General features: G+C 38.0%; 5 protein-coding genes and 1 non-coding gene across 15 annotated transcripts; 4 read left to right on the forward strand and 2 right to left on the reverse strand.

Annotated features, from left to right (window-relative positions):
* Positions 1–51,942: 51,942 nt before the first annotated feature.
* On the reverse strand, positions 51,943–58,392 carry MZT1 (mitotic spindle organizing protein 1). Its single transcript, XM_065831892.2, has 3 exons — positions 58,277–58,392; positions 54,016–54,161; positions 51,943–52,497 (listed from the first exon to the last, which is right to left on the reverse strand). Exons 1-3 carry the CDS (start codon positions 58,323–58,325, stop codon positions 52,474–52,476), a joined length of 219 nt encoding a protein of 72 aa, XP_065687964.1. The 5' UTR covers positions 58,326–58,392; the 3' UTR covers positions 51,943–52,473.
* Positions 58,393–58,540: 148 nt separating this feature from the next.
* On the forward strand, positions 58,541–77,961 carry BORA (BORA aurora kinase A activator). Of its 3 annotated transcripts, none has more exons than XM_071806169.1 (12): positions 58,541–58,645; positions 59,485–59,655; positions 60,458–60,564; positions 64,353–64,398; positions 65,932–66,013; positions 66,673–66,738; positions 67,539–67,595; positions 68,913–69,130; positions 70,624–70,777; positions 72,981–73,564; positions 73,979–74,110; positions 75,641–77,961. In XM_071806169.1, exons 2-12 carry the CDS (start codon positions 59,500–59,502, stop codon positions 75,824–75,826), a joined length of 1,788 nt encoding a protein of 595 aa, XP_071662270.1. In that variant the 5' UTR covers positions 58,541–58,645; positions 59,485–59,499; the 3' UTR covers positions 75,827–77,961. The 3 variants fall into 3 exon arrangements, with proteins under 3 accessions (XP_071662270.1, XP_071662279.1, XP_071662277.1); XM_071806178.1 differs by having other exon boundaries at positions 73,011–73,564; XM_071806176.1 differs by lacking the exon at positions 58,541–58,645 and adding an exon at positions 58,677–59,044.
* A 968-nt stretch (positions 77,962–78,929) lies between these two features.
* On the reverse strand, positions 78,930–100,389 carry DIS3 (DIS3 homolog, exosome endoribonuclease and 3'-5' exoribonuclease). Its single transcript, XM_065831546.2, has 21 exons — positions 100,109–100,389; positions 97,551–97,708; positions 96,601–96,794; positions 96,411–96,484; positions 95,095–95,262; positions 94,041–94,205; positions 92,995–93,108; positions 92,769–92,906; positions 91,530–91,676; positions 90,173–90,289; positions 89,264–89,365; positions 88,628–88,692; positions 88,448–88,532; positions 87,689–87,816; positions 87,110–87,196; positions 85,939–86,095; positions 84,060–84,274; positions 82,832–83,000; positions 82,124–82,282; positions 81,650–81,772; positions 78,930–79,265 (listed from the first exon to the last, which is right to left on the reverse strand). Exons 1-21 carry the CDS (start codon positions 100,340–100,342, stop codon positions 79,176–79,178), a joined length of 2,889 nt encoding a protein of 962 aa, XP_065687618.2. The 5' UTR covers positions 100,343–100,389; the 3' UTR covers positions 78,930–79,175.
* A 41-nt stretch (positions 100,390–100,430) lies between these two features.
* Positions 100,431–220,575, forward strand: PIBF1 (progesterone immunomodulatory binding factor 1). Of its 7 annotated transcripts, XM_065831247.2 has the most exons (18): positions 100,431–100,586; positions 101,739–102,054; positions 102,870–102,970; positions 105,040–105,238; positions 111,244–111,363; positions 120,471–120,604; positions 122,607–122,715; positions 126,979–127,160; positions 131,817–131,942; positions 135,975–136,073; positions 171,082–171,247; positions 173,871–174,021; positions 177,570–177,660; positions 180,477–180,579; positions 185,896–186,026; positions 195,540–195,624; positions 215,218–215,397; positions 217,602–220,575. In XM_065831247.2, the coding sequence occupies exons 2-18, from the start codon at positions 101,803–101,805 to the stop codon at positions 217,656–217,658; spliced, it is 2,286 nt and encodes a 761-aa protein (XP_065687319.1). In that variant the 5' UTR covers positions 100,431–100,586; positions 101,739–101,802; the 3' UTR covers positions 217,659–220,575. The 7 variants fall into 7 exon arrangements, with proteins under 7 accessions (XP_065687319.1, XP_071662241.1, XP_065687404.1 ...); XM_071806140.1 differs by lacking the exon at positions 111,244–111,363; XM_065831332.2 differs by lacking the exons at positions 185,896–186,026; positions 195,540–195,624.
* On the forward strand, positions 178,595–178,752 carry LOC136097410 (U1 spliceosomal RNA). Its single transcript, XR_010650799.1, has one exon. It is a non-coding gene; the product is annotated as a U1 spliceosomal RNA (small nuclear RNA).
* Positions 220,576–237,674: 17,099 nt separating the features above from the next.
* On the forward strand, positions 237,675–256,711 carry KLF5 (KLF transcription factor 5). 2 transcript variants are annotated; one of them, XM_065831028.2, is made up of 4 exons: positions 237,675–238,107; positions 239,999–240,869; positions 242,011–242,070; positions 255,024–256,711. In XM_065831028.2, exons 1-4 carry the CDS (start codon positions 237,874–237,876, stop codon positions 255,200–255,202), a joined length of 1,344 nt encoding a protein of 447 aa, XP_065687100.1. In that variant the 5' UTR covers positions 237,675–237,873; the 3' UTR covers positions 255,203–256,711. The 2 variants fall into 2 exon arrangements, with proteins under 2 accessions (XP_065687100.1, XP_065687192.1); XM_065831120.2 differs by lacking the exon at positions 237,675–238,107 and adding an exon at positions 238,526–238,755.
* Positions 256,712–288,358: the final 31,647 nt, after the last annotated feature.

Genomic DNA, 288,358 nt, shown 5'->3' on the forward strand with positions numbered 1-288,358 from the left:
ACCATTATATTTTCCTAACTATTCCTTTAGATTATAACTAGTTCAAAGAAGTGATTTACACAGTGAAGGATTGGGTAAAGACAGACCTGAGAACATTTACTATGAACCCCTTGGTTATGAACAAGGTTCTCAGTGCAGACAACATGGTAGCACCTTTCACCCTTGTGAAGCGAGGGTGCCTAGACAACTTTGTTAGTGTGTACTTGAGTACATGTGGACTTTTGAACACTAGACACTGGTCTTGTGTCTCCTTTTCTGGGATTTAGATACCTGCTTTCCACTAGAACCCTTCAAAAGGCATTTGATTTTTCTGTTACATCTTGCCTTACATGTTTCTCACAGAGAAGAACCAGGCCTCTGCTTGCAATCAAGAAATGAATTTCTGAGGCAGAATATTATTAAATACTAAGAACAATTCAAAGTTAGTGTCTCAAATAATCATATATCCTATTTTATATTTCTGTAAATCTTTTTCTTCTGTTCCTTTATCTTCACTAGAACACAGGTTTACAGCATAATAGTAATATTTACATAAGACGGTAAGCAGCTGAACTTTAAACCACTTGTTAATGTAAGTCCTCCTTCCCCCTCGCACTAATAAAAGAGGAAATTCTTTCCCTCTGATTTGTCCAGAACATCCAGAAGATCTCTTTACTTAACATATAAGCAACAATTTACTCGTTGGGGCCACACACAAATGAGCGTTTTACAGAAAAAAGGCCCAAATGTCAATTCCACTATGCCGACTACTATACACAAAATTTACATTATTTGCAGTACTAAAACCACTTGAGAAACATTGATGCATTTGTTTTGGAACCAGGAGCCTGCAGCCTTGAAAACAGTGGATAATAATGGAAAGAGTTTATTTGTTAGCAGCAACGCTACACTGATAGCTCTCAACATTTCTTTTTCGAAGTTAGCATGTGGCATATGAATGATATATGACTTCAGGGCATATTTCCATGAAAAACCTATTCCAGCTGCTGCTCTGCCTGTGAAAGATCATCCCGTTATATGTTTAGACAATTGATATATAAATATACAATTACAAGTCCCTGAACATTGTTCACCTACTAATATTATCCTCCTCAGAATTCTATAGTACAAGGTATGGACAAATTTCTGTCAGTTTTACAGAATTCTTCCTAATAGCGAGTCTGAATAGATATGTTGTCTTTGCTGTGTAAGGTCAGAAACAGTAGCCAAGCTCACAGCAAAAAGTCCTTCACCCGCTAGTGCAGAAAAACCGACCCTGAACTGACAGAAAACCCCTAGGTGGGATATTTAAATCTTAAGTAAGTGGTCAGTCAAGTGCCTGCAGAAGCAAAAGGACAGATAGCATATTTGGTATGCTAATAGAAACCTATTTACTGGAGGAAGTGACAAAAACATCAATCAAATCAGAAAAGGCTATTAAGAACTGTTAACTCCCTTTCAGATGAGCAATGATTTCCATTGGGAAGTAAATAAATATTCATGACAGGGAGCAGTGACAGAAATTTCACCAAAATTACACTCTGGCAAGGTTTCTGCACCAGACAAATCTTTAGGAGAGGCAGTTGGCCTGTGTTTTGGAAGGAGATTAAATATTTAGAGAACTCTACACAAGTCCCAGAAAATTCTGTATTCTTTTTTCCTTCCTCAGAAATCTGTTGTAGATGTTGTATTTCAATCTTGACCAGTAAGTAATCCAAAACTGAGATTTTTAAGGATTGGATGATCACTTTGACATCATTAGAAGCTCCTATTTCCTCATGCTTGTTTTGGTATCTTCTGAAAAAATATATATATATTTTTTTTTCCCCCCAAGATAAAAATCTTGCAAAAGTTAATACCGGATCCTGATATTCCATATCATTTGAAAACAAGGTTTGAGCTTTTCTATGAAGAAAATTCTGCCTACAGAGCTCTAAATTTATCAATAATACCAAGTTAAAAGGGTCATTATTCCTTTACAATATGCCTGAATCAGATCTGAAAACAAATACTTACTGGGTTTTCCTTTATTTCTGTATGAAATAAATAAATCTTTACTTCCTATTTCCTCCTTCAGGCTGACATATAGGGAGGCAAGTTCTAGTTTCCTTTATCTCCTTTCCACCTGTTCAAGAAAATAATGTTTTGTCCTTTTTCAAGGAAAAAAGCCAACAATGCAGGTTAATAAATATAATAGCTCTAAAATATCAGTGTATTAGTAATGTAACCTAAAATTAAATAACCTACTTACAAATATGGCAATGTTCCATGACCAGTTTCAGTCTGGAGAAATGTTTTATGGTTAAGGTATGAACCTCTGAAATGCTGACATGTCCTTAATGCATTATCTTCAATGTCTCAATTTTTACCATTTGCCTCTTCTTGATACCAATTAAGGGATGTTTTTCAGATAGCTTTGCATATTGGTTACTTGCATTAAGTTAGTTGGTAAGAATAAATGATTTTGCCTTATCTCAGTGTATGGAAGGAGAGATTTTTGCATAGAGAAGCAGAATATTTTGCCTGAGTGGAAACAGGAAAAGGATACCCGAGCTCATTTCCTTAAGAGCCTTCTCCTTTGTCGAGATTGCATGTCAAATCACAGAAGGAACAGATTTTTCCACTTCTCTCTGCTGAGTAGATTAGCAGTTTGAGAAATAAGGAGTTTGTTTTGTTTTGTTTTGTGAAGCTCCATTGAACTTGTGAAGGATTGGGGTGATATTTTGTTTTCTATTTTTGCTTTCCTAGATGCATCATAGTGGTCCAGCTCTAGATCACGAAGACCTAAAAGTTAAAAATATCTGTAAAACTTTTCTGTAAAATTTCATTTAAACTTGTCGCTGGTGTATAGTGAGGGTCAGGGACTTGAAAAGGACAAAAGTAAGATTAAGGAAAAAGCTGGTGATTTTTATAGACTGAAGAGAAAAAATGGTTGAATGGCATGGGTTCAACACCATTCAGTCACCCAAGTTAGGCACCAAGAGCCACCTGAGATGCCTCAAGGTGTCTAAGAAATGTTACAGGGCTGACAGGTATTACACACAATTTGTGGGAAGCCGAGGCTGGATTGGCAGCTGGAGACTAAACAGAAAACCCAGGTTGCCTCTAGTGACAGTAGTCTCACACACAGGCAGCTAAATTTTTCTTGTACGGTGGGATTCAGTTTGGGATCAGATCTTCTCCACTTCAGTGTCTATGTGTAGGTATCTCTGCCTGTGCTAGGGTCTCAACTAATTTCAGCCTAAAAGTCAGTGTCTGGTGCCATTTGAACTGTTTCTGGGTTGGAAGAACCAGCTGCTGTTCCAAAGGTGCTCAGGTCTCCCATGGGTGCTATGTCACTTGTGCCAGCCCTGTGTGTATGCCAAGGGTGCCTCCAATGGCATGAGACACCTCTTTACAGACAATTGACTCTTGTCCTAGGTGTCTGAGCTCTCTTTACAGTCTGTACAGGTGTAGTCTGCAGAAACCAAAGAGTTATTTGGCTTACTCTAAAACAGATATGCTAGGTGAAATTGAGTTGCCTAAAGAAAGGTACCTGTGGCTATTGCAGAGCTCCTCATGAATCTGAAACAACCTCACAGGGCTGGTAGATATGACACAGAACTTTTGGGAGACCTGTATCCTCCTGAGACAGCAACTGGAATTAAGTGAAATGCCTCACCATATCTAAAATGACAGCATAAACATATTTTTAGGAATGAATCTCACCATAAAGCTTATTTGAGCACAGTGGCAGCCTATATACCATGCACTGTGAACACCATAGACATGGCTCAGCTACTCATTCATAGGCATCCAGTCCCTTTTGAGGTATGTTAAACACTGACATGGGGCTGACAGAAATTACACAGGACCTATGGGAAACCCAGGTCCATCTGGCACATCTGCTAGAGTCCAAATTCTTAGGTAAATGATGGGATATCTGAGGTAAATGCACATCTGTGTGTGGGCAGCTAAGCCTGATCTTAAATATCCACAGACTGTTGAACACCTCTGTCTTTTTCTATATTTTCTTTTTTTTTTTTTTTTAATTCCTACAAGAATAAAAGCAAGGTAATAGTAGGGGAACTGAATCTTAGAGACAAGAATCACCCTGAATACTGCTTATCTAGTAGGGAGGCTACGTCATGGGAGTTCACAAAAATCTTTGCCTCAGATATGGAGGTGAGGAGGTATTAACTGCAGTGCCTTCAGTGAAGCTGAAAATTACTGTAAGTGCATCTACCCATTTTAAATCTTCATCCTCAAGTGTTTATTTTTTGTGTACACCCTAGCCAGCAGCTGGTATGTACATGGGGAGATATATTCAAGCTCAGCTGTGGCAATTGCATAGGGAGATATATTCAAGCTCAGCTGTGGCAAATGCACAAAACACTGCAAATCAAATTTGGGTGACAGCCTAACCCAAATTTTGCTGCAGTTCAGACAAAGCATCATCCCATCTCAGTGAAAAACTGCACCAGGTGTGCAAGTCCTTAAAGGTAAGAAGCAAAGCACACGCATATGCATACAGTGGTGTGATCAGCTCTGCCCCTAAAACTGTCATTCTTGCCACACTGACCCTGAATTTGCTAGTCATTATCAACATTACAGTCCCAGTATGGTTACCAAATATATAACGTATCTGTATGTAATTACATTACTGTAGTTCATCTTTTGATAAGGGACAAACAGGCAGATTCAAGTAGTACCATCTGATCTCCTCTGCACCCATCTCTGTTTTGTAAAAATATGTTGCATCTAACACTGTGTAACTGCTAAATCATTACTTGGAGGAAGGCATCTAGTGTCATGTCTGTTTATTGTCCTTATCAATGTTCACTTTCAAGCAAGGGACAGAGTTACTTGATGTCAGCCAAACATCAATACCATGTCTTAAAACAGCGTTTGTAATTGCTGTGCTGCATTAGACTAGTACAAAAAGTTCCATGCATTTCTTTGAACAATATATCCTGAAAGCTCTCAAAAATAAAGTGGTATTTTACAAGATCATGAGTCAACTACAATTTCTTCATTCTAAAACCAGTAACATGTGGGCTTCAGGGACTGAGAGCCAGTGTTGCTGCATGACTTTGGAGGTTATGTCTAATGATTGTGGTTGCTAAGTATCTGTTCTTTCCATGCTGACAGTCTACATCAAGACAAGAGCTGACTCACTGGTGAAAGTCAGTCACATTTGCCCTTTCACCACTCTACAGTTCATGAGACTTATTTTGTTATGGAGGTTGTGAGATGTGATTAGAGCAGTTGCTTCTCATAACATAAATAAAAAATGTACAGCTATTGAAACCCTTCATCTTCATTCAAAGATCTGAAAAATATTATAGTTAGTGTCAAGTGTTAATAACTAGATTTCCAGACCTTTTGTTTGCAAATATTTGCCTTTGAAAATACAAAGAAACGTAGACTAACCTATCAGGGTTGAAGTTTATCTCCATTTTCACAGACATGAAAATAGGCTTATGAATTGTTATTGCTTTTAAAGATCAGTATTTTCAGGACCTTTGGAAATAAAAGAAAAGGAAGTGCTTGAAGTAAAACTGCAACGAGCATCTGTCAGAGATAGAGATATAAATTTACAGTCAAGATCAAAAGGGACCACCCTAGTCAGCAAATATCACAGCAAAAATTCAGTAATATTTACCTATCTGATCATACTAAAATACAGATAAAAATTAGTGTGGAAAGATTCACTTGCATAGGTAAATCAATCGATAACCACTTCTTGCATCCTTGAGTGCTGACTGACAATATTATCCATGTAAAGAACACTCAGGTACCCACCAGGTATGAATTTGTGACCAGATTATGTGACTGGAATCTATTTGGTCTTACAGCCCTGTCTGGATTTAGCCCAGTCCAAGACAAATCTAATATTTTAACATTTTGGTTATCAGAAATTATATTCCAAATATAACTTCAAACGCCATTTCAAAATGTTTCTTGGTGTTGGCTTAAGGCTACATTTTCTATGCAAGTGTCTACTCACTGATTTTAATAGCTGAAAAATTATTCATATGTTAATCAAAACACAAGGTGAAGATAATTTCTATAAATTCAATTTACCTACATATAAATTCAATTTACCTACCTACCTATAGTATAGCACCTTTATGAGCTTCTTTAGGACCCCAGTAGCACATTGGGGTGGCTTGGATCAATAGGTACATCTCTTGTACCCTCTGAGCTGCAGAGCCAAGCCTCAGCCGCATGTTTTTGAGAAGAATTGAAGCTCAACTGTCCCATCTGGCTCAACCTCCATGGCAGAGGATGTCTCCAGGCTGGAGAACTGAAATATCCTGCAGGAGGGACTGGGTGATCTTCAGTGCTGGAACACAAGAAATGGGCCAAAATGGATTACTGCAAAATATGGAAGGTCGCACAACTGAGGACTAGTAACAAGAATTTGGATTATGAGCTGAGAGTTTATAAACTGGAAATGACAGAAGAGAAAGAACAGGCTGTGTCAGTCAATCACAGAATACTTCTGTGTGTTTTAGCTGCAAAAAGCCAGTTCCCAGAGCATGTCAGGGAAGATATATCCAGCAGAGATAGAAAAATATTGATGTCAGCACGTTCGATTCATATTTCAGCTGGAATACTATGTGCAGCTCTGTTTATCCAGGAAATATTAATTCAAGTGGAAAAAAAGTCTAGAGAAAGGCTAATAAAACAGTCAGGGAAATGAGGAGGAGATCAGAAAGGAGACTAAAGCTGTGGTTGCGTGTCCACATGCCATTCCTGCCAATAGCAGCTCAGCCATGTGCTGTTCCTGGCTGTGTTTTATACCACTGCCCACCCTGCCAGGGGACTCGGACCCCCCGACCCACTAGCATCACTCCCTGGGAATTCGCCCAGGGAAAATGTGGGCATGGAAGAAGAGGATTAGGAAGACTAACATGGATGTGAATGGTATGTGATTTAATTCAGGGAAGAAGTTGAAAGATCGCTCCTACCCTTCTGAGTACTGAGCTTTCCGAGTTGCCTTCTTAGAGAAGGGGTGAGGACAAAACTTATTACTGGTTTCCAAAGGGAGTATGGTAGGTTAGCAACTGATATTACATGGTGCAGTGCTCTTAAAAGCAAGTAGATGGGCAGAGGACTGCCAGTATGCCTTCCAGTTCCATGTTGTTTTACCAGTTCTGTACTTGTTTCTATGTATATTAAAGACTTTAGAGATTTATGTCATTTTTTGTCTTTATTGCATTAAAAAAAAAAAAAGTAATAGCACAGATCTAGAAGAGAAATATTCCTCCAAAGGAAGAAGAATGGATTCATAAAGCTTGGCAAATTACAGTCATTGACAAATTAACTCTCTCTCTGAGAGATCAATATCAAGATTGTGCTGCAACTTGAGCTCCATTCCATGTGTCCCACAAAAGGGTAAAACCCCTGCTAAACCGTCCTTTTTATTGTCATTTTAAAGAAATGAATGACAATTTTATCATTGAGAGGACGTAGGAGTGGCTAATTGATATTTAGGTCTCTCCTTTTGTATCTCACACTGAACACACAAACGTGCATGCATGTATGCGCTTATGCGTGTGAATGAACATGTATAAAGTAGAATTAGTACTTATTATTTTAATGAAAATGGTGCAACAAATTTACCAGGGTTTGTACCAGTGTGCCTCCACTGCTTTTTCAGGCCAGTCCCAGGTTGCCAGAAGATGTCCTGTTCTTGGCCATATCAGAGTTTCAGGATAGTTAACCTCTAGAAGTTACCAAGCATATATACAGGGCAGTCATGTTTGCAGCGATGTCATTCCTGTGTTGCACTTTGTCACAATATTCTACCACTATTGGAATAAAGTCCATCATTAAACAAAAAAAATTCCTCACAGATTCCCCTCCAAACATGCCCCTCCATCCCAAACAAAACAAAAGAATCACTACATACCACAGTAGTCATCATGACAGCAAACTGATAGAAAAAGAAGAGTCATATTTGATAGTAGGTTTCAGATGCTTTGGATGGCTGGTATTTTAAGCTACTCATAAACTCAGCCTCACTGGCCTGTTAAAGAAGGATATGGCTGCTTTGCAACACCAAAGCAGTGCAAAATGGATAGAGCACATCAGTGAAAATGGTCCCAGATGTCTTGAATAATAAAATAATATACTAAATGCTTTGCAGTGCTAATGTGCCTTGTGCACACAGATCTCAAGGTACCTTACAGACATTAATGAATTAAGCCCTGTAAAGTGAGTAAGTATCATCCATATTATGCCCGAGGGGAAACTGAGAAACAAAGATGTAAGATGATGGTCCAGGAAGTCTGTGACAGACATGGGAATAGAACCCAGGTCTCCTGGTCCCTACTCCAGGGCTGGAGCAACAAAATGCTCTCTAAATTCATCTGTCAGTTACTTTTTTAAGTAAATTTAGTTCGTATGAAATTGACAGCCTCAAAGACTGAAGTACTCTATTAAACCACAGTACAGGTACATCACCAGAACTGGCTGAGCACATTTTTCCCACGCTGTCTCAATAATAAACATCAAATGCACTTGTTTGGAGACTATGGGCTGCTCTTTTTGCTTCTTGCCCATTCAGCTCTCAGATTTCTCAGTAGAGATTATTGAACTATATACCAGCTGGAGCTTGTTCTAATGTGAGCAGGTAATAATAATTGGTGACAAATAATATTTGTTATTCAAACTAAAGACCAAGAGTGATCAGATGCCACTTTGGTACACTGTCCAACTCATATTTGCTAGAGTAGATTGTTGCTCAGAACTACAAAATCATACGATACATGCCTCAAAACTCTCTAATATTCTTAAGAAACTGGACTGAGATTTACTTCTGTCTTCAAAGCTTTGAACGCTATCACAACTGACAATTCAAGAGATGCCAGCTCTACTGGCACTATCATAGAACCATTTAAGCATGAAGGACCTCAGGATGTCTTTGGTCCAAGCTCCTGCTCAGAGCAGAGACTGCTCAAAGGTCAGCCCAGGTTGCTCAGGAGTTTATCCAGTCAAGTCTCTAAAAGCTCTAAGGGAGGTAACTAATGTCTTCTCAAGGTAACCTGCTCAAATGTTTGATTCTCCTCAGAGTGCATATTCTTTCCTCACAACTAGCTGGAACTTCCTTTGCTTCAATTTATATCCTTTTGCCACCATACCCCTCCATGAAGGGTCTGGCTCCATCCGCTCCAAAGCCTCCCCATAGGCACTGGTGGTCTGTTAGGTGTCCCTGCAACTGCCTCTTACTGAGGCTGAGCAAGGCCTGGTCCATCACATTCTCTTTCACAAGGCCAAACAATCTTGGTGGCCCTCCACTGAACTCGCCTCAGCTTATTAATGTCTTTCCTGAATTGGGGTGACCCAAACATGGCTGCAGTACTACAAACACAGGTTAATGATTGCTGAAAAATTTGAGAGTAATGATTTCCACTGATTGGCTGTCTACACTACTGCTGCCACAGCCCAGGATGCTGTTAGCCTCCATCACTGCCAGTGGACAACATTGACTCAAGTCTAGCCCCCTTGGTCTCTAGGACCCCCAGCAGTGGAGTAGCTGGTGACAGAAACTCTACTTGTTGCTGTTGATGCCCTTTGACAGTTTCAAATGCATAATGTTTCTGCACAATATTTCTGTGTTCTTATTTGCACCCTGTCCTCACTAACCCTGCCTTTTATACTACCTTTTTGCACTGGAATTCAGTCATGAGTTCTAACTTCAACCAAGCCAGTCTCCTGATATATCTGCCAGCTTCCCTGAGCCCCAGGGTGCACTTTTCTTGAGCTTAGAGATGGATGGTCTTAAAGACCTGTAGCTTTCCTAAGCTCCTTTGCCCTTTACACCTGCCTCCCACAAGATCCCACCTGCCACTGCCCTGAGTCAACCACAGTCTGGTCACCTTAAGCCCATGATCTGTATTTTGCTGCTTCCCTTCCTCACTTCCTTTAGGATGTTGAAATGTGTTGCTTAATGGTAGCTACACCCAAGACTATCACCAGCTGTCACATCCCCAGCTGCTTCTTCCATCAGGGCATCACCCGACCTAGCATCTGTGTTAAGTTGCCTCCAGTGCTCTCTGGAAATGTCCTGGATTGCTTGTTTCCTACTTGTGAGTTTATATAGATTAAGTGTTGAGGGTTCCTGATATGGGGTTTTCCAACAGGTATTTTATAGACACATTGGAGACGAGTTAACTAGTGTCCAGACCAAAGACAGGAGATGAGTTTGTGATTTGGGACTTGAGCTTATAACCTTCCTTCTCACAACCAATTCTAATTAGAAATAAGGTATTTTTTAAAATTAGATTAATTAACTAATGACACCATTTCTTCAGAGATGTCGTTGACGCACTATCACTTGAAAGCTTCACATAGAAATTAGATACTTTCTGAAAAAATCACTAGCTATCAAAAAGTTATAGGTTTGATGTAGAAGCCACTTGGAAAAAAAAAAAAAATTAAAGCACCTATTATACAAGACAAGCATGCTTCAGATTAGAAGTTTATACGTTGTAGTCTCACTATCTGGAAAACCCACTCAACTTGCACATAAGCCACAAGGCATTAATAAGAAAAATTAGTCTTTACTGAGCTGGGTTGGATTAAAATCAGTGACCTATAGGTAGAAAGCTTTGTACATCATTAGTGATTCCCTAGGGCAGCCCGGTAAGCAGTAATGTTATGCCTTCTAGAATGAAGCTTGTTTTCTGGAAAGATAAGCTTATTAATTCAATTTCTGACCTTTATTGAGCACTCAGGCAAGGTTGTCCACCCCCTGGACACAAAGGTAATATCTTCTGCATACTTTACTCTCAATCCCAGACAGCGTTCTACAATAAAATATTTCAGCCTTTTCCTAAAGGATGCACTTTCCTTAAGTAGTAAACAAGCATTACAAAAAATATTAGCCTAGGTTGTTTCTTAAGTGTGTATTGCAAGTCAGAAGTTCATGCAATTTTGCAAGGACTTGGTATTAACTTCTGTATTTTTTGTACACAGGCAGAGCAGTCATAGAAGATTTTATGTTTTCAGGCTTGAGAGGCACCATAAGTGCGTGCAGAGCTAGGAAGGAGAGCAGCACTCTACTGTGCTTTCTCAGGAACTGTTCCTGCCCAGAAATATTCCCAGGCCCTAGATCTTGGTTCTTCACATTGCTGAACCATCAGAATAGATTTTGCTGTGGTTTTGGCCCAGGCCAAACAATTTTGTCCCAGACATTCCCAGGCATAATTTGGGAGTTACCAAGTGCCAAGGACCATGATTAAGTGGTAGTAACTTATGTGTGTCTACCCTGTTTTGGAGGATAAGTATTTTAATAGCATAGATGCCAGCCATTCTATGTCAGTTAGCCTTGGTGCCAGAGGATGGTCCTAAAAATATTTAAAATTTACCATTTTAGATTTGGTCTTGGAAAGACACAGCACAGACAGAATCACAGAATCACAGAATGACAGAATGTTAGGGATTGGAAGGGACCTCAAAAGATCATCCAGTCCAATCCTCCTGCTGGAGCAGGAACACCTAGATGAGGTTACACAGGAATGTGTCCAGGTGGGATTTGAATGTCTCCAGAGTAGGAGACTCCACAACCCCCCTGCACAGCCTGTTCCAGTGCTCTGGCACCCTCACTGAGAAGAAGTTTCTTCTCAAATTTAAGTGGAACCTTTTGTGTTCCAGTTTGAACCCATTACCCCTTGTCCTACCACTGGTTGTCACCAAGAAGAGCCTGGCTCCATTCTCATGACACTCACCCTTTGTATATTTGTAAACATTAATGAGGTCACCCCTCAGTCTCCTCCAAGCTAAAGAGACCCAGCTCCCTCAGCCTTTCCTCATAAGGGAGATGCTCCACTCCCTTAATCATCTTTGTTGCCCTGCGCTGGACTCTCTCCAGCAGTTCCCTGTCCTTCTTGAACTGAGGGGCCCAGAACTGGACACAATATTCCAGGTGTGGTCTCACCAGGGCAGAGTGGAGGGGAAGGAGAAACTCTCTAGACCTACGAACCACCCTCCTTCTAATACACCCCAGGATGCCTTCTTGGTCACAAGGGCACAGTGCTGGCTCATGGTCATCCTGCTGTCCACCAGGATCCCCAGGTCCCTTTCCCCTACGCTGCTCTCTAATAGGTCATTCCCCAACTTATACTGGACTTCTCTTTTAAGATTACAAGAGTATTTAAAATGTATCAGCATGAATATGGGACACTTTTGTTTTCTTTTGGAAGCAAATTGAGAACTAAGGATTGCAGACATCATAAGCAAGCTCGACCTTCTGCAAGCCTGGAGTTTTGGATTTAAAACCATAAGCGCTCATGGTGCTTTTTTGCTAGGCACCATGATCCACTCTGTTAACAAAAACTATGCAAACAGTATGTGCTACATATGCACAGCATTTGGTTTATTCCTTTTGATATTACTTGCAGTACAGTAAATGGCATTTGGGTCTGCTATACTACAAGATACATTCTGTTTATAGATTTGATTCGGTGACACTGTCAAGCTCTTGTTTTTCTTATTCGGCAAATGGGTGAGAGATAGTTACCTGAAGAGATATTTAATAATAAAGGTTATGGAGACCATAGAATGGAGTAAAAAAAATATTTTGGCTTGGAGCTCAGTGCAAGTCTTAACCTTGAGTGCAAGTTAAGGGATAAGAAAGAGGCATTTTCATCCAGAATCAATTATCACAAATGCTCCAACAGTCACGGCCAAAATCACATTACTTGCAATAAATTAACAATACCTGGCAATTCTTTTAAAGTGCCTATAATTTTAGATTTATATAAAGAGAAAAAAAAAAAAAGACTTAAAGTTCAATACAAGGAGGGAAGATTTCATCTTACTATGTCCTCTGCTGTGCCCTACTCTCTTAGTCAGAACCTCAGTCTCTTGTGTCCATTCTCCATGTCCCATAGTATCTTCCATGTTCATTTTGATACCTCTGCTCCTCAAATGTTTCTTTTCTTCACTCTTGAGCACTCTTGTGTTCTCTTGCCATTTCTCTATATGCTCTTTTCCATTATCCCTCCTTGTATTTCAGTTGAAGATTCAATAGCAGATCTTCACCTTCTTCCTTCTTTTACTTTGAAACAACATGTTGATTTATACAAGCTAAGGAACTGGCCTCAGAACTTCAAAATTGTTCCTGTAATTTTTTTTCTCTGCAATGATGTATAATACACAGCATGTGAAATTCCAGGGGGACAAGCAGGTTCTGGTCAAGATGAGGTGTAGGTAGTGAAACTCAGACACATGGTGGGAATTTATGGGGTTGTCATATGCAAGGACAGGACTTTGACTCAATGATCCTTGTGGGTCACTTCCAAATCAGGCCATTCTATGATCCTACCATTCTATGAAACCAGCCTTGGACAGGAGGATAATTTCAGACATATTTACTCATATTGACTAGTTTCATAATACACAGTTGGCTCCAGAAGTAAATGTCAGAAAAATAATTTTGTGTCTATTTGTAAAATTATATATAGCATGGATTTACTTCATATAGGCACATCTTATATGTTCATGGAAAGTAAACATGAGTAAATAAGACTAATGCAGGTTTGCCTGCATTAATGCTTAAGGAATAATAGGTTTAAGCCAATATTAAGGATGCAAAAATCTAAAGCACACAGATTATTCTCTACAGTTATTATATGTCAGGAGCTATAGACTGCTAAATGCAGAATTAGTAAACTGGTAAATGGAATACATTGATTGCTTTTACATAACGTAATACAATTTAAAACAAATGATCAGTGTCCCCATAAATCTTCACTAGTGCTTTTCCACGATGACAATTAACTAATATAACAGCACCCTTCACTGCTATGAGTGTACATTCACGAGCAATGGCTTTGTGATGAAAGAACATCACATTTTAATTCTTCACACAGACACTAATTTTTAGTGGTTTACTTTCTGGTAAGAATGACACTTGGAGTAAGACAGTAGCAAGACCAAAAATGGAAAGTTTTCTGAAGTTTTGAATCTTGCATACTTGATGAGAGATTCAAAAACATAATGTTTTTTTCAAGCCATCCTTTTGTTTCTAGGACACAGCAGGCAACAGAGGGAGATAATGCCATGTGAACTACTTGGCCAGTCCATGCCATAAAACACAATTTGTGTTTTAGGTGTAAACTCACCAAAATCCTTTTCTAATTGATTCACTAAGACCTTTCAAACCACGAAGAATATTAAGCAAGTTGACAGAAGTACCTTTGAAGAAATCGTAATGTGAATAATCCACAAGAAGAAAACAAGGCTATGTCCACAAATAAAATTAGTTGCTGAAAATCATTTGCATCATTCTAATTAAAACTGTTTCTGTTACTTCATATACAACTGGATAGGTAAGGAATAATATTGATGCTGACAGGACTTCTGTTTTCCGTAAGAAAGTATTCCTGTACCACCTTGGTTAGCTAAAAATAAAAGAGGCCCTCTTGTATTCAGATCTTGTTATCTCTCTATCATAAGTACCCTGGAATAAGGAAAGTTGCTTTTGCCATAGCACTGAGGCAGAAAGAATGGGAAAATGTAAGGCAACTATTCTCTGATCTTCATGTACATCAATTACATGCAATAAATTTCCTGCTGTTTGAGCACAGACAGCATCTCAAATGCACATATACTTTGGCTATTAGAAAGTATAAACCAAATAGTGATAAACAGTGACTGTTTGTTGTTTAGATTTATTTTCTGAGTAATATAACTGGGTGAAAAAAACCCCAGCCTAGAATTGAAGGATGTATCATTTTTAATCTAGCGCTTTGGCTACTGCCGACATCAGATAGGATGTCATTTTGCAATAATTCAAAGACCTCTCTATTAGTTTTTCTAAGCCTTTAAAGTAAATGAAGCTGTTACAATGGATAATGTTAGGCACATTCTCTAATTTTCCCCAGATCCAGGATCTAAATTTATTTTAAGGAGAAATTCAAGGTAAACTGTATTTTACTTAAATGCATTAATCTTTTTAACCATTATTGTTTGATACACTATCCAGGTATCTTTTTTTTTTTTCTTTTCAGTGCCTGTAATAAAAATTGCTGTAGCTCCGTTTTGCACTTCAGACGTGTTAGCAGCAGCATATTAAGGCTGTGAGCTGCTGCCTGTGGTTACCAACTTTGGGAAGTGATATTCTCTAATTGCCTACATCCAGCACTTAAATATACGCCTTACTCAGGAAGGGTTAACCATCTGAATCCCCTGAAGCAGTGTTTCCTAAAGAACAATAGAAAAATCATTAGTGTGTTAACTGAAACAATACCATACTTTTCTCTCTATTGTTTAACCTTTTGTCCACATTACAAAGATCTCAGTGTAGTTCTTATCTTTGACCTTGAGGGACTGTAGTTTTATCAGTGCTTCCTTTTAGATCACAGATGACCTTCAGCTGATATCATTGAGCCCTGACCTGCCTCAGTGATCTGCTTGCACAGAATACATATGCTGAACAGTGCTGGTGTGTGCAGTAGGGGTAAGTGAATTATTTACAAAAATTTGAGTTGACACCTTTTATCAAATGTGGAAAGATGAAGACAAAACAGCTGCTATTGCTGTCGTAAGCAATCTGCTGGTGATTGAATAAAAGTGTCAAGAAAATGGCTGCTTGATGGCCTTTTGTTCTCTCTCATCCAGCTTGATGTTAGTTTGAGCTGTCAGTTAGGAATCACGGCACAGTGATTTATCAATAGGCTGAGTGACCTTCTCGTTCAGCCGGCGCTAGCGTGAGAAGACAGCACCCTCTGCTGAGGGCAACCTGCTGAGATCCCACCAGCCAGGTACCGCTGCCCAGCATGAACCGGAATCTAAAAAATATTTGCTTTTTTTTTTTTTTTTCTGCCTTTGTTTTATTTTTATCAATTCTTGAACACTTAGCTGGCAACGCTCGTGAAGTGGGGGCGGAAATAAAAGCTTCAAATTGCAATAGAGATGCACGAGTTTTCTAACAAAAGAGAAAATAATAAGTGAACCAAACACTGGTACTCGGTCAAAACAAACTTGCTGTAATTAGACAATAGGACATGGAAAGACAGCGGCTGCAAGACAAGGCCAATTTGTGATGTGGGTTTGAAATGTGGTGGTTATCTCGCACCAGATAATTCCCACATTATTTGCATTTATTCTGTAGCTCGCATTTTCACAGCCTGTATTTTCTCTGAAATATTCTCACACAATAAAGCACTGACTCCCACGAAGTCATACTGCTTTGTTGAACTTCTGGGACTAAACAAGTGCTCAGGGTGTTCCGTGCACTGCACTTGTCTTCTGCAAGAAGCTGGTCCTCGTCCCACCCGGGACACCAGCTGGAAGCATCACTCTCCTCTCCACACTCACCCAGTAGCAGCTCATCCCTGCAGAGACTACGAACTTTTAGCATGTCAGCCTGTGCTGGATCTTACCCATCATGTAACTGTGCTGTCCCCTCTTCCAGACGGCCACCATGCACCCCAAAAAGGCAGCAGCCAGACCTGTCTCTCTCTTCCCTGTGGCTCTGGCAGTTACCCCACTTCTGGCAGCAGACCCCCAGACACCTACAGCCCAAGTATGCTTTGCATCTCGTTTTCAGCAGCTTTCAAAGATGTTTTCATCAAAAATTGCTGTCTGGAACAATTCCCTCTCCTCCAGCTTCTTTTCACAGGTTTACTTAGTTTTTTTGTTGGTTCATTTCATCTTTGATAGTCTTCTCGATTTTTCCATACTGTGTAGGACAGTGCAAGTCCTTTCATTTTTGGAGAACAAATCTTTACTACAATTATCAGCTGGCACAGTAATTATTTTTCTTTTTAAACTTTTTTTTTTTTTTTTGGTAAGACTAAAGTAATGAGTGGGTTTGTTTGTTTTTTTTCTTGAGGACTCCACTTTTCACACGTGCATCCATGCACACACACCACACAAATTGTCTTTGTTTTTCCCTAGTAGTGGAGAAAAAAAAGGAGCCAGTGACTCAGAAGGGCAAGTGTTATTTTCTCTGTACATGCAGAGTTTAAAAGTAATTCTGTGAAGGAAGTTTTCCTTAAAAACTGCTGTGATAAAACAATGATTAAAAATCCCAGCAGCTGGCATTGCTGAGAAACATCTTTTTAATTTTTCTCTTTTTTGCTGATTTTGCACAGCAGGGACTTTTTTTTGTGTATTTATTTAATCATTTCCTTTCAGGGCCCACGAGTTAAACCTGTTTGTAGCCAAGGAGTCTGATTTAGTGCTGAGCTGAAGTTTAACGAAGTTTTGTGCATATTCATCCAAGCCAGATCCTGTGGTCAGATTCATGCAGTAAGAGGCTTTCACTGACACAAAGACTCAGGTTCCAGGGCCAGCACTAAAGAAATGTCATGTGGTCAAGGAGAGAAATCTTCTTGGTGGCACGCCGATGAGCAGCTGATTGACGAGGAGAATCCAGATCAAAGGATATCCTTGGAAATCCATGTACTATCCCAAGCTGATAGGGTAGTAGAATGACAGAAAATATTCTACTTATAAAAGGACACGTATTTCTAGGTCTCTGTCTTTGGCAGGTATAGTCAGCAGTGGAATAAGGGATTCGCATTCATGTCATTTCATCAATCCTTTTCTCAAAAAATAACATATTTCTTCCATTTATTTCTCACAGCAGTTTCCTTCATTTTCCCTGCCTTGATTTCACATGCACTATTTTCCTTCATGTTTCTATCCAGTCAGAGCGAATGATCTGAAATACAGGGTGTTTCAAAAAGATGGACCCAATTCAGCAACATACTGCTTTGAAACCGGGTCCTTCTCTTCGAAACGCCCTGTAGTTCTGTTTCGCTGGTGCTAATCTGACAGAAGTGAAATGAGAATAACAGCCAATATTTTCTAGGGAGACAAAGCGTCTTGGCTGTAGCAATCTTTGTGCTCACAACATGGCTGCCGACTCAGAGAAACACCTTGCTGGCTCGGATGAAGGTTACTGAATTGCAAGTTGTGCATAGGTCTTAAAAGCAAAGTTCTTTAGATCACAAGAGTCTGTAATAGGACATAAATGGACATTTCATCTATAAAATGCCTGCTCATACACTGTCCTTACACCACAGCTAATACATCAAAACCTGAAATGGCTTCTGTGTGACAATTTATTCCCCTGGTTACAGAAATAATGTCTTGCATTATCAGTAGATTTTCTTTAGTACTTACATGTTCTAAGAAGCCTTGCAAACTTGTACTGTGAGCTTTGTTGTCAGTTTATACTATTTCAATAAAAACCATTATAATATTTCGTATTTTCTTGTGTTTAAATGCTCATTCATTTAATTTCCTTGTTGTTTAGGTGCTCAGTTTATTTCTCTCAAACTAAAAAAACTACTATAATGACTGGGTAAAAAAGATGTGCTGCATGCTATAGTGGCAAAGATCAGCAGAAGTATAGAGAGCATATGCCTTTAGGATCATACATAGGGTTAATGTCCATATTTTTAAACAAATATATTGATTATTCACATAAAACATACTTAGCATCTTTCACTGAAGGATCTAAAACAAATTTAAAAGTATTGAACAAGCACAAGTCCCTGAGCAGACGAGGACCTTTTACGTGGCATGGTGGGACTATCTGTTAAGAAGGTTACCCAGAACTTCTCCATTCAAGACACTTTTGGTGGTAAGAACAAAATTATCTTTTTAGGGTGGAAATTTTGGTGCCAAGCTTCTTGTCACCACTGTTGTGCTTTATCCTTCCTCTTTCAGCTCGGCTCCTCCACATGTAGAAGGACAACTCTGGGGGGCTGTGGGGAAACTCTCCCATCACCTTTGGCATATGACAAAGATGTTCTTAAAGAACGATAGAAATCCATTTCTGCACTGGATGGGGGAACTGTGTGGGACTGTTCTCAGTGCCTGTTGCAGACTGAGGCTGTTGTTAGGGTCTGTAAGGCACAGACTGAGGGACATGGTATAGCAGGTTTGCAGCAGGGTGGAGGGAGGACTGTTGTAAGCATAATCCCCAGCAGACATTTCTGGGGGCTTTTACAAAGCTCCAGTTTACCATTGGAGCCCGGACTTTCACTCTCAGTAAGCCTACCTCAAATTTGAATGAATCTCAAATCTCTCAAACTATGTCAAAAATGCTTATAAGAGACTAAAACTTCTCAGATAAATCCCTGAGAGATTCTCTCCATGCCAGACATGCCCCATCACAACTGAAAAGGGCTTTCCTTACAATTGGAATTGGTATTCAGGTTATCTAAATGTAGGTATCTACACTGCAGCTGTATCCGTGTAAGTCTGCTGGAAACAAGGAAACAAGGAGACAATTGGGATAAGGACTATGTAAAAAGATACTGGGAGGGGGACTGAGCGGAGCTGGAGATAAGGATGATGGGCAGGCATTTTGGGAGAAGAGTTTGGACAAGAAGTTGGATGGTGGGAAGAGGGGATTCACTCAATCTGTTGTCAAAAAGTCTGAGGGGAAGATGCTGAGCATGAATTGTTGAGAAAATGGGGAGCTGGATGTGGAGCTGGTGTTAAAATTATGCAGAAAAGTGCGGCTTGAAGGAAGAGGGCAATATAAACCCAGACTAGGGGTGAAGACAATGCACAGTTTGTACCCATTGTACAGTCCTTCTAGAGAGTAGAAGGAAACTCAATACTCCTAGTTCTGTTGAGAGCCAATATCTATGAAATCCACTGCATTGCCCCAACCAGACACACACATTGTGAAACCATCTGTATTTGTATGCCCCACATAACTCTTGATGTACTCAGTGGAGAGGATGAACTGGCTGAGCTAACAAGATGAACACAATAATCTAGTATTCCTACCCATTAACTCAAGTGGCTAATGTTTATGTGCTTGATGTCTACCGTCTAGAAAGCACTACCAATGGCTGTTTATATGACATAAGATGACATTTCTGAGTGAGATTTTTTTCAGTTTATTGTCTTTGAAATAAACCAAAAGAACTTTGCAAAAGTCAGCCACTCAAAGACTATGAAACATCAAAATTAAGTTAACCTCCAAGAATTTTCATTTGCCTCTGTGACTGTATTTTAACAAGTCTCTAAATCGGCACCATCACATCCTGTTTTTTCTCTTGCTTGATTCAATTCATGTTAAGACTAATGCTCAGTTAACAAACAGATATTCAATATTGTTGCCTCACCACTATTCAGAGCATGGCCCAAGGTCTTGCTGCACACCATTCAAATCCTGCTCTGAACATAGAATTATTAATTTCCCCAAGGGCTTCTTTGTAAAACTTTCCTATATATTTCCTAGATAGTAGTGAGTACACTTTCCTAAAGCCTCTGGGAGATGAGTTTTATCACTCCCAATTTACAGTTGGGAATAATGGCACAAAGAATGTGGGGCCCAAAGTACTCACCAGTTTGGGATGTTCAGTTTAAGAACAACAGGACCAAGTATTTATGAGCATGTAACATTCTACAATAAAATTACAATTTACTTCAGTTTCAGTTGTGAGTGCTTATTGCTTCTGTAAATCAGACTCCAGACACCCATAACACAAGAAACACACAATTATTGACCACCTGTTCAGTGACTTGCCAAGCATCCCACAGGAATTCCCTGACAGATGTGCAGATAGAGTGGAATTCCCTATGGTTGCATTCAGCTCCCTTAACCATGACACCTTCTTTTCCTTTTTTTTTTTGCAGTCTCTTATCTTGGCCTCTATGCATGGGATTATTTCATTGAACTCAAACCACCCAGAAGTTAGCCCAGAGCTGATCACCGTGCCTCTCCATTGACAATAGGGAAATGATTGACTGAATCTCTAAAACTCTGTCAGGATAAATAAGACAGGAGAGTAGGTGCCCATCTTTTCCCACTGACTACAGACAGAATTCAGACTAGTTTAGAATAAACACCCAGCATTCAGAAGGCTAACTTAAGGTAAAATAAATCCTTCCCAGAATGACTTTCTTTTCTGTAAGAAAATAAATAGAGAGCAGTATCCTTCACAAAAATCTGATAGACACACAGTGCCCAGGTTCACTCTTTTAACTACATAGAACAAAAGTTACATATATGGAGCATATCAATAAAAGTAGCGTCATAATGCATATGTCCAGTGGGGGTAAATTAAGCCATAATCCCAGCCTTATGTGAGTCTGTATAGCTTCTGAAAGTAGTCACATTCTTTCAACATTGGTTTTGCAAGTAAATCCCTGCTTAACTCAAGCAGGGCATGTGCTTGTCTCAGTCCTACTTGTCATCTCTTATGCATATTACTGCCTGTATGGTCACACTTTATGATAGTAATAAAGGAACCCACATTCCGCATTGTAACAGAGGGTGGAATTTTCAGTCCACAGAGAAACAGTTCAAATTCAAAGCCCAGGTCCAACTCTTTACTAAAGGCTACATGACTAGTAACCCTTAGGTAAGATAGTCCACAACATGGCTGAGCTTGAATCCAAATTTTGGGGAGTCTAGTAAATTGCTTCTATTGTATGTTCCTGTGTTCTCTGCCTGACTAATGGAGAAAAATAGATGGTTTTAAAGAGCTCCAGAAAGCAGCTCTGCCTACCTAAATTTAGGCATCTGGATCTTACTCCACACCTGGAGTCTGACCCTTGGAATAACAAAATATACTGCTTGACCCAGCCTTCTCCGAGTGAAAACCATGTTGAACCTATGATGTTGACACAACACTGAAATCTGTCAATAAAGTCTGGTGCTGTGAAGAAGGCTGGCCCAAGGTGCCATAAATGCCATCAAAGTCACAAAAATCAGTAAAGAAGCCAGAAAAACCTTGAGAAGAGATTACACCTGAATGCCTGGAATGAAAGAGGTATCCAACTTCAAACAAAAGTAAATGTGTACTGCTTATTTGTCATTACCCCTCCTCTATGTGGATTTTGCAGCTTGGACAATTTACAGGTGCTGTATCAAGTGTCTCAGCCAACTCCATATGTTGTCTTTGTACTTTTACCAGTATAAAATGATAGGGTGCTCTCCAACAGCAAGATCTTAGAGAACTGGCACAGATGTAGCATAAAAATAAGCTCAGTTACGCTGGTCTGAACACCTGGTGCATCTCCAGATATCCACAACTGATTGCACAACGACCAGGTGCACAACATCAGCTACACACCTGAGGTGTAGCAGCTCCAGAAAGTGGTAGCCTGCAGCTGCTGCTACCTCCTGTGGTAAAGAGTGTGTGTTCACATCACTGAAATCAGAATAACAGAGCAGAGCACGAAAGGTAGGAAAGCTGCTGCCATGTTCAGAGTGGGCTCTGGCTGTGTATGTGCCAACACAATACACAGAAAAACTCACCAGTTTCTCACTGATGAAGTTCCCCAGGCTGACTCATCATATATCAGTTCAGTGGAAAACTTCACCAAATGCAAAAATAGAGACAGGTAGGTTGTGTCAGGATTTACAAAAGACACAGGAATACAGCTCATATCCAATACAGCATTGCCTCTGTGCGGTCCATTTATTTTTCCTAAGACATTGTACAAAAAGGTGTGGCCAGAGTAATCCATTTTATGGGTTAAAAAAGTGAATCTTTTCCAACCTACAATATTTTTTTATTTCACATTGTCTTCAATCTCTATGTCTTCAATGTGCAGGGATAGTTGTGTGCCTTAAATCTCATGTCCGCATGTGTCATGACTTCTTCATAAAAGGACAGTAGAATGTTGAATAATATGTAAATTTTATGTTGTAATGAATTGGGTCTTAAGATCTTTAAAGGTCAGACACCTGATATAATACATCATGTTCTTTAATATCAACTACAAAATAACTGTAATAAATTTTGCCACTACCATATCCTCACACACTGTTACCCACAAAGAAGCACCAAAGGAAATATGTCATTTGTCAAAACATGTAGGGAAGCTGATGTGTGTACAAGTAATTTTGAAAGTATTGCTAACGTTAGGCATAGTTATACAAGTTGAAAGGTTGACTTTTGAGGGAAGTAACACATTGTCAATGAGCCTGTTGCTTAAATTCCCTAGAAGATTCACAGAGCCACAAGACTATTTCTTTTAAAGTCGACTCACATCTAATGAAATGCCTGTGAATTAAAACTAGCTAGCAGGAGCTAGACACATGGCAAATTGAAATTATTGCTATTGATGTGGAGTAAACAAAACAAGAAGCTGTAACTAGCAAACCAGTTCATTTAGGCACTGATTCAATAAAGCCTTTCAGAGCACTCTTTAGGCCCAAAAGTTAAACATGTGTTTAAATACCTTGCTGAACAGGAAAGCTGTAGACATATGTTTCAATTTAAGCACATGCTTAAATGTTTTATGTAAGAAGTACTGAGTGGTTAGGTATTTCCTTAGCAGAAATAACTCCTAGCTATATTAACGTGAATGCAAGATGGACAAAAATGTGAAATATACATCAGAATTCGCATGTTGTGATGACTGGACCTGAGACTCCTTGAGTGCATCGCAGGATCAAAAAGGATAGAACAAGCACAAGAAAGAGTGTGGCTCCCTGGCAAAGTTTGACAAAGATAATATGTGAGCTAATTTACTGCCTCTTCACAGTCTGCAGAGGTAGACAGCAAAGCCAAGGACAAGCAGTACATATACTCACTGCTTTCTTCTCTCAACCAATTTGTGCCTACCATCCCTGTGTTTGAAATGTGAAGGCAGTGAACCAGTTACAAGTTATGTGAGTGGCAAAATCACCAAACTGTACTTTATAGAAATAGTGAAAAAAAGGTAGTGTCCCTGACCTTCTCAAAGATAGCAAAAGGAAATTCAGGAATGGGGCAGATCACGTCAGTACAAGAAAAGATGTATCAAACCACAGGCAACACCACCAATAAGGTTTTAACAGTTAAATAAAGGAAACTTCATATTAAGTCAATAAATTGTTTGTCATTGTACTGTGATCACCATCATGCAATGCTAACAGTATGGCACGTGTTCCGGGTCTTCTAGTATGCTCCTCCTTGTATGGCTGATCTTCCTCCCACTGACACAGGGTAGGATTGAGTAGGATTTTGCTTCAGATTCACTCATTTAAATTTAATCACATCCCACGTAGGTATCTACTTGAGAGCTAGGTGTCCAAGTTCCAAACACAGTCAACAGAAAGATTCAGGGCTTGAATCAATGGCATATGTGGCAGCTTCTAGTGCCATCTGAGTCACTCTGGAACATCCCAGTGAATCTCATGCTACTGCTTCAGGAAGCCTCACCTGAAACAGAGCTGGGCATGTATCATGGGGTATGAATGTGGCAACTGACTATACTGTGAGCTTAAACACCTAGCTTATGTATGGATGCCTGCGATGTAGGTATATACATTTGGATAACAGAATCTTAAGGTGACTTCTACACTTCCTATTTCTTTGGTAAGGTCTAGTTAACCAACACCAAACTGTTCATCACTTACAAAAAATGGCCTCTAAAAAGACTGTCTGCTGCTGGGAACATCCAGAACTCCACACCACAGGAGGGAATGGTAAATGAACAGGCTCGGCTTCAGCCCTAATGAACAACTGCTTCCTTATTAACCACAAAGCCCTGATGACTAGCTCTTGAACAGCTGAAGCTAGGAGGAATTCATGTGATGCTTAATTTTATGTACTTCTTTGTTGTCACTTGTAATGTATTGTTACAGTTTATATTACTGATCTGGTTCTATGGAGTTATAGTCATGGTGAATGGCAGAAAAACAGTCCCAGAAGAGAAAGCCCCTCTGAACAGAAAGCATAGAAGAGCCCTTTGGCCCTCTTGCAGCAGGAACTGGTAGGCCTGAACAGAAACAGCATGAGGAACAGGGAAAATCAATGAGATTTCACAGTCTGTATATTGGGTAGATTATACTTTCCTAACTCGCAAAAGTCTTTGGAAATTTACTGTTTAAGTCTGTGCAGCATTTTACAGGGGATGAAATGTGCAAATTTCTACTTTTATATGTGTTTCCTATGATACCTGCTTTCTTTGATAACAGCATTTAACCATCATGTATTAAAGAAAGAAGAGATTCCTCATTAGTGTAAAACAGATGTATAATATAGGGTTAGCACCTGAAGAATATGATTTTAATTTTGCCATTTCATAAAGAAGCCTTAATTCATAAGTGTTAATGACACTGGGGAGTAACAGTCTTTTCCTTGGAGAACAATTAGACCTTATATCATATTGTATATTCTTCGACACAGTTTCAACTTGTTTTTTATTATCATGTACATTTGATGATTTTTTTTAGTTGATTCCATTCCGCTTATGGAAAAGACTTTCATTTACAGGAAAATTTGTGATTTTAATCTAAACAATATAAAGATAATTTTTAACTACTAACGTTTCTGTTATTTTAAGTCATTACAGCTCACTGTCAAAGAGTGTGTGTATACAACAATTTTTTCCACTCACTAGTGTTGTTTACCACAATGTGTGATGCACGATCTTCTAAAACAGTTTCTAGCATTTTAAATTAATTCTAATATAAGTTTATCAGTTCCTTGTTATGGTGCAGAACTTATATTAAATTCTGTGATCCATAAAACCTTTTTTTGAATGACACATAGTTTAGTTTTTCATTTAGAGGCTATAAAAGTGTTCACAAAAGTTATGTTGGAAAAAAAATGATTGAAAGTGCTAAAACACTGTACAGAATATAAAATCCTTTCATAGACTTTTTATGACACATGAAACATGAGTCTTAAAGGTTTAATGTTACTGACTTTTATACAAGGCTTTTTAATTCTTGATTCCAGTTATGGTTCTGCAAATGAACTGTGACATTAAAAAGAATCAGGCTGGAACTGCCTTAGCTCCCTTTCTAGATGAGTTTCTCCTGGCCATGAAGGGTTCACATCATCTGCCCCACCCTGCCCACGTCTGGTTAGCACTGACTTGCTTTTGCAGCAGCCGAGTGTAAATCCTGCTCTGCATTAAATCTGCCTAACACATCGCATCCTACTCAAATTCGTCATTAAGGTTAGGTGGGCTAATAAATTATTAAGAAGGGTGAAGTGTTACTTAATTTCCCTTTCTCTTAATATTTAATAGCATGCTACAATTGGTCACGTAATTTAATTGACTGAATAGAGAACCAGCACTGATGCACACTCCAAACTGAGAGAGATGAAACCAGTTATTCCATTATTTACATAGGGGCAAAGAAGCTCGTGCTATCGGGACCAATAGAGGAACAGGTTCTTACACCTCATAACACCTAGAGGAAGCCAAGTATTCACACACTGTCCCATCTTGGCAGATTTTCTGAACTCTCCAGAATAATGTTGCACATTTGCTGGGCCCTTCTGTGGGTGGATTTGTTGCTAGATGACAATTGCATGCAATATGGCCCCAGACAAATGCTGGCACGACCAGGTTGGAGGGGGTCCCCCAGCACACCAAGTGACCTGTGGTACATATACCACATTAGGGACTAATTATGGGGCAAGGAACTGAAGTCTTGGCCTCCTTGAATCCATCTCCGCACGGGTACTTTGGATAATCACATCTTGCCTGAAAAGCAATACAGTTGCTTTCGCCCAAGGACTTGGGGAGTCATGAGAGTGAGTGAACCTAAATTTTGTTTTACCTGGACATTTTTAGCTGTATCTGAGCAAGGTGGCTGTACAAACAACAGAAAGAAAAAGGGTCTGACTAATGCCATGCTGAAATAAGTAACTTACACCATTAAAAAGACCTGTTGCTCTCCACTGAGTACAAAAGCAGCTAGGACGACTAGGTCAGGTGCAGATGTATATGTTGGTACTTAGGAGGGATCTTGGCCTTTGAGTCGCTTCAACCTGACAGCAGCCAGTCGAGGGATCAATGCAATAGCCAACTATACCCATGCAAGAGCTGTGTCTTGCAATTATTCCCCTTCCGCTATCAGCAGTCAAGAGATTGCATACATAAAAGTAAATAACATATTACAGGACCAATTATTTGGTCCTGTAGGCAAGAGGCATGCTGCTGTTTGCATCTATACATCTAAAATCCCTTCGGCTCCAAACAAAATTGCCTTGTCTCTGAGAAGAGCCCTTGGCTCATGCAGAACTCTGCCCAGCTATCATTAGAGACTGATAAGGATGGTTCCTTGTTTGCACTCCTTGGACAAGATGGGTGATTCTGGAAAACGCCAAAGCCCGCGCCCCAAACCTGTTTAGTTTACTAGTGTCGATACAAAGGTTGAAGATAAAGAAATAGAAGAATATTCTGGGTTCTAACTTCATTAATGCTTATTTAATTCTCAATACAATTCTACACAACACAGAAGTATTAAGATTGAATTTTTAAGGACAGGGACACCTTTTGACTGGTGCACCTTGTTAAGTAATACTGCATACCTGGAAAACAGGCCATCACTAAATTGTTTTGGTTACTACAATACATAGAAATGCTGTTCATAGTGAAGGTTCATGTAAGCTATATACTAGGCTATTTACAAAAAAGAATAAAATAGGGAGACTTTGATTCAGATAAGCACTGTTACACAATACCATTTACAAGATTACATTCAAAAACCTGTTGTTTGGTTGTTAAGACTTAGAAAACACAAAAATAATATCAAAGTTTTCATTTTTTTGTATGTTTGTCAGAGAAGCAGACCTTGACTGCTGTTACTCAGTAGGAGGCCTGGATTACAATACAGGTACTTCTGGCATTTTTAGCTAATACTGCACCCACTACTCTGCATTGTTTTTCCCACATTTTACAAACCTAGTCAAAAAGCAAGAGTAGAAAAATGGCACAAATATTTCACTGAAATGTTTCTTTTTTGACATCTAAGATGCCTTTTTGTGTGAGCATCTGTCTCTGCTATCCATGATTGTACAGTAAAATCTCTTCCAATATCTTCCACAAAAATCAATTGACAAACAGATTTTTACAATAATACTATTCGTTTCTATTAAAAAATTACATATATCATGCTATCTCACAACAGAACAAAATGCACACATCCAATGCAGAAACTACCGCCATCCTGCTGGTCCTTTGCCATGTATCATGCCTTTAGCTTGCTAGTTGATACAGTTGGAATATTATCAGTAGATGGCATGATTGGCTGGGACTCAGTACCAATTTGCTTTTGGGGCATGATGAAATCAAAATATTCATTGCAGATTTTCATGCTTGCTTTATACCTCATTACAGAATTATTATAGCTGTAGCTGTGCACACTTAACCCATTTCAGTGTATGCCATACTGTAAGTTAGTGGAAGGGAGTCTCACTATTCTGTACAGAGTTCAAAAACCTCAATAAAGTTTTGCTGGCTTTTTTTTTTTTTTTAATCCAATTACCAAGTGGCAAATGTGAGCAATGTGATTCAGCTGTTGATGAAGAAAAATCCACTGCTGTTATCACAGTACATTGATCTATTCTGAACTAATTTCATAATTCCAAGGTTTGCATTGGTTGCTCTTGAAGATTTGGCAAGCTCACTAAGGGTAGACAGAAAAATATTGAACACTGTATATAAACATTAGCCATTAAATTTTATTTTCATTTTGCTTTTTAAGGGTTTTAATTTAGCTTTTGTCTAGAAAACATGCTTGACTTGTGTTTGTAGGAAGAAATATTATTTTTACACTGTGAAGGAGAAGAAGAAAAAAATAAAGCTGTAAAGTGTCATGAAAAGCTGTCTGCTACAAGAGCAATATTTCTCTCCTGACAGAAAAGCCCCATGTTCTTTTTCCAAAACCCCTCACTAAACTCAGAAACATTGATCCAGACATTTCTATTGCTTCCTTGCTCCACAGGTTGATTACATACTTTGTGAAAACTCAGAGATGTTGTAAATTTTCAAACAATAGAAAGCATACTGCTTATCCACACCACAGCAGAATGTCATTTCAACTTACTTTATAGCTTTGCCACCCACCATTTCCATTCACAGTCCCAGGACAGATTAAAACATTAAGCAATATGTCAAGCTGTAATGTACTGTAAATACAAAGAAAGAATAATGCCTTGCTCTCAAATGTCTGTAAAAGTAACCTGCTATTTTAGTAATTAGAAGAGTCCTTTTTTCACATAGTGCCTTGAAAATTGACAAAAATGTGCTAAAAAAATTAAGGTCAAAATCTGGATTTTTGTTGTTGCTGCTTGAATATCAGTTCCCTTTAAAAAGCACCAGACTAGGTTTAGTCCCTGGTGTAACTCCTGCACCCCATCACTTTCAGCTACTCATCCTGTGCCCAGATTCATGTGCAGGGGGGCACTTTCTTACATTGGGTCATCTCACTGTCTCAGATCTCCCCTTGCTCTTGCTCCAGGACTTCAACAAAGTCTTTCGAAGCTTCTTTCTATAAACTCTTCATTTAGCTGAAACTGATGAAAACTGTCTTTTATATTTTCTCCTTTTTCTTTTTTTTTCCATTCCATTGCTATTTGGAGAGATGACTGCTCATACGAGAAAGCTGTGTTTTCTCAAGTATTTTGAGGAAGGGGAGGTTAGAAATGAAAGTAGCATTCAGGAAGCATCATCTCCTGGACAAATGTGTTTTACAAAAGAGGCAAAGGATTTTCTGAGCTAATACCCCCAAATACCAGAATAAAAAAAGTTGTTAACTACAGTAATAATGTGGAAAGCAATTGCAACCAGTAGGACTATAGGAAGAAGACTGAAGTGGGACAGAAGAAGAATACATTTTCTTAAGCTACTGAATTAAGATAGTGACAAAGAAGAGGATGAATAATGACACAGAACTAGAAGATGGTAAAGAAATTACTTTGGATTGAAAGAAGAAAGTTAACTCCTTCCCAAATTCAGTAACCTGCGTAAGTGTTGAAATAATAACGTATAATAATAATAAACAATACAGGAAGAATGTCACAGAATTGCAAAGAAGTACAGTAGAGAAGCAGCAATAGAAAAGTAGGAATAACAGCACGAGTAAGGAAACAGAACTAGAAGGAAAGACAGAAGTTAAGTCCAGCTTTCTGCTATTTCACATGTAGGTACTTACTACTGGGAAAACGGCTCTTGTGCTTTCAGAATTCACTTTCACTTTGTGCTTCTGTCCTTGAAAATTTATTTTACATATCACTTACGTTTTCTGCTTTTCCTTAAATAATTTTTTTCAAGATACATAATCTTTCCTGTCAGATTGGAAGATTTTCCTGCATGTCTCCCTGTGTTCTTTGCATGCAAACTCCAATTTCTGCATTTTTAACCAAAGGAAATCTCAAGTCTGCTGTAGATTTGACTGCCCAAATCCACATTTAACTGACTTCATTACGTTAACTTGAGATTATTCAAGGCTGTAATTTTTAGATGAGGATGTTCCACTATGGATATACTTCAGTTTTTCCCTCCATTAAATTCATTTGTATCAAATTGTGATGGTTTGATCCAAGACCAGCTCTTCTATGATGTTTTTATTTTTTACTGAAACAAAATCTAAACTAGTACTATTTCTTAACTCAGACACTGTTGTTGCCATGATCTGGTTCTGGACACAGAGATAATAAAATTATTAGGCTAACTAACTAGCACAACTGGAAAAAAAGGAGTTGTAGAAGGGAAAGAGCAAAACACTGCTAAGACACTGATGGGTGCACATCCCAAATAGTACACATAGTTCTGGACCCCAGTGTCTAAAAGAATACAGTAGCACTAAGAAACAGAGAAGAATTACAAAGATAAGAAGTTAAAGAACAGTTCCCATGCAAATACACTAAGATTCTTCAGTACTGAAAAGATATGAAACAGGGTCTATAAATCCTAAGTGGCATGGAAAAATAAAGCAATTCCACTTTCTTCTTCTTACTAAAAGATGGAAAAAGCCTTCCGTGAAATTAGTGGATCACACAATCAAACATAGGACTTTTTTTTATTTCTCATAAATCATACTTAAAATGTAGAACACTTAACCACAAGAATTTTGTGGATGCTTAGTGGTTACATGGGTTCAAAAAGCAAATGGAGAAACTAATAAAGGAAAAATCAAAGTCTAGCAAGGACAAAAACATGACTGTTACGTCTAAAAGTTCCAGAGTTGCAAATCAGTGTAAGGCATGTATCACTGCATGTACCTTTCTGGGCACTTGCTTTTGGCCATGCTGGAACTGGACTAATGGGATTTCTGCTTCAGCATGATACAACCATTCTTATATTGCTATTTGCACCACTTAATTTTAGTACAACTTGGCTTCAGTGTATACTGGAAAATACAAGTAACCCACAATGACTGAACTTCTAATAGTTTCCTTCTCTCTTACTGCAACAGAAGACCGCACAGAATTCAAAACTGGATGAAACGTGTTTATAGCTGACTCCTAGCCCTGCACCAGAACTCCACTTATCTTTCTTTTTTATGATTCTGGATCAGATTCGCTCTGTTCCCTGGAATCTCTCTCTCCAGGGGTCTGTGAAGATGTAAGCTTCATGTGGGAGGCTGAACCAAAAGGGTCACAGCTGTAGGAGCCGGCTAACAGGGGCAAAGGACTTCCTTCCCTTGACTCTGCTTCATTTACTACACCTCCTCAATATTAATCTTTTTCTAGATGGTATTTCAATCTACATGTATCATTTTAAATACTGACAAAAAATAAATAGACAAAACCAAACAAAAACAAGCAAACAAACAAAACCCTGGGCCCTGTGAAAAGCTGCTGTTGACTTGCAGGATTTGAATCTTGTCCATGGTGTTGATCTATTCTGCCTGCAAAGGGAATTAAATTAATGTCAAAGTCTCCTGGCCAATACATGTCTACATCCACAAAATGGAAAGCATCTTGGTTCTTGCAATAGTGGCACTGAGCTGACTAAAATAATATCCTTTTCACTGCCATTATACTAACACAATATAATTGGGGAATTGCTAGAGTCCCTATATTTAATTTTAGTGCCTCGGCAAATGATCCTAATAGCCTAATGGCTAGATGCTGCTGTTGCTAATGCTGTCCAATTGACTTGGTTTCAAAGTGTATCACTGAGTCTTTTAAGTATCCACTAGAGCTGTAAGGTTTCAGATTACAGCTCTTAAACTATATGTGATCTCTAATGAAGAAAAAAGAAAAAAAAAGAGGAAAAAAAAAGGAATTGATATAGCAAGCTAAGGCAGCAAAGTCAGCAAAAATTGCACAGGCGATATAACTTCATTCTATAACTGGGTGAGCACATAAATTACATTCGGTCAGTAAACAGTACACCTGGGAAAGTAAGCAACAATGCAAATAATAATCCATTTTTTAATAATTAAATCTTAGCTAGGCCCTCAGTTGGTCACAATGATAATTTTTTTAACAGAACTATAAGCATAATCATGGGATTTGTAAAAAAAAATAATACCTTGCAGCTTTTTATGAAAATTAACGCATATCCAGTATTGATCTTGATTTGCGCATGTTAAAACAAGTCTCCTTGGGTAAAATATACTTAAAGTCAATAATATGCTGTAATCTCATGTGACACTAATAAAATAACACGAATGACAATTCATTTTTGTTTACTTGTCTCCTCTTTAATCGATTGACAGATTTTGTTTTTTTAAAAAAAGAAAACTAGATCTTGGTGCATAGTAGGCATATTTCTAAAACAGTTCTGATTGATTTTTCGAGTCATTCTGGAAGAAACAATCAATCTCTAGATTTCTTTCCTGAAACATATTTTAATGGCAGGTGATATATGTTGTGCATATCGCAAAGATCCTAAACGCAGCGCTGAAGGTCTTAATACCGCCAACATTTTGCACTTGCTTCCCCCAAACAGACAAGTAACTTCACTGAACGCTGTGAGGCCCGGCTGATTTCACAGGTTTTAACTTAAGCATATGTGTTGGCAGATTCTAGCCGAAAAAGAAGCTGAGATATTACAGAAAACAATTCTGTCACAATCAGAGTTTATCTGTGTGCGATGCCAGCTGTATTTATTTTAAATTGCTCCAAATTAAGATCGCAGCTTAATTAATCCCCGTCCTCAAGTAGCTGCGTTTTGCAGCCTCTTGGAAAGAGAGTAGGAAATGGTGAAAGTGCCATCATTATAGCATTAAGAACTACATGTATTTGCTGAGACAAACAGAACAACCTTGAAACTATTCTTCTGCCAAAGACAATATTGCATCTCCTCAGTTATGGCAGAGGGAGAGAAAAAATAAGTTAATTTACTCCACCTGTACAAACTGCTAAGAGGGAGTAGGGTTTCAAGGCATCGAGAGGCTTTTGAATTTTGTTGTCTAGGTCAAGTATTTCCACAAAAGCAATCGCAGTGGTCTCAGTTGATATTTTGGTCTTCACATAACAGAGCTAACCGCTCAGTAAATGGTAGAAAAAAATAAAGTCAGTATGGGGAAGTGGTACCAACATATCTTTTCAGAGCAGAGGCAGATTTAGAACAGCATGCATGTGAGAGAGTAGTTCTGCAAGCAGCAGAATGAAAATTCTGTATTTGGGCTATGAGGTAGAGCTCTCGTGGCAGCAGTCTACTTTCTAATAGGGACAAGTCAAAGCCCAGCTTCCCACAGTGGGAGTATCATCTTCCTCATCTGGATTTAAACGTTTCTTGGGCAGGGAACAAATAGCCTCGCTACATAACCACAATGACATAATTCTGATTTTTTTTTTTAGAGAAATAGGACTGAAAAAACATTTACTGGACCAGATTGTAAAGCGTTGTTGAGTACAGTAGAAATGTTCGTTGAACAAATCTGTGGATAAACTTGCAACCCTTTTGCACTGGCTACTGTCCAGACACCCAGTTTCCTATGACATTGTGGTTTGGGCTGGCCTGATCCCACAGTTCCTGAGATTTAGAAGTGACCAAGCAGTGCTAAACAGAAAATAGGCAGAAAAACCCCAAAGCTATTTCCTCTTCTAAACAGTCTCCTCCATTTTATTTTTCTCTTTAAACATTTCTAAAATCCATGCCTTCATATGTTTTCTACAGCAGGAAGAATATTGTCTGTATCTGGTATTTTTTAAATAAAAAGTAGTAATTGCTACAAATAAACAAATTAATAACAAAGTAATAGTGCTGACATTTTTTAGTTTACTGCTTCTGAAATAACCCAAAAGATTCTTTCTAATTAATAAAGGCAAAAGAAAATGTTTTACATGTAAACCATATCAATTTAACACATTTACACACCACTAAAATTCCAGCTGAACCCAGTCAAATTCTTTGACTCAAAACATTTTTGGTGTTGCTCCTCCATCATGAAATGAGCTCTTCCAGAGACAGATTAACCTATACAGTCTCCGATATCTGTAGGCATGCATTGAGTAAAATATGTCCCTGACTCTTCTCTGTTCAATGTAAGGAAACAGATTACGTGAGTTAATGTTACCTATTAAGTTCTTTGCTTTGTTTCTGCCCCTCTTCTAGTCTTAAGCTCCTAGAAATTCCATCCAGACCTCCGCCGTTCATTAAAACAAACACTGCCTATTTTATTATTTGCAGTCCTGCCATCTCTCCACTGAAACAAAAGGGGAGATTGTCTGCAGCAGGAGACACCTGGAAGGTGCCCAGAGTACAAAGGCCAGAATTCAAAGGAGTTCCAAGTGTATTCAACAAGCAATTACTTCTGCTTGTGATGGGAGACTGTCAGCTTCAAACACAAGGCATTCTTTGGAAAGATTAGTCCAAATTACATTTTATTACATTGGCCTGGCTGGCCGGCCTAAACTTCATCTCGTTCTTATTCTAATGGAATTCAATCAAGGGTATTAATATATTGTTTATGACACGTTTGGAGTTCTTGTGTTATCAGCATACATTCATGAGAGGAGCTTCAAACAGGATCAGATAACAGTGAGCTGGATGTTGGATGTTGTACAGCACAGGGGATTTTATCATCTTGTTGAACCAGTGGCAGTGATTAAATTAAACTGTCTGAACAAAGCTTTTGCATGTCAGGCTGTTGAATGGCAAAATGAAAGAGTGACACACTTCAAAGATCAAGGAGAGAGAGAGCTGGAAAACCATACTTACGTAACTTCTTATTTAATATATTGAATAACTGAACCATTAGCTGCCCAGGCTTTTACCAGCAAATAAGCAGAACAGAACATTTTATGGATTCCAGAATTTATTCACTACATGTAAATGCCAAGGTGCATACAAAGTTCTCGGATCATTGTTACTTCTCTCATTGCAGTGAGCAACATATTGAATCTTATTAGATTTTCCCTGCCATAAATTTGAAAACTTCCAGAAAACCTGAATTATTCTGATTTCTCTTACAGCTTAGTTTTCACATTTGTGAGGTCTAAAGGTATAATTCTTACATTTTTTCAACAATGAGCATTACCTGCATTCATAATGTCATGGGTACTAGCAGACCTGTCTGTGGTAATAAGAAAAGTTCATAAAAGTAAAGACTAAAATCTTCAGACCACAAACTCTTGAAATGCAAGATGGCTAACAATTTGCACTACATTTAATATCAAATTTTTAAAAAATGAAAAAAAGAAGTGGTAATATAGAAAGACTAGTTCAAAGAAAAGAAAATAAAAACCAAATGAATGACCTATGTGCCATCATCCTAGCGCTGGTTTCTGAAAATAACTACTTTAGACAAGTTTCATTAGGATATGTCAGAGCTTTTAACGTGTACAGCATGATTTACAGTATAGCATACAACTTGTTGGTATTTTTGGTATGAACTCCTTCTACCAAATGTTACATAAACAAACACTGCTATCACTTCATCTGTTACACTGCAATCTCCATAAAAAATTGCTTTCTAAGATCTCAAAAAGAGTTCTAGATTTAAAACAAATAGGCTGAACCAAAAAGCAATTTCTGTTACAAGATTTAGCTGAATCTTCATTGAGGATAGATTGCTGGCTAGATATTCATTTCTTATATATATTCATTGCTAGCATAAGTCAAATTTTAAGAAAACCTGGAATAATTTTATTTCATTCTATGCAGAACCCAGAATACGTCTTGACCTTGTTCAGGGTGTTAACATAATATGAAGCATTGTTTCTTACCAATAATAATTTCATCCCATTACTTTGCACATTTAAACAAGCTTTAGCATGCTTTCTGCATAAATAAATACATTTCCTTTGTTTATACAGCAAGATTAATCTGTTTTCATGTGCAAAAATGAAAGCATCCTTATTTTTATCAGAGCTATGACTTAAAAAACATCTTCCTCAGAACTTGTTGTCTTTTTATTTGATAGTAATATTCTTCCTCCTGGTAGAGCATAGTGCAATGACATCCATTAACATTCAAAACTACGGAATGCTTTCAAATTCAAATCCACTTGAGATGGTGCAGTAGCAGCAATGGAGCCCGAGGGAAAGAATTTTGAGAATAAACAGAGGACCAACCCATTAGAATATTCCACTGTGTATATCAGTTTTTATAAGTGGTGGTACATATGTGTGCATACATGTTTATATTTCATCACAGCTCTATGAATAAATCAAGATTTAATATTAGCTATTTCAGTGCACTACAGTCTTTATGTCATAGTACAAAGACATCTAATCATTCAGTGCATATTTAAGCATATATGTGTGTGTGTGTGCTTATTTAAGAAAAAATACATAATAACTTTCCAGTGATACCTCTTTAAGTTAGACATTTCAGGAATTTCGACCTATGATTTACTATTTGTATAGTTCTTACTTTTTTGGTCTTCCTCTGCTTTCATCATTAAATAGCACTGTATATGAGAAAACTTAATAGGCAAATAACATGATGTGTTGTACTTGCTTAGAAAACATAATTGTTTAATTTTATTTGCAGAAAGTAAAATATTAAATGTTCGCTACTGATGGAGCATGGCCAATCTAACTGAAATAATGTAATTGTTTTACTAAATAACAAGTTTATTTTACTATTTTTCCAAGCTAAACATCAATTCAATTTTTCAAATAATTATACCTAAAAGAAGTATAAAAATACTGTCTGCAGGATCATGCAGCTTTCTAAAGTATGTTGAGATTAACAGCATAATAGTGGAAGGACTACAAGAACCTCTTTAATTTTTGTTCTGCTACTAGAGAAGGCCAAAAAACAGGTCTCAAGATTCATGTGTATATTCATGTAAGACAAGGAGAATGTGACCCACGTTGTATACCAAGTTACTACAACCCTCTGTGTTGCATTTTTTTCCATCTATAGAGTAGAATAAAAAATGTACAGTATTATGTACACAGATAACATGTATTTTTTACTGTGTGTACACACGTGTATATATGCACTCTGCCTTGGGGTTCTGTTCTTTTCCTTACCTAATACAGGTGCAACCACATTGCAAGTAGGCTGAAAGCATTGAACAGCTATCAGAAGATAATGATGGCTGAGAATTTCTTTTGGTGTCTTCTAACTACTGTGTGGTTTACCGACGTTTTCCAAATCAGATAACTTTCAGATATTTGTAGTACAAGGTCCTCAGCTATCTGAACATTTGTACATAAGATGCGTTCCACTGTACATGGCAAAAATACTGCATGAAAAACGGTAGTTGTGTCTCTAAGACTGAAATTCATCTGATCAATAATAAAAGGCTGTGTCTAATTTAATCTAGATAATTAGCAGATTAATATAATTTGATTTATCCATAATAGTAGTCTAAAACAGACTGTGCTCCAAAAATACATCTCTCCACCAACAAACAAACATACCTAACGCAACTAGCTCAGTAGCAGACCTCATTATGACAAATGTGAACTTAGACAAGGTGAATCTCCAAGCTAAATATCTGCAAAGTCAGGGTCTAGCATAAGGGAAACGAGTCTCCCTCCCAAACTATCCAAGTGCAGGGGAATCCTTCTGTAACTCTTAAGGGAAAAATATACATATATATTAAAGAGAGGATTGTAATCCAAATCAGGAACTAGATGCACACTTTCATGGGCTATATAGGTATGAAAGAATCCTCTAACACTTTGAGCCATTCATTCCTTATCATCAAACTTTCTTAAATAGGTTCACTTCAAATAATAGTAGTTTATTAATTATATTCTCAATAGCAAAATTCATATTTGTTTTCCTGTAGATACAAACAGCATTGTGCTTCAGTGGTACTGCTCACCATGGACATATTTTCATTTCAGGGGAAATGACATTTGGGCTTCATTCCCTATATTGCTGAGGACTTTCAAACCCTGGATAGAGTCTGGGGAAAGCTGCTTGTGAATTCCTTCCCTTACTGTGCTATTCCATATGAAGCCATGCAGACACAGGGTTAGGTAGTCCTGTAGTTCCTATGTGCTAATTCATGAAAATACTTCAATCTGCTATCAAAACAGCAGGGCCCTGTTTGTCTAGCAAAAGCCTCATTTAGAAGAGCACCCTACGGTAAGACTTTCTGTAGCTGAAGGACACTTTACTTCAACCAGGATGCCTGAGGAGTCAGTTCCATTTCCTACTATCTAGGAATGTATTAATTATTCCTAAACATGGCTGTCAGAAGTGTTAGTACATACATATAAAGCAAAGAAATGGGCAATTTAAAGTGTGCAAAAGGAAAAAGGCAATATTTTCCCGCCTAAGCTACATGTTTCTGTTAACACTTGTGGTCGGAATCCACCACCATGCGTCAATGCATGCCAGGTTGTGTCAGAAGGTAGCACAACTCTAACTGGCAGCCGTAGCATGGATCAAAAGACCAGAGTGATATGCTAATTTGGTTTAAGATGAATAAGTATGTCAGCTGCAGTATTTTATGTAAAATAGAACTTGTGAAGTTTTACAATCAGGTAGGCACCAGAAAGGAATTACAATAATCCACCTTGGAGGTGACAGTAGTACTATATGGATTAGCATTTCATCTGCAGCCTGAGGAAATATTATCCTCAACCTAGCAACAGCAAGCACATAACTGAGTAAAAAGTGTAGTGAGGATGGCATGTAAACGACCACTAAAGAACACAAAGAGTGAGATGACTATGATTATCTCTGGCAAGGGATACGGGGAAAAATGTGGCTACAGACAAAGAATCCATTGAAGCACTTACATGTGGCTTTTATCTCCATAGTATCTGAAACACCTTTGTACCTTTATCTGAAGGCCCTTATTCATCAATGCATTTAAACCGGCAATTTGAGATACATACAGGAGAGCCAGAAAACTCTAGCCAGCGCCTAGTAAGATAGAGGGTCATTCCTACTACTCAGGAGATGTTAGGTAGTTGCTGTGGCCCCAAAAGGAGTTATTCCCCCTACCTTTGCTCCTGACATGAATAAGGAGGGATTTTTCTTTCTGGTATGTAGTCCAGCACTGTGTTCTAATAACAGTTCTTACCTCTTTGCGTAAAGATTGCAAGAGGAGATGTAGCAAAATCACAGGTGTGTAATATGACTGCCTCCTTAAAAAAGTGGGAAACAAGACCAAAAGAATAATAAGCCAGTGAACTGGGATTTGAAGTGGCTATGGATAGGCTCACAGAAGCAACTTAAGTATTTAACATTCCACCTTAAACATTTGCACTCCAGGAAACACTTGCACAAGTCTGGCAGCATCGGTTAGACCTTCGCCTTCTAGTGAAAGAAACCGTACTCTGTGCTGCTTACAGGGCAAATATTCTGGACACGAGTTAAAAACCTGAAGCTTATGTTAAATATATATTACTAACATCCCTGTGCTTTGCTTTGTATGAACAAGGATTTGCTGAGTGCCGATGTACCAAATAATATTTCATCGGGAAAATATGCTGGACGTGGTGTGTCTGATTTAAACTATTAAAGAAATATATAAAATACAAAGATTATGCATTTTGATAAATACAGATACATTTTTTTTTTGCTTCACTGGCATAGGTTACACCTGGACAGGTGTTTTATGGGGACATTCCCCCTAAAACTAATTATCCTTATTCTTCTGAATGCCAGCAGGCATTTTAGTTGAGAAAATATTATCACACATTCAGTGTCAAGTAGTTTAATGATGTTTAAACAGGTGCTGAATAAGTGTCAAACACCAAGCTCCACACTTCTAATATGTATGTTACAAAACAAAGATTAAGTAGGTATATTCCACATGTGTGTAACCAGGCATAATTCTTGTACTGAGTAGCAAAACAGATAAATAAATAAGGCTTTAGTGTACAGGATCTAAAGAAGTGGAGCTAGATTCACAGCCTTACTAACACATGAAAATAATTTTGTAGGAAATATGCAATGCAAACCCCACCATAGTATCATGTGCAGTTGCAATGGTATTCCATATATTTCTGCAAATTTTATGCTTTATATTAATTTACAACAATGAGCAGTTTGACAGGTAAATCAGTGTAAGAGCTGTACGAGCTTCATTACACAGTCACACACTTTTACTGCCACTGTCTTTGGCAGTTCTCTCTTTTGGTACACTTCTCTGTGTGTCAGATTTGATATTGGCTTGTGGCCTTATTCAGAACTTCATCAGAAGCTGCATTACATTAAAATAACTTTATCACTCCCTCTTTTTCTTGTCAGTTCAGATAACGAAGCGTTATAACTGTCCCTACTTTTCTGTCTGACTCAGAGCAGCAAATAACAAAATGTTTTCCCCAGTAATTTCATAGCTCAGGATGCTTTAAATGTTGCTACACGGTGCAGGAGCTGCTTAAACTTCTCACCCTCCACAGAATGACTGTTATTTTCCAAAAACATTTTGGACAATTGAAGAATGTCAGAGTCCCACTTAGGCTCCCTGGTTCTTGTGAGGTTCCTAGTCCGAGTGTATGTTTAGCTTGTTAATAGGCAAAACCTTTGGACTGCTACAGTGCCTGTGAGAAAATATTTATCTTGTGATAGATTTGGGCTGTGCTACAGTAAGGGAAAAATAAACAAATAACAACTAAGTAGATCTTTCAAGGCCTTTTTTTATACAGCCTCCTGCAGACAAAAGAATCAACAAGACACTTGCAATAGTGCCATCTGGTGACTCCCATGTAATCAGCCCTAATAAAAGGATTAATTTTCAACAGTTGTAAGTTTGTAGCACCAAAGATACCCACAATAATTAGGAATGTCTTAATTCTCATTCTAACCAGTAAAAAACAACTGAATTTCCATACTTCCATAGTGTCTGGGGTTAGGGAAATGCTCTTTTTAATTTCTGTGTTCATTAACAGCAGTCAAAAGAGTAAGACATACAAAATTATAGAAAACAAAAACATTAATATATTGCACCATCAGTTAATATACACATACTTGGAATACAAAGGAGCTAGTTATGTACAGTTAATGAAAATAGTGGGATGAGGGAAAACTTAAGCAAAAGATCTTTAGTGCTATATATTTAAAAATCTGGAGAAATAAGATAAAACTTGAATTAGCACTAATATTGTACCATTCTTCTGAAAGGGCAACTAAGATGACCTAGGTAACTTAAGGCCAGCAAACATCACAAAAAACCCAGGGAAAACTAATGGAAAAGCTAATAAGCTGATGTGGGATTCAATTAATACAAAATTAAAGGAATGAATGTAATTAATGATGGTCAACATGGTTTTGTAGAAAATAGGTCTTGTTAAATAAAAATTACTTCATTCTTTGATGAGATTATTAAATTGGTTTATAATCAAGTCACCACTCTATCTGTACTCTATCTGTAACTGGATAGTTTTGGACTTTTGCAGGGTGTTTTGACTTTGGGAAGTGGTGGAGTCACCATCCCTGGAGGTGTCTAAAAGGCGTTTAGACAAGGTTCTTAGGGACATGGTTTAGTGCTAGAGTTAGGCTAGGTTATGGTTGGTTGGACTCAATGATCCTGAGGGTCTCTTCCAACTGAAATGATTCTATGATTCTATAGAAAGCCTGGCAGCTTTTTTTAATGGTCTAAACAATCCTAGGAAAAACTCCTTTCACAGGATTCAGAAATGGCTAAATCTTCCAAAAATCAGTTTCCAAAAGCAAATAAATTGTTGAGACTTGTTTTAAATAAGAACAGGACATATACATCAGTACATGCTATAGCCATATTATCGAATGCAGGAGTGCACGCAAGCAGGAGCACTCATCTGATTTTAGCAGGGTGCTGCAAGGTTCGGTAGCTCAGCTGATACTGTCATTGATAACATGGAACTAAATGAAAAAAATGTTGCTGATATAGTGTGTAGATTACACCAAAACCTGAAGCGTGGTAAATGTAAAGGCAAGCCAGACAGAAAGAGAGATTTTGAACTGTTGAGTAAAGTAGACCAATTCAAATGAAATCCATTTTAATGCAGACACGTGAAAAGCCAAGCAACTGGGAACAAGTTGGGCCAGACTTGGAAAGTGGAGGACCACGTTCTGCAAAACAGTAACTTCTGAAAGGACTTACAGGATCGCTGAGAAAACATAATTCAAAGGGAACCATGAGTGTAATACTGGAGCAAAACAGTGACTACGATAGACCGATCTTATCTCCAAATGTAGCACAGTTAAGATTGCTATCAGACAGAAGGGAAGGCAAAAAAACCCCACACAGCCTGCAGAGAAGACCAGAATGAGCATCAGACAGAAGAAGAAGAAAAACACTTTACAAAAAGGAAAATCCACACAGCCTATCAAAAAGAAGATAGAGTGTTGACTTGATTGTAATAGCTCCCTTAGGAGAAAATCCCACAGACTAAAGGATTCTTTAGTTAAGAAGGAAAAAGCATAAGAAGCAGCTGTGTACTGAGCTCAAGCCAGATAAATTAAAACAAGAAATAAGGCACATGAAGTTTAATAGCAGAGATGATTAACTATGGAACAAACCAACAAAGGAAGCAGTGGTTACACTCTCCTTATTAATGTCTTCAACTCAAGAATAAGTGTCTTTTTGGATATGCTTTATCTAAACACAAGTTATTGAACTCAATAGAGAGGCTGTTGGGTGAAATTCAAAGGCTTGTGAAATACAGGAAGTCAGAGCAGATGATCTAATGGGAATATTTGCAAAGACTAATCTTAGCCTCAGGATACCAGTCTCCTTAGGTTACCTCTTCAGTCAATAGCTTCCTTTAGGGAGCAATTCAGAGATGAAGAATAACTTTAGTGCTCCGATTTGCCCCCTCCACCAAGAGCTTGCCTCTCTCCACTGACTGCAGAGAAAAGCAGAGGTTTAAGAGTAGTTGAAATCATCTGTTTTTTCACTAAAATACTACCACCCTGAAGTATAAAATTACAATAATATTAAATATTTGGAGAAGGGCTTATTGGGTGAACTGCAGGGAGGATCAGGATGGGGACAGGTCTCTTTTCACTAATTAACCCTTGATAATCTAATCTGATTAAGATGGGAGCTACAGTTTGTACCTGAGAGATTACCAACTACAGCAAGAGGCTGAAAATTAATGGGACACTTCTTTCCCATCCCCTTAAAAATTCTACTTTAGGAAATCAGACAAGCAACAGATCCAGAAACTTATTTGGTTGACAGAAACAAACTCCAAGCCAGACGGAAGGTGATAGAATTCATCCTGCCTCTACTTTCTTTTTTTTCAGTATTGGAAATGATAGGTGGTGTCTTGATTCTCACCTGATCTATCACATCTAATAAATGCGGCTATTTATGCAATATTTATTCTAAACTGTGTTGCTACTATTCCTCACCAGGGAAGCATATCTTCCGATACTATAGTTCGTCTATGTGCTGCCTTTATTTCAAATGAATCTTCTTCAAGTTGCACCCAGGGAGGCTTAGACTGGATATCAGGAAAAAATTCTTCCACAGAAAGGGTTGCCGGGCATTGGAACAGGCTGCCCAGGGCAGTGGTGGAGTCACCATCCCTGGAGGGGTTTGAAAGATGCAGAGATGAGGTTCTTAGTGATGTGGTTTAGTGCTAGTGTTGCATTAATGGTTGGAGTCAATGATCTTAAATGTCTTTTTGAACAAAAATGATCCTATGATTCTATGATTCTTGTCTTAAACATTGTAGATTGTTGACTAACTGCCAGAAAGCACATAAACACCAAAAGGGAAAAGCTGAAGTGGTTATGAAGTACAAGAGGGCTGCAGAACTTCCTTTGGTGCAGTTTCCAGACAGTCTGTGTAAATTTTATTATTCCGAATGAAAGCAAAAAGATGCCACTACATATTTTGTATGCTGAAAACTCTGTTGCGGCTATTTTACCGCTGATATATCCCATTTGATTAAAAGTTAAATGCATAAAATACAAAATGTTAAGTGCTTAAACTTCAGTTCTCTTTTGTGAGCCAAAGTCATGCAGTCAATAGCGTGTTTTTTTGTTCTTCTTTCTAGTTTTAAAATGTTTTCAAAAATAAATCGAAAGGTTAAATTGCACCAATCCTTCATTAAGCTGGAAATTGATCCTAAAATACTATTTATTAGAATTCATGCAAAACTAACAAAGGGGTATTTTGCAAAGCCGCAGTAGTGGTTGCAAATGTTTGTGTGCCATCTAGTGGAATATGCAAGAGCTTTCACTAATCTATTCATCATCCTGTTTTGTGTTTTACAAATACTGGAAGTTCTTAAAAAATACTTACAGAAGTAAGTGTGAAAAGCACAAAGGAATAACTGCACCACCTCCTAAAATTCTTAAACAACAAACTTTAATTGCTGAAAAGACAAAATAGTCACCTTTGTGGATACAAAGGTCTGTAACATAAATCAGGTTGTGCCAGATGATTACCAAAGAAGTTGGGATAGAAAAGGACAAATATGTTGAACACAGAGCAAAGCTGTTTTTTCTTCTACCTGAGTTTTTTTTCCTAGAAATTTTTTTTGCAAAATCTAAATCTATAAACAGATGTCAAATGTGAATCAGCTACCAAGTATTCAACAGAGCACAGGACAGTAATAATAAAAAGCAAATAAAAGTTGTATTGTAGAGGAATGAAGGATATCCCTGATATTAATGTGCTACCCCTACAAACAAGATTGGCATACATATCCTGAGGCATTGGATACCTACACTGCACACTGTAACACTCCAAAGGTATTTTAGGGATACATAAATACAGAAGTTTATGCACCAGGACACAGAGCATATTTGGCCATGCAGAATATTGTGCAACTACAGTCTAATAGTTATGCACGTATTTTGATCAATTGAAATAATACTATCAAAATAGTCTCCAGGAGAAAAATGAGTCACCAAGAAAAGTCTTGACAGAACAGTACCTGACTGTCCTGGGGAGATATTGTAGAAATGACTGCTGAAAAACTGGAAAACATTGAAGCCTGACCCCCTCTAATGAGAGAATTAAAACTGAGAGGAGGGGAAAGAGGAAAATGGTGAATTGTGTCAGATGTAGTTGGCAGAAAATCCAGCTCACAGAAGATAAATGGGAGCACAAGATGTAGAATGACAGATTATGATACTATATTGAAGACAAATCTTTGGAGTATTAGGAAAATAATTTTCATTTTTTATTTTACTTATTATTTTTTAACATTTTGATGAAGGAAAACAACATATTTTAACTAGAGTGCCCTCCCACGGGAAAGCTAAAGGATCTGCCCAATCAAAATTATCTTTATGTCACAGTTAAGATGAACAATGCCCATATCCACCATCAGTTTGTGTCCTGTATTGTTACTTCACTAACTTCAACAAAACTTCACAGAGTGCAAGCCAATGCAGAATTTGGCCCAACACGTTGAAAATTTGAATGGCTGCTGCAAAAACAGTTGTAAATCACAAACAGAAAATAATCAGCTGCTGCTTATGATACACTTTGAGTTCAACACAAGTTTGCTGATCACAGGAATGAGACTATTTCTCTGTACTTGATTAGCTGTCCCCTCCCAAAATTATAATTCATCCTGTTCACAGTCATAAGTGTTCCTGCTTCGGCAGGGGGATTGGACTAGATGATCTTCTGAGGTCCCTTCCAATCCCGAACATTCTGTGATTCTGTGATCTGTCCCTGTAAACTGGCTTGGGAACAAAACCAGGGGGTGCACCAAGCAGCCTTCCAAGAAGGTGGGAAGAAATATCATGAAGGGCTTTTCTGGGAGCCTGGGGAAGTGGGACAGAGTGATAGTTGACAAGGTGGGATGGAACGATAGCTGACGAAACATGCAGCGATGGTCAAGGGGGTCAGTGGCCTCATTGTCTCACCTCTGCCAACTTTAAGGCCTAAAAAACACTGGAACAGTCCAAAATGTTTTAGTGTGGCCACCCCAGGGCTGCATCTAACCCCGGTTCCCCTCAGTGGACCTGGCCATGGCAATGGGCCTGGACTGCCAGGCCCTGCCCTCATGGACCTCAGGGGGCCCCACCACCCTCAGGGAGCCCCAAGCACAGCTTCAGCATTGCTGAGAGCAGTTAATAAACGATCCCACCTCCTTCAAAAAAGTCTGTTGTTAAAGTGATTGAACCTGTGGATGGGGAGGAGGGCGATACGACCACCTATTAACCCTGGTCTCTCTTTCCTGGATCTCCTGTCCATTAGATAGGAAGACCCATCACTGTCTTCAAACATGCCAATTTGGGTCCAGTGTGCAGATAAAATAAGCAAATAAAATCAAGTTGGGATGTCCCTCAGCCTCTCCACCCTCCCATAGCCTCCTTCCTCTTCTTCCCTGCTCAGGGGTCCTCCCAGCTGCCCTCCTGGGGAACCACAGCATGGCCAAGCGCCATCTCCTCCCCTCCCGCATTTTCCATCTCCTTCACCGAAAATTACGTTCAAGCATTAAACTCCCACTCGCTCATGTAATGACACCACTGAGCTCTTTCAGAGATCCATTTTCATGAGCTGTTTTCTCCTTACATGTAACAATCGGAGGCAAGAAAATAGGAATATTTATAAAGCGATAATAAAAGTGCTCAGACCCAATATATTCCAGATTGCCAGTTCAGATAATTAATAGTTATGTTGCTTGGTGTGTTTTTTTTTTTTTTATCAGGTAACATTTAAATGTCTCAGAAACCAAGCTTCCATTTATCTTACTGACAGGAACATCACCGATATTCATCCTAAATATTCCTAATTTTCTTCACGTTCATTTTATTTAGTGCCGTTTTACGCTGCCCTTCATGGACTCTGCAGTCAGAAGTAACTGCTACAGCCAGCGTGCCTGACACCCTGCAGAGACTTTCTGTAGACTTTCCCCCCAACACTGGATTAAACTGTGTCTTTTAGAAATACTCTTAACACCAAGCAGCAGCCAGTTTGCTATTTCTCTATTATGCCATGTCAAAGTTTACTTACCTTCAGTCCTCCGAAGATGTGCCTTTTAAAGTATGATTTGTCTAATATCAGCTCCTGGACTGGCATGTTTTTTCCTGTCAGTAAAAAGATGTAGGTACAAGACATCCATCTACGTTCAAGGGCATGCCCATGGTCATTGTGTCGCTTCTCAACTTCTCTTCGAGAATCTGCCCACTCCCAAGTTCTTTTGGACCAGATCAGGTTTGTTGTTTGGTCTTGAAACAATTTTATGGCTCTCATTTAAATTATCCTTGTGTCTCTACAACGTTCTCAAAGTACAAACGGTAGGCCTGGAAGCAGTAATCAGACAGCACTATGGTTTTACTTCACTGTTTCTACTCAAGTAGACCTACTTTCTGTATCTAACAGGAACTCTTTGTACAACTTCATGAAACCCTCACAGTGAAGCAGCTGTTTATGGTGCTTCAAAAATCCTTCTCAATATACCATTTTTCAATAAATGAGATTTTTTTGGTTTTACATTTTCAAAGCTTTTTTTTTTTCTTCCAAATCTCACTCTCAAGGTAACAAGACATCAAAACAGGTGACAACACAGTACCTTTGTGTTTTTACTCTAGGATGCTAATGGTATGCTTCAAATGTAAATTGTCATGCATAGATTGAAGTATACTACATCAACATTGCACATGTAAACCAATAAATAACAAAAAATTAGCCCACTAACATTTCTACCAAGCAACATTCCAATGGAATTCAGTTTACTTTTTGGTCTTTCATTTTTTGCTGATAAAATCCCAAGGTCACCAGTTCACTGTTCACTAGTGCTGATGCTAGGTGATTGGTCTTCCGTTCTGTTATCACCTCTGCTCTATTAAAGGTTGAAATTACTTGGGCACATCTCTCATTCTTTGGAGTTCTGCTTTTGAAAATTTTAATTAAAAGTAATATTTGTGGTTCAAAGATTTGAATCTCCACTATCAAAGGCATGCCCAAACCACAAGCTCAGATCACACATTACAATGTAAAGACCCACTGTTCAGCATTAGCTCTCTTTAAAGCAGGTTGTCTACATCCAACACTACATAGTGTTTTCTCATGGGTCACTGCTGACTGTTAGGTTACTGTCATTTTTTGTACTTTTTATTTTCATTCAAAGTACATTCAAATAATGAGGGGTGTGGGGTTTCCGTAACATGAAACTATAAGCATGCAGAAGTAGATGAGAGCGCTTAGAAGGGGAAAGTGTTGGGAAAAATGGAAGAACCCAGCCTGGTGTAGCCTGCTGGGAGCAGTCCCTGAAGTAAAGTGCGCCCACAACAGCATTCAGGTTCATTTCAGAGGGACCTAGTTGATTGACTCAAAAAGCAAGTCTATGATTAAAACAGTATTTGCTCAGCTGGAGACCAGCACGTAGGGAAAAGAACATCAGCCAACAAACATATATGCACTTTTCATGGATACAGTTTTATTAAGTCAAGTGTCTTGGCCTGATCATCATCCAGCATTTTTTTTTTTCTCATTAACAGACTTTTTGGTTAACATGAACAAAAACTCCCTAATGTTAACATGCAGAGTTCAGGATCATATATTTGTCTTTTTGTTCTAGTTCTCTACAATCTCCTGTAAAGTTATTTTCATACTTAAGCTCATATTTCTAAAATATAATTATATAATTACAAATGTCAGCGATTCTGAAAGTTATCTAGAATGCCATGCTCTTCTCTGAAGGACTGCACTCATGACTGTGCTTAAGATGTCATAAATGTGCTATATGTGACACTAAAGATATTCGGTATAGGAATGAGAAACCGCAAGTGGTAGGCAGGACTGCATTTTATTCAGTCACTGAAAATGAATAGGAATAAAGTCAGTTCCTGCCATAGGTCACCAGTGGCACTCTGCAGTCTTTGCTAGTTTGTGTGCTGTTTGATCTAATCATAATTAATCTCAAAAAGGGACAAAGAGCCAAAACTTTCCAATGATGAAGTTAGCAAGGGCAGTAGGACTACTGGCAAACTGTGAAGAACTGCAGAAAGTAGTAAGACTGATTAGGAAATAAAATGGCAGAGGCAATTCAGCACAGATAAATTAAAAATTATACACACGGAGATAAACAACTGTGGTTTCACATGTGCAACAATATCCTCTGAGGTTATTACCACTCAAGAGTGAGATCCTGTGGTTACAATAAATAATGCCGTGAAAACAGCTCCATGCTCAGTTCAAATTAAAAGGGCAGGTCAAGAATTAGGAGTTACTAGGAAAGGAATAAAGAACAAGAAAGTAAACAAACAGGTCAGTACTTAACCACACAGCTAATGCTGCATGCAGTTTTAGTTCGCTTCTCAGAAAATAACGTATGAGACCCAGAACAGTTTTAAAGGTCAATAAATAGGGAGGATACCCTATGCTTTTAGTGATCCAAAGAATATGTTAACTAACACATTTCAGGTTAGAAAAGAGGAAATTTAATGGTGAATATGTTCTACATCTGCAGAGTCATGACTGGCACAAGCATGATCAGTAATGGTTTACTGTGCAGGGAGCATTAAATTAAGCTAGGGAAAACCAAGTTCAAAATAAACAAGAAGCGGCAATCCTTTATGCGACGAGCATCAATTCACAAAGCCTGCTGTTATTCAGGAAGTGCATATGGTCCAAGGGAAGCTGGATAAGTGCTGGAAAAAGCATTGGGAATTACTAAATAGATAAACCATATGATGTTCAGGAAAGCCTGGAATAGAAGACAGTTGGAAGCTAGAAGATCATATACAGAAAAAAACCAAATGTGCTTGCATTGTTCTTATCCTTCCTCAGGCATCTGCTGTTGACTACAAAAGAGCCTATTGTGTTCGAAAAACTTTTGCTCAGGACCTCTATAGCTAATTCCTATGTTTATCTTTTCAAAAGTTCCAAGAACATGTAAGTAAAGAGCATGGAGGAAAAGCACGTGCCGCGTGCTTGGCTTCTCACAAGTAAATGCGGTAGAAGGTGGTGTGTGTTACGAATGCAGCCAAGGCTCCTCAGCCATCAATGCCAAGTCTGAGCGCTCACGTTCAGAGTGGGGATAGAAATAAAGTGACAGACTTTCATTTTACAGCACAGAAACATGCCCGGTATCAAACTTCCTATTAGAGGGATTTTCTTCCTTTTTTCTTACCAGGAGGAAGAAAAAAAAATAAGTTTTCTTGTATTTGTTCTAGATGGTACCCCCCAAAACAAATGCAGTAAGAGGTTCTCTTGTACCAATTCCTAAGCACATTTGTTCTGCCCATTATTTTGAAAGAAACTTTGACAAGTGTGCTGAGGAAAAGTATATAGACTTTCTAGATAACCACAGATCTGCCAGTTTTAAGAAACATCTCTTCCTGCTTTCATCCCAAATATGTTAAATGGTCAACCTTATAAGGCTTGCATTTCATTTGGTAAATATGAACTATTAAATATAACCAATGTTACCATTTAGTTCCAGGTAATAAAAATAACTATGCATTTTTTAGCTTTATACCCATCAAATTAGGTTTTTGCTCATCAAAAACATGTCCCACTTCTGTAACTCTGCATGACAAATGGTCTACCAGCAAATGTCCAAATTCATAAAACCAGTAAGTTTATTGACGGTAAAATGCTGGGTGCAACTTAATGGACAGATCAAGATATAGATCATTTTCATACTGCATTTGCAAGCTGCTTTTAAGCTTTTCAAAGACACAGAACCAAAACTGAAATCAAAGTAATAAGTCAGAAAAACCCCTGGAAATACATAAATACAAAGTAATCAAGAGAGTGACATTCAAGGGAAGTCATCAGAATTCCTGTATTGCCCAAAGATCTGGTAATAGAGGAAAAGAAAAAGCACCAGCAGAAACATGCACTTTAATAGGATTTCATAATTATCTTGGGCAAATTTGCTACAGTTTACATGAAACTTAATCTCTGAAAATTTTGTAAGTGACAACTCAGACTTAAACATGGCTCATGAAAACAGCCAGAATGCTTCCCAGTCTTTTTTCATTTCTGACATATAGCATTGAGTGTAGATAAAATTAAGTAGAAGAGCTAACTGCTAATTTGTGTTGATGTGACCCGGTGTTTTCTTGATGTCTTACTGACTTTTCAAATTTCCCAGGATAAATTCCATAGTTGATACTAGAAATAAATGTTTCATACTAGGGATACCTTAATGTTTTCAAAAAAACATTACACTGTATTCAAAGGTTATAAATTTTAAGTTACAACACCAATTTACAAGGGATTTTAAGTGTTCATATGAGTGAGCAAACATAGCACTTAAAAGTCCCCAAGCTTGGTTATTCAGAAGTTCACAGCATCCTCCTGGAATGACTTTTTGGCCAGTGATTCAGTGCAATATAAATATTTCTCTACTCTCTCTGCCAGCAATATGAAGTATTTAGCCTCCTTGATGACTTTTTGTAGAGCTATGACCTAGAGTGCACACGATGTAAACTCTTACAGTAGAAATAACTTTTTTTCTCTGCATAAAGTTTGGCTTAACTAAAATTCCAGGTTCATTTACAAATGTGCTCCACCCTACTAACCTTACAAGCTACTTTACGTCCTATTAACTCTACACATTGTAGCCATGCTAAAAAAAAAAATGAAAAATCTTAAACAGCAAGTAGATGAAGAATACTCAAGAAACCTTTTTTCCCTGAAATAAAATTCCCGGATGCAAGGATATTTACTGGAAAGTAACATGATAAACAGCTTACTGTATGAACACTTGTTTTGGCATCAGTGAAGATTCCTAGTGCTGAATGAACAGACATTCCTGTAGCAAATGGCTTTTTAAGACTCATTGATTCCCATCAACCAAATCTGATGCTTCTCATATATGCTTTGAGTAGGAAGTAACAATATAGCCTTAATACTTTTAGATCTAGTGGTCAGAACAAATGTAACATTTGAACTCCGTAAAATATCCCATATAATCTAAAATATAAATTTACATACATCTCTACATGGATAACTGAAGTTCTTTCGCTATCCAAGTTAAAAAACACTTATGCCAGCAATTTGGATCAAAAGGACAAGTCATTCCCTACATTATCAAAAGTGCTTTATTTCTTACTTTCAGATTGAGACTTAAGTCACTATGCTCACTGTAATTAAAATAAAGTCAGGATGGGTTTCATTCCTATCTGGTCCATAAAGCAAAACTAAAATGGTATACGTAGTTTTTCAAAGCAAGAGATAAAAACCAGAATATACTAGCAGCTCTAAAGGATGCGTTAACAAGTTATGCTCATTATAACAATATTTGTTGCTACACACTAGTAATTTCAACAAGTGTGCAGTATCTGACATGGTTTAAAAAAATATCAGATGCCAAAGAACAATTGCACTATATTCACAAATAGTTCACAAAAATACCAAGTAATAAGATTATTGGTGAACTTAGTAAAAAACTTTTCAAAGCTATTCTATGCATCATCCTTTTCAAGAAGATTACAGAAATATTCTGAAACCTTTGCACACACACTCATTTGACTTTTTTCCTGAACAGTGGCAATCTTCAAAGTCTCTCTTAATTTTAACTTGGCATTCTTCTCATGCAGAAATCTCCTCCCATGTCAGCCTGTCATATTTTCAGCAGCCTAGAAACAGAAAAAATATTTACTGCAAGTCACCAAAAGTAGACACCATGTAGATGTAATCTTTTCTTGTAACTACTTTATTAATTTACCTAGAGAACTTAAGTCTAAAAATAAACTACTTATGAAAATAAGATATGTAGTGTTGTTCTCTAAGAAAGACTTCTGTTTTTTAAAGAATGCTGTCAACTGCCATTAGCCTTTATCAACATAACCATTAATGTCTGCTTGTGTTATACTCTATATCCTGTATCTGAGGAGCTTGTATACTGCACATTTTACCCTAATGCTTTCGAGAAGTGCTCAAATGCACAAATTATTTTTCCTTTGGAGTTTACTTCTTTATACAATTTACAGTACGTTTTATTCCCACTCATACAAATAAATTATTGATACGAAACATAAAAGAATGACACTAATCATAACTGCATAAATCATACTGCCAATTATTTGATCATGGTCATCGGGAAGTATTTTTATTACTGAATACCTCAACCCAGCCAACAAAGTACAGTTGTTGGAGACTGACATCGTTAGATTTTTAAGCCATTTACAGGACAAACAGGCAAAGGATAGCAACAGGAATGATAAAACAGTAAAAGCAAAGGAAGAAGTAAAACAACCCTCAATCACTTATATAAACAGTTAACAGTAAATGTATGCACACATTTAAGCATGTACACAAATATAAAATACGCATGAGTACAGAAAAATGTTAAGCTAAAAATTAAGTAAGTAAAAAAAAAAAAGGTGAAAAATAGCCATGATTAGCATCCATCTAGTCAAAAAAATCTGTAAGCTGAATTTTCTAAGAATCAGAATGCAGTCTTCCAGAACACAGATAGGCAGGCTAGATAGAGGTTTCTCCTCCACCCCCCAGAAACAAACAAATATAAGATACAGTGGAAGATAAATGATGATGTTTAGGTAGACAGTAAATAATTAAAATCCTTTAAAATGTAAGTGAAGATTTTTTTTTAAAACCATAGTTACCCTCTCTATTAGTTAAACAGTTAAATGCTGAAGTATTAAGTGTTATATACACACACACACACCTTGTTTGTCTTCAGAGAGATTCAAAGCACAGGTTAATGTGGTAAAAGCAATATACGAAGATTACATTAGCAAGCATGTACCTGTGCAGAAGCACTGCTGCATACTATTAGGCCTGAGGTCGTAGAAATGAAGTGATATAGCTTAAAGCAGAAAGTAGCAATTTATTTGTGGTATGATGCAGATAAGGGGGCAAATGCTGTCTACAAATGCTCAGAATAAATTGGTGGTGTGGTTTTGTTTGTTTGTCCTTCAAAAGAGGTAATTATTTCTGAAAATATTTTATTCATACCATTTCTTGCTTCATGTCCCATTCAGTTATATTTGCTGTCTTTTCTATGTAACATTAATTTCCTTGGTTTAAAAACGAATCATATCTTAATGTACAATTTACAAACCAAATTATAGCAAGTTGAACATACATCTGACTCTTAACAAATTTATAAGCATTTTAGGCAAAAGCTTTACCTTTAGAGCTTCTGTAGCCTTACGTAGTTCTTTAATAACAGATGATAATGCTTCTGGATTTATCCCTTGTTCACAAAGCCGCACACAAATAGACAATGTCTCCATATCCAAGCCAGTGTTTAATATTCTTGAAATTTCAAACAGAACTGCAAAAGAAAAAAATGAAAGCACTTTAGTCCCTACAGACTAAGAAATTTCAATGACTGAACATGATATTAATCAACAGTTAATTTCTACAGCAGAGTGTGTGAATATGACAGTTGTAGAAGTCTCTTGCAGCCTGAACCTCAACAACAACATTCACGTTCAGCTTTCCATCACAACTTCTAACAAAAATACCATGCTTTTCTGATTCAGCAGACTTAATACTGGATAGTGGGGTTTGAAAAATAAAAAAAAAATAAGTGAAGAATTCGATAATTAACAGGCTTGCCAATCATGCGAAAGGTTGGCTATAAAAATTATCCATGCTTTTGAACTCCAAATACTGACAAAGTTGTACTAAAATTGCCTGGAAGAACATTCTTAAAGCTTTTACCGATAATTTCAGGAGTTTTCTAGCCACCTCCTCCCATAATTAAACCTGGCTTCAGGTCTAACATTAACACTCACTCAAGGATAAACTATGTGATTTTTACGTGACCTAAATCAAGGGCAGTGTCACACATCAGTATGAAACCTTTTGTAGGAGATTCCATTAAGCTTTGTGCAGAAACAAAGATCCCTCTCTGCCCCCTTCCAAACTGTCCCTGGAAGGCCCCTCTTCTTTGATTCCTTTAAACAGTTTGTTATATATGTAACAGAACAATGCACTGAGATTTTATTTCTGGTTACTACAGTGATCTCCATCCTGACGTTAAGCCTCCAGTAATACAGGTTGATTTTGAACAGATGTTCTTCACAATGTTTCTGCAATCAAAACTCCCCCAAACTAGAAGATCTTTCTTACCATGTAAAACCAGTATGGCAAGTGAGAACTGTCCACGTGACAGCTATGAAAATATTCTGCTTTGGTTTACCAAAGCCATACTCTCAGAGTCACACTTAACCAGGCCGAGACATTAAGAACATGCACAGTTTAAGACACTAAAGCAGTTTGTGAGACTAAAGCCATGGTTACGATCCACAAGAGAAGCTTTTTTCTCCACAACAAGGCTTTCTGGTCCCACTGGCTTGAAAGCAAAACCCTTTCCAAATGCCCACCCTGTCTGCACGAAAGCATCGTCAACAGCCAGATAAAGCAACAACAAACCAATGCGCTTGCAATAAAATGCCAGTGAACATGAAAAGCTACAGAACTGACAGCTTCCCAGAAATAAACAATTTTTACTTTCTTTAACCATTTAATAATAAAAATTCCTAAGCAAGTGACATATTCAAAGGTAGAACAATAAATCTAACTAAAGATAAATTCCAATTCCCTATATCAGCATGTGGTCATTAGTTTCTAATTGAAAATATCTTTAGGTATTGAGGCAGCATCTTTGGCAGAGAGGTGCCACAGTTTCTCCACAAAAAATCTGAGCTCTTAACAACAATCCTGCACAGGACAGTTGCTAAATATTAATATCTGACATTCTAGATTAAGCATTTTACTTTTTCAAACTATTAAAAATATAAAACACATTTTTAATACCAACCCACTAACTTCCAATTGGTGCCTATTTCTTACGCAGTAAGTTAAGATGCAACATGTTCTATCTAAAAAGGTCTAAAAAAATATATATATCCTACAAATACTTTTTCTACTCATACTGATGGACCCTCATCAAGAAAAATCTAATTACACGGATACAGCTATCACAGTGCTTCACATGTTCAGTTACTTCACCTAAGCACTTTAAATTAATATTTTTATAATAGAAATTTCAAAAGATTAATGTTATTTTGAACAGAAAAGCCAAGCAAACCAAAACCAAAAACCAAAATAAAACCAACAACAAAAATTCACTATTTCTAAGACTCTAAGTAAATCTTTAAAGATCAAGTGTATTTTTAAGTTAAAGGAAAATTGTTTTATTCTAAAAACACCTGACCTCAGAAAGAAGTTAAATTATGAATGTCTATCCTAAATAAAATATACACAGATACAAGGAGGCCTGGGCTCCTATATTGGAAGTCAGTTTATCTATAGCACTTCTCAAAAGCCTTCCTTTGTCTTTAAATCTGCATGTCATCCTTCCCACCTAAAACACCTTTGCAGAAGTGGGGAGAGGGTAGCTGTCAAGTACAGTTACATGAACTTAGAATCACTGTCCTTCCCAACAAATCTCTCTCCATCTGCACAGAATAGTCTTATTCTCTTGAAGCATCTGAGCAGCCATAACAGTCCTGCTAGTTCTGCCTTACCTCCAGCAGCAGGTCACAGTGGGTAGATCAGCAGCTGAAAACACTTAATTTTTACACCTGTTCAACTCACGAAAGTCTCTGCTAAAGAATCCTTGTGTGACAGTAGCCATAACTATAAAACAAGGGAAGATTGCGAGAAAATAACAAACACAAAGCAATAACCCCCTGGACACTCTCCCTCATCTCTAGTCCCTCATTAAGGCACTTCCAGAGAAAGTCCTCATATTTAACAACCCTCAGGCAATTTTCCATTCTGCCTGAAATCCATATGAGCTTCTGTTGTAGCCATTCCGTGGATCTCCAGAGTTTTACACTACACGTTGCTCAGAATCACCTCCTGAACGTACCAGCTTTGATTCCTCACAGTCAGGCTGGAAGAGAAAGTGAACTCCTGATCTTTATTCACCCTACTCATATTTCTCACAGCTTATAAATCTCTGGAATATTTACAACTCCTCCCAGTGCCACTTCTCTCACACTGCCTATTCCAAAAGAGCTGCATTTTTTTGCTATCAGAAACTACTCTAATATTGTAACACCAACTGCCACTCTCAAAACTTATTCACTATTTTTTAAGTAAATGACTTTGGTTTTCCAACATCAGCAGTCCACCAGAACAAGATACTGGGGTTAAGATCAGTTCAGGTACAAGATATTTGGGTTAAGATCCATTCTGGTGCTGCCACTTAGAGGACCACAGGGCTGGTCCTTCCTCTCCCTCCCATTGCACTTCCTTCACCTCCAGTTTAAATCTGAGATGCACAGAGCCAGGTAATCACAGAATCACAGAATGTTAGGGATTGGAAAGGACCTCAAAAGATCATCTAGTCCAATCTCCCTGTCAGAGCAGGAACACCTAGATGAGGTTACACAGGAATGTGTCCAGGTGGGATTTGAATGTCTCCAGACAAGGAGACTCCACAACCTCCCTGGGCAGCCTGTTCCAGTGCTCTGGCACCCTCACTGAGAAGAAGTTTCTTCTCATATTTAAGTGGAACCCTTTGTGTTCCAGTTTGCACCTGTTATCCCTTGTCTTACCATTGGTTGTCACCAAGAAGAGTCTGGCTCCATCCTTGTGACACTCACCCTTCATATATTTGTAAACATTAATGAGGTCACCACTCAGTCTCCTCCAAGCTAAAAAGACCCAGCTCCCTCAGCCTTTCGTCGTAAGGGAGATGCTCCACTCCATCATCTTTGTTGCTCTGCGCTGGACTCTCTCCAGCAGTTCCCTGTCCTTCTTGAACTGAGGGGCCCAGAACTGGACACAATATTCCAGATGGGGTCTCACCAAGGCAGAGTAGAGGGGAAGGAGGACCTCTCTCGATCTACTGACCACCCCCCCTTCTAATACACCCCAGGATGCCTTTGGCCTTCCTGGCCACAAGGGCACAGTGCTGGCTCATGGTCATCCTGCTGTCCACCAGGACGCCCAGGTCCCTTTCCCCTACACTGCTCTCTAATAGGTCATTCCCCAACTTACACTGGAACCTGGGGTTGTTCCTGCCCAGATGCAAAACTCTACAATAATACAATGTAATACAATATTAATTTGCTTTAACCATTTCAAATAACGACAAAGAAGAGCAAAGGTATATATATATATGGATGGGTATACATTTATAAATATTTTTTTAAAAAATTTATTCTGAATTAAATGTTTAACAGCTAATTGTAACAACCAACCAACAGAGATCTCAGGAGGCCGAAAGACACCAACACCACACGCTTATTTGAAGCGTTTCAGACATTACGTACAACACTAAGTAACGAGAAATCGCAACGCGCTAAGTGCTCCAGCAATTGCAAACCGTACGCCCCTTCACAGGAGAGGTGTTTGTGCTAATTAAGAGCTAATTAAGTCCCCTCTGGGAGCCCCACCCCCGGCCCAAACACCCGCAGTGTCACGCACCGTCCATGGTCTCCCGCACCGCGTTAAGGCTGGCAGCGTTGCTCGCCATGGCGACCCGGCACCGTCTCTCACCTCCTACCCGGAACCGGAACGAGCCCCCTCCACCGTTTCCCCCCCTTCCCTCCCTCAGACCGACATCGTTCGAAACCCTAACAGCAAGCAGGCGGAGGGCGGGATTTCTTTCGAATTTGTGTAGCGGCTACCCCAGCGATTGGCGCGTTCGAGACCGGCCGCTCCTTCCATTGGCCTGGCGGTGAAGACTGCGCGTCGTGATTGGGCAGAGCCCGGGGGAGGGCGTGGTTAGTTAAAGAGCCGCCCGGCGCGGCGGAGGCGGGAGTCGTGATCGGGTGTGAGCGGGCGCAGCGGCAGGTACCTGCTGCGCGGGGCGAGTGGCTCAGTGACACGGGCCTGTGCGTGGGGGCTGAGTGGGGGCATCTCCCCGGAGCTCCCGGCCCCTTCGCCGTCTCTGGGGCACGGCCTGAGGGGGGAACAGCAGCCCCGCCGGCCCCTCTCCCCGCGTCCGTTGCGGGAGGGAGCGGTGGCGCCTCCCGGAGCGGCTTTGATTTATGGGGGCTGGGGTGCAATTTTAGCGCCCGAGCGAAGCGGGAGTTGGCCGAGGCCGTTGTTAACCTAGTGACCGGCACGGCCGCTTCCCGCCCCACGGGTCAGCAGCCTCCGACCAGAACCTTCTGCGGTTGCCCGGTGCGGAGGGGCTGCCGGCAGCCCCGGCCCGGCCCTGCCGTTCCCTCGGGGCTTGCTGCTGAGTTGGTGGGTAACGCGGGGCTGGGAGCACCCGGGACGATCGTCCCTTTGGTACCTACCCACCGTCCAGTAACACTGCTGTATTTCTGAGCACTCACGTTGGGGATGTGAGCTGTCCTCCAGGAACTAATTTGGCTTCATCGCCGTCTTGTTTCTTCTGGTAGTTTTTTTGTTCTTGTTTGTTGTGTTTTGTTTCTTTTTTTTTTTTTTTTTAATTGTCTTTTCAGTAGCTTCCTTATCTGCTTTTTGTAGATTCTGTTTGTTAGCTCCACGTATCAGTGGCTCCAAGTCAAAACTAACTTGGTTTCTCTTAGTCTTTTAAATGTTTCTGGCTCCTTAAGAATGATGTATTGTCTACTCATGAAAGCTTCAAGATGACCCTAAAAAGTTGAAATTATAATTTCCTCTTTTTCCCCCTGTGTTTCCTCTCCTCCTCTCTTTTCTAGGTATAGCTCAGTGTTATGGGTGATACAAAAGAAGCTAAAATGCAGATAACACCAGAAACTCCAGGACGAGTCACATTCCTGAATCCTTTTGAAAGTCCCAGTGATTATTATACTCTTCAGGAGCAGATTGTCTCCAGTCCTTCAGTCTTTAAATCAACAAAGTCCTCATCCGTAAGATCTAGTCTTCAGTTCTTCAGTTGTATAACTATACAGATGTAGTGTTAATGTTTCGAATTGCACTAAAAAGTGCATTTTGTTTAGTGTACTTTATATACTAAGCCAAATAATTTTGGTGGCACTTGGTGTTTCTTCTGGAACAAAGCCAGTTCATACTTACATGCTAAGCAGGCTGCAAATAGAACTTAATTGTACTTCTATTTTTTAAATAGATATATGAACAGTATTCTGCAATTGAGTGTTAAATAAAGGGGTGAAGCTGCATTATTTCTGAATTGGGTTTTGTTGGGAACTGTACTTGGCATTTATGAGTGAGACTTCGGGTGATGCGTATGGGCTGGCAGCTCCCAAGTCGTCTTGAAATGTGAGATGAAAGGAAGGCTGCTCTATTATTTTGATAACTTGCGTTAGATACAGACACGGGGTTTTTATGGAGCCATAATTTTGATTATAGAAATGTAGAAGCTATTATATTTTATCCAAAGTTCTATATCTTTAGTAGATCTGTCCTCAGAAACTGAGGAGAAATTGACACCTGAGTTTGTAAATATTAGCTCCCGCTTTATATTATCTTGTAAATCATGGTAATACTGCTATCGGGAGAAAGAAGCCTGATTGAATTACTTTTTTTTTTTTTTTTTTTTTTTTTTTAGTATATCACGTAAACTCTTTTGATTGTTTTTGACAGAAACTATATGGAAGTTATGACTGTGTTGTTGCATTGAGATTTGTCCTGTGGTTTCATTTTTATCTTTTTAGACTAGCAAGCATTAAGATTTCCATTTATTTTTTTTAGACACCAGGAAAATTTAGATGGTCTATTGATCAGCTGGCTCTAATAAATCCTGTGGAAATTGACTCAGAAGATGTTCGACGCCAAGCAATGTATTTGAGTCATGCCAGGTAACTTAACATCTGTTTTTATTCAGTTAACTTAGCTTGAATACTAGAACACTCTTCTTTTGCTGTATTGACATCCCAACACCACATTAAAGATTTCTTATTAAAATCTTTTAATGTAGCTTTTTATGTGTCCCTGGTGCGGGTACAGTACTTAGGTGAGGCTGCCACCGAGTCACTCTTTGTTAATGTTAAGAACTGCTGATCCACTGACTGCAGTGTGGAAGACAGCCAGATAAAAGCAGTCAGTGGAAGCAAGAAAATGTCTTGCCAATGATCATTACCAAGCTGCCTCTCTTGCTCCTGGTTGCAACACAATTTTCCTGGAGTGTTCCATACTGAGACCAATGAAGTGTAAGCTTCTTTGGTCTTTGGGACTCCAGCAGAAGGGTAGAGCTGGGAAAGCTGCCTAGGAAGTTAATGAGGAGAGACTGAGAGAGCTGGATCTGTTCAGCCTGGAGAAGAGAAGGCTGACAAGAGGATCTCATCAATGGTGGGTGTCAAGAGGATGGGACCGGACTCTTTTCAGTGGTGCCCAATGGGGGCAATGGGCACAGGCTGAAGCACAGGAGGTTCCATCAGAATGTGAAGAAAAACTTCTCTACTTTGAGGGTTCCAGAGCACTGGAGCAGGCTGCCCAGAGAGGCTGTGGAGTCTCCTTCTCTGGAGACATTCAAAACCCACCTGGACACATTCCTGTGCAATGGGTAGGACTAGATGATCTCCAGAGGTCCCTTCCAACCACAACCACTCCGTGAAAGCCAGTCATTGTTTTGAGAGGTATGGATTGGACTTAATGGGAAAGAGTGAAGACCAGTAAGCTTGCTGTCTTTGAGGAGAAGGAGATTGCTAGTTACTTAAAATAATTTTGGGATCATGATCTTTTTCCTTTCTCTGAAAATAACTTCCATGGGGAAAACAAATAAGTAGAACAGGCTTGGTATTCACAGCTCACCTTGAGGGACAGATAGTTTTTGAATACAGAACAATATGCCAGGTGAAGATGGTTGAGGGAAGGCCGCAAGTGGTGAATCCTGTAAATACTCCCATACATTTCTCAGATGTGAACTTGCACAAAGAATTGCACTTTGTGTCATGAAGCATCGTAGTAAAAGAATAACAAAACAGTCCTCCATTCTGTTTATGCCTATAGAGCTTTCAAGTCCTGTTACTGAAATGAAACATGGATAAAGGGCTGGTTAGGGCAAGAGGCCTCCCAATATTGTGAATTAGACCTCTTGTTCTTACTGTCTGACTGTACCTGCACCTCTTTTTGAACAGGAAGAAGTATAAGAAGGAATATTAATTTATTGCTACAGCAGAGATGTAAACCAAAAAATAACAGTTCTCAGCTGTATCTGTGAATTACTGTGTCTTACTGTTGATAATATTTTTAACATCTTGTTTCCTGGCCTTCCTCTAGCAACCAGTAGGTTTCAGACTCTTAATGTTTTTGATGTGTTATACAGCTTTAAGCCATATGTTTTATGGACTTGATTACATTGTTTCTGGAAGCCTATGAGCACAAACACAGACTAGCTTTCACTTAAATGACTTTTGTAACCGTTCCAATGAGGATCACTGGCATGACCTACAGATACAAATGTGGGTTGTCTTAGTGGGTCCTTTCAGTCTCCCACTGTTTCATACCCACTGTGATTTATTTTTTAAAATCATCTGCTGTGACTCGAAAGTGGGTAGTTTGTGTGTGGATCTGCTGTCTCCATGCTTGTGTGTTTCAGTGTAGTACGGACTAAGGTGGTTACTTCCTGTGGCTGCAAACTGTACATGGTTAAATGTGTAAAAATATATGTGCATGTATATAAGATTTTGTATGCCAACTGATTTTAATATACATTTTAAAATACTGCTTTATAGAAACTAAAGTGTCACAAATACAGCTCTTATCATTAAAAGATCCTGATAAGTGAGTTTTTGAAGCCCATGTATAGTGTTACACATACTATATACTCCATTTTAATAATGCTTGTTAACAAGTAATTTTCTCAATTAGTTGCGAAAACCAATAAGCATAAGAAATTTGGTATATAAATATTTCAAACTGTTAATTATCCATGACTTAGTGAAAACACTTGGGTAGCAGCATTGTGCAAAAGCTCATGAGCACTTTGCGAAGTCTAAGTGTGTGTCACGTGTAGACTTAGTTTTGTGCAGTAGTACTCTTTCCATAAACTGGGCACCATGTATGTGCTGTGTGTTTATTGCACTGCTTATAAAATTATTAGAGCTTCTTTCTGGCAGACTGTGTTAATGAAAAGCAGGAAGTCTGTCCATAATTGAGCAGAGCTGCATTTTGCTAACACAACACAGTCTCATCCATAGACTTCCCTCTTTTTTTATTTCTCCTGGTAGAAATTGAATGTTTATAAATTGGATGATATGCTATTATATGTTAAGTATTTAAAAAAAAAATCTGTACTTCATCTTGCATACTGTATCATGGTTGCAAGTGCTCTGTTGCTTGAAGCTGCATACAGCACTGGCTTGTTCTTATTCTTGCTAATTACGTATGATGTTTTCACTTTGTTGTTTTCCTGGAATTATTCACTAAAGAAAAAACCTCTTCTGCACTAAGTAGGACTTTCAGTGGCAGCCAGTTCCCTGGTTCTCCTTTAGAATCTGGCTTATAAGAGATGCTTATTACTCTTGATACAGTATGTATGAATATATGATGATTATATGCTTTTTTTTTGGTGCAATAACTGAACATTGTGTGAGTGTCTTCATAGAACTGTCATTTAGGCAGACAAAGTTGAAGATGGCATGTCCAAGTGTTTCCCACCTATTCAGAGCCTGATAACCATCAAAGAAAGGGCTGTGAGGGAAAGTTACTGTATGTATAGGAAGATGTACATGTGTTTGTGTAGCTAATTATATCTGTTATCTGACTGATTTCTAAAATTATTCAAGGGTAATTCTGATATGCTAATAATGCATGAAAGTATTATGTGATTTGGCTAAGAAAATGATGAATATTAATTTAAAGTTTTTGGAGCTTATAAACTACATAGAAGTAACTGAACATGAGAATTGAAGGTTATTTAAAGAAAGTGTAAATGTGGGGTTTCGCACATCATTTGAAGATGGTTAAAGTAACTACAATTTAAAAAAAAAAAATAGGTTAAAAGCTGCATAAGGGAATGTGTTAATTTATTCAAACTGAAATATGGTATTGTATCCTGAACTGAAGCAAATATGACAGACTAGCGGTGTAAAAGGGAGAACCATGTTCTGCGAAAGAGGGCTGTGTAAGGAATTTAAACATGCAAACGTTCTACGAATATCTTCCGTTGCCTTTTTGTTCCTTACAGCTCTGTGTTTTATTCTGCTTGATTTTATAGTGAGATTCTTTGTAAGCCTAATCTCATGGCAATTTTTATAGTAAAACCTATTCGTATGACAGATTCCACATAACTAAATGGATTATTTTTGAAAGTCAATTGTGACTGAGTTTTTGTTCAGATAAAAATGCTTGCTGGTACAAGGAGTAAATAGAAGATTTGAAAATCTGTACTTATAAGGGAACAGATCTTTTTCAAAGGCACTGAAGTAACTGAGAAGTGCACTTATATTTCTAAATGTATAGTATGAGATTATTGCACATAATAGTAAAAATGTCAAAAGATTTAGAGTTTAGTGCTATTTCATTTATAATGTTTCTCTTAATCATCTGTAAAAGATTAAAAGATTACACGGTGGGACTTTACTTTTTTTTTTATCCAATTATGTGACGGCTTTGATAATTGAGTTGTTTTTCATTTGTTACTTAGAACTGATAAGGAGACAGAAGACAGAATGCAAAAAGCCATTGAGGAGGTAATAAAACTTTCAAGTATTGATTTGTTTTAGCTACATACCGACAGAAACCATCCATATCTATTATAGGATTTCAAAACCCCAGAAGCCTATTATGTTTTACAGGTCCGTAATAAAGTAATTCTTTGTCCTCATCCCTTGCGGTTGTAGTTGGAATCCACATGGTCTTTTTCTTCCTATCTTCTTTCACACAACTGTAGGTCAAAATAGCATGTGGCTTCGCTAGTGGGAATGGAGCCGTAAGATAACTCTTATAAATAGTTAATTTAAGGTTAAAAATAGTGATTATTTGGGGGTTTACCATAACTGTTAGTGGTAGGTAGTTTAGTTTCTGTTAAAAATATAGCAGAATTTGGGTGATTTGTTTGTTTGTTTCTTCCAAAGTCTGCTTGGTTGGAGGCAAGACTTTCTCCCAGTATCTTGTAATTCTTTCTATCCATTTTTTTCATTTTATTTTTTACTATTGATTTATCTAGCAGAGAAGGAAAAGTGTTTCAAATCTCCACTGTAGAAATCTTCAATGTAATTTCAGTTTAAGAAAATAAAATAAAGGATCTGATAGGCAAGTCTTCCTTAGTGTTATTGGCCTTTTACATTGTATCATGCTGGTATCAGTTTCTGTCTCTATAAACAAAATATATGTTTTATGATTTCATGTAGTTGACCTGCAGCTAAGATAATCTGTTCTAAATCTGCATTAAAAAGGATATTTCTTCTTTGTGAGGCATAAGCTAATGGATTATGCAGCGGAACAGCTTGAAACCACGTCTCTGATAAAAATTATTCCTATAATAGTTGGGTGTTTCAGGCTGAGGTTTTTTTCATTTGCTTTGAGTCTTGCTTTTATTGTGAGAACAGGATTTGCTGTGTACTTCTTGAAGCTATGTAACAGTGTTCATCTCCTCAGTATCAGGCTGTTCTTGAGTGCAGCTGTGACAGCAGATACAGTTTCTGATTCAGAGAAAAAGACTGAAGTGCCCATACTCATATGTTTTTCACCAGTAACTGGTCTATCCAAATACAGTAATAATGTCGCAAAAAGCCTTGGTTGTCCACTTCTTTTACTGTTACTTCAGTGTCTATTCAGCGTTTCTGTGAAACAGCTCAGTTGTTAAAATACACAAATTTAACAAACTGAAATTTGAAAAGAGTTACATTAAACTACTGTGCATGAGTATGGTAGAGACAATTCCTTTTTTTACATGAGTAATTAGTGTTAAATGAAACTGCTGTACAATTTTTCACTCTTTAGAATTGGAAGATCTGAGGTGGTATGTGTCATAAAGAACATGGGGTGATCTTCAAATCAAATTGTTTTTCTTTAACCTCTCCGGGCCTGAAATAATGAAATATGTTTTGGGTATAAGGGATGACTGTAGGTTTGAGGGAAAGAAGAGTTAAAATTCTTAAAATGTTGATCTGTGAGTAGTAAAAGTTATGACTTAAGTTTTTCTTGTTCGGGGTGCTAATCTAAATCTGAGAGTCTCCAATTTTTAAAAAATGCTTAGATGGTTCCTTTCTATTGTACTCTAGTTTTTCACAAAAAGACTCATAGTTCCTTCTCCTTGGACCGAGCATCAAGGCAAGCAAGTTTCTCTGCTTAACTCAACTAAATGTAAGTTGCTTTTGTGTGTCTGCCCAAAATTATCTAGCTTTTGGAGAAATTATCAAGTAGAAAATTCTTAAGTAAGTGTTTGGGAATTTGTGCAAGATTTAGAAGAGCCTAAACTGTTAATGTTTTATCAAGGGATGCAGCTTCTGGAAAGCATGTTTAATTGTCAGTTGTAAAATAACTACTTCTTGGACAAAGAATGTAAGTCACAATCCTAGACCTGGCAAAGCGAGTCAGTGGTGAAAGAAAATGGTCTGATATGTTCCGTAGCTGTGTGAAAAGGGTGGAGTAGTAGATTCCTGTGTCTTCAAGTCCAGACTGCGTGATCTTCTGGAAACGTGCTTTACTTGAATGCAGCCTGTTTGGCTATGCATGAACTGGGTTTGTTTTAAATCCGTGTAAAGTAGACGAGGCTGCGGGAGACAAAGATTTGGGCAAAGGTGATGCCCCATCAGTAAGCTTTTTTTTTTTTTTTTAATAGAAAGGTGCTGAAATTCTCTTAATCAGCTATAATGGTAACATTTCTTCAGTACTCCTTTCTAATCTGTTCAAAACTTTGATGCAAAAATGTTGTTTAGTTGCATTAAATATTTTTACTGCTGTTAGATTTTAAAATTCTATATGCAACGCATGCTTGAATTCACGTTCTGTCTGTTTTACAGCCATAGATCTAAATACTATTTCTCCAATTGGAAGACAGCTAGCTTTGCAGCCTGGGAAGAGCAATGGTGGGTAACAGGCACTGTCTGAAATTACGGGCTTTCTCTGAAGCGAAATAACCCATTTTTTAATTTCAAAGGGGAAAATTTTTTTGTTAATATTCCTGTAGAAATATTTTTATATGGTACCACTAATTTTAATATAGATTTCTCGAAGTAATTTAATTCTATTATACTCTTTCATATTATTTTCAGAGGTAAAAACAGAAGTCCTCCATAGACCGTAGAGTGTGTTTTTTCCAACTCAATGTGTGCACTTTTTCTGGATTAAAAAGTGAATATAAGCCTTAGGCTTATGGATAAATTACAATGAATTCTGTTAGGTTATAGAATCTTGATTATTTTTTCTGCCAAGTAAATAGTAGAAGTCTTAAGACATCTTTTAAACTATTTTATTTTAGATAAATACTGGTAGTGTTTTTCCCCAGGGTATTTTGATGATCTTTCTTCCATTTCCTTTTTAATCCTTCCTTTCTCCAGAGACCTCTCCCCTTATTTAAGAATGCATCTCAGGAGGCTTTTATGTTACATTCTTTGGTTTCTGGTGTGTGTGGTTGGTTTGTTTGTTTGTTTGTGTGTGTGGTTTGTGTTGTTGGTTGGTTGGTTCTTGGTTTTTTATTTCTCTCTAGGTGCAAGTGTGCTGCCTATAGTATTTCCAAGCCAGAATTCTAGCTTTAATTAACACTTTTCCTTACTTCAGCTGTAACTTAAATAGCTCAATTGCAATGCAATTTGAAAGTAAATTTTTGTTTCTATAGTTTTAGTAAAAGGTCACTGCAAGCTAATTTTGTTGGTTTTATTAATTGCAGCTGCTTGTCAGACAGTACTGTCTTTGCCAGTGGATTTTAATTTAGAGAAAATACTAGGTATGTCTTGTCTTATATAAATATAATTACAAATGTCTAAATAGAAAACTTGTATTTGCATTGTTTGCTATTTTTTTGTCTTATGAAATACTGAAAACCTAATATATGAATGAATATTTTAAGTAGGTGTTCTAAATACACAGTTACTGAATGTTGCATGGAACATCTGATTTAAATGATACAATTTGAGTGTAGACATAAAGATAAAAGAGGAGGAATATGGAGGACAATTGGAAATTGATTCACAATTCTGAATGCACAGAAGGTAGTCACCAGAAGACACCCTCTGACTCTCTCAAAGCGGTTATTTAGCTTAGCGGAGCTGCTAGGCTTACAGATTGCTGGTTGTGAGGCTTAGAGCCCAACCTTGCCTTGAATAAAGCAAAGCTCTGATTCTGAGCCTTTAGTTTAACTGAAGCCACAGGGGGGACTAAAGTTGGGTAGTGGCAAAAAAAGCCATGACTGCTGAGCAGGAGACAAGAGTCCAAATGAACTGTCTGATTATAACTGCTTTATCAAGCAGTTGTTGCCAGTTTCTCAGGCAAGGGGGATGGAAAGGACTGTTCTTAACAGTTCAAATACAGGAATAGTGGGTATAGCCAGCTCAGGTTTTTGGGTCCTTGCTCCTATCCCAGTATTGAAGTTCACAACCCTGATTGAGGGTCATCAAAATTAAACCAGTGAAACAGAACCGCATGTATTGTTTTCATGTTTCATCTAAAAACATGCTTCCAACAATGCAAAGTTTGTGAACGCATGAACAATTCCTTGTACAAGAAACAGCCAGTTAGAGCAAGAAACTAAATCTGCGAAGTCAGTGTATTTTAATGGGTCTTTGTTAACATCTGTATGCTTTGCTGCTCTAAACTGCTAACTGCTTTGACTTGTCTTCAAGTTGAATCTGGTTTGCCGTTAGGTGTATCACAATGACCACCAAAGCATATGGGAGACCTGAAAAAGAATCTAGTTTTGCTTGGGTAGTATAATAACCCCTTTTTCACAACTCAGATGTGAAGAATAATACACTTTTGAGAGAAGGCCAGTAAGTAGATGCTGAACAATATATATATATATATTTTTTTTTAAATGCAGAGTTGGGTGTTAAAGGATGATAGGCAGAAATGAAACCTTAGTAGACAGAATCAACTTTTCGTAATGATAACAAGTGATCTTTTGGGATAGGTGCCTAATTAGATTAATTACTTGCTGTTTTGGTAAATCACATTAAATATTTCAATTTAGTTACATATGTCTCTGTAGTGGGAGATATTTTTGTTTCTCGCATACTTACTGGAAACAACTTCTCCCCATTTCTAGGTGAATATTTTAGAACTGATGAATTTGCAGATCAGTCTCAGGAAAATCTGAGCTCTTCATCACTCAGAAGAAAGCTGTTTTTAGAAGAAAATGGAAGTGTGGCCGAGTGTTTGTCCCCTTCTCTGCCTAGTCCATGCGGTAATCAACCACTCGGAGTGCTTTGTTCAATTGATATATCTCCAGTTCGGTGCAGAAGTCCTCTGGAAACATCTAGTTCAGTGAGTACCCTGTTTTGGGGGCTGGATGGGATGCGAATTAGCTGGCACAAGAGTTCCTAAAGCAGGCTGTACTGATTGTGTCTTCTAAGACGCCACAAGATGAACAATCATGTTTTTAATAAGCTACAACTACTTTATGAGAGGGTAGCTATTAGACCAAAGCTGGGAGTTTTTGTTTAAATTCCAAATTCAGAAAAAAAAAAGTGTAGAAAGGTTACTGACTTTTTATTATATCAAATTATTATGTTATGGTGCTATTCTTTCGTATAGACCAGGTGGTGAGCAGTAGTTATATTTATACAGTCCTAAAATTGCATTTGGCCTTTTGAAGGCAACTGCCAGGCTGATGTGGCCCCCAGTGAAAATGAGTTTGACAACCCTGGTATAGACGGAATTATGCTTTGATTTTATGTTATGAAAAGGAGGTAGGAATTGATACGTATGCAAGACTTGCTGAAAGTGTGTTCAAACCATTTTTTCATAAATTGTGCATACAAAAAAAAAGGCCTGTTTAAATCCATGAATACTACTTAATGTGAACAGGTGATATGATTATTTCCTTTATAGCTCTTGAGCTCATGGTGGAAGAAATGGCTTGTGGATCTCTGAATGCAGTGTTAAAAATGCTTGTGGTGTTTGGTTTTTTTCCTTTTTTGGGGGGGGCTGTTTGGGTTTTTTGTTGTTGTTGTTGGGGTTTTTTTTGGTGGTTGTTTTTCTGTGGTTTTTTTGTTTTCTTTTGCTAGAGATTCCAGATAAATAGACAATTATTAGAAGACAGAACATAATGTCTGTTTTTTAAATTAAGCAAGATCAATCTTATTCCCTGGTGGGCATAGCACAGCTAACCTGGTTTAGGTGATACTGTGCATGGAAAAAAGGTATCCCAGCAAGAGTGTGGCTTTAAAAAAATAAGTCCTCACTATGGTAACCTAGTAGAGAATTCCTACAACATAATTACACTGCCTGAAGTGACTTTTCCGTTTGTACCATGCTCTTAAGCAAGATTACAACCACTGTTTCTTTTTCTTAAGGAAAAGTATTTTGTCTGCTGCTGAGTTAAATAATTCAGGTAATACGGATTCAATTAAAATATAAATAGTGGCTGGCTTTCTTCTGCATTGTTATGAATAAGAAACTGAGATTAAATACTTTATACACAGATACCATGAATTCCCTGTTTAGGCTTTTCATAGTTCTTAAATATAATGGATATTACAGTCAGTTGGTATTATACAACAGTGTGAGTCCATTGCTCTTTTTCTGTGTGGAGGCATGAGGTCCAAGTGAAGAGCTGCAACTGGTATATTTAAGCTGAACTAATGACAGAGATGGTTATTGTGCAGTTGTACAGGATTAATTTTTCTCAGTGCTGCCATATTAAGCTTTTTTTTTAATTAGAATGGTTTTTATATATACATATTAGTCAAAGTTTACGTTATGAAAATATGTCGTGTTTGTGGCTTTCTGTTTGTTTGTGTTTTTTTTTACTGAAGGGTCAGTTTTCCTCCAGTCCTATTCAGGGAGGCGCAAGGACTTACAGTCTGGGAAGTATAACCAGTCCCACATTTCCAGAGGGGTCTCCTGCACATAATGGTTCTCCTACATTTTCACCAATTGCTTTTCACATAAGAAAGACACCATTGTCAGGTATGGTTTAATTGGTTTAATTTTAATTTTCTTGATTTATATATTTTGATTATAAAAACTGTTGCGTTTATACTGGAACTTCTTTTTGTTCGGAGACAAGTTCCTGTGCTTGGCAGACCAGCAGTCTCCTCCTATATGACACACTATTTAGCAGTGAAATATCTTAATGATGTGAAACAGTGAACTGTATCTGCTTGTGAAAAATCAACTAGGGAAAACATTATAGAAGAGGAATTGAGACCTAATAGGTATGAAAATAAATTTAAAGGATTAATCTAGTGTGAGGAAGGGGCTTTAAAGCCATATGCCTGAACTAAGGCTATGATTTTGGTTTAGTTTAAACTGAAGGCTGTTTAGCTTGAGTTTTCAAATCGTGTGATCATCAAGATTACTTGAAAGAAAACAGACTAGTGAAGAAGTCATGAACATCTTGTGTCCTTGTTGCTCTAGAAAATGTCAGTATTTCATGTTTCATCCATTGCTTGGAAGGACTTACCACCACATTTATACATGACTCTGCTCTGATGAGCCTTGTGGTGTTTCAGCACTGTTCACAGTATCACAGTATGTTTGGGAATGGAAGGGACCTCGAAAGATCATCTAGTCCAATCCCCCTGCTGGAGCAGGAACGCCTAGGTGAGGTCGCACAGGAACATGTCCAGGCGGGCTTTGAATGTCTCCAAGGAAGAAGACTCCACAACCTCTCTGGGCAGCCTGTTCCAGTGCTCTGGCACCCTCACTGAGAAGAAGTTCTTTCTCAAATTTAAGTGGAACCTCTTGTGTTCCAGCTTGATCCCATTACCCCTTGTCCTATCATTGTTTGCCACTGAGAAGAGCCTGGCTCCATCCTTGTGGCACTCACCCTTTATATATTTATAAACATTAATAAGGTCACCCCTCAGTCTCCTCTTCTCAAAACTAAAGAGACCCAGCTCCCTCAGCCTTTCTTCATAAGGGAGGTGCTCCACTCCCTTAATCATCTTTGTTGCCCTACGCTGGACTCTCTCCAGCAGTTCCCTGTCCTTCTTGAACTGAGGGGCCCAGAACTGGACACAATATTCCAGATGGGGTCTCACCAGGGCAGAGTAGAGGGGAAGGAGGACCTCTCTCGATCTACTGACCTCCCTTCTTGTAATACACCCCAGGATGCCTGCCATTGGCCTTCCTGGCCACAAGGGCACAGTGCTGGCTCATGGTCATCCTGTTGTCCACCAGGACCCCCAGGTCCCTTTCCCCTACACTGCTCTCTAATATGTAATTTCCCAACCTATACTGGAACCTGGGGTTGTTCCTGCCCAGATGCAGGACTCTACACTTTCCCTTGTTAAATTTCATCAGGTTATCCCCCGCCCAACTCTCCAGCCTGTCCAGGTCTCGCTGGATGGCAGCACAGCCTTCTGGCGTGACAGCCACTCCTCCCAGCTTAGTGTCATCAGCAAACTTGCTGGTAGTACACTCAATTCCCTCGTCCAAAACGTTAATGAATATATTGAATAATATTGGCCCCAGTACTGACCCCTGAGGCACTCCACTAGATACTGGCCTCCAACTGGACTCCTCACCATTGACCACCACTCTCTGGCTTCTCTTCTTAAGCCAGTTTGCAACCCACCTCACTACTCTATTGTCTAGACCACACCTCCTCAACTTAGCTGTGAGGATGCTGTGAGGGACTGTGTCAAAGGCTTTACTGAAGTCAAGGTAGACCACATCCACTGCCCTGCCATCATCCATCCACCTTGTTACATTCTCATAAAAGGCTATGAGGTTACATATGAAGATTGCATAAGTTTGATTTTCTTCAATATTTTGTTGCTACCCCAGATTTTTTTTAAATGCCTATAGAATACGTGTAATAATTATAATTTTTCTGAAGAAAGCTGCAGAACCAGCCGTCACGCATTTTTCCTGTGAACAGTGTGTGGTATTGCCATTTGAAAATGCAAGGCCTCTAGATACAACAAATTATGTCATAGGAAACTAATTTGGTGGTAAAAATGGGATGAAAGCTTGCCTTTACCGTGATAGTTTACATGCAGTTTAAACTCCCCTTTGGAGCTGGAAGGCCATGCTCAGTGAAATACCATGTAGCTGGCTATGATTATTTGAAGAACTGCAGGGTTTTGAGGATGATGACTTTTAACTTCATCTGATATATGATAGAGTAACTTTGTTCTTGTTTGTTTGTTCTTTCTGTGAGCAGACCAAAGAAAACTTACATTTTGTTCTCCAGATATTCCGTCATCCTCAAATAGAATGACACCTCCAAGTACAAGAAGTCCTTACATAGATGGTTGTTCTCCTATTAAAAATTGTTCTCCTATGAGACTTGGAGCATGTAGAGGAACTACCCAGTATCAGACTTCTGTCATTAGAATACCAATTACAGTTGAAAATCGTGGTGAGGATGAGGGAGACAAGGAAAATGCTTCTCCAGCGGAAGAGAATGGCATAAACTTATGTCAGCAAGACAGTGAAGCGTTTGCACATGGTACACACCTCGTTGTAGCAACTGTGTCTATTGCATCAGATCACTCGGAAGCTTGTCATCAAAGGTTGTCATCATTTCAGGACATGGAAGGCTCAAAAGAAAATAACACTGTAGATATGGCTGATGCAGCTGAAGTGTCAGAGGAAAACACTTGGATAAAAGAAACAATTGGCAATAGCAATGCACCAATGACCAGCTTTATGACAGGGATTACCTTCAGTATTGAAAACTCCCGTATGTGCATGTCACCCCTTGCAGAGAGCAGCGTAATTCCTTGTGACAACAGTAGTATTCAGGTAAAAATAAAAATCTTTTTTTGCTTCTCTGTAAAACTGAGCTCGACATACGAACTTCTAGTATGTATACCATTCTGGGAGGAATTACCTGTTGGTTTTTTTTACTGAATGGGGTGTGCAAGTTGTATTGTGATTTTTATTCCTTACCCCTCATGCCCTTTTTCCTCTCTCAGTGGAGTCAGCATAGCAATTATAAATGATTTCTGTGTTAGTGTGTACAGTAACACATTTAAGTTAATCCAAACTAATTCTGAGGGACCCATTTACAGTTTGCTTTTGTTATTAACTGATGGTAGCTAGTTTGTTGAATTAAGTTCTGTTAATCAAATGCAAGTCCTATCAGGAATGAGAATCTAAGGAGTTGACCTGTGATAAATTGCAGTACATTTTTAGAGCCCTGCCTCTTGATTTCAGGTGGACAGTGGTTATAATACACAGACTTGTGGAAGCAGCATTATGGATACTGTGGGGGCCGAAAACAGTTGCCGAGAAAATGATGCGAATACCAACGTGTTCCAGAATAAATCCCAGCTTCTTAGAACAAAGGTAGGAGTTAAATTGTGATGCATATTGATGATAGGCTTCCCATCTAAAGCATCTATGCCCTATTTTATTCAGTTTCAGGGAGCCTGAGTGAGGGGAGAGAGGGGAGAGACTGTCAGGTGATAATAGAGAGCATGTTATGTAGCATCGTTTCAAGTATTGCATTGAAAACAAGGAATGAATGCAGGACAAATATTGTAAGCTGTCAACAAAAGCAATGTGTTCCATGATAAAGGCAAAGGGAGTTTCAGAGGAAACTGAAATACTTGCATGAAAGGCTGTGAGGTGCTGCTTATGGCTCCTGAAGTAGTCTGTCTTTTATTTTTGTTTCTGTTGTTCTTGCTCTTTTTTTTTTTTAATTTGCTAGGTTTTTAAATATGTGCTTGTAGAGAAGCATATTTTTGTGGAAAAATTGACCACCACTTCTTTTCATAAACTAGCCTCCAAGTTTCTTAGACCATACCTGGCATGCTGATTTGGTGGTGAACTTTCTGCCTGGGTAGAGTCTTTTGGTTACAAGCCCTTTGATGACCCATCATAAAAAGAAAAGAACAAAACTGCAAAAGACAATACATATCTAGCAAGGCTCCCAAACTCTTAATCTTGTGGGTGATGGGAAGGACTTCTGCTTCTTCCAGAGAATGGGAAGAAAGCCTAGTTTATTTGGAGGAGAGAGCAAAAATCATCTTGTCTCACTTAGTAATCATGGTCTTACCATCTTATAAATGTAGTAGTTTATCTAGTCCACTACTTGGTGTTGTTTACAGTCTTTGAAGGGCAGAGGTTACTGGACAAATAAGTAGTACCAGATTACAAAAAGTCTGAAGCCTGTTCAGCCCCGACTTCGCTTCTGTATCTGACATGCTAACAGCTGCCTCTCTGCCAAGGTGAAGAGCAGACTGATGGTGACATCAAAGTTCAAACTCTGCTCATTTGAGATTAGTATAACTGTGCCCCTGCAGAGGAATAGATGGGTGTTTATCTTTAACGTCTAGAAATACCTATCTACTCTGAGGTCTTGCCCCATTTGCCCTGTTGGATGCGGATTATACATGTGAATGTTTGGATCAGAGTCAATTATCTAATATCAGACCTGCCCTAGAGATTCACCAACGTCATGCGTCTGTTTCCTCCCACTGCTCGTCTTTCAATTGCTAGATCCCAACTAAGCCAAATTTTGCATTTTGGATTATGATTTAAGCGTGGAGCCATGAAGTACTACTTCATGCAAACCTCACAACAGAGAACTCACAGAAAATGGAGAGAAAAAAAGCAGAGACATAACTCTCAGAAAGAATCCGCTCTGGCTCATTCAGAGCGTGTGTGCTCTGAAAATATGCTCTTGCTGACAGCACATTTCAAAGATCTGTGCAGGGAAAACATTGTATTTCTTTTTGATTTCAGAAGGGGAGAGATGAGAGGCTAAGGTCCTAATTGTAATTTGAAATGCTCAGATAGTAAGTTTGGGTCTTGTTTCTTTTCGGGAAATTTTGTGAAAATGGCTTTAAAATTAACTTTTCCTTATTCATCTAGGAGTGTTCTGTTTTAAACCATAAGGACAATCAGTTGCTGAGAGCAAAATCTCCAGAGAAGCAATTGTGTTTCCAAAAAGCAAAAACACGTAGCACAGCATTTGGTCAAAATGCAACTTGCAACATCTCTGCCTGGAAACATAAAAATGAAAATCAAGTTCAGGGATTTCACAAAAATGGTATGTAGTCGTCTGATGGAGGACTGCAGCTGCGTTGTCTAATAAATGTTTACATATATGACCTCAATTACCTGGATTATACATACCATTTTGATTTAATGCAAATGCAATAAATTTTCTGCTACATATTAAGGGACTTTTAAAATAATGTGGGGTTTTCAGGTCTTTTTAACAAATTTATTGGTATCCTTAAGTGATCTTTTGAAAATTAAGGCAGCTAACCTTGGTGCAAAGAAACCATAGTGTTTTTTCAGAATTCTGTTCCTTCTGTGATGAGGGCAGATTCTATGAGGAGAGTTATTTTCAAAGTTTGGCTGTAACTTCAAGAGGAATATTTTAGGAAGACTGGGCAAACCTAGGGTAACTTGCATAGGAGCTAATTAACTGCAAACACACCTACATTTTAACACACAACTCCTAAAGGCATGAGGGAAATTTTTCTTTGTGGGGGAGGAAAGAAAGGAAAGGAGCATTAGTTTAGTTTAGATTTGGATTGCTTCTCCTCGATGAGATTTATCATGCTGCTTCAGGAAAATTAGCACTGGTACCAACAAAGACAGAAAAGAACTGCTGGGGGTGTGATGAGAACAGGGCTGGGGAAAGAGGATTGGGGTGAGTGTCTGTCAGTATCAGTCTGAAGTAACAGTGATGAAATTCAGCTGTGACTTTCACAAGAAAACTACAGAGTTCCAGAAATGTGTCCCTGGAATACATGTATGATTTATAGTAGACTGCAAACCGTTAAAATTGAGTGCTTTGATTTTAATACCAGGTTAGTACTTTTAATTAAGTTATCCTTGTGAACAGCTGAATGAAAACTCCATTCCATTTATGGAAATTATGGGCTTTTCCACAATTGAAAAGACGTATTTCATTCTCTAAGTAATAACCTGTGTGTCAGAAGAAGCCTTTAGCAATTTTTTTGATCAGTTTTTTCCTTGGTTTGACAGAAATCTCTTATTAGGAAAACGGAATCTCTTCCCCCTAAACAACCAGTTCTTACTCTTAAAACCGCTTATCAGTCAGCTTTACCAAGTACTTAAGAAAGATGTACTATTGGTTTTAGTTTTCACATGGCAAAAATAATAGAAATCTGAAGGTTTTTTTATTATTAATGAGGAAACATGACATACATTATTTTTACTTCATAACAATTTAATCAGTATTTCTGTTACACGTCTGATTGACAGTAATTGAACCTAACATCCTCAGTTATCTATTTCATGATCTCTGAACAGTGCCCTACTAAATGCTGGAAATGCACTGAATTGGTAACTTCTAGGAGATTAGTTTTGTTAGAGAATGTATTTAGACTTCTGGAAAAAAAACTTATTGAATAGGGCATTCAAAATGGTCTTGGCTTTAGTTGATAAGGTTTGTAGCTCAGAAGCAAGACGCAAGTTGTCTGAGATTTAAAAGTTATTTATGACCATGCATCTTTTCTGATTCTCATGATAATTCTCTTTAACAATAATCAATTGAGAGGGTGACTTTCAGATTTCTGGACTGGTCAAAGATTAATTTTTCCAAGTGTGATAACTAAAAGTAGTACTAATGTTAATGTAAAGGGCAAGATGACAAACAGAATTGTCCAAACTGTGGTCTGTTTCTGCAATATTTGGCATATGTATAATTAAGATTCGGTTTTAATTTTTTAATATCTTTGATTCTTTATAGTGATATATTCAATGATCAGAGGCTTTCAAAGTATTCATGAATAAAAAAAGAGCAATCACTAAAATATTTAATTGCATCCTGTGTAAGTATTTTCTTATAGGTAAGGGAAAAGTAACAGCAGAAATGGGTGAACATGAGAATTACGGATACCCCCCAAAGAAATTGCTGGTATTTTCTGTCGTGTTTTTTATAGTCTTCAGTTAAATGGAAATTATTTATTTTATGAAAACATGCATATTTTTTATGTTTGTATAATTGCTTTGTAGAGGAAACCTATTTTGCAAATTATTGTGGGAGTCATTTGACCATTCTATTTCTGTAGTTGTACTTAATGCATTGGTTGGCACACGTTGCACAAAACGGTCATTGTTTACATTAAATTAATTTCAGTAGTTTTAATGAGAGTCCTTTAACATGCATAATTGTAAATTGAGTAGTGAAACAGAATAAAGACATCTCTTTCTTACCTAGATTGTATTATTTTCTCTGCTGTAGCTTGCAACATCTTTTGTCTGAGTGGAGCCTGTAACAGGCTTATGTCTGTATTGTTTGGGTGGGGGGCCCAAGGGAACAGAGGAAGATCAGGCAGGAGCCTGGCAAGCTTTTGCTCTCATACAGTTAAAAAATGGTTCCAGTTACTCTATTATTTGATACTGAATTAAAAGTGCAGTAACAGTTATAGATCCAGTACCCTACACCTCCTCCTTGAAAGTAAGATTTTATTTTTAAAGTTTCTGAATAGGCCTTTTAGAGTAGTGGTGACAGATTAAAACATCAATCAGCTAAATATGTTGTCTCCTTTTGCTGCCTTGCAAGTATGTATTTGATGAATGTGATCCAATCATTTACATTGACAGCAATATTGACCTGACTTGCTGTATGCTAAGTGCCAGTCATGTCCTGATCACTCATGACCCAGTGATTACCCAAGGATGTAGCTTGACTGTAACAATGCAACTCAAGGCAAAAAATGTTTGTGGTCTTTTTAAGAATTGATCTCCCCAGCTTCTTGGCAGCAAAAGCCGTAATAACAGATCACTGCACAACTTGACTTGTAGTTACTTGTGGATTTTTGGAAACTATCAATTATATGTATTACACATCCTTTTTTTTAAAGCAGTTCATCAGAGGCTAAGCAACCATTTTAAATTGCTTCAAGGCAGGCTAATGTACTTTTCTGGTACAGTTTCTTTATCTGTACATCATATGCATATATACACACAATCTGGTGTGAGAGAGAACTCTGCCAGGAGGAAGCATAAGTCTGTGGAATTTATTTCTCAAGAGTAACTTCTGTTAATGCTTAGAGCCAGTAACTAGCACAATTACCTCTTTCAGTTCTGAGGTGCTAAAGAGGATGAAAAGCCTGACTTTTGTCAGGCTCTTGAATGAATGGCCTTAAGGCTGTTTTTAAAAGAAAAAATATTACAACTATTTCTTCACTTTGCAAAAACATTTATTTTCACCCACAAGACAAAACTGTAGACATAAACTAGGTTTTAAAACTATTGTTCTCCTGCTTGCATATATTCATAAAAGTGTTTTTTTTAAAAAAGGCCAGTTTTACAAATTATTAAAATGTGTATTTAAAAGTAAACATAATCTGTTTCTAGCATTTCACCCATAGGGAAAAATAGTAAATACAAATAACCATGGCTTCCTGTAAACTTTAATATCCAGCTATTTTTGTAGCTTCTTTTTCTTTTTCTCTGGTTCATTCTTGCTGCTTATCTCTGTAGACAGATTTGCAGGCACATCATTTCCTAGTATCTACAGTAAGAAAAGAATTAGAAGTCAGAACACTTTAAATCTATTTTAGTTTATACTATTCTGATAAAACTTTAGTTTACTTGTACAGGACTTTTTACAAACACTGTATCCCCTTCATAAAATTCTGATAGTAGTCATCTAAACAAGAGTTTAGATCAAGTAAAACCTGGAAAAAGATGAAATCCAAGCAGCAGCACCTCTCCTAAGTATACGGTCAGCAGTGCCTTATACATGCCACATTCTCAGTTGTTTGCTGTGCCTTAACAAATAATACTTATAAGGCAGGGGGTATGAGTGAAAGAGGTCACCAGGGGTCTTAAACCTAACAATTTCCATTTTGCCTTTAAAACAGTCACCACTGCAGTGTTTTCTGAAGAGCTGCTCCTGTCAAGCAGGCAAACGGTCATGGCTGGTGAGAGGAGGTAGCAGGCACCTCAGAAGCTTGATGGCAGGAAGCTGATCACTATGATTTTAATCCCAGGTTATACATTATGTGAAAGCAACAACAGCACATACTGGTGGAAGAGTCATTTAACTGCATTAGAGTAACACAGGCACCTAAACTGGAATATAACCCACTGCCATCAGCTGAAGGCTGGTTTTGGTCAGCTAATGATGGTAGCAGTAACTATGACCTGCTGAGGAGTATCAGGGGCCCTGAGAACAAATAACATGGTAACAATAAATTACCTTCAATGAGTTAATGTCACAAGAAGGCAGAGTCTGGGGTTCTAGGTGCAATAAAGGCCTGTTTCTTGGCACAACTAGTCAGAGAACCCATAAAAAGGGAAAAGCATCTCTTGCCTGGGGAACTGCTTACGAGGTTGCCCACAGAGCCAACCCCATAATACTGATTTTAGTGTACGTGCAATGCCATGGTAGAAGAAAAAACTCAAGCCTTAAAATGCAGTACATGAGCAAAAATAAGGAATTTTAAAAGAATATTAGACTCAGAATAAAAATGTCATTTATCAACAGAATTTCAAGGAACAGTTAAAGTCAGTAGAACGAGACTATCTACTGAACACAAAGATGTGTACCTCTGGGTGAAACAGTATTCAAGTTGTTAAACTGCTGGAAGCTTTGAATAGATAGAAAGGGAATGACCACTGTATGTGCATCTTACTCCTATACTCATTCCTCACCAGCAAGGAGGACTAGAAACTGATGGTTAAGGTGACAGTATTTTGCATTAACCAGCACAGCCATTCCTGTATCAAGGGATAATCTAAAATTAAGGGATTATCTAAAATTACTTGCTTCATTGTACAGCAAGGTCCTTCACAGAAATTAATACAAGAAGCAGAAGGGAAGGAAAATATTATCAGCTGGCATTGGCCTTATTTTGTGTCTATTTTCAAGGAACAAAGTGTCCCCCTTGGGGCCTGGACTCATTGCAACAGGAGTGTTCCTAAGTTACGCCCACAACAGCAGCTCTGACAAACAAACTCTAGTTGGTGAGCACAAGCAGCAGGCAGCTCAGCATGTTAATGCACAGCAGGACACAAGGCTTCTTTCTGCTACAGATTTCATTATCTACTCTCACTCTTTGAAATCATGAAGACTGCCTTCAACTCAAGTTAGTACAAAATATTTACATGTGTTGGGAAACAAATGATTCCTCAGAAGAAAAGAAATAATGATGTTTGACGACATAAACAAGGACTTTTTGCTTATTTTGGCTTCTTCTTTTTCCTCCATCATTATGGATAATCACCACAACCATCTGTTTACCAAAAAAAGTCACATGTAACATTGAAAGGACACAATCTTGTAATGGCAGGCAAAGCACTCAGCAAGCCTGAGGTGTATGCAACACCATCTGAAAACCCCAGTGGCCCAGATGCACTAAGCAGCTAGAATTGAAAAGTCTTAAGACTAGAGACATAGTTATTATGTTATAACAGTTCTTACAACATTATTAAGAGAGAATTTTTATATTGTGGAAGTTGTAAGAAAGGACTGTCATTTACAGGCAGCAATTATACAGCGTTTCCTTCTGAGCCACCCATTACAATTACACCATCATTCACTGGAGCAAAAAGAAGATTCCACTGAGTTTTGGCAGATTTTCAAAAGGGAGATTTGATTACAGAACCGTGAAATTCAAAAGTCATTACCTTCAGCAGATCATCATCTTTCCAATCAGTGGAAATACCCCTAATGGGCCCAGAAGGGAATTTTAATTTAGAGCCCTTTATTCTTTTCAACAGTCAGTGAAAGCAGATCCATGTTTTATTGAGAACAGATATGAAGCAATAGCTACAATCTGCTGCTAAATGATTATTTTCTTCCAGGTTAAATTTCAATTTTACCATCTGCTGAATTTTTCAAGATTACTGAAGGGTAATATGATTCTAAGAATCACAAATCTTGTGCCTTACCTTCGGTTCAACCAACACCATCCGAATTTTCTGATGTTGGATGTTGGAAGCATCTAACATAACGTTCACTTTAACTTTATCAAATACATGTAATGTTGTGTCTTCCACAGTAAGTGACGGTACCTGGAAGTTGAAATTTTATATAAATGGTAACTGCTTGCAATGTCATATGTTCTAATGTTACACATCAATAAAAACAAACACAAATTACTGTCCTGAATGTTCAGTGTCATAATTTGTGGTATATACATTTTTGCAGTATTAGTAGTATCTATTATAGAAACCAATTCCTGTCAGAACTTGTTTATTTAGACTTAGAAAACCATAGTGGCACTACTACTATAGATTAATAAATTTGCATTTAGAAAAGCCTCTCTTACCCTTCTAAATCCAACCAGAACAGATTTTAGTCATTGTGCTCACTTACCACGTAAAAAAATAAAGGTACTTAAGAACAAACCTTATGAAACATACCTCATTGTTGTAATCCAGTCTTGGTGTTGGTTTACCTTTTTCTTCAAAGAAGACTGTTCCTTCTAACCCATACTTGGGAATCAGGACCACAACTGCATTTTTTCTTACAAATAATATGTATGCATCTTCATTCACTACTCCTTTGCTTTTGAAGAACAGCTGTGACAAAAGTAGAATCCATGAATGAGAAAAAAACCCACTAGAGTATCTACCATTCAAGTGGTAGATGCCCCATCCCTGGGGACATTCCAGGCCAGGCTGGATGGGGCTCTGAGCAACCTGATCTAGTTGAAGATGCCCCTGCTCATTACAGGGGCGCTGGACTAGATGACCTTTGAAGGTCCTTTCCAACCCAAACTATTCTATGATTCGCTTCTGGATTACAAACACACTGGCTTAAAAAAAAATAAAAACATTCAAATACAAATCTATACTTAGTGATAATTACATACAGTATTTTGACAGCCAATTAAAAAATTCTATAAGCTGTTTATAATATTACTGTAGTATTAATAATTCATCATATTTATAAAAAACACAAAGTAAAAAGAACCCTCGAGATGCTATTATTCTTAATTTTTCAGAACCAGCAATGCAATGTTGAAGCTTTCCTCACAGTGGCATCCCTCATTCTTCATCATTCCTACAGACTTGATTTTGTGCTACAATGCAGTGTCCCCTCCCTCCTCACGTCTCAGAACTACTCACCTGTGTATGGAATGCAACTGATGCTCTTTGTGCATATTGAGCCATTTTATGTCGGTAATTGAGATTTTTACACATATCTGCTAGTTTATGTTTATCTGTAAGTTCTGGGTAAGTACTGTCTGCTCCGATGGCCACTGCCAAAAGTCGATGTACTATAATGTCAGCATACCTGCAAAGATGAGATTAAATGATCAATGGCATATCAAAACATAACTTTTAAAAAAGTTTGAGTATAATTTTGTTTTTAGAAATCTTATCGATCAAGAAGTTTTTTGTAATAATGACAGTCTGCTGATACATCCCTGTATTAATTCAAGATCATTCTCTTTTGATGACCAAAGGTACACTCTGCAGAGGCAGAATGAACTGTACTGGTTTTTAGAGAAATTATTTACTATGTTCTACCAATAGAGCCTGTATTGTTGAATGTTTAGAAAGAAGAAACAAAATTTTATTTTTGGTCTAAAGAATGATGTTTCACCATGGCAGCTTAAGCCACTCTCTCTTCCCTTTCCCATGAACTAGACAAATTTGGCACAGAATCCTATGTCAATGCCATTGATCTGCAAAGCATAATCATACTTGAATATTTATTAGAACTTCAGCCAGGAACTTTTTAACACATCTGTTAGCAATTAAAATTTACTCTTACGACTCCTAGAAGCTCCACAGATTATTCACACAAAGGCATAGGAATTTTAATCTACCTGTAAGAGATTTCAGTTGCAATGTTTCCAAGGAGCAAAATATGACTACAAATATTTTCCTCTAAACTTAAGACACTTCTTGGTTAAAAGAAAAAAAACAACTAATTTTCCAAGAGGTACGATTTCATTACAGCGCAACAGCTACAATAGCAAGTTTCAAACTAGCAAGGCTTTTAATACTTCAAAATTTTGAGGAGACTGTATTTAACACAACTTCCACCTGAAAAATGACTGGCCAACCTCGGCCTCAGTCTGTTACACTTATACAATGCTAACTGATCGCAAAGTGGATTTCTATGCTAGACATGCATTAGGAATGTATTTCTCTTATTTTTATGAGTCTTTAAAAAAATTTTATCAGAGCTTACCAGTTACAGACATTGCTTATATGAAGGTGGATCACCACGTAAAACCACTACTGTCTTTTAGTGTTTTATTTTAAATGGACAACACCAGAATTTAAAACAGAATTTCTTCACAAATATGTCACTTCTGGCTCACTGAAACCTTCATAAAAGTACCTTCTGATGGGTGAGGTAAAGTGGGTATAAATAGGTGAGGCTAAACCATAGTGATGAAAGTCATTATCCATTCCAGAGCAGAAATAAACAGCTTGCATCATGCAGCGAGTGGCCATAATTCTCAACAGTGTATTGAGATAGGGGAACGCTGGAGATTCAGCTTTGTCTAATGATTCAGCTAAAGCCTTTGCTGAATCTGTCTTAATTTCCAAATTCTGTAGAGGAAAAAAAAAAAAAAAAAAAAAAATCAGGTATTACTAGCAAACACCAGAGTATAAGTAGAAATCCATACTGAACTTAGCAACTAGCACAGGTATCACACCTAATAACTTAATGGAATGCCACTAGTACAAAAACAAACAAACACAACAACAAAACAAAGAAAAAACAAACAAACAAAACCAACAAAAATCCACCCATGCACGGATCCCTCCCTCATTATTGCTCTGTGCAAAAAATGAAAAGCTAAGGCAGTAGCCTAGGAATTCAGAAGAGACATCCATTCAGGACTAAGCAGCACTTTATAAATACTAACAAGTTTTTTATTTTCTTTGGTTTGATTTTTCTACTTCTTTATTGAATAAGTCAGAAGGGATAATTAAAAAAAAAAAAAATAAAGAAGTATTTATGCACACAAACATTCTCATTCAAGCACAATGCGAGCAGTAGTCAACCTTCTTGCATCTCCTCCACAAATTAAAATTTATATTTGAAAAAGTGATTTGTAAAATTACTACTGTATAACATTAAGTTTGTTCCTTGTTTGCCAGTGTTCCCTGATAAAAATTCAGGTAAAGTGAAAATAAATAATGCATTTTTATTTTCCAGTCACACCAAGTAAATTTCATCCCAAGATTAGTTCAATGTTCTTTCCTTGATGTACACCACTGACAACAAAGTAGGTCTAGAAAATCTAAAAGTCAAATTATGCTGTATCATGGTAAAATAATTACACAGTTACTTAAAAAGTGTAACAAAAATATAGCATATAAATAGCCAGTTATGATGGTCCTGTCAGAGTAGTAAAAAGCCACTTTGGTTTATTAAAAGAACGTTTGTCTATGTACAGGAACTTAGCTTCCCAAATAAAACAGTACTTGAAAAATAATTTTCAGAGTACAAATGAATTCATTATGATTAGTCCAGTTTTACAGCAGTGGAAAATGAAATGGTCTGGGTTTGGGCTCATCTATTAATCTTATTGATAGAATTTGGGAGTTTCTCGCTTGTAGAAAATAAAAGGGGGAAGGGAAGAGTTGAAGGGAAATGAAATAACAATGCATATCGCAATGTCTAGAAAGCTGACTTTTAAAAGTTTAGCTCAAATAAAAGAACCTGAAACTGGAAAGATCATTTTTCAGTTCAGACTTGTTAATTAAATCAGACTTGTTTCAGGCTAAATTAACCTCTAGTTGATTTAAGGAGAGGATGGAAACTACGAACACATGGGAACACATTTTCTTACTTCCTGACTTTAACAGAGACACATTATTTGATGTGACTGACCCATTTTTAAGTACATCAATAATGCATGTGATCTGAAGCCAAAACCTATCTCAAGAAAAAAAAAATTGGGGAAAAAAAAATCACATGTGGCTTGGAGAGGAGGAACATTCACAGGCACACAAGAGTTACACTACAAAAAACTGAAAGAGTGATCTGCTTTCTTTACCTAAGAAAGGGATTTTTAAAAGCACAAGCTTCTTCCTTTTATCGGCAGGCACAGATATCTTGTTACAAGTACCAACAATTTTAAAGTGTAGCTGTTAAGACTTTCAAAATACTGCTCTCCAAACCTTATTCTTGGTTAAGAGGCCAAACAGAGAGAAAATACAGCATTTTATAATTAATTAACTTAATTAGCATGGTACAAACTTGCCTGAGACTTTGCGGCCTTCACAAGGATGTCATAATTAGATGGGGGAGGAGCAGGATGTTTCCGGAGCAAAGCAAACTCTGGGAACTCATCGTAAATTTTTTGTGCTACAGAGACATTGGCAAGCAGCATGAACTCTTCAACCATGGAATTTGTTTCTCTATCAACATAAAATATTTTGTATCGTTAGAAAAGCATTAGATATTTATAGTGCCTAATGAAGAAACATTGCACCACCCTAATAACATTATATAACATTAACTAATGATTTTGAACATTTATACAATTAGGCAAACATTTTTAACACTAGAACAATTATTTTTTACTAAGTTTCAAATATAGAATGAGAAGGGAAAAAAAACCCTATTCTAAAATAACAAATCGTATTAAAAAATGTTCTTTAAAATGCCCTGGAAGACCCAAGAATAAGCCTCTTGGTTTCTTTCTAAGAGTACTGTTCAAATATTGTGTATATGTAGTCTGAAAGCACCACGCTGCATACCATGAAGCCGCAACAGTATACATAACCAAGAGTAGATTTTAGCACAGAAACTAAGTAGTAGGAAAGTAAATATCTAGTTTCAAAAATCAAATCAGTAGCTCTGTTTCTACAATCCCTTGGTAATACTGTCTGTATGACTTTACATATGTGCAGTAACAGCTCCGTTGTTCTTAAGGTTTCAGTAATCCATAACTCTAAGTTCTACTTTTTCTCCTTTGTTAATACCAGGAGAAGAGCATCCCAAAAAGACCGGTGGGATGTAGAGAGCTTGGTGCTTAGTGCTCCATTAAATTAGTAGTAAAGACTTAAATTCATATATGAGGCATACAATTCAAAACTTGCTTCATAAACAGTGCAGTAAAATAGAGAAATTATATTTTTTAGGATCAGGTTGCCCAGAGTTGTGGATGCCCTGTCCCTGGGAGTGTCCAAGCCCAGGCTGAGTAGGGCTTTGAGCAACCCAGTCTGGTGCAAGGTGTCCCTGCCCATGGCAGGGGGGTTGGACTAGATGATCTTTAAGGTCCCTTCCAACCCAAACCATTCTATGATTCCACGATTTTCCTGCACTATTACTTGAACTTTGTAAACTATTACGTAAACGTTGCTGCTTAAACATGCTTTTAATTCCCTCCCTGCCCTAAATTAACTAATTGAGGAAAATAAAAGGCATACTTGAGCTCCTTAGTCTGGAGATCAATAGGATCATGAGTTTCACTGTCCATATGGAAACGAACTTCTGGTGAGGAAAGCACCAAGGCTCTGGAAGACAGCAAGTGGTATTAACAAATTACAGTAAAGCAGAAACAGGAGCAGAGTTGCAAGCCTGTACACAACTCTGGGTTTATCATCAAACTGTAATTTAAAATCAGCAAAACTTTTAAAAATTAGCAAAATTAAAAATAACACTGTGAAATTAGTGTTCAAATTAGCAGAAATTATGATGCTGACATGTATCAGTATCAGATCCTAAAATTTCAAATGTTACTTCTCTGGTTGTGCTTTCATAATGACTACAAGAGATTCATATTGATTGATCTTGTGAAGGAAAAGTTAACATTTCAAGTTTGTATTTTTGGGGAAATGAAAACAGTCATTTTTATGCAAATCAAAATGGCAAAATACTTCTCATTCAAAAGATTTTCACTGGAAAAATGGACAAAGAGGACCATTACACAATTTGACAGCACAAAACAGCCAGGAAAAACAATAAAAAAGGGGGAAAAAAGGTAACGGGGACACTGCACGGTTTACCCATTATCAATTCTTCTCTTCTTCAGAATTTTTGCTAATTTGTTTAGTCCACGTAGGCTGATAGTGATATCATCATTCATAGTTGCTGAATCAATTCTCATCTGTGCTTCCGCATACGTAAGAGAAGCCTTGAAAAGGTTAAAAAAAAAAAGACATTATGATACATAACTCAATACCGGAAAGAAAAACATAGTTCTGTCTTGCAGATACCGCAGTTTCCTGTCAAAGTTGGTTCACAATAACACAAAGCTTTACATTCAACATCTAAATAAATGCATGTCATTCTCAAAGAAAAATGAACAAAACAATACAGATCTATGCAAGATACTAAGAAATACCAGGCATTTACAGTGTTTTTTTGTCCTGATCACAAATGTGTTTTATACATTGGAAGCCTAATTTTCAGAAATACATTAAACACCTACAAAGTCCAGTGAGTTTAATTGAAAATTATGTCTAGCTGGTATATACCAACCATGTCAAATATATTTATCAATACATTTATGCTTTTTAAATGAAGTATCATAACAAAGTAACCACATAAAAAACATTGCAGCCTTAGAGGTTTAAAGGTGCAGTGAAGAATACTTTTTTTATGTTTAGAATTTACACATCATTTTCTAATTCTAAGAAAATATAATCAATAAACAGAAAGAAGAAAACTTCATTATCAACTCTGTTGATTTTTTTTTTTTTTTTTTTTTTATAAAAAGGTCACCAGCTTTGTTTCAGAAGTATAATAACATGTATGTGACTAACCTTGGAATTAATAATACTCTTTGTAAATCTGGTTTTTAGAATTTCAGCCTTATGGTTCATCTCCCATATACATGAAAATGCAAGCCTATAAGAGGGAGAAAGACGGGAAATGTGTTAAAGTCCACATATAAACATTTGGAGTTTCTTGTCAGGATCTAGATATGAATCGTATACATATACCTGTCCACATTAGATCTCAAGGAGCATAAATTGGAACTAAGTAACTCTGGAACCATATCAATTCTCTGCAAAATAAAGAATATCAATAGTGACTAGTTATAACTATATATTTTAAATACGCTAAAAGCTTGGAAATAATAATAATTATTTTTTTGCTAAGAAAGCTGAAATTTCAGAAGGAAAAGTAAGCTACTTCAGAGGGAATTCATTCCAAGATTCACTTTAGTTATCAGATATTTATTAAGCTATTTCTGAAAAGAAACTGTGGTCTGTGAGAAATAAGTTAAAATAAGCACGACTAAGTGTACAGTTGTAATATGAATCACAGGAAACAATAAGAGATTTTGCTATCACAAGAAAAAACAATGGAAAAGGCAAAACCAGGTTAAATTTGTAATTCCAGATTGATATTAAAACAGTACTCCAGTTTCAGAACTACATGGTATTATCACATCAATCAGGAGTTGAAACGGATATTCTCTAGATAATGGTTTTAAAAAAAAAAGAAGAAAAAAAAAGTTCAAAAAGTTCTCTCTCTTGCTGTGCAGGCTGAATGACAGAAAGCACCTTCATTTTGATAGTCTTAGACAAATTAAGTGTAGCCCAAAGGAGTCTACTTATATAGAAAACCATTACTTTTTCACAGAGATATACTGTTGTTCCTCGTTTTGCTGACTCCTCATCCAAAGCATTTCCTGGGCGAATGAAATGACTGACATCTGCAATATGTACACCAACCTAAAAAACAAGCATCACATTGAAATTTTCACAAGTTTTTATTTGCAAGTCAATTTACCCATTCCCAGTTCCCTTCAGCAGCTCCTATATTCAGTAGTAGCAGGAACAGTCAAAACCTATCATACTGATATTAATAAAATGAGCAGTTGCAGCAATTATGCAAAATAAGGGCACGCGTACATTTAGTTGAAAGTTATACTCGTTACCAACGCAACTCTACTTGCCAGGCAGCTCAAATGGCCTCTCTCATCTTCTTCAAGGCTCACTGAAAATTTGGTTTTGCTTTTTTTGTTTGCTAGAACTTCTATTTCGGTACACTATGCTATTACAATCACAAATTAATTTATAACAAAGAAAACCGAACTAAATCAGATATAAGGGCGTAGAGAGCTGGTGTAAAGTCTAGCTTTTAAATACTTTTTTTTTTTTTTAAACAAAATTCTTATGCCTTGAGCAGTACAGCAGTAGCTTCACTTTTTCTATTTATTGCTCCTTATTCTAGCTGTAGATATCCATGTTTTTACTAAACTAAAAGAGTAAACAAACTGATTTTCATTTCCCATGCCAAATAAGCAGAAAGCGGGTGAATTTAGACAACATTAATCTCCCAGTTCTGACACTGATATAATGCAAAATCAAATCCCTTTACTACCCTCTCACAGTTGTGCAAAAAACATTGATTTGTTTTACAACAGATTTGTAGCTTTGCTCATGTCATTTACTACTACCAGTACCACACTGTTTGTAAAATAAAGGAAGAAGTAAATGAATAAATGACTGGCTTTATTAAAAAAAAAGAAACAATACCTCTATATTTCCATTTTCTACTTCTCTACAATGTAATGCATCATCAATATCTGTACAGCCAGGAGGATCAACACTACAAACACAGAGATGCCTTAGGTCCTCCCTGTATTTCATATCCTGAAATTAAAACAAAAAAAAGAAGTTGTTTTCAAGAACACCTTCCATATCCATGTAAAAATAATCGTTTAAGAAAGGCACTTTGCATAAGACTTTCCAAAGTAACTAAATATTTTCAGAGAGCTGCTTTTTTTGTCTTACATTAAAATTTGTAGTCGTATTTATTTCTAAGATAAAAGCAGACATGCAGTGACAGAAGAACTAAGATGGAAGATGATCAATTACTGAGAATTTTTCTGTTTTACAGCAAAAAGGAAGAGAAATAGAATAAAATCACAATCTCAGAATTAGCAGGATCAGGAATCAAAACATTTTAAGCAAAATTTTGACAGATGTCCAGCTGGACAAATTGTTTAAGATATGATTGCTCTCAATTAACTTTAGCTTTCTAAGGTTTAGATAGCTAGACAGTTGAAAGGAACTGCACACTTCAGAGGTATTTACCCTTGTATCATGGCTACAAAAAGATCTCAGATAGGTATCTTAGACTAGACAACCGACTTTTAGACAGCTAATTTATGCAAAGATCCCTCCTTCAGCTTCCACATTCAAAAGAAATACGAGTCGGTAATAAATTATAACAAAAGTAGCCCAGCTCAAAGAAATTAAAATACAAAAAATTCACAAACAAGAACACTCAGCCCAGCACAACACAAAACAAAAAACATTAGCCCAGCCCAAGATAAAAACATATCATGCTGACATTTTCCCACACATTATAAAGCAACCACTTCTTGTATTTAAGCTACTGAGGAGAACCTGAAGTTCACTAACAGCATTTAAAACATCTGCAAACACCAGTTTCTCTTTCTCTAACTACTGTACTGGATTATAGTGGGATATATGAAAGGCTCCTCAGATTATTTTAGCAATGACATAGGCTGTCACATTTAGTTACAAAGCTGTTTAACAAGATGAAAACCTCTAAGAGATGATCTTACAATTATTTGAACTGTAGTCTGCTTTGAGAAAAATCCTTTTTATATATTTTTAATGAAACCTGTAATATGGTCTTTATCTTAAAATTTCTATCCCTAAGAAACACAGTTTCGCTCAAAACCCAAAAACTTGCAGAGGCCTTGTTTCCAGAGGAAATCCAGCTGAAAGTCTACCCTAAAACAAAACGGGTTTGGACAACATTTTCCATCTTTTTTGGGTACAGTGGGATATCCAAGAATGTCACAGTTTGATGTGAAGGAGAAGGCAGAGTAATTACTACAAAAAAATTAAAGATTATTACCTGTTCTGTAATGCTCCATGGCATTTTTGGTAGGAAACTAAGGACACTCTGGGAGAAAGGTTGATGAGGGACATCATGTTCAAGCAAAAGAACTTCTGTCTCAGTCTCTTTGTCTCCAGCACTTCCCAAGTTCTTTACGAAATGACCCTGAGAAACAATATACATACAATGAAATATGTATACATGCACATCAAGCATTGTTTCCTCAAAAATAAGTATTTGAGACCATTATCTCATAGGTTATTACTTTATTAAGCTACACAGAAGGAGTAATCTCTCCTTCATTTAACTTTCTCATCTTTAGGAAAGAAATTAAATTTCAAACATTTAATTGATTAAGTCTGAACTTTGTGCTTCCCCCTCTCTTCCCAGAATGGCAGTAAATTTGCCATATTTAAGACTGTAAAAACTGTAAACATAGCAATTCATTTTTTATGGGAAAGAAAACACACTGTTGCATAAGCAGCAAAATTAATAATGTTTAATTTCTCTATTGGTTTGCGTTGTGCCACATACCCCACTTCCTAACTCTACATTAACTTTACTGCCTTTCTCATGTCTCTCATTCTCTCCAGTAATGCTGTCTTTATCTTAACACTCCTTCCATATATTCCAAATTCCTTTATTTTCTCTAAACATGGGTGAGACAGCTGTGCTCCCATTCATTACAAGCTATTCATTCCTACACAAGCCAACAGAAGCCTCTTTAAAACTCAGCGGTCAATACAAATTGAAGCTACTGTCCTCAGTTCCTCTTATATCCTTCTGTTTATTTACCAAGAACTTTTAAGAACTTAATTACCTGTAACTCTGCTCCACTGGCAATTTGACTGAATTTGGCCAATGTGTTCGAAACTACTTGGCAGGACAGTGATCAGTGTGCGGATGAGTAAAACCACAGCAAAAGGTTCACATATCTAGGAACCTGGACTAAAACAAGGCGGTCCCTACTTAGTCTAAATAAAGCACCTTAATTAGCACATGTATATTCATTGCAGAACCTGTGGACCAAGCTTTTTAAATATGATAACCCATATTCGTTTTTTTGTGGTAAGAGGAAACTAAATCATTTAAGCACTTCCTTAATTTGAACCGTGAAAGAAAAGTGCTTGAAGAACTTAAAATGCATGTCAACGCTTTTTCAAGTTACACAGTGTTGCAGGTAATAATACACATCTTACCTAATAAACACATAAAAATCAGACAGATAGAAGTTCAGAAGAGAACACTTAAACTTACATTAGGATACCTGGAATTCCTGGGCCAACCGTCAATAGCAACAATTATTCTTTGTCCTTCTAGTGTATCTGCTTGTCTTGTTTCTATTCGAATGCGAGGAATTCTGCGATCAGCTGGTGTAAACAAATGGCGCCGTGCCTATCAACAGCCAGAAAAAGGAGCAAATAATTTCTGAGTAAAGGAAAAAAGAAAATATGCACTTACAATAACTTGATTACTCCCTCACCTCTTTGATCTGTGATTTGGAAAGCATGCCACAAAACGGTCGCCAGTTTCGTTTTATAATGCCCACTACTCTTCCTGTAGGTCTCAGCATGTCCTTGCTAACAGAAGTCTTCAGCTGGTGGAAAACACAGAGGTTAAAAACACCAAAAATGTTTGAGCGCACATTAACATGTCTGACTACAGCATGTATCTCAAACCTTGGTGGTAACAACCTATGCGTCACTATAAGGCCATAAATTCTATTGTGCCTTCATAAAGAGAACTATGTCTCCCTGTGCTTTGCACGACTTTTAAGATCTTTACTGTGCAACATGACTACTTGGGTGGCTTTGTTTTCTAAATGAACATTGTTTCAGAAAAACAAAGAACAGCAGAAAAAGACTCTAAAGAGATGCTACCTTGTTCCACTGTTTCTGCTTACTCCACAACTACCACCATTTTCTTTTCCAAGCTATTATTATCATTTTAGAAGCCCTTTAATGTTGCTTGAAAGTTCTCCGGTAATTGTAAACACAGTTATTAAAATCATTCCCATGGAATTTAGGGGGAAGATCATGTGTCTAAATGAATGCAATTATTTGCTGGACAGAGTATACATGGGTGCGCACTGCACGCACATTAAGCAGAATGCAAGATGCTTTAGAATATTTTACAACTGTTTCCAAATGTATGCATTGCCTATAAAAGCTGACTGTCACTGTGATACAACATCTGCTCCTATTCTAACAAATCCTAATCTGCACATCAATATATGGCTATTATGACTTGACTACCACTCAATAACTTTTAGATTTATTAACAAAGCTAATATGGGAATTTCTGATTAGGATTTATTTATAATTTTTAAAAATATCTGTTTTATACATATTCACATATTTAATGCAACTTTAGGACTATAATTAAGTTTTCTAATTTCCATATTCACAATAGCTTTTATGAGTCAGTATAAAAACATATATAAATCTAAAGCCTAACAACACTGGCAGGCTATTGCAGATTTCATGTTTCTCTTAACGTGAGTTAAGTAAAAAATTATTTATTTCATACAATGTTTTCTTTCTCCTCTTCATTTTCAATGTCATCTTCATTCTGGCCATCATCCTGTAAAACCACTGAGGATGGTGCCACCCATTCATCTTTTGCCAACAACTCCACAGCTACAATATCTTCATGAACTGCTCGGTTTAAATGTTTCAGTCCTTGTATAATTATCTGGAATTTTTAGAAAACAAAAAATGAAAATGCAATGGAAGACACAAATCAACCCAGTATAATAGAAGAGTATCCACGTATAACAGGTTCTGCACTCTAAAGAACATTTTATGGAATGTTCCTGAGGCATCTTCTTTCTCTGCCTAGGTTTCTTTCAGTACTGATAATATTATTTCCAATTGCCTCTATAAAAATACTATGCTTTCCGCAGACTTTTTAAGACAATCCTTCTATTTTCGCAAGCTACAGGACTCCACAGACTACTGGAAGATAGGAATAAAAAACACCAAGAGCCAGAGAAGCACCTCCAGTTGCCACCACAAAGAGGGAACAAGGACGCAACTGCTGCTCCTTAGAAACAGCATCTGTACAACTACACCAACAGCAAATCCAGCAGGCCCAGCTGGGTTAACTGCTCAGAGGGAACAGCCACTCTACTCATCACCAGGCATGAAAATAGCAGGGAAAACAAGGCAAGAGAGCCCCAAAAGGGCTCACCACAGTTCTGCTAAAAATCCTCCCACAAACTCATTTTCATCATATATTTCAAACTAATTAAAAAAAAAAAAAAGTGTTATATTTGAGTCAATTGAAAAACTATTAACAACTGGGATTCAACTTTATTTTATCATTACTTTATCAAAGTCACAAATTATCATTTTGAACACATTATTCTCTTTTCAAAAAGAGCATAGTCAACATTTCAGTAGTCTATACCCATACAAATAAACAAACAAAAGCAAAGTAAAAAAGTCAGAAAAACATGGAAGAGGAAAAATTAGTAAAATGCTCCTTTCTAACAATATACATCACCATGAAAGAACTATATTTTAAGTCATTACTGAGGTTAATTAGAGTTCACAGCATGAAGTCAAAATGAAAAACTTACCTCTTTGTTTTCTTCAGCATCTCCATGAACCCAAACGGTAGCTTCGAGGTAATTATCTCTGCTTGCTCTGTAAGTTCCTTGGACGTAAATACCAGATTTTATTCCTTGCTGCAGTTTGCTAAGAGGAATATGTTCTGGAAAAATTATTTTTCCACTTTCTATTTCTTTCTTTAATTAGCAAAAAAAAAAAAAAAAAAAAAGGACATTTTCAGTCTTTTGTATTCATAACTATTCCACAAAAGCAAGCTCAGGAACATGACACTGAAGCTAGCAAACTCTTAAAATTTAACTATCTGTAGGTATGAATATGCACACAATAATGAAAAACTACTATTAAGAAGTATTTTTCTAATGAAGCATAAAAAGCATATAGAACACAGAAACACAGTAATTCTAGGAATGCCTCCTTTTCTTCTCTTGTTTGCCTGCAGTTACTCAAAAAGATACCGTGCAAGTGACATACTATTTTACATTGATTTGAATATACTGACTACACATACACTTAGTGAATAAAATATTTGCAAAGTACTACATAGTAAAGAGTACAGCACACAGTGTAAGCATATACTGTAAGCTATATGGAAGATTATGAAAACACATGACTGTCTCAGAACTTTGGAGCAGCTAGTTAACAGCAATGAACTACAGCTAACTACTGAAAAGATCAGCTGAGCTCTCCACTTTCTTCCCACGCCTGCATGTCCCACTCCATTCTGTTAGAACAAGCTGATGAAATCAACCTTTCCATTTTTTTGTGGCGTTAGTTTTCAGCTATATCAAACTTATATGAAAATCTAAGTCTGGTTACTGACAAACATAAAGCACAAGGAAACAGAAGAGGATGTAGCTCATCTTAGAGCTGCAGTCTGCGCTTATATCAACTTAACTGACAACAAGAATCAGAACTTTTGATAGAAAACACTTTCAATTAATAATAAGTTAACAAAAAGTTTCAAATAATAGACAGAAAATAAAGATCTAAATGGTCTGCAATACATACTTTTGTAGTTTTCATCTTGTTTCCCTTGTTTCTAATATTTATACACCTTCTTTAACCAAGTGTTATTACTCTTATCTTCGTATCAGTTACCTAAAGCAACTGACTTTTTATAAATAACTAGATACCTACTAATCAGCCTACAGGCAGCAGTTTAAAAAAGGTGCAATATTTCTTGTCAAAAATTTATATTGCCAAAATGGTGTAAAGTCCAGAGTCCTCATATTCTAAACTGATGCTAATAGCCTGACATATGTTGTCCAATAATATACTGCAAACCATTTGCAATTCATTTTATAAAAAGAAAATAAAAACATACCCCTTCATCAGATACACAAGCAAGACGATCTACAAGATCAGGATTAGCTACCAAGCTTTTTATATACTCCTCACCTACAAAAGTACACACATAAATATTTATGCAACAGATGCACAGAGATTTAGGTATGAAGACATACTGATACAGTTTATCTGAGCAATAAATTAAACATACATCCCACTTCACTTACATGTATAAGCAGTTATCCCTTCCTCTATAGCTTTCTCTTTATTAGCTCTGTCATTTGTTAAAAAGATAACTTGAATCTTCTCCTCATCCTCTATTTTCTTCAAGTGTTCATTGTACCATTTTACTGCTACCCGAATGGCTCTGTCATTGCGGTCATTGGAAGATTCTCCTTGCTCTTGCTCTATGTATGTTTCTCTAAATAAATTTCAAGAGAGGGCAGAATTTAAAAAAAGGGGGGAAAGAAAACAAAGCAAATCCCAATATCTATCCATACTTAAATCTTTTTTCAGAAAAATAAGATCAAGACTGCAAGGTCAAAAGAATCATTGCTGTACCAATTCTTATAATGCATAACACTCTGCAGGCCACTGAAGGGTCAGGAGACAGAAGGGTAAAGAAACATAGGAAGGAAGTATTAACTTCTAGCACAGCTTTCCCACTGACAATTGAAGAGGACTGCATTCAAGATGATAGAGCTATGGAATCAAGATTCCTAGAACTACAATACTGCAGTATTGGAAACTACTTCTGAGCAAAAATAAAGGTAAATTAATTGCATCTTCATGTCTTAAAACTTTCTGTTTTACATAGCTGACTAACAGATTCTTGAACTCTGCTACAGACTGAGCTGGGAATATTAATAAAGCACTGGAATATGCTTAAAAGGGACAGTAAACTGGAAAAGCATTAATCCATTCCTCAAGTAAACACTCTTGTCTGTAAACTTTACTCAATATTCTAACCACATTTTCATAATATATGTGCTCATCCTAAATATAAACCAGAAAAGCTCCTGGAACATGCAACTATTTCCCGATAGGATCCCTTAGAAGAATACAATCCTATGCACCTCAGTCTATTTTTTTTTCCTAGTTCATATGTTCCAGTTCTTTTTCCATGTATTTTATTAGAAATCAGTACAATTTTGTTACACCATATTCCATACCTTACCTATGATGTTCATTGGTGAAAGAATAGAAATGTTTTTCAGGGTTTTGAATCACGTCCCTAATTCGCTTGTATACTGGTGCGCTCCGATTCCTGACTTCTTGTAAGACTGTCTGTAGCACAATGACATTCTTAATAACAGGATCTTCGAGTATATCAATCTAAGGAACAAAATGGAAATTAATCAAAATTGTTGTTTAATTCTATCCAATAACAGGACTTCAAATGTTTGTTTGGTTAATACGTAATGAGTGTGCACTACTGCCTTTTTCTCTCACTGTTGGAAAACTGAACAGTATATTAAGCTGCTTCCCCCTGTTTGTGGGCAAAAAGTTCAAATGGGATTTTGTAGCTTGTGACCTGAATTTTGCTGGAATCAAGATAAGGACTTCTTGTGACTTCCACCAAATTCAGCCTCAGTGTATGCAGGATACCAATCAAATTTAAGGCTAGGTGTACACAAGAAATTTTGTTTACATAAGATGTGTTCTTGTAAATTTTAATCTTTATAAACAAAATATATCTACACACAATCTGACAGTAAACCAATCTAATTTAAAGGCTGTCTGGTGTATGTCTTTGAGGGCAACACAAACCATAAAATAGCATCTGATCACTGTTACACAGCTAATACAGACGTGCCTGTGGATGTGTAAGCTAAAATTCTCCAAAAACAATCCCACCCTTGCACTGCAATTTTAATTTCCACAGATTCTAATCAATTGGAATTCTGTTAACTACTCTTCACCTTTTCAAAGACTTTTTTTTTTTTTTTTAGGAAATTTGTTCATAATTTTTCAACACTTTTCTGTGTCAACTCCTAACAGCTGTGGTGTGCAAGAGAGAAAAATGTATACCAAAAATCTATGCTCCTGTCAGAAGAAAAAAGTAGGCTTAATTTTCTAAGCTTGTGGCAATGAACCGGGCAAGCCTATCTCCAAAATGATACAGCAATAAGGCTCTAGAGGGAATGGCTAAAAGAATTACAAAAGCAATGCCAGACCAAGGTTCTCAGCACCTAATGTTTAGATGACCTAAAAGATTTAGAGCTATGTTCATAGGGCAAGAAATCCAGTATTATTCTATGGACAACTGAATTGTCAGGTCAAGTCTTACTGTTGCAATCCTGCTCCAGTTGCTAGGCAAAACCCCTTTCCTACTGTTACCAAGACTTCCTAATTCCCCCCTGCTCCACTTCATAGCAGTGTAGCCTGACACACAACCTGAGTGGTCTATAGTATGTGTATGTGAACTTTGTCAACAGACACCAAGATGTCCATGGGTAACAGGCTGAAAACATTCCTTGACTTGCTGCTTTGGGAAGAAAATTTTTACTTACAACTTTTAGGATGAGTACCTACCAAAACTTGTGAGTGTTGTGCCCCTCTCCTGAGTAATTACTGTTAGGATTCATTAATTACTTCCAGTTTCTAGTTTCTGCACAGAGCTATGCTACTTTCTACAGATGTGTCCAAAAGAAAATAAATTAAAAAAAAAGCCAAACATCAAGCTTGGGAATTCACTGCCTCCCAGACTGGAGCTCTACTGTCTGCACTGCTCAGACTCAAGTCTTTGCACAACTAGTGATGGGCTGCAAAGTAAAATTCATCCCATGCTACCAGAGTTGTATAGGGAATGATTTTGAGGCCTCCACTCATTACCTGTAAACAACATCACAGTTTAAAGAACCTAAACTTACAACAGGAAATTGAGGTTGGCAGGAAAATTCAGTGACCATCTGGAGATCCCAATCACTGCTTCAAGGTCTGCTCACTCTCCTTGTATGACTTTCTATACCCATATCAGGCCACGACAAATAAACACAAAAACCCTGCTGTTTCTTTATTCCTATCGTCCAGGCAGCAAAACATAAAACCTAAAACATAAAGCCTAAAACCAGGCAGGCCTCGGTGATCACAGAATGTTCGGGATTGGAAGGGATCTCAAAAGATCATCTAGCCCAATGCCCCCGCCCAAGCAGAACACCCAGATGAGGTTACACAGGAATGTGTTCAGCTGGGTTTTGAATGTCTCCAAAGAAGGAGACTTCACAATCCCCCTGGGCAGCCTGTCCCGGTGTTCTGTCACCCTCACTGTGAAAAAGTTTCTTCTTCTATTTAAGTGGAACATCCTGTGTTGCAGATTATACCCACTGCCCCTTGTCCTATCATTGTTTGCCACCGAGATGAGCCTGACTCCATCCTCGTGACGCTCACCCTTTACATATTTATAAACATTAATGAGGTCACCCCTCAGTTTCCTCTTCTCCAAGCTAAAGAGACCCAGTTGAAGGCCTCCTCAGTAGCTGGCAGGGAAAGAAAAGGCAACCCATGCAGGGTTCAAGTAGACATAAGCAACACCGGGAAGATCTACGCCCGACAGCACACCGCTAAACCCGCCCCCTCCAGGAGCGACGCCTAAACCCCACGGCTAACGGGAGCAGAGTACCTCACACCCACACGGATTCAATCAAGGTTGAAGCGGGGGGCACGGCCGGGCCCAGAGGAAAGGCCCTACCCGGCGCCCAGGCGTGTGTCTCCGCTGCAGCAGCGGCCGCTCACCTGGTGCAGGAGCAGGTTGGTGTCGGGCAGAAGGTAGTGCGGGCCGGGGCAGAGGCTGCTGGCGGCACCGCTGGGTCGGGCCTCCAGGCCGAGCCCAGGCCCGGCGGGGCGGGGGGGGCAGCGGCCGCAGCCGGCGGCGCCGCATGGGATGTCGTCGCGCAGGTAGTGCTCGCGCACCACCTTCACCACGGCGCCCGCCCGCGTGCGCTTCAGGAACATCCGCGAGGTTAGCATGGCGCGCGCCACCGCCGCCTTCCCGGCATGCACCGCGGGAAGGGACGGAGGAGGCGGAGCCGGAGACTGGACGGGGATGCTGACGTCTCTCCCATGGTGCCGCGCGGCGGGGCGCGGGAAGCGGCGGTGGTAGCGGTAGCGCTCCGCGGTCGCCGTGGTGACGGCGTCGCGCGGCCCCGCCTCGGCGCCCTGAGGCGGGCGGAAGGGTGCGCGTGTGCCAGCTGAGCCGCGGCCGCCGGTTGAGGTGAGAGATGAGCGGCTGGCGGTGCCGGGGGGGCCGGGGCCGCGGTACGTGGCATTGTCTGGGTTCCTTCCTCCCCGCCCGGTGTGTGCGGGGATCGGCGGGCCGGGCTCCGTTCCCCCCAACCCTGGCGCTGCGTGCCGTTACCGGTTGGGCTCGCTGCCTTCCGCTGAGCTGGGCGTCCGGCGGGTGGAGCAGCATCATCCGTGCTGAGCTGCCCCTGCCGTGGGGCGGCGGCGCTGCCCTGTAGAGGTGGCTGCGGCCTGGGAGGATCACAGAATCACAGAATGTTAGGGATTGGAATGGACCTCGAAAGCTCATCTAGTCGAGTCTCGCTGCCGGAGCAGGAACACCCAGATGAGGTTACACGGGAATGTGTCCAGGCGGGTTTTGAATGTCTCCAGAGAACGAAACTCCACAACCTCCCTGGGCAACCTGTTCCAGTGTTCTGTCACGCTCACTGTGAAGAAGTTTCTTCTCATATTTAAGTGGAACCTCCAGTGTTCCAGTTTGCACCCATTGCCCCTTGTCTCTGTCGGGCCCTGCGCCCCCCCTGCGGTAGCGCAGTCCGGCTTGGCACTGGCCTGGGCTCCGGGTGCAGCGTCTCCTCTCCCTGCAGGGCTTTGAACAGTGAAAGACTGTGCATCTCTTAAATAAAAGCTCTGGTCTGTACCAAGTGGCTGTAAAAGTATGGGTGACTATGAAGTAAGTTAGCCTCGTAGGAGCAAAGGAGCTACTTCTTCAGAGAAGACAAAGGTGGACATCAAACTATTCCTTTACTGTCTATCTAGTGTTGCTATGCCCTTTATTGGATGTTCTCCTGCACTGTATGCCTCATGGGTCTCATAAGTTCTCGATGCATGCTCTTCTGACAATGAGAATGGCAGGCACACATCTTGATTTATAATAGCTATATTATCTTACTAGTAAGCTTGGCTTGCATCGCTGTCTAGCATATTGCAGTCAAAACTCTTGTTATTTAAAAATAGAGTCCTTAGGCAACTGCCCTCTTCTGAGCTGCTTGGAATGTTTTTCTTGGGTAAATAAAAAATATAATCACATGATGCTGAGAAGTATTGCTTAGTGGTCTTGTTTAACTGGTTATTTTTTTGTAATGACATAATGCCTTTCATTTAATTGTTTCGATTTTTGCAGTTGATTCTTCCATGGGCTCATCTTGAAGTTCAGCTTTGAAAAGCTTTACAAATAGTGAAACAAAATGTCACAGAAAAGCTCTAAGGAAATCAGGAAAGTAAACATTTCTAGTTCCTTGGAGTCTGAAGATATTAGCTTAGAAACCACAATACCAACCGACGATGTTTCGTCCTCCGAAGAAAGAGAAGGTACTGTTAAAATCACTAAGCAGCTGATTGAACGGAAAGAGTTGCTCCACAATCTTCAGCTGCTTAAAATAGAATTGTCTCAGAAAAACTTGATGATTGACAACTTGAAAGTAGAATATTTGACCAAGGTAAGAAATGTTGCTTCTTCTGTTGTATAATCTTGTCTCATTTCTTGTGCTTTTAGAGTATGGTAGCAGCTTCCATTCTGAAAAGAATTCCTGTGAATTACATACTGGAAGCCTACTTGGCTGCCTTTTATTAAATGAGAAAAGGAGGAAACAAAGATATGTAAAACATAGCTGATTTGTCCAACATATTATAAATGGATAAGGAGGATTGAATTTGGTTTTCCTTTTCCAAAAGCAAAGGCAAAAGACTTGTATTCTTTCAGAAATGATGAATCATTTTGTCACTGATGTAAGCAACTTAAATAGAGCTTTTAACCTGAACTTGCGGAATACTAGAAGTCATCTGTATGCTGCTCAATGACCTACTAATGAAGAGGTGTCTAGACTATATCAATATGCTGATACTATGTTTTGTTGTGCACAGTTTCCACTAAGATATGAAATTAAGAAAGGTGTAAAAGCTTTGCCATGTTTGTGTGCTGTCCACATTTACAGCCTACTATGTGCTAACTGTGGCTTTCACTGGCTCGCTATTCTCAGTTTAAGCCTAGTTTGAAATCAGCTGAACAAGTAGCTATTTGGCTGAAAAAGATAAATTGTAGAACTAAGTCTTTTTCATTTCTACTTCATTAGAGCAAAAACTATGTTGTATTTTATGAAGCCTTAGCATAGTCTTGTTAGACAATTGTTATTGTACTTCTCAGTGCATTGGGCTCTCCACTTTTTTTCTTTCAAGTTGTTCTTAGGGTCAAACATATTTTTAAAATTACTAAGGTAACATATTTTCTTCATTTTATGTTTGTAATTGTGTTTAGATTGAAGAGCTAGAAGAGAAGCTTAATGATGCAATCCATCAAAAGCAGCTGTTGTCTTTACGACTGGATAGTCAGCTTGCACTACAGCAAGAAGATGCTAGGTATGATGGAAATAAAACAACTTAATCTTTAATAACTTTATTAATATGAATTCAGATTAATGGGTAGTTAATGGAAAGTGGTGATTATGAATTACTGAAGTAGGATTTCTTTTGCAGATTGTATTAGTATTTCCATTCTAAAAATGGAATTTATTCAATTTATGTATAAATAAATTTGAAGTAAGCTCTCACTTGCTGAAGTTTGTGGTTTAGGTTTTATTGTTACCTGGATTCAAAATTTAATAGGAACTTGGAGTATGAGTGTTCTTAAAACCAGTAAAGAACAAAAGGAGTAGGTAGAGGAGGCAGACTTTCCATCAACTTAAAGGACATTTTTAATAACTCTGCAGCCTGGGTGACTTGGGAAAAGTAAGGGGATAATGTTTAGCACCTCCATTTACGATTGCTTATTGGTCAGAAATGCTTTCAATTAGAATGATACAATGTCCTGAGTTGGGAAGGACCCACAAGGATCATTGAGTCCAACTCCTGTCCCTGCATATGACAACTGCACAGTTCACACCATGTGTCTGAGGGTGTTGTCCAGGCTTTTCTTGAACACTGTCAGGCTTGAGGCTGTGACACCTCCCTGGGGAGCCTGTTCTAGTGCTCAACACCCTCTGGCGGAAGAACCTTTTCCTGATGTCCAACCTAAACCTCCCCTAGCAGATCTTCCTGACATTCCCTTGGGTTCTGTCATTGGTTGCAGAGAGATCAGCATCTACCCCTCCTCCTCCCCTTGTGAGGAAGCTGTAGACCATGTTGAGGTCTCTCCTCAGTCTCCTCCAGGCTGAACAAACCAAGTGACTTTAGCCGTTCCTAATAATGATGCAGAAACTTACTTTTTTGCTTGCTTTCCTGGAACATTTTGAATTAACCTGTAGCTGAAAACAGACTGGCTAGCAGGCTTCTCCAAATTACTTACAATTACTTACAATTAGATGTTTTAAGACCTGTAGTAAGGCTGTAAAGGAAGAGCAGTACTTAATATTCTCATGTTACAGTAGAATATGCACCAGCTTACAGGATGTGACTAATTCAAAGTCATTTTCTGTAGTCAGCCTGGAACAGATTTAGGGACATGAAGCCAGACCTCAGATTAATTACAGAAAAATCTTTCAACCAAGAGCAGGAAAATGTCTCTCATTCTATATGCTTATTTGCACCAGGGTAGAATATTTTTATGTTGGCCATGCTTGAGTTATCTGAGGAGTGCTCAGGAAAAAAAAAAATACTGATGTGCCAAATGTTATTAGTGGGCATAAAAAGATTGAACTACTTTCTCCAGTCTTTTCATTATTTATCTTGTCTGTCACCCTCACTTTTCATCCCCATTTAACAGGCTTGTTCTCTATGTACATATGTACAGACTATGTCCTTGTGTGGCTGCTTTGCTGATCTGGGATTTTCTTTCATGTTTTTGGAGCAAGACAGGCAGACATTGCCTTGTAGTACTAGCAGAGCTAATATTTGTAATATTGCTTTTAAAATAATTTAGAAATTATTTAATTTTGAAGACTAACTTAAATTGAACATGTTTTCAAGAGGGTTTTTTTGTTGTTTTTGTTTGTTTGGGGTTTTTTGTTTTGTTTTTTAATGATCTCGTTATACTGGGTAAAAAATGAAGGGTTGTGTGTGGAATCGGCCATAAGCATGTATCTGTTGAAACTTAGCAAGACACAAACTGAAGTTAATATTGCTTTATTTGGTGATTTACTAGTTCTTTGTATTTTGTGTGGAAATATATTCTGCTTTTTCATGTTTTTAACCTTTTAATTGGTAAATTAAGAGTAATTTATAAATTCAAGTCAGCATATGTGGAGATTGACACTTCTCAGATTCAGCTTTGTTTTGTCAATGGCTATGAAGTTCCTGGATTTTTATATATACTATGTCTGATATGACTGTATAACTATGGTGATATACACTCTTGTGCTAGTTACCTAATCTCTCTGTAAATTTTCCCCTCTACAAAAAGAGCATAACTCACTCTTACCAGGATATTGTGAAGCTTTGTCAATTGAGTTACACACTGGATAATGTCTTCTGTATTCAAATCAATCTTGAAGGAAACATCAGGCTCTAATGAAACAAGAAATGGAAACTATTTTATTGAGACAGAAGCAACTGGAGGAAACGAATCATCAGTTAAGGGAGAGGGCTGGAGATATTCGTCGTAGCTTGCGAGACTTGGAATTAACAGATGATTGCTATGAGAAGCTTAAGTCTCTTCCTGAAGATCAGCTTTCTATCCCTGAATATGTTTCTGTGAGTAGTACATTTTGTATTGTTTTAAAACATAGCTATATCCCTGGTCTGAATGGGTTGGAGTTATCAGTGGTGGTAACATGCCAGTGTTTCGGCTGTTGCTGGACAGTGGACAGCATCAAAGCTTCCTCTTTCCTCCACCCTGCCTACCCTCGTCCCAGCGAGCAGGCTGTGTGTGGTCATGAGATTGAGGGGACACAGCTGGACAGCTGACCCCAGTTGGCCAAAGGGATATTCCATACCATCTAACATCATGCTTAGTGACATAAACTGGAGGTAAAGGAAGAAAGAGGAAGTGGAGGGGTGGCTTCCAAGGTGGTTATTGCTCAGAGAGTGGCTGGGCATCCGTCTGCTTGTGGGAGGTTGTGAGTGATTGGTCAGTGATTTTCTTTGTGTGTTTCGGGATTTTTTTGGTTTAAATTCACCTCTCTCTTTTCTTCACTAATTAAACTGTTGAGAGTTTTGTTGCTTTTGTTCTTCCCATTTTCTGCTCTGTCCCGCTCCTACTGGAGGCAGTGAGTGAGCAGCCATATGGGTGCTTGGCTGCTGGCCAGGGTCAGCCCACCACAAGCTCTAAATTGCTTTGTTTAGAATTAAAGCGATGTGCATATGGTAGAAGTCAGTCTGTACTCCTAGAATTCTTACTCTTCCACAACTGGAAATGAAGGACCTTCAGAGGCAGATGCGCTTCTGGATCAGTCTGTTATGACTGGATTCCAGTAAAGCGGGAAACATTAAATCCCAGGCTCTGATGTCTTAAAGAGAGTATGTATTTTAAGAAGATTAAACAGATGGGGTGTTACAATTAAATAGTGGGCACACATTGATGATACTGCAGGCTAAAAACAGGAATTTGAAACTCTGCTTGCCAGAACCACACATTGACATGGCTCTTGCAAATATCCCTTACCTATCCCCCATGCTTTCCATCTGGCCTTTTCCTATGTGACTAAATGCACAAGATAAATTGTACCTTAAAGTATACTTTAAGACTCATTTCTTGATTTGAGAAGTTTGTTAATTTTGGTTTATAGGTAGATGGAGGGGCAGATGCTTGCAATAAAAAGACAATGCTTTCACAGACTGTGGGATATGTCCAGAGCATCCTGGCTCACTTCTGAGAATGAAGAGGGTTTAGACACATTAACCTTAATTCACAGAAATACTAGCACCGAAGTACTTCTCTACAGAGCTAGTTATTAAGGAAGCTGTAGATATATTATGGTGAAAAAAATAGTGCATTTGTTGAGGTATAAATGCTGTGTGAATGAGTTCTCTTGCTGGATTAAAGTAATGGTATATTGTGCTCTAGATAAGTACAGAGCAGTAAAACTTGTCATTCTTATCTAAAGGATGTTCTTGGGAACATCTTTTCAAAAGTTCCAAAACTTGGACTTCTGAAAGTACTAGGAAACTCTTAAGGCTCTGAGTGATAAACAAGAGCACTTAGCTTGGGGCTTATTAGGTTATTACCCCATAGCTGTCTACAATACCTACTGTTCTTGGTAGAAGTATTTGAGGTATTTTTGTTGATTCCTGCACCACCATGACTGACAAAGCAGATTTTTAACACAAACTGAAATCCATGTCAGCTTACTTGAAATTGATGTGCAGGAAGCTCAAGGACTTCAGGAGTTGATGGGCAGTCAATACAAAAAACTCTGTAACCGAGTGATTCAGGTACCAGGAGTTAGTAACCTTGCCAGCTGCTTTAAGTGAAGCTATCACAGCACAAATAGAGTGCTTAGATTGTATTTGTGAGTAGAAAGTGGCTCTAAAGAAGATCTGAAGCAGGAAAAGTGAGTAACAGCCACCTTCTACCCTGAATGTACCTTTTTTTCCTCTTGCATTCAGCCAGTAAATTCTGCTTTTATCTGTGACTCAAACTCCATTACTTATGTGTTCAGTGGAACCCCTTTCCTGTTTACACGTCACTTTTTTTCTTTTTAAAGAAGTCCTTTTTTTGACCAGATTAGTTTTATGTTAGAGATACACTGTAGTAAGATGCTGTTTATGCTGCTTCTCTCAACTTGTTTTGGCAACAGGATCAGTGTGAACCTGGCAGTGTCACTTAAGCTCAGTGATTTTTTTAATTTTTTTTTATCATTACTTTGAGATATTCAGATGATAGTGATGCTAGGAGGCCACAGAACTGTTTTGTATATCTTGTCTATGCATCCATTTGAATTCTGAAAGCTAGGAAAAGGATTTTGAAGATTTTTCTGATGCTGTTTTCTGCTTTGCTTACCTAAGGAGGATTTGTGTATTTCTCAGGCAGATAGAATATCTGGGTCCAGATCTGTGTGCAGACTAATAGTATAGTCTGCTGATATTAGGGTAAAATTCTTGTTGAGGAGGAGTTCTGCTTATAGCAAACTTGAGCAAGACATTTCCAGACTCTCCCAAGCTTCTATTTATCAATTTTAAAATACTGTCTTACAGTTTTCCAGGATAGAAGTAAATGTATATATAATGTTTACACTTTGTATGGAATCTCATATACTGGACAAACAGCAGGAACTGCTTAAATACAGATTTTCTATATAGAGATATTGCAAGTTTAAAATACTAGAATTAAAACAAATGTTAGATGCTTTTCACTGTTCTTCCACAAAGGGGTGCAATAGTTACATGTTAGAGCAAAGACTAGTCAATGTTTAATATTCATGATGATGATGAATGAAAATGATGTTTTAAGCATCTTTTTCTTAAAATCAGCCTTTTTTGTTTTGAACTTACATGTAAAAATTTAGATTTTTTTTTAACCGTTTACAAGAATGAATTTTTAGAAAAGTATGTGCAAAATTTTAAAGCACTTCAGGTCATTTGAACTGGTGCTTGGTAGCCCAATCAACTTGATTTGTTCAGTAAAGTGAACCTACTGTGTACTCTCCTATAAAACTTTTTCATCAAGTTGTTTAAAAATGATATCTGTGAATTCTGTTTGACCTAATTGTAATTGCCACATCTTCCAGTTGTATCATTTTGTGAACCAGAGCTCAGTTGCGCTTTGTTAAAGAAGGCAGTTAACTGATACAACTGCTTTCACATAACTTCACTTAACAGAAGCCAACTTTATCTTTCTCTGCACTGATCTTTTTTATCTTTAGTTTTCCTTTAAAAGTGATGAGCACATGCTAAGAGTTTTTAAAAAATTGCCTAGAAAGGCAGTCTATATATCTCTATATAAATTCGTAATCTATCTATATAAATTTGTAATTTTTATTATATACAGTTGTTTCTGAAATGCCATTACAGTAATTTTTGTTTCTGCTACATTGATTTGGCAAGAGCAAATGTGTGCTTTGACTGCTGAGTTACATGAATGTTTATTTAGCAAACTAAATAACAGTTGAACTTCTGCTACAGCCTTCCCCTCATCTGCTGCATTCATTTGCATTTTTTTATTACCATGGATTGATCTTTTCTTTGGAAGGCTGTGCAGATACCTTTATCCTTGATACTTGTATCCCATGTCATCTTGATTTGATACTGGCTAATCTGTTTTAGGGTTGTTGTGGTTTGGGAAGTGATGAGGTAAGCTAGGTTTCCTAGAGAAATTACAGAAAAATACAAGAACATAAAGGGAAAAACGAGGTGTGGTTTAAAAAACCCACAAGGCTTTAAATTATTACAATTAGTGACAATCAAACTTATTTTTTAAGAAAAAAAAATCTAATCATTTTTGGGGAGAAAAAGAGGATTTGCTTCAAATTTAATTGCTACGTTTCAGATGTAATCAGACAAGTTCTTAAAGAATCCAGATAGACAGAACTTTGGTCAGCAGAAGCTGTAGTTAAGAGACTAAAATTGTACTCACTGCTTTGCATGCACATTTCTGAAGTTTGTTGGTGTGTTCTTTTTTGTTTGTTTTTGTTTGGGTTTGGGGTTTTTTTGTTTGCTTTTTGGTTTTGTTTTGTTTTTCCTAAGGAAGTAGTTGAAGCCTGTTGTGGTTCAGAACTTAGAAAGAAACCACAAGACTAACGTCACTGTTGGCTTCTAATGGTTTTGCATGAAATCAGTGTGATTTCACAGACAGACATAAAAAACTCCTTAAATACTGAAGGAAGAGAATACTGCAAAAAAAAAAAATATTAATGAAGTAGTAAAATAAGGCAATAATACGCAGTTGGTTCACTTTCCAGAACAGAAAGATAATTTGTAGTTTTAAGTGTAGCATCTGATGGTTTGATTTTTCATTTGAAATTTTCAGAACATGAATAAAAATTACAGCTTATTTGGGTTTAATTGAATTGTAGTTTTAAAAAACATCCTTAATTTTGTTTATTTTATGTGTAAACTGTAACATAGCAAATTGAGAATCCATTGTTACCATCTTAAAAAAAATAAAATGGCAGCTATATTTTGGGAAAGCTTGCATTTTTTTGAATAAAAAGTTACTTTAAATTTATAGCGTGTGTCTCATTTTAGCTTATATTTGTTTTGCATCTAAAGGTAAGCATGGAAAGTGGAGATCTCTTGTTGAGTAAACAAATAACTGCAACTTTCAACAAGCACAATATTTGGAAAAACTTGAAAACTAAAAAAAAAACAAAACAAAACAAAACAAAAAAAAAAAAAACAAAACAAAACAAAAAAAACCAAAAAAACCCCACCAGTTCTTAGAAAATTTCCTTTTTCTGCCTTCCCATTATACTGATCTTGATGTCATCTTGTACACTTGCTTTATTGGATAAAGCAAGCTACATCTATGTTTACATCGCAAATTTCTATGACTTCTGTGGTTTTTAGAGTTGTATACTGTCAATTATATGGAATATACTTGGAACCTTTGTGTCTTCTGCTATTAACAGGTAGCAAAACAGGGACCTGTCTTCCTTCTGCATGGAAGTGTAGTACAGCTTGTTCTTGAATGCTTAATTTATCTGTGCTTTCTTGCTTGTATTTCTTCTTTAATCATATATCAAACAAAGCATTAATGATGGGGGGATGGAGTAGCTTTTGCATGAACATAGTACTTAATTATCTATTCTTTCCTTTTCATCCCCCAAAACAAACATTTTAAGGTATCAGCTTAATCTGGGAGTAATAACCTCTGTGTACGTGTGTGTGGGTGTATATCAAAAACCTCTTTGTTCTTTGTCTTTTTTTCTCTTTTTTTTTTTTTTTTAACTACTGTGTTTTGTAGTAATTTTTATTGTTCAGTATTAATGTTCTAGAAAAGTTTTACGGATACAAGACACTCGTCAGAGACTATGCCTATGACTGGAGTGGAAGAAGAGAGAGGGGCATGTGTTATAGATTATTTTCTTTTTATTTTTTTTTTAATTTTATTTTTTAAATCCTTTTACAAGGCTTTTTGCAGTGCTAATTTAGCAGAGCAGGCTCTTTCGGAGACTTAGTTGCATGGTGCAACTGAATAGCAACACGCTGCTGCTGACTGGGGGTGTGTCACGGTTCTTCTGGTTATGTGCTGTTCTCCCGTCCAGTGCTGGCTCTTGCATTTTTCTTGGTGCAGATTCAGCACACTGAAATGGCAGAGAACAAAACTAATCTCTCTCCATTTCTACACACCCTATAAAAATGCATATTGGCTTGGGAGAGGTTAGCGAGTTAAGTTGTTTTATTGCTAAGTAGAGACTTTTTTTTACATTGTTAATCTAATAGGCTGTAGAGCTGCTACAAATAAGAGGGTGGGATCATGTGGTACATTAGCGACTGGATTTTTTTAATCGGGAGGCCTGACTGAGAGCTGCCAAAGTTGAACAGAAATGTATGTCTTTACTTTTATTCCTGTTTTTTTTTTTATTCAGTATCAAACACAAATTGATTATTTCTTACCTGCTGCTATCAAGGTCTAAAGAAAGTCACTGTCTTCGCTTTAAGAGTCCCCCCTCCCACCCACAACCAGGTTCCTGACATGCACTAGAAATCATTTGGTGAATTCTTACCATAAAATATTTAGCTGATTTGGTTTTGGGATTGTAGTTTTGTGATTGCAATTTTGTTAGTCTCAATTTGGAATATGCATCTTGTTTTTCTAGATCAGATTCTATGAAGTAGTCCGTTCCTTAAGAAAAGAGCTAAGTGATCTACAGATGAAAAAGGAGAGCCTAACAGAAGAACTAAGTGGATACAAATCCCAATTGAAGTGTCTGACAGAGGTCTGTGCACCTTAATTATCTCAAATAAGAAACCGTAAATACATATATAGTGCAAAGAAACTCATTCTTCATATCATTATTCACGTATAAGATATAAAAGCTCTTTTGCTGTATGAAAAGTACTGGGGGGATGAGGGTGCAAGGAGGGGGAGAGTAAGGGGAAACATGCTGTATACATTTTTGTATAATAGTTAATTTTACTTCACGGCAACCCTGCAAGATTTGTTCATGAGACCATTCAGGATAGACTATTACCAGCTCTCTTGTGCTTTCTGAGGGAAGATTCAAGGCAGGGAAGCGGAGACAGGAGATCCATCCAGCAGTAGTTGAAGACACAATGGTGGTTCAGTGTATAGTTTTTGAGATGGTGATGTCTTGGTAGTCATTTGCTTCACCTTATATTTTAATAATATTAAAATGCGTTTTTTAATAGTTCTTTGGAGTTGCATCTTCTCTGTCATGCTTTTTATATTTTAATTTTTCTATATCTTTCTATACTAAAGAAAAAGGTAATTTGATATCAGGTAATGTATAAACACCAGAAGCAGAGAAACAAATTATCTAAATATATTTAAGTTTCATTTTCAAAGAGTAAAGGAGTTGAAACCATATAAGGAGAATGTTGTTTTTAAGGTATTTATAAACATTTGTAGTGTTCTTACCATGTATACAGCTAGGATGATTTCTATTGTAGCATAGTTCTGCATAAATCTGGGTTTGTGATAAGACAGTTTCAGTTACGCAGAGTATATTTATCCAAGTCATGGTTTTACACACTTAAGTGCCATTGTTATTTTACTACTTCTGAATTTATTTTTCAGTTAGCACCTTTTTTTTTTTTTTTTCCTCGAAATTTACTTCTGGAAGAATCAAGTGTAAAGAGATATTAATTATATAGGATTATCTTGTGAAATTCAAGTTATTTTCATTTCTCCTTTTGATTGAATTAGAAAAAGTAGTCAATAACATTTGCACATATGTGTCCGTCAGTATTATTTTGTGTCATCATCTGTGGTCATAATTGAGATTAAATTAATCCTGTTAACTTTGATTTATGTGAACATTTTCCTTCATTGTACTTTAATGTGCTCCAATTTAATAAAATTCTACAGGAGGATTTCAGCCTTCTGAGGTTTGACTGACATCTGTGTTAATTTTTACTGCAGCAATTTAACAGGATAGTAGATAACAATAATTAAAGTTGTGCTAGAAACAATTTTCTTGGTTCATTACCCTTTTTTGAGATAGAAACTTCTAATTTTGTTCTCTTTTTTATACCACATGGTGGCAGTATCCACCTTTCCCACTCATTTATTTTTGCAATGTTTGAAGCTGACTGTGCTTTTCTTTTGATGCTGATGAGAAAGCACTAAAATGTTGCCTGTTTTGAACTGAGGTGGTTCTTTGAATGGTTATCCTCTGTTTGCATAATCATGCATAAAATGAGAGACAATTAGTGAGAATTAATACCTCATTAAAAAAAAATCAGGAAGACATCCAGATATTGAAATATCACAAGGAAAAAAAGGCTTACACTTGTTAATAAAAATTATTGCTTAGGATTCTCAGGTGTCAGATAAGATCACTTACTACAGTTCTTCCATATTTTCCAAAAAAAAAAAACCCAAAACACACAAACCCAAGTCTTCAACATATCTGTTATGCATAGAGATTATATGCTTTGGATATTTAATGAAATGTGGCCTCATATGAGATGCTTTATGTATTATATTTGACCTAGCGATGTGATGAGCGTGACTGTAACAAGGTACTTCGGGCCATTTCAGATAATAAGGCAAGAGGAGCATCATCAATACATGAGGGTACTTTAGAATCTCTAATGGACTTAGTACACTAAAGCTGACAAACCTGTGCATCTCTTGCAGTTTTCAAATAAATGTATTCAAGGTGTGCAAGTTTTCTCTAATGGTTGCAATATTTCTGTTTTCTACATGGTTCATCAACAAAGTGTCTATTCAGAGTTTAAAACTTCTTTAGGAAACTAATACAGACATTTGAAATACAGTCATCACTGAAGTTAATACAATTTCTTTTCTCTGTGAGAATAAACCATTTCCTACAATATGCATTCCTTTTTTCTAATATTGCGGATAATTAAGGTTCTTCCTAATGAGTTTCAACATGTTTTTTTTTCCTATTTGTGGAATATGGAATGGAACTAAAATACATGTTTAGTCCAAATCTTTCTGTTAACTACTAATGACTTGAGGGAGGAGGATTTTGCTGGTTTTTCTGGTTGTTCATGGCTGACAGACTAGGTTTGAGCAAGTTATATACATGCAGACATTTACCCAGGAATAAAATAATGAGAAATACTACAGAATTAGGTATAAACTCATAGGAAAGTCTATCTAGCCAACAAAGAATTGAAAAAGTTTAAAGGAAAATCCAAACTTACATAATATGTTAAGCCAAATATAGGAAAATTTAAGTGTGAAATTAATTCATCAAATAAGACAACCATTGCCTAACATCAGCTTCGTTATTTTGTGACTAGATGGCTGCAGTCCTTTAATGTGGTCAAAGGAAATGAGCTCTAATTGTACTGATTCTTGCTTTGGAGTGTGAGCGTGAGACAGATCGGTTATTTTGTTTTCTCTGCCAATAAGCCTTTATATACTGTTTTGTGAGAAAGCAAAGCAGCATAGTTATGTTCTCTGAACACTATTACGATAAGCCAATATGGCTCAGTATCAGTGATGTAAAGTTAGGTCTTCAGACCCACTAAATCTTTTGTTGTTACATGCTGTCCTATTTTTTGTTTGTTTATTGGGGGAGGTGAGGGGAAACCCACTAAACAAAAAACTAAACAAAGCTCATTGTTGGCAGAACAAACCTGGCCTGGTGCAGGAGTGAGTGCTGTGACCTGGTATTGTGGCCTCTCAGCCAACTGAGTTTATGAGCATCCAGCTGTATCAGCTCAGAAGGTTGGTTCTGTAAAAAGGGAGTTGTAGCCTTCTAGAAACTCATTTCCAAAGCCCTGACAAATCCACATTTTCTTTATCTCTAGGCAATTAGTTAATTCATTTGTATTAGAAAAACTTCTATTTCTGACGTTAGGGCAGAAAAGAAGTCTTTCGAATGTTTGTCACCTGTATTTGTAGTCTAGGTATATGAATACATATGTTGTTTGTTGAGAAAGGGCAGAAGTGTGCATCAGCCTCTGTTAGCACTCTTTTAATTCTTAGTATGCTGAGGAGTAAGACCACTAAAACTCTTTGACTTTGTAAGAAAGTTCTCTTGTTGACTGTCTTGCTGTTCTGAGTTAGCACTTAATAAAAGCCTGCTGAAGCTGTAATGCAGACCTGGTAGGGATGGAAGCTGGTTTTGATGACTAGTAGCAGAGAACAGTGTGTGAAGCTTGATTTCTAACACTGAAACATAATCTGATAAACACAGATAGTGTCAAAAGATCTTTGTCACCAATTTCTGGTTTTAAAATCGTCAGTGTAAGTGGTTTGCAGTACTAACCCCTAAGTCAATGGATCTCTGTACTCAATTGCTGCATCTATGATTTAGACCAGTGCAGTTCCTCCGATTCTAGGTGCAGCAGCATCAGACTGGAAGGAGGCAGTGGAACTGGTAAAAGTGATATTCTTTTATGGCAGTTCTGACTGATCTGTTAGCAAATGTACAGTACAGACTCATTTCAGTCCTTCTTTTACAGTGCTCCGTACTTCAAGTACAAATAATGTTGGCATCATCAACTTTGGAGGTACAGAGAAGAAAGTCCAGATATAGTGGTATATTACCAGGAGTTTCCCAGAAACAACACTAGCTTCTGATGTGTGTGTTCCCATGCTAAATATCAGTGTACTATTTTCAGAGTTGTTTGCTTCCAAAGTGGTTAGAACGTTCCCTCAGACAGATGTAATTTACTACTTGTGTGTTTCTCTCAAGGCTGGGAGAGTCTGAGAGGGAAATTCTGCTTTTCTTTGTAGCTCTAGAAGATTAAGTATTGCTTTTTTCTTCTGGCTATGAGTTTCTTGGCAATGTTTTCTTGGAATTTGGTCTTGGTGCAGTTTTATCAGGGCTTCCTTTCTTTAGTTATTTTTTTCTGTAAAGTTGCCTTTGGGACTTACAAACGAATTTATAGTATGAGATTTATCTAAAAGCTATGGTTAGCCTAAAGACAAAGCTGGATGTATGTAGGACAAAGATCTCTTCTAAGACCTCATCTCTGAATTGGGATTAGTAGCTGTCAGGTTTTGCTAGACATACCTAACAATTTTCTCTGTGATAATGTTTCCCAGCTGGAGGAAAAACATTTCTATAGTCTTCAAAGAATGAATCTATTGCACTCAAAGGATCAGTTGGCACTAGATGTGTCTGAATGCTGTAAAACTGAGGCTGTTCTTGCTACTCCAGAAGGACCATGTTCCCCGACATTTCTTCTGAAGTTTGCACACCTGTAATTAAAGACTGCACTCTAGAATCCTTCTCCAGCCCCCTGACACAAATTCTTTCAAGTAGTGCTTTGATTACTTGGTCTTTACGTCTCTCTCTAGAAAGGACAGATGAGGACTCAGTTTTAGGTCAGATATGTGCCTTCTTCATAATTTTTAATATTTATCTTGTTCAGGAAAAAAGCTGCAAAGAAAAATAGTCTACCAATAACTTTTAGCTCGGTACAGTAGTCTAACATTTCCAAGACTCTGAGAAAACTTATGTATCTATGAAAGTTTCCTTTTCTATCTGATGTCTTTCTACCTCTTCTGATATAGAGCTATGGCTTATATAGGGCGCTAGTTATTGTTTAGAAGTAGCAAATGTCTTAATCCTAGTCTCTGATGCAATGGTCTTGAGGATCCTTTTCATCTGAGAATATTTCACTGAAGATTCTAGTCAGCTCAGATCTAGAGAGAAACAGCTTTTTATTCCCCCACTTTCTTTTCCAATAGAGGCACTTATGCCAAAGCTTCTTTTTCAGACCTTTTCTTACCTTTCTTGCAGAGCTTCCTTATGTTGAAAGTAGCTCAGCATTTTTATTTATAATTTCTAGTGACAGATTGTGCCCCATCTACAGTCCTTGAAGATTTCCAATTTCCTATCAACATGCTAGCAGAGATGTCTTATTCATCCAATTATTGATAACTTCTTGCTGACATTTGGGCAGTTATGTTATAATTAATAATGTATTTTTGAATGCAAACTATGTAAAGAGATTGAAGCAAAGTGTCATCTTGACTAAGTAGCAGCACCTCATCCAAATAACTTGAGGGAACTGGTTTCCACATCACAGTAGTATAGTAGCTTTACATTTGCCTATGGCCCTTAGGTACCTTAGCATATGAACAGAAAGTGCTGGCTTGTGTAAGTGATCCTTCAAAGATGTTCTTTGTTCTTTTTAAAAGCAGGATCACTTTCACCCACAGGCTTATCTGTAGACTGTGTGAAGAAGTCATGCTACTTCTGCTTGATTGGCTGATTAATCTTTTCCCTGCGTTTCTGTTGTTTATTTTCTTATCCCCAAAGGCTTTTTGAAAGATCAAATAATCCCTACCATGCATTATGTGTCACTGACTTTGTTCAAAAAGTATGTCACCCAGTTTTTGCACTTGACATTTAGATATTATAGGTAGGTATAATTTAGAAATAATAGGTATTCATTTCCGTGACTGCAATAAGCTGCCATTCATTCCAAATGGAGGATAGCAGTGAAGCTTGATATCATAAAAGTGAGGTCTCTCATTAGATCTTTAGTTTCTCTGCCAAATGGGGTTTTAAATGGTGCAGATCAGGCAAGTTCAGCATCTTCTTGCTTGAAACATCCATCTGTTGACAGTGTTTGTAAACCAAATGGAAGTCCTCCTTGGTAGGGACTGATTCACATGCTCTGTAGAAAGCACCTGTATTGTTTAATACTGGGTCTCACAGACAGCTCTGTTAACAATTTCTATAGGCACACAGGACAGCTTTGTTTTAACCACCCCATCTGTCTGAGTTGCTACTCTCTGCAGTAGCAAAAATTAGTTAGATGCTGAAGAAAAGCCATGCATTGTTGGCAGGATCATCGCAATCACATCCCACGTGAGGAAGTACTGTTTGTCCTCTAATTTTTTAAAAGTTTGTGGGCTTGCTTAAGTTTATTTTTATTTATTGGTGTTATTTCCAGACCTCATTCATGTCCTTCAAAGTGCACTGGATCTTGATCCTTTTAAAAGCCCTCAGGACAAAGCTGTTCATCAAGACTTCCAAGCTATCTCTTGAAGATAAATTGAAAGATAAAGCTGTTCCATTGCAGAGATCTTCAAGTCATTTCAGGGTATATGGACATTGTTATATTAACTTAATCACATGCAAAGCAAAGCTTATTCTTCCTAAGCACAGGCAGCTTGATTGTATGTCTTTAAGATATGTTGCTATAAAAATCCAGAAATTTGTGTATCTGCTACCTGGAGATATGCATACTGTGTAGGGTTTTTTGTGAATTACCCTATAGACTGTTTCATAGCTTGCCTTGTCACATTTCTTCCTGTGGTTAAAATACAACTTTGACATCTAAAAGATTAAGTGGTTGGAAAACAGTGACCTATGCAGTAGAGTTAGTATTTCTTCAAGAATTATAATATATCTTTAAAAAACAAACAAAATCAAACAAACCACCTTTAATTATCTGTTTAACAACTTGATGCTTTAGGCATGCGCTAGTATCACTTTTCAAAAGTAGAATTTAACTTCCCCTCCCTGGAGTTATCCTATTGTTACATGACATTAACATGACATTAACAACTGGTTTGTTAATAAAATTCAAAACCTAGTTTAGGTCTCAGGTATAAGAAGGAGCTAATTTTGTAGATACTTAACAGTTCTCTTAATTGTTGCTATAGAGCTGTTTATGACCAATTTGTCCAGAAGTTAACCAATTTGATTTTCTATTTTTGATAGTTGTCTTCTGGCTCCTAAGTATGTAATACTGTAAGAGCTTCAATAGCCCACTCTGTGAAGGGTGTATGAATTCCAGCATGGTATTAGCAGCAGAATGGCACAGGATATCCACAGCAGAATTGTATCCAAACTTAATCGCTCAATTTGCACTTAAAAGTTAAGTGCCCTTACCAGCATTCCCTACTGCAATATGAGTCGTGTGTGCACTGTGTAACGAGGTACTTGCACCTGTATGTTGCATATTTGAAACTCTAGCTAACTTGTAGGCAATGACTTTAAAAACATCTGATAGAGGCTTTACCATTATGATAATTGCATCTTTATAAATGTTGGCATGTTAATTGTTATAAGACAAAAGTGTCCTGTAGTGTAAATGTGCTTAATGTATATCCATTAATTAGGGTAAACATAAAATAATCCATATATACCAGTATGTTAGGATGAATAACTGTCGTGTCTGTAGATCATGTGTTCTTGATGATATACCATCCAAAATGCTCATGAAAACTTTCTCAGTGTTGTGATTTTGTGATTGTGGTCTAATGTGATTTCACTGAAAATGACAATTACTAGATTTGTGAAATATAAACCAAAATATTCTTATCAACAGAATAGTTACAGTATGTTTAGTAGCTCAGGGATGTTTTCTGTAGTGTCTTACAAGCATTATAAGTGTTTTTTCAAGAAGGCATTCTGTCAGTCTTTCAGTTATGGTACTTGTGAATTTGATCAGAGTGTTTTTCGTATCTTTGCATCCCTATCCTAGGGTATTATCCTTGTGTTCATTCCTCATAGCAAGCTGTATTTAGGAGTCATCCACTACATTTATGCTGTTGTCCCGAACTTTTCTTGTCTATTAAAAGCTAGCTAGACACAACTACTTTCTCTCTTATAACTGTGTAAAGCATAACTTTCCATTTATTTTGAAAAATTATGCACTCATACAGTGTCCTTCACTGCAAAATAAATTTAATTTGCAGTGGCTAAATGGTTAGTTCTGTAATCACATCTTAAGGCAATTATTTGATTTTGTGTTCGCTTTCGATGAATAATATTGTGATGTCCATTCAGTGTAATGAGATGGAGTTATTGCTTATCAAGCATCCATTATTAAGCTTGCCATGTATCAACCATAGCAGAAAAAAAAAAAAACAGAACTCAGCAGTATACTGAGAAACAGAATATACAAAAAAAAAAAAAAAATCTAGATTCCTGGTGGCTATTCTCAAATTTTTAGCAAGCAACTCTTTTTGCTGTCCATCAGTTTTCCCTAGTATAGGTGGATGAGCATTATTTTTTATTGTTTTTGTGGAGAAATTACTAAGTAGTACAGCATTTAGGACAAGCATGTAAGCTAATTTTGTGAAAATAAAACCTACTTTGTAGAAAAATCTGAGAAATGGAGTCGAGATTTGGGATTAAGGTAGAAAAGTCTGTTATTCCCATTAGGGGTGGGAGGGAAGAGTATGATGATTAGGAAATCTGTTTGCCTTCAAAAGGAATAACCATTGTTTTAAAAGACAGGTACTTTCTGTGTGTTCTCTTGCTGTGGTCCCCTTTTCCTAGTTCCCATAGTAGTTTCTCAAAGTATATGAGGATGAAAAAGGAAAGAAAATGGAACTTAATACTGATAGACCTTTTTTTGATAAACACCTTTTTTGATTTGGTTTGGTTTTTCTGTTGTTTGGTTGGTGGTGGTTGTTGTTGTTGTTTTTTAATACATCAACCAAAGCTTTGGATTATATGTTTCAGCAGATGTAAGTTACCAGATACAATTTGGGCTGCATTTTTTTTATACAGTGACAAAAGTTTCCAAACTTTCTGAATGACCAATCCTCTTTTTCAAATGGACCAGCAAGTATCTTCACAATGAAACTTGTTTGAAAATATTGTAAGGGTGGTGTGACTTTTGTATTCCTACTATAGGTTTGTAGACCACTGGCTGTATATATGAGGATTACTGGTCTTGGAAGTTGTGATAACGGACAAATGCATTAGGCAAAATAAGTGCATTAATCAACTATTTAGAATAAGATAAAAATAAGTTGAATATAAGTATAGCTGATTACTTCATGATGTGTGCCAGATTTCAAGCACTCACAAGATATTCACAAGAGGTCTTCACAAAACTTAGTCAGTGTTTGCTTTAAGTAAATATCAGTGTAGCTGTGATAATTTCAAAATGTCTTATTTTCCAGAGCTATGAAGATGAGATGAGGAATCGGTCAGAGCTTGAGGTGAGATGCCAGCGTTTAACACTGGAACTGGCTGATACCAAGCAGATGATTCAGCAAGGTGATTACAGACAAGAGAACTATGATAAAGTAAAATGGTAAGTATCTCTATAGTTCAGGTGTTCTAAACTTCAACCTTGATTTACTAGAGCTTTTAAATTTGATTTTTGGCTTAGGCACAGTACAGGTATTTTTCTTTACCTCAATCCACTACTAGTTCAATTATCTTCTGTAGTATATTGCAGTCATAAGATAACATTTTGAAATCCGATGCTTCGAATTATCTTTTTAAAACTTTCTGTTTAGGGGTTTAGTGTATTTTCAAAGGAGCCTTCAGTCTCATTGCAACTGAAGAAGTGGGAGCTGTTGATTCCAAGCATCTTAGAACAAGGATTCTTTTTTTGCTAGTTTAAAAGCAATGATCTAACAAAAGGCCATGTGCTCTGCTGTGTGGTGCCTGCACAGTGAATTAAGAGGGTAGGACCTTGGGAATTAATATTTACAACTTAAGATATTGTAACCATTAATTTGAAAGGGCTGTTATGAGAACTTCTTGTTAGAGAATCTTAGGATTACCTTAGTGAGTCGGCTTAGCTGCAGGAAGTTAAGTGTCTGTCTTCATTTTTAAAACACAGATGTTACAGTTTTAGCCTACACGTTGAATGCCCTTTTTATAAACAATTACAAAATAGTGAAGGTGGACTTCTTATAAATACACTCATTGACATATGCTTTGCAGTCCAGCTCCCAAACAGCTTTTTCAGTGTGCTTGCAAGTACAAGAAATCTGGCTTTTGGCACATTTGTTGGGGAATGGATTAAAAAATGGGGATTATGAATAGAAAACACCCTGTCAGCTCTTTAGTTGTTCAAACTGAATGAACTCAGGCATGGTTACGGACACAAATGACTTTGCCACTAAGTCATTTGAAGGAGAGTTTGTCTTCTGGATTCCTGTTCACAGCTGTATGTACTAAACCAACCTTGGAATCTACCTGGAAGCTTATTGCAAACAGGATGGGTTGATGCTATGGTTTGTTTCCCATGTGCAACTGCATCTTAATAAGTGAATTGTAATAACGTTCATGTGAATGGCCCCAGTGTTTAACAGCATACATTTAAAATAGTCCTGAGTTGAAAAAGGCATGAATGAACGTGCCAAAACTGTATTTGAGAGAGTAGGTTTTATTCATCTGGGTAGGCACAGACGAAGGGGAGGGGAGAGCACTGTTGGCATGACTGCATGAGGATATTTAGGAGCATTGCAGGAGTTAATCACTTCCAGGCTCATTTCTGCCTTTAAAAATGCTATGTCAAATCTTTTAGTTCTGGCATACTACAAGTTTTCTCAGCTTTAAAGCTATGCTATGCTTAATATAAAACCGGTTAACTTTTTTCCAGACTGCAAGCTCATACTGGCTCATTCATTTCACTGTTCTGACAGGGTCAGATAAAGTGGAGACACAGAGCTGCTTCTTTGTGCAAATGGAAAGCACTCCTATTCAGGACACTAACATAATTTTTGCAGCTATGTCATGTATATTTTAAACATGAGCAGTACAACACCCCCAGGTATCAAGGGACTGTATACAAGGGAAGGCGGAAACAGAAAAGTATATATTGGTTTCGATTTGATTAGGAAGGTGGGAATTAAGTTGCTTTATTTTTTCATCGGACTCCAATATCTGCAAAGGATCCAAGAGGGTGCCATGGGAAATACCATCAAAAGCTTGATAAAGGTAAAATGATGAACAAGGATACTCATAGTTCATTGCTAAGAGGAGAAATGTATAGCCCCAATTTACCATAAAGAAGAATAATCAGAAGAGGATGGAATAGTTTAGGATAGGAATTCAGGATTATATTGTATTATAACTGAGTATTATTTTTAGATACTTAGAAATGAAGAAAATTCTTTCATATAATAAGATAGTATTACAGGTGTTAATTAAAAAAGGTAAGATTATCACTGATTGCCGTATGAGTGGCTAGTTGGAAGAAGTTGGTGTCATGAACTGAAAGAACGCTGAGAAATTAAAAATGCTAAGGGATATTGTTTATTACATTTTATGCATCTAATAGTTTCACTTTATTTTAACAGTGAACGTGATGTATTTGAACGTGAATTGTCAGAACTGAGAAGAAAATATGAAATACTAGAGGTGTCACACAAAGCACAAGCTAAAGAAAGAAATGACTTATCAAAAGAGGTAAATGTAAAGTTCTTATTTCAGTAATTGTTGGTTTCTTCACCTCAGGAATTTGATTCTTTCTCTAATCAAGTCTGTCAGGATGACCTGTGGGATAATGGAATAATTTCTATTAGAATAGTCCTCAGGAAACCAGCTGATCAGACCTTCTTAATGCAGTGCAGAGCCAGCATAGGTCATGTTGCTTGGTGCTTTGTCAAGTTTTGAATATCTCCAAGGGTGGAGATTCCACAGCCTTTCTGGAGAGTCTCTTCCACTGTTTGTCTACCCTCTTTGTGAAAAAAGTTTTTGTAAAATCTAATCAGAGTTGTTGCAGTTTTTTTCTGTTGCCTTTTCCAAGGCACTTCTGAGAGCCTGGCTCTTTCTGTGTGTGCCAATTGGATAGGTGAAGATAACAATAAGATTTTTTCCCACCCAGATTTCTCTTCTGAAAACTGAAAAAAAAAAATTCTCAGCCCCTTGTACATCATGTGCTGCAGTCCATGACCATCTTGGTAGAGCTCTTCTGGTCTTGCTCCAGTATGTTAATGTGTGTCTTTACGAGGAACTCAGAATGGGACATGGCACACCAAATAAAGTCTCACAAGAACTGAACACAGGATAATAAGTTTCTTCAGCCTATTGTCTGGATTGTTGCTAATACAGCCTAGCAGGCATTTGGCCGCCTTTGCTTTCAGGTCACACTTCTGGCTCATATTTAGTTTGCTCAACTGATATTTGCCTATCTAATCCGTATTTGTTGATTTTCCCACAGAGGTATTATGGGAGATGGCTGAAAGCCATGCAAAAGTCCAAGTAAATGACATAAGCAGCTGTCCCCCTGTCCATAGAGCCAATATTCTCGTCAGGTTTGCTGTGCACAGTTTGGCTTTGGTAAATCCATGCTAGTTGTTTTCAGTCACCTTTTCCTCCATATGCGTGGATTTGGCTTCCAGGAGGATTTGCTTCACAGTCTTTGCAGGGACTGAACTTAGATTTTCCAACCCACAGTTCCCTGGATGCTCCTTGAAGGTGGATTCTCATCATCAAAAGCCTTATTCACCTTCTATAATCTTTCAGACAGCTGGCCAACCTCACAGCAATGTTGGCTCTCTCCTTCAACATTGGTTGTATACTTTCGCTTTTTCCTTAGACATTGGGTACGTGCCGTTCTCCTAGGTCTCTATCTTAGTCTTCCTTTCCTTCAGCCTTCCAAACTCTGCCCATATTCTCCAGAACCTGGGAGGCCCAAGGGCAACATTTACCAGTAAAGGCTGAATGCTGTGAGCATGCTCCATCTTTCAAGAGACTCCCAACTAGTTGTAACTTGCTTTAGCTCTTTCTGAGCAATAGTGACAGTAGGGCAGAGGTACTGTATCTCTTATGTTTTGTTGTGTGTGGGGGGTTTTTTAGACATCAGTAGAATGCGTCGTTTTTCTTCTTTGTGACTCACTAGTAAAGTAATGGTTCGGTTATCTGAGTTTTCTTTCAGTTCGCCTTTACAGAAGTTAGTTCTGTGTCAGGAATAGAGAGATTGCTATTCCGGACCTCTTCTTTCTATGATGCTGCATATTGACAAGGGGAATTCCAGTGCTGCTTCCCTTTTGGGCAGGACTATCTACTAGGCTGATGGACTGGTTTTCTCTAACCTGTCTCCAGAAGTCTTTGAAAATCTGCTGGGAAAATGAATAAATGCATCTTCAGGCACAGAGTAGTTTTCATGTTTGTTATGGTTCTGGTGAGTTCCTGGTCCACTTAACTCAGTCACTTCACTCAGATACTCAGATCTCAGTCATTGCCATTCTTGTAGCACTAATATTGCGCAGGGGAATGTGTTTCTGCTGCTCCAAAGGATTCCAAGAGCCAGAGGCCTGTCAGGTCAAGAAAGATATCCCTTGCCGCTTCTCTGTTCAGTAATTCATTCATGCAAGAGTCACAAACTGTGTTCAGTGATGGCTGCCTTACTGAGCATGTATGATAACTTTTGTGTCAAGGGACTCAAACACAAACATGTAATGTTTCTAAGTCCACAACCTTGATCTATAAGACTTTTGGTGGTTTGTACCAGTACAAGCTTACATTACTCAGGATCCATTTTCACCATTTCTGCATCTAAATTGTTCATAGGGAGGATTGCTTCGTGGAACCTCCAGGGTTAATTATGTACCTTAAGTAAGATAGTTAGGGTGGAACCATTCTAAATTATGGGTATCAAAAAGGGATTTTTCCTTTGTCTGATGTAGGTGTAGTTTTGCAACAGCTTTTCAGGAGGGAGAGGAGGTTTTTACTGAATCTCAAGAAAGAAACTTGTTTCAGTTTATACCGTCCTTGACTAGTTTTCAGATGGTTTGTAGCTCAGTGCAACTTCGATGCAAAAATAAGACTATTTTTAAGCAGTGTTTCTGTATAGAAATCTTTCCAGGAAACACCAAAAGTAATAGAGAAATAATTGATTGGCAGTTCTGAATTAATTTATGAATGTATTTTTGATGTGATATGAAAGGGGCACTGCATGAGAAGATTGTTCTTGACTTCTGTACTGGTCCAGGCAAGAATCAAATTGAGGATCTTTGTGTGGTAGCACTTTGGCAGCTGAGTAAATGAGACCAATCACAACGGAGAGAATTCAGAGGCAATTGTGTTCCGTAGTGTCTCTGTATAACAGTGTTACAGCTAAAATAATGTGTATAACTATCACTGCCTAATTTTACAGGTAACCATAGAGATTTTTGGAAACACTAGGGAAGAAACTAAGCTTCTTTTAGAAAATATCTTTTATGTTCACCTCTTGTATATCAGTCTGAAGGCTTTGTTAGGCTGTTTATTAATCAGGAACTTTATACTAAATTAATCTGAGAGGGAATAAAAGTACCACTACTTTAAACTAAAATACCACTTCGAACTGTGTGATTACTTGAATCTGGAAAGTCTCTGGTGGTTTTTGTGTATGCTGATACAGTATCACAGGTTCTGAATTGGAAGAGCATACTGTGTAAACACTTAGAATTGTGTTTATTCTGGGGGAGGAGCAGTTGGAGGGATAGTAACTCCTAGATTTCTGTATTGATGTAGTAGACCATGATGTCTGTGTTCATTATGGATACACATACAACATGTTACTTGAAGAGAGAGGACAGTTGTGTGGTGTTTTTTTGCTTAAGTAAAACAAAGTGTAGGAGAGGCATTTGTAACTCACCCTCTGTGATGCTCAGCAAGTGGGCAGATGGAGAGAAGCATGTCTCAAAGAGCATTTTTTTTTTCCACAGATTTTCAGCTGTTTAACTAGGTGTTCCATGTCTTTGACTTGTGTATCTGCCTTGAGTAACTTTGAGTCCTTTTGTCACTCAGGAAGGTTGAATTCTATCTAAAACGTGTACATGATGCCTTTATATCTTTGGGTGACTTATTTCTGATAAATTATTCATTTGTCTTTCTTTGAACTTCGCATTTGACATCCTCAGGAGCTTAAATGGCAAAATTATTTAAGGTAATAAAACTGCATTTTGTTCCCATGAGTAAGGAGCTGGGCCAGCGCCGTTATGCTCTGTGTGTGTTCTCTGACAATGTTCACCTCAAACAGATGGACACTACTCTCTCCCAAACCACTTTCTTCTTGGAGCAATAAAGATGACTGGTCTGGTGATTGGGAAGACTGTCACAGAGACTTGCAAGATATTTATGGTTCTACTTTGGCATCAGTTCAGCCTTCTGTAGCAACACCATGCTAAATGGAAGTCAAAACACAGCATGCATAACCCTCTTTGCCCTTGGTGCTGGCCTGGAATGTTACCTTCTCCACAGCAATCATGATATGCTTCAGCTCCAGAACTAGCAGTTTTACTATTTTTTCGTGGAGCAATGATCACTCCAGTGCCCTTAAACTCTTGACTTCTCTTTCTGAGAATGTTGTAGCCAGTATGATGACAGATTGGCACCAAGACGTGACATCAGTATTTCTGACATTATACTATTCAATACTATCAATATTCAATACTTCAGTAGTATTTAGACAATGAGGTAGATTAAGGGACATTATACCTCTTTTTCAGGTGCCAACTAGTGGAAAAAAATTGTGAAAACTCATAAAATTATAAAGTTGTTAAAGTCTTTGTTTCAGCACAAATACTCACCAATTTACTAACATTAAAGAGAAGTATAAATAGAGTTTTTTGGTTCACATGATTTCACAGAGGACAGTTAAAATGAAATCACGAATATGTGTACATAGGTTAAAAACTTACCTTGAAGTTCATGTTAAAGTGTTCTTTTTAATGCCTTTTATAGCTAGCAACCATTCAACAATCCCTCAACTTGTTGCAAAAAGATAAAGATTATCTGAATCGCCAGAACATGGAGCTTAGTGTTCGCTGTGCACATGAAGAAGACCGTCTTGAAAGACTTCAGATTCAGCTAGAGGATGCCAAAAAAGCTAGGGAAGAAATGTATGAAAAATATGTTGCATCCAGGTAAGTTATTGTGTGTTCACTTCTATCGGTAGACAAGTTATTTAACTGTTTCCTTCTGTTTCTTGAACAGATCTTGTTTAATTAAAAGTAATTTCAACTTTCAGAAAGCTAGTCCATATTTGTGTAACTAGAAACAAAACACTTCTATTGGGTCTTAATGTGTATGAGAAAATTTTTGTTAAACCTTCAATATAAGACCGTAGTAGTGAAGATTTCATCATTGAAACTTTATGGCAACTGTTCTCTTAGGGGTATATAGAAATGTATGGAGATAACTGTAATTAATTACAAAGGAGATAAAAACTCTTTAAAGTGCATATGTTATATATCTTACCTCCCCGCCTCACCTCAAATAATCTTTATTAAAATCAGAAGTATTTGAAAGACAATCTAAATTATTATTGCAAAATAAAATGTATTTATTTTTCACAAATGTTTAAAATAGGACACAGTATGTTTTGTGTCAGCTATGAGAGCTATCAGTCTTTCATATCTCGAGTTTAAATGCAAATTCTCTAGATGTAGCCTTGAGAAATAGACTGATTGTTGTATGCTATCCACAATGGTAAACAATGTCAAATGCTTATGCTATTTGAGCTGGTACAGCTATATGTATAGGATGTTGAACACGAAATACTATGCTACTCAGCTACATGTCTTGCTACACATGTAATGCTATACTACAAAATTTCATAGAATCATAGTTGGAAGGGACCCATAAGAAGCATTGAGTCCAACTGTCTGTTCCTCATAGGACTACCTAAAACTAAATCATATGACTAAGAGTGTCATAAAATTTCAAACCACATTTAGATTTTTCTTATTCAGAATTCAAGGCTATCTGTTCATGTTATTTCCCTACATCTAGATGCCAAAAAAACCCATTTCAGTATATATCCCAAAATTATACCAAATATTTGCCTGTATGTACTTCATTAATGAACATAAAACCATTTTTTGGTTAGTAGTGTCCTTGAAAAAACACCCGTGTATTGAATTAATAAGCTTAGAGTATGAAGTAGATTCAGCTTCTCTTCAGCTGCTTCATTCTGTTTGAATCGAGAACTGCAAACAGTTTCTATAAATCCTGCGCCCATGTATAACTAAGATAAAGTGTGCTAATATGACTCTCCTGTAATACAACTAAAAGATAAATTGTTATCTGAATGGAAATAGAAGAGCACTCTACTAAAATTATCAGCTATGGAGTTCTAGCCCATATCAGAGTGGTTTTAATACTATTTTTATTTTCAATGCTGTCACTTAAGCTTTTTTTTAATTTTTGTTTTACATCTGTATATCTCTGAAATATTCAGCCGGAACTTCTGCATTTTAGATATATTTTTTAGGACTTGCTTTTAAATTGGGTTTTAGCAAACCACAAGGGACTGACCAGTCTTCCTTTAGATATGTTCTTGTAAGTAGTGACTCTTGTAGCTAGATTTCTATTTCTAGAAAACCACTGTGAAATCCTTATCCTGTAATAATGATGTAGAGGCACTTTTACAGAGCTGTCAAGGAACATAGGAAGCTACTAGCTTGTCTCTACACCATTTGGGATACTGTGCAAGCCTGCTTCTTTGTCCTGTGGAATATCAGAGGTCTCCATTTTGATACCATCTAAAGAGAAATTCTGATTTTTGATCTTTCGATCTTTGCCTTTAGAGATCTAGATACTGCCATTGGGATACTGTACTGTTACCCAATCTCTCTCTTGACATCATAGGTATTGGTGACTCTCTTAATGATGCTAATTTTCATAGGACAGATATTAATTGCAATGAATAATGCAGTTACGTCTGCTCTCCTCTAGTGAGTGTTACTGTCTTTGGCAGGTCCAATGTAGCACAACAGGGAAGACAGTGTATTGAGCAGCATGTGTAGGAGTGAACTGCAGTTTGGGCAGCAGCAGCTCTGCTTCTGACCTGCTGATGAACTTTGAATAAGACATTTCGTAACATAAAAATGTAATGTAAAATGTAAAAATGTTAATGTAAGGTTAATTTTGTAAAATGGGGTAATAGCATCCTTTTGTAAAGTGCTTAAATACATGAATGTGATCTGCAAGGTTGCAGAAGCTGTCCCTTCTTTACGTTTTCCCACACACATATGTTTTTTGTGTGCATCTTCTGAGATGGTATCCCATAGTGGGGATTCCTGTCTATTCAGTATTTAAACAATCCTTCTCTCCGACCAAGTATCTGTAGTAATAGGTTTTTTTTACAGAGAACTCACCGGAATCCTATTTATTTGTTAGATAAATCAAGAGAGGTACAAAGTTAGACTAGGAGAAAACTGTACCAACTAATGGATTTTCTACAGTCCTCAGGGCTACCTGAAGGTGACATCAGCTTGGCTAATAAGCTTCTGTTTGCTACCTGTTGAAGAATTTGGGGTTTTGTAAAGCTTGTTTCACATCTGGATCTCTTTTGGTTGCTGTAGTTCAGGAATGAAGATCATGAAAATAAACCCAAGTATCTATTTTTAGGGATAAAATAAAATTCACCTTCTGGTCACTGTCAGCACTGCTGGCATTGGGGTACTGTAGTTAGAAAATTACAGGCTTTAGGAAATTGAGGGATTAACCTGCCAAATTTTAAAAAAGACACACTTCAAATTAGGTTGAGATTGTGGCAAGATGAATGGCAGCAGTTCATAGCTACAGTTCTTGGGAATCTATATGCACAGACCAACGCAAAATATTTGCTTTTATATATTTAATCTTAAAATACAATCCACAGTTATATTGAGATGCTCAGATCACATTTAGTTTATTTGCAGTATAAAGCCTTATGAATAATAGGCCTCGGAAGAAGCTCATTGAAGCCTGCAGCTTAAGCACAAAACGACAAGGCAAAAACTTTTTTGATTACTACCGTAACAGCAGGTCAGGAATAAAAACCTCCAATTATGGTCCTTTGCTTCAGCAGCAACTCTGTCTTACTAAAAGGCATTGGCAGGTCAGACAAGTTATATGCTCAGAATATGCCCTTTACTATACCATTTGTTTATTTTAGTCATCTTAAAGATAAGCATCACTTTGACCTGTCTTCTGATGACATCATGGTGGGTGTTCTAGACTTTTCCAGATTCTTCTAATTTTTTTCAGTGACCTTTCCTGACTTTTAGCAGTCTTGTCATCATACGGAAGGTGTAATTTCTGCCATGACAAATTTATTTTTGGCAGGTAGTAATGGTAATAGCTTATTGTCTAAGTTATGAGAAAATGGTAAAGCTCATTGATTCTGCACATAAGACTTGTATCCTGAGCTCCTGATCTTCAGCATTCTTATTTTTCTTTCTACATATTGAGCCATATAATACATAAAGAACACAAAATTTCTAATAGGGATCTTATATTCCAGTGCAGTGTTGGCATTTTTTGGGGTGTGTGTTTGGTTTGGTTTGGTTTTAGGTTTTTTTGGTGTGTATGAGGTTTGTTTTGTTTTTAATTATAAACTCTTCATTGTATCCAAGATCTTCATGAAGTATTTTGCTGTCATGTTGTGCAATTGAGGAAGGAGAGGAGATAAATTTACTTTTGCCTTGAAAGATCTGCTAAAATTCAGTGTCTCAATAAAAAGAAAACAGGAGAACTTGGACAGCAAGCATTCTGACATTTAAACATTTTGGGGCTTTTAATTAATACAAAGGAGATTTGGCCAGCTCAGGTGCTGATTTCTGAAAACTATGGGCTATCACACAACTGGAAATCAGAAGAAATCTGAAACTTTTTATAGTTGTAAATGCTCATTTCTTCCTAAATATGGTTTTATTTCCAAACCAGTAATTTCTACCAGTTGCTTCTTTGCTGGTTGACTATTTGTGAACATTAACTAGATGCTATAAAATTTTAACGTTCCTTAGTGGTTAAGTACTTACAACATAAGCCTTTTTATGTAGTTTTGTAGGAGAAATTCTTCATGGAATTCCTTGCAGTCTGTCGTGGGCTTCCAAAGTTACAAAACTATGTCAGTATTACTCTGAAATGAAATTATTTTGTCCTGGAATTCTTTTTATATCTGCTGCTTAAAAACTTAAGTATGCATTTAAGTTAATTTATACATCGCATTGACAGAATTAATTCTGAAATCTTGGGGATTTTTGACTTGTAAATCTCCACAGCATGTAATCTTCCATGTTTCTTGTGATGTTTTTTCTCAATATTAGGTGCCAATAACACCCAACAAAGTCTTGTAGTAGCATGGCAGTATTGCAAGGTAGTAAGTTAATCAACTCTTACCCAGTAATGAAGAAGCTAGAAGACTTTGGAAAGTGGGGAATTAATTCTTTTTTTTTTTTTTCTTTATTGTGGTTAATTAATATAAACTCTCATGTCAAGGCTGACAAAGAATTTCTGAAATAATGTTAAGCATAAGGTTGCTTGACTAATCAATGTCAAATTACTTTACAACAGTGTGCAGAAAGCTTTTATTTATTCCGAACTAAATATTATTTATTCCTGATTTTCACTCAATTTGCATAACAACACAGACTAATATGTATTTCAAGCAACTTGGGAGAAAAATGTGTAAGAATTAAAATCTAAAATGAAGAAATGCTCAGCTGTACTTGTACAGCTGTACCTGAAGTTTTGATATTTTGGCCAGCACAATTAATTTTAAATTCCTATGTTGTGTATTTGTTTGTTTACAGAGACCACTATAAAACAGAATATGAAAAGAGACTGCATGAAGAGTTGGAACAAATAAGGTTGAAAACAAATCAAGAAATTGAGCAACTACGAGGCACTTCAAAAGAGATGTATGAACGTGAAAACAGGTAGATAAGATGCAGGCAACAACCTAATTAGGACAAAACCAACCAAGTACAGTTTTGTGCTTAGGTAAAATCTTAATTGACTGGCTCTTTGAGAAGTCATTAAAATGTGAGAATTTTAGTTAAATTATTAAACTGATATGAATCGTGTAAAAACTAAAATTGAATTTTACTTGTACAGGAAATATATGGTGTTACATTATTAAATGATGGACATCCAACATCGTCAATGAAAAGTATTATTAAAATTCATGTTCTATATAAACATTAGTGGTTTGAAGTTTGTTCAGGTGTACAGTGTTAGTTAACACAAAATGTATTGGTTTACCTGTCATGCTATATGGGTGATCTTGAAACTGTGCCAGGAAACCAGGGGAGAAGGTGTTGATGCAGAAAGTAGAAAAAATGAGGGAAACCAATAAGACTTAAGTCTTTGTAAAATAAATCAATTTGAGATTGTTTACAACATTATGATTCTTGAAGAAGATCTTGGTCCTGTGTGTCATCTTGTTCAGTTCCATGGAATTACATCCAGAGTTAGGCACGTGCATAAGCCTTTAGGGATCTAAAGATTTGAATTTCTGGCACTAGATTTCCCTTTGAGCTTGTTTTTTGCCCCTTTTATTAATTTAAAATAGCAGAAGTGCTTAATAATTCATTATGACTTCATTGTAGATGTCCTGAAAATGTCTTGTGTGGAGAAGGAAATGACTGTAGTAAAAAGATATTTGTGGCATCAGCATCTGTTCCTCTAATAGGTCATTTTGTTGCTACTCAGAAGAGTGAAAAAAGAACATGACTCTTGCTGTCTGTCTTCCAGTCAACTGAAAGGTTCTAATTAAAAAAAATTACATCGTTGTGTAGTTTTGCAAGTGTGAGTAAAATATATACACACACATACATACATACACACCACTTCCTGTATGCAAATCTATTTGGAATTACAAAGTATGAGTTTAAACCTCCGCTGTTGATGGAGATTTGACAAGGGTCTGTATGTCATTGAGAAAGCTACTGACAGGTATTTCATTTGTATCTGGAACCAATTTACAGAAGTTTTGTTCCTCATTGTGAAATAATTACTTCTGAAATGTAAATCCATTAGATTTTACTTCATATTTAAAAAAAAAAAAAAAAAGATAGCGTATGCTCTTTCTATAAAATACTAAAAAATTCCACCATAGCACAGTGCTTTCCAGTCTGAGGTGCCTCTCAATAGTGAGACAAATGGAACCCCAAATTGTGAGCAAAGTGGTTTGCAATGAACTTGTGAAGAGATGCTGCCTGTGACTGAAAATAGATGCTGAAGATGCTAGTTTCATCTTCAGGCTCAAAGCACGAAATGGTATTACAGCTAAGCTGATCTAATATTCGATTGTTCTTACTCCTTACCACTTTGCCAAGCCTGATGGGCATGATGTTTCCCTTGCATTTATTGGCACTTGTTTTATGCTTAGATGAGTCAGTTCAAAAAGCTCAAATGGGGCAGAACCAATGAAAAGGTGATACTTTCATTCTTAATTTATTAGGGATCAGTTTCATTTGGTTTTAGTAAGCGTCCGCTACCTTGGCATTAGTAAGCAGGAATGAATTCACAGGGCTCATGAATGTCTGCAGGAGGTTTGACTTTGGATTGGCTGTAGTCTGTTCCCATAGATCAAACACAATTTCTTAGTTTTGAGCATATTAGGTGCTCACCCTGAGCACATCTTCGAACTTGGTTCAAACCAACAGGAATACAGTGTGCGCACTCTGGAGTAATTTAGAGATGTGAACTGATGTGCAATAATGGCAATTGCTAAGAGGTTTATTTCAAAAGCTGATGTGGATGCCCTTGTGTTTCTTGATTCCCCTCCCCTACCGTCATCCCACCTTTTTCCCCCCTTACCTGTTTGTGCATCTGTGGGTAGTGTTCCTGTCCCACTTGAGAAAGGGTACTTTTGCTTGTGTATGGTAGGCTTGCTAGATTTCTGATGGTCTGCATGGCCTGTGTGTGCAGCCAGCAGATAGGTGCTTTAGTTTACCTCTTTTAAAATTGCAGTCACACAGCCTGAAAACAGGCTGCGTCGCTAGTGTGTTTCCTAGTTCTGTTGAAAATAATTTCAACTGAAGTTACATCACATCTGTGATTGTTGTCTTGTTGGTTGAGCAGTACCTCACTTGTGTCCGTTTTCTTTCTATTGCATTTTCAACTGATTGGCTCTTCAGTTTAGCAAAATAGTCTATTATCTGAATGAGCCACTGTGTATCTCCTATCATTTCATTTTTATCCCACTTCTGTTACATCAGTCTTAAGGGTACAACATTGCACTCCTACTCTCAGACTAGGTGTCGAGACAATATGCTTGATGTTAATGCTGTTAACACTATTAATGGCCATGTTCTTATATTTTGGTATGAGTCAGTTTTAAAGAATCTACTCTCAAGAGTAACTTAAATTTTAAAGAAATTTTTTTTTTATCTTTCTCTCATAGCCAGTTAACTGTTACCTAGTTCTGATGCTGATTATTCATAAGTAACTATTTTCATATTAATTACTCAGAGTTCAGAGAAGTATCATTGGTAACATTTCCTTAGTCTAGAAAGGTCTTTCACCCCAAAATTATATATCTTTAGTCTGGCTAAAATGACCTAGGATAACATTAACATGGGCTTAATAATTTTCCATTTACCTCTGTATCTTGACTTTTTCTTCAAAATTTTCCTGAGACTATAATTTCACTTTGCTTTAATTTGAAAAGTTTGTTCCTCTGGGGAAGGGAGAAAGAAACAACTTCAGTGGAAAGAGCTTGGTTGCATTTACATTAACAGTTTAGTTCAGGCAAAACACTTGATTTTGAAGTAAAACCCCCTGGTCATTGCTGCTTACCGTGTTTTTGTTTGCCTCACAGTGTGCTTGAATTTGCGATATTTTGCTTATATTTGTACCACGTGAATAGGATTCCTTTTGGATGAACTGAAGTTGAAAGGGGTCTCTAAGATCACCTAATATATTCCAAATGCTAGTGAGTGTTCAAGTCTCAGGAACCAACCAGGAATAAAGTATAATCCTCAAAAAAAGTAATAACGTAGGTGTCTGATCTTTAACAACCGCTGTTTGCTCTGCGATTTGACTGTTACTGTATTGCAGTAAATAATTAAGGTAAAGCTTATAAGCACTATCCAAGCGGTACTTCCACTTAGCACACCATTGTAATACACTGTACTGCAGGCAGACTACAGATTAAGGGAGTATTAATACCTATATAAATTCTTAACACAAATACTATACATATTATTCTTAATATCGTGCTATTCTTTTTTGTAACCTCATGTAGGTGTTCCTGCTCCAGCAGGGGGATTGGACTAGATGATCTTTTGGGGTCCCTTCCAATCCCTAACATTCTGTGATTCTGTGTCAGTGAAATAATAATGAGGTTGTTTGCAAGTCTTAACTGAATCTTTGATAAAAAATTGAAAAAAATTGACTGCAATTAAATGTTCATGTTATTTTATGGTTCTGTGCAAATCAAAAATGCTGCCAGTAATAGACGCCAGGAGACACCAATGATATGCAATAACCTATATATCTGACTAACTAGTGAAGCAGTTGTATGTGGAAGTAGGATTTTAATGCCTAGCTAATCTCCTGCTCTATCATAGGAGTTGTGATTCATCTCAGCTAGGAAGACAGCATTCCCTTAGTTACTAGTGAAATACCAAGACATATTATTGGAATTTATCTAATGCCTACGAAACAGAAGTAATATGTAGTTCTAGTGTTCTAGAATTATTCATATATTCGTACATATAACCAAGTGATTTGATCATTGGTTTTAGAATTTCAGAACAGGAAATTTTGCTTGTGTATATGAAAGTATAACAATCTGAAGTAAAGCCTCTGTAATTAATAGGCACATAGACAGACCCCTATATCATTCTATGAGAATTCAAGAAAGTGGTATTGAAGTTTAAGATCAGTCAGTAGTAATTAATGAAGCAAAACGGTCTTTCTTTCTAAAAGATTCTTGACATAATGATTTTTGTTTCCTTCAGAAATTTGAGGGAAGCAAGAGATAATGCTGTCGCTGAAAAAGAAAGAGCAATTATTGCTGAAAAGGATGCTTTAAGAAAATATGATCAACTTTTAGAACAGTAAGTATCTTTTAACGTGCAAAAAAACATCTAAAGGTATAACTATATTTATATCTAAGCAGCTTTAGGTAGGAGGAATGACTGCTTTGCCTTTCTGCTTATAAAGAATAAATTGAATTGCAAACTTTTTTAAATGAAATTACAGATTTAATTCTAGTGGTATTTTTTTCTGTTAGCAGTGAAAAAACAATATGAAAGTTTGATTCTTATCCTACAATCTTGTAAAGACAAGCAAACATACTTATGCATCTCTCACCAAAAATGTGGATTTCATACTTTATATTAGCAGTGGTCAAACTCCAAACCTGTTCTGTTGGGTTTTTTAATCTAGTTGCAAGTAGAAAATTATCTTGTATGATGTCTTCAATTAATAGTTTTTGTAAAGTGTGGATAGAGAACTGTAGTAATGAAGTTATGCCTGTTACAAGCTTCTTTTTTTACTACTGTCTCTTTTCAGTCTTTCATGTATAAAAAATAGTGTCTATACAAACATACAATTCTATTCATATGGAGAAGGAAACTATGGTTGATTTTTCTGCTTTTTTACAAGCAGTGTCACTATCCTGCTCTGTAACATCTTGTTATTACTTTTTGTAAATTTAGAATATTAGCTATGGTAAGTTATAAGGTAATTTAAAACTATGGACAGTAATCAAAGGTATTCAGGATAAGTTTGTCATGTGTCCTTAATTTTGGACTTGATTCATTGTTTAATCAACTCATTTTTTCTAGAATGAAAAGGTCAATTCATTAACCAACTGTGCCACCTAGTAATCTTCTCAAAGAAAGTACTTGACGTGAACTGTTTTTGCTTGGAATTGTTTTTAATTATAAGTAGTAATCTGTTAAAATGTTGTTAGCTTAAACATAGGTACAAAGTAATTAAAGCTTTTATTTTAATGTGTAACTCCTAAATTCCAGTGGCAATATTGCTCCCCCAGCATAGCCACAAAGGACTGAAAAAAATGTCAGTGCTAACAATAGGGGTAGTGGAACAATAGGGGTAGTTCTGGAGTAAATGGGTCAGAGGACTTGATATCCATGCTGAGTTTAAGACGCTGGAGTTCAGATTAATTCTAGTTTGGGCTCAATGGGCCCAAGGGTGCTCAATGCCTTTTAGTGTTTACAGTGCGTCATAGGTGTTCTTGGATTCTCAAAAGTGAGTTAAGTTAGCAAACTCTGAGGTGATGGCTCCCCAGTGCAAATCCAAGTGTGGAAATCAAAACTGGTTAAGTGAGGACAACCAGGAAACTTCATTCAAAACTGATCTCCTGATTTAAAATAAAATCCTAATATGAGTCAACAATGTGTTTCTTTCTGATGAGACTCCTGCCTTTCACTGCGATAAAGTTTACTATTACATGTGGGGAGTTCGTATCAAACTAGAAGCTCTTCTGGAAGGTAGGTCTGGAGTATGATAATAATTTGAGTATGCACACTTTCTTGTTTTTAATGAAAAGATCAACTTTATAATTCTTAACATATTTTAACATTAACCATGAAGAAAATACTTTTCTATTCTGCTGTATTCCTACTCATAAAATCTATCATTTTTTCGTATTGTTGATTTGTTTGAGGAGGGAAGTTGCCCTGCAACCAGAAACATAGGAAGATTTTAGAGCTTTAGAGGAGGGGAAAAGAGAAAGTTAGTAATATGCTATTTGTTATTACCTTGTTTGTTACACTCATGCTTCTTTCCTCCTGTAGCTTTTTGTACCTATAAGCTCTCCAGTTAAGTAAAACTCTCCTTTCTTCAATTAAAATAAGTTAATAAGTTAATTAATACTGTTTTTTGGAGTTCAAAGAAGTAGATTATTCCTCAGAAGATAATCCTTTTCAGAGAAAAAAACTACTTGGGAAAATGCAAAACCCACCTCCTTTCTAACGATGGTACAGGTGGCAAGACCGTGACTTTTTCCACATTCCAAGTCATCTGCCTAAATGAACTGCAAAGTAACAAACTGGCACGATAAGATGGAATAAATGCCTTAACTTAAAAGACCCAAGTTCTGAATTTACTGTGGACTGACATGTGGCAGTTCTGTGGAACAAATACATTTTCTAATATCACCAAAACTGCCTAAGATAAAAAAGGAATACCTGTGTTGTCCAGTTCTCTATTTAGGTCATTATAACAACTAGTTCTACGTTAGTGAAAACAAGGTGACTCATCGTAGTTACCACTGATATCATAATCTGTATAAACAAACATGTTTGAAAGCTTCAGAAGTATGTGGAATGTTGACTGGCCTGACTGGTAGTTAAATAAAGCCCCTGGCAAATCTTGTGATCAGAAGTGTAACTAATACCCAATTTTCTAGTCAAATGCAGTTATTTTCATTTTTCTTAGTGATGTTTGTGATAGCTTTCTTGTAAACAGCTGTTTACAAATGCCAAGAAAATACTGAAGTGATAATATTCATGAAATGAATATGATTTATATTGAGAAAGAATTTGCTGTTTAAACCTCAGAGTAAGTCACTATGATGTCAGGATGTAAGTTTTGTTGCTCTCTGTGGTATTATATGGCTGTAAATTCTGTGTGATAATCCACTTTTCCTTTACCTGTGATAATGAAAAACACCTCGACTGATTTGATATTTTCGATTAAACTGTGATTAATGTCACACATGTCCTAAAGAATGGAACTTTCCATAACTGAATGGAAACATTTTCGATTTGTTTTAAACTGCTGGTAAAGTGACTAAAATGTTTATGTAATTTTGAAGCTATATTATCTCAATTGAAAGTGTCCTGGGGTTGAATGAGGAGAGCAATTCTATAATAGCCCCGTCACTTACTACAATTGAAAAATGTGGATACTAAATTCGTTCCAACTTTTCCTTCTCTTCAATATTCCCAGAGTGTTACTCTCAAACTATTGACTGTTAATCTGTTATTTCTCCTTGCCAAAAAAAATCCAAGCCAACAAAACAACCCCAAAAAATAGAACAAATGCATCCTGGTTTCTTATTGCTTTTTTCCTACTGATGAAAGAGTCTGATTTCATATAAGGTGCAACATCAAACTGAAATGGTTCCTTTGCTCAAAGTGGACTCCAAGGTCACTTCAGGGGATGCCTACAACAGTCAGCTCTTGCCTTTGATTGTTCACTTCCTTTAAAGCTGAAGGAGTATAATTTCTTTTTCCAGGACTGTACAGCTCAGCTCTAACAGTGGAAACTGGTTTAAAAATTCCAGAATTACTGGGAACACAAAGGAAATGTGTTATTTTTACAAAATCTTATTTTTCTTAGTGACAATAAAAAAATAAATCTGTACTCTTTTACAGTTGATTGCTGCTCACATGGTGTACTCAGGCGATATTTCTTTTCTCATCTTTGTAATGGTAAAATGAGAAATGTAGAAAAAAGGAAGAGAAACAAAGTAGCTATGCAGTAAACAGAAAAAGAATATTCAAGAAAATTGCATTATAGTGGTACTGTTCCTTCAGCTTTGCAGTGGGCAACTATTTATAACAAACCTCAGTTTTGGGACATTTAAATTCCTGCCTCTGTCTTTGAGGTAATAGGATATTTTTAAGTATGTACTTTTTTTTCCTTATTGTTTGAATATGCACGGATGCTGAAAGAGCATTTTAAAACAATAATTTTATAGTTGTCTTGAGTAAAATCAGGATGATGGCTAAAAAAATACAGTTTGGAGTCTTAGATTTGTTCTGTAAAGGTTTCGAAGGATTTTGGATTATTATTTAAACATTTCTGGGTTGGTGTATATAGCTCAGATATTTAATACTGTTAGACATGTAATGGAAAATCTGCTATAGATAGAAATACCTTTAGATTTATATGAATCTTTTTTAGATGCATCTACATTTAGACATATGTAGTATTTTTATTTAGAAATGCCTTTCTCAAATAAAAAGCAAAACAGAAGTCAGTGACATTTCTTGATAGCACTTGTCTATGCTTCATAGGTTAAAAAAAGTATGCAAAAAGTTATCTGTATGTGCATGTTTACCTATTTAATGCTTTTCTTTCTAGTCAGTTGCAAGCTTGTGTATATGCATTTTGGAGACTTCTTTTAGTCTATCCATTGATCTTTATGATCTGATTTTTTTTTAATGTGTTGTTCTTAACTGTAGTATTTTTTAGAATTAATTTGGAGGTGAGATTAATGCTATCTGATGGTAGTCATCTGTCTTAAACCTTGTAGGAGATGGAAAGAGGTGATCAATCCTGTTTATAAAATGGGTGTTTAAATTAGATTAAATTAAGATCCCGATATCTTGCTAATTGCAGACAAGCCTAGAGGACCATTTTAGATTAGAACATAATTGGATACATTTACTGAATAAATAAATGTTCTACTTTGCATTTAGAATCTCTGCTGTGTATGCAGGTATCTCATTATTAGATTAGAATTTATTACTTTATATATTAATTGTTAATAGAAACATTAAAATTAGTTATTTGTCCCTTCTATTTACATGTTTTTATAATCCGGATGTTGCTGACTGCAATTACAGGATTCTAATCTTAAAATGATTGAGTCAATGTATTTGTGTGCTGGACTTACTGCTAATATTTAAATGAGAACCTATTATCTCTTCAAGAATATTTTTGTAAAATGAGAATTTAAATAATTAATTTTAAAAAAAAACATGCTGGAGACTTCTGGCCAAGATATTTTTTTGCCAAAGCTTCTGTGACCGTGTATAAAAACTACTGCCATAGCATTTTACTTCCTAGACATGGTTTCTACTTTTGTATATTAATAGTTTTGTGAGCCCTTGAAGACCTATGTAGGTCTTAAAAATTACTAACCCTTTAAATTTTCAGTTTCAATTAACTTCTTTAGTGTTTTCTAAAATACATTTTTGGTAATAATCACTTGCTGCTGCTGTATTAATTTATGACTTGTATAGTATGATGTGTACATGTAGTTTTTATAACTTTAATATTTGTATCAGAATAAAACTGAGCCCTTCACTATCATTTTTAGACCTTGTCCAGATTTCAGCCCTAGTCAGTGTAACTACTACACATTTCCCGTAAGAAGTATCTTCATCGTATTCTCCTGATGAGAAAGTTAAGTACAAGGTGTGGCTAAAAGGGTAAAAGGTGGATGTTATGGAAATTGCTGAAAGACACTCACCTGGAAAATTCAGAATCAATACAAAGAAGGCAATGAAAGGACCATGAGTAATAGTATGATGAAGCAGCAGAGAAAAAGCACATTTCCCAGGTGACTGGGTCTAGTTTGTTTCCAAGCTGTAGAAAAAGTACTGAAATCCGTAACAAAAACTGTAGTGTGCATGCTGTATTTCTACTGAAATGACTAGCAGGGCTCCTACTCTTTTCCCCTTTTCTTCTGAGGATATGTTTATTTGAAGTTTGCATCTTAATGGATGATTTTAAGCTGCTCTCTAATGAGCGATTGTCTTTCAGTGATGTTTCTACATAAAAAGAAGTCTGATGTATCTCAAAGCCTACTTCAGATTGCGCTATAACTGGAATGCGTTTTAATAAACAGAAGGAGAAAACGTAATTATCTGCTTTCATCGAAGAGATGAGTAGTAGTGTTAGGAAGACTGCACACTTGCTAGGGCATGCCTGGTTTTCTTTGGTTGTTCCCTAATAAGGATCTCCGAATTTTGCATTCTTAGCTGTGATAGCGTTCTTCCAGAACGAATGCTTTAAGCCCTGTAACCAGTTGCCTCATAACTGTAACTGTCTTGATGTCTTGAATTATTGGTCAGGACTCGTTGGAATGATAAGTGAGGCTGATGGCTGACCTTTCTGAGCTTCATTACATCTGGAACGCAGGCTTTGAAGTTTGTTCTCTTACTGTGCAAGGAATGTTCGATGATTATATTTATAGCTCTAGAAATCTTTTTATTTCACTTCCTCTTGCCACAACTCCTAAGAACTAATTCTCACAAAATACTGTTAGCCTCTTAAAGGTGCTTTGGGAAGGTTATAATATGAACATATCCTCATATCGATAAATATTTTCCTCTAGCCTTGACATTCTTGTTTTACCTGTTCATTTCCTGCTGGACAAAATGCCTTAATCTTAAACCATTAAGATCAGTAGAAACAAAGCGTTAAAATTTTGTGATGACTATTATGTTGAATACCTAAGAAACTTTTTACTCTTTTAAGTCTCTAGGTTTTTTGTTGGCCTGGAAGGTTGAAAATATATCCGTGTCCTTTGAGAACAACTTTGAAAGCAGTTATAAATTCCTTCAAAGAGGCATTTAAGGTTGCTGCTGCTTAGACTTCATATATTTCTTTAATCACAGGGTAGAAACTTCCACTGTAGCCCATGATTTTGCTATGATTGTTATCATCCCTCACGTATACACACATTTTTGTGATTCACTGCACTCAGCATCTCATTAATGATGAGCACTGACAGGATAAGCAAATGGGGTCCTTTGGAAGTCATTACCGAATGATGTTTTGGGTGCTAAAAGTTTATATGGGTTCAAAAGGAGACTGAAAAAGCTCAGTGATAAATCTTAAAATTACTTACTAAGGAGAAACGACATCCCATTCAGGAAATCCTTGAACTAGAAATAGTTGAACACTAGTGACAGAGGATTAGGGAGAAATACAATCTATGCAGAAGTTTTTCTTGCACTTCTTGAAACACACACTTTTGGCCACAGCTGGAGACAGGATTATTAGGCTACATGGACCTTTCATCTGATACAATACAGCTATATTATGTACAGCTATTCTATGTAGAGCTATTCTACACAGAACAGAAGGTATGAAACACAGGGAAACTTCTCAGCCTGTTTACTGCATGTGCTTTGTGTCCCATCGAAAAGTCTAGGTTGGATGTAACAACAAGTTATAAATGAAAGCATTTATCTGAGCATGAAATTAGTGGGATTTATTTTTTATTCTTTTAAAATCATGTTACATATGTCAGGTTATCTATGCAAATGATCTTTATTTCTGGAATGTTTCTAACAATCTGAGCTTTAAGGATTAAACTTGTATGGGAAGCCCCTAGCAGCTTTAGGTAGCCTGAAACATTAACACTTCGATGACAGATGAGAAAAGAACCTGTTTACAGGAAACTCCAAGTACATGGTTTTTAAAATATGGAAGAGAAACAAGTCACAAATAACAACAAGTCGGTAGATGCATGCAGTGATTGTTGGTTGCATATGTCTACCAAAACTGTACATTATAATGCCTATTCAAAAGCCACATTCTTCAAAGCAGGAAAATTGTATTTTCTGTATGACTCTACAAACATTTTGATACTCAAATGATGACTACATAATGTTATGTAGTATATTTCAGCCTAATAAAACCATAAAAGTTTTCTTTTAATGGTAATTTTCTTCTGGAATTAGATTCTGAATCTGTGGCTAGATTCTGATTACGCTTTGGAAAAGGATGTGGTAACTATCTGTTGAAGAACAGTCTGTCCAAATAGGTGCTTATGTGGCTTGAGAAGGAAGTTACAGCTGTATAACCTAGTGGACCTCACAGTAAACCCATGGGAGACTCTGAAATATTAGTTATGAAGACTAATATTTACGAGAGCGAGCTTTGGACTGTGTTTTGGTCAGAGGTTGTCTTCTGCAGAATCATATTCAAAGTGTTCAGAAGACATTAGTTATAACTGGAAGCCCAACTCTGGTGCTCTCAACCTGGAGCTCACTCACATGATGGTGGTACCTGTTTCATGCGAGTAATAAGGAAAACAGTAGCATGTTGTTCTGGAATTGAGGGTAGCTAGTCTGTTTGTAAATGCATAAATGAAAAGGACCGTCATAGTGTTTTCATGAACACACTACCAAAACGGTGAACATCATTGAGCCAAGGTACTATCAGGCCCATAAGCCACAGGAAGCTGTTTGCCTTTGGCATTAGTTCATCCAGCATTGAATATGCCTAATTAATCACACTGAGGCTTTTCCAAAAGCGAGGATAGTATGTATTTACGTGTAGTGCTCACAGCTGAAGAAACCACCGTTCACAACTGATGGAACAACCCTGCCAGTCCTTGGCAGCCTGTTTGCTGCTTTGTCTCTACATGAGGTTGTCTTGTCTGGTGACTGGTGCCTCAGTGAGGAGAAACTGGGAAGACCAGGGTTGGAGGGCTGACTTCCCTTTTGTATGGTCTTGATGCTAGATAAGATTTCCTCAAGAATGTATCCCAGACTATGTCAAGGTTGGCTCAGAGTGTTGTTTACATTCAGGGGCACCAGTAAATTTTTTTTTTTTTAAACTACATGCCTTCAGCACCGAAGTATTGCATCACACATTGGATAGTGGGAAGGCCATGTCCTTTAGTTTACTCAGTACAAAGCTATTTAGATAATTTTTACAGCTGTTTGTGTTTCTAGCTAAAGGATCTAAAGGCACAGTTGTGTCTTCTTATATGACTATCAGGGTAACTCTGTAAGGAATATTCTGTGAAACCAGCAAAATGAATGTGCAACTGATGTTCAGTGCATAGTTAACCAGAGTTCAAGAGCTTGCTAAGAAATACCTTAATCTTTGGTAGCTGTATGGTGAGAATGTCACATGTTAGCAGCATTTTTACAGAACATCATATAGCCAGTGGCACTTAGATGTGACATGACATTTGAATTGTGGGGGCACCAAGAGAGTGGTACTACTTTGAGTTATTTATATCGGTGAGTATATAAGGGTAAACTCATATTAAGAAAAAAAAAAGTTACTTACAAATAGAACTTTAGCAAGTTCTAGATGGGCCTCTGAGGGAAGCACTACATGAAAGTAGATATGCTGGACTGCTGCTGATGGTAACTGGTGATGATTAGTGAGAGGATTTGTAGGAGGAGTGTGGTGAGAGGCAAAAAGGACAGAGAACCTGGGAACTGAAGAAACCCAACAGAGTTGCACACGAAAGAGTGCTTTACTACAAGCAGTGACGGGCTTCCGTAGTTCTTCCTGCTAGGTAGAATTCATAAAGATATTGCTCATATGAACATACACTGCCCAAATCTTTCTTTTAAGTCCTGATTATTAACAGGTTTTTGTGCTCGAAAGGAAACGAATGTTGATGACTGAAAATGCTGTTGCACAGACCATGCCGCAAACTCCTTTCATGAAGCATGGAGAAGAGCAGGGATTGTGTGTGTGTGCCCCTTATAGGTATTCCAGAAGCAAAAAATTACCAATAGTTTATGCCAGCATCTCACCCATAGAATAGATATTAATAGAGGCAGCATGACTTGAGAAATGTTCTCTTAAGGGGAAGTAAACTTCTATCAAGGAACAGTAGAGTTTTAGAAATAAGTGTACTAGAAATATAATCTAGGTTCCTTTGAGGTGAAGCTTGGGCATTATATAAAATGCTTATATCTGTCAGTCATTTTAGTCTTTCCATCAATGTTAGATTTCATAATATACACGTAAAATGTAAATGTACATACTTGCACTTACAAGCCTATTTGTATTTCTCTTCTAAAATTTAAAGACTAGATATATTGTCAAAACACTTCAACTGTTGGCTGATATTTTAACATAAATACTATTGCATGTGTACGTATATAATCTAGTTTAAGATTTCATGTGGAACTTGTCATCTGGAATTGTTTTTGTGGATATTCTAATTGTTTCATGGAAAGTGTTCGTTGCCATGGGTAAACAGATATAGAAGTGCACTGATTCATCCCTTTTGAAATTTTGCTTAATGTTTGCTCTAATTTCTCCCTGATCTTAACCTTTTCCTTCCCAGAAATATCTAGATTATAAATTTCAAGATGCTTCAAAAAGTTCCAGGTTCCCATTTAACCTTGGATATGTTGCTGGGATCAACAGAATTGTTGTGGGTTGTAAAAAGGGGAAGAATTTGGCCCCTTCAGAACCCTGTGGGAAGGGGTGAAAGTTTTGTTTGTGCAAAATGGTATGAAAAAAATGGAGACGAAAGTACTTAGAAACCCTGGTCCTTCTCTTGTCTTCATATGCCACTCACTTCAGGCAGTTATCTGACTCTTGAATCTCTGAGTGTACTCGCTATAGACTGCTCCTCTAAACAGAAGAGGACAAGCACAGTGTGGCTGATGTAAATCCCATGCCCCTGTGAAAAGCCCAGAATGAGGTGGAGTGAAATCTCAATTGATACCTTAATTCTAAAACTTTGAGATGTAAAACCATGTGAGGAAATATTGTATCATTTTTGTCTGTTGCATGTTAATCTAGGACATTTTTGTGTTTACAGGCAGTGTACTTTTAGAAGCTAGTGGGGCTGGGTTTTTTGGTTTTAGATTTGTCCCTTATGACACTCTGTTCTCAGTCACAAGTTGTGAAATCTGGGTCTAATTTCTGTGTTATGTCAAAGTTCTGGGCTTTTTTCAAAGTATTCTATACACAGAGATAAATGGAGTGCATTTCAGCTTTATTTTCTCAGTGCCAGATGAATGCCTCTTCTCAAAGAAAAACCCCTTTTTAAAGTAGTGCATTTGCTGCAAGGTACTTGTGTTATTAAAATATTCAGATGAACAGAAAGTAGTTGACATGCTACAAGTTAGAAAAGAGCTACTTTATGGTAATTTGTTTGCCTGTCAGGGCTCTCCCCACCACCTCCACTCAGCATTTTCTTACTTTGTGAAATAATCAAATCTTTCTTTTATCCTTTGTCTCAAGCAGTTATCTGTTTATAAAGAACAACTGTATTAAACAGTTTCAGTTTATCCATTGGAGTAATTGCAACCTTTTTTTTATTGCTAAATTGATATCTTTTGGCAGAATTATTTGTGAATTCTTTTTAAAGATAGTTTTTACATTTATCTTTGTAAGTTTCTTTTGTTATGCCAGCTGTCTAAATCTTTTCATAAACTTCAGTTAAAAGAAGCATATTTTCCATGATTATTTTAAAATATAATGTTTACTGGAAGGGAAGTGTAGTGAATTCCCACAGATGAAGTGTGAGTGTATTTCTCCCACTTGTAAATGAGTTCTTATTTCCTACAGTACATATTCTGGTACCACAATGAGTCATTTTCAACATGTTTTAGCTTAGCTTCTAAAACATTTAAAAACTTGGCAGATACATGCAAATGAATGTTACATCCAGTTTTAGAAACTGCTTCCAAGTAATATTTTACTAACATGATGACTGTGAATAGATCTTTCAGAATGCAGAAGTGTCCTTTGTGATAAGCCTAAAAGCATTTGCAGAGGTCTTTTTTTTAAACTTGTTTTGGTTTAACCATCCTGTAAAACAGAGAGAATATTTTAGTGAAAAAGCTTTAAGGTTTACAGGCAAAGACTTGTAAATGAAGTATTTTAGCCAGGGAAGTAATAACTTTCTTCAGGTATATGAACTGAATTTTGAAAAATGTCACAGTATTTTATTTTACTATTTTTTCAGAATAAATATAGTGCCATTTCTGTTTCAATACGATATTGTTTAAGGTTGTATATACCGTTCCACCCTTTAATCTGTTTCTGAAAATGTTACTTCTACAGTCCACATATTAGAAAAGACTAAATAGTTTGTATGATTAAAAAGGACTTAGGAGTGATGGGGGTGGAGTAGGACAAAATTGGGGGAGTCAGACCAGGCCTACTTAGATTAAAAAAAAAAAAAAAAAAAACAACTGGAAAAACAAAAACCAGACCAAAAAACCTCAACTCAGGATCACCAGTGTTCCATTTGTGATAAAGTTTATTTTCATTTATCTGTTACTTGAAGAATATTTCATGTATTTACTTCCTTGTCCTGACTTTGGGGTATCTGGAACATTTATTATAACAGGACCTTAGATAGTTTGCTCCCATGTTGATACCTATTCTTAGACACACGTTTCTGCAGACTGGATTTGAATACCACCCTAAATTCTTTCCAATTGTTGGCAGCTTTTGTTTTGTCAGTTGAATATGCATGATAGGGATAACTTTGCAAGTCTGTGATTGTCCCGTTCCAACTTTAACCATCTGTATGTTGTCCACGATGCAACACCATGTTATCAGTAAGTTGTTCTTACTGTAATTACCACCCTTAAAATTTGTTTAACTTTTTATTAGACTGAGAAGAAGATGGGGAAGACAATTAAAACTTGTCTAAGTTGTTGTGAAACTTGCTGAGGATTGATGGCAGGCAAAAGAGGAAAGGAGAAAAGATGAGGAGTGGGGAAGGGCATAGTGTGAATAAAAAAAGAGGTGAGACAAAAGAGGTAGCAGTCATGAAAACTTTACTAAGTGGGATTCATCTGAGTGTAGAATAGATAGTGCAGCTTGTCAGTCTTTCTCTTTGGAAAAGTAGTTTAAGCCAGGCAAAGACACAACAGTTGCAAGAAGGTATTGAGCAAGTGGAAAGCGAAGTGTTGGGGATGGTGTCAGAGTCCATTTCTTCCATCCTGCCCATCCAGTTAGTTCTGTATAGCTATTTGCAAAGGTTGAAACTGTAAATCTTATTGATGGTAACTCACTTGATATGCATTTTGTTCAGTACAAGGTGAACATCTTCCGGTTCTAACACTGGAAACCTTTGAACATCATTTTTGTACATACCACTCTTTCAGAATTTTGTGATCTTTTGAAAGCATTTTTTAATGTAATATACTGTTAGACTTTGGATGAGTTCAAACATTAATTTCTGAGAAAAGTAAGTAAATGCAACACGGATTTCAGTACAGCTTTTACTGTGGCTGGCATCAGTCTTATCTAAATGCCTGTGCTGGGTTGAATTGTGTTTATACAGTACTTCTTTCTTTCTGTTGACTTAATAAGGGAGTCTACATGACTAGCTCAGATGTAGATACCCAGATTGTAAACAACTGAAGCTAGGTGAGGTGACTCCACCTGTCTTCTCTGAGTTAGATGAGTTCAACATAAGCTTTTCACAAATTCATGGGGTTTGGAGCTTTTATACTTTACCATCAGTCTTACTGAGTCCTCTTCTAATGTGGAATCTTTAAACCTTTAAGCATTTTTCAAATGCTGGTCATAAAATTCAATTTTATTTTTTTTTTAATGACATATGATATACTTCATATGCTGCTTTTGTTTTGCCTCCTTTTTTTTGGACTCTGCTGTCTTCTGTGATTGGGAGACATTTTGTTTGACAGGAGTTCATTGAGATTATGTAGGTCTACAGTTGTGATTGGGCAAAGGATTAGATCTGATTAATGAAACTACAGAAGGTAGGAAGATACCACGCTTCTTCAAAATTTTCAATCTTAGCTATCTTACAGTAACTCTTAGAAGAGATATCACACCCATGTGAAGAGGAAGCTTGCATTTGTCTTTTTAGAGAAAAGGGGAGAGAATGCAGACAAAAATTGGATAATACACCATACTGTTTCCATAATACAAAATGTTTCTCAGTCCCTTGGGGTCTAAATGTGACAGCAGCATTAAACAAAATACACAATAACTGTATTTCAGTGTAATAATATGGTTGAGAAGTACAGATTTTGCACATGATAATGGCTTTCCAGCAGGTTGCCGTAGTGGTATCTGAGGGCAGATTTTCCTTGACTAGATTCCACTGAAGTCTTAACCAGTACCTCCTGTTCTCAAGCACCACCTAACCTCAGAGGCACTTGACATCAGTCTGCATTCCAAGTTGGAGCACATCTAGGTAGAGATCCCTGTGCGTGCTCGGAAGTCTCCTGGTTTGGAAAGCTAAGTGCTTATTATTTTGATGCTGGTAGGGAGGTACTTGAACTTGGTTCAAGTCCCTGAAGGGCCTGTTTGTATTAGATCATGGCTAACTCGTTCAACAGCACTGATTTCACTCCAGAACACTGTTAGAAGAGGAGGTAATAGCAAAGTTTGCCTCTTTTGTAACGTGCTTTGAGCACTCGCCCAGGAAGTTCAAGACCTTGGTCCTTCTCAGTCTCCCGAAGTATTTAAACAGATTTTGGTGTTACCTGGGAGTTTTGTCAATTTGCCCAGAATTATTGGCAATAAATGTAGATATATATAATGCATGACTTCAGCAAAATGCCACAAGAGAGGAAAAATAAACAAATTCGGGGGACTTTTTTCGCAAAAGCAGATTATGTGAATCCTCAAAAAAATTATAAAGCCACAATTAAAATACAACTTGTAAACTAAAATATAACTTTTAGAGTAGTTGCCTTTTTGCATTTCTTTTTTCCATTATTAAAAAAATACAAACAAACCTACAAATGTGAATATTGGCAATAAAGCAGTTGCCTATGGGGTTTATAAACATAATTTTGAGAGTGAGCCTTTTGGATCATTGATTCCTTTGTCATTGCATGTAACCGTCTTTTCATAAATTAAACTCTGATCTTTGCTATTCCTAGCAGAAGCTATTTTAGTTGTTCTGTTCAGATGGAGCTTTAATTTCTGTTGTAAGGTTGTTTTCTTCTGGTTTATAACAAGGATTTCTGATGCCAGCATTAGTCCCTAAATATCTGTTGTTTTTTGCCCTCTTTAAATCTTAGTCAGACTTAATTTTCCTAGATTGTAGCTTATTTGGCTTCTCATGGGATAAATTTGTTGTTCTCTTGAACATCTGAGTACCATTTCTTTTAATCTTGACCTTCCTTCAACACAGATAACCGGAATTCTGAACAACGTTTCAGATAATTTCCTGTTCTATCTTGCATGATACCATAGTTTCCACTAGATGTACCTTAATGATTCCTGGAACTTTATGTCTTTTGCATAGCTGGATCATGTTACTAGTTTAGTTACCCTGATATCATGTAATTAATATTAAACTAGATCCTTTTCCTCAGTCTGTTCTGTCTTCTAAATGTCTGGATGAAAAGAGTTTTCTAGCCCTGCTCTAAGTCCTGGATTACTTTTTTTTTCCCCCAAATCTTCACCTGTTCAATGATGTGTCTATAGCATAGAAAAATTGAATTGCTCAAAAAAGGAAATGAAGGAGGTTTCAAACATTATAACTGTAGCTCTGGTGTATGATATTAATCAATGTGAACTTGCGTTACTGAAATGTAGGGGGAAAAATAATGTTTGTGAAAAGTGCAAGTACTTGTACATCAGTTCCTTGTTTTTATCATTTATGAGTTCATACAAACCTTTCAAGGCATTTTTTTTCTGTATTAGCTGGTTCTGAAAAAGCATAAAGCAAATTACACGGGTTTCTCTAATTTTTGTACTTGCATAAGTTTTAACTCTTCTGTATGTTTTATTTAACAACTACCAGGTTTAATTGCTATGAAAATGTTGACTAATGTTACTTTTTTGTCTCATAGAAACACGTAGGATTTAATCACATTTGTTTTGCTAATTACTAGTTACGTGGAGTATCCATCTGAGTCCTACTAGACAGAAAATGTTTGATCTGTAAGAATACCTTTATAATAAACTCCGGGCCTAAGGAAGAGAGTAGATATAAATTGTGTTACAGTTCGAACAATAGGCTTACCTTTCACTTTCCTGATACACTTTAATACTTTACCTATGTATTATAGCTCATCTGTGAAATGATTAGACATGTTTAAGCATCACTTCTTAAATTCTTAAATTCTCTCTTACAATATTAATACTTACTATTTTTCAAAAATGTTTGCACTTCCAGCAGTATTTGTACTTACTTGCCTTTGTCTTTCTACTTCACTTACCACCCTACAAAATAAATCTTTGCATATTCAGATTGATGCCAAGATGCCAGTAGTACAAATTACAATGTATGATTCATATTACAAACTCATAAAGCATTTATTGGTGTACTAGTACATTCCTAGGAAATGACAAAGTCAGATAAATTTTTATATGTAAATGTACGATCACTGAAAAAGATTGTTGATCTTGCATGTGTGCACATTCCGTATCAATTCAATTACCTTTAATAGAAAGGAGCTATTTTCTGTTATGGCCAAATTAATACTAAAATAGTAAATGAATCATTTAAAAAAAGTCTTCTGAAATACTAAACTAAATTTGTTTGAAAATTAGAACCATTGTATATTTTCTAAAACAAAAATTAAGTTTGTATATCTGTTGAGGCAATATAGTGGACAATAATCTCCTAAAATAAGAAAAAAAATAATAAGAAAATAATAAGAAAAAAAAAGGTAACTGAAATGTGATTGTGCCAAATGAAAGAATAGTTTTGCCCATACAACACTAATGCATATAAATGATTTTCTTGATCTTTACAAAAATCTGAGTTCTAACCCTACCAACTGGATTGTGCTCAAGATCGCTTCCTTTTGCCATTTTTGTCTTTTTTTTACACTACTATTTCAGAAACTTCATCTTTATTACATGCTAATAATAATAATACTTTGAGAACTAATAACACTTAAAGAAGTAATAATACTTTTAAAAGGCCTTGAGAAAAAGATATTTTTAATACAGTCAAAAATATATATACTATATACACAGTTTTACAATTTTACTATTGAAATTCAGTGGCAAAAAATGGCAGCATGGTTTCTCAATCACAAAGAGTGAAAGAAACATATTTTAAATAGTACTGTAGAAAGGTTTCTTTTCTGTTCTTGAGTAACTTGAATGTCAAATGGTGTGTCTTTTTAAATTTTTTTTCGCCTTTTTTTTAACATCTATTTTGGTCTTTAATATTCTTTTGAACAATCCCAACTTCCAGGTTTTTTTGAAGCTGCATAAACTAATTTGAAGTCAGTGAGAAATGTAAGAATGGGAATTTTAAGTGCTGTTCATGTTAGAGCTGTGGAAACCAGAGTTCGTAGGAGAATCATACCAGAGCACTAAGCATTGTCGCTTTTGTTGTTGTAATTTAAAGTATAAAACTTGAAAAAAATTTTGCAATAACAACAGACTTTTTTAAATCCGTAAAAATAAAAGAGTATGCAAGTTATAATTCTCCTTCTACTGTATATTTTAATTGCTTTCCTCTCTGCAAAGCTGATGGTTCTATTTTCTGTCTTGAGTACCGAATACTGCAGTATGTTGTTATTTTATTAATCATATTGCATGCTGTATTTGATCATGATCTGAGAGATGCATTGAATTCCTTTAAACACATGCTTTAGATTCCTATAGATCCATAGTACAGTTGTTGAACATACCCTGCATTTCTAAAGAAGCATAAAAAGATTGCTCACATTCATACAAGAGTTTGCTTCCAAGCCAAGAATGACAGATGCTGTTGCAACTGAGTAATGTAATGTTTTAGGAAAACACTCAAACAGTAGTTAACTTAGGTCAAAGTAGAAAAAATGAAGTTAAGATCTAAATTGGAGTTAAAGGTACGTGAGGTGTGGATGTTGGTTGTACAAATTGTCAAGTATTATGTTCCAATTCATTAAATCTGCAACATCTGAATGAAATAAATAGTCCTGGTCTCTGCTTTTATTAATTTCAGATGTGCCTAATGTCTTGTATTCTTCATTTTCAGTAAATGTATTTGCAATTTTGTTGTTGTTGTTTGTATTTTCATATTGTAAAGTGTGTGTAAATGATAGCATCCCAAGGAATGGTGAAGAGGGGAGTTGTCTGTACAGAATCCAAACTTTTGTGGCCTGGATTTGACTTTACTGTGCCAAAGCAACATATTTGTCCTATTTTAATGTCAACATGATCAACTAGAGTCTTTAAATTCATTCCATGTGCATCAGAGAATAATTCACATAAGCATTTGATTGTCATTTTTAGCAATAATGTAAGATAATGAAGTAGATATTTGAAAAGTAAAGCAAGAGTATTAGTAAGACAGAGGTACTGAATTATATAGCGTTGTGTATAATAATGCTATGTCTAGCATTAACAGACACTATTGTAGAAACACAAGAGAAGTAATGGCACAGACTCAACAGTGTAGCACTAAATGTACCAAAAATCCTGGCACACACTGTTCCACTTAAGCGATGACAATTTTGGTTTCTACAATACTAAACATGTGTATAGCTTTACCTCAATAAGAAAGATATTGTTCTGAATTTTTTATAAAACCCCTAAAGGTGGCATGGAAGCAATTATTTCTCCAATCTGTCAAAGTAATTAACTTTATAAACCTACAAGTAATTACTTACAGTCCAACAAGGAAACTTAGGAAAGGTATTTCTTGTCACTGACCAAAAAAAAAATCTATAATGGGTGAAAAAGGTGTGATTCTGCAGTTGTAACAAGTTTTATTCTTCGATTGATTTATAATGTATGTGATGGTAAGTGGCAAATAATCAATAATTTATTTGACTTTAAAAAGATATATTTTATATAAACAAGCAAGTTGTGTTGAATTGTGTTGTATTTTGTGGCTAGGGAACAGAAATCCATAAAGAAGAATTTCTTTGATTTTAAGGAAGCAATTTTAAGACGGAATAAAGTGCTGAATATTCCACATCCTTCCCAGTGTTGGTGTTACAGACAGCTGAATTAGCTTGATATTTCTTATTACTTTGAAGGGGAGAATTTCCCTTGAAAGTTTAAAAAAATATAACCAAACAGTTTAAGCCATAGACCACTTCAAAATAATCCCTGTTTAGTATTTGACCCGTATCTAAAATACTATTTCTCTCGCAGTAGATATTCCATACTTTTACAGACCTTTTTTGAATTAATTCGGGAAGGTCCTGTGGTTTATGTGAATCAAACAAGCTGATCTCTGTGGTGACTTTTTGCTATATCTAAGACCACATATACACAGTTGTTTGTGGTTTTGAATGTATCTGATTAGCTTTATACAGGTCTGTTTATATCCTGTGATTAGTTTCAGCACAGAGCTAAGTGAAGACTAACTACTGTACTGCTTATGCATTGATTGGAGTCTTGGAAAATACTCTTCATTATTGAAAGCCCAGACCTCTTTTTGAAAGCCTGCTGTGGCAAAAAGAATTACAAATCCTTGCAGAAGTAACAACTTTTAAATGAAATACCGATTCCCTTAGGTATTTGTCTGCCCATCTATGCATTTATACACGAAAGTCTAAGGAGAGTTTCCTTTTTTATCAGTATTCATGCATGTCACTTATAATTAACAGTTCTGGATTCTCATACTTGATCCCTTTCAACACGAAGCTGAGGATACAAAGCATGAGGTCCAGAGTTATAATCTGATTTCTATTGGTTTTGTTTTTCACTTCTCCAAGGGTGTCACCTCCACCAGTAGCTTTCTCATTGAAGGTAACTTTCTCAAATGTAACACTCGTGACTTTTGTTTACTCTGTTTTCAAAAGGGAAAATGGACAATTTGTGCAAGGTCCAAAACTTTGACAAAAAAACCTGTTATTAAAAGTTCCAGAAGGAGTCTCTTCTGAACGAGTCTATGAGCTCCTTGACAAAAACAGGAAACCTGGATGGAGGTCCTGTTTTGAGTAAGGGCATTTGATCTTCAGTTCCTAAGATCTCTACTCCCATGACAGAGAACTTTTACCTCATCTAAGGACTTCATTCCAGTAATCTGCTGATAAAAGGCTTAAGCTTCATTCTGGAGGGCAGTTTACACTTCCATATCTCTGGAATTTAAGAATGGGAAAAAAAACATTCACAAAGTCCTCTGCCTGTAAGTTCTGTATCATAATATGAATAATGATCGGGTGACACGTATTTTCATATCATTTACTAACAAAAGTCAAAATGAGATCTCACTGATCAAATGGAATTGGTTCATCAACTGACGGGAGTGTTGAACACATTAGCAAATAGGATTACTTGTTCACAGTTAAAAGATAATTAAAGTGAGGAGTCATGGTTTAAGAGCTATTTTCAAATAGCTTGTAAATAACACAAGATGGGTCATCTTACTTTAGATACCAGCAGGAAGTATAAATCTTTCTCTTCAAATTTGGATGAGTCAGGAATTAATTTGAGAAGCTGTTTGTTTGTTTTTATTTCCTAACTGGGAAAGCTCCTGAGTGTTTTTCCTATGTTGCTTTTACTGACCAGAATCATCTGTATTGTAAATCCCCAACACCCTGTAACAGTGGGGATTCTGCTAATGGAAATATAACTAATAAAGTTCTTATAAGACTTTCTGCATAGAGCTTGAGCAGACTGCTAGTATTCTTGAAAATTTTGCTTTGAAATTGGGTCAGATTTGTCATTTAAGCCTCCAGATCCCTCCCCTATCAGGAGTAGTGCTAGATTGTCAGAAGTAGAGATTTCCTACTCATTGCAGGCATTGGGTAGCCTGATGTGAGAAAGTATTAATGTGTGTATGGCTGAGTCAGCCAGATTCTTGACTTATTTTATTGAGGTAATGTGACTAGTGCTTCATTACATACTGTAGTTTGATATGTTTGGCCCTATAGTTCTGCAGGCAACAAGAATAATTCCTTTCCCTCTTCTGTGAAGTTCTATGCCACTTGTTTATCTGACATGCCTTTATCTGATGTTAATAGACTCAAAACTTTTAAATACTTCATTGTGTGTGGCAGAGTGATCCTAGGGAACCTTGATGTCTCAGTGTTTTATCACTGGATGAAAAAGCTCTAATATTTGTAATCATAATCTAGTAGAGCCTGTGTCACAATGATGGTTCACAGCACAAGTTCGCCCCTGAGATCTGCACTGTCATGTTTTAACTCCTGAAACCCTTAGGCTTTATGTTGCTTTCAGGATGATTATTCTGTAGTTCTTATTGAAGATTCCCTACCCATACTCAAGGCAGTTTTGTGGGGAATACAGCCTGGAGTCACTAACATTGTGGATATCCTAAAGCAGAAATCAAATTTACCTGTAACTGTTCTTTAAGATGTGTTTTCTATATGCACATTTGCAGCTTACCCTCTTTATTGCTTGCCTTTGGATGTCCATTATGGTTACCAGGAATTCTGAGGTTGGGAAGAAGTAAAAATATGGGCCAAACACCACCCCATTTGTATAACAGCAGTCAAAATATTAGACTGTGTGCCCCGTGAGTATTGCTAAGACAAGTGTACTTCAGTGTCATGTGCCTATAAACACTGCCTTTTCAAGAACAGCTGACAGTAAGCAGATTTTCTTGTTTTCTGAACGCCTGACTCCATTTTGAATTAAGGCAAGTCGAACTATTAGCCTACTAAGTGGTTTTGGATTAAGCTTAGAGTCTGGTTCCAACCTGTTTCAGACTTCAACAGTGGAAGAATGGAATGTTGAGAATGGAGCTCAGAGTGGAATAGAGTTTAAAATACTGCAGAAAAATATTAAACACCTCCATCTACTTAAACCTTTTAGTAATAAAGAAGGCAAAAGAATTGCACGTCACACAAAACAGAAGTGCAGTAGTAACTAGAGTGTTTTTCAGTCATGACCTACGTATTCACAAAAAACTGGTAACAAGCATCGTCAAACTGAAGTGCAATGGTTCATTCTTCAAATTTTAAAGGGAAATGAACTTTTTCTATCTATATCTAAGTCCCCAGTCAATGGAAGTCTTTCTTGTAAACCGTAAGCATACAAAGGGTTGAAGCCATATTTTAACATATTGTTCAGTGAATGGGTTCCTTTATTTTATTGAAGGAGTTAATGTTAACAGTATGGCTATGTTAGAGGGAACTTTCCAGCTGCTGCTCAGTGAGTACAAGAATTCTATCTTCAGTGGCTTCATTCATTGCATGAGAGATGGAGGTATATTCTAGGGCTCCTAGCAGAAAGAATGGATGTTGACAGGGATGAAATGATACAAGCACTGAACACACAGAGTAGTAGGAGCTTTCTCTTTCTATTCCACAATAAAAAGTTTTCTACTTTGATATTCTATGATCTAAAAGTTAAAAAGAAAAGGTTATCATCTCCAGGTACTCAGTTGGGACGGGGAATATTTAAGGATGAGTGTCTTGTCTACAAGCCCATTAGGAGAAAAGACCTGAAAGAACAAACGTTTGTTTTCAAGTCCACTACAAGAAGAAGAAAACTTCTATTTCTCAGATGTAGCGATTGCAGGGACTGTGATAGTTCAGCTGAAGAAATAGTTGTTTGAATGGTGAGAGAATGGAAAAAAATGGGAAGAGAATACCTAAAATTAAGACAAAGATACTTAGGAAGGGAGAAGAGAGCTGGACATAATTAGAGGAAGCAGAGAAACAGAAAACTTGGTTAGTCTAAGAATTATATGCACTAAAATAAATTTCAGTGCATTTTGCTGTGGTCTCTCAGGAATCGGGTGGTGGTTATGTCACATCTAAGATTCTTCTTAGAAGGTATGCTTGAAACTTTTCTTGCAAAGCATGTTAGTATCCCCATAATTAGTGAATTCTGACTTCCTCTTCTTCTTTTCAACTCTGGAGTTTTTCTCTTTTTTAACGACTTCCCATAGTATTACTCATCTCAAATCAATAACTTTAGCCGTAGAAAATGTAGAAGAGCTGTATTATGGCAAAGTTGTGTCTGTCTATAAAAATTTTGTAAAACTTGTCAGACAACTGATAAAATATAGAAAAGTATGTTGTGAAAGCAAGTATGTTTGAGTAGAGATAGCTTGGAGTAAAGTGATTATTTTTCAAAATAGTTACTGCATCTTTGAAGTATTTTCATTTTTCACATGCCTCTGCAGGTAATGTAGGATAATTTGATAACTGAAGAATTTACTGGGATAGGCTGCTTTATAGAAAAGTTAGATTAATTGGACTTTTTCCTGCTTAGAAATGAAATGAGATTCTTTCATTAGTCTCATAAACAGCTTGGTGATATATCTGTTCAGGATTCATTTATTACTCTGCTTGAAGCTTTTAAGAGCATGCAGAGTGTACTGTAGCTCCTTCCTTTTGTTTTGGGCTGTAAGAGTTTCTTTCGTGTTCTTTTACACTGTTGATGCTGTTTAAGTGTGTTCATTGTTTTTACAGTATCTTCAAAGGAGTATCTGATTTGAAGGACCTGTGGAGTTCAAGAAAATAGGTTTTAGAAGCAATATATGTTTCATTTCTGGATAATGACACACACAGGTATCTGCATAGAATCACAGAATTATTTTGGTTGGAAGAGACCCTCAGGATCATTGAGTCCAGCCATAACCTAAGCTAACATTAATCCATGTCCCTAAGAGCCTCATCTAAATGCCTTTTAAACACCTTCAGGGATGGTGACTCCACCGCTTCCCTGGGCAGCCTGTTCCAATGCCTGACAACCCTTTCTGTGAAGAAGTTTTTCCTAATATCCAATCTCAACCTCTCCTGGCGCAACTTGATGCCATTTCCTCTTGTCCTATCACTTGCTACTTGGTAGAAGAGACCAACGCCCTCCATGCTACAATTTCCTTTCAGGTAGCTGTAGACAGCGATAAGTTCTCCCCTCAGCCTCCTTTTTTCAGACTAAACAGCCCCATCTTAAGACTTGTAACAAAGTAGCTAGTATCCAACATTTAATTATTTGATAGCTGTCTCCAAGGCTGAAATGCAATTGATGAGCTTGGTTTTTTAAGTCATACAAATGAAGAGAGGTCTTCACGCTGTCTCCTTTGTTTTCCTGTTAATGGTAATGTGGTTCTAGTCACTCTCACTGCATAGGACAGGATATTTCACGTCTTAGACATGAGAGAAGACAGATCCAGTAATGCTCCCCTACCTGTTGCTTGTCTGTCAGTCATTTTTGTATCTTTTGCGTATGTAAGACCCATTTCTGCTAGGTGTTACTGTTATCGTGTCTTTCCATCCTTTGCTCTTCTAAGAAAAACTTCCCTGAGCTGCCCAGTTGCACTGAAGCATGCCTGGTGCCCTGCAGGAGGTTTAGTGGAAGTTCCTTTATGTTCTGAAAGACAGATAGAAATCTGTGTGTTTTTAAAATAACTACTGGAAGTACAGTTATAGTAGTCTTTGGCACATTATTTTTAATATTTTAATAGATTTTATGTAGCATTCAAATGCCAGTAAGGAGATGCAAATTATCTTGTGTGTGCCTACACATCATCCTTCTTGTCTTCGAAGGGAACAAATGTTTTTTTTCTAAACACCAAGCTCAGTATTAGCCAGCAGGGTACCCAGACAGCATCCTGGGCTGTATTTGCAGGAGAATAGTCAACACATCGAGTGATGACCAGTTTGGGGACATCCAGTACAAGTAACATAATGATAAACTGGAGTGAATCTAGTGGAGGGCCACCAGAATGGCCAGGACTGGAACTCTTGTCCCGTGAGGAGAGGCTGAGGGGGGTGTTGTTCAGTCTGGCTGCTGGGGCACCTGACAGCAGCACCCCCAGTGCCTACAAGATCACCAGGAAGATGGAGCCAGGCCCTTCACAGCAGGGTGTGGTGGGAGGATGACAGAACATCCATTGAAACAGGAGATTCCAACTTGGTAAAAGGTAAAGCTTCTTTACTACAGCCAAGTATAACTGTGAGCAGTTTCCATCCTTGGGATTTTCAAGACCCAAGTGGCTAAAGCTTTGAGCTACCAGGTCTGATTTCAGAGCTGACCTTGCTCAGAGCAGGATGCTGGATACCCTCTAGAATCACTTCCAACCCAAACTATTGAGTAATTCTGTCCTGCATTTGCATTGTTGAGATCTTGTTTTTAACAGGTAATCATACGGGGGAATAAGTGGAAAATTACGCAGCAATATACTGGCCTCTCATATATAAATGTTGCATATTTGTTAAGTCACTGCAAACACCAAGACTCTCCATTACATTAATTCTTAGGGGAAAACTTGCTTTGCTGTCCATCATTGCTTACCATAGCACTTTTAGGAACACATCCTCGGCAGATAGCAAGGTACGCCTGTACTTTGAACTCTCCTTATCAGGAAATCAAACCTGTTATGTGTGATATAAAGGACATACCAATCATTTGCTAAGTTATGGCAGTTTGAACGCTAACCTTCTGACCTACTCTGCCAGCCTTTCAGGGGTGAAAATGGAGGCGGGGAGCAGTCTCTCTGCTGATACAGTAGTTATGTGTATCTTTACTTTTTCAGATGCCAAAGGAGCTTTGTCTGATGGTCTCCCAGTCAGCCCTTTCTCAAAAGATTTGTCCCTGCTTTCTCATTTCTCTCCATGTCCTTTTCTGGGAAGCTTCAGTGATGACATTTCCTTTTCTTATTTTTTCCTTGCTCATAAAAAAAGCTCCTTTTTTCGTCATCGCTCTATAGAGTTTTAGTTTTGATATTATTAATTACATACAAGTTACATTTGTGGAATTAAGAACTTAAGAATCTGTATGTTTGTTTCTGACTCTTTTAGGGAGGTATATGGCATTCCAAACATTTTTCTTCTGTTTGTAGGTGTCTGTGGTTTTTTTTAAATATCTTTGCAATCCAATTTTAATTTTCTGATGTAAACTGCTTATACAACCTAGTTTGTAGGAAAAGTAGCAACGGGAAAAGATTGGAGGCAAAAGTATATGCAATTTAGAGATCAGTGTATTCACAGTGTGAATCATGTACTTTAATAGAAAAGGTAACAAACTTTGTCAACATGAACATGTGGAGAGTTTATTTCTTTGAATCCACTGGTTTATTTATGGTTTAGATTTGACCAACAGGTATATATCGAAAGTTTTCAATAGCTTCTTTTCAGTGTCTAAAGAGGTTTAAAGTTTGTGACTTAAGATATTTACCAAAGAAAAAAAATAGTCAAAACATCTACTAGCTTTAGTTTATGATCTTTTAGGAGTTTGTTTTGTATGTATATGTGTGTGTGTATACTTATGCATACACATATGTATATTTGAATGCAGTATTCTTTTTCATGGTGAGAGCGCTGATGTGGATTGATTAATTAAAGAAAAAGAAAATCTCTTGCCTGGAGAGGATATTGGGAATATTGATTGACTTTTTACCTCAAGAATTTAATGCAAATTCAGTAGTTAAAGTTATGTCAAGTTTCTGTAAGTATTGATCTTACATTTGTTTCCCCTACGATCTTGAAAAATTCCTGCTCTAGAACATTCAATGAAAGGAATGTATGCAGATATGCTAAGGGCCAGTTGTAAGTGAGAGGGTCAGTAATGCTACATCAAAGTGTATTTGAGCCAATTAAAATAGAACTGCATGTACATTCTGGCACTCTGACAGCTCCCAGAACACTGAATTAGCCTAGCAAGAAATAATCGCCCTACCCAGAATCTTAAGAAAGACCTGAAAATATTTATATTAATTTAAGTGAATATCTGATGAAAAATAACTTCTGTGACTAGTGGGAGAGGAGAGTTTTAAAAGATACATTTTTACATGTTTTATCCACAAGGAAAATACAATTCAAGCAATAGTTTCAGAGTCTTTGTGTAAGTGATGAATCCAATTTCTTAGTTTGCTTGAGCAATGAAGAACAGTGTTCTCAGTGCAGTAATAAAAATATAATGTACAGTTTCTGTAGCTTTCTATATCCCCCAAATCTGTTCAGGTATGTTTCATCTGCTACAATAGCAATTTCTTTCAATTACATTCCAGAAACACAAGTAGTACTATTATTACTATTATTAAATAATATTTTCATGAAGCAATAATATCACTGGGAAAGCTAATACTTGGTTTAAGGAGGTAAGTTGTTGAATTGTTACTTAAATTGTATGGTAGCTTAAAAAAATAACTATGAAGAGCAGAAAAAATTATCAAGCCAGAGAATTCTAAGTCTATGTTGCAAATTTGAAATTTAATATAGAGTAATATTAAAAGTTGATGCTTTTTTTAGTGTTTTATAGTGAGGAAGTTGCTGGCATTTTCTTTATTGAGGTCTGTTGTATGTTTATCATATCAAAGCCTCTCACAGTTACAATTCAAATTAATTATTTTCTGTACCAATCAATATACATTGCTGGGGAATAAGTCTCTCTACTATTCCTTCCCTTTTTGTTGATTTAGCACAAAAATCAGCTTTGTTAACGTGTCAGTTTTTGTAAGGACTGAAGTAAACTGAAATAAAAATATTGCTTTGATAAAGTTAATGGTTTGGGATGCCATGGGAAATCAAATAGAAAATAATGTGCACAGAAAATTTGACTAAAGTCATAATGAGCTTTTAATAAATATAATTCAGGTTTTATGCTCTTGGATTAAAATATGTACAATAGACAAAACCATATTGCAGAGAAGGGATCTTTTTAAATCTGTCACTTCAAAGTGAATTAAAAGAAATTAAAGTATTTATCTGTTTGAGCGAAGATGTCGCTTAGGCAATGAGATATCTAATTGTGCTTGTCCAGATATGAATTCCACCTCAATTCAGCATGTTTCTCATTCTTTCAAGATTGGAGACTTCTGCCATTTTATGTGCTGGTGCACACAGATGCAAAAGATAGCTTTGTGTGTGTGTCGAGGCTGTGCCAGAAACAATAGAACTGTTCATTTTCTTCTGACTTCTTTTGGCTTGAGGTAGAGCTGCTGGTGTCTACATCCTTTAGCTTGGCTGTGGTTCCCTTTTAGATTGCTGTCCTGTACTTAGGGGAATTCTATAAATTTGTTTCCCTTGTTATTTCTTCACTAGGCTTCAACAAACTCATTTAATAGCCTTCCTGTTTGAAAAAGAGGAATCTTGTATCTTTCTTTGGGGCTATTTTGACATTTTATTCAGGGGATTCTGTGAGGTGATAATTTCAATTTTGGATTCACAAACTAGGTATCTTTGGCCCTACATCACCTGAAATGCCTGATCTGGTAGGTGTTCTCTGACAAATTGTGTATACTGATAATGTCTGTGTTTCAAGTTCGTAGCTTTTCATAGATTTAGAATTCTTCATCCCCAGAAACATAATGAGAATACAAGGATATAAATCTTGACTAAGATGCATAGGCAGAGAGAAAAACAACTACTATTAGACCGCTCAAAATTACTGGGGTGACTGTCTTCCTATTAATTTATGTAAAAAACAGTTTTTGTGGAGGAAGTGGTGGAATTAGATCCTATACCTTATTATATGTTTATTGCTTTCTTTAGATAATTTATTTTTGTTAACGATGCTGTCATTAATTTGTAGTGGTTTAACCCCAGCTGGCAACCAAGCACCACACAGCTGCTCATTCATTCCTCCCTGTGCCCCCAGGTGGGATGGGGCAGAGAACTGGAAAAAAAAAAAGGCAAAACTCATGAGCTGAGATAAAGACAGTTTGATAGGACAGCAAAGGCAGAAAAAATAACAATAATAATAACAGAATGCACAGAAAAAGTGATGCACAGTGCAATGCTCACCACCCACTAATCGACGCACAGCCCATCCCTGAGCAGTGATTCCTGGCTAACTTTTTTCCTAGTTTATATACTGAGCAGGACGTCATATGGTGTGCAGTATCCCTTTGGTAAGTTTGGGTCAGCTGTCCTGGCTGTGTCCCCTCCCAGCTTCTTGTAACTCTCCAGCCTCCTCACTGAAAAGTCTTTGACTTGGTGTAAACATTGCTTGGCAACAACCAAAACATGAGTGTGTTACCAACATTCTTATACTAAATCCAAAATGTAGCACTATACCAGCCACTAGGAAGAAAATTAACTCTATCCCAGGCAAAACCAGGACATAATGTCACTGTACTGATAAAGTTCAGTTAGATTATTTGAATACATTTTGTGTTTGTTTCATTGAATCAAATAAGAAAAGAGTTAACTCAATCAAGATGCTGATTACTTAACCCAAGTAACAACAGACTAGGCAAGTGACTCTGACCAAACTAAGCATTTGTCAGCAGCATTGAATTAACATAGGGGAGCAACCACATCCTGTTTCGTTCTTAAAAAAACCATGACAGGAGTTGCTCATCTTTTTTTCCGGTAGCCCCAAAGTAAGGCGCACTTTCAGAAAGTGCAAGGCTGGGTTAAATGTCTTATCAGAGCTCCAGGACTGAGAGAAAACTCCTTAGTGAAGGTTTATTATTAAATTCTCATGACTGAACTATAACTCGCAAGCACAGGCCAGGCAAGGCTGAAGCAGCCTCTACCTTTACTGTTGAAGCTGAGTCTCGATGCAGGAATGAATCTTAAGTTTCACAAGAGTCAAATAAAGGAAGCATGATTGTATAGTCCAGAGACAAGGAAACAATGATGAATTTCAGGCCCAGCCAGTCAGCATGATTTAGCAGATACATCGAAAGCAGACTCATTTTCATAATGTTTGTTTTTCCAATTCTTAAAAGAGATGGAACACTCATCATTAGGTCACTGTGGCTGTCGTAGTGGAATAAACACAAAGATAAAGAGCTACCTTTATAGTAATTCCTCAAGATCTACCTTTTACATGTATATTCTACAACCCCACCTTTAACTTGTCTCTTTACAAGTCATTCACGTTACGGGTTAGTGAAAAGATCTGTGCAACAGCCAACATGTTTCTTGTTCCGGTGTAGGGCACAAGAATACATGTGAACTGTGCACATTCTCATGGGACACTGCAGGGACAAACATCCAATCTAGTGTGCACTGGGCATTGGTCTGGTTAGGGTAGCAAGAATACGTGGGTTCTATGTACTGAAGAACTCTACTTATTGCATAGGTCAGGGGTATCAAACTCATTTTCACCAGCGGCCACATCAGCCTCACGGTTGCCTTCAAAGCGTCGAATATAATTTTAGTACTGTATAAATGTAAGAGTTGTTACAGTCCAAAAATTACATTCGGCCCTTTGAAGGCAGCCAGGAGGCTGATGTGGCCCCTGGCAAAAATGAGTTTGACATCCCTGGCATAGGTCATTTTGGATTTAGGTGTCCTGAAACTACAGGTAGTGTAAACCAGCTGTTTATCTTGCTGAATCTGGATGTTTGGAAGTGTTACCTCCAAGGAAGTTGTTTCGACAGAATAAGGATCAGAGGCAAAGACATAACAAATGCTTAGAATGCTGCAAAACACAAAAATCTGCTTTGAAGCAAGCAGCTTTAATCAAAGCTTCTAAGCTTTCTCAAACAGATTTTACTAAACCGCATACAAAAGTACTGTATGTTTAATTACTTGATACGAAGCAAATGTAACATCTGGCAAGAACTTGCATGTTAAATCATGTTTTCCCTTTAGCATTTGAGCTATATCTTTCTGTAGTTTTTTAATAACAATCTAAAACAGGAATACCATCCTGAAAAAGATTCTCAGCATACTGTTTGGGGAAAACAAATTTGAAGTGAAAACTATTTCAACAAACAATTTTTTCATTGTTTAAGCAATTTGTAGATGGCATCCTTCATCTTCTGTTTAATCATTATCCTCAGAGCTTTTTTTTTCTTTTGTTGGAGGTACTTAAATTGGTTGTTACTAAGTGCATTGTTATTTTAGTCCAGAATAGAAATAATGTAGTACATTTGATAGACATCAGTGAAGCAATAAATGGTACAAAAGACTGAAACAACTTAAAAAGTTAGTGTAACAATCTCCATAAAAATGTGTATTTAAATGAAGGATGACAATTTTCTTACCCATTTGATACTAAATATTAAATGGACTTTCACTTTATGAAACCAGACAGATACATGGTGCATCAGACTTACGTTCAGTTGCATAAGAAGCTGAGCAATGAAAGCATTTGAAACTAAGGATCATTTCCAGTTACTTAGTGAGTAGCATGTGAACTCAGTTCATGGGAAAGTTTTGATTGCCCAGAAACAAGCCAACCAGTTTTTAGTACCAAAGATAAAAAAGAGAACCAGTGAAAACAAGATCCTTTGAGTGCATGTTTGAACTGGAGTCTCACAGTTTGCTGCATGTATGGACAATGTATGTGCCGTCTGTAACATGACTGAATTTAATTTAGGCCCATCTAGGCCAGATTCGGTTGCAAAAGATGAGGAAGTTAAACTGTGATTTAAACCTCATGGTGAAAGAAGCATGGGCAGAATTTGACAAAGAATGACAAACTGTGAGCATGATATAGGAATAGAGAGAAGAAAAAACAGCAGGTAGAGAATAGGCCTACAAGATAGGAATGGAAGCCGAATAGTATAGGAACACAGGTGAGAAGAAAAACTGGTGACCTGAGTAGACAGAATGAAAATAGAATTGGAAATCAGGAGAAATCTGGGGTTGGCACTGGGACAAAGAGGGAGGAGGGCAGGAATATTAGGGGACATGTTGGGGCTGGAAGTGGGAGGTTTGCAATAGGACAGGTTAGGGAGGAAATGTCTGTAGAATTTAGGTTTCTCTGCAAAGTTGGCACTGAACCAAAGCACAGAGATTTGTACAAATAGCACAGTATCTTGTTATTACTCTAAAGGTATTAGATCTGGAACTGACCCATCTGTGGAGTCAGGATGATTTCACAATTTACAGGGTTTTTTCCATTTTTAAACTTGAAAACAGTGTCTAAAATGTATGCTAAAAAGCATTAGGGTTGGTATAATCAAGTTTGCGAAATTAAAAAGGGTTGATGTTCTGTATAATTTTGGTAAGACTTCCTTTGGAAGATGTATTATCTGTATTTTCTTGCTTGGCATTCTTTCTTATTAACAAGCTTAATTCTAGAATTTGCTGCTTCCTGAATGTGTACTTTTACAAATGTATTGTCTTCTAATGTACTTCATTGTTCAGTTACACTTTTGAGGAGTACTGCTGTACATCTCGGTTTTGTCAATGGGATAGACAATGGTAAAAAAGAGTTTATTTCTGTTAAGTAAAAACAGAGTAGAGTTGCTATCTCAGTACTTATGGGATGCTTTTAACAAGCTGGAAATGTTAAGTGATTCTCTCTTTATGCACATAGATGACAGAAATCTGTGAATATCAATATTAGATTATGCTATGCTGGATTTGTTTTGTAGTTCCTCCATTCAAAAAACAGTTGGCTGCTGTACTTCCTTCACTATGCATCTACCATGAAATCTTTCAGTTTACTCTCATTGTATGGAGATTTTGAAAAGTTAATATATTGTTATCCACCATTTGCAAAAACAGACTCCTCTGACTGAAAAATCTTAAAATCATCCTTACAAACCAGAGTTTAAATCCCTCTCTGAATATTCTCTCTTCTACTTTACCCTAGGAATAACCTTTTTGATAACCATAGTGTCACTCTTCTTTAGCAAACTTCAAGCATTATTGACTGGTCATCCTAATGGCACGGAGGTGTAACATAGTTGAGACCTCATTCCAGACGATTTTTACATGTGAGGTTTTTTTCTTTTTTTTATATTAGCTCAGTCTGTAATTTCCCTTTCATTCACAACCTACATTCTTCTGTGAGCTCTTTCACTACATCAAGTTTGCTAAAATTTCTTGATGGAGAAAAATCCTGTACCTCCGCATTCCACTGTTTTATTTTTTTTTCCATAATAGTAGTGTTAAGACATAGAGTGGTTCTGTTTTCTTTTGTTTTCCCTTAGAAACCATCTAGGCAAATTAAGGAATGTATTTTGACGTTGTTACATGACTATGTACACACATGCACGCACACTTGTGCTGAAATAGTGGCCAAGAAACCGGAGATGCTATCTGGCCAAGTAAATACAAATAGGACAAAGAATGAATGGGGCTACAGTGGAGGAGTTACTAGTGAGCTCAACAGTGTAGTAAGGTCAAAAGAAAACTGACTCTTCATAACCTTATCAGTACAAAACAGATCATACACATGTAAGCTACTTCAAATTTCCAAAATAAAAAATATCTTTTTTTTTTTTTTTTTTTCCTGAAGTTACTGTTCATTATTGGGTGGATAAGCATGTTCTGGAAGCACCCGGCTGATTGAGTAGACTTACAAAATCATCAGAGAACCATGAAGTTCTCCAGAAAGTATAGTAGTTGGGTACAGAGGAGTCTGCATAGCCTATTTTTATGCATATTTCCAGTGTGTAAGCTCTGCACAGAACAGATCGTTGAACCTCAGATTAATTTAAGGTCTAAAGCTGTGTACAGGAAAGCATTGCCATTTAGTTTATGTAAAGGCAGAAGATAATGAATTTGTTGTTGAAAGTCAATAAGTATGACTTGTAGCTAAATTTCATTTGTGTGTTGCATTGCACATCAGTTGGCTGAATGACATGTGTCTTTGTGAAGAATTACTCATTTTGGAACAAAACTATCTTCCCAAGATTGTAAACAATGTGTAGAGCAGAACAGATTTAATGTCATGTCTGCAGCCAATCATGTATGAAGTGTGGAGAATATAAAAGTGCTGAAACTATTCTTGTGTGGTAAAATGAAAACAGGAACGTACAGTCAGGGAGTGGTGATGAAACACTTAAAGTATCAGCATTTGAAAAGCGTCCTCAAGCAAAATTGACAGCAGTAGTTGATAACCAGATAGAGAATTGGCATTTAGCAGTTTGAGTGCAATAACTGTTTGAGAACAAAGGCCGTACTATTGAAAAATATATATATATATAATTTTTTTTTAAGAACGACCTTTTCATGAGCTCGGTAGGCAGAATTTTCAATCTCTGCTTACACAGCATGTGTGGGAACAATCTCATTCATGCATTGGACTGTTTACTCATACACGGATGTCTACAGAGTGATTATAAAGGGCATCATAGTGACACCTGTTTGTTCTGTTCAGGTTAATTCCAGTGAAAATTGCTTCCTCTTTGTGCCTTAGAAACATTCCTACATCTGAAATCCTCAGGGAAAATATTTGAAGTAATCCTCTTGTTTTTGTTAAAAGGTCTCAATCCCACCTAAAGATCAGGTGCTAAACAGGATGGAATTGTGTTGCAACAATTTGACAAATGACAGCTAACATAACAGCCATGCTGGGTTAGTGTAAAGGTTTTGTCTGGCATTCCAACAATTTGTTGATAAGTGACTTCTGTGTGAGAAATACAATCCTGCATTTAATAGTTGTCAAAGGATTTCTCTGCTGAGTTTATTCAGTATCCTCTTGAGTAAGTGTTAATTTTTAGCATCCACAACATCTTATGGTAAGGAATTTCACAGCTTTCATGTGTGAAGAACAACTTCTGTTTGTTTTCCTTCTGCATCTGCTAGCTTTATTAGATGCCTTCTCATTTATCTAATGGAAAATACAGTGAATAATTGATTCCTATTCTCATTTTCCATGCCACTCAAGATGTTACAGGCCTCGCTTATTTCTCCATTTTTCTTAACACCGTTTCTTTTCCAAGTAGTAGAGATTTAGTTTGCTTAAGTAATTTCTTCCACACAAGGCAACTATGTAAGTGCATGATGTGGCCATTTGTCAAGGGTCACCCTTATAACCCTTCTCTGATGCTTTACCCGTTCTATTATATTCCTGGTGAGATCAGGTACTAGAACAGTGGTCAATATTCAGTATGCAGGCAACAGCATGCAACTGTAAAATGACATGTCGATTTCTGTATTTTCTCTATTGCTTTCACAGTAATTCCCAAAATAATGGTTTTGACCTTTATTTAAAACTGAGCTAAAGTTTTCATGGATTTATCTGATATAACCCCAAGATATCACTCATGAATCTAAACAGTCAGCTAGGAGTTGATCACTTTATGCGTGTGATTAGGATCATATTTACAACCTGGGATTTACTTTGCATGTATCTCCTTTGAATTTCCTATGTTATTTAAGGCTGATATTCATAAGGATTTCTACTGTTGTTCATATCACACTCATTTTCTACAGTCCAGTATTTTTGTATTCTATCAGCAAATTTTTTACCCCTCTTCTTTGAGGCTGCGTATGTAAGTAAAATGAGTGAAGTCCACTTCTAAGTGGAATGTTATTTGTCTGTCACCTATAATTACTTTACAGTGATATTCTCAAAAATATACTTCATTTCTGCTTTTTGAGAAGGACCTGTGATTCCAAATGTGGAAATTAATACAATGTTGTGGTCTCACATTTCTTCACATCTTTGGGTATGGGAAAAAGCACTGTAGCTGACAGCCATGATATCCCAAAGAAATATCCCAAGGAATGCGCTGTTGGTATCACTGATGTCTAATACCACTTCTCCCTATCACATGTAACACATGGTGGTGAAGACAGAAGGCAACATCTCCTTAGTGTCTCTCCCATGAAAAGACTTCAGTGTACACATTGTGTACTGAGAAAGAGATTCATATTGATCTAAGATTTTTTAAAAATAAGGTATATTGTAAGGTCATTGTGATTTGATTATGCATTAGCTACATACTCTGAAAAGCCATGGACTAAGTGTTCCATGTTTTGTTGTCATTATAGTATTGAATTTTCCTAATGAAATTTCAAATGCCAGTTACAATTGTTACGTAGCTAACCAAACTAATACTTATTAAACTCTTAGAAATACTGTAATAATTTCTGAAATTTATACCTGTAATTAACAGAACTAGCATGGGTTGTAAGTTTGTTTATTTTTGAACCATCAACGCTTTTTTTTTTTCTTTTTTTCTTTGAGGTATAGACAAATGCAACTTGGCACAGAAAGCAAAGTAGCTGAACTTCTCCACCAAAGTAAGTTAAAGTCCTTTGAAAGTGAACACATTCAACTCATGCAACAAGAAACAGCTAAGAATCTTTCACAGTGCCAAATGGAATGTGAGAAATATCAGAGAAAGCTGGAGGTATGTTATATAAAGAGACACTTAATGGGGCATTACGTAGTGGTTTTCAATTAGAATGTAAATGGAAAAGCGTGGAGAACATACATGGCTGAATTAGTATCTCCACCCAATTCTGCTGAAGCAAAATCTAATGACAAAGCTTATTAAGTTTGATCAGTTCAATCAAAACCAAGACTTAGGGGAGAGGAAGAAGGCAAAAAATCTCTCACGGAGAGATGTTGAAGACAGTACCTCATTAATGTGAGGTGTATATATGCTTGTATCATAAAACCGCTTATGTCAGTCTCTGTGATTGTTGTAGGAAGAGAAGATAGTTACACCAGAACAGCTATGGTGAATTAAATATCATTAAAACTGTGATTTGTAATAGTATTTTTAAGTAATAAAAATACTTTTTATTGATATGCAATTTTGGGATCAATTTTTACAGCTAAAGAAGGGGAGTATGGCATATACAGCATTGAAAAGACCTAATGTTACTAATTTTGTTGTGGTGGGTTGACCTTGGCCAGCTGCCAGACACTCACCACTCTCTCATTCCCCATCCTCAAGAGGAGCAGGGGTGGTAAATAAGCTGAAAAAGCTCATGCGTTGATAGAAAGATAGGGACATCACTTGCCAGTTACCATCATGGTCAAAATAGACTTGACCTGGGAAAAATTAGTTTCACTTATTACCAATTGAAATAGATCTGGATGGTGAGAAACGAAGACAAATACTAAAGCATCTTTCCTCACCCTTTTCTCTTCTGGGTTTAACTTCCCTCCTTCCAATATTCAGCAGAGCAAATTTACTTTCAGACGAAATTTCTTCACCTGTGCGAAGTTAGTACCAAAATCATTACTGAGTCCAGTTTGTGAGATTTAAATGAGACTGGCACTATATGTCTAAAACAAATGTCAGGATACAAACTGGACAGGACAGAATAAAAAACTTTTTTCCCAGTGCCAGCTATGGCAGCCTTCATTTTTTGGGGAAGGATGCTGCTCTTCAAGTCTCCACAATTCTAGTCCTGAACCTGCCTAGGGTGATTATGAAAAAGAACTATGGAGTAAAAACAAAATTAGAGAGTTTTAGATAAAATGTAATTTCTTGGTTTTGTCAGATCCTGGCTGATGAGGTTGGTTGTTGTCACGAGCACTGAGAGTGACAGTGTTGCTGGCCTTTGAGGTTGCTGAACAGATTATTGATTGGCACAGACATATCTAAACTTTGAGAAGATGATAGTTAAATTTGAGTTATGTTTCCATTTTCTTTGTGGATATTTATTTGATCCGAATAACATCTTGAATATTTGGCTTTCAGTTCTACTAAGAATTTTGGCACTTCCTTTTCTCTTTAGAGAGTGGCTTTGAAACCAGTCCTTTTTCATTAAGAAATGTTCATGCAGAATTTAAATATTTGATGTCTGAATCTTTTACTTTTGTTCCTTTTGACTGAATTCTCATTTTTTTTAATTTACTTTCTTATATATAGCATTGAGGTCCTAACGGTTTCTTACCCTTCTTATAGGATATTGATCTTAATTAATAGCATAGTCTCTAGTATCTTGTGGCGCAGCTACAGCTGCTTTGTGAACCAACTCTTGTTTTCATTCCGATTTCAGCATAGACTAGTTTCTCTTCTTATGCATGCTAAAGCTAGGAAACAGATGGTTTATACTTTGCCAAATTTTAACCTATACATTTATTGTTCTGTTACACTAGACCACTTTATATTCAAGTGGCTTGTTTATTTAACCTTCATGCATTCTTTAGTGTTTTTGACAGTGAATCTAGTTTACTGCTGTATGCACTATACATATATTTCTGTATCTCAAGTTCTGTATTCAGTTGTCATCTTGAATGTTTGAGTTTTTTCATTTGGGAAGTTACTATTAAATTTTGCTACAGTACTACTTGGTTATTACTTTACCTGTTTTTGTGTGTGTGTGTTTTTTTCTGTGAAACATATAGGTTACTACTTACCAAGGATTTTCTTATTCCAGTTGGTTTTATAATATTGTCAGTGTTGTTTTCTATTTTCAAGCATTATATCAAGCTTTAGTTCTCATACAGACCTTCATAACTTTTGAATATGTATTCTTTTGTTTGAGCTTAGTGGATTAAGTATTTGCATTAGTCCTGAATGTTAATGGTGTGTTACTTTTCAGTAATTAGTAAATAATAAAAATCGGCTGTATCTTAAACTTTGATATCAGAGGATTTACCATCCTGTGAAGGAACTTTCTTTTTTTAAATTGATAACTGAAATCTGAATCCAGCTAAAGCAATGAAAATAAATGCATTTACACTGTTTTGACTGCTGTATATTAAGTTTATCTGTTACCTTGCTTTTCCTAACTCTCCTTTAAAATTCTTGTGGCTTTTTCAGATATATATTCTTAGAATTACTAAGGCCTTACAAAGTAGGCATAAGGGATGTGACCTGAGAGTGTAATCTGTGCAAGACAACATAGTTGAAAAAATAACCACTTTTTAGAGTATTTTAATCTTTCCTGTGCAGAAGTTACATCCAATATTTAGTATCATACCGCTGAGCGTTTTACATGTATTATATTTTGCATCTTTCATAAGTAGCTGTAATGCTGAATTCCTGATCTTTCCGTTATTCGTTCTCACAGGTGCTTACTAAGGAATTTTATAGTCTTCAGTCTTCTAGTGAAACACGCATTATTGAACTTCAGACACAAAATTCTGAGATTCAAGCCAGGCTAGATACTTACGAAAAACTTGAAAAAGAGCTTGATGAGATAATATTGCAGACAGCAGAAAGTAAGTTCTGTCACAAAGTATATCATGTCTCTAGGTGTTTCTGGCGTTATGACAAAGTGTTGTGATTCTCATAGTACTTGAAAGGTATTACAGTGCCTGTCATTCTCCCTCCTTATGCCTGACAGTTAAGATCCACTAATTATTTTGACAGAAAATATTAATGATCAGTTTCTAAATGTATTTGTAAATACGCATCAAATAAACATGAACTTAGACATTGGGATATTAAAAATCATCTCAGTGTTTCTTTTTCACTGATTTCTCTTTTCCTTATTCATTAAGGAATTATCATTAGATTCATTATACATTATCATTAGATATGTTTTTTTAGGATTCTCCTGTTATTTAAGTATATTTTGCATATCAAGAAACCCTCTTTGTTGGCAGATAATTGTGTTTCATAATACAGTAAAGTGATTAATGTGATTTTTTTAATATACTGGGGAAAAAAAAAAACTTTTCTTGTGTTAAATTGATATTAATTAGACATTAAGTAGTTGCTTATTGGAGATCTCTCTGTTCTAAGAACTAAATCCTGGATTAAATTCAAGCCTGATTACTCTTGAAAAGTTTTGACTCTGGTTGGCAAAAACAACAATATCTGTTCTCAAACACAGCAAAATTTCTGTGAAATCTCTATTAATTTGATTCTCAGCCTAAATGAATCCACAAAGCAAGTGATTTCTAATTTGAAACTAAGACTCTAATCTTCGTCTTGTAGCCTGTGTGTAAACAGAATAGGACATTTTAAGATTTGAAACTAATTCATATATCTTCTTGTCCTTCTTTCTTTGCTCCTCCACAAAACAATCACAATTTATAAATAATGTTTTCCAGGTGGAATATCATTGCATAAGTTTTGTATATAAACAGTAATGTAGAGCAAAGGATGTATTACTAGGATGCAGTGATGTGGGTATAACTTTAGAAATTAGACTGTACAAACTTTATTTATTTTATAAACTGTAGCTTGTACTTGTTAGAATGACATGACTACCCAAAGGTTCCAGTCTGACCATAAGCGTGTTTGCTAAATACATGCTTATGTTTTAGTTGGTAACATGTTTTTTGAAGTGTATATATATAAACTCACCTAAGGAGTATTTATGTATTCATACAGAATTTTTGGACCTTACCTTCTTTTTTTTCGAAGGAGAAGACAGAGTTCAGAATGCTGGTTTTTGTTTACACTGATTTAGATTTTCTTATGTATCTTGTGATGGCAGTAAAGTTTTTTACAGAGCTAAATATTTCTTAACTTCATCTTAAGTATTTATTTCAATTACAATTTATATTCTGTGCTACAGAATATGACTTAAAGACTGTTTCCAAATGGCCTGTTCTGTTAAAATATAGTTACTTCATTTTCCGATTTTTTTTGAGAAAAAAGGGAGTTACAGTTCAATATTATTTTAATATACTTTTTATTTAATAACTTTGGTTTTTATTACTATTATTGTCACAAATAGCTAAAGGTAGAAGAATAGTTAAAGGAAATATGATTATTTTTCAAATTTAATGTGTTCTGGAAATACTCCAGTCTATCTTTCATAGATTATCATTTAGGCCGAAGCATTGTGTGGAAGACAATTAGAATTTTCTATGGACTTTGATGGCAATAAGATTTTACTCTTCAGTCCTGTGGTCACTTCTTTGCATTTCAATACTATGGAATATTTTTTTCTTCTCCTTGAGTTATGAAGCCTCTGCTTTTTTACAATATTTGGAGGTGCTGGTGGGGTTTGGGTTCTCTGAATTTTTTAATAAACTATGTATTTGCACATGTGAGGTGGCTTTTGTCATATATTCTTATGAGCTTTTTAATTTTTCCTTTGGAGAATGTGCATGTGGAAGAAATCACTGAATTGTGACTGTTATGCCCTCATCATTATGCCTCACTTCATTAATATTGAAACAACAGCATATTCAGGAAACTATCAAGAATTTATGTAGCCACTCCTTACAGCATCTGACTGGTTTCCACATGAATAACAATAGTAAACTTTCTTGGCTATTTGTCTGTTCTTCCTTTTCAGAGTAAAATGTTCACTTTGGGATATTTTTGTTGTAGGCTAGTTGTCTGATTTTCCTGCTTCCATTGATTAGTATCTTTTTAAGAAAAAGGATGAACCTGTCTGTATCCTCACAGTGGTACTTTTTTGGTTAGCAGTGTAAAAAATTGTCATTAATAAGTGTCCATTAACTTGCAAAATGTATATTTTATGCCACGAAGTCAGGTGAAGGGCCTGAAAAGTCATAAAAGAAGACAAGAAGCACACAGTGACACAGACATTACTTCGGCTTGATAATCTACAACAAATGCAGGACTCTGCATTTGCTTTGCTAAAATCTGAGGTTCTTGTCAACCCATTTTTCCAGCCTGTTGATGTCCCTCTAAATAGCAGCCCTGCCCCCAGTTTGCTGTGCTGCCTTCCCGCCTCAATCTGGTTGCTGTCTTCCTGAAATTTGCTGGTGGTCCACAATATCCCATCATCTGCATTGTTAGTAAAGATGTTGAAAAGTATTCACTCCTAAGAGATGCCAATAGTAAATGACCGTCCGTCGCACTTTGTATGACTGATGACCACTAATTGAGCCCAGGGGTCCATCTAATTTTCCATGCACCCACTGTCCATTTATGAATTCTGTATCTTGCCAGTTTGGCTTTGAGGACACTATGAGAGGCTCTGTCAAAGTCTCTGTCTTTAGACTAGTTGAGGTGTCCAACTTCCACTGCTGCTTCTTACCAACACCACCAGTCACTGCACCTCAGAAGGTTGCCAAGTTAGTCAAACATCATTTGGTTTTGCTAGATGTTACCAACCACCTCTTTGTCCTTGCTTGGGAAGTAGCTTTGAGAGGGATTTGCTTTATAACTTTCCCAGAGACTGATGTGAGGCTGACTGGTTTGTCATTCTCCAGAATCTCCTTCTTACCCTTCTCTGAAGCTGAGCGTGGCATTTGTTTTCCTCACATTATCAGGAATTTCTGATCACCACACACTTTCACAGATAGGGAGCAGCCTCACAGTGATGTCATCTCCCTGAGCAACCTCAGATGTCTCCCTTCTGGTCCCATAGACTTGTTTACGTGTCCAGTTCGCTTGAGCACTCCCTAATTTTATCTTTGTCTACTACCTCATATACGCACAGAAAATGAATTATTTAGAAAAAAAAAAACCCTAAGCAACCTAACCCTGTACTGATGAATTAAACTTAACACTATTAACATGTATTTTGTGACTATATCAATAATATGAATATTCAAGGACACCAAACTCTCTTCCTTTACTTTCATATTCTGCAATGTTAATCAGAAAAATAAAAAGTGAAAAGCCTGCCAGTGTTGTGAGAAATTAATGTATGGCACTATATTAATGCTAATTCTGAACAAAATTGTTCTACTGAAGTCCAGAATGTTACACCAACTGAAAATCCGGCTTGTAGAAAAACATTTGTGCGTAATTATAAATAGAATTGCTTAGAAGTTTGTAAGTTCTTGCACTGTAATTATGTTCTTCAACAGTACTTTTCTGGAATTTTTTGCAGTGGAAAATGAAGTTGAAGCTGAAAGGGTTCTCTTCTCATATGGGTATGGTGCTAATGTTCCTACAACAGCTAAAAGGCGACTAAAGCAAAGGTAAAAAAGTGCCTCCTGAATTTACCTGTTCAAAATAAAGATACGTGCATTATGTTTTGTTTTAGAATCCAGCCAGTTTGATTAAGAATTTTTTTATGACGTAAGTATACAGGAACAGAATGAAGACTAGGACCTGTTGGTGTGGTTGATGCGTGTAAATGAGCATATACATATTTTTCTAGGTCCTTGTATTTCAGAAAGATTAATTTTAATTGTATAAAACTAAACATCTGTAAAAACAGATTGGTTATATTGTTTACATTTATATAATACAAAATAAGTTTTTAATACCCTAAAAATGATTGTATGTAATTGTAACAAAAACGCATCTGTCAGGAAATTAAGAAGGCCAAGGTTTCAAGCATCACTGTTTCATCATTGCAAATACACCATTTGATTCCACTTATATTTCTTCAGTTTGCTCTGGTACTGTTTGATCAATAGATAAAAATGATGTGTAGGCTGAATAACTTACTTCTAGATCACAGTAACTTTTAAATAATAAATTTATATTGCACACTTTCTTTAAGAAATAATAGTGACATTTGAATGGCTCATTGTGAGCATAAAGGGTACAGCCCTCTGTGAAGTATAGGGAATGAAAATTTATTTATACTATTTTTAAACTGTGGCCACAGCAAAACTTATTTTGCTGTTGTTCGAAATGGGTATAGGTAGTATAAAAAGAAAACATCATAACCTCAGATTTTTATAAAGGAACAGTGGGATGATTTAGGTTAGAAGGAACAATTGGAGGTCAGCAGGGTCCAACACCCTGCTGACAGCAAATCCAGTTGTTCAACAGCTTGTCCAGCTAAGTTTTGATTTTAATTATGGATAGAGATTCTACATGCTTCACAATATCAGGTCAGAGCAATGCAATTATTATTATTATTGTTATTGTTATCGTTATCGTTATTTGTCCAGAATCCTCTCTCCAGCCTGGCAGAGGAGACACCACAATTAAGAAGGTGGTTCTCCCAGGATTAGACTCATTCCTTGCATTTTGAGTGTGCCTACAATTTTCTCAAATGCAGAAAAGTCAACTGCATAGTTTGTGTTACTGGTAGATTGTGACCATGCTCTCTTCTACCAAAATGAGAAACTCCACCATCATTGGTGGACACACAGAAACGGTAGAAAAACACATCTAAACATGTAACCATAGCTTCACAGTGTACATTTCTATTATTCAGGAGCTGGAAGTCAATTTTTTGTCACAGATAGCTGTTAGTTTAGTTGGTTTTGTCCTCTTAGCCTCCACCTTCTCCATGACAAAGATTTTTTAACATCAAAAGTTGATGAGAATTACAGGCAAATTATGGTCTGTTCATGTTGCAACAAAGATTTATGGGCCACATATTACTTCTTCTGTCCTTTATATTTGTTTTTCAAGAAAGTGTTGCTGATATGATTGTCAATCAGATGAGACCTTTTGCACACTGATTTACGTATTGCTGACAAATATAATAAAGATATTATGTGATACCTAACTTTGGCATGGCTTAGCTTGCTCTTTCATGTTTTTTAGCTTCTTTGGATTGTTTACTTGTAAGATTTCTTTTTATATTGCATAAAATTCAAGAAAAAAAAAAGGGGTGGGGGATCAGAAATACTGTTGTATGTCTGTTTCAGGAGGCTGTTGAGAGTTCTATAGCATCATTTCCTAAAACTTGAGTTCCTTCCTCCTCTGTCAATAGTTTGGGAACTTTTCTCAGTTTCAGCTTAGATCCTTCTTTTCCCCAACCTTATTAGGGTCAGTTATTATTTACATATAAAATAATTCTGCTAAGTCACCTTTGAATGGTGAATCTGAAAATGAATAAACCAGGACTTCAGATGTGCTTGGAAGACACTTTCTGGGCTTAGAAGAACTGGATAACGCTTTGCTGAGTGTTATTTGGAGACTTACAGAGACTTGACATCTGATGTCCCATTATAACCAATTCAGTTCTAATCAAAACAGTCAATGGAGTTTGGAGTACGTTTCAGTTCACCATCTGGGAGCCCATTGTGGTGGAATATAGTCAGGCTCTACAGACTGTATGGAATAGGACAAGGTGATTAAGAACAGCTTGAAAGACCAGGTTAGATGTCTGGAATTAGGCTCTGCAATTACGTACTGAATCTTTGCCATCGCTGCCTATGGAGCTACGCTGCTGAATTGATGATAAACTCTTTTGACTTTGTACAAGAAACACGCAAGAGCTTGAGGATCTAATTTTTTAACTGGGGTGTTTAAATAACTCAGTACTCCTTTCCCTTCTAAGTTAATTTATGGATCTGCTTAAGAGTTTGTTTGGTTTGGTTTGTTTATTTTTGAGTGACAAGAACATTAATTATTTAGCATATTAAATGTCAGACAAAACAATGGTGCCTCTGTTTTGAAAATGATCAAATACTACATTTTTCAGTGTTCCACTACAAAATATAAATTAATATGCATTTTAAAAAAATTATGTGAAGGGAAGACATTTACAGTATAACCTAAAGTTGCTAAAAAGTAAATACTCATAATTAAACATTTTGGCATGATTGCTGCAATTGTGTAGTATTGTAAGAATTCTATAGGTAATTACTTTGTAAAATATTACAATGGCATAGCTGTGGGAATGCTATTTCAGTGCTGCTAAATTTTGTAAGATTTTCATTGTTCTTCTAACTGACCATTCTGCACGTTTCACCATGTAATTTAGATATTAGTATGTAAGCATTGGTGAAAAATTAAGGCGATCAAGTTCTGAAGTATAAATGTGAGAATTTCTTTTGCATATTTTGGAAAAAACTCAGTTTGATCTTTCTTTTTACTGGAACAGTGTTCACTTGGCAAGGAGGTTACTGCAGCTAGAAAAGCAAAACTCGTTGCTTGTAAAAGATCTGGAACATCAGAAGGAACAAGTAACACAGATTTCACAAGAGGTAAATTACTGCTACATAAAAAATCAAATCTGTAGAGACTATAAACATTGCAGAACAGCTGTTCATAAAATGAAATATTTTCTAAAGAGTGTTTATTATCTATTTGATGTCAAAAAATGGCCTCATAATTAGCCAAAACTCTATGTTAAACTTTTTCAAAGAAGTTTATATTGTATTTTGAAATGAAGATCAAAAGAGGGATTACTTTACAGGCTAAACAAGAATGTAAACCAGACAGACAATGTTCTGATTTCTGAAGATGAGACCAGCTAGCCAAACTAGTTTGTTCTGTTTGATACTTAATTGTTCAATGAATACTCATTACTTTTTACACAGCTCTTCTCTTAAATCACTTTTGAAGATATTTCTGTAAGTCCTTTTCCACATTGTTCAGTTCTTGAGTCTTTTGAATATACAAATCTAGGGAATGTTTAACATAAGCTGCTTTTTTGAACATTTTTTTTTTACTTTGTTACAATTAGCTTAGTTTCATGATATTGTAAAATTCTGTATATAATACTTGAAATTACATATTACATTGACACAGAGAACAAACACTAAACAGAACTCAGCTTGAAATCTCCCAGAATTAGGGCGAACTAATTTTTGGAAATATTTTTAAGATTGTTTTCTAAGTTTCTCTTAGGAACCAAAGAACTTCTGCATTTGCCATTAGATATTGTCTCCATATAGAATTTCTAGGCTGTTTGGTTCAGGAATGTTGTTAATTGTTTGATTTTTTTTAAACCATGGTAATTATAATTTAGTATAACTACACCAAGGTACTTCACAATGCAAATACTTGCATTTTCTGTATATTCTAAAATTACATTAATTTTATGTATTTTATATTAGTTTGTATATATTATTTCACTGGAAGATACATGAACAGTGAAGTTTTTGTTAAGTTTCTTTTAACGATTGCTACGATTTATTATTAATTCTTCTTAGATATATCCTAGTAATTTGTATCTGACTAACATATCTTTCAAGAGATTTGTGAATCCAGTGTTATCCTTGGTAATTTTCTCTATCACTGTTCTTTCACTATAGTTAAAATCTATGCTATATTTCCTACTTAAATCTGTCTGATTTCCACTTCAATACATTTCTTCTTACCCACAGTGGTTTTATATTTGCTTCTAGATCACTGATAAAAGATTCAGTACCAGTGACCTTAGTCCCAACTCCGGCAAAATTCCACTGAAACATCTTCACCTCATTTTTACTCTCCCATGAAATGCTGTGTAGCCCTTTCTTGATCTTTTTTCATATAATTGTATAGTTTAAATCAGAATGTCATCCAGTACTAAGTTAAATTAATGTCTTGCAGATAGCTAATGCACAGCTACTAAGCCTATTAACATCAAATTCATAAGGTTAAGTAAAATCTTTTAAGATCTGCTTTCTATTAAACTCGTGTCTGGCATTCAGGTCTGAATGCTTAATCAGATTTCTTTCTTCCTCTTTTTTGTAGTTTTGCATATGATTATAGGCCATTTAGTTTGCTGTCAATTACTGAAGCAATGCTGCTTGCCATCCTTCAATATGCGCACAAAGACATTACAATTGTTACTAATGGACTGGAAGATAGTTCATCATTCTCTTGTTGTACAAACTGATCATCTGACTTCTTCTCAAACAGAGGGCAGAAGATTTTATTGAAAACTTCTGTATTTTCCTCAGCATTAATGCAGTTTTACCGTATCTCTGCCATAGCAGGTTGTACTGTTTCTAGGATTTATTCACTCTCTTTTTTTAATTCTTTATTATTTAATTTTTTATGCCTGCTGGTATTGACTTTCTACTTGAAGTTGTAGCTTCTCTTGTAAATTTTCTGGATTTTGTATGTTATACTGATTACTATCTGTTATCTTTCTTTATATAGTTAAAATTCTTAAACTTCTCTTTGCTGTCTTTACTGCAGCCCCTGAGCTAAGATAGGCTTTTACTCCAAGCTATCATCTTTCTTGATTTTATATATATATACACACACATATATATATATTCTAAGGGCAAAATAGTGATCCTGTTGACTACAGCATGTTCAGGTAGCCAATTATTATTCTTTTGGGTGACAGTTTGCTCAGTCATCTAGATTAAAAGAGGATGGATTGAAAGCTGATGCCAAAGTGATTGGACAGACTTTTCTTTCGAACTTTGATTAAATACTGGGATTTCACTGCAGTATTTATGGTACAACTTTAAAAAAAAAAAAAAACTCTTTAAAGGAGGGAGAAAAAGAAAAATATTCCAATAACTACAAGTGATGCTCTTTCTAAGACTATTTTTTAGACTGTCTTCAACTAATTGCTGTAGAGCTTTATAGAAAGGAATCATTTTGATCTTCTGGGAGAGTCAAGCATTACCAAGGACAAAATATTGACTTCTGCATAATTTCATTCATTTGGTGGAAGTCTGATATAATGTGCCTGCTTGAAAGTTGGAACCCAGTGGAAAAGCCTGGATGTTGAAAGCAACTTGTTGGGTTTCAGTTAGTCCCACTGTAGTTTGTCAGACTTTATTTAACTGCAGGATCCTGTCTGTTTTCAGGTCTGTGATACAGCATTAGAAAACAATTTTCCTTTAGAGTCCTCTTTCTGTTGTTTTGTGTAGCAGAGATCTGCAATGTCGAAGAAGGTATTGAGACTTATTTCATACTACAGAAGGTTGATGACAGTGTCTAGGACAAACAGAATAAAATAATTCAAATGACCTGTTACAAGAAAGATTCTCAGCTGGTTATAGATCAGTTTCTTGCCTCTGCAGCTCACTTTGTGTTACTCTCAGTTTCAGTAAGTGGAAGGCTATATATCAGCTTCTGCAAAGTAGTGATCTGCAATTACTACATTTAGTGCCCAATCTAAATTTTGGAATGAATTCACTTTGCAGAGGTTTTGAAGAACAGTGCTGGAACTGATGGATAGACAGTCCCTTGCATCTAGAAGGCTAATATGGTCTTTGAAAGGCTTCAAAATCAAATACTGAGTCAGTATATAGTAAAAACAATACCCTAAATAAAGAATTTTGCTAAGCCAATATATTTGGCTTGCTGCTAAATGGCTTTTTCAAGCATTCATCATAACATTGTATGTGTGCTTTTCGTATGCCCTGATTGAAACACTTTTACCAAAAGCATGTTTTCATCTTGCTCTGAAAGAGAATATATATCAAGGATGAAATCCTTCAGCTTGATAGAGATGTCCCTTGAGGGGTAAATAATAAATGCCTAATTACAAGGTCTCAGATTTGTCTCTTAAAAGAACGATGCAGAAATACTTACGTAAATCTTGTACTTGAAGACAGAAAGAAATCAAAGTTGCTTACAAAAAAATAGTGCTTTTGCTCAAGAATAATGCTTAATTTATATACATTTGTGTATGTTAATAAAATCGAGCCATTAAATGCATTTAATGCTTACTTGATTAAAATTTAATGGCAGCTTCTTTTAATTTTATGGAATCAAATAAGCAGCAAAGCACCACCATGGAGAGGGAAGGTACAGCCTTTCTTCAGAACAGCAACATACTTTTAGCTGGTAAAATTAGCAAGTTAACAGATTACTTAGCAGCATCAAACCAAGCTTACAACACCTTGCTTGTCCCACTGAAGTACTTCAGTTCTTATCAGTGAGAACAATGAGGAGCTTCACAGTGTGGTGACAGCATCCTTTGAAAGTTTGTAGGCTATCAAGAACAGGATTCCAAACAAGATCAGTTTGATTAATGTTCTCCTATAATGACAGCCTCAAGGTTTTATACTGCAAGTTTTAGACCATCGTAGAGATAACTACTCCATGTCTTGCAATTACTAGTATATCATGTGAAGATTCTCTATTGTCTTCTTCAAGGAGATCTTTTTGATAACTTGTACTCTTAGAAAAAATAATAGCTTTTAAAATTGCTTATCAATTTATTGAAGATGAGTTTCTTCAAGAAGATAATTCTCTTTACTTCTCTCCAATAAACTTGGAATTTCACTGTGAACTAGAATAGGTGTTTCTTGAAGGAACTAATGTATTGAAATAAAACTGAAGGATTTGCATTAATTGAAAGAAGTGCAATGTTATTGTCTCTCCTTTCACTTTTTAAAGCATGGAGTTAACTCCCCTTTTAGTAAGGTCAGTAAGGTGAGCAAGCAAACTTTTGTCTATATTCTGTTTTTTCACAAATGTGAACCATTATAAGTTCTTTGCACATTTGATACAGTATAGAGGGCAAAAGTAAAACTTCAATAGAAACATAATGGCATCAGGTAAAAAAGGAAATACATTCTCATGTTTTGAGAATTGTGAATAGGAGGGAAATCTGATTTTAGTCCTGAAATATTATTTAAATGGGCTAGATGTATAGGAGGGGTTTGGTTGGCTGGTTGTTTTGTTGGGTTTTTTTAACTCTGCTTTTTTGGAACAACATAAAATAAGAAAACTGTCTCCTGAGTCAAATTTGGCAAATGTAGATTGTTTAATCTATCGAGAAATTTTATAAACTAGTTGGAAAGCTTAACCATTTTCCATTAAATTCATTCCATTAGACCTGTTTGTATCTAAACTTTTAAAAGATTTTAATTTATTTTTTGAAAGTCTAGTTAGTGTTCTTGATGTGTATGTACTCCAGCTGCTGTAACTGCTACGTCTTGATATGTGATCTTAATTCTGTACGTATTTTAGTGCATTATCTTGTTATGTTGCTCAAGATGCAAGCCATATCATGCAAGCTTTTTAGACCTGGTGATTCTAATTTGTTCAGGGAATAGGGCTAGAAAGGTTTGTTTCCTACTTACGGGTATGACACTTATTTTATAATACTCTTGTTAACATCCCCTTGGATTTCACTGCTCATACACAGTAATTGATTGGAGGAAAGGGGACTTTTCTTCCATTATTACTGTGTTTTCATTTAGATTAAGTTTTCAAGCTGAAAATGCTGTTCTAATAGTATACTGTTTTTATAAATTCACTTGTGATTGATAAGGTGAACGAACAGATGCCTTGTCTATACTAATTTTTTTCATCAACAGAAGCTGTTACATGAAAACTCTTGAAAATGCAGGTTAGGGAAGTGTAGAGAGTGGTAGCATGATTGCAGTGAAAATATCATATAACTGGAACAGAAAAATTAGAGGATAATGTGCTAGATAGTAATTTGAGTTGTGGTTTGTTTTGGGTTTTTTTTTTTGTGAAATAACAGGTTTGGGTTTTATATTATTATGCAATGGATAATAATCAATAATATCCAATACTGATTTACTAATAATCAAATAATTGTGCTTTATAAATTATAGAGTTTACAGTAGAAATAATTCTTCTTTTGGCAGCTTGACAGAGCAAATTCTTTGTTGAGTCAAGTACAACAGCCATACAAATACCTCATTGAAATTGTGCAACAGAGAGATTCTCAAATAAGTCAACAGAAGGAACACATTACACAACTTCAAAAAGATGTCAGGTAATTAAAATCACTGTTTCTTTATTTTAAACTGAAAGTAAAATCACTTATGTGTTCATCATTAGAAAACAATTATGTTATTGGCCGTGAAGTAGGAGATGTTGACACTCCCTCATTGACTAAGTCCAGTCTTTATGCTGGAACTCTGGCATCTGTGGTTTCTCACATACTGTCAAAAAAGTTGCTTTAGGTTTGGAAAAGCAGCAACATCAATCAAGTTTAAAGTGAGTTTGGAGTTGAGAAGAGCTCTCATGAAGTAGAGGGATGTTCAGAAGAGTGATAGGAAAGAATGACACACCAGATGTACCAAAGTAAAAATAAAGAAACAAAGTCAGAGAAAAATAATAGACTAGTCCACCAGCAAAGGGTATTTTGGGCATAACTCGAGCAGACTTCCTCTAGTGGAGACTCTGATTTGCTGTTATATCCAGCTGTCAGAATTCTCTGACCACTGAGCAATTTACCCCTGTCATGTACCTTTATAGACTATGTTTAACATGTGGTTGCCAAGTAAACTGTTATAAAATAATCTTGACTCTTGATTTTCAGGGAAGTCAATAGTTGCATCCCACTGCACTACAGAAGAATTAGCATTTTAAATATTAAGTGTTTATGTGGTATCTTGGTTTAGGAAGCACACACGGTAACAATTACAAAGCATTAATGTGATTGTATTATGAAGTAATTATATGAAAAACACAGTTTTTTTCTGACAGATCTGCTGAAGCAATGAAAATAGAAAAATTAGGACTCAGCATAGCTAAATACTTTATGCTGCATACTCTATTAGATATGTATCCAGAGATACATATTGGTGGTTTGGGACAGTATTTGTTATGCCTTGAGGAATACCTAAAAATGCTTTTTATCTGGATAAATATATACATAAATCAATACATTTATAAATAAACTGAAATAATATTTCATACTTCCTGACAAGATATCTTTCACTGGGCTGAACTTTGATTCAGTAAGAATACTTTTTTATTCCAGAATCAAGTGCTTTTAATATTTTCCTGGACTTAATACAAGAAAAACTTCTAAATTGTATTATAAATTATATATTACAAATTTTTCCAGGACACAAAAAATCACAATGTTCTCTATATATGCAGGATCTTACTTGCCAATTGTGAAAAAAATCACCAAAGAATTGATCACTAGCAAATTAAATTTTCTGATTATGGGAACACGAAAACATCTTTCATTATTCACATAGCATTTCAAAAGTCTCTGAAGAGCTAGGAAAAAAGGGAGTAAATATAATAGGTGAGGTCATTTCTGAAAGTGTATGTTTCATGCCTTTAAAATATGTAATAATTTTAAATGCATTATTAGCATTGATGCTGTTGAGTGTTTATGGCTCATTACAAATAATCTGTATGCCCAGATATTCTTCCTAAATTTAGCCTACGAATTAAGGCACCTAAATTAGGAACTTAGTCATGTCAGCTTTCCTTAGTAGTTCACAGAGGAAGTGGCATCTCCAAAAAGCAATTCAGATTTTGGATGGAGTGAGTCATTTGCCAGAGATGCCTGTTACTCTCTATTAAATATAAAGGGAATTTTTGGCATCTTCAAAGTGCCTGAGGTTAAGGAAGAAAATGGATCCACACCACAGTGCGAGCATTCATGGTAAACATACCAGCAGTACTGTCCTGTGGTGAGCTGGGGTGTGCTCACCACTAGTCCGTGTTTCTGTAAATAAAAGTGTGGACTGACAAGAAAAATATTTTTATCCTTAATGGTTTCGTCGCAAAAAAGTAACACCTACTTTGCACATCAAATGTTTTGGTAAGAAGTTTTTTTCCTGTAGTTTCCAACATTCCTTGTGTACTAAAAATAATCATTATTCAATTATCACAACTTTGCCTCAACTTTGCAGTGGTTTCATAGGCCAGTGAAATTCTAAAGTCTTAGGGCTTCTGGTACATATCCCTAGTCCCTAATTTTGGTATTCATAACTCCACATTCAACTCAAATGTGCTAAACTGTTAGCTGATATTCCCTGGGGCACAGGAGAAAATATAATCTCGTATAAAATTGATAATGTTGCTCCTTTGCTTTACCGTAAGTTAGAGGAAGGGATTTCTCATCAGAGAACCCCATTACATTCCCGCAGTCTTTTGTCATGAGGATAGCCTTTTGGAATCTACTGATGACAGTTTTAAATTAAAATATCCTTTAGGTGATTTCAGATTACTTTGTGGACCAGTCTAGCTCCGAGCTATTCCAGAACTGAATCAGAATGGGATTTAAATAAATTAGTGATAATCCCTACCAAATATATGCCGAGTGAAGCTCTTCTGGATCAAAAGATTTAGACCACTATTCCTATCCTTCTTTCTCAGTTTATTAAACAGTATTTTGTTGGTTTGTGTGTGGAATATTTTTGAGAGGATGAGTTCAGAGAATTAATGCTCCTCAAGGAGAGCCCTGAATTCTGCAGATGATGTTGGTGCTATTAGAAAAGTGATAGTGAAAACACTAAACATGGTTTATGAAGCCTGGTTTCTCTGTATCTTACCTCTGAGGGAAAAAGTTAATATTTGTAAAGTTATTTCAAAAGGAAATGTTTTTTTCAACCGTTACCTAGAATTAATAGTTAATACTGCAGCTCTGCAGTAGTAGCCTCTTTGAGGTTTAATTTATACTACAGTTACACAAAGTATATTATATTTTTTTTAATTTTACATACAATACGTGCCTTAGTTTTATTTCTAAAAATCAATTTCACAAGTACCAGCTAATGGAAAAATAATGTTCATTTTCTTGCTTTCAGACAGACCTTTAAAAATACTATTCAAAAATACTATTAAAAAACAATCTCATATTTGAGTACCAGATTGTAAACAAATTACCATAGTGTTGATATGCCTGCACCCTCCCAATCAAGACTGAATACTTCATTTTATCCTCACAGCTACCCTGTGCTTGATCATGCTTTGCCTTCCTTCGTGTTTAGTGTGCAGAATCTATGATTCAGAAGTGTTCTTTTCGCCATGTGTTTTTATCTCATCTGCTCATCAAGAGAGATGGTTCTCCATTATGTAAATCACGGATTCCCTAAGCAGAGCAGTCACACCTGTGTTATCAGTGCCAGTGTTTTCTATCATCTCTCACTTAACTTGAGTGTGGAGGGATCAGCAAGGACTAATTTGCAAGTGAATTTAATTTTTTAGACTTAATTGGCTTCTATGCACAGTGATGACGGCCAATAATCTTTTTAGAACATGCTCCTTGGGTGGTTAAGTTCTAGCAGATTTCCCAGGATGATGAGTCTGTACTTTATCGCAACCTTATAAATGTTTTGCAGCAACCTGCAATGCTGTGTATTTCCTTGTGTATTGAGAAGTCTGTTGGTTGCTGTTGGATGTGGTTTTGACTCTGTGATGAAATAGACTTGATGAAATAGTCTTGATGAAATCATCACAAGAGGAAGGCAACTGTGAGGAAGACTGTCTACGACAGCAACCTCCTCAGTTAGGGCTGTGGGTGTTCTTGTGCCATATTTCTACTGATTTTTTGCAAAATGACCTAAAGTCACTTATAATGCAGTCCCTTGACAGGCAACAGACATGTTCAGAATTCCCCACACTGCATCATTCTGTGAGTGTCATTTCTGACAGCAGTTGTTCCCACAAGAGGAGTGGGACAGATTCAGGCAGATCATTTTGATATAATACTCTTGAGAAGTCCTACAGACCCATATAAGTTTCCTTCCAACGTGGTCTTCAGAGTTCACTTTAACCAGAGCAGCTTATGCCTTCATCCTTAAGCATCACACCTCTAGAGCAGGGTCCATCAAACTCATGTTCACTGGGGGCCACATCAGCCTCTCGTTTGCCTTCCAAGGGCCGAATGTCATTTTAGGACTGTATAAATCTAGTAGTATTTACATTTAGACAGGGCTGATGTGGCCCCCAGTGAAAATTAGTTTGATGCCCCTCCTCTGCAGCTAAGGCCATTTTCAGGCCCTTTGTATCACAATGCCTTCCTTACTTCGAAGGACTATTCAAATAGTACTCAAGGTTGCTTATGTCAGTAGCTGTCAAACTGAATCATAGAATCACAGAATGGTTTGGGTTGGAAGAGACCTTTAAAGATCATCTAGTTCCATCCCCCCTGCCATGGGTAAGGACATCTTCCACTAGATTATGTTGCTTAAAGTCCCATCCAATCTCTCCTTGAAAGGAGACAAATAGTCAAAATAGGTACCAGACTAATTAAGGCCTTAAAGTAGTGTATTCCACCAGAGCTGGAGAGACTTTGGTGGCTTTCTGAGAAGTGTGCCTTTCACCCAGCTCTGTGGATCTTCAGCCATACCTTCACCAAGAACTACAAGAGCCATTGTGGCATAGATGCTTAGCTGAGCAGCCATCATTGCTGTTAGTTATTTGCATCAATGACTTTGGGACCCATCTCCAGGTTATTACAGGTGTGTGACATTACTGCTTAGGTTCAAGTGTGAAGGCACAAGTGTGTTATCACTCAAACATAAAAAGAGAGATTGTTTAGGGATGTCTGCTACCACTCTCCTTCCCACCCCCTGAGAACCCAGGCAGGCCGTGGGCTGTGCTGGCACTTGGCCATGGAGAGACCCAAGGTGGCCCTGGGAGCAGAATACCATGTGTGCTTGTGCACTGAGCCATGCACCTGCAGATACGCTTCCTACACAAAACCTTTGGACTTGAGTGACAGGGCATCTGCAGGGTGAATTTATAGGTGGTCCACATATCTCAAAATATTCAGTTAAGTAACCTCTCATTTATGTTAGTCCACATAGCACTCTCATTAATAAAAGTAAATAGCAATGGTTAATAAGAGCAGGGGATGAAGATGACTCCTTGCTGCTATAAAGAAATCTCTCTCGCATACAATTTTTTAACCAGAAATTAAAACATCACGTTTAGCACTCCTTTTGAAAAGAAATGCCTTGTGACTGTGTCACGCTGTGGGAAAACAAATCTCTGAATTTCATTCTTATGTGTGTAGTGAAGTAATTGTTGTTTTAGTACATAATTTTTTGCTAAAAACATCTACGTTTATAAATAACTGGAGACATTAAACAAGCCTCCATTCATAAAGAGAGGGTATTTATTTTCAGTGCAGTTACTCAAATTTCTCAGTACCAATGGCTGGTTTTAAATGTGGTTCCCTTACCCAAAAGCACTCCTCAAAAGCCTAACTGTGTGGCAAATCTAGAAGCAGTACAAGGATTTTGCTCACTAAGAAGCTATGTACTGAAATGTTCCTTACCTAAACATTTTGGGTTCTCTAATTGCCATCCAAACATTATAAAGCCCAGCATACAGTGTTAACTGAGGTTTTCCCATCACAGAATGGGCAATGAGGTTTTTATGAGAACATTAGCGTTCTGTGAGATATGCATCATCTGTTCCAATGCTACTGCAGTTTACCAGAGAAATGCTCCAAACAAAATTTGTAAAAACTTTTGTTTTCCTACAGATGAACATTTTCTGAAGTGTATTACAACTTTTTAAAAGTTGGGGGTTTTTCAGTGGTTTTTTTTTCTCTTTTTACTATTTTAAAAAAAAGTAATTTCTTTTTAATTTGGACACTACACACATAAGGTGTTAAGCTACCTGAATCAGTCCAATTAAAATCACTAAGCAATCTCTTAAGTGCCTTTAAAAATCTGATCTGTGGTTATTTAACCACACAATGTGAAATTGCAAATTGTTTATGTATTTTCTCTTCTAAATAACTTTTATTTGCAGATTTTTTTTGTACCTCTCTCTGTATCTACATGACTTAAAAAGAAGATTTGACTTAGACTTTAAAAATTAGCTGTCTGCTCTGAGCTATTCATCTGTAGTTTGCAGAGAAGGGATAACTGCACTATATGCCTATCTAATACATTCAGTTTATATTTTATATTCAGTACAAAACCTTCACAAAAACTATTTCTGTGTTTGATTTTTTTGATGGTAATATTCGCATAAGAACATAAAATGCAAAAATTAGCAGAAGATTGGACTTCAGTTTTCAACTTCTTCATGCTGTAACGTGAAATAAACAAAGGCACAATCGTTTTTTTTCTTGTAGTATTTGTGGTACACAGTTCACTGAAAAAGAAACCTACTTTTTACAAACTGAACAGAAGTAATAATAAAAAACAGTAATATATAAAACCATGTCTATTTAGTGTGTCCAGCATAAACATATTATCCAGAATATCTAATAATACAAACTTCTGAACAGGATAGTACCTAGTATAGTTAGACCAGAGATTTAAAAGATGGCTTAATTACCCAAATTCAGAAGGCTTTCCAAGTCTTGAGACTAGGAAATGTTAGTTTCCACTCCCCAGAAAAATCAGGTCACCTATAAATGTCTTATTTACAATATCCAAGCTGCCTTGGCTTTAGATCTTGAGTAAAGCGAAACAGAACAAGCCGGTGGTTGCTGTGAGCAATGGGAATGTATGTGACAAGTGTATTCCATGGTAAGTCCTGCATTCCTGGTACCTGGATTCATACCTGGCTAGGTTTTGAAAGCATGATGGAATGAAACTGAATCTCCTCCCAGACGTTTTGGTTTCTTCTGAAAACCCAGGCGCACAGAAAAAAAGCAAGAGCTGCACTGCTTTACAGTTCCTTCTCCAACCTGGATTTCTGGGGCCACAGTTGTATGACGCATCGCAACGGGCACCTTCTCCACGCTCAGGATGGAGCAACCAGTGACCAGGACTGTGGAGCAACATTTGTCCTGCAGTGTGAAAACAGCCATTTGTGCTCTTAAATAACTCCAGGCATTTTAGATCAATCATTTCAACACAGTCCGTTTCTTGTGAGTGTTCACAGGTTTTCACCCTGGAACAAGTCATTGGAACATTTCTTTTAGTGTTTAGTACTCTAGTACTTTAATACATCTCTATATCATGAAAACTTGAAAGTATGGTTAACGATGGTCAAGGAGATCCCATCTCTTCAGATTAAAGTTATAGACCTTGAGCTCAGTTGTTAGAAGCTGGTTTGTCTGGACTCCTAGATTGTGGTTTCAGAAGCACAGTAAGGCAGTTAAGGCTCTCTGTCACCAAATGGAGCAGTCTCATCCTTATCTTCAGCTGTGGGTTTCCACTGTACGTGGTTAATAAACTTGTTTTGGTGATCCACATGAAAACACAACCTTTAAAAAGAATTCCGCTTCCATCAGGTCAGGGAAGTCACCTACTTATGTGGTCACAAATTTTCTAGTACCAGCACAAAGAGCAGGTTACCAGAATGTGTTTAGGGAAGGTTGTTGTTGCAGCAGCAGTTTGCATTCAGGTGAGCTGAAACAAGCTGTAAGGCTGCTCTCATTTGTTACCCTGCCAATTAAAAGTGGATTAGGTTAAACTACTGTTTGATGGAAGTGGAGGGTAGTTTAAAGCTAGAACTCCCTTGACTGCTGATATCCAACATGCCCGTTCAGAACAGTTTCATTAATGGACTGAAATGGTCAGTCTTCTTCCCAAAATTGAACTTCTGAAGATATTTCTGATTTACTTGGCCATTACAGGTGTGAATTTGTTATCGTTATGTTTGGTAACTGCTTTCTCGTTCTCTTTTGCACTATTCTTTCAGAAGTATATGAATTATTTCCTTCTATCCACAATGAAAAAAAACCACAACTATTACAAAACTACTAAATCTGAAGTCTGCGTGTGCTTTGGTAATTCTGTATTCATACGTATGGCAGAAAACACATCAAGTGCTACTAAGTGATGTAGCAGTCTAATTCCTATATTTGACCATAAACAAAGAAAATTAGAACTACTCAGCATGGATCAGTCATGACATATTGTTTCAGAAGATATAACCAGTGTAATAGGTTTTGTTCTGTAGATTAAACTGAACCTTGAACATGAATGTCTGGTTTAGTCGTGAACACTGATGTTTATGCTTATTCAGTGCACTATTTAAGGAACTTTTATTATTGCTTCTGTAAAAAGTTTGTGAGTCATTCTCTAAAAGGATTGGTTTATGTTGTTAAGAAGTACAGAAATACAAGAAAAACTGACATATCAGTAAGTTAAAACACATGAACCCAGGAAAAAATAGTAGAACATTTTCATCATGATTAAAAATGTCACAGAAAATAAAGCTCTTGAAAATATAAAAATATCTTTGTAGTTTTTCATAAATGTTAATACTTTCCTTTTAAATAACTCAGACAACTAGGCAATTTAGCCAAAGCATACAATTTTTCTGAGAATTAATGAATGCCTAGAAGGAACTGACAGTCATAATTTACAGTACGGAGATTGCAGGAACTGCCAGAAGATCTCTGGGGCAAAGGATGATGTTGCTTACTTGAAACAAGTAGATGATACACAGCCAATTAAAGAAAAGTTTGATTTATTTTGTTGATCATTTCTGCATTAAATACTGGGAATATTAAATAATCCGTGCTTGCAACATATGTAATTGCTCCATTCCATTTATAAAATTTCAATACATTTGTTTTTGAATTCCTGTCCTGTATTCAGTATTACATATTTGCACACCATATGCAGAATTGGTTTTTGCATAGTTGTTGATCTATGTTATAATTTATATTGTACATCCTATTTAAATAAGTCATGCTAATGGCAAATATAACATTTGTCTTCCAAGAAAATTGCTGTGGCTGTTTTAACAAACTAGATTATACACTGGCGTTATGCATGCATTAGTCTGAAGTGTATTGTTGGAAACTGATGTTGGAGCTAAATATGAAAATCCGTTTAATTATATTAGAATTGCTACATGGAATCAGAATGTGTATGCTAAACATTTCAGGGGTTCATATTCTATAAGAAAACAAAGAACAATTAAAATTAAACTTGACATTGTACTATGAAAGCATGCCTTTGTGCTAAAACAGTTTTCATACTTGGTTCACAGGACAAGCTTAATCCCATGCATTGCCCTGGAATATGAAATAAAAAATAGCAAAAATAAATTTACAGTTTCTGCAGAAACTACGCAGCTAAAAAGGAGAGCTGCATGTTGTTCTTCTTTGTATTAGTTATTTTCAAAATTCTAAGTACAGTCGTACAAAAAGCGGTGATACTGAGAGAACAGTGTTTTCTGCTACTAGTGATGCATGCAACAAAGAAATCTGCATTTTGATATGTAAGTGTAGATATAAGGAACCTTTGTTTATAAAATTATCTCATTTTACCTGGAAGAAACCAAGGCATAATCATAGAAGATTCTGATCATTTAAATTTAAATAATTCTTCAGAGAATGAAAACCAAGCAAACAAAACCCACATATTTTATGAAGGTTTTCCATAGTATTTCTGTTTGACTAAAATAAGATTTTTGTATATATCGGTACATTCAGGCCCCTTTATAAAATTGCAGCGCTTGAACATAGAGAAGGATCATTTGATACAATTACTTGAGCAGATTTTCATTGTTGCTGGTATTTAGCTTTAGAAAATTCGTGTTTCAGCCAGAATACAAGATTAAGAGAGATTATCTGTTGCTATTACTGTATTTCCTATCCTCTTTCTACCAGTCTTTTAAATAAAGAAAAGACAGCTTTGCTGCGGGTCAAGAATCAAATGGCAGCAGATTTGGAGAAACTTCTAAATCACCGTGAGGTAATCTTCCTGTTTTAGCATTACTACCATAAGTATGTTTTTTCTCTCCTCAGCCTTAAACCATGAGGGAAAAAAAAAATGGTTTAGTTTGATTTGTTGGGGTTTTTTGTCTGTGTCATTTTCAGAAACACAAGTGCTGGTGTCTGTCAGGCACTCAGGAGGCTCTCAGTTGTGCTCTCAGTTGCTAAAATCTCTCTAATGACTTGGTCTCACTGTCCTTTCTTTTCTTATGTGCACGCAACAGAGGTGCCTTGCAAAGTGCTTGGCATTCGCGAGCATTTAACAAGTATTTAGATAAAAGCAATGAAATTGATGCACGTAATCTGCAAGGCCTGCATGTGCCCCGGTGTGCCCCAGGGTCAATTGCTGCTCCACCATCACCAGACAAAAAACCTGGACAAACCATTGCACAATTCATTTCCAGCGTGCACATCTGAGTTCCTTTTCAACTCCAAAATAGGATTCGGGGAGAGGAAACAGGACGGTAGTCACACAGGTTTCATCTAGACAAGAATCAGGGTATTTCTTTATGTACTTAACTTGAGATTCATCAAAGAAAGGAGTCAGGGTGCTACTGGAGTGCATTCTTAGATCTAAAAGTATGCAAAATCTTGCCCTTTAGACATATATGCTCTATATGGGGATTCCTAAAAGGCCTTTTCCGAGATTTCTCTCTAAACAATCTCAAGAGACTAACATGTCATGGAGTATGAGAGAAAATCTTTCTGCAGATTAAATGTCTGAAATGAAGGACAAAATTAAGTTTACCAAAGGAGTCTCATACACAAATTATCTGAAAAAGGGTGAACAGTAATATGGAAAGTTTGCTGAAGATATGAAATCAAAAGCTGACCATGAGCAGCTGTTAAATGATCTCTCAGAGCTGCTGAGTGATTTGACAAGGATTTGCAGAGAAAACCCAACATTAATGAGTTAAAAATTATAAATGTGAGGAAAAACAACACAAGTTATGTATATGCAGGACCTAAACAGCTATTTACCTGTTCAGAAAGATCATAATAGAGTCATTATATCAATAGTTCTCTGAAAATATCCTTTCAATTCTCTGACTGGGAAGAGAGATGTTGGGGAGATTCCTCTCAAGGAATCTCCAACTCCCCTAAATTATCCTGAGATTGCAGTATCACTCATTCTAATACCATTATTTCAATAGCAAACTGACTGTCCATGTACCTTCTCCTCCATCTCCTTTCCTTGCTCCTTCCCCAAATTCCTTTTTGGATCAGTAAATCAAAACCCACATCTGGTCCCAAACAGTTTGTCTCTGACCAGTTACAAAACCATTTTTTGTTAGAACAAACCAAACCAATTTCACTGACAACTGAGTCTAAGTGAGCCTCAGCTTAAGTGAAAACTGTGCTAATTGTGTTCCCTGAGTGCAGATCTCAAATGTGAAACAATCACCTTAAAACTAAAAAGAAAACAAGTGCGTAAGTTGTTTACTTTCTATGCTGAATTGTGCTGCATGTTCGTCTGGTGCAATTTCCTCCTAGAACAGTTTTTGTGATCGTAGTGCTTGTGAAGTTCCATGCATGGAGATTAAAATAGTCTAATTACAGAAGAGAGTAATTGAACATGCTTCCCCAAACTGCAGGTGTCATTGACCTGGCAGAACCATCTGTAGGTGCATCAGAAGTAAACATTCCATAGCTCTTATTTCTGATGTCTGTACCCACATCATATATTGAAATTTCAAGTTCAAGACTGAGACAAAAGCGAATGTTCAGTTTGGGTTATATTGGGGTTTGCTTTTTCCTTTTGGTTTTTGGTGATTTTTTTTTTTTTTTTTGGTTTATATGAAACCCACTCAATGTAGCAGGAAACATTTAAAACGTTTCTAGATATTTTGTAAACCTTATCACTGTATTGATGAATCATCATAGCGTTATATTAATGATATGACAAATACTCTGAGGAAACATGACTTAGTTGTATAAACGTAGTGAAATTTTTGAATTTCCAATATGATAGGCCCTTGGCAGGCTAATTTCGGATTAATTTATTTCAAAATGTCCTGTTCCTACTCCTTCTCTCCCAAGTAGTGCTGCTGCCAAGTAGTTATGCTCTCATAGTAGTTAGGCCTTGGGTGTCTAGTTTTAGTAGCGTCATGTCAACCAACACGCATTGCAGCTGATGAAAACCAGTAGAATGTGATAAAGGAAAAATTTAACAATGTTTTGTAAGAAAATTGTACGATTTATACCTCAGAGCTATGCAACATGGTTATATCCCAACAACATTAGCCCCTATAAGTACCCTCACAAACTGTTCCTGATATGCAGCAGTTTGGTTCTTCTTGTCATTTCTCCACTTAAAAGGTTCCGACTGTGGCAAACAATGCAAGCGAGGCTGAGCGAGGCGGGCTTTAGAGAAAAGAAAGCAAATACTTACGTCTGAACCACACTTCATCTTGAATGTTCCTCATACCCTGGATGTTAAGAAATGGAGCAAATATTCCCAATATCATTACGGTTTTGACATATTTTTTTTTATATCTGTTAAAAATAAGCCACATTAGTCATATTGTTTTACGTAATAGTGGTGATGTTTTTTCAAGTCACCTATGCAGAAAAGGATATAAATACTGAAAAAGAAACATTAGAAGTTGCTTGCTTGGGGGAAGAAAATTACGAAATGCTAGTACAACGCACAAAAAAACCTCTAAGAAACACAAAAATAAGCTGAAGTTCTGTTAGAAAAATGTGTGAAAATAACAAGTTGCGGTTTTTTTGTATGTGTGTGTGTACATTTAACTTTTTAAATTCCTTTTTATTCCTAATGCAGCCTTTCATTTTTTACTTTTTATGCAGACCTCTTCCAGTAGTGTTACAGTTTATTAATTTCTCTAAAAGGCAATTATCTCATGTAATTAATCTTTGTACAGGATAGGACAACTTAGTTTACAGTGAGTTAGTCTTCAACTGAATTTTTTTGCCATATTAATAAAACAATTAAATATGCAGTAACATCACAATTTCACAGTAACTATCCCTGCCAATAGAAAAAAACAAACCAAATTTTCAAATCTTGGGTTACTAAAGACTTAACTTCATTTAGACAAGGTATGTGTTTTTAAACAGAAGTAACATGCAATCTGCAAATACAGATTTAGGCAATTTGAAAAATATGAATTATGGGTTTCTGTGTTCTGTACATGCTATCATGTTATATGATTGCTATCAGTCTTGTTTAGTCATCGCACATATTTAACTGTCATGTCTTGTTAGGAATTACCTTGTTGCCCTCATGTTTGCAAGTAAAAACATTAGAATTCTTGAACAGATAAACCCAAGATACTCATAGTTCCCATAAAATGAAGTTTAGGTATGTTACAAGTACAAGCAAAAAGCCAAAACAATGTTAATGCCGTCTTACAGCAACGTGTTTCAATAAGTACACAGTTTTGACTTAAGGTATTCCAGCCTGTGTGGTCTCAGACTCTAGTTAACACATTTTAATGAAATGTTAGAGTTCCAGGGGTTGGGGTTTTTATTTTTATCTCCTTGTGATATCAACTGGATTCATAATGCTTGCTTTGGAGGTAATTATAGCATTTTATACACTTTTTAAATAAAGAACTTGCATTCATGCGTAATCTTACTTCCCCTTTTATGTATTTTAATTATGGAAGAAAAAGTTAAATATTCAGCTATGAATCTTGGAAGAATTTATAGAGGGCTCTTATGTGAGCACTTTTATTACAGGAAAAAAAAAATGACACTAGATATTAATGTGATAAAATAGCTCATTATTTTAAATTATGTAGACAGCTAATTTGATGATTATTATTATATTTTGCTGTGGGAAATTTAAGTGAAAATTGGTCATTTGACTACACTCATTCTTAAAAGGTGGAGTCCACCCATGAAGGAGAAAAATTGAAGCTTTTGTCTTTTTTTTTTTTTAGACTATATTCTTAATTGTTTCTAAACCTTCTATTTCTTTTTTTTTTTTCCTGAATTAGTAAATGAATGTGGAACATTTTTAAGTCTTGGTTCTCATTTAGATCATTGCAAATCAACTGGTACAGTAAAATTTCATATCTTCTTCATGTGAATAAAGGCAAACTTCACTTTTTGAAGGGGAGTTCAATGACATTGTTGTGAGGGACCAGTATCCAGGATCGTGCTGAGGTTTTGTTCTTAGAGGTTCATAATGGAGCCTTCACAGAGCTACCAGTATCATGACGCCATTTGTAAACCCCTCAATGCATGTTAGCCAGTACAGTTAGTACAGCCAGATGTTTCAGCTGATTTCAGGCTAAGAAATCTTACATGTTTTGTCAAGATAACCAAGAGAGTTTTTAATTGTTTTTCCAGATCCATCAGAAAAGCATAACACATTGTTTAGAGGAACAATGGGGTCTCCAGTTAATAACCGTCTAGTAAACAGTGGTGTTCTTGGGGTTTTTTTAAAGGATATTTCAAATCTAGATTTTTTTTTTGCATTATTATTTGTAGTCTGTGTTCTCTTTTTAGTCAGCTGAACTTTACACTTTTGACCCTCTGTCTTTTGTTGTGAATAATCAAACCACACACACACGAGAAAGACTTGTAGTCTTGATGCTTCCCACTCTTAACTTCACCACTTACCCCCAAATTTGTATCCTCATTGTCCTAGTGTCTTTGTATAGACAGAGGAGCATGAGTAAGAAGGATGTTCCTTCAAGGCATAAATCAAGATGAATTTATACATTATGCCCTAGTTGACCTAATAGTTATAACACTGTCTTACATCTTTGCTCCTGATCCTCCTCCTCCCTCCTCCACTTGCACCAGCTCTGGAGCGTCTCTAATGCTGCACTGGAACGATTCAGATCACTAAACAGAAACCTAACCTGACAGACAAAACAAAAAAACAAAATGAAAAAATAAAGAAAAAAAAGTGGGTAGCTATCTGTTAGGTTAGCAGTTTGAATCACCTTTGGAAAGGGTCCAGCAAGGAAAAGAGCAAGTAAAAATATTTGTATGTCAATATTACTTGCCTGTGAAAAAGAGGGCACTTTGTGTTCACAACTGTAGAGTACAGCACACCAAGCTTCTGTGCCATCTTTTATCTGCATCCAAACGGTATCCTTTTGTGCATATAACGGGAATCTATAGCTTAAAGACACCAGAGTGTAGTTCTCTGTTAAGTGCTAAAGTGGGATGAATCTGCTGAATCTTTTTAGCTGAAGCTCTTGATCCATGATTCTTTTTATCTGTTAGTTTGGGGTTTTTTTTGCCTTCTCTTCCAACAGTCAGCCTTTGACTAAAAGAAACATTTACCATGAGCTCTGTGATCTCGGCATTTCCATTGCCTTTCATGCTTGATGCAGTTGTTAGTATTTTGGAACATCAGAAGTGCAATTTTAGACTTCATCCATTGGCTCGCAAACTTCAGATGAAAACTTGGAAGGGCAGTCTGTCAGCACTCAGATGTTTGGCAAGAAGTTTTAGTAATCATTTTCTGAGGTTATGTTTAAGAGGTTATAAATTTGCTATGCTTTGATGTATGGCATTGTACTATTTCTTCAGATATTAAAGATGCAGCTGTATCATACTAAAGAAAACCAATAATGTGCACAATTAAATCTATTTATTTTAACTTTTCTGATTCAAGTACAGAGAGCAGAAAAGGACTTGTCAAATCTTGAAAATTAACAAACTGTTGTTTACGTTCCTAATGTGGAGTTCGTAATCCGTTGGTTTTGGGGGAAAACAAAAACAGAGCAGGTATGACAAATGGAAGTGTGCTTTTTATGTTTTAAATAGAAATATTCTCAGACACATGAAAAGAAACGAAAATGAGACAGTGATATAAGAGACACCAATAGAAGGCTTTAAACAAGTATTCCTCTAAGCACATAAGATCATCATAAACATCAGTTTATGTGAATATAAGGGAGTTAATTTGCACTACCCTTCTTTTTTTAACTACTTAAAATCACCTGTGTGCGGTGCAGTCTGGCAATACAGTAATTTTTAATCTATAAAGGTGAAACTAATACCGTGAAACTACTGTAGTAAGAAATAAAAGGGTAAAATTTATTACATAAGTGGTGTAAATGAAGGCTGTTTATAACACTCATTAATTTCCTATAACGCAATTGTTTATGCAGACATGATTAGTTATCAGCACATGAATATTATACACTGGTTAAAAAGATATGAAAACCTGCTGATATTTTATCTCCATTACACATCTGTGTGCTTGCGGTACATGAGCAGCTGTGCATACAAGTGATAGAATGTCAACCTGCTGCACTAGTCACCTGCCTTATTGACACGTTCACGTGTCACTGTGCCAAAGCTCTTCAAGCGACGCTGGCAACCAGAAAGCAGACTCTGGCTGTCTGCTGTGGGACAAAGTAGAAGACATACAGTAGTAGTTTAAATAAACCTATTTGATATCCATCAGTTAAATGGATACAGATACATGGGGTTTGATTGCTATTTGTTTACTTAAATCCAGACAGCTTATGTCAGTAAATTGTTGTGTCACTCTAACTGAAGTGAGTGCTAAATCTGTCTAAATATGTGTAGCTGAATTGATATGAATCTTCAACTAGACTGACTTAAATTTTTTTCAAATTAGCCACTGCGAGCTCCTGTTCTTTCTAAAACATATTAAAGTATAAAATTCTTATTGAACTGTTCTTGCTGAGAATAGTCTACAAGTTTAATATTAAAATGTAATTGCCTAAGTGACTGTTAATGTTGAACTTATTTTCTAGTTGGCACCTCAGAAGCTTTCCAAATGTGATGTATAACACCTTTTATGAGTAAAGCTAATGCTTTTATTTTACTACCATGTATCTCTTCCCCCTTTCCAGGTTTTCATGGTTTCTTAACTATGTCAAAATAACCGTGTTTAGTAATTGAATATTCCTCTGACCTTCACCACAGTAACTGAACACCTCACGAATATTATCTTCACAAATTAAAGCAGGAAAGTATCACTGTCCCTGTTTTGCAGAAGTAAAAACCACAATGAAAGAAATTATGGTTTGCCCAAAACTTCTCAGAGTTCGTGGTAGAGGTTAAGAGTTCATGTGTCCTAATGCAGTATCTTAATCACAGCCGCTCTTCTTTCCTTACATGTTTCGGTTCAAAAGCCTGAAAAGAAAATCTCCTTAGTGTTTATTTGTCCTAACCAGACAGAAATTAATTCCTTTCTCTAATTCATCTTCTTATACATGAACTGATTGTAATTTGAAAGTAGTTTCACAGACAAATTACATTTTCACTTTGTATTGTTCTAAGAATTTGCATTTATATTCATTTTTAATCCACATCTCTCAAAAAAGGCCACTTTCCAAAGTCCCATGAGTCTCTCAAAAATGAAATCTAATGACTTTTTTAGTTGAAATGTAGAATGGAATTTTTTAATATAGATATATTATAAAATAACAGCAGGCTGGATGTCTTATGTGAATGAGAATAGAAGTGTAGCTTATTTTGTCCAGGCAAACAGAGGATCTGATGGGGTGCAAGAAAAGGAGATAAACATAAAGCAGCATTCCATGGGTAATAAGAATAGAGAAAAAGAACAAATGACAGGGGAAGGTGAGGTTAAGAACAGAAAGTACTTATTTCATTATCTTTAAAATGTAGAAAATTAACTTGTTGTTTGGTTTGGTTTTTTGTTTGTTTGGGATTTTTGGTTGGTTGGGGTTTTTTGTTTGTTTTGGGTTTTTTTTTTAGTAAATGGTTGCCAAATGCTTTTGCCAAGTGTGTATAAGATTGAAGTAATTCCTGGTTATCAAGCAGGAGGAACAGCTACTAATTAGTCCTGTTAGGCCTTAGCAATTCATTGTTGCAGAATTTTAGTGTTTCCAGTTTTTAATGTTTCCAGTGTCTGAGAATTTAGTAGTCTCTGTGCTTCAACACATTCATCTCACATCAGTATCCTGCACAAAACCCTGTTACTTGTTAATAGTTATCCCATTATTTGGCCTACAAAAATGAAAGAAAAAGCAGGTGCTTTTATTCTTCTTTTCCTCTTTTGAGGAGAAGCAAGGTCTCCTGAAGTGTCTGTGCTTTACCTCACTTTGACCAGTCACTCCTATATTCTTGTGCTTTATCTTATTTTTGTATTCCACTTGGGGAATGCCCCTCACTGCTAAATTCTCTATGCCCACACATTGATTCCATCTCAGCAACGACCTTGAGGATTCCAGATGAGTTTTCATCATTTCATTATTAGTCATGCTTTAAAGTATGGCTAATACTGTCCTTAGCTGTAATTAAGTTATGCTGAAGAAGATTGGCTAGAAGTAACCCAGGACAAAAAGCCAGTGTGTAGGATTTAGGAACCTGGAGAGTAGTAACAGCTGCCATCTGCAAAAAACAGAGGTAGAGAGAAGTTCAGAGGCTCATAAAAAGCTTTGGAGTCATAAGGGGAAGGGCAGTACGTGTTTAATCGGGGATGGACGCTTAGTGGATAAAAGCAGAACAGTGCTTTGTTGGGGGAGAGGGGAAGGAAGGGGTAACTGCAGGGGTTGGGAAGACACAACTGAAAAGAAGTGATTGGTAACAGGTGCCTTCAAACAATCTCTAGCTCTGCCTCTCTCCCCTCTTTTCTCTGTAAAAGATTGTACATGATAATGTCAAAATTATTTGTGTTTCTAAAGCGAATGACTTCCTCTACATATATGTGCTGCAACTTGTTCTATATAAAAAAAATGCTGATGTACAATGCTTAGTTCTCTTTTTAAATGTTAAGCCACAGAGTAATTATCATTTTTCTTATGCTACGTTTATGTTCCAAGATTCTAGTTTCTATTAATGTTCTGCATGTTTTCTAAGTAGATTACAGGGACATTTCTGCATCACAAGTAAGCCCTGGAGCTATTCTCAGCTTAAAGCTTGGAGAAACAAAGTGACATTTACATTGCTAAACGAGTGTATAGAAGTTTCTGGCTCATTTTTTACAAGCAAAAATATGTTCCTAAGCAGTATTTCTCAATTTTGTTATCTATTTTGTTGCTGCCAAGCTTTAATAAAACTTGAATTCCAAATAATACTGAATTTAGGAGGAGGAAGGGCTTAACAGCTGGGTACATTCATTCTTTTCTTGGAACTGTGTTATTCAGAATGTCTTACTAGTATTCATATATATTTGTATATATTCGATAAAGAATTCTCTTCCCATTTGCAATGGTGCACACTAAACAATTGCGTACTAAATAGTGATTCCTACTCAGCAGTTTTTTCCTTTTTGTTTTTTTTTTAAGAATCTTAGAAAACATGGTAATAACACAGGGTTTAGTTATGTCGGTTAATATAAATCAAACATAAATACATTTTTTGCTTTCAAAAGTAGGAAGTTGCATAGGCAAAATGCAACTTCTTTATGGATTACGGGGTGGAATTGGCATGTGTATTTAAATTATTTGGTTTTGAGAGAGCTGGAATCAGTTAAAATTATAAACATTTAAACAAGAAATTGTTTGCTGTTGAACAATCTAAAATTGTTCAGATTTTCAGAACATTTAACCTATGTTCTGTTCTATTATTTTTTTCTGTATTGGCTATGAATGTTTCCATCACATTTCACTGCTTATCCACCTGTGTAAAAATTTTACTTTTGTTCACTTTATGGCAGCATTTGAATATTACCAAGTGGAAAGTGAATTTAAATAATCTGTAAGAAATACCAAAGACAGGGAGAATCAAACTAAAATGTTACCCTCTCAGGAAGTGCAGGAACTTTTACATAATAATTTAGGCAAGTAAGGATGTTTTGACATATTAGCAGTTTTAGCATCCTTTTCCTCTAAGCAGAACTTACTCAAGAAGGCATAATTTTTATTAAACTTGAATTTGAGTAAATGAATGTCACAATGGCTCGGATTAAAAAAAAATTAGGAGATTTAGTCCTAGTTATAATTGCAAATAAATTTCTGGTCTTTAATACAAAAAGTGAAAACAACTTTCAAAATTTGTCATGCAAGTTCTGAATTGTTAGACAAATTATTTTCTGTTTTACTTAGGAACTTAGGAAGATTGAACTGTTGAGAACAAATTTAAGATATAGCTGAAATAGGCAGAGATTTGTATGTATCTAGACAGATGCTGTTCACTGCAAAGACTGGGCCATTGTATTGTTACCACAGCTCTGATGGACTCACCTTATAAAACTGGAACTAGTTTGTAGATCTGTATAGTCACAGTCAGCTCATTTTAATTTTTTATAAGCATTGGGATATAGAGAACTCCTGAATTAAGTGTAGTGCAGAGGAGCTATCAACATCCTGGATATGATCTGGCATCTTTCCACCACCCCGTTATCAGGTTCGTTTGTTTGATCAGGACATTTCATGCTGTCTTCTAGTTTCCAGCTTTACAGTGTATATTCATGTGCCTAAGATGACCATATGTGCAAATCTCACACCAGGATTCTTGCTGACTTCTCATATTTTCAGTACAGCTGCAATAGAGGATGCAGCTATGTTAAATACACTCTGCTTTACATGAGGTACTGAACCATGACTTCTGATGTTTTCTTAATTGTATAGGTGGTTGTTAAAATCTTCTTTGAGCTCTGTAATGCAGGTGGGTTCTGCTCCTGATAGGCACAAGCCCAGTGGATTGAAGCTGAATTTGCACCATTTGTGCCACTGCATCCTGTCCATCCGCAGTCCTAAACAGTGGAATGGACTGACTTACTATTTGCTTCATTTTGCTTTCACATTAAAACTGAGCCTCTGTAGTGTCTTTCTACCTTTTCACACTTTGTCATCGTTAATATTAACATCCAACATTGTAAATTCTCTGCTAATAGTGTTGGTCTTTTTCCATTTTCAGCCAAAATGGGAGACAAATTATTCCTTCGAGGTTATAGGCTTTAGCCGTTCTGCTGTGTGTTTCTAGCTGTTTGGCAGAAATAAAACCTGTGAAGAACAGTTCTAAAATAATTCTTTGTGTGAATTGTCAGTGCTTCTAAAGAGAAGACATTCCAGGTACTACTTCTGCTCAAGACTCTCATTCCTTGATAATGACACATATATGTCTCATTTCTTTAAGTACACTCCAGAGTTAGAGTACCATACTTAAACTTTTTCTTCAAAGTGCTGTGTGCAAGTCATTGCATGTGTTGAAAGGTGGAACCAGTTTCTATTTCAGTCCTCTGGTCTCTTGTTCTCCAGAAATATGTCAGTGACTTGATGTTCTATGCCAGCAATCTGTACAGAAGGCTCCGTTTGTTTATCTCCATTTTATGATATTGAAGAGTTATCAGTGTAAAGATTATCCGAGAAGTTGTTTGTCAAGTGACAAAGTAGCAGAGATGGATCTTGACGTATTTTTAAAATCTGTAGTGTAGATGTCTACATCTGAAAATCATCTAGGGATTTCCAGTCAGTTAAAAAAAAAAAACAGGTACTATTATGGTGTGATTTACCAAATCCTCATCTAAAATCAGCAAACTAATTGTAACTTATAAATTTGTCACCAACAGGTATATAGAGGAGTCAGAAAAGCTAGTTTCTCTTAGATTAAATATTATTACTGGAGATATCTAAAGGTTGATGTTAGGAAGTCCAACCAAATATCATGTCACGTGTTCCAAAGCTGGACTGCAACCTGAGTTCTCACAAAGATCCCTCTCCATCTTGGTATCAGCTGTTAAATGATACAACTTTAGCATACTTTTATTTTCACAGAAAGTCGCAGTAGGAATCTAAGAGAGATCATCTAGTCCTACCCACCTGCTAAAGCAGGTTCACCCAGAGCAGATCACACAGGAATGTGTCCAGGTGGGTTTTGAACATCTCTAGAGGAGACTCCACAGTCTCTCTGGGCAGCCTGTTCCAGTGTTCTGTCACCCTCACCGTGAAGAAGTTTCTTCTCATATTCCAATTGAACCTCCTGTACTTCAGTCTGTGCCTGTTGCCCCTCATCCCATCATTGGGCACCACTGAAAGGAGTCTGGTCCCATCCTCTTGACATCCACCCTTGAGATATTTATAAACATTGATAAGATCCTCTCTCAGCCTTCTCTTCTCCAGGCCGAACAGACCCAGCTCTCTCAGTTTCTCCTCGTAAGAAAGATGCTCTAGGCCCTTAATCATCTTCGTAGCCCACTGCTGGACCCCCTCCAGTAATTCCTTGTCCTTTTTAAACTGGGGAGCCCAGAACTGGACACAGTACTCTAGATGTGGCCTCACCAGGGCAGAGTAGAGGGGGAGGATAACCTCCCTCAACCTGCTGGTCACACTTTTCCTAATGCATCCCAGGATCCCATTGGCCATCTTGGCCACAAGGGCACTTTGTTGACTCATGGTCAACCTGTTGTCAACCAGAAGTCCCAGGTCCTTCTCTGCAGTGCTGCTTTCCAGCAGGTCAACCCCTATCCTGTACTGGTGCCTGGGGTTATTCCTGCCCAGGTGCAGGACCCTGCACTTGCCCTTGTTGAACTTCATCAGGATCTTCTCTGCCCAGTCCTCCAGCCTGTCCAGGCCTCACTTCCTGCTGTGTCAGCCCTTCCTCCCAGTTTGGTATCATCTGCAAACTTGCTGAGGGTGCACTCAGTCTCTTCATCCAGGTCCTGGATGAACAGGTTGAACAGGACTGGACTCAGTACTGACCCCTGGGGAACCTCACTAACTAGAGGCCTCCAACCAGTCTCTGCACTGTTGATCACAACCCTCTGAGCTCTGCCATCCATCCAGTTCATGATCCATCTCACCGTACATTCATCCAGCCCACACTTCCTGAGCTTGCCTGGGAGGAGGGTAAGAAAACACACAGACTTCATAGCAGAAAATATCCTTAGTATTTTCTCTACCATCACCTTATATGCCCATCAAGCTTGACCCTACTGAACACTGTGAGACAGACAACGGTGAAGGTTGTTCCTTCTGAACCACCCTACCCTACCCTTTTCTAGATTGAGATCACTTTCTCTAAAGAGAGAGTTATAGGAAGTATATTCTTTTTCTTCTGAATTTTCTCAAGAACGTTTGTATATTGAACACAAACTTTTAATTCTCGAAAGACTGAGAAAATGTTTCTGAAATGTGCTCTTTACAAAACACTACTACATGGATATAGCATTCTTAAATGCTGGTTTAGGTTTCTCAAATCAGTATTCTTTAACATACCCTTAACCTCATCTTGTGAACTCTGCTTTTCCCTGTGCTGACTTGTTTGATGACTACAATAGCTGCCTAAATGGGAGAATGTGCATGTGAAGACAGATTGCATTGACTTAGCACCAACATGTCTTTCATCCCAGTACGGCTGTCTTCCCTCACTTGTATGTTCTACCATAGCTATTGTTTTTATTGTTGTTGTTATTTTAGAAGTTAATACAGCCAGAATAGTCACCAGACTGCTGAACTCAAACCTGCTATTTGACTCCCATGTTGAGAAGAGTCCAGTTTCTGGACTCAAGGTGTAATGTCCTAAGTCCCTCATGAAGCAATTTTTTGTCCAAGTCCCCTTTATGCAAAGGGGGATGTAGAGGCAACTTTTTTTGAACATAAAGACAGTGCTGTAATCTCTCAAGTTTCTCCAGACTGGATACATATTTTTATTTTCAGTTATAATTTAACCACATTTGGACCATATGGCAGCTAAAGTGAAGAATAAAAGCTTTCCAAAGGAGGTCCTGAACATACATGCTTTACTCTTAACAGTACAGAAGACTGTACAGATTGAGGGTAGGGACATACATCTAAAATCGTCATCTTAGTGCCTGACTCAAAAATTCTGAAACAACTTAAGTTTCGATCAGCATCTTTGAGGGAGGCAAACTTCTGTTTTAATCTCACCTTCAGCTGATTCCTCTGGTTTTGTCGGTGAAATTGGTTTTCTTGTGTAAAGATCGTAATATTTAGCACCTTTTCTGTGTTTCCATTCTTTTACTGGGAATGTATGCAGTTTTCTTCTCTGGGAACACTTGTCATCAAAATTCAGTGATTCTGCCAGAACCTAATACATTTTCTAGGACAGAGATTTCTTGTTCAGCTTCCACAATACAAGTTCTGTGCTTCAAAATGGAGTTCTAATCCAAGGTGAAGTTGCAATCATAAATTCTATATGGAAAGCTAAAAGTAGAATACCGTTTATCAAGGTAAAGGTTCAGTTAACTGTACGTGCTATTGTTAGGGTCACTTTTGCTTTAGAGGATATTTATCTGAGTGCAGTAACCCTGGGCTTCACTGTGTGAGGAACAAGCCAGATGGACTTAACACCCATTGGCTGCTTCTGTGATTATTTTAGTGATATGAAAAAAACATTACATTTGCCACCAGAATGAATTATCTTCAGTCCAGAAAGGCAGGTGTCTCTTCCTACTGAGAATTTCCAACTGTTCAGTTTGATCTATGTAAAGTTTCTTTTTAAGATCATTGTATGGAGATTATTTGAAGGTGCATGACATCCCTCCCATAAGAACATAAGAACTGACATTTATGTCATTGATTCCTGTAAGCCAGTTGTTTTTTTCTTGAGACTTATTTTGCATCTGCTCCCAGAGCATGATATGTAAATATATATCATTTTAACTGCTTATATAAATTTACATATTTATTATAATTATATACACACATATATGATGTTATGTGCCTTTGAAACCTCTTGAGTGCACAGAGAGGATTTTTCTTGCTTTGATTATAGCTACATGACAGAGAGGGTAAAGAGAAAAATCATCATAGTTGTTGAAAATCCACTGAAAAGAAACAGAATAACTTTCTTCATAAAGTGTCTATTGTGCTTATTGTAGGCTATTTTTTCATATACTTCATCAATTATTTACTTGATAAAACACCGTTCCCTTTTACACCTCAATCATTTCCCATATCAGGCAATTATTTTTCATTTTGTTGTGATTATATAAGTTTTTATTTCAGTATAATATTTAATATGTTACTAATTTGGAATTTTTGTATTACTGAATTAAGAAAATGTAAGATGCTTTTCTGGTACATGTATGTTTGAGCATGTATCCAGGACAACAAAAACAATGTTACTAGAGATCCCTTTGTAGTATCTATAACTCAAAGTACATTTATATTTCATATTGCTATTTGGCTTATTTTTGCATTTGCTCATCTCTATCTTCTAGTTGCGTTGCTAGTTGAAGGAATCAAATTTTATCCTTCTAAGAAGGACCTTCAGTCTCCATTTTTCTATGTACTATTTCAATTATCCATAATAAACAGGTAAAAGCAATTTTAAGTAAAATATAACTTAGTTTTACTTGCTTCAAGCTCAAAGATAGTAATAAGAATCTTCTTCTGAAATATGAGTAATATGAGCAGATAGCATCCAACTATTTTGCCTTATTTTACTTTACCTTCTAAAATGCTTAAGACTTCTTTGGTTTGGTTCCTTTAACACTGTTTTAAAACTTGATTATGTTAATATGAAATACAGTTTTTGCAGACTATAAGAGTCCCACAACAACAGCACTGAAAGCATTCAACCTAATAAATTAACAAGGTAGAATTAGGGAAAAATCTCCAAACAGAAAACACTTGAATTAATTAACATCATGGAAAAGATTGGCACCTCTCCTTTCTCAGTACTTAAATATCTCCCTGTTTGTGTATTGGCACACAAAATTGCTTTTGCTATTTTTAACTAAGGTTGTTGGGCATCACAGTACCAAAAGTAAATGGAAATAAGCAAATAAGTTATTCTGATACTATTTACTGTGCGATACATGTTACCTCACCTCTTGCTACCTCACTCGCATTGTTCTCAGTCCATTCATCATTTTGAATTCTGACTAATTTCTGGTCATGTATGCAAAGGTTTCAATGACTCTTTTATAGTTCAAGTAATCTTCATTAAATGTGAATTAATGTCCATAAGTAAGCGCAATACAGGATGTTAGATTGTTCTAATGTATGAACCTATGTATGCTTAGGAAAGCTTAGACGCTCTGTGGTGTGAAGGCCTGTTCTAAAAATGCAGTTCTTATTAACACAGCAATTCAATACTTCAGATATGTGTGTGAGGGGATTGCACATTGGCTATTCAGAATGAAAGTTGTTTTAGGTGAAGTAGAGGGCTGAGAAAAGTAAATTATAAGGAGGGTGAGGTGAGAAATGGATTCAGCTTATGACCACTAGATTTTGATACCTAAATGGAGGTGGCTGCAGCGAGGTAAGCATCTGACTTTGCTTTATAGTCAGTAGCAGCCCAATCAATATGGGCAGCTTTGTTCCAACACCATTCAGCCGACACACTTCTGGATGAGTTGAATGACTTTCCAATGTACACTGCCTGTAATGGAAAATTAGATTCCTAGCTCATGTGTAGATACTTAAGTTTAGACACATAAATGTTGGTGTTATAAGCTTGAAGTAAATCCTATGTAATGTGTCACACAGCTCATTACCTTGGTTTTTGGCATTTGTGCTGATAGGCAGAGCAGGTTAACATCCTTAACAAAAATTCACCAGGTTTCTGTAGACAGACTTTCAAAACATTTAATAATACAGTATAGCCCTCATACTTGTTTATATGGGTGAGACTCATTATACATAAACAGTGTTTTTGTGCCAGCTGCATACTTTAATTTTTTCCTTGTTTCATCTTAACCCACCTGTTCTTGCTAACTGCGTTGTTTTCCATGTATCTGCACTGCCACATCCCCACAGAATGTTGTGTAAGCGGGGAGCGTGTGCTTGTGTGCCCAAAGTTCGGGACCAAAGCTGCAAAGCCAGCGCAGAGAGGAGCTCAGAGGTGTTAGTACTCATAGTCCTCCCAAGAAGGATTGCTGTCTGGCTTTCCAAAACCAAAGCCCTCAGACCTGGAAGCCTCTACAGAGTGACGTGGCTTGCATAGCACGACTTGCTTATACGTCCAGGAGCCAGTGTGGCCAAGACCAAATACCTCCACGGAGAAACTGGGACATGCAGAGCTTTACCAAAACTGTCTCTAAAATGCACTGAGTAACTGAAGTGAATACTCTGAGTAAACAGTTTGCACAGCTCTGCCTGGACACAGGACTGTGGACGTGACACAGTAGAAGTGTATAATAATTTTAATAATTCATTTCACATCTTCCTTTCCTTACCTTATCCTGAAACTAATACATGTCCTTCCGCACAAAAGATTCTTCCCGTCTATTTTGAACCCCATACCTACATTCCCTTTTTTTCTCAAGGTCCTGTTCACACTGGCACAAGTTCACGTATTTCTTCAAGCACAGCTCCAGAGCTGTTTTTTCCTTCCTAGCTTTCTAGACCAACCTGCCAGTTTTTAGGATTGGAAAGTATTATTGACTCATGGTAGCATGCTAACAGTAGCAAGTAGTGCTAATAACTCTTTGTTTAGAATTTAAAATAAAAGCAAAGAAGGAGCAGAGGAAACTAAAGAGATGGGTAAAAATTCAAGACAGAAGTTTTCAGTATTTCCTTGGTTGAAAACAGCCCATCTCTTGCAAATGTGCTGGGCTAATTTTCTTTTCTTGTTTAGCAGTACACATACCAATGATCTGATTGGATTCAGTGTCTCCTTTGCTATTTTGCCAAGTTTGTTAAGGTCTTTCTCACTGAATGTGGAAGGATCTTAGAACAAATATTAAGGCAACTTTGCTAAATTCTCGTGATAAATTTGGCTGTGATGCCAAAGTAATTTATTCATTGTGGGCTAATTTGTCATCCCCACTCCCTGACATTCCTTCCCATGGCTGCACATTGGAGAATTCTCCTGTCACAGGGGAAGCTCGTGTGAGGGCTGCCGCTCCAGAGCCTGTTCCAAGTCTGGAAACAGACAGGGCTGTCAAGTACAGGACGGATTCTGCAAAGCAGAGAAGACCTTAGGCTGCCCAGTGGATCTTGACACAAGAGAATTTGACCCGACACATACAGGTTTCAGCTCTGTTTCTGAAATAAATCTGCACGACAGTTTTGGGGTTTTGCCGTGTTCAAATGTGCAGCTATTTGGTCCACAGAATAACACAGCTTAAGTAGAGGAACAGCACTTGTCAAAAACATCGCTTAGGTACACTTTAATCTCCTGTGATGGTGCATTTACTTGCTGTATACTCGCTGGAGTTATTTTCATCAAGAAATTCTGTCTATGTGTCGCTTTGGCAACATCTTTGCAGAGTTTACAACTTTGACAAACATGTTGGCACCAGCTATGCAGTCCTTTCAAACAGCTGCTCCGCAGTCATGCTGTTTCAACATGCCACCACACATGGCTGAATTATGCAAATAGTTAATATTAAATGACTGAGATACAAGAACAATTTGTACACTCGATAAAGCTGGTCTGTGGTGTGTAACATCCATTCATATAACCGAGTTAGCCCGGGACAGTTTAAAGGAAACAACATGATTCTTTTGACTTTAAATTTCCTATTAAAGGCAGCAGTGGACAGAGGGAATGTGTATGGCAGGAATGTTTTAAAAGGCTGAAGGGTTTTTTGAACTCGGTACTAATAATGCAATGAAAATAGAACATGCATCAATGTCATTTTCTGGCAAGTATTAAGAAATAGGTAAGATACGACAAATGTTTGTCATTCAGCTATAAATATGAGTTACCCTGTTCTGGTTGAGAGATAAGATAGAATGTTATATATGTAGAATGCTAATACATTAACAGTATTACTTATTGAAGATGGCAACATTTGTAAAAAGCAAGCAAACAAAAATATTAATAGTTTAAAAAATGTAAGATTGTCTTAAAATTTAATTTCAAAGGCTTTTCTACTGACAATGCCATTCTAGTGCTGTAACAATGCTCTAAATAATAATAATACAATAAATAATACTACTAAATAATACTTTAAATTCTGTAACTTATAGTGATTATACCCATTACATGTGTGGGGAGAGAATGTTTGGCACGTGGTGATGCAAGATGAGAAAAGAAGATGTCCAGTTAAAGTCACAAAATATTATGTTTTTTCTCACTTTACAGGAATTTTGAGTAATCTGTTTTGTTCAGCTAAGTAGTAAGAAAAGGTTTCTTTTTAATTAATCCAAATTGTTTACTAAGCAAATTATTAAAATATTAAAAAAAATGCATTTCTTTATGTTTTTGTTTTTCTTTTCCCATGTTTGAACTTTCATTTTTCACAAAATTTCTTTTCCACTGTGACCCCATTTTTGCTGTAGGTCCTCATAAGTTTTTTCATTGTTGTTTGTTTGTTTGTTTGTTTGCTGATCTATATATAAAGACACATACATATTTCTAGTAATGTATTTATAAGACTTCTGTGCAAGACCTAGCGCTCAACAGTACAATTTGTCGTGGTCACTGAAATTAGATCTGTAAACTCCCTCAGCCTGACAAAATAAATTGAAAAGAATTCTTTTCAATTAAATGGCAGCTTAAGTTAAAAGAGATAGTGGGTTCCTTATTACACAGTAAATGTTCTCTTTTACAGCCTTTAAGCAATACAAAATTTGAGTTGTATAAATCCTATGTACCTTTCTTACTTTTACTAGTGTCCAATTAGTAATCTAATTAATTATGGCAAGCATATATTCATGCTTGTTAGATTTACTGATCCACTTACACATTTAGTTTGAATGTAAATCTATTATTAACAAATATTTAATAGGTTCAAATGTAATTTTACTGAATAACTTAGCATTGTTCTTTTGTGGTTTTATAGGAACTAGCCACAATGAAACAGATTCTAATTAGTCTACATGGTAAACGCTACGATCAAAATTTACCTCAGTCTCATATTGATGTAAAAAGTGCGACAGCAAAAAACAGATCAAACCCTTCAGTAAAACTGCTGCTGGAACCTGAGGAAGAAAATGTATTTACTCCTAAGCCAACATTATTTGTAAGTACCATGCTAAGAGTAAGTGCCATAAGCTTTTTTTGATAATTCTCACTTTTTAAACAGAAAAATGTGGGTTCATACTTCAAGGGAATGTATAATTAATTTAGCTGAATACTTGCAGCTCTCTATGGGAACGGTCAATCTTGATAAGTTACAGTTTATGATGTTACTTAGCTATTTGGTAGTTTCTGCATCTTAAATTCACAGCAAACTAGGGTTTTTTTTAAATGACACATACTATTGCAATATCAAGAGTGGTTAGCAATATTTTAATAGCTGAAGGAATCCACAGACTGTGTGTACAATTTTAAATCTACCCTGATCATGTGTGGGTTGAGCATGTGCATATATATATATATATGTATTTAGGAGCAGGAGTGAGGAAGTAGATGTATCTATGTATATTATATTCATGTATACATGTATATTAATGTGTGTACATCTAAACAGATACTAAAAAATACATGCCCAGTATTGATATCACTTCTGTTACTAAGGATGCCTGATATTATAAAACCCTCTTTTATTCCTCTAGAAACTAAATGCTTGGATTTAAACATTTCAAGTGGCCTGCTTCAGATTTAGTGCCTCTAGTGTTTGAAAGCTTCATTAAAATGGTTTAGAAGTTTCTGACTATGACTATGTCTGAAATGATAAATTTAAGAGAGCCAAGTTCCAATGCTGAGTCACAAAATAAATCATGACTCTTATTTACACTTCTTGAGGCTACTGTTCCCTAGAATAGAGTGCTTGTAGCCACACTATTTTTTTTTCCTGATGAAGACTTTAAAATTCAATGTCTTAAACAATATGAAGTTTGTATTGCAGGACATCAGGTGCTGTTTTTATAATACAAAACATAGGAAACGGTCGCAACTCTTGGATGTGATGTGAGGGCTTTTGGAGATTTTAGGGTTCAAAATTTGCTTGGATAGTGTTACAAGACTAGACACGGGCATACTCAGGGTTGTCTCACCCATAGTCTTTTCTCATACAGTCCAAACTTGATCTGTGACAGAGCTGTTCAGTGATCCAAACCAGAGCAAATATGTGAGCTAACTATTAAGTTGTGTAGACAGTCCAGGGTTTCAGTGTTTAATCTGTCCTGTCTTTCTTACGGATACAGAAATGGTGTAGGAATCTAGAAAAAAAATGCTTTTACATTTAGAAATTGTGACCAGTTTCTCTTTGAGAAGTTCTAATCGTTTCAAACTTTGGAGTAGGGGATTGAAAATAGGCAGATGGCAGAGTTTCTGCCTATATGGGGAAAGAAGTTAGTAGTCCTGTGAAAATCCTGCCAGTTTAGCTCAGTTTCTAGAATTTTAAAAGCTTGAACAAATAGAGCAGATTTATTTTTGTAACTGAAATCTTTAAATGAGAAAAAGATGGAGATTGTGATGAGAACCCCCACCATAAGGCCAGCTGAATAAAGTCCATTTTTAAATTGAATGGTTATTTCGTCTTGGAGGAAAGAATGACTAGAGAGCAGACAGAAAACAGGACTAGAAACGGACAAGTTTAGGGACAACAGACAAAAGATGCACTGCCCACTAATGCAAGAGATTATACCCAACCCTGAAGCAGAATAGTCCTTACCTTGTTCCACCTCCATTTCTTTAGTTTTATTTCTCTATACAAGCAGCCACTGAATTTGCCACAAAAATGTTATCAAATCCTGACTGTGTAGCAGTAGCCCATAGGACTGTGAAGGCAAGGCTAAGCTCCTCATAGAGAATTATTTGTGATTCAAATACTCTCTACGCTGTCAGGAAACTGCAGAATTATTTTATTTTTAATTATATTTTTTAAGAACTACATTTCTGCATAAAGCATTGGTCAATATGGCATACCTAAGATCTCTTTTCTACGTTCCATCTCGTTCTCAAATAGAAAAGTCAGATGATGCTATTTCAAATGAAATCTATTTACAGCACAGTTGATGCATGTTTTCATTGTGATAGATATGTTAAAACAAATAATTTACTTCTTACTGTATAATCTGTTTTTTATAAACTAGAAATAGGGAGGTTTTAATACAGATATGTAGTAATAATAACCTTAAATTGTTTTTAATTTATTTGCATTTAAGCAAATAACTCAATTATCACTGCGAACTATATAGGAAGGAAAGAGGCTTAGTGTAGATTGCGTGTTTTTCTTCTGACTTTCACTGTCTCACAATTAAAACGTTATTTATTTTACAGACAAATAAAGAGGGACCCATATGGTACAAGAAACTACAGAAGAAAACTTCACCATAGCATTTTTCCAAAATTATTCAAAATAATCCTTCGGGGAGCTTTTCTTTGAAGAAAGTTATTTTCACCATGATGATGCCCTATTTATCGTAAAAGCAAACAACTGTTTTATTTTTAATTGGTCTTTTATATCTATCAAACAATCTTATGCTTCATAAAATAATTTTTAGACCTGTCATGTGAATAAAATGTGTGGAAACAATGCATGCAATGATTTTACTAACATATATTTGAATTTTAAAACATAAATAAACACTAGCGTATTGTACACATTTATAATCTGGGCAGTTAAAGGGCGTGTTATTCAGAGTGTTCAAATTCATGCATGTTTCAGCTTTTTATATTGTTTTTCTTGGATCCTGTGTTTCATGCCACATTCCTTGCAACTTTTCTGGCTCATGGAAATTTCAAAAATATACATCAGTTGGCATCAGACTATGTCCTACTTTCTATGAAGGAATTTCACGCCAGGTGGAAAAAAAAGTTCAGTTCTTATCAGCCTTGATTTGTATAGTTTGTTGTTTGATATCACTTGTTCTACCAAACAGACATCAAAAGTATTCTATAGAAGCAGTAAAATACATCTTAATTATCGGCATGGATACTTAGTGGGCTATATACACTTGCTCTTACATAGTTACATCAATGTAATAATGAAAATCAAACCATGATGTGTGAATACTGTAGCATGTAATGGTGAAATGGCTAACATGCCATATTTCATTGTATGAAAATAAGCCTCGTCTTCCAAGAACACAGTCCATTTATTTATTCCACTCCACTCCACTGTCTACTTAGAATATAGAAAAGCTCTCTAATATTTATAGCACTTTTCACTGCATATGGTACATTTCTATATGTCACATAAATATAAACAATATTGTTTAAGTGACTGTGTACTGAAAATACTGCTCAGATTTCATTTAAGACAAAGCTCTTTTTCCTTACCTCATTTTTCCATGATAATAAGTCTTCAACTGATTTACCGTTCCTACCTGGACATGAACAGTGTTTTTTTACTACACAATATTGAGCTATTTCAAGCTTATGAATCCTAGATGCACTTTTATTTATTTTTCAAACAGCATTTTGAAGCACAGCAGTACTTTCTCTGTTCCAGGTAACCTTCAGTTTCTTTCTTTATTTCTTTATTTTTATTTTCTTTTTAATTCTGAGAGAATGAGGTTATAAGGCTAGCAATTGCATGTCACAGGATTAAAATTATCATTGTGTGAGAAAGGCCAAGCACATAGACAGAGTTAATATCTTTTATTAGACTAACTGGTGTTCACGGGGGAAAAATACACAAACCTTTGGGGTCAGAAATCTATCTGTACAGACATTCCCGAATAAACTTTGGTTTCCTGAAGTCTACGGTTTTATCTAACTTGATTTTTTATGTGAATAGAATCATTAACATGTCTTTCATTGGAAACAGCTCCTATATGCAAATACTAATTTTGTAATTTGTGATAGACATTTTATACGATTCACAGTCCCTAGTTTAACTTCCCCGACTGTCCTGTTTATCTGTTATCACCCAATAATTAGTACATTGTATTATCTAGAAGGACTGTGAGCTATTTTAGGCAAGATACTAGTTGGAATCTTAATGATTCACAATTTGTCCTCCTCTAGTATCCTTGTAGACAAATTGGTGAGATGTGGACTATAAGGTGGGTGGAAAATTGGCTGACACACCAAGCTCGAGGAAATGTGATCAGCAATGTGACGTCCAACTGGCAACCAGCGAATAGTAACATCCCTTGACAAGTTCACAGGCAACACTAAATTTGGGGGAGCAGGCTGTACACTGGAGGGCAGGGTCTCGGAGGGGCGTCAACAGGCTGGAAATTCGGTCAACAAGAGCCTCATGAACTTAAACAAAAGCAACTGTAGCCCCACATCTAGAAGGAAGTGACCCTGTATGCCAGTTCTGGCTGGAAAGCAGCTTGGCAGAAACAGACCTCAAGGTCTAGTGGACGACAAATGGAATGTGATTCAGCAACAGGCCACCCATCCTGGCCGGTATCAACAACAGGATGGCCAGCAGATGGAGGGAACAGATCCTCGCCTTCTGTTTGGTGCATGGGAGACCACATCTGGAGTGTTGCATCCAGTTTTGGGCTGGTTCAAGAGAGACATTGACATATTAACGTGAGTCCTCCAGAGATTCCCCAAGAAGACCAGGGGCTGGAGCACCTGATGTAGAAGGAGAGGCAGAAAGAACTGGACTTGTTAAGAACAGAGGGGTTAGGAGGGAACTTGTTGCAGTCTCCAGCTATCTAATGGGGTGGTACAAAGACAACCTCCTCTCTGAGGTGCACAGAAATAAAGTAGGAGGCACTGGACACAGGACAGACCAATAGAAAATTCAGCTATTATGGAAAATGTTTTTACTGTGAGGGTGGTAAAATATTGGAAGAGGTTGTCCAGAGAGGTGGTAGAATCTTCATCCTTGGAGATATTCACAACTTAACCGGACCAAGTCCTGAGCAACCTGGTATAATTGGACCTGATGTTGAGATGGACTAGATGAGTGATTTTCAGAATCCCCGTCCAACCTAAATTACTCTATGGCAATATTGCTAAATATACTAATGTAAGATAGTGATATTCATTTATTTCTTAGCATCCAAAAGACACAAAGTGTTTAATTCTTCTGTGGAAATAAAACACACAAGAACATTCTGATGCTTCCAGAATGAATTGTACATTGTACATTTCTGTGTCCTCCAGGCAGCCTGATTTTCTAGGAAGGCTGACAGAAAATCACGCTGATTTGTTGTGATATTTTAATGATATTTAAACAGTTCTTCACATGACAAAGAGATGTATTCTGGCAAAGGATTTTTTTTTAGAAAATTACGAACAAGGTCCATCTTTAAATTTGCAAAAATAAAAGTAATTTGTGAACATATACTGATAACGCATAAAGCTGTTGGTAAATTCTTGTAATTCATGCAGTCCATGTGTAGATCTACTCAGTATGTAATTTTTTTTTCTACAGTTGAAGACTTTGTATTTTTCCTGTGTCTCCTCACTAGACTCTAAGGCTGTAATTAATTATCTAGGAGGAGGCCTTCTAAGCTTTTCATGTGAAACCTAAAATGTCACTTAAATAATTACTCAAATGCGTAATGCCTTACAGCAAAAATTAATGAACCTTTTTGCTCTTTAAGTAATGAAAAGGTTCAGTTGCATTACCTGTACCTCATTTTTACTGATGTTATTTCCCACAAATGTGGTTGTCAAATAAATTCTGCCAAAATTCTTCTTCAAGAAATGGTCTTTGCAGTTTCCCACTGTAGTAGGCCTTGTGTCAACTATGCATGAGTCAAAAATAATGAAGTAGAGAGAAATTTCTAAGGGGAGTCATGCATGTAAGCAACTTGTGACTTAAGTGCCCAACCCACATAATCATCCTCAGTTCCTCTTTTTCAAACAAAAGGGAGCAAAGAGAGAAAAATCTCTATGTGCTGTTAAGTTTCTTGGTACATTAGGTTGGTGTTACTTAAGTGATAAGTTTCATAAGTATATGAGGTGAAAAGGAAAGAAGGAAAGACAATTGGTTTACAGCAGGTTAGATTATTTTTCTAACAGTATTAATTGCTTTCTCACCTTTCTGTCTCTTGCTAGAAGCTCCGAAGCTATAAAGTATCAAACTTTGAGGAAAAAATTGAAAACATGAAATTGGTTTTTTTTTAAGAAGGGCTTAAACTTTTAAGGCTTGTTGCTGAATTCTGTGGTCACACTTTGCTGGCATCATGGTTTCTGAATATTTCCTAGGCAAAGAATATTTCCTAGGTAAAGAAATGGTATCTCATTGGGATTTGTAGTCTTCTTCCCCTTCAAGACTTCTTTTACAAAACAGTGGTGAAACCTTATAAAAGAGGAACAACTTTAAATCCAAATATTAGTTGTCTGAATATTTGTCAGTATCCCTGGGATACAATTTGCTGCCTCTTACACTTTAGCTGTTATTTTCTGTTTCAGTTATCCTTGTGTATGATATCTAGTTCCAGCAAAAAAAAAGGAACACTCACTCTGCTAAACCTCTGACATCTGCAAGATGGTTCGATCAAATTCTTTTGCTCCTGGTGGGCATTCATCAACTTCTGTGTCTTTGGAAGACATGACTCAGAGAGCATGACTTCCTAGAAAAACAGACTTTTAAAGAAATCTTTATGTTATTGTGTATATGCCTCAATCAGTTGTCGATCTGTTGCACGTTTATTTGCAAACAGAATTATGCACAGCAGTTTGAGTCTGTAACTGCCTGTCATCTTTCGGGGTTGCTCCCATTAGGGAGATCCACTGAGGAAAGAATTTATCTCCCTGTTAACATTACATTTAATAGAACACGTGCCAGATTTACTGAGCCAAAGGAATGCATCCGTGTTATTTTCTTGTACCGAAGAATATGGAGAATCTGCATTCATTCTCGACCTTTGCAAATGAAACAAGTATCTCTAGAAGATCAAGTTTTGCTTAGTGTCTTTGGGCAATATTATCCCCTTCTTAAATTCCTGGGATTGATTGGGAACTCTTGACCTTTAAAGCACATACTTCTGTCGCTTAATTAAGGCAGTTCCAGTGCGGGTATGTCAGACCGAAGCTGGGCAGCCACCAGCAGCAGGACAAGGTGCGAACTCTTGGGGGGCGGCATCGCTGGCGGGAATGGGCAGCACTTGGGAATTACGGAGTGGCGGGTATTGCAGGAACTTGTAGCAGCAGGAGAAGCAGGTACGGCTCACAGCCCTGAGACCCTCAGCAGCTCTTTAAGCCCTCTGCTGACAGCACAGGAACCACCGACTTTGTTCCACAGGGTTCCCTGGGTGTCTTTCTTCAGAAGTTTTGCATAGCAATAAATACCAGCTTACACTTTAAAGGATGAAGGGTATAAAAAGCCCCAGCAAATTTCATCCCCATGAAAGCAAAAAATGACAGAAGTATTAAATGAAAAAAAAAAAATTACGATTGATCATGGAAACAGCTTTTACTCAGAAGCTTACATGTTTTCATAGACTGTGTGCCCTTTTTGAAGATACTACAGAAATAACCACTGTAAGAGAGAATGCCGCTTTGATTGAAGCAATAGAATCAACTTTGTTTGACCACGAATAATTGAAGTCTTTGTGTTAATGCTTCTTTTAAGGAGTAGTGGATCAGTAAATGTAACTTAATTGCAGGAAAAGTCTCATGGATGGAATTTATGACTGCATTTCAATGAAAGTCTTTTCATTTTTCCTTTTGGTTAAATAGAAGCAGCATTACTTATATTATTCAGTGTTGTAGCTGAAATTGTCAGCAATTCCCAGCACTAGATTTTATCATGATTTTAGAGATAAGTATTGCAGCATGCAAGACCTTCTCTTTTGCTTTCTTATTCAGCTCTTTAGAATAATTTGTTTATTTGTGTATTATTAAAAGGTGGAGCCTGGCAGGGCAGTGCGTGACTTCTACGATGGAGTTGTCATCTAGAATTTATATGTGGGTTTTAAAACAGGATCGTTACCTAAGTACTGTGGCCGTTTTCTATAAAGAGCTGGACATATTCCCACCAAGTTCTCTCCAAGACCTTGAGAGAGGGTCGTTTCTGTGCCCAAAGCCCACCACTGGTGTAGTGCCACACACACGAGACCTGTCACTCTGCCTTTCACTGCCTTCTGGTTTCCAAGCACAGAGCTCCCACTGCCAGTGGAGCCTGTAAAGAGATTCACAGGTTGTCATCTGAGACTGCGTGTAAGGTGTTCACACAAAAATCAATATCAGTCATCTCCTCTGTGATACTGCGGGAAGTGTAAGCGAGGAAAAAATACAATATTTTGGTGCAGTCTATTCACTTCCCACCTCTTCCTTCTCAGGAGTTAAATTGGTTTAGCATAAGAATAAAATTCCAGTGAGTCTTCATTCCTGGACACTGGAAAGGAAATACCCTGAGTCCTTCTTTTCAGATACTTCATCACAGATGATGTGTGTTCAGGTCCCAGGTACTGACCAGAGCACTCCTAAGAGATCATTAGGCACCACTTCTTACACATTAATCTTTATTTTATTAACTTAATACTCAGATACTAAGTCCCCCCAAATCCACTCAGTATTTATGAGTACAGAAGTACGTGCCTGGAAGTAACAACGAGCAGTAAAGGGACTAACACATCAATGACTTGAGTCTTACTGAATTAGCACATTCCTCATCATTTTGTGTCATTTCTTTCATTATTGCAGTAATTAACTTTGCAGAATTGCATTTGTTCCATTCAGCAGGGAGCGGAGAACAATAACAGTGTTTACCAGCAGCAGGAGGGCGCTTACCTTTCTTTCTCAACCCCACAAACCTCCGCGGGCTAATCTGGGTGCACAGCTGGGGTGTCCTGCACAGCGGGACGGTCCGAAACCTGCCCTGGGGAAACCTCAGTGAGCGGACGAGAGCTCGTGTCGACGAAAACCCAACACACGATCCTACGAAATATAGCGGGTTTTCATTCTGACGTGCTGTTTCTAATCTGTACAGGCTGAAACGTCTGTGAAATAGTTTTACACCATGATAGTAATTCTGAGATAGCTGAATGACTTAAAGACAAGCACAGAGTATTTTCAATCCATTAAACTCTGTGAAATTGCAAAGAAATAAACAGTACATAAAGTTCTTACATTTCCACCTGCAGTAGCATCAAGAACTTTAATAATTCACTATTATTCTTCTGTAGTTATAAACTGAAATACTATGTATAAATACACACACATTTTAAACATAAACATAAATTAAGTTATTTGGGTTTAATCATATTTACTTTTAATACAAAGCAAAATATTTTTTTTTCTGTGAACATCCATGCTTAAGGTGCTTTTGATGCTGAATGAAATGCCAACGAAGTATCTTGAAATTAATTTTATTTAAAATGCTGTATACTGCATCATTTTCATGGGCTTGTCTGATCTACTCTCCTGTCTCCAAGAATTGCCAGGTTCATGACAGAACGGTGCAAACTTCCCAAGAGCCAACAGCAGACAGCACCACAGTTAATGATTTGAGTGACAGCCCTAGTTTTCATTACAATATACAATATCTTTAATATGCAAGTTTTCAGATTCACTGGATGTTTCTGGAGACAGGAATACCTGATCCGCCTTCTCAGCTGTGTGTTTTGTTATTCTTTCATGTAGGAGTGTTCTTTTTACTTACTGCTTCTATCTGATTTCTGAAAACATAAAGATGTAGCAATAAGGTTCTTAAAACTCTGCTTTGGTGCCACTGAGCTATGGAGGTACCCAAAGTACAGACCGACCAGCATTCTCGGTGACCACCTAGACTTGCCCTAGTCCTGGCAATGCCATGTCCCATTTCTACAGGGAGAGATGACAGTACTGACAGTGCTCCACTCTCTGTGAAATACCAATTATTAGGTTTGGTAATAAGAATGAGCATCATCCTGAACATGCATTTATTGGACCAGAAATTGGGACCTGGTCTGAACAGAACTGGCAAGGCTACAGTGCTCTGTAGTCATTATGATGTTTCCGTAGGAAACTGGGTATGTTACCGTGTTGCTCAGGTGGTGAATAATATTGAATCTGATCATTTCCCTTGAGTGTTCACCAAAGTTAATTTTAGGGAAGATGACGATGGCAGCATTTCTGAAGAAAGGAACGACCTTCAGCTTTGAAAAGAAAACAGCTAGGATACAAGTTCAGAGCTTCCAGTCTGTCAGCTTGAAGAACCTCCTACAGACTCCATAAAGCTCCTCAGTACTAACAGGGTACTGAATTTCATATATGCCTCTTCCTTCTTCGTTTTCCGATGTCTGCTTTAAAAATAACAGTTTTCTAGTTTTCATTTGTCCCATTCCTAAGCACCTAACTTCATAAAATAATAAGCAACCTTAGACAAATCTGAGAGAGTGTAGATACCACGACTACTTCAGCACTCAACTTTGCAAAGGTTAGCTCTTTTCAGTTTCAGGTTGCCAGTGAGAGTAGGTATAATCCAATAAAGCAAATTATGGGCCCATAGCATTTGATGGAGGGCGGAAATATAAAAATATAATGCATTAATGTTTAACAAAGTATTTGTAGAGAGAGGAATTCCTTATGTTGCATAATTCAGTGTGAAGCTGCAACTTCTTTGGCTGTTGCTGAGCTTTCTGTGAGCACTGTTTTCACTCCTGCATTCAGAGGAGAGGGAAAGGGGCATTTCATCACACTGTGTGATATATTTGAAAGAAACACTGACATGAGACTAGTTTAATGGTACCACAATGTCCTTGGGATAAAGAACATAGAGCTTTTTTTGTTCTTCTTAAATTAGATACCGTGAAAGCTTATTGCCACTGCTTCATACTATAAATAACGTCACCTGGATTGGAAGTGCTGCAATGGGTCATTGCAAAATGCTTCTGCTGATAGAACACAGTGGAACAAGCTGGTTTAACCCACTGTGATTAATAATTATCCCAGAGGTGAATTTCACTCTTTTAATGTAAGATTTAAAATAAAAGGGATGAATGCAGATGCAATATCAACAAAAGAGTCTGTGCAAGTGCAGCCTGCTCTACTCACAGGATCTGGCAGTGAAGCAAAAGGAAAAGAGTTCACCTCCCCTTTGCCCCTCCACTTCTCCTTTCTTCTCTTTTCAGTGAAGTTCTATCTGAATACAAAACTTAAAATCTGGAAAAATGTAGTGCTGTGTGGTGAAACACTGTAAGACGTGTAGAACAAGATGTGATTTTTTTTCCTGGTCCTGCCAAAACATGTGTTTTAATATTAGTTTGTTTCTCCAGTGCAATAAAACACAGATTTTTTTTTTCTTCCACTGATTACATGCAGTTATGTAGTAACTTATGGCAATTTGTACCCAATACTGTGTGCCAAATTTGTGAATCATTAGGCCTTACTCTTGAATAGCACAGAAGCAAGATTTTTCTAATCACTAAAAAAACACTTTGTATTTTGTTACTCTACAAAGTTATCAATATGCAATCTAGAGAGAAAGAAGCCTCGTTCTGTTGAAAGATTTAATCAACTTTTCCTCTCCTTTATCTTACTTATATCTTTCAAGCAGCACATGAATTAAGATGTGTTGTTTAAGTCTTGCCTCATCCAACTTGCCACATCACTTACGCGTTCATGCGTAAGCAGCTTCCATAGCTTAACTAAGCATCTTATGAACCGGTCAGGTAAATGCATTTGAAATGGGCTATACGTTCATGAACTGCAGTTTTTCATACCATAACACAATAGACATTGACCAAGCTTTCATTAAGTCATTCAGCAGCAAGAATACTTATGGGTCAAATGTGAACGTTCTACATGTAAATATTCTTATCTGGAGCATCTCTAGTAAAACAAACCAAAACAAACCAAAACAAACAAAATATATCCTTAAGATGGAGGAAGGTTTTTTATCTGGTCTCTTGTTCTGAAATTAAACATTTCTTTTTACTTATTTATTTTCATTTTCAATATTTCAGAAAGCACTTTCAAAAATTATGAAAAGGTGAACTTTAAAAAAATTATCAGTGTATTACCAGTGGAAAATGGCTAAGCTGGTTTTAACAGATGATTGCAATTTAACTTTCTCTTTTTGGAAAATAATATCTTTCATTACCTGAATAAATTAATATCCTCAACGTAAGTGTAGGAAAAGTTAGATTGAATATTTTGCTCAATATTGTGTTGCTATTTTTTTTACAGCATGATTGGTAAAAAATAATGTAACACTTTAAGCTGCAAGTGCCAATATGTTAACAAAGTATTTCATGTTTTTCTCACTGAAAAAAAATATTTACTTCTGTTGATCAGGCTCTAAATATTTTGAGAAAGGCAGAAAACATTGAGGAAAAAAAGCAACATTGTTTTAATTAGCTGTTTAACTACGTTATATATTATTTAACATGATCTACTAAATAGATGCCTGAGAACTGAAATTAAAAACATTCTAAAAGACTTTGAATGAATTTTCAGCTCAGGGGAATAAAATAGTTAGCTAAGCTAAGGCGACATCTGTAATATGGTCCTATGTCATTAGACAGTTCACTTTCTGTAACATTTGATTGACTTTTTTTTAATGGACATCTTACTTATGTTATTTATTTGAGAAGAGGGACATTTCTGTGCACATGCATTTAGATACATAAATACCAGTTCTAAAGCCTTATTGCAAACAGACATGAGTCACCACCAATAACCGCTGTCATTTTTCCCATATCATCTTATTTCTAGACTGTTCCTGTTTTGCTAAATTGCTCGTTTTCTGACCATGCCTTACCTAAGTGATCAGGTTGGTAGCGTTTGGTTCATTCATCTTCTATATCGGTCAACTAAGACCTTTTGATGGCCACTAAATGCAGGAGATGTTCTGGTGAGTTTTTAGCTTCACTGGTGAGTCTGAATACATTCTGTGATTTCTGGAGTTTTGACTAAGATCAGGCTTTTAAATATTCTCATCACATTTCTCTTCTATGGTGTGACTGGGATCAAAGATCAAGTACACCTTCTGAAACTTTAATGGGAAGCAACTTTCAAACTCCTGACTCGCCCTTCTCTTGCAGCCTGAGGTAGGGTTTTGTAATCTCTGCTTTGCTGTTATCCTTCCTGATAAGTGACATCCAGTTATTCAGCTCACTGTTGAACAATGTTTAATGTGCCTTCAGTGGAGGTCAAACCTCACTTACTCTTGAGGCTGACGCATAGAAAGTCAGTACTTGCTATTGCCAGTTTTTGAAATTACTTGCTCATTCCTAAACTTCCTCTTTTCTTCCAAAATCTGTCAATCAGGCTACTAGGATATGTTGAAGAATGTCACGGTCATCTGAGTTATTACCCTTATCATTAAGCAAGAGAGAACCCTGTCGTAATTTCAGTATTCTCTGACTGGAAATCCTCCTTCTGCTGCTGCTGCAGCTGTTTCTGATGGCAGAAGGGCTGGTTCCTTCCTACTGGTTTGGGTTTTGGTTTTGGTTTGTTTGTTTTGGGTTTTGTGGGGGCCTTGCGGTTTTTTTTTTTGAGAGTTTTGCTTGTTTGTTTTTGGGTTTTGTTTTCTTTTTCTTGTTGTGTTTTTTTATTTGGTTGAGTTTTTTTTTTCTCCTTCCCCCAACTTTTATTTCTTTCCCTCCCCAGGGGCATACTGTTTAGATAGACAAGAGATACTACCTAATTCTTTGTGCTCCTTTGAGATGGGCTGTGTCCTCTGAACAGAAACTGAGGCACACAACAGCAAAAATGAAGCAAAAAAACCCCACATTACCATCTTACTTAAATCAGGAATCCCTGATCTATGGTGGGCTTGCCATTGGTGCTCTGTAAGCTGCTTCAGAGTGATTCTTGAATACTAGCAAAAAATCCATTGGAACAAAAGCAGTGATACTCAAGCAACCTCACTTTGGGCAACTGACCTAGATTGAAATTGTCTAGGATTAATTCCAGCCATCTAGCCTCCAGCCTTGACAGATCTTGAGCTGATAGCTCAAATAATCCATTCTCATAGCTCTTGTTCAGTTTAGGCGTCTATATTGAACTTAAGTGTCCAGTGAAAAAGTCCTTGTAAAGCAGCATCCATCAGTCTGTGAGCTTGTGCTCATGAACTACTAGGACTCTTCAAGGGGTAACTAAGAAAAGCAAGCCTATTGGCAATAAGTTGAAACTCATTAGACAAGCTTTTTTATTTTTAATTAAAAAAAAAGGGGGGGGGGGGGAACATAGATAGGAAAGAGTGAAACCTGCATTCCTAAAATGAGCTCCTCAGTTTACTGCATGGTCAATGGAGAATTAAGGCCTTCAGAGGCACATAGGGTCTGCCTCCATCTGGAGGCCCGTCCCTCCTCATCACCTATACACGCACTATTTCAGTAGACACAAGTGGGTGCAGACCCAACAGCCAAGCATGAGAGAGTGGATTTCACCCACTCTTGAACCGTGGATGCTCAAAAAGATTGAGGATTTCAGTAAAACATCCTCACCAGTGACAGTGTAACAGCTCTGCATGAGGTTCACCCATTTAGGCATATGAGATTTACATCCTTCTCAGCCATTTGAGGAATCATCTTGAGCTAACTAGCCATTAGTAAGCCCAGAACATTTGTATGTCTTCATATATATCTATACTGGAAGATGTATAGTTTGGAAGCATCCAACATAGCAAGGAATCTAGGGATCTGTTGTTTCACTAGACAGATTTCCCATCTTCATTATTTATTTCTCCCTCACACTTAATCTCCCCAGTAAAACTGATAAATTATTATGTTTTCTTTAAAAAAAGGCAAATAGCTTGTTGTCAAAAAACAAGCCCCATAAGACCTTACGCACCAACCTGGCAATATTCCATTTGAAAAAAGCTGAGACTTGCCAATTAGGAATTTTAGTCAAAAATGTTGAGCTCAGTCAGGTCATATCCTTCACAAAAATGTGTTTTGCATAAACTCTGTTATCTTTTGTGACAACCTTCATTCAAAGGGAGTTCAACAGGACTTGTCGTTTATAAGCATATGCCGAGTGGCATAAATTATATTATCTTTCTATTTTAATAAATTCCCACATTGACTATTAACATTAAGCTGCTCAAATTAATGTCACAATGCAAATTTATAATTACCCAAATTATTTCATTTACATTTTCTTTTAAGTATTGGTTCTAACTCTAGCTTTCTTAACAGTCTTCTGGAACATGTCTAATATTCTAACAATTACTGAATATTAATCCTGAAAGCTCACTGACCAGCTCTCTTAAAATTCTTGGTGCGAAGTTATCCAGACATACTCATCTAAGACCATTAATAGTAGCTGTTTTAATATGCTCTTGAATTACTGTTGAAATGGAAAATATTTTGTCATTATCATATGATACAAATACATTATCTACTCTACTAGAGCACAGGAATATTTAGCATGTTTTTCTCCTTGCTTATCAACAGTTCTATGTATTTTAGCTAAAACCAGACAATTGGTAGGGTTCCTAATACATAGCGTGGACTTTTTTAGATGTTCTTTTCAATGTGGGGTCATTGACTTCTTAGGCATCTTTGTTCCTCCATAATTATTTTTCCACAATCATTGCTGTCAAAATTATATTTGCTGTTACTAGTTCTTTTCGCAGCTGTTGAGTATCTATAATTATAACTGCTTTACCAAATGCCCTCTAAAGAGGCAGAAGGAAAGAGGTTGTTCTTTTGAGGAAGGGGTGTTTTGTTTTGGCCAGTTTCTGTGAGATTGTAGACTTTGAGGACTGCACTCACATCATTCACGCTCTGCCTAATTACCCACTGGTCACTACTTAAGCCTACTACTTATTTCAGCTTTGTCAAATTAGCCTTTTTAAATCACCAAGTTAATAGCTTTTTGTTCCAGTCCTTTCTGCCGATTACAAACGGTACGATTAAATAATCATTTTGGGATGTCCACCAAAAGCTTCCCTTTTTTCGACCCGTTGTCAGATCTAATAATTATAACCGTGTCTAGTGCGGAATCCTCCTGTGCTGGATGCAAGACTGTTGGAGTACAGAGACTACTGCGTAATTTTAGAAATTGTGAAGACATTAGCACCAGTAGCACGAGCTCTACTGCTGCACCGCTAAGGGTGCAGCTACGTGACCCACTGAGATTTAGGTTCCTATCCTTGCTCTGAATAAGGCAGTTCAGGTACCATGGGGAACACGGCCACACAGGGTCATGAGCTTCTCCAGAGAGCCAAAGTGGTCTCTGGAGGTCTGCAGCGCTCCCAGGATGGCAGTGAGCAGCACACAGAGATATCACACAGCAGATATTCTGTTCAAAAGCCACCCAGATCTTCCTTCTGCACGCTGTAGGCAGTTGATTAAGCAGCTTATCCTTTCTTCCCCTGCTTGAAAGAGCACAGCATAAGAGGTGAAGGATTTTTTCTTTTTTCTGACCGCATCCCTTAATTATTTTTGCTCTCGACGTCAGGATTTAGTTCCAAATGAGTATTCGCTGGCCTACTTCATTATGCTCCTCGGGACTGCTAAACAAGTAGCGTGTCACCGCTTCAATGCCCTCCTAGCCCGTCCAGCCAGAACATCCCCTCTACTACGTCCAAGCCTTCAAAGGCTCCACTTCCCCAGCTGGTGGACCAGCATTTCACAACACCCAAACCACTCCACGTTATTTCTCTGATCAGGAAACTCTAGCCAGAACATGCAAGTACAGCAGTTCTACAGTTCATGTTTGTTAACAAATTTTCGGCGTAAACACTGTGGAGCCTAAAACGCTTTCTTTAGTAGCAAAGAATGTGGGTTTGTCTCATGTATTCAAGCAGTTAAACATCAGCGTAGGACCACCCAGCACTAACAAATGTTGCCAAACAGCATTTGCTTTTATAAAGCAGGCAGACTCCACATTGCACGGGGGAGGCAGAAGAAAAAAGTGGTGGGGGTTCCCATCAAACTTCAAGCGACAGGCAAACTGCCCTCCTAAAAATCCTGGATGTTATTTTCAAAGTAGCCTTTTTAATTAATCTCATGTAATTACCCCTTTTTCAAGATTTCCATCTGCACTAGTAGTACATAAATAATTAAATGACGTGCTTAAGGAGCATGCTGTGGTAGTTTCTGGCCCTACTGTGCAACAAGTCAGAGCTGAGCGGCTGTATGACAAGGGATGAAACTACAGGAAACACTCGTCTCCTAAAGCTGAGTCAGTGACCTGTTGTTCTTCAAAAGGCCTGTTGTAATAAACAGCCTCCAGTTCAGATATACATTAAGCTTATAGAGGTCAAAAAATGGGGCTGGAAACAACAGACGTTTTTTCTGTACTTCCTCTTCTCAGGTGAACCGAAAATATTGAAATATGTACCTCAAACTGAGAAATACAACGCTGTTACCTAAAGTTATTAAGAATCCTTAAAATCCAAGTAAAGCTTGGGTTCAGCTACTGAGTAAGATGTCTTGTTTCCTCCAGACAGGTTGATGATTCTTTATCCAAGAATTCAAGTAATGAGCAGTTGAAGTTTCCATCTTGAAGCATCTGTTCCACCAAGTCAGCACTGGCCTTGATAAATAGCAAATCAGACTGATGCATGCCAGTGTATATACACATGCTCAAGTTAAACTGGAGCGAAAATACTCGAACAGATCTCTGCATAGACAGATTTACATAATTAATCTGTAATTAGGCTTTATACAGTGCAGACTGACTCAGGTCAAAACACAGAAAATGCAGACATGGTAGGATCTTTACCTGTTGCTGCAAATTTTTTTTTTCAAAGGTTATTTGTGGGTAAGTTTACATACCTTCATTTGGTTGTCACAAACCTTCACTGCTATTCTAACTTACTCATCTTGCAGTGGAGGAAAAATATGTTTAGCTAAAGGATAAAAACAAACCACAACTACAATTGCATCTGGGTGCTTTTAGTAATTTCAGCAAACTTCAAACATAACTTTAAAAGTTTTGCCTCATTTTCAACTGTGCAAAAGAGAAGCTTGCATACACCACTCATTTTATAAATATGAAGTCCGTACCAAGCTTTGGAATGGTGGCTCTCCCTTGGCCTGTGGAATAGAGGAATTGGTTGGTTTGCTATTTTTATATCTTTATTTTCTAAAAAAAATGGTGAAATCCAGTTATTTGATGCTGGAGTCACTCTCTTGAGAATGTTTCTACCTGACATGATGTGCGAGTTCAATTCCAGTAACAAAAAACACCAAGCTTGCTCAGGAAGGTACACTCTTCACTTCCAGCAGCGCAGCAAAACCATGCTGAGGGGCTCCACTGGGAATGGGAAGTTTTTATACAACTCTCTTAGGGTATACTGAAGGGTTAGCAAAAAAAACCCAACATCTCGCTTTCTGTACGTGCTTCACAACAAAGCCTTGTCCAAGGGGAACTGGAGGTATTTTCCTGATTGTAAGACTCCGCACACCAGAGCGGGAAGGTGGAACTGGACGACTATTGATGAGTTATGAGGGGAAAGAAATCAAGATGAAGTGTATTTTTACTCCAAATGCCAGGCTGAGCTAATTAGGGAGTGCCATGTGTTATTTCAGGAAGAATATCCTTTTCTCCATAGGGTCTATCACAGTATTTTTGGCAAAGTTAAATGAAAAACGGGAACCGGGCTTGGCTTTGCATAAGCAAAGGGAACACCTCTGTAAGCTCGTCCTGAAATGGCAGCAGATAAAGGGACGCAGCAATAGACTATCGTTTCATGATTTTCCACATTTGCTTTAACAGAAAGTCACCCCGCTACATTCCTCGTTGTGGTGGTGCTGTATTATATAGCGCAAGTGGCATTTGCAAAGCCTGTCATGAGTTAAGATGGTACCTCACGGGTAGTGCGATCCTGTTTGCAGTGGAAAGTCAGAATAGGAAAAAATAATTACTTTCTTCAGGTAAAAGGATCATATCGGCTCTCTTTTGAAAGTCGAAAGTAAGAACAAAAAAACATTTCTTCCCATGGGGAGATAGAGTCCAACGGGTGGTCAAAAGTACAGAGAGCTACTGATTTTGCAAGAAAATTTATTTCCACTTCTCTAGTTAAGTTTACAGGAAAAAATGAGGTGGGTATTTGCTAACTCAGAACAGGCCTCTGAATGTGCTAAAAGCTCCTGAAATTATTATCAGACGTCATCCTATGGCTTCAAGTCTGGCCCAGTTCAGCTGAGGTCCTCAGGCCTCCCTCACCTCATCCACATCTTCCCACCCCTCTCTGGCCCCTTCAAACAACACACATACAGCTCCCCACCAACTCCAGCCCTTCTCCTCCCCACTAGGGCAGCAAAACACATGTATCCTCCGTCAGAGGTACGTCTGGCAAAGCCCGTGAGTTTGGAAAGCTGGGAGCCCATCTCCATCCACCCCGTCCCCGCTCCCACCCATCCTGAGCTGCTCTGCTCCCAAGCCCCCTCCCCGCCAAGCTCCCGACCGACCGCCGGGGACCCGACATTTGTTCTTGTTTTCTCCTGTCTCCCCTAATGGGTCCAACACTACTAAGCGAAGAGGAATGCACAGAACAAGGGAGTTCAAAGTAATTGAGTCTACATTCATTCAGAAATCCTGGAGCCCTGCCCGCTCAGAACCTGCAGCATTTACATAGTTTCAGAAAGTTTAACCCTTTTTTGCCGAACCTCATAATGCTCTTTTGAGCACAGAGCGTTGCGCTTCTCTCACCAGTGACCAAAGACGCTGGAGGGAATCTTTCACATGCCCAGCTCCAGCTGCTTACCACTCAACGTTTTATTTCTCCTTTTTTTCCTCTGCAGGACAGTAATTTAAGACCTTGAGCTGTCATTTTGAAAAGATGCTCAGGGAACTGTATTACAGAGGAACGATCACTCACCGTAACTCCTGAACGCTTCTGTCGAATGCCTGCCTTACAGGAACAGAACTGTGCTGGGTTTAAAAGAGCTTACTTGGTTTTCTGCTGCAGATTTGTCTGCTAAGGTGTAAACTCACTTATAACTCCATCTGCAAAATCAGTGAAGAAATAGAAATGTTCCAAAATTATTATAACTGTAAACTTGCATTTTTTTTTCTGATTATTATTTCCGAACAAACTCTCATTTCAATTTAATTTAGGAGATGATGCTAGTTTGCAGTTTACAATTGACTTTAAATTAGGAAGTAAAAATGATTTGTTCAAAGAAGTATAAAATCTAATAACAATGGACATTCTTAAAACAGGTTAGCAATTTTTTTTTTTCTGAATCTAAGCATTCATTTAGACTATCTAGAAGCTAAACAATGCTGCAGTGTATAGGACAGATAAACAGCGAAGCTGAGCAGGAACAAGAGTGGATCTGACTTGCCTGTTTAATCCTTAGTGACAGCAGAAATGCTAAAATAAAACCTTTTAAAAATTATATGCTCTTTAGTAATCTTCCATTGATGGTTGGTTGACAAAAGGCTGTAGGAGTGAGCCCATCATTAGCACAAAAACATGGTGATGGGATTGCATTTGTTTACCTGCAGTTCATATGTAATTGCATCCTTTTTAAAAAAAATAAAATACATTCACAGCTCCTTCTGAAGATGTTTTAAGTATACACAGGTTTACTCAGCAATACTGTTCTAATCAACCCGCCAAAGTGTTTGCCAGAGCAGGCCCATAATAAATGTATATATCTAAAACAAAGCAAAACAAAACGAAACAAAACAATTGAAATTATCTGTTTATCATTCATTTAATCAGATGGAGGTAAAATGTATAATTCAAGTATGCAAGTCTCAGAAACATTTCAGTTACGACAGCCATACAATTTACATAAATGTCTGAAAGTTACTAGGATATGTGCTACATCAGATGCTGCCCAGCCCTGTTTTGTGCCTGGTCTTCTAGCAGAATTACAGTCGAATTAAGTTCCAGACAGCATAATGCAATATTACTAGTTTTGCATTTTTTAAGCTGTTACAGAGCAGTTCATACCAAACTTGTAATTTCAGAGGGTCAAAAACGCAGTTCAAAGCCTAACTGGGTTAAAACAGAGTACATGAAGGGCATTCAGAAAACATAGTTTGAAGCCTAATCCTGAACTAGAGTTATTTGAAGGGCGTTCACACATAAACAAAACATGATTTTAAAATCTGTTGGTTAAAACACCTGTTCCTAGGCTAGAATGGGGAAAGAAATGCCAGTGATGAGTCTTCGGAAAAGGACACTGAAGCCGCATGTTGCATGAGTACGTGTTAGCGTTGGATGGAAATGAGCCTGCATGACTTTAAATGCTGCGCTGACGGGAGTAGCCGGATCTGTGTTAGTAATAACAAGCATCAAGCGGCTACATATTGCTAAACAGACAGTTTGTGTAAAGAAATGTTATGCTGAACTCTTTCCTGGTTCTGTAATTAGCTTTCTGCATGCAGGCTCTGAGACATCCCACTCGCCGCGGACTGGAAGGCAAAGGGGAGGAGTGCCGGGTGGACCAGAAAAGTGCTTTTAAAATCTTTTAAAAAAGAGCCATGTCTGTGTATGACGGGGTAAATGCAGGGACGGCGAGGATGCCAGCATTTCCACGAATTCACAGTGAATTCACAACGGATTCACAGTGAATTCACAACGGATTCACAGGCTCTCTCGCTGCAAACCGGGAGCATGGGGCTGGCAGAAAAGGTGGAAAGCTTGCTTTTTTTTCCAAGTCTCCCCTGCGTGCTGTACTTTTCCCAAAGGACGTGAGCCCTTTGGTGTTGCACTGAAGGACGGTATTCCTCCTCCTCCTCCTTCAGTGCGCGGGAGCTTAGCTCATCGTCCTGTGTCTACGGGGAAATACGCTTTGCATCGAAACCACACCTCAAAACAAGTAAACAGAAACTTGCCTCATCTGGAGAGAGAGAGAGGAGAGACGATTGTCACAATCTCTTTTCCTCTCCCCTTTTTCTTTCTCCCCTATTTCTCTGACAGCATTTTCACAGCACATGGTGATGTACATTGCGGCACTGATATTTATTAGCAGCAGGTTTCGGGGACGAGTTGCCTTCGGGACAAAAAATAATAAATTTGAATGACTGCCTTTAAAACCCTTTCGAAGGGAGAGACGGTTATTTTAAAACGCCTACATTAGCAGCGCTTCTTTAAAAGACTATCAATAATACTAAAGCACGGAAGGGATTTAGCGGGGGGGGGGTGTCGGCAGACCGCCGCACTTGTTGAAAACCCTCGTCCGAGCACTGCGCCGATCGCCCCAGCCCGCAGAGCCGCTGCCTGCACATCACAGCCGTGCCTGCACGGAGTCCCTGCCTGCACGGAGTCCCTGCCCGCACATCGCACCCCTGTCCGCTCCGGGCGGCACGCCTGCAGCCACCGGCCCCTCCGCCGGGCACCCCTCCCCGGGGCGCTGTGCCGGGGACAGCCCGGCTGCAGACCCCGCGTTACGGCCCGAGCGGGACCCTGAGCGCCACCCGGGCACCCCCCGCAGCCGCCGGCGCGCTGCCCTACGCCGGGCACGCCGCGGGGAGGAGCCGTCCGCGCTGCCCGTAGGCAGGGCGACCCGCAGGGCCGGCCCCCTTCGCCGGGCTGGGTGGGGTGTGTTGAGGGGGGCCGGGGGTGGAGTAGGGTGAAAAAGAGGCGGGCGTGTGTCACCGGGTAGATACCCGTGGCCAGGTACAGGCGGAGGCACTGACGACACGGCCGTGGATGCGCTCTCGGGCTGGGGCTCCTGGGGAGTGAGCGCACGAGTAGCCACCGCCCGCCCGCCCGGAGCCGCCCGCGGGCCAGTCTTCCTACGCCGGGGCGGGCAGCCCGTCCGCGCCTCAGCCGCCGCCAGCCTGCCTCATGGCCACCAGGGTGCTGACCATGAGCGCCCGCCTGGGTCCCGTGCAGCAGCCCGAGGAGCCGGTGTTCGCGCAGCTCAAGCCCGTGCTGGGCGCCAGGGACGCAGCGATCTTCCCCGGGGAGGACCTGAAGCAGCAGCAGCAGCAGCCGCCGCCGCCTCAGCAGCAGCAGCACCCGGGGGGAGGCGGCGGAGGCGGCGGCGCCGCGACTCTGCCGGCGGAGGAGATGGTGCAGGTAGGCAGCGGCCACCCCTTTCACACCCCGCCGGCCATCGCCCCTCTCCAGCGGCGAGGAGCGGCCGCTGAGGAGCGGGCGGGACTGGGTGGGGCCGGGCTGCGGGGCGAGGGCAACGGGGCTGAGGCGGCGGCGGGGCGTGCGTGTGTGAGGCGGAGCGGCCCCCAGCCCATCTGGCTGTCCAGCCCGCCTGTGCGGAGGGCCGGGGAGCGGCAGGGCGCCGGGGCTCCCGCTTTCCCGCCAGCGGAGCGCGGTGAAGCGGCCCGGGGCGCGGCCGGGCTGAGGCGGGGCGCGGGCTCCGGCGGCTGACGGGCCGTCCCGGGGCGGCGGGGCTCGGGGGGGGAGCAGGGCTGCCCCCGCGGGTGTGTTGAAAGCTACAGCTGCTGCTTTTGCACTTGCCCGGCGGCAGAATTAGAGCGGCCGCCTGTTCTCCTCGCCCACGCAGGGAGTCATGTTCGGGGGGAGGAGTGGGGGGAGACACGGCGCACCGGGTGAGGGGACTTCCCGGGACTTTCTGCCTGTCCTGGGAGGCTCTTTGGGAGCGGATCCACGGGCAAACAGCTGGAGGAGCTGAAAGCGGGAGGCGCCGACCGCAGCCGGGCTTCAGCCCGCGGACGGTGTTCGCTCGGGAGGCGGCTCCGGTCCCTGGTGAGGCACCGGCCACCCCCTGCGCGGGGGCTGCCCGGGGGCGGTGGGACGGGAGGTCCTGGGGAGCCCCCGGTGCCGGGCAGGGGAGCGTCGGGCGCCGCGTTTCGTTGGTGTGTTCCCCAACGAGTAAATAACTCCCGTCTTCAAAGCGAGCTTGCCCCTCGGCTCGTAAACAAGAGCTGGAAAAAGTAGCCCGGCATGTCGGGGCAGATCCAGATCAAAGGGACGGGAAGGCGGCTCTTGTTTGTTTGTGGTGTTTACCGGGGGTCTTTGAAGAAAGGTCCCAAACTGCACTTTCGGGCAGAGTCGCTTGTTTGTCAGCTGCTTTCTCTTGCGGGGTGCTAAACGGGTCTGGTATGAGCGCAGTCCTGACGGGGCAGGGGGGAATGTAGCATTTGCCCACTGGAGAGTGCGTGATGGATGTTTTGCCGATGACTGTACCAGTAATGGATCGGGCTCCAGCCACCCACGGATTCCCTCACACCACTACGCTAAGAGAATGATTTCCAAGTAATTAAAGAGCTCTCCTAGGACCGAGGCATGGCTAGGGACATGTTTATCACGCTGTTAGCCAATTATACGCATAGATTTTTTTTTTTTAAGTGTAGCCTCGGAGACACTTTACACAAAGAGGACTCTGATGCAGTCAGCCTGCCTTGTTTTTATTTGGTATTACTTATAATTTTACACTCCGGTGTCGTGTTTCTAATCAAATACCTTTCTTTTAAGAATGAAAAATCCTAGAAGTATAGAATATATATATATAAACATTATTTGAAGTATTAGCATTCAAATAGCCAACTGAGGATGTGGCTTTTAAAGTTAGCATTTCAAAGAGAAGCGGGTGAAACAGATAGGCAGTGACCCTGCTCGAGCAGTGAATTCCAGAGCAGGAGATCTGCAGATTAGGCACAGCGCCTGTCAGTTTTACGCCTTGCGCTGTCTTGTAGTCATAAAAGATGAAAAGTTTGTCGTACACTGAAACATCAGTTCGATCTTAATGCTTGCTCTGCGTGAACAACTTTTGCCATAACTTTATCTCCTTGTCCTTGATGATGTTGATTAGCACGCTGATTATAAAAGACAGGTTTTCATTAGCGTGAGTGATTATAACTTCCTCCGTCGGTAGTTTGTGGCTGGCTGAACAGTATTGTCTTTTATTTGCAAAGCCTCACGCAACTTGCGTGCCGTCATCTTAGTTGGTAAGAAATCACGTGGATTATGGTCTGTTCTGTTTTTGTAGACGAGATGTGAAATGGAGAAATACCTGGCACCTCAGCTCCCGCCCGTCCCAGTCATCCCCGAACATAAGAAGTACAGAAGAGACAGTGCCTCGGTTGTAGATCAGTTTTTCACTGACAGCGAAGGGTTGCCTTACAGCATCAACATGAACGTCTTCCTCCCTGACATCAGCCACCTGAGAACTGGCCTGTACAAATCTCAGCGGCCCTGTGTAACCCACATCAAGACAGAGCCGGTCACCATCTTCAGTCACCAGAGCGAAACCACTGCCCCCGCCCCTGCGCCCACTCAGGCCCTCCCCGAATTCACCAGCATCTTCAGCTCCCACCAAACTCCCGATGTGAACAACATTTTTATCAAGCAGGAGCTGCCTACTCCAGACGTTCATCTTTCTGTCACGCCCCAGCAAGGCCAGTTGTATCAGCTCTTGAGCTCGCCGGATTTAGAGATGCCCAACGCGACCACTCAGGCAGCCGTGATGGACTCCCTTAGCAATGTCTCCATGCCATCAGCCATGGCGGGCCTCAACACCCTCTCCCCAGCTGTCCCACAGACTGCGATGAAACAGTTCCAGGGCATCCCCCCCTGCACCTACCCCATGCCAAACCAGTTTCTGCAGCAGCAGGCCACTTATTTCCCTCCTTCGCCCCCAAGCTCAGAGCCAGGAAGTCCAGACAGACAAGCAGAGATGCTACAGAATTTAACCCCTCCTCCGTCGTACGCCGCGACTATCGCTTCCAAGCTGGCAATTCACAATCCGAATTTACCAGCGACTTTGCCCATAACCCCCCAGAACATCCAACCAGTCAGATACAACAGGAGAAGTAACCCAGATTTGGAGAAAAGACGTATCCACTACTGTGACTATCCTGGTAAGCGATCTGTGCTGGAATATCCCAGCTCTTGCAATAAAAACATGTGAATAATCATGGATGAGCTATAAGTGGGTTTTTTTAGCTGTAGTCTACACCTAGGGAGGACCAAATAATTTCTTGTCGAAGTAAAGTTTCTCTATTGTTTTATTTTGTGTGTCATACTTTCACATTCTTTAAATAATATATGCCTGTATGTTCATGTAATTTGTAATTCTCTTAAACACCTGAGCTCATTTTACCATGTTATAAAACTACATAGAAAAAAAACAAACAAAAAAACAAAACTACATAGGAAAAAAAACCCCAAACAAACTGGTAAAAAATGATGTCTTTCTCTGGTATAGCTCGATGTGACTGTGCAGCTCCTGGTCTCACTTTTCCAGTGCCCACAATGGAGCAGAGGCTTAGTTTGTCCAGCTCCGTACAGCTCTGTTGGAGTCCCCTGGCGCTGAAACAATCACTTCAGCTCCCGGTAGCCAAGGCCACAGCCGTATCTTCCCTCTTCTGAACCTGGGATTCAGCTGCCCACATAAATTCATTAAAACCTCTGAAAATTGTTTGTGGATGGATTCCCTTCCTATCTCCCATTCTTGTATGCTGAAGGGGACGTGCCTCCTTGTAGTACGTGATCACGGACACAAGGCGCTCGCACCCATCCGAGCACAGAGAGAAGCTGCTGCTCAAGGCTGATCTCCGCCTTTACCAACCTAACTCTCAGCAGTGTGTCACCCATTTGCTGCGCCATGCGATAAATAGTTAGTGGACGAGTTGTGCTGAATCCTGAGTAACTATGAAACTGAGTCTGGCTTGGTCAGATCCTCTAGGAAATTTAAAAAAAATAAATTCCTGCTCTGAGCTGTTGCGTAGCAGGTGTTACTGAAAGTAGACTGTAGCAGCTATTGGTCTACTATACTACATTACAAGGTAGTAACTCTGCCAGAAACTCTTCTCTGTGTAAAGCAATGTATCCCTAGGAGCTTTCTCTATTAAATTTTACTTCTAAATGATGATGGTGCCAGAAAGTAGTAGAGTTAAATGTTTCCAGATAGTACCCCAACACCGAGGAAGTTTAAACGTAATGTGGAGTGTTCCTGTTGTCCCTACTGAAATGCCTTTCTGCTTTTTTGTTTCGTTCTAGGCTGCACGAAAGTTTATACAAAGTCTTCTCACTTAAAAGCGCATCTGAGAACTCACACAGGTATGTACACACTCTCGCTGTCTCCTGTTCACTCATGGCGTACCCATTTTCTAAGAAAGGCTGTTCGATCTGCCATCTTCTCCCTGTTCTTTTTCTGTACAGTGGGATGGGTTTAGGCTGGCCATTCAGTTAAGGAAAGTTTAAGCTTCGGTCAATGAGAAGAAAAATTGCTTTTATTCCTAATGCAGTTTTGTTAAACCTTTTATAATAGAGAGCTCAAAGTAGCTAAGAATAGAACAGGTGGAAACTTTTAAATCTAAAATGCTGTAAAGTGTTAAAAAAAAAAAGAGGACTTCTTCCTTTGAATAATGAATGTCAGTAAACGTTACAGTTTTCAAGATTTATCTAAATAGACAGAATTTTCTGGTTTGGGCTTTCTCTTTGACCTGTTGCAATTATTCCGTCTTAGAATTTTTCAGAAACATCATGAAAACTCCCAAGATTTTTTATTTGCTCCGTCCTTACCATTGCATGCATTTTAAATTTTTTTTAAGATAAGTGGTTCTACATATTTATTTAAAAAAAAAAAAAAAAAAGACAATTTCAATTTTTTTTTTGTTGGCGAAAGACATTAAAACGGAGGAAACAAAAAGCGTCAGTGGATGATACTTGTTTTTTCTGTGGTTCGGCCACACTCTGCCTGCAGCCGCAGGGGCTGTCCCCGTTCATGGCCCCGTGTAGAGTGGGGCTGGGGACAGCGTTGGTTGTGCGTGGGTGCGGAGGACGGCACTTGGGAGGCGGAACTGCCGTGGGCATTTACCTGCTCAAGGTGGGGGAAGGAGGAGAAAGGGATATAGGGAGGAAAACACAGCGTGCCCTAAACTATTTAGGACGGTTCTTTGCTGAGATCTTAGTAGGGAACTGCTCGTGCAAAATCAATGTAAAGCACGTGACTGATTTTACAAAGAAATCAAGTGAGAGGGCTGTGGCTTTTGCTTTTAAAACTGAGTAGGAACCTCAGCTCTTCTGTGCGTGGACCTCGGTTTAGGGATAAACACGAGTCGCAGTTCAAGCAACTTATTGAAGCACTGCGGCTGTGCCACTCAAGTAATGGGCTTTCACCTGACTTTAAAGTCAAAACAAAACTTAGCGTGAACTGTGATTTAACAAAATGTTTCAGTATCTCTATGGAAACAAGGCCTTCTATTCAGCAGCTAGTTTGAATGGATTGCTGGATTATCGTAAAGAAATTGACTATCTCCAGGCTAAATGTTGCTATGGAAATTTTGTTTTGATAAATGAAAGAGTTATCTGTGTTGCAGTCACAGTAAAAATTAAGAGCAACTGTACAAAGATTATTGCTTTGCAGGAATAAGAGACTAAACAAGAACACTGTTAAAAATATTTTTGAGATATATATATAATCACTCATTAGCAGTAAGCTTAGTAAGAAAGGAATATTTTCGTTAGGCTATAAATGTGAATAATGTCATATAGTATAATCACATTGCTCTTTAATAAATAACCTGTAAATTTAAGAGTGCAATTTCTACTTATGCACTTTAGCCAGCAACTCCATACCAGTTTTAAATATCTCGCTTCCTATTATACAATAACTAAGAAGAGAGATAAAAGCAAAGCTTAAGTCTGAAAATGAACATTACATAGTCAGCATTTGAAAGCCAGACCCAGTTTTGCAGCTACTCAGGACTCAGCACACTTTTTCTTTTTTAAATCCATTTAAATATTTTTTTTGTACCTTGCGTAGTAATGACTTTAGGGTTTATAAAGTTAATACTTCTGTGCATAGAAATACATACCACATCGCTAATATATATTGCTTAGGGTCACTAATGTTTATTGTTGCCTTCACTTTTTTATCTATAGATATTTGACCTTAGAAATGTGGATAAATGTGCAAAGGTCAGAGGAGCTGATGTATTCCTGGAAACAAGAATGTTGTTTTAGATAAAAATCTAGTGAACTTAAGCAGGTCTGTAATACAAAGGGTCTTCTGGGGAGGTGACTGAAGGGATAAACTGTCTAAAGCGTGCATTACATGCAAGAATGTGAGTCCGTATTCTGTTACCTGCTTTATTTCAGAGTTTGCATTAGTTTAACTCTCTCGAATATTCACTTAATACTCGAAGATTTCCAACACTGATTCTGATCGCTGCCTTAACGTGCGGCTGAAACGTGTAATAACGACCAAGATCTCTGACTTATTCAGTACTGTAAATCGAATAAATGAATGTTAAAGTGAATGGGCGCAAACTCTGGGAAACCTGTGAAGTTGCCCAGCTCCCCCAGGAGCGCAGGGGAATCTTGCTACTGATCTCCGAAAGGCCCGATGCCGAGGGCTAAATTTGGGTGGTGTTTCTGTGCATCCCATCCCCCAGAACTGTGAATTCATACAGCACTACTAAGCTTTGATTTTTTTATTGTTTAATTATTTTTTTTTTTTTAGAAATAAGGGACTTTTGTGAAGCTTTTACCTTCAAAGCCTAAAGCAAGTGTCACATAACCCGTTTAAATAAAGTTGTGTGTGATATTCTTTCAAGTCCCTTCAGGGATAGCAGACCTGTTCATCTGGCTAAACCCGTTCCTTAGTAATCATGGACCACTGAAGTTGTTTTCTCCTTATTCTTAGTTTCTTAACAATACCTTTTAAAATTGGCTGCAGTCTCTCTCTCATCCAAACTGGTCCCCGCCCTTCTCAACAATCTGTCATCTTAAAATAAAAGAGCCTGCAGCAAAGTTTGTCTGCCATTAAAAGTCAAGACAAAACCTTATGGTTTGCCTTTTGTATTGGAAAATCTCGGCTTTTTCACAATATTTATTTAGCAGCCTTTCTCTTCTGAAAGGCTTTCACTGGGTTTAATAGACACTCTTTGAGAACAGACCTAAGGGAAAAGTTATTTTTTGATAGGTGGAATGTAGGCTGTAGTCTGTTTTGCAATTTAGATATGAACGCACTGGCAGACTTTATACATTACATTTAAGTAAAACTATAGGAAATGGGAGAAAAAAAAGGGGGGGAGGGTGGAAAAGAGAGAAAATCCCTTACATTATTTTTCTTAGGTGTTCCCAAGGTGTTCACCTTACACCAAGTCAGCTGGTATAAGCTGGTGTGGTTATTCTGATTTAATGTAATTACATTGGACTTTGGTGTTGATTATTCTCTTAAAGAGCTAAGCAAGGTTAATGTATTTGTGCCAGTTGCTGAAGCAGGCACACGTTTTTCTTTCGGTAATGCTTTATCATTTAAATAATGAAGTAAATGTTCGTTGTTGATAAACTGATAAACCCCAAATTGAACATGAGCAAAGATTCAAATGTTACAAAGATGCAGGACACTTTATATCCTTCTCTATGCAGTTCTGGAGCAGATGCGTGGTGCATTTTAAGGTATTAAACCACTTCACTGTGGTATCTTAACTTGATATTAGTTGTTCCAGAAACAGGTAAAACAGTATTTATTATAGTAAAATACCTGCTGGAATATCTCTCAGAACAGATTGGAATTTTTGACCTTTAGAAGCAGGGATTTTTTTCTTTTAAAATAATTCTACCTGTTAGTCATGGAACAAGTTTCGTTTCATAACTGGCATTGTGCAACTCGCGTACCTAATGGTGGAGAGGGTTACGTGTTCCTCGCAGGCTGCCCAGCAGTAAAACCACCGCGAGGCTCTGGCATTGCAGCTATACGTCCAACCTGAAAAATGTGCCAAATGACAGTGAAAAGCAGTTACTTGCATGTTGTAGATAGATTTCATTCGGCTCCCTCTCTGGCATCTGAGTATATACATATATATATATATCAAGTAATCCTTTAGAAACAGCGCTTCTATGACTTATGCTCTTAGTTTAGTTTTTTTTTTTTTAATATGTTAAAGATTTGGGCTGTGGAAGTTGAGCCTTTGCTATGCAGGCACCTGGAATACCCTACCTGTACCCTACCTATAATGCTGCGGAAGAGCCACTGACTCCAGGCTGTTGGGTTTTCATTTATTTATATTTTAAAATTATTATTATTATTATTTCTGTGAACAGCTGTGCACTTGAGAATTGTGTACGGTTTTAAGAGGAAAATCTGTCATTGTTTTGAACACACCAAGACACGCACATTGAGGACATTTTCCAGCTGCACGTTGATTTTCTGTATACAGAGTCTTTGTACAGGCATGTTCTCTGGTCACATGGTGGGCTTGCCATTAATAGTCTGTAGCATTAGCTGCTGAACTATTTCGTCTCTATCTATAGATCTAGTTTGTATTTGGTGATGGGAAGTGGAAGCCGAGATAACTCAAGAGAAATGGCATTTCTCTAAATGAGATGCACTCAAAATACCTCCACTGCCCCTAGTTATTTCAAAGGCATGGGACAGCTGGTGGCTTGCATGGTTCCTCAAGGTGTTAAACGTTTTATTTTATTTTAGATCTCTGCCTCAGTAGATCCAGAATTAGGCTCTGATGGTAACTCAGAATTAGAACCAGTTGTGTGAATAGACTTCAGGAGTCCATAGGACTCAGCACCCTGACTTTTCCATAGCTGTATGTGGGCACTTGTTAGAGGTGGTACCATATAGAACTGCCCAGGAATTCTTGATGCCTGTTGTTCTGAAGGGAAGAAAAGTGGTGGCTGGGCTCCTGCTGGGGAAAAAAAAAACAATAAAAACACCTTGTGAAAACATGTATTGACTCAAATCATCCTGGGACTTAGGTGAGGGATTTCACTCCTGGTGTACAAATGGGGAGCAGAGGCTCCAAAACACTTTGCGTTGCTCATGGTTGCAGCGTTCCCTGTACTTAGCAAACCTCATCCTGGAAAAATCTTTGCATCATGAAAACAGCAATTAAGCAATATTTCTGTGCGGATTCTGCTGCTTTAACCTGTTAGATGAGTCAGTCGCACAGATTATACTTTAAGGAGGAGTCAGTAAATGCCATTATTGATAGAGACAATACGGAAAAATAATGGAGGAGAGCTAAATAAAACTGTTGACAAAGTGCATTAAAGTTAAGTGTTGCTAGACACTACTGGAGAATATGTTGGTATCTTTTATTTATGAATTCTGCTAAATCCATTAGTTGCCTGTGTGAGAAATGGAAGTACATTACTTTCCTGTGCAAACCACAGTTTCAGGGAAAATAATGCATTTTTTTTTTTTCCAAACACTTTGTGAATGATCGCAGACCTTGGGATTAATCGATCTGGTTCTTGCATCTGCAGTCATAAGCTAAATGAGACATGTCTGAATGTGTTGCTCAGAAGAGGGTGAAATCTTAGCAGCATAAACCTACACTTTAATTAAGTATTACTTGTCATTCATATCAGTGTCCAGCATGCAGTATTTATGAAGCAGGAATTAAATTCCAAGGTGTCAGGTGAGGTGTACCCCTGTTAGATTTTAGATATTGGAAAGAAAAGCCTAATATTTTCCTTTTGATTAAAAGCCTAGAAAGTCCCTCTAAGCATGAAAGCTTAAAAAACCTGTTGTTTTTGTCAATTGCTCCCTGAGAGGATTAAACTTCAGTTCCAGGATATTTGATTCCTGATAAGGAAACTGTTGACCTAAGAGACCGGCTTTAAATATAGTTCATTTTGAGACCGCCCTACATAGGCTAATATAGTCCCAAGATTCACAGCAATTGCCAGTGATTAAAACTTTCCATTATTTGATTAGACATTCCTTATTGTAATTAATTTCTGAGCTTGACTGGTCCGGTTGACTCCTGGTTCCAGGGTAGAGTGTTGTTTGTTGTTTGTTAGATGACCTGCACCTCCCATTGGTGAAAGATTAGAAACATTTAAGTAATGTCCTAGTTTAGTCTGAGTATCTTGGTAGCAGCATTCCTGTCCTGTCAGGCTGCATTATTTATATTCAGTGATCTCTAACAACTCTGATTAAGGACATATTAAAACCTTTGATTTTGGCAAGTGCACAGTGCTTCGCTTTGAGTTAAAATAGCTTTAATGTATTGCTTTCATTTTTTTTTTTTTTTTTTAAATGTATGTGTGCATACAGTAGATGGAAATCTGGAAGTCTATAGCAGGTGTTAAATAAATTCCATTTTAAGAGAACCTCTTATCTGACTGTACAAGAGCCAGTGTTACTGGTGTGAGCGCTAAAAAACTGCTCTTGCACCACAGGCGTAGATGAGGAAATGTGTTCTTCAGCACAGGACTTGTAGACACGGACATGCACCCCAGATGGCATGGGTTTCTTATAAACCTACTTAAAAAAAAAACACAAAAAAACTTTCCACTTTGTTTGCATATCTCCTTGAAGAGAGACCACCTCTGTTAAGACAGAATGTTACGCCAGAAAGAAAATAAACCATTGCACAGGCCGGTCAAGATTCCCCAGTAATCCTTGAACTGCCTAAGACAACACTTAGCAAAACAAGTGCTTTAAGCACTGGTGGGAGCTCTGAGAAGATAATGCCTTCTGCAGTCAAAAAGTGAATGATGCACAGCTCTTTTGACTGTCCCCTTTGCTTCCCAGTCATTTATCTTTCTTTTTTTCTCTTCTTGCTGTTGTTAGAAAGAGATCGAATACTGCTTGATTTATCAGTGATTTGACTTACGAAGCACCACAGCTCTCTGTTACAGGATTCCTGAAAGTGCTGGTTTGTCGTGAAGTGGTACTTAATGGTCACCCTCTAGCCATGACTATACTAGGCAGAGGCTTTAACACGTTTAAAAATGTGCAGTGTATGTTACATGTTCATATCGCTGGTGGGCTGGATGTTTCAAGGACTAAATTTACTTGGTCACTCACAAAATAAGCTGGATGTACCTTGCATGCCATCAGCCCTCTGATCCATCTCCACCTTGGAGAATTTCAGTGCACTAAAGAGCTTTTAAACACCTGTGGGGTTTCTAATTTAAAAAAAAAAAAAATGTATTTTGATATTTCAGCTTTCTGCTCATTCTCTAAAAAAGACCAACCAAACAAAAAAACCCAACCAACCAACCAAACCCAAAACTGTCTTAAAGATCAAAAATCCAACCAGCAAGTTGCTTTTAACAATGGCTACAGCACTCAATCAATGGCAGAAGGAAGGTCTAATTTTAGGTGAATGTTGGGAGTTAAAAACTTCTTTTGAATGAGTGCAGGCAACTGCTGTCAGTTCCAGTCAACCTGGAAGAGACCAGAGTTTAAAACCATTGTGCTATGAGCTACAGGAAAGCTTTTTCAGGCAAACTAAAATAGAGGAAAACCATTTCATTTGTTGTTACCTTTTTTCTAAAAATTTGAGGCTATAGCAAACTGATGCAGACAACTGATGTTAAGATGTGAAAAATTTGAAAACGAATGCACCAGAAAACTTTAAGACAATGTAAATCTTTCTAATAACCTTTTTTCAAAACTGGACATAATATAGGTTAGGTACACAACTCTTGCAGTTATGGTGCAGAAACCTCTGCTTTGCCTACCACTTTTTTGTCATGCCTAGTTGAATATTTTTTAAGGCTGAACACTTGCCACTAGAAATAATTCTATAATAAACACAAGCAATATTAAAATGATGGAAAGAATGGTGGTGGGGGAGTGTATTTATATGGGTGTTGTCTTTTTGGAGTCTTTGAGAAGCGTGCTGCTGTTTCTTCCTCAAGGAAGCTACAAAGTCACTGCTCTTGACAGAAATTTCTGATAGGAAATAAGAGAAGTTGCAGGCGTTGGCTGGTGTAATACCTGTATTTGGATTTCTGCATACCAACAGAGTTACCTAACCTTAGGTTTGAAAAATCCAGCCCTTGCTGTTTGCAGCTTTACATTTCAACAAAGCCATCCTAGCAGGGAATTGCAGAAATAGAGTCGCACACCTCTTTGGTGAAGTAAGGAGTGTGTTTTGTTCTTAATGGGGAAGCTTACCACTAATGGAGGTTTTTAGTGGTTTGTTTTCCAAACAGGATTTTAAACAGAAACAGTTTTTTGAGCATGTTGGAGACAGAGGGTGTGTTCAAAATGAGTGTCACACCCCCCCCCACTGATGGCACTGTGACCCGAATGAGCGTGGCCACCACAGTCGCTGCCACTGGCTAGAATTAACAGTAGGAAAGCAATCAGTCTGTTTTGAAACATCTAAATCCCAAGAAGATAAATTAAAGGGAAAAGAGCCAGTGTGATGTGCCTTACTGGTCTGGACCGTTCTCTTGTGGTATCGGCAAAGAACCCGAACCTGGGGATCTGCGTTGGGGTAGTTTAGCTGCTGAAGTGGCTGGTGAGGTTAGCATGTTATGTTTGGATATCCGGACATCTTTTTGATATCCCTGTGATCTCACAGCATCATAAATATTTATTTTTTTTAAAACAGACAGACACACTGCAAGCAAAATAGTCCTCTTTCAGGTTAAACTCCCTTATCTCTAGCTGGATGCTTTCTGTAAAAGAGCTTCCAAACTAAACATTAGGGCTTAAAATTTCTGTGCTCAACTACAAGTCTGTTTCTGGTGTATTTTTTTTTTAACTGGAGAATAGATACACATTAGCAGTTCAAGAACTTAAAAATATATTTTATGATGTATAAGCCTAGCAAAATATTTTAAAGTCAGTGATACTGGAAGGAGGTTATGCAGAAATCCAATTAAACTTATGAAATCCCTATCCTGTTGAAGTATAATTTAAAGGAAAGCAGTTCTGTTTCCCAGAAGTGCTGTGTATAATATTTCTGGCTTGGGAAGAAAGAGTTGGAGTGTGCTATTTGGCTGGAAATCGGTACCAGCTTCCTCCATGGTGTTTTAGTTGAACAGTGTTGACATTCTAACAAATCCCATGGAAGCTCCCCTGAAGTGGAGGAGTTAGCTGTTTTCTTGCTTTTACAGTGAAATATCTGTTTGATACCGCGATCGTGTTCCAGTAACCCAGCCGTACTGCCTTCGTATTTGATGACCAGTGGCATTCTTGGTTTAACACTCTATAGAAGCCTTAAATTGCTGGAGGAAAACCAAATATTTCTGAAACTTTACAGCTACTGTATTTCACACAATCATTAATGTAAACAAATCTTACATTACTATGTAGCCAATGAAAACAGCATATAAAGGGTTCAGTGTCCGTTGTTGTGTATACCTGCTTTTTTAAAAAATAAATCTTCAACCCCGGATTTCTCTGTGCTTTAAAGCCAATATAGCAAAGAAGTAAAATCACTTCAGAAAATATGTAACGTGAGGCTCGTTTTCCCTTGCCACAGGAACTTGAACCAAATTCTTACTTCTACTAAATGACAAAAGACATGTGTATAGGTTGAGGGAGAGAAAATACTACCAGCTAGTTGTTCTTCTGCTCTCTTTAAAATAATCTCCACCTTCTTTTTCTTGCCCCCCTTCCTCCTTGCCCAAAAGGAAAACATTTGAAATTGATTCAGTTCTTAAATAGAACTTTCCAACGGAAACTAGCGTTACAAACATAGATATTCAGTATTTTACTCCTAGGATTTATTCAAAATAATCCAGGCCTCTCCACTGGCGCTAAAAATACATTTTCCAGCTCTCGCTGTTGGCCAAAGCAGGGGTTAAAAGCGGCATTCTGGCTTCGATTTCCAGTACATAAAAGCGATGCTGTTAGACCAATCTGTGTAAGGCGCTTTCCCTCCCCCGTGCATCCTCTGGGCGCTGCTCGATGCCGCTGGGGTCGGCAGCACTCGGGGTGTGAGGGTAGCAATACTGCTTGTTCTACCTGGCCCTGCCCGGCCTTTCCCCACTGGCAGTCATAGAATCAGTTGGAAGCAACCCTCAGGATCATCAAGTCCAACCATATCGTAACTCTAGCACTAAACCATGTCACTGGGAACCTCACCTAAGTGCCTTTTAAACACCTCCAGGGATGGTGACTCCATCACTGCCCTGGACGGCCTGTTCCAGTGCCTCTCAACCCTTTTGTGAAGCGTTTTTTCCTAATATCCAATCTAAACCTCCCTTGGCACAACTTGAGGCCATTTCCTCTTGTCCCGTCACTTGCTACTTGGAAGAAGAGACCAAAACCCTCTGTGCTACAACCTCCTTTCAGGTAGTTGTAGACTGCGATAAGGTCTCCCCTCAGCCTCCTTCTCTCCAGCCCCAGTTCCCTCAACTGCTCCTCAGTGCCATCACCTGGGAGGATTCGTGGCTGTGGCAGGTGATGCAGTGACCATGACAGTGGAGTGAGTTTCTAAATAGTGTTTCTGGGAAGCTGGGTCCTCGGCAAGTTTGATGAAGGTCCAACCGTTGTACTTAGTGTTGACATGGAAGTCGTGGCACCTGGCAAGGTACAGGGTTCACCTCTGCCCTGATCGGTGGTAGTTTGTGTGCCAGGAGCTTTCATGTCACCTGATGCTGCTGCTCACAGGTTAGAAAAAAGTTTTAACAGCAGTTTCGTTTGCAGTAGGACAGGGTCAGGTACCACCTACATGGGACAGCTTTGAAACTGCTTTTCCAGTAGTGTGACACACGGTGAAGTGTCACATACTTCAGTATCTCCTTGACGCCAACTTTGGAAACTGTGATTTTAATCTCCTGGTCCTCATTCCGGTCTGGTGTGGTCTGGATTGCTCCTAGGCTTTTGTGCAGCAAGTACTTTTTCCCTGACTTGTTTACCATTTCTCTCCTTACTTGTGTAATTCTGCAAAATGGATAAGCACGTGTTTGGAGTATGCAGAGGCCTGACCATATATACGTTCTCTCTTGCAGCTGGAGTGGGAGGATGACAATACTGGGAGTTTAGCATCAAGTATAGTGTGACAGTTTTAAGTGGAGTTTTTTTGAAGAAGAGTTTGAGGCTAGTATGGGGGAAGAGGGAAGATAAAGGAGGAAAAGAAAGAAACACACTGGCTTTGTGTTAAGGTACTTCAAATACAGAAACAATGCTTTTGTGCAACCTCCACATGTGCACCTGTGTTTTAACAGAAGGTGTTAATGGAAGATCTCCCTGGTGCTATGTCTATGGATCAGCAAAGCCATTAATAACCCAGTTTAAATAAATTAAAGATGATGTATATACTGCAAAAGATCCCTTGCTGAATAGAGACCTTTCCTGTCATTCTGCCATGAAGACCAAATGTGTTATCTCAACTGGCTTTTTGGGTGTTAGAAAAGCTTTACACACTGTTTTTGAATGAAATCTCTATTTTAACCTATAGAACATGTTGCATGAAAGAGCCCTATATAGTAGGTCATTCTAGTCTTCCATCAGCATCAGGCAAAGTAAATTTAGTTGTGATAGAAATTTGTAACAATTTGTGCTCTGGTTTGCCATCCACCAAATATTTTTGAACTCTATGAGAGGTGATGCCAGGCTCTAGGTTTGTTTTTCTTAAGAGATTATATGTTTTCACTGGGATTTCAATAAATCCTGGTCACCATTCATGCAAAGAGGTGGTTGTTTGGCAGGATTTTCTCTGTAGAGGTCTGGTTCTGGTTGTGACTGCGCTGCCAACATGAACTCACGTCCCCATTGTGAGCAAAGGGCTCATTCTGCTCTTAGGAGTAGACAGAAAGTTACTTGTTAGTCGATCAGAAGAAGCAGTAGAAACTCTCAGGCGAAACCAGTTTCATAATTTCATCTGAATGATAAATTAGCGTCTCTGAAGTCGTGTTTTTGAGTTTCTCTAATGGTGTTCTCTGCGTAGCTGGTGCAGAACAAAGAATCTGATGGCAGGATACTGGCTTCTGTCCTTCTTCCGCGTGCTTGCAAGATGGGAAAACAGAGAGAAGCAGGAGTCACCCCACAGTGCTGCAGGGTTGAGACTACGAGGGTAAAGGTCTGAGACCAATGGAGAGGGAGAAGGTCTGCCAGATGTGTTGGAAAACTCAGCTTTGGTTTGATTCTGCTCCAGATGAAGCTACTGCCGAGTGCTTTCATAAAACTCGGTTTTCTTTCTCTTTTTGCCAAATGGGTCACATTAATGTAAAGAACATAGATAGCAATCAACTCTCAACTGAAAGGTGTTTTTGTCAACCAGTGTCAACCAAAAGCCTATAAAAGGGTAATCTTAACCTCATATTTATATGAAGCTTGCTTATATCGTGACATCATGTCCATACCAGCTCCCAAGCAGGTGTATGTACATGCCTGAAGTTCTGGTTTCACACAGAAGTCATCGTGGCTTCACGTTCCTCCCGTTTCAAACAGCAAATCTATAAATTATAGACATGCTTAAAACACTCTGTTTATAGTTCTAAAATGAATGCAAATATTTGGGGTGCTTGGGCCGGTGTATTCAAGACTGGCTGGATACTTCAGAGTTGTTTTCAGAGATGCTGTGTCGCCCTGCATCAGTATGGACTGATGGAGACAGCAAGCACTTGCCACCGCTGCAGTGCAACCATTTAAGCACCTGATTGTAGACATTGAATTCTGAAAACGGGTGCTTTGATCTTTTAGGTGCTTTCTCCTATATATAGCTGGGCCAAACCAGGATACCGCAAGTTTATATTGCCCTTGACATTTTAGAAAATACTGTCCTCCTTGTGTTTGTAAGACACTGTGTTCCTTTCTTCACACATCAGAAGCCCTTGAACAGATCTGCACGCTACAAAGAATCCTTATAGAAATCTTCCTTCCCATTTCAGACCTCTTAAGAAAAAGCTCTGTGTAACTTAATTTATGCATTTTTAAAAGGTGCAAGCGTAAGTTACAAACTAGGACAGATTGTGACGAGACTGCTTTTTTTTCCTACTCCCTCTCCCATTGAGTGTAAAGGAGCATATTTCAGTCTCACGCAGGTTTTTTTTACCTCTGTGCATTTTTGTACCGGAGCTGTCTCCAAGTTGTATGTTTGGAATTTTCTTGCTTTTTTTTCCGAGTTATTAAATCGCAGATTCGGAGCAAAATTCGCTGAAAAAACAAATGGGCTGTTAGTTTGGAGCTGTGACTGATTAGGAGCCATCAGCTCCTGTTTCATCATTTATTTCTTCTTTAACTGGAACAGCAGTGCTGTTCAACGGGATATCACATCAAATGGGTTATCACATCGATTTTCTCTGGAGGAGCAGCAGCTGACGGTCTCGTTTCTCTGCTCGTGTTCCAGGTGAGAAGCCGTACAAGTGCACGTGGGAAGGCTGCGACTGGAGGTTCGCTCGCTCGGACGAATTGACGCGCCACTACAGGAAGCACACGGGGGCAAAGCCCTTCCAGTGCGCTGTCTGCAACCGCAGCTTCTCCCGCTCCGACCACCTGGCTCTCCACATGAAGAGGCATCAGAACTAAAAAACAACAACAACAAAAAAAAAACACCCCAAAAAAATACTGGACTGGTCGTCGAGGCTGTTTTGTATCTATGCAATTTCCTATTGACTCTCGACATACAACTGAAATGAGTTTAATTTTTGAGTATGGGTTATCCGTTTGAAAGAAATCTCAAAAGAAACTGGAAATGTATATTTTGTATATTTATGCAGAAAAAAAAAAAAAGGGGAAGACACTGTATCTCAATACCAGAGCATTCGGTCGTTTGTTTGCTCTCATGATGTATATGGCTTTAGTCAGCAAGTTTCATCTCTTTACAAGTATTATGTCTTGACACATTGCAGCTTTATACATTTTTTTTTTCTCTTGCGGTGTTTTGACCAAAGCACTGTCATTATTGTGACAATGTTTAGTAAACAAATTAATGAGAGGCTGCAGATGAATGAACGCAGTGGGAAAGCCATGAATGGTAATCTGTCAGGTTTTTACTGGACATATTTAGTACTCTTCTTTTTTTTTTTTTAATGTTAAGTCATTCTGTGCAGATAAAATACATAGAAAAATTCATAAACAGCCATAGAACAAAACACTTTGTTCTGTATGTTGCGTGTTTGCTATGACAAAGATTTTGTAAATATGCAAATCAGCTTTTTAGGTTTAATACAAAAGTTTTCTAAAGAATCATCTGAAAAAAACAGTTGTTTTACATTTGATAACACGGCACATTTACAAAAAACATTATTTAAATACCTCTCAAAACAGTACCAACTTAGTGTGATTTTTCTTAACAAAAGTGAGCTAAGCATTCAGATGTTTTGGACCTGTTGACTCAAATGGTGCGCACTGAGTATTCAAAGCAGGAATTTGTTTTCAAGTTGCTCAAAAGTGCAAAAGCATTTAGAATGAACTGTAAAGTCAATGTTGGAAGCTTAAATGACGGGGATAGTTACAAAGGACGCAGAATGTTAAACCTCTTACTATAAGCTAAACTTAGTATCACTTTAAAAAGAAGGATTTAGGATGCAATTTTCATATACAGACATGTTAAGCTGGGTCAGCACCAGTATGATCTAGTTTCATGTGGATATTGCGTGTAATTTACTGGAAGGTAAAGGATACAGTAATTTTGTTCAAAATTACAGTGCAGTTTAGTTAATCCACTGCTCAGATTGACACGGGCAGGGGAAAATTTACTGCTGACATAAGTAGCTGGAACTGCACTGAAGTCAATGAAGTGATGCCCTGTTATGCTTACAATGACTTTGATCCACAGTGTTCAGCCTCGGAATAGTAGAGGAAGGGCCAAAGATGAGGTTAGACCGTGTAGGATTTGGCCAGACAACAGGAAGAAGCCAAACAAACATAGTAAGTGTCTGCACTTCACAAGCCGTAATATTAAGCTGTCAACCAAAGGCTAGAATAGACAATCAAAATACCAAAAAAGGGTCTTGCAGGAAAACCTAGCATTGTTAAAACTGTTGTTTGTCTTTATTTATTTGTGGTATATGATAGACTCTTTTTTTTTTTTTTTAAGACAATTTTACATATACTTGATAAATTATAGTTTTGTTTGTTATAGTTAGAAATGTTGCTCTTAATGTAAATAGTTGACAAACGATGTAAATAATTTTGTAAGGCTTCAAATGTTTATACGTGGAAACACATGCATAAAGTGGTTGCTGTTTTGCTTCTTTTGCCTCCCCCTACCTTATTTTTGTATTGTGGTATTTCCTATGCAACTGACGGAGCAAACAGCTGTATAGTTGTAGAATGTTTTGAGAGAGAATGAAATGGTTTATATATAAAGACTCCTTTTTTTTTGCAAAATAAAACAAAGTGCCTAATGTGTGTGTGTGCGTGCATGTGCTCTCTAGCTCTTGACAATGAAAGTTCTGTGTTTTTGCGCTGGGAGCTGGAAATCCTAGCAATATTGAGCTAAGAATGTTCGTCATAGCGGGGATTGTCTCTTTGGAAAGTACCTGGCACTTCTGTGTCCTGCCCTGGTGAAAATAATGAATGTGAAGGGATAAGTACTTTATGGTGCTTTTCTGCCATCAGAACTTTCAAGGGAGTGCACAGTAGCCTGAAAATAGTTGTAAAAGTCCTTCAACAGTAGTGTGATTGTAAATTAAAGGTACCCATTGGGTGCAGAGAAGAAGTGTACGAATTCTTGCCCACTTTCAAAACGGGTAAAACCTATTTCACACTCATCTACAGTGTTGCCCAAAAGAACTTGCTCCATCAAAAGTTCCTTTCATGCCCTAGAAAGACAGGAAGGTCCCATGGCAGCTCTGTATAATGCCCCCCAAAAGCAATGTCTCCTTTTCAGTATTGTTCCCTTGGAAGATGGAAGTGTGGTCCAGCTGAAAAATTCAAGTCAATGTGTGTCCAGATCTGAGTTACATCTGTCTTCTCATCCGTTCCTCTGAGCATAAAGAAAACAGGCACAATGAGCTTTTTTTAAAGAAATTGTTCTGAAAACCAATAAAAGATTCAGTTTAAATTTCATTTACTATTCCAGATTATAATAATCCAATTTAGTCAACTCAGTTTATTCAAAATTTGGTTGTTGTCTTTTAAACTCTGGCTCCTAAATCCTTAATTTAATTTCCCTGTTCTTTCCTTGCAACCTAACTTTGATTTTCCTTAGATTGACTTTTCTCTCTTGATTAGCCTCTCCCACATGTCCACTAATCCCTCCTTTTAAAAATACCTAGGGTAGCATTAACAAAGTCGATGAAGACCTGGTTAACTATGGAGAAAATCTGCCTGTGTCTCACCCAACACCGCCCAACAGCAAACACAAGCAATGTGTTGGAGAACAGGGAGCGATAAGTCGCCGCAGCTTTGCTGCGGTGTTACCGTGTTTTGACCCAGCCATTAGAAAAACACCTGAATTTCTTCGGAGTGTCTCTGCTCGGAGGGGAAGCTGGCAATGAATTGGGTAATCACACTTGTTTTCCTGAGCGCAGGTTGAAGGGAATAACAACGGCGTCGTGGGGCGTTCGGAGCTGCAAACCTCCCTGTTCCGCTCAGCCCATGTAACTCGCGGCCGATTTGGGGCTGGACCTGTGGTGGGTTTGATAGCTCTTTCCAGTCTTCCGCAGCGAATCTTCTCTCATCTTGTGTTTTGTCTTCCGTCCACAGATGAAGGCAACGCTTGCTTCTGTGTTTGTCATGCCTTTTCACAACAATTGCACGGTTTCAGTCTCCAGTGTTGCCTCATACTTGTTTTAGATGTTTCTGTTGCTCAGCTGCCTGGTTGCATAAACCAGCTTAATGGCTTCATACTAATCTTGAACCAAAGCCATAATTATGCCCATCTGCTTCAGGAGCACTTAACCTAATACAAACAGAGACAGGCACAGCAGACCCGTACACCAGAATACATTACAAAACCAAAGGTAGAGGAACTTTCTTCCCTGGTAAGCTCTACATCCACAACACATTGTACTTAGACAGTAGTTCAACAGCATGGCTGATCTCAAAACCTGCAAGAAGTGGTGTCACTGTAACCCCTGCATGGTTTGTTTAAAGCAATTGGTGCAGAGCCCCCCAAGGTACTGAGGCCACCCTCAAATTCAACACTGCAATTATCCTTCAGCACCCAAATTATCATTCCAGACAAAGAGGGAAACTCCAGTTGGCCAACTGGCTTTTCTGGTGGCCACATGAACACCTAGTCGTCCCCTTGACTGGGTGCTGAGTTCCTTCCTGTGATTTTCAATGTGAGTTTAGGGTCTCATCCTCCACAGAGGTGCCTCTGTGCCCACATGGGAACCCTGTGGCTTTCATTACATGGGATCCTTGCATGGATCCTTGTTTTAATCTGGCCAGTAAGGTGCCACAAGGTTCTGCCATGCCCTACAACCACAATAATGATGTTACTCTTGACCTTTATGAACGAGAGTCCGGCTCAACAACTGACTATTATCTAAAAGAATGCGGTGAATTACTCATGTGCTGAATAATGCATCCTGGCGCTTGGAGTGTACTAGGACAGAGGGAATTTATTGGCCGCTGTAGGTAGCAGAAGCAGCCCCATGGATATACTTAAAATAAAGCAACTTGCATACTTTGCTTGTGTTTACTTATTCCTCTTCTCCTCCACCACTAACCATTAGTTTATTGTTGTCATCTGCTGTGTTTACAGCCCCCTCACCAATGCTGCTTGGTTGGAGTTTGGGATTTGAGCTGACATGGGCCACTGGAGAAACCCATGGCAGACCCAGCAGAGTCCAGTCTATCTACAGTGAACAAAGGCCCGTCTATGGCAAACGAAGAGTGCTGCGGTTCCTGAGATTTCTTTGATGTTGTTATTGTGCTTTTTAAAAATAGTTACTGTTTATATAAATATGTATGCAAATATATATTGGCGCGCGTGTGTGCACGCACGTGTTCATTTGCATATTCAGTTCAGTTCTGAATCCTGGCAAATACTTGCTTTTCACGACGTGTCACGGCAGCGAGCTCCCAGGTTAGCTGAGGAATGGATGAGGGAGGAGAAAATGGGCACTCCTGTGTTTCCACACCAAATTTCCAAACAGCTGGAGAAATTTAAATGTCTGTTTTCCCTGCTACGTGTACTGTACTGAGGAAGAAATGCAACAATTAATTTATGTTTTCAAGGAGTAGGTTATTTCTTTATTTTGAAGTCTCCTAAATTTGAGAGAGAGAAAGAGCTGTAGGGCGAGGGAAGGGCAGTTACATTGCAGAACTTGCTCAGAAAAAGAGAGTAACTCTTCAGCTAAGCAAGCTAAAATTACGTGTTATTTTTGCAGGAGAACCTGTGCAGGTGGCAGCAGTAGCATCCTGAAATGCTGCTCCCAGATGGGACATGTGTCTCACCTTACTCAGGTTTTAATTCGTGGCATCAAGAACAACAGCACAGCTTGTTTACTTTCTGCCAGTCTCCCTATATAACTGAGACAACCTTCCTTTTATTTCTTTATGCACGTCGCTTGTGTCAACATATAGGGCATGCTATTACTATGTGCATAATGACTTTTGCACCCAGTGTGATGGTTTCTCCACGTGGGCTCGAGAAGCTGATTAGAACCTTCTCCTCCCTGTGGGACTGAGCAAAGGGATGTTGATGCCAAGGGGGATTCTTATACGTCTGAGGCAGCGATTCAGAAACCTTCAGCTGTTCATTGTGGAGTCATGGGGTTTCCAGCCTTGCTTTTTGTGCTGACCTTCCCCATTTTCCTGCCTGAACTCCTTTTTTACTGTAGTAGAGTCGAGTCAGTTCAACAGCTTCGGCTACAAGCAGCTTTAGGAAAATGTGGTTTGCCTCTTTCTCAAGAACTGAAGAGTCACATTGGCTGATTTGCCATCTTCTCTGCCTGGGAAATCAAAGTCTCTTCTAAATAATATCCCCCAAGGCCTTTTCTCTTCCCAGCCTCAGTTGTTGTTTCTGTTTATACTTGTTTTGTTTAGCTGGCTATTGTTATTGTGGTTTGTCATTATTTCCAACCCATTGGGGTGGATCACTAGACCAAAAAAAGGACATAGGCACCCTCAGAGGGACCAGAGCCCCGGTCTCCCAGGTCAGTACCCACACTGTGAGGTTGCAGACTCTTTTTCCAGTCCCAGGAATCCCGCACTCTCTGCTGCTTGCTGGCCTGGCCTCAAGGAGGATGAAAGCCAACACGCTGAGCCCTCTCTCTGCCTCTGAATAGCCCTTGGCCTGGTGGGTCTCCTGGGAAGCTGAGGATGTTGGCTTTCAGCTTTCTCAGGCCCAGGAGGAGAGGGTACTGCATCTGCTGGCCACAAGAAGATTGTCTGCTTCATAGGTTAGTCTATCAGAGAGGGAATCATCACCAAATTCCTTCAAGTCAGTGTATTAACAAAGAAAAGCAGCATCAGCTTGTGAGAACCCTCATCCTGTACATATGCAGAAGGTGAACCAGAAGAGTACCTCTGACATTAAGGTCCCGTAGAGTATTTAGACAAGGCAATAACCTTGTTTCTGGATCCTGAGCAGGGATGAGCATGACCTGAGTCCCTCACAGCATGAAGCCTGAGGCTCTGCTGCATATCTACACAAGCACAGCTCTAAGATGGTTAGGCATTTTAAACTCATAAATTTATCAGCATACAGAGTTTAACCTTTAGGGTTAAACATTAGCAGAATGAAGGTTTTCTGCTTTATGTGCTTACATTACACCCCACCTTAGGTGCTAAATCCCTTTTAGGGGGATCAAATCTGATGTTTTGCTTCAGTGAGAAGAAGCAATGTTCAGCTTCAATAACCCGCATCACTGGAGGAGGCTCAAGAAATCTGTTTCTGCAGGCTGTGTTGGCACCAGAGCCGTGCTCGAGGTCTGGCTCTGTAGGAGCAGCCTTCTCCCTTGGTAGTGACAGTGCAGAGCTGGCACCAGGTGAGCACCACCACCACGACATAGGTGACTCTGGGCACCTTGTATACTTCAGGTTGCACTGGGAACCTCCGTGGCTGATTGAAATGACACAGTAAAATGGGATTTAATTTTGAAAAACTGCTGTATTTAAGTACGGCACAAAAGAAGACCTGAAGTCTGAGCGTATTGCTCTCAGGGAGTTTTCACAACACATTTCTGGATTCCAGTCTTTTAATCTGCAGCCTCTTGTGGGGCCAGGTCCAGATTTGACCCCCAGAAGAGGGTTATTTTCCAGTTTTGTTCAAATACAGTGATATCCCAAGAGCAGAATTTGTGAGATTTCTATTGTGGAAGATGGAAAAATTCTTGCAAAATCAACACCATTTGCTTCGTAGCCAATTATCAGTAAGAACCTTACATGGTCAAAACCTTTCCCATCAGCCCATCTGTGATACTCAAATTGAATACTCAAATTCACAAAGTGCTGGTAAGAAAAAGAAATAAGAATGTGTTCAGATATGCTTGAAGCTTAAATTGGTTTGGCTTGTTTTTTTGTTCTCAGTGTTCCCAGCTACATAATGAAATAGCAGCAGTTTTCTTATACAAATGTTTGTATGCTATTACTAAATTTACCTGTGGCTTCCCCTCCACCCCCAAAATTAATAAATCTCTGTTTTTCTAACACTGCATTTGGTTTTTCTCCTGTGCTGTTATCAGGCTAGAGCTAAGAATCATTCCTCCTTTGAAGAAGCTCAGACAAATGGGTAAGCCAGGCTAAATGTCCCCAGGGGAAAACTTACTTCATTTCTGAAACATTAACAACAGCAATCAAATGAAATGTGAGTATTTTCAGAGTACATACTGTGCCTTAGGACATTTAAGCTAATTTCTTGAATAAAGGAACTTTTCAGTAACCTTAAAGAAGCATACTCTGAAAAGACAGTTCTGAATACCAGCTATTTCTGACATGCACCATCTGCAGAAAAATTAGGCTCGGGGGACCCACATATTCCTTTTTTATCGTCTTTTTTTGTGAGATTATTTTGTGTATTTAGATGGTAGATGTTCCCTCGTTTGCTTGTGGCTGGCATTGTTGTTTTGTGGTGGTCCCTTAGAGGCACCAACTGCTGTTTCTTCTCAGTGTTCCTGACTTCAACCCAGCAGTGGGTGTTAGCTGAGATCTGGTGGCTGAAAGGAGGATGACTATCTGACCAGGCTTCAATTACTCCCAGGCAAGTATTGTTTTCATGCAGATGCCACCAGTCACCACTGCCATAAGGTGCATGGGGTCGGTGCACCTCGCTATGCCAGGAGAAACACCTGGGGCTGGCGTATATGCTGATAGAACTAAATAAGACTCAACTACACGCTATTTACACAACTGTGGTTTGGGATGGTTTGACCCATGCCTGGACAGACACCTGATTTGAATCATTTTCAAGTGCTCAAAGCAAGTGCAAGAAGCTCCCATCTGGTCCTTCTCAGGCTTTTAATTCTTAATGACACTGTGGAATTAACAAAATGGACAAATGTGTTTGTTTGTTTGTTTTTTATCCCCCAAGTGTCTTATCCTTGGCATTTAAGCATAAACGTCTAAAAAAAGCCACCCTTAGCAATTAATGAAAGGAAATAAGTCTTTCATCCAAGGTAATGCATAGACTGAGTGTGCAAGCATATATACATGTTTATGCCAGGAACCTGGAATAAGCAGCTTTCTCCTCACAACGCTGTAGTTGTACAAACATTAAGTTCTAGCAACCATGGCTGTGTCTGTACTAGTAAATTAAGTGTGATTGGGACCATTGCCTGCTGCTGAGGCTGGTGGAGACGGACACATCCATACTACTGGCCTTTTCTCCCCTCTGGCTTGCATCAGGAATAGTGCGGCCACCAGGACTAGAGAAGTGATTGTGCCACTGTACTCAGTGCTGGTGAGGCCCCACCTTGGATCCTGTGTTTGTTTTTGGGCCCCCATCGTAAGACAGACATTGAAATACTGCGGAGAGTGCAGAGGAGGGTGATGAAGCTGGTGAGGGGTCTGGAGCACAAGTCTGATGAGAAGCAGCTGAGAGCACTGGGGCTGTTTAGCCTGGAAAAAAGGAGGCTGAGGGGAGACCTGATCGCAGTCTACAACTACCTGAAAGGAGGTTGTAGCATGGAGGGTGTTGGTCTCTTCTCCCAAGTAGCAAGTGATGGGACAAGAGGAAATGGCCTCAATTTGTGCAAGGGGAGGTTTAGATTGGATATTAGGAAAAAATTCTTCATGGAAAGGGCTGTCAGGCATTAGAACAGGCTACCCAGGGCAGTGGTGGAGTCACCATCCCTGGAGGTGTTTAAAAGGCGTTCAGACGAGGTTCTTAGTGACATGGTTTAGTGGTGGAGTTAGGTTAGGTTATGGTTGGACTCGATGATCCTGAGGGTCTCTTCCAACTGAAATGATTCTATGATTCTATAATTCTATAATTCTGTGCCCTTCACAAACAGTCTGTTGAGCGTAGCCCTGGCCTATGCCAGCTCTTGGCCCCTGACTGGGAATTGTTCGGGAATGTTGGCCCCAGCTCAGCTGTGCCAGGCCCTGTGCTAACAATTAAACAGCACAGACAATTGCCTTCCAGTGCCTGGGAATGCTCCCTGGCACTATTTCATATACCAAGATGGACATCAGCTTTGGAGTCCAAGCTTTGACAGATTCAGCTCAGCTTCCCCCTGACTTTAAAAAAGGGGGAAGCAAACAAACAAACAAACAAACAAGCAGAAATGGCATTCAGGGGAGCAGTTCTGCTGCATGTGGTCCTTCTTAAAGCCTGAGAAATATGCAAATACACAGGCTCTATTGACTTGCTTCAAATTACTCAGAATTGACAATAGAAGAAAGACAAAAAACAGAAATGACCCAGAAAATTACCCTATTATAATATTAAGAAAAGGGAAAAGACATTTTCTTTCATTTTATTTTATTTTAGTGAGTGACAGAGCTTGAGGAAGAAGTATAGTTGGAGGACTCAACTGGAGGTTCCTCAGGGAGCTATGTAGAAAGCAGGAGAAGAAATGTTCAGAAATGTTCCTTTTTTTTTTTTTTCTTAAAAAAAAAAAGGGAGAGAGAAGGAGAGAAAAGAAGAGGTCTAATCCCTTTGAAGCTTGCAGTTTTATGAGAGCTTTGTCCTTGGGAACTGTGCACCAAAGATGACTAGAGCCGCTTCGGGCTTTGCAAAATTACTACAAACATAAGGTGAGTGGCTTTATCATAAAACTGGAGTGGCCATTAAAACTTCAAAGGAGACGTATGACCTGAGTTTTACCTGTCACCGTCTGGAGTATTTATTATAGGAAGATTTGATTCCTTTCTTTAGTTAACAACCTGGTATTCACGTGAGGTCATGGACCAGATTATAGGTTTCATTGGTGATATGACAGATTAGATGTTAATATTTTATTGCTCCTGACCTTGGGAATCCATAAACCATTGGACAGGTGAGAGCTGAAAAAACCTCTTTCCTGGCTCCTTTAGGAATGAAAGCATCATTCTAATACCTGAATGTGGCCATAGTGGTACCTTTCCATTGACTAGCACCCAGCCAGGCTGACTTTGACAAGACACATCCCTCAGAGGATGCTAGGGATTGTCAATCCTTTAAGAGCCCCGTCAAGCAGCACCATTGCTCATTTACTGACAAACCTTGAAATAAGAATAACCCAAGGAGTCGCAGACAGACTCAGTAGTCAAAATGGTAGCGGAAGACACTGTGATAAAGCTGTCTTTTCCAGCAATGTCCACATGTTTTCCCAGTTTTTGTTCTTCCTCCTAAATCTGCTTGTTGGCTCTGCTTGAGCCAAAGAGGTTCAACACTTTCTCATCTCACGGGTACAGGCAAGCACTTCCCTTCGTTCTCGATGGGGCTGACAAATTGGTCACCCCTTCTACTGCCTTGATGCCATCTCATTTTCGACTTTCTCCTTTCCCTCCTTTGAAAGTCTTCCCTGAAGGACAGGTCTGCCTGTGGCTTCTCACCTTCCCTTGCAGTGTTTTCTGCCGTTCCTCTGCCTGTCTGCCCACCCCCAAGTGCTTGTAATGGCCCTTTTAAATGAGAAATTGCCACAGAGACCTTTGGCATCCCAAGTTGCTTGCTTTTCATCTTAGCAGGCATCTGTGTGAATATGCTTGCCTGAAGCCATACTTGTAAATGATTGGAATAATTTTACCAATATTTGCATTAGACTGAGATGCCTATTGTTTTAAGAGAACATAGGAAAAGCATTTTAACAGTAGTCAAGTGGAATCCTCTGTGAAACTGTTAATCTGCACGTTCCAAAGTTAGTGAAGTAACTTCTGCAATACCCTAGCTGAGGAAATAAAAGCATTAAGAGCTACCTTGATTGAAAGACACAGCAGCTGTGGCCCAGTTGAGAGCAGAACCTGTGGGTCTGGATTCTGAGGCAAATACTAACCCATGTAATCATCTGTAAACAATTTCCTAGATCTAGGTTAAGATTGAAAATTGGGATTTCAAGGTACCTTAGGTGCCTAGTCATGGACAATGGTTAAGATGGCCAGCTTGCTAGTACTACCTTTCTTCTAAAGGTACCTTTACAATCAACCTCAAAAAATGTGGTCCTTTTGCTTATTAGGAATAAGGATGGTGGTAGTCAGATTTTGGATGAAAGGTTTGTGGGAGGACTACTTTCCCAAGGACTCAGAGGTCCACAAGACGTTTTACATTATTCCGCTGTTGAGGTGACCACCAGCATGACATCCCTAGTAGCCTTGCCCAGGTAGACAAGGAAGGGTACAAGGACTCCTTGGAAAGGAAGACTGTATGGAGGGAAAACTGGATCTGTGTAAGGTAACTAATTCAGAAGTCAATGACTGTTATGGTAGACATCCAAAATCTGTATGTTATGTTTTTAAATGCAAAATTAAGTTGTCTGCAGACATCTCTGTGACAGGACTGGCTCAGGCCTCTTCCAACAGCATGACTATACTTGCAGATAAGGTTGCAATCTTTGAAATAAAAACAAACCAACCAAAAAAACAAAAACCAAACCCGACCTAAACGAGAGAAAAAAAACAGCAATCTAGAGGTGTAAGCTTGTTTATCTACCTGAAAACTAGGCTCTCAGAACCATCCACCCTTCAGCGCCGAAGTGACTGAGAATCACAGGTCTCCTGGGCCTTTGACTGACCTGTCTTTAGTCCTGATGGATCTCTCTTCACCTCCCCAGTGACCTAAAATCCCATCAACTCATCTCCCTTGCTCGGAATCCCCCTCTTTCCCTCGTCCTCCCCCAATATCTCCCTGTCCTCCCCCAATATCTCCCCGTCCTAGCACCAGATTATCTCGATCATTCATGACCTGCCTTTTCCTCCTTCCTTACTCCTCCCAGTCAGAGCTGTGATAATAGAGGCCCTAGGCACAGTCTGGATGGTTGTGTGGTGGGATGTCCACCCTAATTGAGGTCATCTCACCACTCTGCTACCAGAAAAGTCATTTCGTCTTCCAAGACGGCATGAGAGAGACTCGGCCTCTGCTTCATTGTCACATCAAGCCCACTGCATTCCCCGTGCTCCCTCCTACCACACTGGTACCCTGGTCCCCTCACATAAGGGAAACCCAAGACTGAGTTGTTCCACCAGCAGCTAACAAGCCACAGCAAAACTGGCCTGGCTGGTTGGAGACCTGCCAAGTAGCAATGCAGTGGATCATGTGTCATGGGTGCTTATAGAACTCAGAGAAGGAAGACTTGGTCTCAGGCCATGAGGGGTAAAAAAGCTTTATTGGAATCTTTTCTGGTTGAAACTGGTCATAAACTACTTATTGCCACTGCTAAAAGGGGCCTGGCAAACATCTTGCTGGGAAAAAGATTTTTTTTTTTGAGTTACAAATGCAAAAAACGGCAACTGGATGCTAGCCTGAGTGAAACTTGTGAAGCAGATAGATAGACTCTCTAAAGCACCTGGGAAAAAGTGCAATGGAACGAAGTCCAGAGGTAGGTAATTTATATTGCGATTTTATTGAAAAGCTTGTCTGAGACAATGTATGCAGAGTGACTGCCGTATATAAGGATGTGACTCCACAAAAAGAAGCTGAGGCTTTCAGTGGAATGTTTCTGGGAAAAGCTATTTCCAGTTTCTATTATCAGTGTTAAAACAAGCTCTTAGGACTAGTAGGGTTTTGGTTTAAGTGGTTAGGAGAATGAGCCTTAAAGTGTTATAATAAAGGTAAGTGTTTTAAAGGATAATGTGAGGACCAAGAAAGCAATCTAAGAAAAGTGCAAGAGACTGCCTTCAGACGAACAGAAAAATCTGTGAAGGCTTGACCTATGTTTTTGATATATAACAAAGAAGTGAGGGAATCCATATTCACTATTTCAATTTAAGACTAGAAATGAAACAGGCTTCCTGACCCAAATAATCATAATTAAGATGGATGAAAAAGCATACAATAATTTATCAAGGAAGTTCTACTTGCAAGTACCACAACCAGGCAGCTCATCATGCATGTCAAGTATCTTTTTACTGGACAGGGTGCATCGTAGTTTTGATTGTCTGTCAGAAGTCAGACAAAACCAACAGGACTAAACAGGCAGTGGATAATGTCAGAAGTAGGCACCACTTGCATCAAGCCTCTTGCCTAATGTCTGATTCCCTGCATAGCTTGTCCCAGCCCTCTGCCAGGACTTGCTATGACCCAGGCTGGTCACACAACTCCAAACTCTTGGCCATGTCAGGCAGTCTGCCCCAAAGCCCAACCCATAGTCTGTCTGTGCTGCTGCACCGTGTCCATTCTGCCCCCTCACTCTCCCCAGGCCTACTTCCCTTTCCCAAAGTTTTTCCTCAAGAGTCCTCCAGTTCTAACTCTTAATCTCATTGTCTACCCTACCCGGTCATCCCTCATGCCCAAATTGCTCATATCCTTTAGCAAACCATGGTCGTACAGTCATTATCTTCCTCTTTCTCAAGCTACTTATCTAGGCTTGCTGTCTGTGTTCACACCTTTGGACCCAAGAGTGCTTCCCAGTTCCCATGTCTGGATGTGTGCTTAGTCAGCTTCATGCTGGGATGGAAACCTGGACATGTGTGTTGGATGGGAGCTGCAGCATGTCCCAACAAGCCCAAGAATTCAGAAGACCAGGAAATGAGGTCCCTAAGATATGCTGCAGAGCAAGTAAGTACAGATGCAGCTGCTGTTTCTCAGCTAGCTGGCTCTCTAGTCCCAAGTCCCAGTCCAATTTTCCACACTCAGTCAACGCTCCCTGTCTCCACACCCACACAGTCTAGGTTTCTGTTCCCTGCTTTGGGACCATCTCACAAAACTGCTCAATCCCATTCTTACCTTCTGATCTGACTTTTATCATCTTGCTCTTCAAACCACACCTCTGATTCCTCTTCCTGCTACCCCGCTGTCAGCAGCAGTCTCCTGGAGGACACGGGAGAGAAAAGTTTCTTGTTCTTGGTTCTTGTACATGATCCCTTTCTGCTCCTAACCATTGCTACCAGCCACTAAGTCACTAAGAATGTCTACTTTCCTTTAGCTCAGTTGCTTTTTAGGGACTTACAGTACTTGGGTCATGCTTCCACCTCTGGTCTGTAAAGGATCTCATAACTTGGTCATTAAAGGTCTGATGCCAAAGTCCTTGGATATAATGTTCACCAGAGCATGAGCAAAGCACTTGGTTTTACATATGCAGTGAGACCAGAGTCCTGCACAGGTGATCTAGAAGCAGATAATTGCCCAGACTTGCATTCTGTGCCTGGGGAAGCACGGTCACGTGTAGGAACTTGTGAGAAACTCAAGCATATTCAGTGACTCCACAGGATTTTAGCCTGAGCAGGCTAAAACACCTGCTCAGACGAATCTCTGAGGAGATGCAAACCTCAAATTTTCAAATTTTTCAGTTTTCTGAATTTGCGTAGGTTTTCATAGGTGCAGGGAAAGGCACAGAATCAGGTTGGCCATCATTGCTGGACTTCTGAGGACTGGCTAGAAAATGTGGGAATCCAGGGCTGCTTAACAAAAAAGCTCAAGAATTCCTTTGCATGGCAAAGTGGCCAAAAATAATTTCAGAAATAGCACAGGAATAAAAAGAAATTCCTGCAGGATGATCCCTGCACCCATAAAATTTCAGGCCATATTGTTACATTTTGTTAGCTTATAAGCAATCCTACCTCAGCTGTGAAACACCTGCATTCGTGCTCTCAAAGGCTCTAAATGGGTGTGAGAAGAAGACAGAAGGCAAAGAACTGGCTGGATAAAGCAGTGCCCGGAGATTTCAAAAGGGCAGCACTTGGTGGGTCTTTTACCATTCTGTGCTCAGATCTTTTGCTGTTTCAGGGAGAGATCTTCATGTCCTCCTGGAGGAAGCTGGAGAAGGCAGCCCATGTGCCCTCAACAGTAGGCTCTGTTCCAGCCAGGCTTGTTTCTGAGCTGCCCACTGGATCCATGACTGCACCGCTGCTGCTATTAATCCAAGAACCACCACTGCTTATCTTACTCCTAGCCAGGTTCAGGCTACACTCAAAGACACAACTGTCTGGTAGGGTGTATTTTCGTGAACTTAGGACACAAACGCTTTTCCTCTCCGCGCAAGATCGCTCTATGGGCCAGGGTGCTCATGAGGAGCACTCAGCTTCCCATATCTCAAGGACATATTTAAAAGAGTTCTCTAGAAGTTTGTCTCACCTGGTCATGGCCTTTAAGGGCCAGCTTGAGGGCAGAGCCCTCAGGACCACTAGCTGTGCATTCAGTAAAGTCAGTGGGGTCTGGTTCTCAGCAGTTCAGCTCTGGCTGCTGGTGGACAGTTGCAGTCCCAGGCTGTGGTCACTCACACTGAGCTCTGCTGGGGTACACTTGGGGTTACCTGAGCAGCTGGGAGCTGCTGTGCACCTGTGTTTTACCCCTCTTTGGAGGCAAGATGTGGCCGGAGTGTACACCTAGACCCAGGAGCTCAGAGGGGCTTCGCACATAGACCCCTTTCAAGGACCTGCCAAACGGTTGATGTTTGCTGGAAGTCAACTGCTGTCTCATTTGCTTTGTGAACTGCTGTCATTCCCACTTCTGTATTTTCTCTTTTTCCAGTGCATCTCTCCTCTAGCTCCTTGTATTCATGCTTCTTACACTTTGTTTTCTCTTGGTGGTTCCTTGGGTCCTTTGATGTGTGTATAAAAGTTGATGGAGCTATTGAAGTCTACCAGCTGACTGACACAAAACACCATGAAACACCCCAGGTCATATACCACATCCAAGTCAGCTTAAATCTAACACCACCAAATCCTTCATACTCCATTGGCTAGTATGACCAAGAAGAGCTGGGACTTTCAGCTAGAGCTGTCATATCAAAACCAAGCAATTCACAGTCTCTTTGTTCCACGGCTGTATCAGGTTCTAGTCTGACTTGAATGGGAGAGGTATTCTTAAGAGTGCTTTTGTTTATTTATTTTCAGATGCGCATACCACAGAAATTAGATTACGGTTTGGATTTTGCCACGGCTGTCTCCTGCAAAGACTGGTTCTGTCTGTAGCAAGTATTTTCTGGAGGGTTTCTTCTTTTAATTACATGCTGCCACCCACTTATTTCCTTAAGGCAGATTTTGCATCCGTGATTTCCCTATGAAGCTTCCTTCCTTTAAGGTAGTACATCTCTAAGGTGGGCAGACTGACAGCGTAGAAAAGGCTTTTACAATCTAGAGGTGAAAATATTTCTCTTCTGCCACACAGAGGGTTGGAAAGTGCACAGACTGTGTAACAGAGAGCTTTCATTCACTTCTACCGCTGGAAGAAATTGCAAACTGAGGTCACAGTGGGAGAATCCAGCGTTGCCTTGATCCTGCAGTCCCTCGTATGCTTGACTTGATGTTGACTTGACGTTTGTAAACAAGGAGGAGCATAAGATAAACACACAACACTTAGCGGATGATAATCTGGAAGTTTGTTAACATAATTTGTTTTTTACTGGTTAAATGGCAGGATGGTTGAGGCACCTTGCTGAGGAGCTGGAGATGTAAGCGCAAGCCTGGGTGCAGGCTGCATTTCAGGGCCAATTATGATCAGCTATCTGCACAGGGACACTCAGCCATTTGGGCTGGAAAGTCAGAGGTAGGGGGCTGCCTACCAAAATACCAGCATTGTGTGAACCTTACAGGCCACACACACAGATACATCTCTGACCTTGGTGTACATGTTAGTTTAGCGGTGCAGCGTCTCTCTGGTGACTTAGTGGATGGTGCTTGACACACAGCAAGGGTTTCTGCATACTGTTGCTGTATGTCCCCATGGGGAAACCTGGGAAGCCTGGAAACTGGTTCTGTGATAACTGGAGGTGATTGTGACTTCTAATGAGTTTGTCACTGTGTTTTTTTTTTTTTTTATTTTGTGATAGGTTTGCTGATGCAGGACCTTTTGGGGCATTCAGCATTCTGTGTCTCCTGCCTGGCAGCCCTTGCTTGCAGTAGCACTATGATTTCTTTTGTTTCTGTTTATCTTTCTCTCCCTGGCTTAGTGGATATTTATTTACTCTGTTCAACATGGGACCATTTCTGAGGGAAGGTTCAATCAGTTCAGCCACATACCTCGGGTATCCCTGGCTGATTGCAGGGATGTCCAGGAGAAGGAATAAGATGTGCGTCTTCCCTCCACCTCCTCAGGTACACAAAGGGATGGAAGCAGCCTCTCAAATCCTGAGCAAGTGCTTTAACTGCAAGATAGTGAGTACAAAAAAATTTGCTGCCGTGTCCTTTCTCAGCCAGGCTTGATTATTCATTGTCTTACCTGGTTTGTGTGCCCTGAGCCCTGCAGGGAAAGCAGAGAGGCATAGCTGATGTGTGTGCATCCCATGAAGTCTTTGCTGCTGAACTGCTTCACACAGTCCTGCCCAAGACCCTCATCACCTTGGATGCAAAAACATTATCTTTGGATTTTGTATCTCCTTTTTTTTTTTTTTTTTTAAATGTAAAGCATTTGAGGGCATGAAGGAGCATCTCGTAGCTTCAGAGCTACTTCCCCCTTTCACATTCTCTGAGTGTAAACTGGAGTGAAAGCTCAGCCTTTTCACCTTTTGCAGGATGAGAGAAAACAACAGAAACATTTATAGCTTTTAGATTGATATCTTCACTTTAGTTCTCTGTCCCTGCTCTCATCTGCCCTTTAGTTGTGTCGAAGGTTTGTTTGAAGTAGTTGTGGTTTAGAACTGGAGAAGGAAATATTCTGCTTTGGCAAACCTTGCATTCAGAAAATCTCCTGCAACATGGTTGTCAGTTCATGCTTTGTGACTTTATTTACAAATACAGTTCAAGGACCAGAAACTGAGTAGAATGCGTTTTGACAAACATATTAAAACAGCCCTTCTTTGAGAGAGCTGACTTTGGATTTTCCAGGTCTCTTTTCCAAAGTAAGAACTTATGAGCTGAGGTTCTTTTTATTTTCTAGTCATTTAAGTTGTACATTTTTGCATATGCTGACTTCACAAACTCTACCAAATTACACTGAATGTTACCTGGAGTAACCAGGGCTGGAGAATAAACTTAGAAATGTACCCAAAATGTACGAGTTATCTGCAGACTATTATTACAGGAGACTTCACTACATTTATTAAAACAGGGAGTTATACTTTCTATAGTTGCCCTTCTGTTTTTTTTGTCCCCAGGTTGCACAGCTGGCCTGAGCTGAAAGAAACACTATTCTGAATAGCACAAATAAAGCTATAAATCGCCATGTGAGAAACTGAATGAGTCTAACATCTCCACACTTAAAAATGTTCACCTGTGAAAGCTAATTGGTAAAATTTTTATAGAAAAATGTATTAGTATGTATTTATATAACTCACAGTTCTGCACTCACTAAAGGTATACAGAGGCCCCAATGAAAGTTATCATTGAACAAGATTTTTAGCTCTCCTAAGCACACAAACATGACAAGTGAGTTTGCTAAGAAAGCGCAAATGCTCCTTAAATAAAACTGAAAGGAAGCTGTAGCACCTCTGCTTAACGATAGCAATCAGAAAACAGTGAGAGAGCACTTGACGTTGAAAATTCAATTTTCGTCACCATGTATTTATCTGAGCTTAGCTCCCACTCTTGGCTGATAAGGAAAAACTAATCATGATTTAAGCATTTCTTCAAACCTAGCAACCTGTTGAACAGCTTCTTAATGTGCCTATCAATCACTTGGAGATAAGGACAGTTTGCACTCATAATAGCTAGTTGTAAAAATAAACAGAAGTTACTATAACTAGTTCAATCAACAATGGGATCTTTGAGGTCAGAGTGGAAATAATCAAACAGTATGTATGAATAGGCTGTAATTTTTCTGATTAACAAATGTTTTGCTTGTCATGTGATCTTGAGAGCTGTTCTTAGCTTCTTAGAGGCCCAAAATACATTTCAGAATGTATGTATTTACATTAGGGGGTTAAACAAATGTGTGCACATACCAGTTACTTTCTAAAGCTATCTGTGCATGTAGAGGTAGTTTTTAAAATTATTTTTAAAAGTATCTTTGTCCTAATTTCTCAACAGGCCACTCTGCAAAGTATCTAGGGTGAAAAAGGGAAATCTAATAACGTGTAGAAAGTACCATGGAATGCAAACTACAAATTACTGACATACAAAATAAACATATTACTCACATCTCTCTGATACAGCTGAAAATATAACAACCAACAGGAACATATTACATCTCAGCACCAGTTGCTGATCAAAATAAGTGTCCATATATAGTTGCAAGCTGTGTGAAAGGAGTTAGATAAATATATCTATATCCATATATAAACCCAAATCGATGACATCCACAACCTGAAGACTGAATAGACATTGACCCTAGCTGTATGAATCCAAAATAGATGCTCTGTTCACCTTCCGGAGGCACCCTTCTTTGCCAAGATTATATAAAAATCACAAGCTCCTCACTTCAGGTATTTTAAATTGCACCTGTGTTATATGTCTAAAATAGTACACGTAGATGATGTGAATATAGCTTTCTTCTGTCCTCATGTTGCCTGTACGAAAATACAAAGTCTTCCTCTCTGCCTTGTAATAATCAGTGCAGTGATTTCAGACAAAGGTTCATATGTCTGCAGCTCATATACTGTACTCACATATGCATACAACCTGGAAACATGTGCTCTTAAAAGACACAGAATCACGGAATCATTTAGTCAGGAAGAGACCTCAGGAGGTCTCTCATCCTACCTCCTGCCCAAGGCAGGGTGAGACACAGACTCACACCAGGTTGTTGCGGCTTTGTAGGGTTGGGTCTTGAAAACTTCCAAGTCGTGGTTATCTTCCCAGTGATTATTTTTCTTTAATAGCCTCTCTAAACCTTCCCTTCTTTCAACTTCAGGCCACCACTTCTTGTTTTCCTGCCACACATCATTGTGAAAGACCTGGCTTCATCACTTTGCTGGCCTCTCTGTAGGTACCAGGAGCTGCTGTTGGGTCTCTCAGCAATCATCTCTTCTCCAGGCTGAAGAAGCCCTGCTCCCTCATCCTCTCCTCATGGTATCAGCACTCCAAGTGGAATTACATTGATGATGGAAATCCCTGTGTTGGCAAGAAGCCACAACATATTTGCTCTATCAGTTGGTTACTTCTTTTAACCTTGTTCATTCAATCATGAAAGTAGCGACAGAACTTGGCAGCTTTCTGGGAACTTACATGGTTAATTCATGATTAATTCACGTCAGCCTTTTCTCCCTGAAGAGAAGAGTGCCCAGTTCATCCCGAAGTAGCCCACAAAGTTTGACCTGATTCTGCAAAGCAATGAGCATGCACAGCTTCTTTATGTCTAGACCTCCCAGAAGCCAGGCATCTTTTAAACACAGAGAAGGTGTTGACTGTTTGTTGTGTTTCAGTACTCAAAAAGAAAAACCAGTCAAGAGAGAAGCAACTACAGAGGAGCATTCTAGAGGAAAAATTGCTTGAAGACCATGGAAAGAATGAGGTTCACCCATGTCTAGGAGGAGCAGGCAGGACTTCAAATACCATGGAGTCATCTTGGAAAGAAAAAACAGCAAACAGACAACAACCTTTCCAGAACAGCAGATTGCATGGAACTTACTTGATTTACAACGCAAGATCTGAATGATATTGTTTGAAGAAAATAGATGTTTTAAATGTGATGCTGTGACTACTTATCTATCAATCACTTTGATCTCTTTTGATTCATCTCCTTTAACTTGAACACAGCATAGGAATACAGGAACAGTAACTTCCTCAGGAGCTGATTAAAGAAAACAGAATATCACAAAGAGATGATCCAATCTCCAGCATTTCAAACAGTTCAGCTGGGACATATATTTCCAAAGAGCCATCCAGTTTTTATTTAGAGGTCTCAGGTGGAGAATCCTCCCTTAGCAGATTGTTCCACTCATTTATTCCTCTGATAGCTGAAAAAAATAGAAGGTGCATCTATTCTCTGAACACAGTAGTTGGTGCAAATGGGTGCAAAGGGATCGAAACTGGTTTTTATATTAATTTTCCAAATTACTGCTTGGATCTCATTTGTGGGAGTGTATGTGTGTTCGGTTTAAATTCGAATCTGTCACTCTATACTTGGTTTTGATTCATAAACTTAACAAGACCTGTAAGCAAATTAAATGGGAAATTATGAATATGCCACTGAGGATGCACATAAATATAAACCATTGGCTTTAGATAATGAGACCTTTGGAAAACATGCTAAGTAAACTTATCAGTATTCATAGAAAACCAGTCAGGTCCCCACTAATATAATTCTATGTCTTTCTCTCAAGTAAATAAACTTCAGGTCCTTGACTACTTGTAAGATTTTGAATAGCATAGTGTGAAATAATGCATTATTCTGACTTAATAAACATAGTTTTATTTGGTTTTTTTTGAGACTGTAGTAAGGGGTTGTCTGCAGTCCCAGCAAGGGCTGCAGAGTAACAGTTCTTATTTCAGTGCCGCAGCCGAGCATCCATGATGTTTGAAGTCGTGCGAGTTGTAAGTTTAAAAGCTTAGAGCTTTCCCATAAATGCTAGTCATAAGGAAACGGATTAAAGAAGCAAAATATAGAACTTGTTGAACTTGTCTCTATTTTAAACTGGAAGGATTATATCTGACAAAGCCTTTTCTTTTAAAGTCGTCATCTCAACAGCAGTGAAACCAGATTGGGTTACTTAAAGGGCCACTGACAACTCAGGGGAAACAGAAACCCCTGTGAGTTAAGCCAGGATGCTTCAGTGTCTGAAAACAGGAACTATGTGTTGGACGCCACTGACTGCTTTTGTTCCTTCCTCCCTCTCATCACATTGCCTGCACTTCAATCTAAGGCATGGAGTAAGGAGGAGACAGAAATCCCCTTGCTACCATTCCCACCCAGGTTGATGAGTTCCTCATCAGAACCCTGAGCATGGGAGCCTGGGGATGCTGCGGGGCCCCGACCTGTGCTTTGGGGAGGCACATGGTGCATGGAGACTGTCTTCTGCATCACTGGTCGCAGAAGTGGCATGATGCCCTTAGACAATTTATGAAACTGAACTACAATTTCCCTACCATTTTTTGAAGGATTTTGATGGGAAAAAAAAAAAAAAGGGTGATCTTGAAATCATTGTCCGAGCAAGGGCCACAAAGCTGAGACAATATCAGTGAGACTATGCAATTTGGCTGGATATTTCCCCTTTCAAACATCTTCGGCTAAGACGAGGCCTCACTGATGTAGGCTGTGTCTGTGCAAACTAAGGACTCAAAGTCAGGTGCTTGAGCTTAGGTGTCTAGTGCTGTTTGATGAGAACTAGATGTGTGGTGCCATCAGGGCAGACAGATCAATTACATGGGGCTGGTTGCCAGGGCATAAGAGCCCTGGGATGTTTTGGATGTCACATGAGATACCTCATGGCACCTTGGAAATCCCTGCAGATCAGAGTCCAGGCAACACAACTGAGCCCTAAATGACAATTTGAAGGGATGGGATTCAGCTCCAGGTTGTAGACACTTAAACTTAGGTGTCTTTTCAGGCAGAACGTGGGAGCCAAGTGTCTGAGCATGGTCAGTGGAGTTTTAGCTAACACAGTGGGTTCTTTAGATCCATGTGGTAGGTCTTCCTATGCGGTAGACAGGCCATTCTTGCTATGAGTTGAATAGCTTTCTGGATGCTCATGTACTGACTGTATATTCCGGCTTTTATATGTGAGGGATTATATGGAATTTTGAGTGCACTGCATGAGATTACACTGAATATTGAAGAAGTTTTAAAAAGTCAGAAATTGCCTATGCAGGGAACCTGAGGTGATTCTTGTTTTTTAACAAGCTGAAACTGAGCCATTAATTTAATGGTTTTGTGGAATGTGGATAGCACCTGAAGGAAGTATTTCCATTTATTGGTTTCACTAAAACCTGATTACTCATAGTAGGGACCCATTCATCTTGCAATGGTTTGCCCTCTCGCATAGGCCTGCACAGCAGATTGGGTCTCATCCCCTTTTTCCCCTCCACCTGATTCACCCATGCACGTGACTCGAGTTCCCATTCCAGAACAGTAGCACTGATTTGTTGGGGAGGGAAAGAAATGTCAAAGTCCTTGTCTTCTACTTCCCTGCTACTTATCCAAATTCTCTGTGGGACACACAGCCATATCTTCTTACTGGTCCCCTTCCTTACATGAAAGGAAATAGTTTGGCTTACTATGTAATGAATTGGTCTGAGAGTTGGAATCAAATGAAAAAAATAATGCCTTTAACTTCTGGCTACAGAATCCTGGGCCTTGCTTATTGATGCTTTTCCCCTAGCCAAATGTCAGTCCTTCAGTGCAGGAGGTAATGTAGTTAATAGAATTTTTACTTTGTTAAAAAAATTATAAACTTTATTCTTGGAAAAAAACCATAAAAGCTTCTAAACCATGTTATTATTTGCTCATTAATTTCTTGTGCTCTTATCTATGAATGCTTGAGTTGTGTCTCTGTCATCTGGATTTCCAAACTTCTTCCTGGTCAAACTTATCATAGGGTGAGGTTTACTTGGATCCTTCTATTGAATGCCTTTAGATGGTGATGGCAGAGGTGTCATCAAGATTAGCCATCAGACTGTGGTTCCCAGTCAAATCTGAAGGAAAAAAAACTGGTCAGTGAATTTATCAAAAGATAAAATGCAATTTATTTAAATTATTCTGCTGAAGTGTACATCCACAGAGCACAAATCTTGGTGGCCTGTTGGATGCCCTTTTTTCCTGTGACTTCAAACACTGGAAAATTGACTTGTAGTCTTTTGTACCAATTTGCTTGATGCAGATGTGTCTGAATCTTTTCCAAAATTAGTATGTGAAATGTGATATGTTGACCAGTTCTGTGTTTTAATGTCACATTTAAGCACTCGAAGTAGTTACTCTTACATAGCAATGATGTGGGACTATGGTGATGGAGTTCTGAAAATATGTTCAAAATATAAATTTGGTTGACCTGTTACAATAATAAGACATATGAGTTTGTCTTTTAAAAACCATGAAACACAATCCAACATATTCCTACCGTCTTATTATTTATTCTACGTTTTGTGGTGGTACATAGTGATAGGAAAAGGGCTTATGTTGTTATCTTGGTACTAAACAAATTAAATGCAAAAAATATAGGACTTATATGTAAATTTGACAAGAATAAGAGCACATTTGAGAAAAGCTGAGGCATTCTGTGTTGTTGGGAGAGCTACTGACACTTTAGAAAGTTTTAACCCGTGTAAGGAATACAGGAGATGCTCAAAGAGTGACCAAGAGTTTCTTGATTTTTTTAAAGAAATGTTAACATCATGTTGTTTAGGAATAAAGTGTGCATGTGTATATATCCGCATAGGCAGAATATTCTCTCCCTAACACGTGTGTTTTCATACCTCCTGGTCATATCGTTCTCAAGGGACAGAGACACTTAGACCACCTGTGTGGTCTGGGCAACTGGTTGCTCAGAAGGTTGTGACATGGACATATCCACAACTGGGACGAGGAGCTACTTGGCTCTAGGAGACTGAGGAGAGTATGGGAGGCGTATCAGCAGTTGAACCTAATTGGCCTTTTCTAGAGTAACGGCGTGGGCCAACTTGTGTCTGCTCTTTTCCACAAGTTTTCTGATGGCCTGAGAATAACAAAAGCGATCGCTTTGTTGTATAGAGCTACAGGTTACACCAGTAATAAACACTGTGTTTTGATGATAAGTCTACCAGAAATTGGTGACTTAGGACCTGTGTATGCAGCCCAATATTTTTCATTTGGTAAATTCAATTTTGGAAACAATTTGCAATGTCTGGTTCACTGAAGGCTCTCAAGCTGTAACTGCAGAGATACCGAAAGTCTTACTGCAGCCCACACAGTTCAGTGAAACGATGTTCTCATGATGTCTTCTGTGAATCAGGTTGAATTTTTGGGGCAGGAAGAAAGGATTTGAAAAGGATAATTAAAGCATACTTGTGTGTGAGATGCCACCCCTGACAAACCAAAACATAGAACCTTACATTAGTTCCAACCTAACTTTCATCCTGGCTTCCCCTCTCTTATTTAGATAATAAGACATAACAAAAATGTGCAAAATATATGAAAGAAGACCAAAAACTTAAGTCAAACATCTGCCTTGATGCTAAACCTTCCCACTTCTAAATTTAAACTAGTATTTCCAAAATACATTTGTGAATACAGTTCTTATTTAAAAGTATAGAAAAATCCCCTGTATGGATAGGCTTCAAAACTCCCTAATTATTTCTGAATCTTGTTACAGTCTATCAGATAATTGTTTGATCTTTCGCTCTTTTAAGTCAATGTCAAAGTTCTTTCTGAGCTTAATTGGTTCAGAACTCAGGCCGAAGTAGGGAAATTTTAAAATACAGACTCTTGGCACCAGGTACCATAACATTTCTGAAGGTGTATAATGTTAAAAAGGTTTTTTAGCAAGTAGCAGAGTAAATTTCTTTGAAGTTATTCATCCTATTGGGTATATGAATCTACAACAAGCACATAGTATGTTCACACATTGAGGACTCTTGTAAAGTTTTAAATGATAAAAATTCCAAGTGCTGTAAATGCTGGTTGAAGCCTTTGTTGCTTTCACAGTTCTAAATATCCCAATTTTTTCACAAAATTCCATCCTGAATACAGAGCTACATTTGTCTTATGGGAACAGCTCCATTCTTTACCCCCTCTCTAAGTCTGAACAATACTTTGTCGTTTTAAGAAGTCATTTTTCTAAGTGCAACTGGCTGACTAGACGATGAAACAAATTTCAACAGGAGTAGTCAATAAATGGCTTTGCATTGGGATCTCACCATACCACTGGATGACTCCTTAATTACCATGACAAGAAATCAAATTTACAGCCAGAACCTACAAGAGGCTTAGTGCCTCCTTGGTAGCTTCTGGTGGGCTATGTTAGGAGATGCTTGCTGCACTCAGTGAGCCTCTCTGCTTTAGCTGGTTAATGTTCTGGAGAAGATATTGTTGAGGTGCAAACCTGCCTTGTGTCTATAATTGTAGTACACATGTGCAAGTTCCCCACTGGCAGTCTGGGAGCAAGACACCTCCAAAAGGGGCAAATCACATCCTCCGTGTGTCCTCCAGCAGTCCAAACTCTACACAAGTACATGATTCTGCCAGCAACCTCAAAACAGCCTGTGGCGGCTTACAGAAATAACCTTTGCATCACCTACTGAGTGCCGATGGGTTCTGTCACATGCCTAGGACAGGCAATTAGTATGAAACTGATTACCGTAAAGATGCTCCTAGAACCAAGGTGGACCACACTAAATCAGACCGTGCTCATCCCTTTTCTTGCACCTCACCAGTTGGTAATATGAATGCCTGCAATGTGGCAACTCACTTGAGAAACATGGCAGGTGTCTGGTCTGTTTTTCTGCTTGTGCTTAATTAATCTCTTTAGCTCTGTGGAGCAAAGATCTATCTTATCTCCACTTATGGGTAAAATCCTGTGGGGTTCTCAGTTGAGCAACTTTAGTTCTCATTTTGGTCTCTCACAGATTGCGCTTCTTCTGGGACTGAGACCATGGCAGTCACCATGAGGAGATCCTAAATAAGGGTTGCACAATCATTCACAGCATTTTAATTTATTCCTGGAGTATAGGTGTTATTACAGTCGGATACTGAAGTGGACTGTAAGTTAACTGGAACCCCATGCAAATTAATAAACAAAGCTTAAAATTACAGAGTTGCCAGGAAAACAGTTTTAATAGAAGGTGTGTCTTCGTAAAAAGTAATCTGAATCCTTGGTGTGGAAAGGCTGCCCATCAAACCTTAGAGTAATAGTCACTGCAGGCAGGAATAATGGACATTGTCAAGGTCTTAGTGATGAGACTGTGCTGGTTTGTGCTGGAAATTTTCTCCAGGAATGTAAGCCTTGCACTGCTGAAATCACTGAGAGAACTGATTGTGATGTGTGGGTTTTTTTGGTTTTGTTTTGTTTTGCTTTTTAATGTGTGCATGGTGGGTTTTTTGTATTTGTTTTTGTTTTTTCCTTCCTGTAAAAAAACAAACAAACAAAAAACCAAAACACAATGAAAATTTCTTTGCTAAAACTTCACATGTCAAAGTTTAACCTGGGACTGATTTGCCTGGGCAGAGCGAAGCCTCAGTGTGTGCTCTGGTGACTGAAATGCCCAACTGCATGACAGACCCTTCCATGGAGTCAGCAGGTGGGTCCACAACAACTGCACAATTGCCATAGGTACTGCAGAATCGGAAGTTGTGTAATGCTTGGAATGAGAGGATAGTTAACATGTCTACATGGCACAAAACACTGCTTTGAAAGCTGCCTCCAAATGAGTCGGAAGTAGTCCATCTTCCTGCAGCTTTCTCCTCAGGCTAATGAACTCTGCCTCTTGGCAGGGCTAATTAACCCATATTAAGTGCTATGCTAATATGGTTAAATTGTGTTTGCTACCCACATTGCATAGTTTCAAGTCAGGTTGGCTATCTGTGCAGTAAACTGCAGCTGTGGCTGTGCCAAGGGCATCAAAATACCCTGCAAATGTGAGTCTCAGAGCTTGACTCTGCCTGTTCTCTTCAGAGAGACTTCGCATCACAGGCAGTGGGAACTAAGCCTAAGGAGCCCATGACTGGACCTTTAAATATTTAAGACCAACATTTTGAATAATTGACTCTTTAGTTTGCCTCAGGATATTATGATAGTTTTCAAAGGCTGGTTCCAATATAGCAATAAGCCACAACAACGTGTGTGTTAGTATGCAATTGGTGCATGCCTTCAGTGCATTGGCATGAAGCCTTTACCACCCAAGAAGTATTCCCGAAGTGATCCAAAGCCTACTGAAATCTGTGGAAAACTTTCTATTGACTTCAGTTGGCTTTGATTTCCATTAACTTCAATGAGCTTTGGATCAGTCCCAGAGATTCCCATCCCTCACACAAGGACTGTTTACATGAAATAATCATTAGCTAAAACATACAAACAACTCTTGGAACAAAGATCAACACCTAGGACTCTTCTCCCTGGCGATGGCTGCAGGGTCATACCTTTTCTTGCATTCTCTCTCTCTAGGTCCCTGTGTTTGTTTTTCATACTACCTGGCAACTTCAACACAGTGGTGGCTGGAGCACCCCCAGGGGACTTGGAAGATGGGTAGCTGAAACTCTCCAAATGGGAATATACCATAGGCTCCATATTACCCATCCTTCGCAAATGCCCTAGCTGCTAAACTGTTGTATACAAAGCAGCTGTTGGCAGCTCTTCCTTTGGCTATGTTTTACAGTAAGTGGTATGAGCCACTCTATCGTATGGAGGCAGATGGATCCAGACAGTGTGCAGGATGTCTTAGGAAAGACCAATGGACTACAGTTCCTCAGGCTGTGTATCCCAGTGAGTCTGAGGCTTGAGCAGGGGCCAAGCTTCTCAGCTCTGTTATGGGGGAAACACACCTGGGGCACAATTCCAGATGTGTGTGGAACTTCCCAAGGTGAATTTGTGGACATGAGGTACCTGTGGTGGTACTGAGAGCAGGTACAAGACAGCAGGTTTGGATGTAGGTGCTCACATGCTGGTTAAGCTGCACATTTAAGGCTTCTTCCAGTCCTGGCCCAAGTTACTTATTATTGCAGAGTTCAGCACGTCCAACATTGCATCAAAAAACACAGGCCTTCTCCATCCATAGATTCGCTCAGGCTTTCAAGTTGGTGCCTGTTGCTGAAGTATCCAGGTACATATTCAGTTTTACTTAACTTCTTGTTGGAGAAAAATAGAGATCGAAACCTGAGAGTCTAATTTCAAATAAAAAACCCCTAGATTTGTGGTTATCAGGAGGTCTTATTCAGATATTAGTCTGTCACTGAAATTCATTTTTATTGTGGAATGGGAGCTTCTTGATGAGTAATTTTCAATAATTGGTATTGCAAAGTTGTAGAGATGATAAAATCTGAGGTTATAGGAATGTGGTAGCTGTTTGGTGATCATGCAAGTAGAATGGTATATCCACAGCCAGATTGGTAAAAATACTCCAGTAAGAAAGGAATTAAAATGCTCAGAATTCTTTAATCAGTCTCCTCACAGAGTAATAATTTAATAAATGCATTTCTGATATACAGATGAGTTTCTTCCAAGTAATTTCATCTATAGGCATATTGATTAATCTATTAATGGAATGGCAATTATCTAATAGAGTGTCTAGGCAATGTGTAGTTAACAATTAGTGTGCTGCTAATAATAGTTAATGTATACTGTTTAGTTAAATGCACACTCATTAATCAAAACAGCACAAGCTACCACAATGTTAAGTATTACTGTATCAATGCATTGCCAGTTTGGACAGCGGTGTTAATTATAGGCCAGATGTTGATAATCTTGCTCAGATCAAGGAGTTACCTCCAGGGATATTTCTGCATTCAGCCTGAGATGCTCCCTGAGGCTGCTTCCAAGACCACATGCGCTGAATCCGTCTCTCCACTAGTAAATTAAACTGTGCCAGGGCACTGGAACTTAAGCCGTCAGAGTGGTTGCTGACATGCTTTTGGCCTGGGCCATCAAGCACTCCCTGAAACAATTCCCTGGCATGACTAGGGGCTCAGCAGAGGCCAGGGACTGTTCCCAGGTGGCCGTGTGAGTGTGGCCACCCTGTTTTGAGGAGTGAGAAGGTTTAATACTAATGGCATGATACGCTGTGAGTTGGCCAGCTTTGATGCTGGAGAATAGTCTCATGTAAGAGTCATTCATTAGTGTAAGTGCAACTGGGCTGCACAAATGGTAAAATCTCCAAGTGCAGCTGCAGCTGTGGCTGAAATGCACTTTGCAGAGTTCTGGAGACTCCCTTTCAGTTCACAATCCTGCTATGCACCCCACAGGAAAACATGAACTTGGGAGACAGGGACAATCCCCTTTCCCAGCCGCGTGGGTAACCCTGTAGGTGATAGTAGATGCTTCTGAAGTGCTGCATGTACTGTTAGATGCATACAAGTGCTTTTCCTTTTTGTTTGCTGCAAACAACGTGTAGTAGCAGTTCAAGCACTTGAAACAAAACTCGTGAAGGACCTCCAAAATAGGACGCAGGTGCATCTGTTGCACCCTCCTGTAGCACACGTGGATATCGACCGCTAGTCCAGTTCGGCATGCTCAGTGTGTTCACTCATCTGTGAAAAGTCAATCGTGACCATGGTGCTCTGCAGAGCTGAGCCTGAGGTAACCAAACCAAATATTGTCTCTTACTTCAGGCAGTATATAGATATGTATACATATATACGCATATATATTGCTGACATATAACAACTGTTGACGGAGCAAGTTCTGATGCTGATGTTGAATTGCACCGAGTAGTTAATCAGTGGCCCTATTTTATTGTTTTTGACATCTCTTTCTACAGGTTGAAGACGTTTACCTTTATAAGAAGCAGAAAGTTGACAGATATAGTAGATAATTCTGTTATGCCTGCTTGGAAATGATTAATGCTAAACTTTTGAACAGGTCTGCCTTGAAAAGGAAATGTCACCTGTTCAAACGCAGCTTTGTATGTTCTTCTGCGGTAATGTATTCAGTGCTTATCAACATGCTGATCTGCTGGTAGTTTCAGGGAGTAAATGTGAGTTTCAGCAACTGAAGCCCAGTCCTGCAGGTGCATGTTCAGGCAAAACTGCCATTAGTTTTAATGAGAGTTTGTCTTATTCAAAAGTGCAGGATGAAGCCAGCAAGTGGGTAAATGAAATATGTGAGTGCAAGGGTGGGTTTTTATTGCTCAGAAGACGTTGTTGTGCCTTTGAGACCTCCATCCAAAAATATTTGGAGTTTGCTTGAGTTTTTCACACAAAACTAGCCACTGGAACATTTTTATCATTTATTAAATTCTCATTTTATTTCCCTCCCTTCCGACTGCTTGATAGAGAGTTTCCAGCTGTTGGTACTTGCACGTGACAGATAAAATAGACCCTTTTACTGCAAAGCACTCAGGAACATGTGTAACTTCAAGTGTGTGAATAGTATCCTCTGACTGAGATGAGCTACCAGTGGGTTTGAAATTATGCATCTGCAAAGAGCCAGCTTTCCATAAGTACTTAGGTGTCTAAAAATATAGATACAATGCAATGGGATTTTAAAATATGCTTAAACATGTTCCTCACTCCCTCTGCAGTGATTCCTTTAGTCCTCCATGTAGTAACCAGAGAATAGCCATTGTGGAACCCACTTGTACGCTAATGTCTTTCAACAAACTGCAGTTTCTGTAGGATGAGAAATTAGGAAAAACAGGTTAAATTTAACAGGAATAGCAGGAATAGAGGGAAACTAAATTATTGCAATACTTTACTCTCATTTCCTCTCTAGATTTACATTAACCTTCTACAGGTTTATTACCACACTGCCACTCAGACGTACTAGAACCCCACTGTTTCTAGTAGTGAGCAAAATAAGAGGTCTTATGATCAAGTTGTTTGAAGAACTCCAACTGTTTCTTCTGTTCATGATTTGCTTATGAGCTGTTCACGTTTTCCATGAATTTGTCTATTGTTCAGATTTGTATGAAATTTATTTTCTGGGAAAAGCCTATTAATTAACCAAGGAACCAAACATTGGGGCTAAAGGGCCAGATTTTCAAGCACTCACCAGGGAGAATTCTGTTTATACATATTTCATGGGAGGGGTTATAGTTTCAAAAATAATTGTGGTGGTTTGGTATTTGTAAATGCTTTGGGTGGATATTGTTACATACTAAGTTTTTGAAGTAACTAGCATTCAAATGACATTCTTAGTCCTTTAACTATTCAGTATTTGAACTTCTCCTTAGAAAGTAGTTTGACAAATACCAACACCATGGAAACTGTAATATTTGTGTACTAATTGAATACAAATAGAACATTTCCCCTACCACTTATCTTTGTACAGGGTAGACAGTTCCTCATTCCAGATCTGTCCCTCCATCTATCTATCTATCTATCTATCTATCTATCTATCTATCTATCTATCTATCTCAACCTTGCCATATTCAAATCTTAATGCACATTACTAAACACTAAAAAATGCACTGAGTTAGAAGAAAAAATAAGGATCAACAGTCTTTGTTGGCTGTTACTGAAAATTATTAGAAAATGATCTTAGCAAATCTCTTCCTTTTTACGGCGTATCTATACTTCAATCCAAGGTATCAATGTAGCCAGTGTTAATATCACCACACTAGCTGTAAATTAACTAGTCATTTAACTGCAACAGTATAGGGCTCTGCTTGGGCCAACTGCAAAAATACTTACCTGGCCAAGATATACAGGCAGCCTGTACTAAACTTCATAGTAATTTTGCTCTCACTTGGTCTGGTCAGCTTACAGCTATCTCTGTCCTTCCTGGAAAGACTGTTGTCATATCATTGACTGTTCCCTAAGAAAGAGCTGTTGGTTAATGGTAAGCTGGAGGTTAATCGATGAGCAAGGAGAGCTATAATAGCTTGGTAAGCAACGGATAGCACACAAATGAGTGGCTGGCTCTGACTGGCTTGGATGATTAAAAAACTATTTTTAGAATTAGGAATACTGTCTTCTAGTAACATTGATATTAATAGTGTTGATTGCAATAAATATACCAAAAGGTGATTATGTTTCTGCTGCAAATACACTGGTTCAAAGGATCGGTGACACAAGATGACTTAGTTGTTTTCAAATGAGCCTGGTTGTAGTGTGTTTAATAACAATAATTACAAAACCACAGAAAATACATTCTAGGCCTGAATCCCAAAGGTTCCATATATCCCCTAGACCATCCACCAGACAGGAAAACAGGAATTGGTTTAATGGATCAGATGAAGTGGAGGAGATGAGAAATCACAGAATCACAGAATGTTAGGGATTGGAAGGGACATTAAAAGATCATCCAGTCCAATCCCCCTGCCGGAGCAGTAACACCTAGATGAGGTTACACAGGAAGGCGTCCAGATGGGTTTTGAATGTCTCCAGAGAAGGAGACTCCACAACATCCCTGGGCAGCCTGTTCCAGTGCACTGTCACATTCCCACTGTTGGACACTTTCTATTGCTCTCCTGGAAAAGTCCTAGGGACTCCTAGGGTACTCAAGTAACAGTCTGATTCACCTCCCATTCCCGTGTAATGCTGAGTGGAGATGCATACCCTGTCTGAAGAACAGAAATCATTATGCAATCACAAATCACTCATTGATCATGCATCATACACAAGTGTAAGTTATTATTCAATTTAAAGTATTTACCAGGTTAAAATATGCTGCCTTTCACTGCGCTCAAAAATAAAATAGTATTTTGCAAGGAATCCATGAGAAAGCCCCTTTAATGCATTAACTGCTAGGTCCTGAAGTGTAATTCCAGACACTGATTAAAGTACAAACTAGAAAACAGTGCTCGTTTGATGACAATCTCTATAATGATGCCCAG

This window comes from Patagioenas fasciata, chromosome 1, assembly GCF_037038585.1.
Source record: "Patagioenas fasciata isolate bPatFas1 chromosome 1, bPatFas1.hap1, whole genome shotgun sequence".
In the NCBI taxonomy this organism is placed as follows: Eukaryota; Metazoa; Chordata; class Aves; order Columbiformes; family Columbidae; genus Patagioenas; species Patagioenas fasciata.

Coding starts and splice junctions, on each gene's coding strand:
- MZT1 (XM_065831892.2), bottom strand. CDS start 58,325: ATGGCGAGCAACGCTGCCAGCCTTAACGCGGTGCGGGAGACCATGGAC. Junction 54,162..58,276: donor GGTGCGGGAGACCATGGACG/GTGCGTGACACT, acceptor TTTCTTTTGCAG/TTCTGTTTGAAATTTCAAGA. Junction 52,498..54,015: donor AGGCTACAGAAGCTCTAAAG/GTAAAGCTTTTG, acceptor TTCTGTTTCTAG/GCTGCTGAAAATATGACAGG.
- BORA (XM_071806169.1), top strand. CDS start 59,500: ATGGGTGATACAAAAGAAGCTAAAATGCAGATAACACCAGAAACTCCA. Junction 64,399..65,931: donor TGCAAAAAGCCATTGAGGAG/GTAATAAAACTT, acceptor ATTGTACTCTAG/TTTTTCACAAAAAGACTCAT. Junction 69,131..70,623: donor CTCTGGAAACATCTAGTTCA/GTGAGTACCCTG, acceptor TTTTTACTGAAG/GGTCAGTTTTCCTCCAGTCC.
- DIS3 (XM_065831546.2), bottom strand. CDS start 100,342: ATGCTAACCTCGCGGATGTTCCTGAAGCGCACGCGGGCGGGCGCCGTG. Junction 96,485..96,600: donor AGGGATAACTGCTTATACAT/GTAAGTGAAGTG, acceptor GTACTTTTGTAG/GTGAGGAGTATATAAAAAGC. Junction 88,693..89,263: donor CAGTATATCTCTGTGAAAAA/GTAATGGTTTTC, acceptor TTTATTTTGCAG/AGAATTGATATGGTTCCAGA.
- PIBF1 (XM_065831247.2), top strand. CDS start 101,803: ATGTCACAGAAAAGCTCTAAGGAAATCAGGAAAGTAAACATTTCTAGT. Junction 127,161..131,816: donor GAAAAATATGTTGCATCCAG/GTAAGTTATTGT, acceptor GTTTGTTTACAG/AGACCACTATAAAACAGAAT. Junction 195,625..215,217: donor AACTTCTAAATCACCGTGAG/GTAATCTTCCTG, acceptor GTGGTTTTATAG/GAACTAGCCACAATGAAACA.
- KLF5 (XM_065831028.2), top strand. CDS start 237,874: ATGGCCACCAGGGTGCTGACCATGAGCGCCCGCCTGGGTCCCGTGCAG. Junction 238,108..239,998: donor CGGCGGAGGAGATGGTGCAG/GTAGGCAGCGGC, acceptor CTGTTTTTGTAG/ACGAGATGTGAAATGGAGAA. Junction 240,870..242,010: donor CCACTACTGTGACTATCCTG/GTAAGCGATCTG, acceptor GTTTCGTTCTAG/GCTGCACGAAAGTTTATACA.